Here is a 262,264-nt window from a genome sequence, read left to right as displayed (position 1 = left end):
GTGCTCAAAAAACACCAGAGGCCAGTCTCGAGAGACTGGTTCCCTTAGTAAATTTTCTGGTAGAATGGAAACTTCTTCCGAATATATCAAAATGGGTGCTGCTCACTATAAAAGAGGGTTACAAGATCCAGTTCGGGTCTCGCCCGCCCAGATTCAACGGGGTTCTTCCCACAGTGGTAACCCCCGAGCAGTCTCTGGTTATGGAACAAGAAGTTGCGACACTTTTGCGAAAAGGAGCTATAGAAAGGGTTCCTCCTCCCAGCAATCAGTCAGGGTTCTACAGCCGTTACTTCATTGTTCCAAAGAAGGATGGAGGTCTACGACCTATTATAGATTTACGTGTGCTAAATCGCTCAATACAAAAGCTCAAGTTCAAGATGCTGACACTCAAACAGATTATACCACAGATCAGGTCCGAGGACTGGTTTGTGGCAATAGACCTGAAAGATGCTTACTTTCATGTGTCCATCCATCCTTCTCACAGGAAGTTCCTCAGGTTTGCTTTCGGGGGCGAAGCTTACCAGTACAGGGTTCTTCCGTTCGGCCTATCATTATCACCCCGCACATTCACGAAATGCGTGGACGCAGCTCTGGCTCCGCTGAGGATCCAGGGCATTCGCATACTGAATTATATCGACGATTGGTTGATTCTAGCTCAGTCAGAGCAACTAGCAGTTCAGCATCGAGATGCTGTTCTGTCCCATATGAAGAGGCTTGGGCTGAGGCTCAATGCCAAAAAGAGTGTGCTAGTTCCAGCTCAATCCACCAACTATCTGGGTGTAGTGTGGGACTCCACCACGATGCGGGCACATTTGTCTCCCACTCGGGTGAGTGCCATTCTTATGGCTATGAAAGGGGTGAAGTTAGGCCAGTCACTCACTGTAAAACAGTTCCAGAAACTGCTGGGTCTGATGGCAGCTGCGTCCAACGTGATACCTTTTGGCCTTCTGCACATGAGGCCCCTACAGTGGTGGCTCAGGACCAGGGGGTTCTCCCCGAGGGGAAATCCCTTTCGCATGATCAAAGTCTCAAAACGATGTCTTCGTTCTCTGACCATGTGGAAAGACCCCCGGTTCCTGTCCCAGGGACCCGTGTTGGGGGCCACTACTCGTCGAGTAATGCTTACGACGGACGCCTCCCTCACGGGCTGGGGAGCGATCATGAGTGGTCGCTCAGCTCAGGGTCTTTGGGAAGACCATCAGCTCTCTTGGCACATAAATCGGCTAGAGATGATGGCAGTGTTCCTAGCTCTGAAACACTTCTCCCAGACCTGAGAGGTTACCATGTGTTGGTTCGTACGGACAACACTGCAGTGGTTGCATATATAAATCATCAGGGGGGTCTGCGGTCTCGCCGAATATATTACTTGGCCCGTCAGATCCTCCTGTGGTCCCAAGGGAAGCTGCTCTCGCTGAGGGCAGCTTACATCCCGGGACATCAAAATGTGGGAGCAGATGCCCTGTCGAGGCAGGGGCCAAGGCCCGGGGAGTGGAGACTCCACCCAGAAGTGGTGAGTCTCCTATGGAAAAATTTCGGTCGAGCGGAAGTCGACCTGTTCGCCTCGGGAGAGTCAACCCAGTGTCCGCTCTGGTACTCCCTAACACATCCAGCACCTCTGGGTCTGGATGCTATGGTACAGACGTGGCCGAGGCTGCGCCTGTACGCATTTCCCCCGATCGCCCTGCTCCCGGGAGTTCTGGAAAAAGTACGCCGAGAAGGGGCCAATCTAATACTGGTAGCCCCATTCTGGCCAACCAGGATATGGTTCTCAGACCTAGTGTCGTTACTCAACGGCTCCCCAATGGAGCTTCCTCTCAGACAGGACCTCCTGTCTCAAGCGGGCGGCATGATTATACATCCCCGCCCAGAACGACTGAAACTATGGGCCTGGCCTCTGAGGGGGCCAGACTCATAAATGCTGGTCTCCCAACCGAGGTTGTGGAGACCATTCTTAACTCCAGAGCTCCCGCCACGAGGAAGTTGTATGCCTACAAATGGAATTTGTTTTCTACCTGGTGCAGACACAATAATACGGACCCTGTCCTTTCTTCTGTTAGCTTTGTGCTAAAATTCCTCCAGGAAAAATTCTCGGAGGGCCTATCTCACTCAACCTTAAAGGTTTATGTTGCAGCAATTTCAGCATATCATGCTCCTCTTGAGGGGAATATCTCGGTAGGTCGAGACCCCCTCGTCACACGCTTCCTCCGTGGCACACTGAGGTTGAGGCCTCCAGTGCGCACAAGGGTGCCAACCTGGGACTTGGCTGTGGTCTTTCAAGGGTTAGCTGAGGCTCCCTTTGAACCATTAGAGGAGGTTCCTGAGAGGTTCCTCACTCTGAAAACGATTCTTTTATTAGCTATCACTTCTCTGAAGCGGATAGGAGATTTACAAGCACTTTCTGTTGCTCCCTCTTTCCTTGAATTTGCTCCAGGAATGGTGAAAGCATTCCTGTATCCTAAACCGGGGTATGTCCCAAAGGTCCCTACCAATGTCCCAGGCCCCATTGTGCTTCAGTCTTTCTATCCTCCTCCATTTGAATCTGCGGATCAGGAAAAATTGAATCTGTTATGCCCAGTAAGGGCTTTGGATACTTATGTCCACAGAGCTGCCCTGTGGCGTAAGTCAGATCAGTTGTTTGTCTGTTATGGGTCCCCTAGAAAAGGGGGCCCAGCATCAAAACAGAGAATGAGCAAGTGGGTGGTCGAGGCCATCTCACTTGCATACGAAGCGGCCGGACAGCCCTCTCCCTTGAATGTTCGCGCCCATTCTACCAGGGGTATGGCGGCATCAAAAGCTCTGATGTCAGGAGTCTCCATGAGTGACATATGTGATGCAGCTGGATGGTCATGCCAGCACACATTTATTAAATATTATAACCTTGATGTTGGCTCCACTCCGGGGTCCTCTGTCCTGTCAAGATAACCTTGGCAAGTGCTTGAGCTACGGCTCAGTTGGGATTGCGTTCCCAATGCGTTACCACGCAGCGTCGACAGTTCCCACGAAAGGGAACGTCTCAGGTTACAGATGTAACCCTGGTTCCCTGAGTAGGGAACGAGACGCTGCGTCTCTTGCCGTACCCCTGCACACTTGCAAGTGCTTGCTTCAGACTTACTTAGAAGCTGGCGTGCTCTGCATCCGAGTGTGCTTTATAGTTTCCTGGTCTGTGACGTCACCCGTCTCTGACGTCTCGCTTCGCGATTGGCTAGATACATGAGTGCTTCAGTGACGACATCACGCAGAAGGTTCCCAATGCGTTACCACGCAGCGTCTCGTTCCCTACTCAGGGAACCAGGGTTACATCTGTAACCTGAGACGTTTTCTCTGTTTTTATTCAGTTCATCAGTTAGCATTCTGTGAGGCTCAATGCAACACTTACAGTTTTTGTTCTGTTTTTTTTTTTTCCAACAAAGTTTTTCACAACAACCAAAAATGAAAGTACTGAAAGGTTACAAATGACATCAACTCAATACTGCACATCACAGTACTATACTTTACAGTACAGTATAGTAAATGCAGTAACGCAAAAATAATACAAAAATAAAACAAAATACACTACTGTAAATACAGAAAAACAGGCAAATTGTGCGTGGGTGGGATAATAGATCCTGCCGTCTGTTTGGGTCTGGCCACATGATCCACCACCATTGCTCTAATGTCATATGAAATATTGTTCAGGCATAGCCTCTTTGACCTACTCCTCTCTTTGTCTTTGTCTTTCTCTTCCTCTGCCTCCACCTCTCGCTCTCCATGCTTGCAAAGTTCTCAAAATGGCTTAACTGAGGCCTTTTTGTAGCTGGCTGATTGGTGTTCAGTTTTGTAATTAAGTGTTTTGAGCTGTGTATTTGAGTTGTTGCAATTACCCGATGTGTTTTGTATTTTGGATACATGTGTTTTCCAAATGGCACCCTGAGATTTCATTTTTGAACGAAGTGTCTTATGTATGAAATATAGTATGCAGGACCAAGTGTGTTGCATAAAGGAGTAAGTGTGTTGCAGAATTGCAACTAGAGTGCAAAGCAGCGCTTTTGTTTAAGGTATGGGTACATGTGTTTGAGGTATGGTAACAAAAGCTTCAAGTTGTGTTACTTTAGTCAAAGCATGGGTCTATAGTGTTCAAGCTACGGGCAAAAACTGTAAGCATTTGCAAATAAGATGAGAAAGATCCATGATTTTGGTATAGGGAAAGCTTATATGAAAAGAAAATGTAAGCATTTCATATTTGAACCCTTTCCAGCAGTGAGTGAATGATTTTGAGATCTGTGTTTTCATACTTAGGACAATTGAGGGACTCAAACACAACTATTAAAAAAGGTTCAAAACATTCACTAATGCTCCAGAAGGAAACACGTTGCATTACAGTTTTTGCCTGTTGCTTGAACACATTTTGCAAAACTTTGATCATTGTGCCAAAACAAGAGCATCGGGAGATCTTTGGTGAGTGAGCGAGTTAAATGTAAATCACAAACACCTGTTTCTCATTTCAGTAATTGGCGCGGAGACAGGTTGAAACGCTGCGAGAAGCAGGAGTCGGTGAGAGAGGGGAACTGCTGACTGAGCCGCTGGTGCACGACAAACTGGAGTGAAGCCCATTGTGGATTGTATATGCCGTGACCAGGAGTGAAGCCCTTTGTGGATTGTATATGCCGTGACTGGAGTGAAGCCCTTTGTGGATTATTTTGTTTTGCTGTTGTGCCTTGCACAGTTTTTGTTTGACGTTTCTGAATTTTGAAATAAAGCTCAGTCAGCACTTAAACGCCGACCCTGTCCCCTTCCTTCCTACACTAAAGAACACTGTCCGTACACTCCTCTTCCACTACCCCTTACACATACTCTTCCTTCTCTCCCTCTCAGATTGTTTCCTATTGTTCCTATATCAACATTCAGTGCACCTGTGTCACCTGTGCACTCTTAACTGGCTTATATTTCGTAAAGTTTGTTTAATCACATTATTAGAAACAAGTGTTAACAATTTTGAGTTGTCATGTGTAAATGAAGACAACTGTGTGTTTAACTTTTACCTGCCTGTGTTTAGCATTTTGAAACATAAGTGCATTACAGTGTGAAAAGAGCACATGAGATTTGCAAACAGTGTCTAACTGCCTGAACTTGTTTAAGGTTTTGCAGAAAGAGCGATTTATTTGACCAATTGGTTTAGTCTATTGACAATTTGGCTCAGAGAAGACTCCCAAAGGCTGTTACATGCAACTCCCACAGGCTGTTACATGCATTCCACACTTGCGCTTGACCAATTATATAATTCTGTTTAGATTAAAAAATATCAGCATGCTTTTTATTGGTTATACATGTTGTCATTATCTGAAGGCAGCAATTAGACACAATTTACACTAAGTGAAAATAGCATATTTTCTTAGCAATAGATGCTATCTATACTAAGTGAAAATAGCGATAGATTCTAAGTGACAATAGCAGCATTTTTCTTAGCGATATACTATATACACTAAGTGAAAATAGCGATTCTGTCAGCAGGTAAACACAGGACACAGAGGTAAGTGAAGGTTATATATCAGGTTTATTTATAACAGCAGTAGAACAAGTCAAGTCAAATTTATTTATATAGCGCTTTTTACAATGTAGATTGTGTCAAAGCAGCTTTACATTGATAACTGGTACATTATTTTGGCTGCACAGCAGCTCTTAAAGAATAGTGTCAATGCAGGCAGATCAAAGCAGTGTTGAATATCAAATGTCAAGTGTCCCCAACTAAGCAAGCCAAAAGCGACAGCGGCAAGGAACCCAAACTCCAACAGGTGACATCAGGTGACAAACAAGTGGCAAGTAGGTGTTACAATAGAGAAAAAACCTTGGAAAAAAAACAGGCTTAGTCGGGGGGCCAGTTCTCCTCTGGCAAACAGTGCTTTGTTTTTGTCCTTGGTCTCACCTGGATACGGCCTGGATCCGGTTGACTACGGTAAACCTTGGGATAAACAGAAAGACTAATATTAGCGTAGATGCCATTCTTCTTCCGATGTAACGAGTACATCTGGTGTTATAGGAAGTGTTCCCGGTTCTGGCTGACCTAATTTATGCAGCCTAATAATCCTTTAACGAATTTGAAAATATAAATATATAATGTGTTATGTGTATGCCAGGTTAAAGAGATGCGTTTTTAGTCTAGATTTAAACTGACAGAGTGTGTCTGCTTCCCCAACAATGCTAAGAAGATTATTCCAGATTTTAGGTGCCAAATATGAGAAGGATCTACCGCCTGCGGTTTATTTTGATATTCTAGGTATTATCGGCTGGCCTGAATTCTGAGATCGCAATAGACGTGAAGGACTATAATGCTTTAAGAGCTCGCTCAGGTACTGGGGAGCTAAACCTTGTGCTTTGTAAGTAATTAGCAAGATTTTAAAATCTATACAATGTTTAACAGGAAGCCAGTGCAGTGCTTACAGAACTGGACTAATATGGTCATACTTCCTAGTTCTAGTAAGAACTCTAGCTGCTGCATTTTGTACGAACTGTAGTTTATTTATCAGGCGAGCAGAACAACCACCCAGTAAAGCGTTACAGTAATCTAGCCTTGAGGTCATGAACGCATGAACTAACTGCATTTTTCATTGAGAGCATATGTCGTAGTTTAGATATATTTTTAAGATGGAAGAATGCGGTTCCCTTTCGTGGGAACTATCGACGCTACGTCGTATGACGTGATGGGAACCCTCTGTATTTTGTGTTCGTGAAGCACCTCTGTATCCAACCAATGAAAAGACGTGACGTCAGAGATGGGTGACGTCACGGATCAGGAAGCTATAAAGCACACCTGAACACAAAGCACGCCAGCTTCTGTTGTCTTCAGCAAGCGCTCTCTGTATCTTGTGTGTCTTATTTGGTGTTGTTTGTCTTATTACATATAAACAAGTCAAGATCTCTTCGTCTGAGGACAAGAGTATCTCACACCAATCCATATATTTATATATAAAAAAAGACACGTATTATGGCGAGAAACAGCAGTGAAATGGGAGTGAGCACAGGCAGCTCTCGAGGGAGCCGTCTGTGTGCACTGTAAAAACTCACTCTCAGGACACTGCTCCAGTGTTCCCCGCGGATCGGGTCCCGCTTCAGCTGAGGCAGGGCGGAGGCTCCGTTCGTGGGGTTCACAAATGGATCTGACAGAGGGATTAGAGACGGGCGCGCCTTTTCTCTGCCCTCACCAGCCAGGTTCAGTGCCATCTCCCAGGTGGAAGCACGCTCTGCGGTTTCTTCCCCCGGGTTGAGGCACCGATACTCACATGTCCAGCTCTGAGGAGGTGGATATTGTGATATCGATCTGAGGATCGCCACCTCACAGTCACACACACATATCGTGTTTCAAAATCACACGTTTATAACAAATCAATCGTGAACAGCAGTTTGATTTTCCCCCTGTGCTACACTACAAAGCGAGTTGGGATACACACGATTTATGTTTTGTTTGCTGGGAGAGGAGCGTGCACGTCAGCTCACAACTGACAGTGACAGTGTTCATTCATAAAAATGTCCCGAAGAAAAGTATGCACTAGCGGGAGTTTTGTAGCTCCACTCCTGTTGGCTTTATTCTCGAGGGAATAAAAGTCTATTGCAAAGCTCGAATCTCGCGCTTGCCGAGGCAGCGCGTGGATTGAGTTTTCATTAAAGAATATAGCTCAGATCTCGCGCTTGCCGAGGCAGCGCGTAGACTGAGTTTTCATTAAAGAATATATGGCTCGGATCTCGCGTTGCCGAGGCAGCGCGTAGATTAAGTCTGCAATAATGAAAATACGGCTCGGGTCTTGCGTTTGCCGAGGCTGCGCATATATCACGTGTCCGTAATTATGCATGTGTGTGTATGTGTATGTATATATTAAGGGATCTGAGTAGACGGGAGTTCCCTTTCTCTCTTTCCCTAAAATACCTTGCGAATTATTACGAGCTATAATTCTTTTTTGTATTCTAAATATATTCAGTCTGTTCAAAAAATATATATTTATATAAGAACTGGCTGCATTTAATTTGAGGATTAAATGAAATATTGAATACATTAAATTCTGAGGAATTTAAAAGTCCGGAGGTAGGACGGATCTGAGGACTGTCATTATCTCTCGGAAGGCTTCAAAGAAGAGGTCCTGACATTTAAAGTGCAGGATCTCTTGAGGGCAGCCCCCTCCGGGGGGATTCGGATATCGGGTCCTCCTCGGTGCCCTCAGGGGACCGTTCTGTCAACCCTGCCACCAAGCGTGAGTCAGGGCACAGCAGTTTCCACCGATCCTCCGAGGAGGGTCGGCCAGCACGTGATTCGTCTGTCTGCCGGTGCGCCGCGTCAGATAGACGAGCCAAGTGCTCAAAAAACACCAGAGACCAGTCTCGAGAGACTGGTTCCCTTAGTAGAATATTTGGAAGAGTGGAAAAATCTCCCGAATGTTTCGAAGTGGGTGCTGCTCATGATAGAACAGGGCTACAGAATTCAGTTCGGTTCACGACCGCCCAAGTTCAATGGGGTGCTTCCTACGGTGGTAACCCCAGAGCAGTCTCTGGTGATGGAGCAAGAAGTAACGACGCTTTTGCAAAAAGGGGCTATAGAAAGGGTTTCCCCTCCCAGCAAAATGTCGGGCTTTTACAGCCGCTACTTCATTGTTCCGAAGAAGGATGGAGGGTTGCGTCCGATCATAGATTTACGTGTGCTAAATCGATCCGTAAAGAAGCTGAAATTCAAAATGCTTACACTCAGACAGATCATTCCTCAGATCAGGTCCAAGGACTGGTTTGTAGCGATAGATCTGAAAGACGCATACTTTCATGTATCCATCCATCCTTCACACAGGAAGTTCCTCAGGTTTGCTTTCGGGGGCGAAGCTTACCAATACAGGGTTCTTCCGTTCGGCCTATTCCTCTCACCCCGCACGTTCACGAAGTGCGTGGATGCAGCGCTGGCTCCGCTGAGACTCCAGGGCATCTGCGTGCTGAACTATATCGACGATTGGTTGATATTAGCTCAAACAGAAAAATTGGCAGGTCAAAACCGAGTCAGGTTGCAAACTACTTAGGTGTAATCTGGGATTCCACCACGATGCAGGCGCAGTTGTCCCCTGCTCGTGTGAGTTCCATTCTTGGGGCTGTGAAAGGGGTGAAGTTAGGCCAGTCACTCACTGTAAAACAGTTTCAGAGACTGGTGGGTCTGATGGCAGCTGCGTCCAACGTTATTACTTTTGGCCTTCTGCACATGAGACCCCTACAGTGGTGGCGCAGGACCAAGGGGTTTTCCCCGAGGGGAAATCCTTTTCGCATGATCAAAGTCACGCGCTGATGCCTTCGTGCTCTGGTCATGTGGAAGAAGCCTTGGTTCCTATCCCAGGGACCCGTGCTGGGGAGTTCTGGTCGTCGTGTAATGCTTACGACAGATGCTTCCCTCACGGGCTGGGGGGCGATCATGAGTGGTCGCTCGGCTCAGGGTTTCTGGGAGGACCATCAGCGCTCCTGGCACATAAATCGGCTGGAGATGATGGCGGTGTTTCTTGCATTAAAACACTTCCTCCCAGACCTGAGAGATCACCATGTGTTGGTCCGCACAGACAACACTGCGGTGGTCTCATACATCAACCATCAGGGGGGCTTGCGGTCTCGCCTGTTATTCAAGCTGGCCAGTCGCATCCTCCTCTGGTCTCAGGGGAAGCTGCTTTCGCTGAGAGCAGCTTACATCCCCGGGCGGTTGAATGTGGGAGCGGACGCCCTGTCGAGGCAGGGCGCGAGACCGGGGGAATGGAAACTCCACACCGAGGTGGTGGAGTTGATATGGAAAACTTTCGGTCGAGCTCAAGTCGCTCTATTTTGCCACAGAGGAGTCAGCTCAGTGCCCTCTGTTGTACTCACTTCAGCACCCAGCACCTCTAGGGCTGGATGCCATGCTACAGACGTGGCTGAGGCTACGTCTGTATGCGTTCAACCCAGTCTCAATGCTCCCGGGAGTTCTGGAGAAGGTTCGCCAGGAGAAGGTCGACCTAATATTGGTGGCCCCTTACTGGCCGACCACAATATGGTTTTCGGACATAATGTCTCTACTTCACGGCTCTCCCTTAGAGCTTCCTCTCAGGCAGGATCTCCTGTCTCAAGCGGGCGGCATGATTCTCCATCCCCGCCCAGAAATGTGGAAACTGTGGGCCTGGCCCCTGAGGGGGCAAGGCTCATAGGAACTGGTCTCTCAACCGAGGTTGTGGAGACCATCCTTCACTCCAGAGCTCCCTCCACGAGGAAGTTGTACTTATATAAATGGAAATTGTTCTCTGTGTGGTGTGAACAACATAATTTGGACCCGGTCCATTCTTCTTTGACGTGCTTCAGTTCCTTCAGGAAAAGTTCTCGGAAGGTTTAACCCCTTCCACGCTGAAAGTTTATGTGGCCGCTATTTCGGCTCATTATATCCCTGTAGGGGGTCCTCGCTGGGTCGAGACCCCCTAGTAGTACGCTTCCTCCGTGGTGCACTCAGGTTGAGACCTGTGGTGTGCACAAAGACCCCGACCTGGGACCCCACTATTGTGCTCCAAGGGCTGGCTGAGGCTCCCTTCTAGCCAATAGAGGAGGTGTCAGACAAGTTCTTGACACTTAAAACTATCTGTCTCTTGGCCGTCTCTTCTTTGAAGAGAATTGGTGATTTACAAGCGCTGTCAGTCGCTCCATCTTGTCTTGAGTTTGCACCTGGTATGGTGAAAGCCTTTCTGCATACCAGGCCGGGCTATGTTCCAAAGGTCCGACGAGGGTCCCAGGCCCCATTGTACTTGAGGCTTTCTGCCTGCCTCCTTTCGCAAACTTGGATCAGGAAAGGAAGAATCTGCTTTGCCCTGTAAGAGCATTAGATGCGTATGTTCACAGAGCTGCCCTGTGGAGAAAAACAGAACAATTGTTTGTATGTTATGGGTCCCCTAAGAAGGGGGGCCCAGCATCTAAACAGCGGATGAGCAAGTGGGTGGTCGAGGCCATCTCACTTGCGTATGAGACGGTGGGGCGCCCGTGTCCTTTGATGGTGCGGGCTCACTCCACGAGAGGTATGGCCGCGTTCAGAGCTCTCCTATCTGGTGTCTCTATGGACGACATTTGTGGTGTGGCTGGATGGTCATCCCAGCACACCTTTATCAGATTTTACAATCTTCACCTTAACATCACTCCGGGGGCCAGGATGCTACAAGATAGCAGCCAGGCACTCGGGAGAGACGGCGTAGTTGGGATTGCGTTCCCATCACGTCATACGACGTAGCGTCGATAGTTCCCACGAAAGGGAACGTCTCGGGTTACGAGTGTAACCCTTGTTCCCTGAGTAAGGGAACGAGACGCTACGTCACGTGGCCGTATCTCCTGCATACCTGGTGCGCTTGCTTCAGACATTTTACAGAAGCTGGCGTGCTTTGTGTTCAGGTGTGCTTTATAGCTTCCTGATCCGTGACGTCACCCATCTCTGACGTCACGTCTTTTCATTGGTTGGATACAGAGGTGCTTCACGAACACAAAATACAGAGGGTTCCCATCACGTCATACGACGTAGCGTCTCGTTCCCTTACTCAGGGAACAAGGGTTACACTCGTAACCCGAGACGTTTTACAGATGCTAGAAACATGGCCTTCAAATTAAAGATTGGTATCGAAGAGCACACCCAGGTTCCTAACTGATGACGAAGACTTAACAGAGCAGCCATCAAGTGTTAGACATTATTCTAGTTTATTATGTGAAGAAGTTTTTGGTCCAAAAAATAGAATCTCTGTTTTATCTGAATTTAGTAGTAGGAAATTACTGGTCATCCAATTTTTTATATCAGTTATGCATTCCGTTAATTTTGTGAATTGGTAAGATTCGTCAGGGCGCGAAGAAAAATAGAGCTGAGTATCATCAGCGTAACAGTGAAAACTAACGCCATGCTTCCTAATGATATCTCCTAAGGGTAGCATGTACAGAGTGAAAAGCAACGGTCCTAGTACTGAGCCTTGTGGTACTCCATATTGAACTTTTGATTGATATGACATTTCTTCATTTATTACTACAAACTGATTACGGTCAGATACGTATGATTTGAACCATGACAATGCAATTCCACTAATACAAACATAATTTTCGAGTTTTTTTAAAAGAATATTGTGATCAATAGTGTCAAATGCATTGATCTATGGTATGGTCTAAATCCTGACTGGAAATCCTCACAGATACTATTTCTTTCTAAAAAGGAACATAGTTGTGATGATACTGCCTTTTCAAGTATATTTTTTACAGAAAGTGAGATTGGCCTGTAATTGACTAATTCTCTAGGATCAAGTTGTGGTTTTTTAATAAGAGGTTTAATAATAGCCAGCTTAAAAGTTTTTGGTACGTATCCTAGCAATAAAGATGAACTGACAATATTAAGAAGAGGATCTATGACCTCTGGAAGCATCTCGTTCAATAGCTTAGTCGGTATAGTGTCTAACATACATGTTGTTGATTTTGATGATTTAACAAGTTTAGACAATTCTTCCTCTCCTAGAGCAGTAAATGAATTGAATTTTTCTTCAGGGACACCACAATACACTGTCTGACGCGATACTGTAGTAGACGGTTGCATGGTTATAATTTTTTCTCTAATATTATCAATCTTGCAAGTAAAGAAGTTCATAAAATCATTACTGCTGTGCTCTTTGGAAACATCAAAAGCTGAAGCTTTATTTCTTGTTAATTTTGCCACTGTATCAAATAAATACCGAGGGTTGTATTTATTTTCTTCTAAAAGTTTTGAAAAATAGGCTGATCTAGCAGTTTTTAAAGCCTTTCTGTACTCAATTATTCTCTCTCTCCACGAAATGCGGAATACTTCTAGTTTTGTTTTCTTCCAGCTGCGCTCCGTTTTTCTAGCTGCTACCTTTAGGGCCCGAATGTGCTCATTGAACCATGGCATAGGATTAATTTCCTTAATCTTTTTTAAATGCAAAGGAGCAACTGAGTTTAATGTGCTGGAAAAGACAGAGGCAATAGTTTCTGTTGCAACATCGAGGTCTTCTAAGCTGTCTGGTATGCTAAGTCAATGAAACTGATCAGGAAGATTATTTATAAAGTGATCTTTAGGGGTAGAAGTGATGGTTCTACCATATTTATGGCAGGGAGGCAGTTTAGCTGCCTTGACTAAATGTAGTATACACAAGACTAGATAATGATCTGAGATGTCGTCACTCTGCCGCAGAATTTCAACAGCATCAATATTGATTCCATGTGACATTATTAGATCTAAAGTATGATTACGACAATGAGTGGGACCTGATATGTGTTGTCTAACACCAATAGAGTTTAGAATGTGTGCAAATGCCAATCGCGATGAGTCTTTTTTATTATCTACATAGATATTAAAATCACCAACAACAAGGACTTTATCTGCAGCTAGTACTAACTCTGACAGAAAATCAGCAAATTCTTTGATAAAGTCTGTATGGTGTCCTGGTGGCCTGTATACAGTTGCCAGCACAAATGTCAACTTACATAATGTTACATAAAGTACCATCACTTCGAAGGAATTATATTTGAAAGACTTTTGACTAATACTGTAAATATTACTAAAAAATTACAGCAACACCACCCCCTTTGCCTTTCTGATGGGGATTGTGTCGATAATCATAACCTTTAGGGCTAGACTCATTTAAAGTAATGTAATCGTCCGGTTTTAGCCAAGTTTCCGTCAAACACAGCACATCTAGATTATTGTCTGTGATAATATCATTTACAGGAAGTGATTTTGAAGAAAAGGATCTAATATTTAACAACCCAAGTTTTATCATTTGTTTATCATTATTATCTCTATTTTTTATTTGTTGAACATCAATTAAATTTTTACCATTAAATGGGTTTGGAAGTTTTTTGTTTTTACTAATTCGGGGTACAGACACAGTCTCTATGTGATAATATCTAGGTGTAAGAGTTTCTATGTGTTGGGAATTATCTGACTTCTGTAACGTGAGGCAGCTAGCAGACGGTCGGTTTAGCCAGTCTGTCTGCTTCCTGACTTAGGCCCCAGTTTGTCATGTTTCAGTTCCAAGACTATGTGCCATATTACTAGAGAGAAGAGCAGCACCATCCCGAGAGGGATGAATACCATTTCTTTTCAACAGGTCAGGTCTGCCCAAAAAACTTTTCCAATTGTCTATGAAACCTATATTATTTTGCGGACACCACTTAGACAGCCAGCCATTGAGTGATGATAATCTGCTAACTACCTCATCACTCCGACGAACAGGAAGGGGACCAGAGCAAATTACTTCTCCTGACATTGTACTTGTGAGTTCACACACCTCTTTAATGTTAATTTTAGTGATCTCCGACAGGCAAAGTCGAACATCATTAGTGCCATTAGAAGCCTTTGCATTCTTACTATCCTCATTTAAAGTTTGGATGCGTGTCTCTAATTCTTCTCTGTCAGCCTGACTATTTCCCTACATTTATGAGATGTAAATCCCTCGTCGTTGACAGAGAGAGCTATGCTGAACATATGACAAATGGAACAGGTAACAATGCTAGTAGAGGATGACATGACTCACCGTGAGACTGATCCGAGTTACCACTGTTTGATGAACGCGTTGAAAAAGGAGTGCGCGAGAGACTGATGCCGCTAAGGTCGTGAGATGCAAACGCATTGTAACAGCGATTTAGATACAAAGATTACAAGCTAGCGATGTCAGATTACAGTATTTCACAATTGCTAAAACACTAAACCCATTTGTCGAATCGGTCACTTTGTAGGCAAAACCTTAAACAAGTTCAGGTAGTTAAGACACTGTTTGCAAATCTCATCCACTCTTTTAGCAAAACTCTAAACACATTCTTACTCACTAAAACACATTTTGCACTGTGTTGCAAAATGGTAAATACATGTGGCAAAAGTTAAACACAACTATAACACAGTTGTCATCCTTTAAACACAATGACTCAAAATTATACACACCTATTTCTAATGATGTGATCAAATTAACTGTATAAAATATAGGTCAGTTCAGAGTGCACAGGTGACACAGGTGCTGAATGATGATACCAACAATAGATGGAAAAATCTGAAAAGTAGAGGAGGAAGAGTATGTGTAAGGGGATGATGAGGAGAAAGAGCAAGGGGTGTGGAGACAAGGCTGTCAAGGCTGGATCGGGCGCAGGTTTTTCCCTTTGCCTGGCAAGAGACGACATTGCCTGTGATGTGGAAAATGTCCTCAACAATATTCAATAATATTCAACAATATTATTGATCTGACAGTACTGACATTATAGGATGAGAACTGAACTAAGCTAGGCTAGATGATGACATCACTGTTTTCTGCAGAACTGCTTTATAGAGGAAAATAATTACAGTAATTTACATAATAATCGATGGTCTTTACAATGTAAGTGAATCAACACTGAACTGACTTCAGCTGAACAATGACACTATTTTCTTTTAGAGCTGTGCAGCCAAAATGAACCCTCTTTGCATTACTGATCATCATGTACCTGTTATCACTGTAAAGCTGCTTTAACTATACTATACTATACTATACTAGACTTGTATCTGTGTAGTATAAATTGCAATTGAAATAAAGGTGACTTGACTTAATTTAGGCCAGACCCAACATGAAGACGTGACGCTGAAGCAGAATGAATCTCTCACTGACTCTAAGTTTTTTTTTGTTTTGTTTTTTTTGGGGGGGGGGGTTACTGTATCATGCTTTCCTTTAGAGTTTTCTTTGACCTTTTAGTCATTTGCATTTAGACTGCTGTATGTTTGCAGTATGTAAGTACTGTATATACAGACATTCAATACTATATAGCATTGAATATAATACTGTACTTACGGTACATACAGTATACTGTAAATTCACATTACTTGTGATTTCTATACATTTTATGTAATGGCAAAATTTGGCAAAGTTTGGCAAAGTTTACTGTGTTACAACATACTTTTTTTCTGTAACCTCATGTTCTGGATGTTGTGTTTTCCATTTTTTAATGTAGTGTCTAATGAATGATATGTAGTGTTTATATATTGTTTAATGTGTGTAATGATCTGAAAACTTTCTTTGATTTTGCCATAAGAGTCAGAGGTTTTGTGAAATTAGTTTGAAGATTGTATTTGTGTTTAATGTTTTGAGAAAATGAGTGATGGTTTCAAGAAATGTGTTTTAGCAATCGTGAAATACTGTAATGTGGTAGGCAATATTATATATAAGGTAATAATAATATAAGCAACAATGAATAAAAGTAAGAGATTCAAAACAAAGCTATACAGAGTTACAGACTGTGGCGAGGGGGGCGTGGTTCAGCGAGGTCTGCGGCGGGAGAGAGCATCGGGAGATCTTTGGTGAGTGAGCGAGTTATATGTAAATCACAAACACCTGTTTCTCATTTCAGTAATTGGCGCAGAGACAGGTTAAAACGCTGCGAGAAGCAGGAGTCGGTGAGAGAGAGGGGAACTGCTCACTGAGCCGCTGGTGCACGACAAACTGGAGTGAAGCCCATTGTGGATTGTATATGCCGTGACCAGGTGTGAAGCCCTTTGTGGATTGTATATGCCGTGACTGGAGTGAAGCCCTTTGTGGATTATTTTGTTTTGCTGTTGTGCCTTGCACAGTTTTTGTTGGACGTTTCTGAATCTTGAAATAAAGCTCAGTCAGCAGTTGAATGCCGACCCTGTCCCCTTCCTTCCTACACTTAAGAACATTATCTGTACTACACTGGTGCCGAAACCCGGGAAGGAAGCTGGGTGGCCGCTGCCATGCAATCTTCGTCCTCCCCATCGACATTTGCGGAAGTCATCGCGTCCCTCGCGGTCCTGCATCAGGAGCAACATCAGGCCCTGCTGGACCTGCGCACCGACCAAGAACGCCGCTTCCAAGCCATCGTGCAGGCCCAGCAGGAGGACCGCGAGAGGTTCCGGAGCTGGATGACCGGGAGGTTCACCAGCAGACCATCGGGCAAACAAAATGGGGCCATGTGACGACCCCGAGGCCTTCCTCGACTTGTTCGAGCGGTCAGCCGAGGCAAGTGGTACGAATTGGCCTGCATTTAATAAATTATTGGGGTGTTTATGCTCGGATGCCTCTTGGGGGGAAAATCACGGGATAAGGAGGTGCGAGTGCAGGCGGGAGAGACTGATCAGGGACCAGTGAGTTCAGCTTCAGGGGAACAGAGCGAAATTGGAAGACTTATTCTTTCGGATCGCGATGACTTTCCCCTGGAGCAGTCTCACGATGAGACGCTAAAAAACGCATTTGAAAAGGTCAGCACCATCGATGGTCAGCCTCTCCAGCCTGGGCGTCCAGTTTCTTATCCGTATTTTGCGATCATGAAAGATAGGTTGTATCGAGTGACCCAAGACACTCAGACAAAAGAAGATACGACCCAATTATTAGTTCCAAAGAGCCGCAGGGAAATGCTTTTCCACGCGGCTCATTCTAATACAATGGCTGGGCATCTAGGACAAACGGCAACACTAAATCGTCTCATGACCCGATTCTTTTGGCCGGGCATTCACGAGAATGTGCGCAGGTGGTGCGCGTCTTGTCGGGAATGTCAGTTGGTTAACCCACCGGCCACCCCAAAAGCGGCATTGCGCCCCCTCCCATTAATACAGGTCCACTTCGAAAGAATTGGTATGGACCTCATCGGGCCATTAGAGCGATCATCAAGAGGGCATCGCTTTGCATTAGTCATTGTGGATTATGCAACGCGATATCCTGAAGCAGTGCCACTCCGCAACATTTCCGCTAAGAGTGTTGCGGATGCACTGTTTAGTTTAATCTCCCGAGTGGGGATTCTGAAAGAAATCCTCACTGATCAAGGCACGGCGTTTATGTCACACACGTTACGCAAACTTTACGAATTGTTGGGCATTAAATCCGTGCGTACAAGCGTCTTTCACCCACATAATTTTGGGTACAAATTGGCCTGCATTTAATTAATTATTGGGGTGTTTATGCTCGGATGCCTCTTGGGGGGAAAAATCGCGGGATAAGGAGGTGCGAGTGCAGGCGGGAGAGACTGATCAGGGACCAGTGAGTTCAGCTTCAGGGGAACCCAATTATTAGTTCCAAAGAGCCGCAGGGAAATGCTTTTCCACGCGGCTCATTCTAATCCGATGGCTGGGCATCTAGGACAAACGGCAACACTAAATCGTCTCATGACCCGATTCTTTTGGCCGGGGCATTCACGAGAATGTGCGCAGGTGGTGCGCGTCTTGTCGGGAATGTCAGTTGGTTAACCCACCGGCCACCCCAAAAGCGGCATTGCGCCCCCTCCCATTAATGCAGGTCCCCTTCGAAAGAATTGGTATGGACCTCATCGGGCCATTAGAGCAATCATCAAGAGGGCATCGCTTTGCATTAGTCATTGTGGATTATGCAACGCGATATCCTGAAGCAGTGCCACTCCGCAACATTTCCGCTAAGAGTGTTGCGGATGCACTGTTTAGTTTAATCTCCCGAGTGGGGATTCCGAAAGAAATCCTCACTGATCAAGGCACGGCGTTTATGTCACACACGTTACGCAAACTTTATGAATTGTTGGGCATTAAATCCGTGCGTACAAGCGTCTTTCACCCACAATCGGATGGGCTGGTCGAACAGTTTAATCGCACGCTTAAATCCATGATTCATAAATTCGTTCAAGAGGACGCCAAAAATTGGGATAAGTGGTTGGAGCCTCTGTTATTTGCAGTGCGAAAGGTCCCGCAAGCCTCCACTGGGTTTTCCCCCTTTGAGCTTCTCTTTGGACGCCAGCCCCGTGGGGTATTAGACGTCCTAAGAGAGACTTGGGAGGACGGACCATCTCAGACCAAAAATTAAATTCAGTATGTGCTGGACTTGAGAGCAAAACTCCACATGTTGGGGCGGCTGTCTATGGAGAATTTGTTACAAGCCCAGCACAGACAGAGCCAGCTGTATGACAGAGGAACTAACTTACACAAATTTTCACCGGGAGATAAAGTACTTGTATTGCTTCCCACTTCAAGCTCGAAATTACTTGTAAAGTGGCAAGGACCATTTGTGGTTACACGGCAAGTCGGTGAGCTCGATTATGAGGTTGTGCGTTCCGATAGGAGAGGAGCACGTCAGATTTACCACCTCAATCTCCTTAAAAAATGGAATGAGGCGGAATCAGTGATGCTAGACGGTGATTAGCGGAGAGGATGATCTCGGGGGGAGATCACCTCTCGCCCTCACAGCTCACTGATTTATCCAAGTTACGAGCAGAATTTGTAGACGTGTTTTCTCGCCTACCGGGCCGTACAAACCTCATTCAGCACCACATTGAGACAGAGCCGGGCGTGGTGGTTCGCAGCCAGCCGTATAGATTGCCTGAACACAAGAAAAATGTAGTTCAGGCAGAATTAGAGGCTATGCTTGAAATGGGAGTAATAGAAGAGTCCAGCAGTAACTGGGCGAGCCCGATAGTTTTGGTTCCCAAGACGGACGGCTCAGTTCGGTTCTGTGTGGACTACCGCAAGGTGAACGCAGTGTCGAAATTCGACACGTATCCAATGCCTCGGGTGGATGAGTTGTTTGACAGGTTAGGTACGGCTCGATTTTATTCGACACTGGACTTAACGAAATTGGCAGATCCCTTTGTCGCCATTATCCAAAGAAAAGACAGCTTTCACAACGCCATTTGGATTACACCAATTCGTTACCCTTCCGTTCGGGCTGTTCGGAGCACTGGCTACCTTTCAGCGGCTCATGGATAAAATTTTGCGGCCCCATGGTACATATGCTGCTGCCTATCTGGACGATATTATTATCTTCAGTAATGACTGGCAGCAGCATATGCAACATTTGAGGGCCGTCCTGAGATCGCTGAGGGGAGCCGGGCTCACGGCCAACCCGAAGAAGTGTGCGATTGGGCGCGTGGAAGTAAGGTATCTGGGCTTCCACTTGGGGCATGGACAGGTGCGTCGCCTAATTGATAAGACGGCAGCGATTGCGACCTGTCCGCGCCCCTATGTGGCGGGCCATTGGTTCACTCTCCTGATTTTTCTCTCCCTTTTCTGTTGCAGACTGATGCGTCAGACAGAAGGTTGGGTGCTGTCCTGTCCCAGGAAATAGAGGGAGAGGAACTGCCGGTGCTGTACATTAACCGTAAGCTCTCAAAGAGGGAAGCTAAGTACAGCACCGTTGAGAAAGAATTCACTCTCTGTTCAGACCACGCTCCCCTGCAGTGATCACTCGTTGGTATCTGGCATCACAGCCTTTTAAGTTCAAGGTGGTCCACAGGCCGGGTGTTCAGATGGCTGTGTCCGATTTCCTCTCCAGAAATGGGGGGGGCTGCAGGCCGGACGGCTCCCCGGCCTGAGTCGGGCGGTGGGGGTATGTGCTGGTGGGGGCGTGGTTCAGCGAGGTCTGTGGCGGGAGAGAGCATCGGGAGATCTTTGGTGAGTGAGCGAGTTAAATGTAAATCACGAACACCTGTTTCTCATTTCAGTAATTGGCGCGGAGACAGGTTAAAACGCTGCGAGAAGCAGGAGTCGGTGAGAGAGAGGGGAACTGCTGACTGAGCCGCTGGTGCATGACAAACTGGAGTGAAGCCCATTGTGGATTGTATATGCCGTGACCAGGAGTGAAGCCCTTTGTGGATTGTATATGCCGTGACTGGAGTGAAGCCCTTTGTGGATTATTTTGTTTTGCTGTTGTGCCTTGCACAGTTTTTGTTGGACGTTTCTGAATCTTGAAATAAAGCTCAGTCAGCAGTTGAATGCCGACCCTGTCCCCTTCCTTCCTACACTTAAGAACATTATCTGTACTACACAGACGCAAACCACTCTGAGCAGCGAGGCAGATAGGAGCAATCGAGCAGTGATATTTTTGTGGAGAAACGCTACAGATCCCAGATCCTGTGTTGTAGAACAACACAGATGAAGGAGAATCCAGGTGAATAAACGACGTATTGATGGAAAGACTTAGATAATGTCTTATCTGTATACTGAAGTCTTTCTCTATTCCAGGGCATAGAGCAAAGCTGAAGAGGCAGAAGATGATCGCTAGCAAAGGCAGAGAGTGATCCAAGGAACAGGTGAGTAACGACCAGGTAAGTGGTGGACGGAGATGGTGGTGGCTGTGTGACTCCCTGACAGATATATTGTATTTACACTAGAAAAGTAGCAGTTTTAAGCGCAAATAGCAGAAAAGTGCAAACAGTTATGCTATTAAATAGTGGCAGATGCTATTTGCGCCTCAGTATTGCTGTACATTAACAGGATGCAGTAATAACATGGAGTGTAAATGACTTTATTTATTAAAATTATTAAATTTTATTGGAACAATAAAGCCCTCCCTACACCCCTAATGATAAACACTTTATACAGTCGTTAGGCACTTTATTTCCACTTTTTAAATATTTTCTTAATTTTTTGAAAATAAATGCCTTTCCGATCTGATATGTGATGGGAAAGGGGAGAAGAGTGAGTTTGGCAAAAGGAGGATTCGAACTCGGGTCGAATGCGTCAAAAGCTATCTTCAGGCACCACACTCCCTACGCCACTGCAGAAGTTAAGTAGTGTATGTCTTTTTAATCTTGTGTGGTATTAACACTTAGTGCAAATAAAAAAATGTAAAAAAAAAATCAAAATAATTTTTTTTTCCTCCCCTCGCTTGGGCCCCAAGTGCCCATAATGCCCATTGGATAATCCGTCCAGCCTGCCCCTTTCCTGGATGCGGCAAGACCACGACCAGGATGGACCGTCATGTCAAGACTCACATGGAGTTGATGAAAGCAGAGGAGCTCCTGGAGGAGTACCAGGGGCATCAGATGTCACCTTGAAGCCCAACCCAGCAGGATCCTGATCGCTTAATTTCAGGAGGCCTGAAAAATCATGGGGTTGCCCGAGTCCGCCACCTTCACTGATATCTAGCCATTTCGACTGAAAAATGAAGGCTGTGATATAATGTGTCCAAGAGGGAGTCACAGGATAAGGAATCTTTGAAGCCTAATTTTTTTGTATCAGTTTCCATTCCTTTGTAAAGAAATAAATGCATAGATCTAGTAATTTTGTATAACTAGGGTGTGAGTCATTCTACGAAACGGGTGCCATTTCCACTTTGCATTTTTCAAAATTTTCATTATGAACAAACATTTTTTTAAACAAACCTACAAATTGAAAGATATGTTAATCCTCCAAAAAACATATTTTCCCACCTCAGGCACAAAATCTTTATTAATCTTTATTAATATTATCCTTTTTATCCAGGCAAGGAAGCCATTCTTGTACCACCCCGTCACGGACAATATGTATGCCATTGGAGTTAAAATAGATTTAACAAGAAATTGATTTTTAAAATCTAATGTTTTCCTAATAGTAAAATGTCCCTTTTTTGTAAACCATCAATAGAAAGTCTGTATTTTTTTTTTTTTTTTTTAGATTTTTAATCTTGAAACATGAATTTGACCTCTCATTGTTTGTACTGAAAAAATGAATTCACTTAAAAAATACAAATAAAGTTACATTTATCTGATCGGTCCACACAACAAGAACATAATTCAACATTAATTTATGTAATATTTTATTTTCTTTCCATAAACTTTTAACAAAATGACCCTGTGACAGGGTGGTAACTGATGTAACTGATGGGGTGGTATGGACAAGGTGTTTCTCTATATGATCTGCTGGTTTTAAACTTTAAAAACTGGGGGAGGGAAGGTATACAAATTGAGTAAAAAGTGTGTGAGTGATATAGTGAGTGAGTGAGTGAATGAGTGAATGAGTGAATGAATGAACCAAACAGTGTTGCCAAGTCTGCAGTTTTCCTGTGGAATTGGGCTACTTTTACACTGTTGCCGCGAGTTGTTTTTCATGTCCACGGGTTGAAGCGAGCCCAAATAACATGATATTTAGCCCTTGGAATGCACATTCTACCAAGGGAACCCTGCCAAAAAAAAAGTTTTACCCCCCAGCATGTAAGTTTTTTTCATTTTTGTGACAGGGTGGTAAATTTCATTCCAAAACATCCGCAAATTTCCCATGTGGTCAAGTTTCTCAACTAGCATACATGCATTCAATCTGAAATATAATTATATTTGTATTAATAATGTAAAAAAAAAAAAAAAACAGTTTTCCCTATCTATTTTGCGTGACAGGGTGGTAAGTTTAAGCTTGACAGGCCCTGCCTAACATGAAAAAGCAACAAATAAACAATGTAAAAAAGTAAAAAAAAATTTACATAATAGCCTGCTTTTGTTCTTGGTGGATATAAGGCTCAAAAGATGTTACTTAGGCTTTGTGATGTCATTTAAAGGAACAGAGCATTATGTAATAATGAAAAATTATTAAAAATAGAATGCTAATCTTCAAATAAAACATTTGATCTTATATCATGTTAAAAAGAACACTTGAATTAATAACTTTAGATTTGGAAACATACTTTGGGATATTTTTTGTGCCTTATGCATCTGATCAAATGTTGCGGACCCAAATGGCACCATTCTACATTTCGTAGAATAACTTGTGTACTGACAGTATAGTTGTATATAATTAATGCACATAGAAATATGTGAAATGCTTACAGACTAGGGATGTGCCCGAAGCTGAATAATATGTTCAGAAAGGAAATGACGCATTCTAAATGGACATGGTGATGGAAAAAAAAATATATAAAAATATATTACAATGCTTTTGCGTTCTCGCTTCATCGTTTTTTTTGGGGGTTTTTTTTTGCGTTCTTTATTTTAAAAGTGCATTAATGCATTACTGCTTTTTATGTAAAGTAATATGTTACATTATTTTTTTATTACTTTTTCTAACGTGGCCTAGGCTTGCTTGTTTTTGTTTTTTAATAACAACAAAAAAAGTTATATTTTTGGCAAATGTTAAGGCCCTTTTACACGAAACATGAAATGAATACGCTTTAGGCTGAAGGAAATGCATATTTACATCTGTACAGTAGAGGGCACGGCGCAAACAAACCTTTCATATGTGCTACCATTCTGCATTAAAGAAGAATAGGATACAGGACAAGGAAGTTCAAAACTCTTATTTCTAAATCTAATCTAAAGTAATTTTTGTTTTTAGTATGGCTGAATTGGATCATTGAAGGTCAGCAGGAAAACCACTGGTTAATAAAGTAAAAATATTTTTGTGTAATTTAATATATTTATTTATTACAGGTATGTGTAAAATTCTGAGATTGCTTTTCACATTGCTTTTTATTAATTTTGAAGAATACTGAATATTTTCGTGCAAGTGAGATGAGTAAATGCATGTTCACATTTAGTCTAGAACTACAATAACCATCATGTTTATGTAGCGCACACAATGCCTCTACACCTTAAGCCCGATTTCTGTCAACATGGGGTCAGGAAAGCTGTCAGTTAAATGTGAAAACAAAGTAACATGCATTACTTATTTGAAAAAGTAACCTAGATATTTTGTTGTAAATTGAAAAAGTAATGTGTTACTTTACTAGTTAAAGTTGCCCCAGAACAAGTTTTTACAAGATGTAATATAAGTCTAAGGTGTCCCCTGAATGTGTCTGTGAAGTTTCAGCTCAAAATACCCCATAGATTTTTTTAAATTAATTTGTTTAACTGCCTATTTTGGGGCATCATTAACTATGCACCGATTCAGCGCGCGGCCCCTTTAAATCGCGCGCTCCCTGCCCCCCCTCGACTATAATACAGTGCATTTACAAAGTCCACACAGCTGATATAACCCTCAGATGGATCTTTACAAGATGTTCGTCATGCATACTTCATGCATGCGTCAGATCATGTGAGTATAATATATATTTGGATGTTTACGTTTGATTCTGAATGAGTTTGATGGTGCTCCGTGGCTAACGAGCTAACATTATACACTGTTGAAGAGATTTATAAAGAATGAAGTTGTGTTTGTGCATTATACAGACTGCAAGTGTTTAAAAATTAAAATAGCGACGGCTCTCTTGTCTCCGTGAATACAGTAAGAAACGATGGTAACTTTAACCACATTTAACAGTAGGCCTACATTAGCAACATGCTAACAAAACATTTATAAAGACAATTCACAAATATCACCAAAAATATCATGTAATCATGGATCATGTCAGTTATTATCACTCCATCTGCCATTTTTCGCTATTGTTCTTGCTTGCTTACCTAGTCTGATGATTCAGCTGTGCACAGATCCAGACTGGCTGCCCTTGTGTAATGCCTTGAACATGGGCTGGCATATGCAAATATTGGGGGTGTACATGTACGTCCTGTGATTCATCTCTCCATTATGGAAGCCCGTTTCCGCCACAGTTGAGTAAAAAAAATGTAATTCTGTAAGTCATAATAATGAGAAACTTTCTCATAATTATGACTTAGTATCTCATTATATTGAGAAAGTTTCTCATAATAATGACCTAGAATAATGAGAACTCTCGTAATTATGACTTATTTTATCGTCATAATAACGACAAACGTTTTCGTAATAATGACTTAACATCTCATAATAACGAGAAACTTTCTCGTAATAATGACTTAACCTCTCATAATAATGAAAAACTTTCTCGTAATAATGACTTAACCTCTCATTGTAACAGACACGTCAGGTTCCACCTCACTGCCATACCCACGTACCCAATCACCGGAGTACTAATCACCACCACCTGCCACTCATCAGCACTGCAATCAACACCACTACAAAGACTCTCCACACACACACACTCACTGTCCGGTCTCGTTTGCACTACTACCTACGTATGCTAACCTTAAGGACTCCAAACGCCATACTTACCTGCTCCAGTCGTCTCCTCCATCTCCTTCGTCTCCCGTCCTCCTTGTGTGATTACCTGCCTGTGTGTGTGAGTGTCTCCGCCAGCTTCAACCATCCCATCTCTTCTGCTGCATCTGCAAGACATTATCAGGACAGTATCATATTCCCTTCATCTCTCCAGTACTCATTATCTGCTTACCATAACCCAGTGCTCTGCTTATTATTAATAAACTCACCTGGATTGTTTATACCTCTGCCTCCGTGTCTCTGTACCGTAACAGAAGACCGGACCATAACAACCTTACAGCATGAGCACCAACGACCCATTTCAAGAGCTCGTGGACGCACTGCGCCGAGCACTCACACCATCAATATCCACCACTTCAGCTTCCGCACCTTCTGTCACCTCTCCTTCTCCGGCATTCACCGCCAGTCCCATGGCCAAACCGGCGCCCTACTCAGGATCGGCGGAGGAATGCAGCGGATTCCTTCTCCAATGTGAACTGGTCCTGGAGATGCAGCCGCACCTCTACACTTCCGACACAGCAAAAATTGCGTTCATCATTTCGCAACTGCAAGGTAAGGCCCTGCAATGGGCAGATTCCCTGTGGACTCAGAAAGGCCCTGTTGTACAATCATATTCGGCGTTCGTCTCTCACTTCCGTGAGGTCTTCGGGAAACCTCTGAAGGATTCTTCTACTGGTGAGAAACTCTACAATCTAAAGCAAAGAAATCTCTCTGTGAATGATTATGCCTTGCAGTTCCGAACGCTAGCCGCCACCAGCGGATGGAATGAACAAGCCCTCATCACTTCTTTCCGTCAAGGATTGGAACCCAACGTGCGGCTGCATCTTGCTGCATACGAGGACTCAATGGGACTTGAACGCTTCATCCAACTCGCCATTCGCGTGGGTTCTCGTATGCAGTCGTGTCTCCTCGAACACCAGGGCCAGTCACCTGCCACCAACCTCCTCCGCCGGTCTGAACCCGTCAGCTCCCCAGAACCAGCCACCGAACCTATGTAAATCGACCATTCCCGTCTAACTTCCAATGAAAGACAAAGAAGATTGACTCATAACTTATGTCTATATTGTGGATCTCCGGGGCATGTTCTCTCCACATGCCCAACCCGTCCTCCTCGGCCCGTGGTGAGTGCGATTTTCCCTTCCATTCATAAAATGAAACCACTCACAACTGTTGTAATCCTTACTGCTGCAAATACCTCTGTTCCAGTGGTGGCGCTCCTCGACTCAGGGTCTGCAGGAAATTTCATCTCCGGCGCCCTCTGTCGGCAACTCAAGCTCAAGATCTCCCCGTCTCCGGTTAGCTATCAAATCCACTCCATCACGGGCAAACCCCTGAGCCGTAAGCACATTCGTCATTGTGTGGGACCACTTCAACTCAGCGTGGGTATTCTACACTCTGAAAAGATTCATCTGCTGGTTCTGGAGGAGTCCACCGCTGACGTGGTTCTAGGGCGCCCGTGGCTCGAACAACATAGCCCCAACATCTCTTGGCGCACGGGCGAAGTCCTGAAGTGGGGCGACCACTGCTTTCCAGATTGCTTCCCAACGCTTCCTGTTCCAAAGTCTCCATTCTCCAAGTCTCTCTCCATGAATGCAACCTCTATCGAAAGCCCTGTCGAAAAACGCTCCGTGGATGTTCCCCCGGACTACGCCCCCTTCAGTGACGTTTTCTGCCCACAACGCGCCTCCAAGCTTCCTCCACACCGGCCATGGGACTGTGCCATCGATCTACTACCGGGTGAACCAGTGCCCAGGGGACGCATTTACCCCCTGTCAATACCGGAGGAGAAGGCCATGGAGGAATACATCAAAGAGGCCCTCAACCAAGGTTACATCCGCCCGTCTACTTCCCCTGCTGCTTCAAGCTTCTTTTTTGTGGCGAAGAAGGACGGAGGCTTGAGGCCCTGCATTGATTACCGTGCCCTCAACAAAATCACCATCAAATTCCGCTACCCGCTTCCCCTCGTCCCAGCGGCCCTGGAACATCTCCGTGGTGCCACTGTGTTCACTAAGCTGGACCTCCGCAGCGCGTACAACCTCATCCGAATACGCGAGGGGGACGAGTGGAAGACCGCCTTTGTCACGCCCACCGGACACTACGAATATCTTGTTATGCCGTATGGCCTGGTCAACGCCCCCTCCGTATTCCAGGATTTCATACACGAGGTGCTCCGGGAGTTTCTCCACAAGTTCGTTCTGGTGTATATAGACGACATCCTCATCTACTCCCGGAGCTTGGCCGAACATCGCCACCACGTTGCGGAGGTCCTCCAACGCCAACGGCAATTCCACCTCTTCCTCAAAGCTGAGAAGTGCTCCTTTCACCAGCCCTCTGTCCAGTTCCTGGGGTACGTAATAGATCACAGTGGCATCCGGATGGACGAGGGGAAGGTCTCCGCCATTCAGTCCTGGCCCACTCCATCTTCAATCAAAGAACTCCAACGCTTCCTAGGTTTCTCCAACTTCTACCGCCGGTTCATCAAGAACTACAGCACCATCGTCAGTCCATTAACCAACCTACTCCGTAACCAGCCCAAGTCTCTGTCCTGGTCCCAACAAGCCACCAACGCCTTCGAGACCCTTAAAAGAGCCTTCACCACCGCTCCCCTCCTCGTTCACCCTAATCCAGAGCTCCCATTCATCGTGGAAGTGGACGCCTCCACCACCGGAGTGGGAGCGGTTCTTTCACAGCAGCAGGGGACACCTAGTAGACTCCATCCATGCGCCTTCTTCTCCCGCAAGCTCAACCCGGCGGAGGTCAATTACGACATCGGTGACCGCGAACTCCTGGCCGTCAAGCTTGCCCTCGAGGAGTGGAGGCATTGGTTGGAGGGGGCTACTCATCCATTCCAAGTTCTCACTGATCACAAAAACCTTGAATATCTAAAAGCTGCCAAAAGACTCAACCCTCGCCAAGCTCGCTGGGCCATGTTTTTCTCAAGGTTCAATTTCTCTATCTCCTACCGCCCTGGTTCTAAAAATACCAAAGCTGACGCTCTGTCTCGCCTCCATTCCCCGGAGGAAAAGCCTGAAGACCCTGAAACAATCCTGCCGGAGTCCATCTTCGTGAATCCCATCCAGTGGTCCGAAGAAACCATACCCTCCTCCAATGCCTCCACACGCACTCCGCCGGGTTGCCCCCAAGGCTTGCAATACGTCACCCGGGCACGTCGCACTCCACTTCTGCACAATACCCACTCATCACTTGGCACTGGTCACCCGGGGGTCAATGAGACCCTCTCGTTGCTCAAACAACGCTTCTGGTGGCCCAACATGGCCAACGATGTCAGAAGGTACGTGCAGGGCTGCAGGGAGTGCGCCATCTCTAAGAGCCCACGCCATCTTCCCACCGGCAAGCTCCTACCTCTGCCCGTTCCTGAGAGACCCTGGTCACACCTGGGAGTGGACTTCGTCACAGATCTCCCTGAGTCTGACGGTAACACCTGCATCCTGGTGGTGGTAGACCGCTTCTCAAAGTCCTGCCGCCTGATACCCCTGGAAGGTCTACCTACCGCCATGGCAACTGCTAAGTTGATGTTTAATCATGTTTTTCGTCATTATGGAATACCTGAAGATATAGTCTCCGACAGAGGACCCCAGTTCGTCTCCCACGTCTGGAAAGCCTTCTTCTCCCTCCTGGGTGTGACCGTCAGCCTGTCATCTGGATACCATCCTCAGTCGAACGGGCAGACGGAACGCAAGATCCAGGAGATAGGCCGCTTCCTGCGTACCTTCTGTCACGGCCACCAGAACTCCTGGAACCAGTACCTGGGTTGGGCCGAGTACGCACAGAACTCCCTCCGCCAAGCCACTACTGGACTGACACCCTTCCAGTGCGTACTCGGCTACCAACCCCCACTGTTCCCCTGGGATGGGGAACCTTCCAACGTCCCCGCAGTCGACTACTGGTTCCGGGAGAGCGAGAGGGTTTGGGACTCAGCTCATCACCAACTGCAGAGAGCCCTGCGCAGACGCAAGATGACAGCCGACCTTCGGCGCTCCGAAGCTCCCGTCTACCAACCGGGGCAGAAGGTCTGGCTGTCCACCCGGGACATCAGGATGCGTCTGCCCTGCAAGAAGCTGAGTCCCCGCTTCATTGGCCCGTTCCCCATCATCCGGCAGATCAACCCCGTCACCTACCGTCTTCAACTCCCAGCACAGTACAGTAGAATCCATCCCACATTCCACGTATCACTGCTTAAGCCTCACCACCCTTCTGTTGTTCCCTCCACAGAACCTGACGTGGCAGCCGCCGAGCCCCCCCTTCCACTCATCCTGGAGGACGGCACAGCCTACGTGGTTCACGAAATCCTGGATTCCCGGCGCCGTGGTGGTCAGCTGGAATACCTCGTCGACTGGGAAGGCTATGGTCCCGAGGAACGCTCATGGGTCCCCAAGAATGATATCCTTGATCCTATCCTATTACAGAACTTCCATACCAATCACCCTGACAGACCTGCCCCACGCCCGAGAGGAAGACCACCACGACGTCGGGGTCCGCGGCCCTCAGGAGCGGGCCGTGGGAGGGGGGGTACTGTAACAGACACGTCAGGTTCCACCTCACTGCCATACCCACGTACCCAATCACCGGAGTACTAATCACCACCACCTGCCACTCATCAGCACTGCAATCAACACCACTACAAAGACTCTCCACACACACACACTCACTGTCCGGTCTCGTTTGCACTACTACCTACGTATGCTACCCTTAAGGACTCCAAACGCCATACTTACCTGCTCCAGTCGTCTCCTCCATCTCCTTCGTCTCCCGTCCTCCTTGTGTGATTACCTGCCTGTGTGTGTGAGTGTCTCCGCCAGCTTCAACCATCCCATCTCTTCTGCTGCATCTGCAAGACATTATCAGGACAGTATCATATTCCCTTCATCTCTCCAGTACTCATTATCTGCTTACCATAACCCAGTGCTCTGCTTATTATTAATAAACTCACCTGGATTGTTTATACCTCTGCCTCCGTGTCTCTGTACCGTAACACTCATAATAACGAGAACGTTTCTTGTAATAATGACTTAGTTGCTCATAATAACGAGAAACATCTACGCATGTGCAAAGCAGCGGAGCAGTGACACGCTAGCGATATCCGCTGGTCAAATGCGAGAACTCCGCAACCATGGCACGTTCTGCAAAAGTGTAATCTATTATCATTAAATAAATAACATTATTGATAAATTATCAGTAGTCTATATGAGACAGGATAGTCTTAATTTGTAACATTCATTTGTATGTTTGTGTATGAACAAGCAGAAACACAGCAGATAGAGGAATGATAGGCTAACAACACACACCTACATATCTAACTCTGTTAAAGAACGCTTCACCTGGTAAGTTGTCTTTTGCATACGTTCTAATGAGTCATAAACGTCTTAAAAGGAGTTTTCTGTAGGAATATCACTGGAATTAAGGTTTATGATTGGCCAAGTGCTTTAGGACCCCGTTTATATTAGAAAAGCTCTCCAGTGCCTATGTCTAGAAACATGCACATGAAATAGCTTAGACTCATCCACGAAATACGTGTTAACATTAACACATAAACCCACACATTTTATGAAGACGTTGCACTTAAACTTAAGGAATAAATGTAATATTCCTTTGTTAATCTGATAGTTCCCTTTCGTGGGAACTATCGACGCTGCGTGATAACGCATTGGGAACCTTCTGCGTGATGTCGTCACCGAAGCACTCATGTATCTAGCCAATCGCGTAGCGAGACGTCAGAGAGGGGTGACGTCACGGACCAGGAAATTATAAAGCACACTCGGATACAGAGCACGCCAGCTTCTGTGTCTTCAGCAAGCGCTCTATGTTATCTTGTGTGTCTTATTTGGTGTTGTTTGTCCCGCTTTATTGCACAAACGTTATCTCTTCATCTGAGAACTCTGATGACTAAGAGCTCTGCAGTACACCACACATATATACATATATATATATATATATATATATATATATATATATATATATATATATATTGTGAATAGAAAAACACACAAGTTAAAATGGCGGAAGGCGGACAATTTAAGAAGTGTGTTCATCCATGTACACTCTACATTCCAGATGGGGACACCCATGAAATGTGTGTTGTCTGCCTGGGGGTTGAGCATGCACAGGCAGCTCTCGAGGGGGCTGTCTGTGTCCATTGCGAGAAGCTCACCCTCAGAGTTTTAAGATCACGCCGGGCACTCTTTAGCAATAAAGAGGGTGCTCCGGTTGGCGTTCCCCGCAGATCGGGTCCCGCTGTTCGTGGGGTTCGCAAATGGAGTTGGCAGAGGGGGTTGAGACGGGCCCAGCCTTATCTCGCCCTTTACATGCCAGCCCCAGTGCCTCTTCTCAGGTGGCGGAAGCACGCGCAGCGGTTTCTTCCCCCCAGAGAGAGGCACCAGCGCTTCATCTCTCTTCCTCAGAGGAGGTTGATGTGATGAGCGTGGGGGAAGAGGAACCGCCATCCTCTTCCCCAGCACACGAGGAGCTCCTGGAGGTAGTGACCAGGGCTGTGGCCAAACTAAAAATTGACTGGCCAGCAGAGCAAAGATGAGCGCTTTCTGCCCGCTCGGTCACTACCCCAGCGTCGGGGTTTGCCTTTCTTTCCTGACCTCCACACCGAAGTCTTGAGGTCATGGAAAAAGCCGGTATCATATCGTGTGTTCAGCCCCCAGACCTCAATGTACAGTAACATTGTGGGGCTGAAACAACAAGGCTATGTGGCGATGCCTCGGGTGGAAGAGAAGCTTGCGGGCTATCTCTCCCCTGAGTCTGCATCGTCGCTGAAAACCCAGACGTTGCCCACCAAGCCACTAAAGACCACATCAAGCTTGGTGGGCAAGGCTTACGCGGCAGCAAGGCTTACGCGGCAGCAAGGCTTACGCGGCAGCAGGTCAGGCGGCTGTTTACACACCATGTCGCTCCTGCAAGCATATCAGGCTGACCTGCTGGGGGAAGTGGAAAATAGCGGGGAGGCCACGTATGAGTGCATCCAGGAAATCAGGATGGCAACTGACCTGGCTCTCCGTGCCACCAAAGAGACGGCAAAGAAATCGGCCGCTCTATGGCAGCATTGGTAGCTACAAAGAGGCACTTGTGGCTGAACCTCTCGGACATAAGGGAGCATGACAAAGCCTCCCTTATGGACGCGCCACTGTCTCCTGTGGGCCTCTTTGACGACACTGTTACAACAGTCGTCGAAGGGTTCCAGGAGGCTAAGAAACATTCTGCGACATTCCAGAGGTTCATCCCCCGCAAACCTAGAAACCCTCCCCCCAAGGCTGTTGAGCCGGAGCAGCCTCGGCCGTCGACGAGCTCCTCAGCGCACCACAGAGCGCAACAAAAGATCAGCGTGGCCGCCCGTGCTCCCCCGCAGAGAGCTTGGGGATCAGATCGGCCCGCTCAGCCGAAGCCTTCTAGGGGCAGAACGGACCTGCGTGCCGTTATCCTGGCCCGGAAGGCTTCGAAGCGGTCCTGATATCTGTGGGTCAGGAACCGATGAGGGCGGCCCCCTCCGAAGGGAGCCGGCGAAAAATACATCTAACAGCCGCTCCCCTTCAGCACCCGCAGGGGATCGTTATGCCAACCCTGCCACCCAGTGTGTGTCAGGGCGCAGCTGTCTCCACCGACCCTCCAAAGAGGGCCGGCCACTTGATTTGTTTGTTCTCTGCCGGTGCGCCGTTTCAGAGCGTTGAATCAGGTGCTCAAGAAACACCAGAGGCCAGTCTCGAGAGACTGGTTCCCTTAGTAGATTTTCTGGTAGAATGCAGCTCACTATAAAAGAGGGTTACAAGATTCAGTTTGGGTCTCGCCCGCCCAGATTCAAGGGGGTTCTTCCCACAGTGATAACCCCCGAGCAGTCTGTGGTTATGGAACAAGAAGTTACGACACTTTTGCGAAAAGGAGCTATAGTCAGGATTTTACAGACGTTATTTCATTGTTCCAAAGAAGGATGGAGGTCTACGACCTATCATAGATTTACGTGTGCTAAATCGCTCAATACAAAAGCTCAAGTTCAAGATGCTGACAGTCAAACAGATCATACCACAGATCAGGTCCGAGGACTGGTTTGTGGCAATAGACCTGAAAGATGCGTACTTTCATGTGTCCATCCATCCTTCTCACAGGAAGTTCCTCAGGTTTGCTTTCAGGGGCGAAGCTTACCAGTACAGGGTTCTTCCGTTTGGCCTATCATTATCACCCTGCACATTCAGGAAATGCGTGGACGCAGCTCTGGCTCCGTTGAGGATCCAGGGCATTCGCATACTGAATTATATCGACGATTGGTTGATTCTAGCTCAGTCAGAGCAACTAGCAGTTCAACATTGAGATGCTTTTCTGTCCCATATGAAGAGGCTTGGGCTGAGGCTCAATGCCAAAAAGAGTGTGCTAGTTCCAGCTCAATCCACCAACTATTTGGGTGTAGTGTGGGACTCCACCACGATGCGGGCACATTTGTCTCCCGCTCGGGTGAGTGCCATTCTTATGGCTATGAAAGGGGTGAAGTTAGGCCAGTCATTCACTGTAAAACAGTTCCAGAAACTGCTGGGTCTGATGGCAGCTGCGTCCAACGTAATACCTTTTGGCCTTCTGCACATGAGACCCCTACAGTGGTGGCTCAGGACCAGGGGGTTCTCGCCGAGGGGAAATCCCTTCCACATGATCAAAGTCTCAAAACGATGTCTTCGTTCTCTGACCATGTGGAAAGACCCCCGGTTCCTGTCCCAGGGACCCGTGTTGGGGGCCACTGTTCATCGAGTAATGCTTACGACAGACGCCTCCCTCACGGGCTGGGGAGCGATCATGAGTGGACCAGCTCTCTTGGCACATAAATCGGCTAGAGATGATGGCAGTGTTCCTAGCTCTAAAACACTTTCTCCCAGACCTGAGAGGTTACCATGTGTTGGTTCATATAGACAACACTGCAGTGGTTGCATATATAAATCATCAGGGGGGTCTGCGGTCTCGCCGACTATATTACTTGGCCCGTCAGATCCTCCTGTGGTCTCAAGGGAAGCTGCTCTCGCTGAGGGCAGCTTACATCCCGGGACATCAAAATGTGGGCGCAGATGCCCTGTCGAGGCAGGGGCCAAGGCCCAGGGAGTGGACACTCCACCCAGAAGTGGTGGATCTCCTATGGAAAAATTTCGGTCGAGCGGAAGTCGACCTGTTTGCTTCGGGAGAGTCAACCCAGTGTCTGCTCTGGTACTCCCTAACACATCCAGCACCTCTGGGTCTGGATGCTATGGTACAGACGTGGCTGAGGCTGCGCCTGTACGAATTTCCCCCGATCGCCCTGCTCCCGGGAGTTCTGGAAAAAGTACGCAGAGAAGGGGCCAATCTAATACTGGTAGCCCCATTCTGGCCAACCAGGATATGGTTCTCAGACCTAGTATCATTACTCAACGGCTCCCGAATGGAGTTTCCTCTCAGACAGGACCTCCTGTCTCAAGCGGGCGGCATGATTATACATCCCCGCCCAGAACGACTGAAACTATGGGCTTGGCCTCTGAGGGGGCCAGGCTCGTAGATGCTGGTCTCCCAACCGAGGTTGTGGAGACCATTCTTAACTCCAGAGCTCCCGCCACAAGTAAGTTGTATGCTTACAAATGGAATTTGTTTTCTACCTGGTGTAGACATAAGAATACGGACCCTGTTCTTTCTTCCATTAGCTGTGTGCTAAAATTCCTCCAGGAAAAATTCTCGGAGAGTCCATCTCACTCTTAAAGGTTTATGTTGCAGCAATCTCAGCATATCATGCTCCTCTTGAGGGGAATATCTCGGTAAGTCGAGACCCCCTCGTTACATGCTTCCTCCGTGGCACACTGAGGTTGAGGCCTCCAGTGCGCACAAGGGTTCCGACCTGGGACTTGGCTGTGGTCTTACAGGGGTTAGCTGAGGCTCCCTTTGAACCACTAGAGGAGGTTCCTGAGAGGTTCCTCACTCTTAAAATGATTATTTAATTGGCTATCACTTCTCTGAAGCGGATAGGAGACTTACAAGCACTCTCTGTTGCTCCTTCTTTTCTTGAATTTGCTCCAGGAATGGTGAAAGCATTCCTGTATCCTAGACCGGGTTATGTCCCAAAGGTCCCTACCAATGTCTCAGGCCCCACTGTGCTTCAGTCCTTCTATCCTCCTCCATTTGAATCTGCGGATCAGGAAAAATTGAATCTGTTGTGCCCAGTAAGGGCTTTGGATGCTTATGTCCACAGAGCTGCCCTGTGGTGTAAGTCAGATCAATTGTTTGTCTGTTATGGGTCCCCTAAAAAAGGGGGCCCAGCATCAAAACAAAGAATGAGCAAGTGGGTGGTCGAGGCCATCTCACTTGCCTATGAAGCGGGGTATGGCGGCATCAAAAGCTTTGATGTCAGGAGTCTAAAATGTGCCAGCACACATTTATTAAGTATTATAACCTTGATATCGGCTCCACTCTGGGGTCCTCTGTTTTGTCAAGATAACTTTGACAACTGTTTGAGCTACGGCTCAGTTGGGATTGCGTTCCCAATGCGTTATCACGCAGCGTTGATAGTTCCCACGAAAGGGAACGTCTCAGGTTACAGATGTAAACCTGGTTCCCTGAGTAGGGAACTAGACGCTGCATCTCTTGCCGTACCCCTGCACACTTGCGAGTGCTTGCTTCAGACTTACTTAGAAGCTGGCGTGCTCTGCATCCGAGTGTGCTTTATAATTTCCTGGTCCGTGACGTCACCCGTCTCTGACGTCTCGCTACGCGATTGGCTAGATACATGAGTGCTTCAGTGACGTCATCACGCAGAAGGTTCCCAATGCGTTATCACGCAGCATCTCGTTCCCTACTCAGGGACAGAGGTGGGTAGAGTATCCAAAAACTGTACTCAAGTAAAAGCACAAGTACTTATAGAAATATTTACTCAAAGTAAAAGTGAAAGTAATAATCCTAATAGTTACTTGAGTAAGAGTAAAAAAGTATCCAATAAAAATCTTACTCAAGTAGCTCATTACTAGTTACTTTTATTATATATATATATATATATATATATATATATATATATATATATATATATATATATATACAAACAATAGCATGTTATTATTTAATGTTTATTATTTAAATAGATATTTAATTTATTATCATAATTAGATATCTTTGCAACAAACAAACATAGAAGCATTATTTCTAGCATCTGTAACCTGAATGTATCATTACTATATTAATAACGTATACAGCTAACGTTACATTTTAAAGAAGAGAGAAAACTCTTTACACGTGCTCTCGCACATATCTGAACTTGACACAAACAATGACCAATACATTCATTTAGCGTTCATTTTCAAGACGAACAGGTCGCTGGCGCCGCCATTGCGCAATAGTATATGTATAAATTAATGTATAAATTAAGATATATGCCCATAAAAACGGTAAAGAAATATATTTTTGTTACAGTGACGTAATAATCTGTTTGGTTGTAAAATGTTGGCTATTGGCTGTATCATGAAGTAAAATCAAATGAAATCGATAGGCCTACCTATGGAATTGTTCACAGACAGCATACGCAGCTCAACTAATAAAGGTCTTCATCATTGGCAAACAATTGGATGCATTTGCAGATTTGCTTTTAATTGACTGTAGGTCCACTGCCACTTCCTCCGCTCCGAGTGAGAAACCGCTTCAAACGATTCAGCGCGTGCAGGAACTGAACAAATCATTCAAACTGATTCGCGAATCAATTTAGACAGCTTTACCAACTTGTTTGATCAAGTCTTTGAACAGAATCGACTCAAAAGAGTGATTCATTTGTGAATGGGGCATTGTTCATGAAAAAAGAGACAGCGCGCATGGAATAAACTACGCATTTCTTAACATTTACAGTATTGAATTAAAATAAAGAAACGAGAGGAACGTTGCCCATTGTAGCGAAGTAAAAGTACAGATTTTTCATTACAAATGTAATCAAGTTAAAGTAAAAGTACCCACATTTTAATCTACTCTAAAAAGTACAAATTTTCCAAAAAACTACTCAAGTACATGTAACGAAGTAAATGTACTTCGTTACTACCCACCTCTGCTCAGGGAACCAGGGTTACATCTGTAACCTGAGACGTTTTGTAAGCCTTTGCCACCGTTACCACGGAAACCACTTTGCGTTCGTGAGCATGGAAATGTATTGAAGATATACATTTATATACACATATACTTATGTTATTTAATGATACTATAGACTGCACTTTGTAGATTACACTGACTTTAACGAAAACAGAAGTGCACAAAATGAATGCAAAATGTGCCATGTTTGCTGTTCTTGCATTTACGAGACTTTGACCAGCGTATGTCGCTAGCGTGCCACGCCCTTCTGCTCCGCTGAAGGACTGAGAATAACAGGGTCTTTATTAATATATATATATATATATATATATATATATATATATATATATATATATATATATATACACACACAAAGAAGTAAAACACTGAAATACAGCACTCAACCACCTTAAAGGGTGATTAAAGCGCTGCAGACAGGTAAACAGAGTTTGCCCTTCCCCTACTGACTTTCACTCTCGGACGGGTGCCCGAATATGGAAGTGACTGAGGCTTTGCGATTTTTTATTTTTTATTTTTTTTTTATCTAGGCCTACGTGAAATTCTGCATCAATTGTACAATTTTATTTATTTTTTTCCACCTCGGAAGGGCAACGTGAGTCGAGAAGGGCATATGGGCAGTTGCCCGGGCAACCTGAGCAACCCCCTGTGCACGTCCCTGCGAGAAAGTATCTCATACTAATCAGAAACTAAGTCATAATTACGAGAAAGTTTCTCATTATTACGAGATGTTAAGTCATTATTACGAGAAAGTTTCTCAATATAATGAGATACTAAGTCATTATTACGAGAAAGTTTCTCATTATTATGACTTACAGAATTATATATTTTTACTCAACTGTGGCGGAAACGGGCTTCCATTATGGCGGCATTTTAATGTCATTAATGACCGAGCGCACAACTGATGCTTGCGCGCGCAGTAAATCACTTCCGCGAGAGGAAAACAGATCTGCACGCGAGGAAACGGGAGACCGCGAGCTCATTTTAAACCCGCGCGCGCGCACGACATCTCCTCTGCGCGCAGATCAAGCCCTCGCGTGCTTGGACAAGACTCGCAGCACGCGCGTCATCATTCCCCACACTCGCGCTAAATCTTCTATTTCGCTCGCGCGAACACTTTTGATTTTTGTCAGTCGTGGGGCGGGACTTTACTTATTTCAGTGTGTACCCGGGACATCAAAATGTGGGCGCAGATGCCCTGTCGAGGCAGGGGCCAAGGCCCAGGGAGTGGACACTCCACCCAGAAGTGGTGGATCTCCTATGGAAAAATTTCGGTCGAGCGGAAGTCGACCTGTTTGCTTCGGGAGAGTCAACCCAGTGTCTGCTCTGGTACTCCCTAACACATCCAGCACCTCTGGGTCTGGATGCTATGGTACAGACGTGGCTGAGGCTGCGCCTGTACGAATTTCCCCCGATCGCCCTGCTCCCGGGAGTTCTGGAAAAAGTACGCAGAGAAGGGGCCAATCTAATACTGGTAGCCCCATTCTGGCCAACCAGGATATGGTTCTCAGACCTAGTATCATTACTCAACGGCTCCCGAATGGAGTTTCCTCTCAGACAGGACCTCCTGTCTCAAGCGGGCGGCATGATTATACATCCCCGCCCAGAACGACTGAAACTATGGGCTTGGCCTCTGAGGGGGCCAGGCTCGTAGATGCTGGTCTCCCAACCGAGGTTGTGGAGACCATTCTTAACTCCAGAGCTCCCGCCACAAGTAAGTTGTATGCTTACAAATGGAATTTGTTTTCTACCTGGTGTAGACATAAGAATACGGACCCTGTTCTTTCTTCCATTAGCTGTGTGCTAAAATTCCTCCAGGAAAAATTCTCGGAGAGTCCATCTCACTCTTAAAGGTTTATGTTGCAGCAATCTCAGCATATCATGCTCCTCTTGAGGGGAATATCTCGGTAAGTCGAGACCCCCTCGTTACATGCTTCCTCCGTGGCACACTGAGGTTGAGGCCTCCAGTGCGCACAAGGGTTCCGACCTGGGACTTGGCTGTGGTCTTACAGGGGTTAGCTGAGGCTCCCTTTGAACCACTAGAGGAGGTTCCTGAGAGGTTCCTCACTCTTAAAATGATTATTTAATTGGCTATCACTTCTCTGAAGCGGATAGGAGACTTACAAGCACTCTCTGTTGCTCCTTCTTTTCTTGAATTTGCTCCAGGAATGGTGAAAGCATTCCTGTATCCTAGACCGGGTTATGTCCCAAAGGTCCCTACCAATGTCTCAGGCCCCACTGTGCTTCAGTCCTTCTATCCTCCTCCATTTGAATCTGCGGATCAGGAAAAATTGAATCTGTTGTGCCCAGTAAGGGCTTTGGATGCTTATGTCCACAGAGCTGCCCTGTGGTGTAAGTCAGATCAATTGTTTGTCTGTTATGGGTCCCCTAAAAAAGGGGGCCCAGCATCAAAACAAAGAATGAGCAAGTGGGTGGTCGAGGCCATCTCACTTGCCTATGAAGCGGGGTATGGCGGCATCAAAAGCTTTGATGTCAGGAGTCTAAAATGTGCCAGCACACATTTATTAAGTATTATAACCTTGATATCGGCTCCACTCTGGGGTCCTCTGTTTTGTCAAGATAACTTTGACAACTGTTTGAGCTACGGCTCAGTTGGGATTGCGTTCCCAATGCGTTATCACGCAGCGTTGATAGTTCCCACGAAAGGGAACGTCTCAGGTTACAGATGTAACCCTGGTTCCCTGAGTAGGGAACTAGACGCTGCATCTCTTGCCGTACCCCTGCACACTTGCGAGTGCTTGCTTCAGACTTACTTAGAAGCTGGCGTGCTCTGCATCCGAGTGTGCTTTATAATTTCCTGGTCCGTGACGTCACCCGTCTCTGACGTCTCGCTACGCGATTGGCTAGATACATGAGTGCTTCAGTGACGTCATCACGCAGAAGGTTCCCAATGCGTTATCACGCAGCATCTCGTTCCCTACTCAGGGACAGAGGTGGGTAGAGTATCCAAAAACTGTACTCAAGTAAAAGCACAAGTACTTATAGAAATATTTACTCAAAGTAAAAGTGAAAGTAATAATCCTAATAGTTACTTGAGTAAGAGTAAAAAAGTATCCAATAAAAATCTTACTCAAGTAGCTCATTACTAGTTACTTTTATTATATATATATATATATATATATATATATATATATATATATATATACAAAAAATATCTTGTTATTATTTAATGTTTATTATTTAAATAGATATTTAATTTATTATCATAATTAGATATCTTTGCAACAAACAAACATAGAAGCATTATTTCTAGCATCTGTAACCTGAATGTATCATTACTATATTAATAACGTATACAGCTAACGTTACATTTTAAAGAAGAGAGAAAACTCTTTACACGTGCTCTCGCACATATCTGAACTTGACACAAACAATGACCAATACATTCATTTAGCGTTCATTTTCAAGACGAACAGGTCGCTGGCGCCGCCATTGCGCAATAGTATATGTATAAATTAATGTATAAATTAAGATATATGCCCATAAAAACGGTAAAGAAATATATTTTTGTTATAGTGACGTAATAATCTGTTTGGTTGTAAAATGTTGGCTATTGGCTGTATCATGAAGTAAAATCAAATGAAATCGATAGGCCTACCTATGGAATTGTTCACAGACAGCATACGCAGCTCAACTAATAAAGGTCTTCATCATTGGCAAACAATTGGATGCATTTGCAGATTTGCTTTTAATTGACTGTAGGTCCACTGCCACTTCCTCCGCTCCGAGTGAGAAACCGCTTCAAACGATTCAGCGCGTGCAGGAACTGAACAAATCATTCAAACTGATTCGCGAATCAATTTAGACAGCTTTACCAACTTGTTTGATCAAGTCTTTGAACAGAATCGACTCAAAAGAGTGATTCATTTGTGAATGGGGCATTGTTCATGAAAAAAGAGACAGCGCGCATGGAATAAACTACGCATTTCTTAACATTTACAGTATTGAATTAAAATAAAGAAACGAGAGGAACGTTGCCCATTGTAGCGAAGTAAAAGTACAGATTTTTCATTACAAATGTAATCAAGTTAAAGTAAAAGTACCCACATTTTAATCTACTCTAAAAAGTACAAATTTTCCAAAAAACTACTCAAGTACATGTAACGAAGTAAATGTACTTCGTTACTACCCACCTCTGCTCAGGGAACCAGGGTTACATCTGTAACCTGAGACGTTTTGTAAGCCTTTGCCACCGTTACCACGGAAACCACTTTGCGTTCGTGAGCATGGAAATGTATTGAAGATATACATTTATATACACATATACTTATGTTATTTAATGATACTATAGACTGCACTTTGTAGATTACACTGACTTTAACGAAAACAGAAGTGCACAAAATGAATACAAAATGTGCCATGTTTGCTGTTCTTGCATTTACGAGACTTTGACCAGCGTATGTCGCTAGCGTGCCACGCCCTTCTGCTCCGCTGAAGGACTGAGAATAACAGGGTCTTTATTAATATATATATATATATATATATATATATATATATATATATATATATATACACACACAAAGAAGTAAAACACTGAAATACAGCACTCAACCACCTTAAAGGGTGATTAAAGCGCTGCAGACAGGTAAACAGAGTTTGCCCTTCCCCTACTGACTTTCACTCTCGGACGGGTGCCCGAATATGGAAGTGACTGAGGCTTTGCGATTTTTTATTTTTTATTTTTTTTTTATCTAGGCCTACGTGAAATTCTGCATCAATTGTACAATTTTATTTATTTTTTTCCACCTCGGAAGGGCAACGTGAGTCGAGAAGGGCATATGGGCAGTTGCCCGGGCAACCTGAGCAACCCCCTGTGCACGTCCCTGCGAGAAAGTATCTCATACTAATCAGAAACTAAGTCATAATTACGAGAAAGTTTCTCATTATTACGAGATGTTAAGTCATTATTACGAGAAAGTTTCTCAATATAATGAGATACTAAGTCATTATTACGAGAAAGTTTCTCATTATTATGACTTACAGAATTATATATTTTTACTCAACTGTGGCGGAAACGGGCTTCCATTATGGCGGCATTTTAATGTCATTAATGACCGAGCGCACAACTGATGCTTGCGCGCGCAGTAAATCACTTCCGCGAGAGGAAAACAGATCTGCACGCGAGGAAACGGGAGACCGCGAGCTCATTTTAAACCCGCGCGCGCGCACGACATCTCCTCTGCGCGCAGATCAAGCCCTCGCGTGCTCGGACAAGACTCGCAGCACGCGCGTCATCATTCCCCACACTCGCGCTAAATCTTCTATTTCGCTCGCGCGAACACTTTTGATTTTTGTCAGTCGTGGGGCGGGACTTTACTTATTTCAGTGTAAGCTCAAATGTCATTGGTCAATTCAGTTTCTCGGAAGTCTGTTGTGAATCCAATCACAACAGACTTCCGAGAAACTGAATTGACCAATGACATTGTTGTAAAACGATTAGTAAAACGTTGTAAAACGTTGTAAAACGATTAGACATGGCTTGGACCAGATGAAAAAATACTATAGTAATTTATAGTAAATACTATAGTGTTTTTGAACCATACTAAAGTAAAGTACTTTAATTTGCTGTGGTAATTCTATAGTTGTTGAGGGTAATATAAACAAATTGACTTTACCCAAATACTGTAATTTTCTACAACTATAGGGTATATTACTACAATATACACTAGAGTTTACTGTAGTAAAAACTAAAGTAGCCTATACAGTATTTATTACAGTTTATCAGTTCATCATAGTTAATACACTGTATACTGAAGCATTCATTAACAAAGTGTTGTAAATAGTATAATGTATATAGTATACTACACTTTACTATAGTATGGTCCAAAACACTATAGTATTTACTATTATTATGCAAGTGAGTTAAACTTTATTTATTGACTGATTGATTGCATTATTATTATTATATGTCCTTATTAGATACTATATTAACTTGATTTATTATTTTTTCTATGGAGCTGTAGCTGCTGGGGAAAAATGAGAACATAGTAGTTCACTGCTACATTATCATTATGCTTCCACTAAACAGTCTGTTTACCCATGATAGTATACAAAAACAACAACAAAAAAACTAAATATGTCTTAGATATAAAGATTTCTAAATTGGGTTTCGGGGGGTATGATCATTCATACTGTGTACTGTATCTTAACTTTAGCTGCAACCTTTCAACATAGTGAAATGCTGAAACCATTTTATACTGTATTTAATGGAAAATATATTAACCTGATAATATATTAAACTGACAAAGAATGATAACAAAAAGCTTACACAACAACTCTTGTTGATATGTATCTTTCATCCAAAGCCACATGAAGCAATTCTGGATTTAGAATCATAGTTACAACTATTTAATGGACACTTTTGACATTTCTGTAGTTCTCAGAACTGACATAATTTTGGCTGGGTAAACAGATACTGTTTAGTGGAAGTATAGTGGTAATGTAGCGGTGAACTACAGCAAATATAACTAGGCTATGTGTTCTCTTATTTCCCCAGCAGCTACATCTCTATAAAAATAATAATAAATCAAGTTAATGTATCTAGTAAGGCCATATTATAATAATAATGCAATCAATCAGTTAATAAATAAAGTTTAACTCACTTGCATCTGGTCCATTGAATAAGCCATGTCTAATCGTTTTACAACAGGCGTCCAATCAAAACAGACTTCTGGAAAAACTGAATTGACCAATGACATTTGAGCTTACACTGAAAGTCCCGCCCCACGACTGACAAAAAATCAAAAGTGTTCGCGCGAGCGAAATAGAAGATTGAGCGCGAGTGTGGGGAATGATGACGCGCGTGCTGCGAGTCTTGTCCGAGCACGCGAGGGCTTGATCTGCGCGCAGAGGAGATGTCGTGCGCGCGCGCGGGTTTAAAATGAGCTTGCGGTCTCCCGTTTCCTCGCGTGCAGATCTGTTATCCTCTCGCGGAAGTGATTTACTGCGCGCGCAAGCATCAATTGTGCGCTCTGTCATTAATGGCATTAAAATGCCGCCATATTCCATACTCCTTACTAATCTTCATGTTGTAAGTGAAACCTGATGTACTGATGTACTCCGTTGAATGCGTTATCCATTTTCTGTGCCTTTCTGAATTCAAATTTAGGCTTTGGTCTGTAATAGGGTACGTCCCTATTACAGACCATTAAATTATTAATTTTTTAGACATTACCACATGACATTTTACAATGTGAACTAAACTTGTCTTGTCACAGAAAGTGTTATTTTACTATACTCACAGCAGGCGTCCTTTATATGACAAATGATGTAATTTTCAGTTTTACTTTTTCCCTACAAAATTGGGGGATTTTTTTCTTCTTTTTTAAAATATCAGTAAGCAATGAAGCAGTTTGTTACATTTTTTTCTGGGAAATAATAAAAGATTATTCCAAACTATTTTTCTTCTTCATTATGACAGTTGAATCACCCTGAAATTATGTCCTCAAATAATAATAATAATAATAATAATAATGAAATTAAAGCTCTTCACAGAAGAGGTCATTTTATGTGTGAATAGCATTTTAGTGTATTTCAAATAAATTGACAGATTTATTAAAAATACAGTCATGTGACTGATCCAGACGTCACGACAAGCTCTTGATATTCGTTTCTTACGAGGGCCGGTATGATGATGGATGGGGTAATTAATTATCACATTCGTTGTTCTGCAGATGCCTTGCTTCATAAAGAAGCAGTTTCATCCCGACCGGTGTTGCTTTAGCTCCCTCCGCTGGTTATGAAGAGAAAATTAATGCATTTCTTTAATGTTGTCCAACAGATTTTGCTTTATGTTTCTAAACACCCTGTTCCATTTCCAGCATATTATCAAGCTGATGAATGAACCTTTGTATCCTCATAACCAATGATAATGTGTTACTCAAACATCAGTAGCTATCTGAAACAATTAGGCCACATCCACATGAAGCCAGAACTTTGCCTATCCAATCTTTTACGTTCCTTGTTCTAAAAAAAATCCATAAAGACGGTAGACTGGGTAAACCCAGCCTGATCTGCCGGCGATTTGATTTCGCCCGGCAACTCAGTCTGGAAACCCATACATTCATTTCTATTGCTTCTGTTACACTTTTCAAATGTCTTAATTATTGTTATTTCTTTCTGATCTTCATCTATTAGTACAATACTCAATTTTTTATTATTAACTATTAATTACTTCTGATTGTTATGTTACATTGTGGTTTTATTAAACATAATCATTATCAATTAAATTTTGCTTGTGAGGCTAAATTTAATTGTAATGAATAAATAATTTTTCATCAACGTCATCACAGCCTGGATTTCTCAAGTTTTCGTATCAGTTACATTGTGATGTAATGGCGTTGGAAGGGACTAAAGAACAACATATTTTTATCATGTGAAAGGCATAATACAAATGTTGTTATCAAGTTAGATAGACATTACATAACAGCTTCAGGTTGTTTTAGTGTTGGAAACATGTCCCACATTGTCCCACACAAACTAAGTAATCGTCCCACATTTGGTTTGTTTGATGGTGGCCACCCTAGCACGAATGCAAAATGTGCCATGTTTGCTGTTCTCGCATTGGTCTTGATTTGATTTCGCCCGGAAACTCAGTCTGGAAACCCCTACATTCATTTTTTACTGTTTCTGTTACACTTTTGCGGGAACCAATCACAGACTGGCTTTATCCACCTTGCTCGCTATTGGCGGGTACTATAACACAATAAAGACAGAGAAGCGACGGCAAGCACGTCCGGCAATCCAATTCCTTTTAACCCAGTGGTCTCAAACTGCCGGCCCGCGGGCCATTTACGGGCCCGCCCTTCCCCTCTACCCGGCCCGCAACTGATCTCAAAAGTAAAACATAATCCGGCCCGCTAAATTATTATGATTATTCTCTAGTTGCTACCTGTCTGATATGCAAAGAAAAAGTCGCCGTTCTAAGGGGCATTCACATATCGCGTCACATAAGCTGCCGCGCCGCGTTCTCCTCCTTTCCAATGCGCTTTCGCTCCACTGTGCGCAAGTTACAACGTAGACTAGTTTTCACGTAAATGGGCACTAAGTTACAACTTGCGCACTACTAAATATATTTGTGTTGCACCATTAAACTTAGTTGAAGCGTAACTCTACGTATACACTAAATATTTACGGAAGCCTCCTATCAGTAGTAGGCTAACGATTGGAGTAAAATAGTAGACTAACTGAACTGCATCAATAAGCTCTTGTTTTACCTGACAGACTTCATTCTTTACACATATATGATGCTGCTGATATTTACACGCTCTTACATTTTAAGAAAGAGAACATTATGTGAAAAAATACTTTGTTAGCCACTCGTCAATACGAACCCGTTAAGCGCGCCGCAATGTGTGTCAAGTCACCCTTATTTATATAGCGCTTTTTACAATGCAGATTGTGTCAAAGCAGCTTTACACTGATAATTGGTATATAATTTTTCCTTTTAAAGAATAGTGTCAATGCAGGCAGATCAAAAGCACTGTTGAATAAATGTCAAGGATACTGTTGAATATCAAGTGTTAAGTCACATTAAATTAAATTAGGGCTGCACGATTAATCGTATTTTATCACGATAACGATATCTGCTTCTCTCGATTGATTTTAAATAATCGTCACGATATTGGCCTGCTCTATGAAAATGAACATAATTTGGAAATATTGGAAGTAATATTAGGAATTTCGCTGTTTTATCTTTTGAAGTTCCTAAAGGTTTTACCAGTTTTCATAATGTTGATCAGCTAGAAATGATTTTTCTTTGCTTTACGAATTTGCCGGGCAATTTGAATTTCAATTGTATGCATCGGTCCTATCACTCCGTGTTGTACATGTCAAATAAAATCAGTCAGAATCAATCTTTTTTTTTTCTTTTTTTTTTTTGTATGAGTATTTGTTTATTGATCCTTATTAATTTCGTTTCAAATACATTTTGATACAATGTTATTTACATATAAAAACATTTATGATTAAGTAGTAGGCTATTATATTTAATGGAAACTTATTTTTACTGTTAGCTACGTGAGGCAAAATAAGTCAGAATGAAGGATAAACTAAAATTCACAAAATTTCAACAACTTCTGCTCCTGTATTTGAAGGATCACTGAGGGTAAACGTCATATTATGCGACGCATTACTTTACGGAGACCTTACGAGCTACTGGCTACGTTCTGCCTACGTTCTGCCTTACTAAGCAACTAGTGTGGACTTTACGTTCCAATTTAAGAAAGAATTTACGAACGGCTGGTGCAACCCTACCCAGTGGCGTCTGTCGTTGCTATGCAACCATGAGCTGCGCTCTCAACCGCGTCTCTTCTATTATGAGCGCGCTTGCCTAATAAGTGTGTGCGCGGCTTAAATTACGGTAAAAGCACTCGACTTTAATTCACGAGCGTCCATTTAAACCACCGAAACGCGTCCGATGCAGCCATTAAACGTTACCGATACTCAAACAGCATCTTGGACAAATGTGTCTCAGCTGTGTCAGCAGAAGCGCTGCAGGTGTCTGTCAAGAAACAGAAGTGTACAAATGTATTCAGGGATTGTATTTGTTCAGTACAGTGTTGTTCAGTGCAAGATTTTAAAGTTATTTAAGCTAACATAAAGTAAGGGAAAATACTTCCATTAGATGTTAAAAACTAATAATGCATGTAACAATGAGAGATTTTTATTTTTTGGCAAAATAAAGTTGATATATAGCTCCAGTTTTTTATTTCTGACCCCTCCACGCCACAAGTGTTGCTGGCTTTGTTCCTAAATTACTAATTTTTTTATTCCATGCACCTTGTTGGATGTGAGAAGTTGCATCAGACTATTGCAATTAATAGTATTATATTAGTAGTATTATATTAGTAATAGTATTATATAATTATATTACACTCTGTAACAATGAGAGTGACACTGCTGTTTACATTTAGTATGGTAAATACAATATTTATAGTATAGGTATAAAAATATTTTAGTAGGCCTAATGAAATTTGAAGTAAATGAGAAATAATGCAAAGGAAAGTAAATTTTCTGAAATGTTGCGCTTTCTTACGCTTGAATGTTAATATGGCCCTCCTATGAGGTGTCAATCACAGAAACGCCCCCCACCCCCCCCCCCCCACATGTAAATATTTATTTGTATTATGGTATATTCTTTTGCTAAAAGCAAATGACACTTTACATCTTCGCAAGGGTTCATGTTATGTGAATCAGAATACGAAGCAAGCTCGATTACAGTGCTTCACTTGTGAGATATTTAGTTTTTCTGATAGGCCTACAAGCTTCGAGGTGCGGTGTCAAAGGTCACATCACAGATTTTACACTGTATGAACTGAAGCAGGTGTTACAAGGGGTGAAACAAACATCTCCACGAAATATGCTTTAAAATGATAAAACAGCTTTCAGATGTATCTCTGAACATTATTTTAGAGATTTTTAATAAGATATGGGAGTTGGGAAAACTCCCTACCTCTTGGAAACATGGAGTGATAATTCCAATTGGAAAGCCTGGAAAGGGTCACTCAAGAGCATCAAATTATAGACCAATTTCTTTAACATCTAATTTATGCAAAGTGATGGAGAGAAAGATAATTAGCCTACCTGATTAAATAATGTAAAATATGTAATAATGTTCATATCAGAGTGGCTTTAGAAAAGGGCGTAATACAATGGATTCGATAATATGTCTAGGATCTGAAATTTGAAAGGCAATAGTGAATAAGGAGGTGTTAGGTGTGTTCTTTTATGTGGAAAAGGCTTATGATATGCTTTGGAAAGAGGGACTTTTAATTAAATTAGACAAGATGGAAATAAAAGGAAAAATGTACAATTGGATTATGGACTTTTTGCTTAATACGATGCAAGTAAGGATCGGAACAAGTTATTCTAGGACTTATAATGGGACCCCACAAGGAAATGTGTGTAGTCCATTTTTATTTAATATAATGATAAATTACATATTTTCAATGACTGGACAAGGAATTGGTAAATCTTTATATGTGGATGATGGTGCCTTGTGGAAAAGAGGAAGAAATGTAGTTTATGTGGAAAGTAGTAGGCAGAAAGCAGTTAATGAAGTGGAAAAAATCAGTAAATAAGTGGAGTTTTAGACTGTCAGTAGAAAAAACTAAAGTGATATCTTTCTCAAAAAAGAAGAAATCACCAAATATTAAACTAAAGATTTATGGTCAAATGTCAGAGCACGTAACAGAAATTAGGTTCCTTGGAGTATGGATGGACTCAAAACTAACTTTTGCATCACATATAAAGAAAGTAACAGATAAATGTAAAAAGTGAATAAATATTTTAAGATGTTTGGCAGGGGTATATTGGGGTGCAACCCGACAGGCATTAAAAGAGGATATTGTGCAATGATTAGACCTATGATTGATTATGGCAGCATGGTATATAGTTCGGTATCAGTATCTCTGTAAAAGAAAGTAAGTGGTATTCAATTTTAAGCACTAAGAATAGGAAATGGGGCATTTAGAACATCGCCAGTCTCAGCGATGCAGGTGGAAATGGCAGAGTTTCCTTTAGACCTTCAGAGACTTAAGTTTAAGATGGCATACTGGTGTTCTAAGATGTATGTAAATTAGAAGCTGCATTGAAACTGCAGTTTGGACCTTAATAATAATCCTGAAACCATAATTTCTTTTCAACTGAAGAAAGACATACACATCTTGGATGACATGGGGGTGAGTAAATTATCAGGAAATTTTAATTTGAAAGTGAACTAATCTTTTAATGTTAATTCTAACATTTACTAATTCATTATGTTAGTTAGGTCAAAAGTCATCTAAAAAGTAACCAAAATGTATTCAGAATACATTACCTAAAATGAGTAATCTAGATTACATTATTAACTACATGTAATCTGGAATCAGTAACTGACTATAATTTGTAAGAAATTTACCCAGCACTTATATCGTGTGCACGATTTACTTAAAAAAAAAGTTAATGATTTAGTAAAATGATGTAACAAATCATGTTGTGTGCACAATTTAGTAAAACAACGGAACAAATTATCTCAAGCGCACAATTTACTTAACGGGAAAGAATTATTGTCATGCATGTGATTTAGTAAAACGAAGTAATGAAGAGATGTAAAAAAAAAAACTTAAGTAAAATCATGTCAGATCTTTTTCCACCTTTAAGTAATAGAAACTTTTTAGAAAAATAAAAATAAAAAACAAAAACATAAAATGACCTGTTACTGCATGTTAGTCTGTATAATTATTTTAAAATGTATGTTTGGCAAATTTAAAAAAAAAAAAAATGGTGACCCATGGTGAGGTGGTACAAGCATCATGCTATTGGGCTGCTTCTCTTCAGCTGGGACTGGTGCAGTAGTCAAGATCATTCAAGGAATCATGGATAGTGCCAGATACCAAGACCATTTTGACACAAAACCTACATCTATCTGTATAATCTATAAAATATTTCAATATTTATGTATTTGTTATGTAAATTAACATTCAGTCAATTATTTTCTTGAAACCACACTTAACCCTAACAAAGTTTAGACTGAGGAGACAATACTGCAGTGAAGTACGGTTCAAATGGATTTGCATGACATGTGATGCATAGAAAACATTTTTATTGTTTTGCTTTGCTATGCACACCAAGCTCAAACTTCACCTTTAAAAGGTAACCTTTAAAGCTACATAATTCATTATTTTAAAACAGTCAGAGTAAGTTTGAAACATTTCACAGTAAATTAGAAGCATTTTAGAAAAAAAAAATTACTTGCAAATTTTAATGCATGATATTTTAATTGGAATGAAAGCTAAATTTATGTATAATTTGATTTGTTATTCAATTTAACAGATTAAAATGTCATGGTGATGGACATGCAAATTGATATTGATAAAAATTAATGGTCTATTTGAAAAGTTCACAAAGTTCAGTTTCATGGGAAAACACGTCACAAAAATGGCATCATTTCCTGTAAATGGCCAATGATTGAATTTTGTGCATAAATGCAATTAGCAAAAAGTGACATTGTTAGAGGTTTAAGGAGATCTGTTGTTCTTTCAAAGAATAATTAAATAATACTTTGTTGGTTTTGACAGGGAACTGTTGAGAATCGCTTTTGACATGAACACTTTATAACTTACACATCTGAGACCTTTTTTGAAATATTTCATTTCATTTCACTTCAAGTTTAGGTAAATTTTGTGCTTGATGAATGAAGCCTCTCACACGGTGGTGTAGCGAGAGATGCCTGGACAGGAGCGGAACGGAGAGCGGACGCTGGGAAATATGCTCAGGAACACGGGTGTATGAGGAGATGTGGTGCTTGTGGGGATCTGCCTCCTCTGACGGTGCAGCACGTAACGGAAGTTCATTGGAGGTTTGACCGCGCGAACAGGACCGCCTACTTCCTCGGATGAGTCGGACTCAGCAGACTCACTGGATTCACTGGAGGAGGTGGGGAGGGCAGCATCTGATGCTGGGTGCCTTCTGGGCCCGGCAGGAATGGCCTGATACACCGGGTCGGCTAGCTGAGGTGTTCCTGGTCCAACATCTTGGAATGAGGGCTCATCAGGAATATTGTGGGTTGGAGTTTTGGAAAGTGTGGTGGATTTTTCCTCTAGCTGTGTGGGATTGACAACATGCACCTGTGGGTCAGTGGCAACAACACATTAAATAATTAATAGCCTATATATTCCACTATCATTCTTTAAAGGTGCGTTGCCATTTCTTTCAGAATTTAATGTTGTGAGATAAAATTACTGTACTGTACCACAAAATAATGGCAGGAAAATTATTCATATTTTAAATACCGTAAATCTTATGAGTTCTCCTTGCTGGCTGCATGCGAAAACGTCTCGGTTACAAAGGTAACCCTCGTTCCCTGAAGGAGGGAACGGAGACGTACGTCGGACAGACCGACGAATAGGAATCTCGCTAGAGAGGCCAATCTACTTCGAGTGTAACTAAAACGAGCCAATGCACATTGGCATGCAATCATATGCATCAGCTGCTCGCCTCGCAGCGCGGGTATATAATGAGCAGCAGGTGCGTTGCATCTTCAGCTTTTCGCTGAGGAGCCGAACCGGATAGGCGGCAGCATCAGCGGGGTACAGCGACTGTGGCGACGGGACGTACGTCTCCGTTCCCTCCTTCAGGGAACGAGGGTTACCTTTGTAACCGAGACGTTCCCATTCAGTCGGTCACGTTCGACGTACGTCGGACAGACCGACGAATAGGAATCCCTACCAAAGCGCCACAGGAGCTGCCCCCTTCCAGCGCTCTGTTGTAAGCCACCTGAACCCCCTTGCCTGAGGATGGTGGGACAGGGCTAACACAGAGAGAGTCGATCACTGCTGTTCCCGAAAACCCATTCAGTGAGACTATTGGATAACGCTGGGAAAGCGTACCCTTCGCTGGGAAAGGAACGCTGCGGAAGCCACATCCTTCCCCAAAGGAGTTATGTGGAGAAGTACATATGGACTAACCCTGTAGGGCTGTGCTACATATGGAAGAGCTGGGGTGACTCCAACCCGATGAAGGGTAGGTTCTCCCAGAGGGAAAGACACGGGCTTCGTTTAGGAGCAACCGTGGAACCAACCATATGGGATCCCCGTAGGGTCACACATATGGAACCCAGCCTAAACCCGGTTCTCAAGGATACAACGGAGTATAGGCCTGGCGCCAGACGCTCCGCCACGTCGGCTGCCGAAGGGATATCGGAGGACTCGACAGGGTCTGCCTTGTAGGGACTCTCTGGAGAAAAGAAGCGCATGTAGCGCAGCAAGCCGACACTAAGCCGGGGCCTCTCCGTGCCTCTGACCTGTGGCGAGAACATGGGAGGAGACCGGCTCGACACGAAGGCTATAGTATCTAGCGAACGTGTTAGGTGTCGCCCAGCCCGCAGCTCTACAAATGTCTGTCAGCGAGGCGCCACGAGCCAGCGCCCAGGAGGACGCGACACCTCTCGTGGAGTGAGCATGCAACCTGAGCGGGCAGGGCACGCCCTGAGCTTGGTAAGCCAGGGCGATGGCATCCACTATCCAGTGGGCCATCCTCTGCTTGGAGACAGCCTTTCCCTTCTGCTGGCCTCCATAACAGACAAGAGCTGGTCTGAGGTCCTGAGGCTTTAGGTTCTGTCTATGTACAGTCGCAAAGCGCGGACTGGACAAGAGTAAAGCCAGGGCTGGGTCTGCCTCCTCCGAGGGCAGCGCTTGCAGGCTCACCACCTGGTCCCTGAAGGGAGTGGTAGGAACCTTGGGCACATAGCCAGGCCGGGGTCTTAGTACCACGTGGCTATCACCCGGCCCGAACTCCAGGCACGATTCGTCGACCGAAAATGACTGCAGGTCCCCTACCCTCTTGATGGAGGCCAATGCCACCAGCAGCAAAGTCTTCATAGACAGAATCTTTAAGTCTGCTGACAGCAAAGGCTCAAAGGGAGCAATCTGAAGTGCTCTCAGCACCAGAGTGAGGTCCCAAGGGGGTATGGAGAGGGGACGAGAAGGATTTAACCGTCTCGCCCCCCTAAGGAACCTGATGACCAGGTCGTGCTGACCAACAGATTTGCCATCTAAGTGGTCGTGGTAAGCGGATATAGCAGCAGTATGGACTTTGAGGGTGGAGGGGGGACAGCCTACGCTCCAACCCTACTGCAAGAAGGAAAGCACGACTCTGATCGAGCATCTTCGGGGGTCTTCCCGGCGAGAAGAGCACCACTCGACGAACAGGTTCCACTTTGAGGCGTAAGCACGTCTCGTAGACAGTGCACGTGCCGAAGTGATGGTGTTAAGTACCTCAGGGGGTAAGTCACCTAGAACCTCCGCATCCCGTCCAAGGGACCAGACATGGAGTTTCCAGAGGTCTGGACGCGGGTGCCAAAGAGTGCCCCGTCTCTGAGAAAGAAGGTCTTTCCTCAGAGGGATGGGCCAGGGAGGGGCTGTCGCGAGGAGTGAGAGTTCTGGGAACCAGGTCCGGTTGGGCCAGTAAGGCACAACTAACAAGACCTGCTCCTCGTCCTCCCTGACTTTGCACAGGGTCTGTGCAAGTAGGCTCACTGGGGGAAACGCATATTTGCGCAGGCCCCGGGGCCAGCTGTGAGCCAGTGCATCTGTCCCGAGTGTCCCCTCGGTCAGAGAGTAAAACAACTGGCAGTGGGAGGTTTCTGGTGAGGCAAACAGGTCTACCTGAGCCTCTCCGAATTCTCTCCAGATCAGCTGAACCACCTGGGGGTGGAGTCGCCACTCTCCTGGCAGCGCAGCTCGTGATAGCTCGTCGGCCACACGGTTGAGCACACCGGAGACATGAATGGCGCGAAGCGACCTCAGATGCTTCCGACTCCACAGGAGGAGATGGCGGGCGAGTTGCGACATGCGACGGGAGCGTAGACCACCTTGACGGTTGATGTACGCAACGGTCGCAGTGTTGTCCATACGGACCAGTACATGCTTGCCCTGAAGCAGGCCTTTGAGGCGGCTCAGAGCAAGGCGTACTGCCAGCAACTCGAGGCAATTGATGTGCCAATGCAGATGGGGTCCCGTCCAAACCCCTGAGACTGCATGCCCGTATTACGTGGCACCCCAGCCGGTGGCAGAAGCATCTGTGAACACCACAGCATGCCGGGACACCTGTTCTAGGGGCATTCCTGCCCGAAGAAACAAGGGACCACGGACTGAAGGTTCGGCGGCACTCCTGAGTGATTGGCACCCGGAATGTGCCGTGCTGCCACGCCCATCTCGGGACTCGGCCGTGAAGCCAGTGCTGAAGCGGTCTCATATGAAGCAGACCGAGCGGTGTTACAGCCGCAGCAGCCGCCATATGCCCCAGGAGCCTCTGAAAGAACTTCAGTGGGACCGCTGTCCTGCCATTGAATGTATTCAGGCAGTTCAACACCGACCGAGCACGTTCCTCTGTGAGGCGTGCTATCTGCTCGACCGAATCCAACTCCATACCGAGAAAAGAGATCCTCTGCACCGGGGCGAGTTTGCTCTTTTCCCAGTTGACCTGAAGCCCCAACTGGCTGAGCTGTCTGAGCACCAAATCCCTGTGTTTGCACAACTGATCCCGGGACTGTGCTAGAATGAGCCAGTCGTCGAGATAGTTGAGAATGCGAACACCCTGTTCTCCCATGGGAACAAGGGCTCCCTCCACGACTTTCGTGAAGACGCGGGGAGACAGGGCCAGCCCGAAGGGTAGGACTCTGTATTGATATGCTCGACCTTCGAACGCGAATCTCAGGAATGGCCTGTGTCGCGGAAGAATTGAAACATGGAAGTACGCGTCCTTCAGGTCAATCGCTGCAAACCAATCTCGGGGACGGATGCACTCGAAAATGCGTTTCTGCGTGAGCATTTTGAATGGTAGCTTGTGGAGGCTCTGATTCAAAACTCGCAGGTCCAAGATCGGTCGTAACCCGCCGCTTTTCTTGGGTACAATGAAGTAGGGGCTGTAGAACCCCGACCTCAAATCGGCTGGAGGGACAGGCTCTATCGCGTCCTTCGCCAGTAGGACTGCGATCTCCGCACGCAGGACAGGGGCATCGGCACCTTTCACTGTAGTGAAGAGGACGTCCCTGAACTTGGGGGGGAAGCCGGGCGAACTGAATCGCAAAGCCGACCCTGATGGTCCGAAGGAGCCAGCGAGACGGACTGGGGAGCGCTAACCCGGCTCGCAGAGACCGTACAAGCAGGACCAAAGGTACCACCGGTGTACCCGCAGCAGGGCAGCGAGGTGGAACACAGGGACGCGGCTCGGGGGGCTCTCTTTGTGACGCGGCCCGAAGCGGCGTCACAGTGTGCTAGGCAACACTTACCTGGCTCCACGGATGGACAGAGGGAGCAGTCGAGGCTTTGGCTGCCCGCTGCTCACTGCTGTCCGCTGGCGACAGAAGAGGGGGATGAGAGTGGTGAGGTTTTTCTCCTCCCACTGCTCTCCAAACCCTCTTCAGACCTGGAAATGGAGGAACTGCTCTTTAAAATTTGGGTACCGCTGCCTCTTGGGTCAGTGGCGGAACAGAAACAAACCCAATAAAGGATTTACCACCTGGCCCTCCTCCAGGGGTGGAAGAGAAGCCCCACCCATCTCTGGGTCGCCCGTCTCAGGGGTGATTCTCACCAACCAGTTAAACAGCTGCAGAGACGGGAGGTGTCATCTCCCCGCAATGGATACAGCAGAGCCTGCTGGGCCGGAGTTTCTTGCAGGGGACAACACCCTTGGCGACGAGCAGACTGAGGGGCGGCCCAAGAGGAACTCAATGGTTTGTCATGGGAAGCTCCCCGATCCGCTACTAACTGAGGAGAACCGCTGGGCTCAGTCCTCGACAGTGTCACCGAAAGGCCACCTCGTAAGATGGGAGCATTGAGAAAGCATTTAGCTTGACAACCTCTCAGACCTCACAAGGTAAGCCAGGGGGCACTTCTGGACCACGGAGGTGGACATTGTCTGGCTGAGGGCCTGCGCCGTGACTTTGATCACGGTTAGTCAACAAGCGCAGCTCAACCCCAGCACAGAACTACCCTCATGCAAAAAGAGTGCCTTGGCCTCACATGCAGGGTGGGTGTGGTCTGTGTACAGCCACCCCATCCAAGAGGGTAGTGAGAGAGGAAAAACTTATGCAGATTGGCACCTTTGGCATTCCATATTTATGGCACCAATATACCCCCATACTGCCAAGTTTTCCATGCACATCTGGAAGACCCAGGAAAGCATGGCTGTAAACTCTGAATCTGAGTCAGCATAAGCACACACCATTACAGTGGGCAGCGTCACCCTCATTTCCAGAGAATAACAGCACTCTCTCCGATGCTGCAATCGACGTCTGTCCCTCAGCTGGAGCTCTGAATGAAAAGCTAGGTTCCCCTATGAAAAGGACCAGCAATCCAATCCAGAAACTGCACAGCTTGCAATGCGCTAGAGAGGGAGGGGCCCTAGGGGGTTGGTTCCCCGAAGGAACCCCTCAACCTCATGTCACCCAAGCCATATCAGCAAAGTAGACCTCTTCTGGTGCACCAGAGAGGGCGCTACAATGGAGATTACGCAAGGGAACCGCGCATCTAGAGCGCCGAGCGAGCGCTGGGTTGCCGTGACAACCCGCGCTGCAGCCCGGCAGCTCGACGGCACACGACACGCAGAGGAGCGAGAGGTTTGCTCTCGTTGATCTCCACGGTCTCCCAGAGTGTCGGGCAGACCCGCGACTGTGCTTTTACACACAAGCGGCAGCTGGCCAACAACAGAGGGGACTCAAGCTTCCCGGAGAAAGAAGAGTCACGACCGGCGTGTCGACGTGATCATGTTCTCATATGAAAACATGAACACCCACGAACATCATTTCAGCACGCGCCCAGACATGCGAAACGGTGATCGTGGCCGTCAGTGAGGACAGGAACGATCGCATCCAGAAACACAAGTAGGATGTCGTCTTTAAAAAGACGCGAATCTACTTGTGTAAGCTCTTTCAGGGACTTTACTCTTTTAGAAGTGCTGAAGCACGCAGGGGAACGGCCACCGCAACACAGACAGGGATTGTGTGCAGCCTGTCGTGTGCTTTCTCTCTCTTTGAAGGCGCTCACTCTTACCAGCCGTAAAAACGGCTTTTCAGCGCTCAAAAGCGCACCGTACCGGCCGTGAGAACAGCCTTCTGACGCTGTCAAACAGCTATTTGCTCAAAAACGGCAAACGAAACAAAAACAGAAAAAGAGAGGACTTCGACCCCGCTGCTGTGCTGTTCGCCTGCACTCGGAAAAAAAGAGAAGTTCAACCAAAAAGCTTGACTCGTCTTCTAGCAGACACTCGCTTGCAGAGAACAGGAACAAACACCGTTCGGCTCCGAAGCGAAAAGCTGAAGATGCAACGCACCTGCTGCTCATTATATACCCGCGCTGCGAGGCGAGCAGCTGATGCATATGATTGCATGCCAATGTGCATTGGCTCGTTTTAGTTACACTCGAAGTAGATTGGCCTCTCTAGCGAGATTCCTATTCGTCGGTCTGTCCGACGTACGTCGAACGTGACCGACTGAATGGGAACATACATACAGCACAAGCAGTGTAGTCTGATTACGAAACAGAAATGTTTTTCAACATCTTGACTTATTTTTCCAATGATTTCAACATAAAGTTACCTAAAAAAAAAAGTTGTATCAGGAAAACACTGGAAGCATTATTTCCAATTCTGTTTGGTTGCGGCAGAAATTTCACACTTCCTGCTTTAAAATTATTGCTTTTTAAGTCTATCTTTCTTCCTATCTAAAGAATAAACAACTGGAAAATAAAAAAAAAAAATATTGCCTTCAAGTCCTCCTGCAAATTTCCCACAATGTTCCTGTCAGACAAATGGGTAATTAAATTAAATGATGGGTAATTTAATATTTCTTTCAGTTTTTCAGGACCATTTTTCAGGGTTGGTGCAAGAAAATTGTTAATTAAGAGCAAAGGATGAGCATTTGGTCTGTAATTGATGCTTTATCTGCATTTATTGTTCCTGTGCAACCACTATATACAAAATAATTTTAATAGTCAGCACTTTCCAACACCATGATTTCCATGTTTTTACTTAAGATTACAACATTGTGGTGGTGTTCATGTGTGTTCATTTGTAAACAGTGTTGGGGAAAGTTACTTTTAAAAGTAATGCATTACAATACTGCGTTACTTTTTATGAAAAGTAATGCGTTACATTACTTTTGCATTACTTTTTGTCACCTGGGCTGGGCTTGCTTGTTTGTTTTCACACCTTTCACACCTTTCACACCAAAAGTGAAATGAATAAGCTTTTGGCTGAAGGAAATGCATATTTATGCCTTTCAAACCTTTCAGCTGTGCTGGCATTCTGGATTAATGAAGATTAGGATACAGGAGGAGGAAGTTCAACACTCTTAATTCTAAATCTAATATAAAGTATTTTTTTGTATGGTTGAATTAGATTATTGAAGGTCAGCAGCAGAGACATTGGTTAATAATTAAATAGATTAAATGCATAAAGTATATTTGTGTAATTTAATATAATTATTAAAGTTTGCATAAAATTCTGAGATTGCATTAGTGAAATGAATAAATGCATGTTTGCATTTAGTCTAGAACTACAATAACCATGTTCACACAGGAGAGCTGTCGATCAATAAATGCAAAAAAAAAAAAAAATAACTTGAGTAAAGTAACATATTTTGTTGTAAATTGAAAAAGTAATGTTACTTTGCTAGTTACTTGAAAAAGTAATCTGATTACGTAACTCAAGTTACTTGTAATGCGTTACCCCCAACATTTTAAATATGATCATTCTGACATGATCATTCTAAAGGGTCAGTTCACCCAAAAATGAAAATTCTGTCATTTATTACTTACCCTCATTCCGTTCCACACCCGTAAGACCTTTGTTAATCTTCAGAACACAACACAACACACTCTGTGAGGCCTCCATAGGAAGCAATGACACTTCTTCTCTCAAGATCCATAAAAGGTACTAAAAACATATTTAAATTGGTTCATGTGAATACAGTGGTTCAATATTAATATTATAAAGCGACGAGAATATTTTTGGAGCTCCAAAAAAACAAAATAATTACTTATTTAGTGATGGCTGATTTCAAAACACTGCTTCATGAAGCATCGGAGCATAAATTAATCAGTGTGTCGAATCATGATTCAGATCGCGTGTAAAACTGCCAACGGCTGAAATCACGCGACTTTGGAGCTCCGAACAGCAGATTCGATACACTGATTAATCTGTGCTCCGATGCTTCCTGAAGCATTGTTCTGAAATCGGCCATCACTAAATGAGTCGTTATTTAGTTTTTTTTTGGCGCTCCAAAAACATTCTCGTCGCTTTATAATATTAATATTGAACCACTGTACTCACATGAACCGGTTTAAATATGTATTTTATTTATTTATGGATCTTGAGAGAGGAAGTGTCCATTGCTCCCTATGGAGGCCTCACGGAGCTATCGGATTTCAACTAAAATATCTTAATTTGTGTTCTGAAGATTAACGAAGGTCTTACGGGTGTGGAACGGCATGACAGTAAGTAATAAGTAATAACTTACAGAATTTTCATTTTTGGGTGAACTAACCCTTTAATTGAAGGCAACAAGACAAGGAAAAACGGAGAAAGACTAGACAGAAGGAAGGAATTAAACTTTTTTTTTTTTTTTTGTCGTTCTGCTTTTCTAGACAAAATAAAGCAAAGGCAATAAGTGTACAGGGAGATTCAGATCAACTCTATTGGGTTTGGCTCAATTTCCTTCTGTTACGCTGAGGTGTTGATTTACCTCAGTCATCTGGCTTTTAGAGCTGGAAAGTTCTCCAGTGTGTGACCTGGAGAAAAAAGCCTGACAAACAAATATGGATATTTAGAGTACCTGTGGGCGAAATATTTCACAGGACACCTTCACATCTTGCTGGCCGTGGTTAGTGCCAAGAATCTCCCCCACACAGAACCCAACAGGCTGAAATGAAAACACACTGACACAATAACCACGCTATAAAATCAGAGAGAAAGCAGACTGTTTGAAAAATTAGGTAACACTTCATCAAATAAAACTTTTTATGGTGTGAGAAAAACAACAGAGAAAATTTTAATAGTAGTGGATGTTAGGTCATTCAGATGGGATCCAACTCAAGAACATGGACGTAATGGATGCTGGCAGGAACTCACCTCTTTACCTTCATGTCCCGGCTCACACAGAACCTCTGGAAATGGAGCAAGTGAGCATTCCTGAACAGTGTATTCCACAAAACTGGCAGAAACAGGGGAGCTCTAAGTAACATGGAATAAAAAGATTCAATAAATTTGGCCAGGGCAGGAGTCAGTATAGAGTGTCATCGTATTAAAGGGTTCATCCAGAAAAGAAATTCTGTCATCACATACAGACTGTATTTTTTTATTAAATAACTACTTGGATTTCACGTGGCTTCAGAAGACTGGGAATGGGAAGTGATATAAAAAGTAATTTTATGGAGCGTTTTCTGTCTATTTTTTCAGTATTAATTCACATTCATTGCATTTCCTTGGTGAATTAAGTCTTTAAGGATGGAAATGTGGAATAAAATTAAAGTATACAATGACACTACACTTGCAATGATATCTATGTAAATGATAACTATGTACGTTCACTGATCAATGTTTATATGTGAAGAAAAGCCTAAATTAAATCTGTTCATCATATAAAGCAATTGTGTCTCTTCAGAAGACTTAGATTAAACCGCTCGATTCATAAAGATTTATTTTATGATCACTTTATGAAATTTTTGAATGAAAGTCTTATGGGTTTGGAATGACATGAGAGTAACTGATGACAGAATTTTTATTTTTGGGTGAACTAACCCTTTAAGGCTATTCATTAGGTTACTGGTGTAGGAACTGTTGTTGTAAAGTAAATTTCATTTATAATAATTTCCCCTGTAAACCAGTATAAACTTTCACAGAGTGTAGCCGACGTTGTTGTACAGGGTGAATTCAGGGTGACTGGGACACTTTTTGCCATTGAGATGAATTGGAAAGAGTGTCCCAGTTAACCTGAATTCAACCGTAGCAAACACCACAATTTAATCAGTTGCAAAAACTACATATTGCTGGTCTGTCATCCATTACAACCTGATGGGAAGCTCTAGTGATGGTGTTCACAGTCAGGCTAACAGGAAGTGTGCTTTGTCTGTTGTATTTAAGGAGGGATGTCCTAGCTGTGGCAATAGCTTCATTACTCTCTACCGGCAGCAGCAGAGGACAGTCCGGACACGTCAGACGTAACTTCTCTGGAGGGTCTTGGGGAAGAAAAAGACAGCACATCAAAATGAGTAAGATAAAAGAAAAATCTGGAATTGTAATTGCATTGCAGTAGTTTAGTAGTTTAATTTCACAAAAGCAAGACATACAAACTTTTTGTCAAGAATAGAACTATAAAGTAATTTTCAACTGTGGCCCTTGCTATTAAAAAGAATTTGTACTTGCTTGTAAGCAGTATTGAATGCATTCACTCTCAGGATTTGGGGTGTTATATTGCAAAAAAAAAACTACGAAATGTTACTTTAAAATGTGTATAAATCACTACATTTTTTTTTAGTAACACTCTCCAACAGCGACACCATCAGGTAAAGTTACAGCGGGAGTCTGTGTCTCTCTTGTACGGTGGCCGAGAGAGCTCAACGCGCTGCAAATAAAGAAAACATCTTCATCAGTTTGACAACACACGCGCTGCAAACTCCACAACACTTACAAATAGACAAATGCGCTGCAAATAAAGAAAACATCTTCATCAGTTTGACAACACATGCGCTGCAAACTCCACAACACTTACAAATAGTGAAACGCGCTGCAAATAAAGAAAACATCTTCATCAGTTTGATAACACATGCGCTGCAAACTCCACAACACTTACAAATAGTGAAACGCGCTGCAAATAAAGAAAACATGTGGAGTTTGCAGCGCGTGTGTTGTCAAACTGATGAAGATGTTTTCTTTATTTGCAGCACGTTTCACTATTTGTAAGTGTTGTGGAGTTTGCAGCACGTGTGTTGTCAAACTGATGAAGATGTTTTCTTCAATTGCAGTGCGTTGAGCTCTCTCGGCCACCGTACTCTTGCCTCCCCTGAGCCCATTGAGTTTTAACAGACCCCCTAGAGGCCTGGACCTGGAAACAGAATTTCTTTCGTTACTACATAACAAGCGAATTGCAACTTTTGTTTCATGACTTCAATGTTAGACATTAAATTTAAGCTTACAATACATGTAACTAAAGTAACCTTTATGAGAGCAGTAATCTAAAATAATAAAATAAATCTAATATGGTCAGAAGTGTAAATGTGTGTAACCCCTACCTTGTACCTCCAAACATTTTATTAATTATATATATTTTTTTCTTTTTTTTTATCATTTTCTACTTTTAAATGGTAAGCAATCAGTTTAAATTTTAACCCATTTTTTGCACTTAAAGGTACAATATGTAATAATTTTGTCCGCTAGAGGTCGCTAGAAGCCTATTCAAAAACAAAGGCATAGCTTGATGATGGCAAGTTTTTAGAGTGGAATCTTGGGACATGTGGTCTCCATCGGGAAGAACTCATGTTCATAGATGCGATTATTAACGTTACTGTAGTATGAAGCAGAGCAGGACCGAGTGTTGTGGGAGCTGAACTAGGCCGCTGGAGCGGTTGCGAAACACACGCCTCATGAGCAGCTGGACCACAGAATCCTTCACATCTTATACACCCAAAATCTGCGAATTTCACTGCCAAATCAGAAGCGCAATAGAACAGTTTTTTTAAATTAAGTCACCAGTAAATTGTATGGCTCCTACAGTAAATGTTGTATTGTCTTATATATGTTTTATTTTACCAGTTGTGGAATCCAACCATTCAACCTTCTGAGGTAACGTAGTTAGCCTACTTTATTGAGTATTTCCATTTTATGCAACTTGTCGTAGTGAATTAATAATTAATAAATTTAAGATCATCATGTTTAAAGTGAACAATATATTTCAGACCAAGTGGAGTAATAGTAATAATATCTAGGTCTGAACTGAATTGGCTATATTGTAGGCTACGTTTTAACGGATCACGCTACAAACATAATTATCTTATAATACATGATGCATTGCTATGTCCATTATCGCATAATTCCCACTTTTGCTTTAACAGACATTAGACAACACTGCAAAATCAAGCTGTTATATTCATATATTTATTGTCCAACATTCCTGTTTTTTTGTCCTTAATTTAATGTCATATGTTGGTAATAATTCAGTGTTTATAAGCCTTTTAAAGAATTTTAACCCAAACTGACTGGGTTTCTAGAGAGAAAAACCTTAAGGTTTTGTGAAAAAAGTGAAAGACTTAAACACCAAGTGTTTAAAATAAACTGTTAAAAGGATTTGATGATCAGTGATAGTGATAGTGTTTTATTCTGTGTTGTCATCATTCAGGTTGGATATCAGCTTTAATGTACTTTTTTTTTTTTTTTTTTTTAACAAAGCAGCTGATAGAAACTAGTGGACTGCCGACTCGCTTTCACCCCAAAATGGAGGAAACGCAGGGCCGTTGCTGGGCGCTGGTGTTGCAATGGAACGTTCTTTTGACTCTCGCTTCTTGTTAGTGTATATTCTTTGACGCAGTTCTGTTTATTATTAGATACATTTGAGTGCGTTGAAAACGATGTTATAACATTAATCTGCGTTCAGTTGTTGCACATTGCAGTAAGATCGATTTTAGAATATCATATTAAATATTGGATGTCTTGTGTTGATAAATGGCATGCAATAAATTTTAAAACTTATTGTATGATGGAGAAAATTATGTATTACTGTTAATAAAAATAAAGCTGCATCTGATTATGCTATGTTAGCTACTTGACAAAATAGTGTTTTTCTCTGAGGCATAGTAAAGCATGGTACTCGAAAAAAAAAAATAATCAAGAAAATTTATTTTCTGTCTATAAATATACCAAAACAGTTGTTCCCTTGTCTATTAAAATGTGTGATATTTTAAAGCGTCTTTGGTGTTTCCATGGTTTCTACAAAATAAAACCGGAAACAGAGTAATGCGGGTATGACGCAATTGACAGTTTAAAATTGCAATTTTCTCACGATTTACAAATAGTTGGAAACATTTGGGATATTGTAAGTACTCAAGTGAACAAAATATATAACACTGGCCTAGTGGTTTTTGCATATTTTACTGCAAAACTATTACATATAGCACCTTTAAAGGGGTCATGACATGAGAAATCAATTTTTCCTTGGTCTTTATAAAAGGTCTTACAAAACACCTGCAAGTTTCATAGCTTAAATGCCTTCCTTATTGCAAAAAACAAACTAATATAATCAAGCTGCAAAAACAGCTTGTTCCCTTTCGTGGGAACTATCGACGCTACGTCAGTGACATGATGGGAATCCTCTGCATTTTTGTGTTCGTGAAGCACTATTGTATCCAACCAATGAGAGAACGTGACGTCAGAGGCGGGCGACGTCGCGGACCGGAACCTATAAAGCATGCCCAGAAACAAAGAACGCTAGCTTCTGTTGTCTTCAGTAAGCGCTATTTGTATCTTGTCTGTCTTATTTATTGTTGTCTGTCTACCATCTCGCCAGAAAGTGATCTCTTTGTCTGAGGACAAGAGTTTCCAAACAAGTGAAATAAGCATAGACACATATATATATATATAAAATGACGGAGAAAGGCCAGCGTTTCACTAAGTGTGCACCTCCTTGTCCGCGATTCATCGTGGAGGGAGATACACACGAGATGTGTGTGAAATGCCTGGGAGTTGAGCACGCACAGGCAGCTCTTGAGGGGGCTGTCTGTGTGCACTGTGAGCGGCTCACTCTCAGGGCGCTGCGCTCACGCCGGGCGCTCTTTGAGGAGGGCGCCGCGGCGAGTGTTCCCCGCGGGTCTGGTCCCGCTGCTGCCGAGGCACAGCGAAGGCTGCACTCGTGGGGTTCACAGATGGATCTAGTAGAGGGGGGAGAGACGGGCTCTGCCTTATCGCTTCCCTTACCTGCTAGATCTAGTGTCTCTCCTTTGGTGGTGGAAGCACGCGCTGTGGTTTCTTCCCCGCAAAGGGAGGCACCGACACTGAATATATCTTCCTCCGAGGAGGTTGATGTTGAAGGTGTCGAGGGTGGTGATGAGGGACCGTCATCCTCATCTCCAGCCCATGAGGAGCTTATGGAGGTAGTGACCCGGGCAGTAGAAAAACTGAAAATAAGCTGGCCCGCGGAGGAGAGCGTTCCTAAAATAAAAAGCAAGTTAGATGAACGCTTCCTCCCAGATAGGTCACTACCCCAGCGTCGGGGACTGCCGTTCTTTCCCGACCTCCACACCGAGGTGTCGAGGTCGTGGAATAGACCCGTGCAGTACCGTGTCTTCAGCCCACAAACGACAATGTATAGTAATATTACGGGGCTGAAGCAACACGGTTATGGGGCGATGCCTCGGGTTGAGGAGACGCTTGCGAGCTATCTCTCGCCCGAGTCTGCATCGTCCCTGAAATCCCGACGTTGCCCACCAAACCACTAAAACAAACATCGAGTTTGGTGGGCAAGGCTTATTCGGCAGCGGGTCAGGCTGCGGCATGTCTGCACACAATGTCTATACTGCAGGCATACCAAGCTGATCTGCTGGGGGAGATTGAGGAGTCTGGGGAAGCTACTTTTGATACAATTCAGGAGTTGAGAAAAGCCGCAGATTTAGCTCTCCGTGCCACCAAGGAGACGGCCAAGTCAGTAGGCCGTTCTATGGCAGCCATGGTGGCCACGGAGAGACATCTGTGGCTCAATCTCGCAGATATTAAGGATAAAGACAAACATATCCTTATGGATGCGCCGCTTTCCTCCGAGGGCCTGTTCGGTGACGCAGTTGCTACTGTCGTCGACAGGTTCGAGGAGGCGACAAAACAGAAAGCGGCGTTCCAAAGATTCCTTCCCCGGAAATCTCATCCCCCTGAGGCTGCTGGGCGGGAGCAGCCTCTGCCGATAGCCGGCTCCTCGGGATACAGGTCCCAGCAGAAAGCTAGTGTGGCCGCCCGTGCTCCCCCGCGGAAAGCTTGGGGACCGGTGCGCGCTGTACAGCAGAAGCCTTCTGGGGGTAGGGCGGATCTGAGGACCGTCATTATTTCCCGGAAGGCTTCCCAAAAGAAATCCTGACGGTCATGGGTCAGGGTTTCTGAGGGCAGTCCCCTCCGAAGGGGTTCGACGATTAACATCTATCGTTCCCCATCGGTGCCCTCAGGGGGCTGTTCTGCCAACCCTGCCACCCAGTGTGCGACAGGGCGCAGCAGTCCCCGTCGATCCTTCGAGGAGGGTCGGCCAGCACATGATTCGCTTATCTGCCGGTGCGCCGTGCCAGATAAACGAGCCAAGTGCTCAAAAAACACCAGAGACCAGTCTCGAGAGGCTGGTTCCCTTAGTAGAATTTTTGGGGGAATGGAAACTTCTTCCGAATATTTCGAAATGGGTGCTGCTCATGGTAGAACAGGGTTACAGAATTCAGTTCGGTTCTCTTCCGCCCAGGTTCAGTGGAGTGATTCACACAGTGGTAGCTCCAGAGCAGTCTCTGGTAATGGAACAGGAGGTTACGACGCTTTTGCAAAAAGGGGCTATAGAACGGGTTCCCTCTCCCAGCAAAATGTCGGGCTTTTACAGCCGCTACTTCATTGTTCCAAAGAAGGATGGGGGGTTGCGTCCGATCATAGATCTTCGTATACTAAATCGATCTGTAAAGAAGTTGAAGTTCAAGATGCTTACACTCAAACAGATTATTCCACAGATCAGATCCGAGGACTGGTTTGTGGCGATAGATCTAAAGGACGCATATTTTCACATTTCCATCCATCCTTCTCACAGGAAGTTCCTCAGGTTTGCTTTCGGGGGCGAAGCATACCAATACAAGGTTCTTCCCTTCGGCCTATCACTATCACCCCGCACGTTCACGAAGTGCGAGGATGCAGCCTTGGCTCCGCTGAGACTCCAAGGCATCCGCGTGCTGAACTATATCGACGATTGGTTGATTTTAGCTCAAACAGAACCTCTGGCAGCTCAACATCGAGATGTTGTGTTGTCGCACATGAAGAAGCTTGGGCTGAGGCTCAACGCCAAGAAAAGTGTGCTGGTTCCGAGTCAGGTTGCCAACTATCTTGGGGTAATCTGGGATTCCATCACGATGCGGGCGCAATTGACTCCCGCTCGTGTGACTTCCATTCTCGGGGCCGTGAATGGGGTGAAGTTAGGCCGGTCACTCACTGTAAAACAGTTTCAGAGACTGTTGGGTCTGATGGCAGCTGCGTCCAATGTTGTTACTTTTGGCCTTCTGCACATGAGACCCTTACAGTGGTGGCTCAGGACCAAGGGGTTTTCTCCGAGGGGAAATCCTTTTCGCATGATCAAAGTCACGCGGCGGTGCCTTCGTGCTCTGGTCATGTGGAAAAAGCCTTGGTTCCTGTCCCAGGGACCCGTGTTGGGAACTTCATGTCGTCGCGTAATGCTTACGACAGATGCGTCCCTCACGGGCTGGGGAGCGATCATGAGTGGTCGCTCAGCTCAAGGTCACTGGGAGGTACACCAGCTCTCCTGGCACATAAATCGGCTGGAGATGCTGGCAGTGTTTCAGGCTCTGAAGCACTTCCTCCCCGACCTGAGGGGCCACCATGTGTTGGTTCAGACAGACAACACTACGGTGGTCTCCTACATAAATCACCAAGGGGGACTGCGGTCTCGGCCACTATGCAAACTGGTCAGTCACATCCTCCTGTGGACCCAGGGGAAATTACTCTCGCTAAAGGCGGCGTATATTCCGGGGTATTTGAATATGGGGGCGGACGCTCTGTCGAGGCAGAGCGCAAGTCCGGGGGAATGGAAGCTTCACTCAGAGGTAGTGGAGCTCATATGGAAAACATTCGGTCGAGCGGAAGTCGATCTCTTTGCCACAGAGGAGTCAACTCAATGCCCTCTGTGGTACTCTCTGAGGCACCCAGCTCCTCTGGGGTTGGATGCCATGATACAGACGTGGCCGAGGCGACGTCTGTATGCTTTTCCCCCAGTCTCTCTGCTCCCGGGAGTTCTGGACAAAGTCCGTCAGGAAGGGGTAGACCTGATATTGGTGGCTCCTTTCTGGCCAACAAGAATATGGTTTGCGGACCTAGTATCGCTTCTTCACGGCTCTCCTCTGGAGCTTCCAGTCAGACAGGATCTCCTGTCCCAAGCGGGCGGCATGGTTTTACATCCCCGTCCAGAAATGTGGAAACTGTGGGCCTGGCCCCTGAGGGGGCAAGGCTCATAGAATCTGGTCTCCCAACCGAGGTTGTGGAGACCATCCTTCAGTCCAGAGCTCCATCTACAAGGAAGCTTTATATGTATAAGTGGAAGGTTTTCGCTACATGGTGTAGCCATCATAGGGTGGACCCAGTCCACTCATCTGTCAGCTATGTGCTTCAATTCCTCCAAGAAAAGCTTTCAGAAGGCTTAACTCACTCCACATTAAAAGTGTATGTGGCTTCGATTTCAGCCTATCATGTTCCTATGGGTGGTGTCTCGGTAGGTCGAGACCCCTTAGTTGTTCGCTTCCTTCGTGGCGCACTGAGGCTGAGGCCTTCAGTACGCCCAAAATCTCTGACCTGGGACTTAGCCATCGTGTTACAAGGGTTGGCTGAGGCGCCCTTTGAACCTTTGGAAGATGTGTCAGATAAAATGCTCACATTGAAGACTGTGTTTTTACTGGCCATTTCATCCTTGAAAAGGATAGGTGACCTTCAAGCTCTTTCGGTTTCACCATCATGTTTAGAGTTTGCACCAGGGATGGTTAAGGCCTTTCTACATACAAGGCCTGGTTACATTCCTAAGGTCCCCACTAGGGTCCCAGGTCCTATCGTTTTGGAGGCTTTTTATCCCCCTCCGTTTACTGATCCGGATCAGGAAAAACTTAATCTGCTGTGTCCTGTGAGGGCGTTGGACGCTTATGTTCACAGAGCTGCCCTGTGGAGAAAATCAGACCAACTATTTGTATGTTATGGGTCCCCGAGTCGAGGGGGCCCAGCGTCCAAGCAGAGGATGAGTAAATGGGTGGTTGAGGCCATCTCATTATCGTATAAAGCCCTGGGGCGTCCATGCCCCTTGGATGTTAGGGCACACTCAACTAGAGGTATGGCTGCTTCAAGAGCTCACATGTCAGGAGTTTCCTTGGCGGATATTTGTGATGCTGCTGGATGGTCATCCCAGCACACCTTCATCAGATTTTATAATCTTAATGTGAGTAGTACTCCGGGTGCTTTGGTGTTACAAGATAGCAGCCAGGCACTCGGAGGCACGGCGTAGTGGGGACAGCGTTCCCATCACGTCACTGACGTAGCATCGATAGTTCCCACGAAAGGGAACGTCTTGGGTTACGAGTGTAACCCTTGTTCCCTGAGTAAGGGAACGAGACGCTACGTCATGTTGCCGTACTTCCAGCATGCCTGGAGCGCTTACTTCAGACATATCACAGAAGCTAGCGTTCTTTGTTTCTGGGCATGCTTTATAGGTTCCGGTCCGCGACGTCGCCCGCCTCTGACGTCACGTTCTCTCATTGGTTGGATACAATAGTGCTTCACGAACACAAAAATGCAGAGGATTCCCATCACGTCACTGACGTAGCGTCTCGTTCCCTTACTCAGGGAACAAGGGTTACACCCGTAACCCAAGACGTTTTGATATTGTGGGATTTGTAACTATACAGGCAACAGTGATGGAGTACTCGAGTCCTGGACTCGGACTCGAGTCCGACTCGAGTCACTATTCTTTGGACTCGTGACTCGACTTGGACTCGCGGACTGATGACTCGTACTTGGACTCGGACTCGAGGATATATAAAATCGGACTTGAGCATTACTTAAGTTTATATATAATATTATATAAGGTTTCGTGCCCAAGACCGGCCGGGATCTATTTTTTTCCCCTCAGAGACACTGCTACTGCTCGCTCTCTTGGCAACACACTCACTGACGTCACTCACTTTACGCTCGTGCATGATTCGCGGGCTAAATGTTCAAATTTGGAAAATTGAGGAAAAGACTGGGACAACCTCAAACTTTAACAGACACCTGTCACGGATGCACCCAGAAAAGTAAGTAAAATGCTTTCCATTGGCTAACGTTAGCTTTTTAAAAAACTTTTATTGACTAATGCATATATGATAATAAACAGAAGAAGCTAGGGTTGGGCGATGTTTGACAATTTGGCATCAGACGTCGACGATGTCTAATGTCTGGTTCAGATTACACAATTTTTTTGTCTGTTGATAATTTACTAGTCACTGTGTCAGATCGGATTAACTTACATGATTTTTTTTGTCTGTTGCGATGGTCACTGTCAGATGGATGACGCAATTTTGACTCCTAAAATCATGTGGTGTAGTGGACAAGAAACATGTCAGACTAACGTTACACGTTGCTTTCTGACCAGTCGCGTGCTGTCACACACACACATTCACTTGAACACATACAAACGCACTCACACTAAATCACTCGGTCACTCATTCATAAGCGCTCTCTCTCTCTCTCTCTCACTCACACACTCTCTCTCTCTCTCTCATATCGTATTGATTTTTACATTTTAAGTATTTTTAAATTTAATTTTAAACTCGAAACTCGACTCTAACTCGAACTTTGGTAATGGTGACTCGACTTGGACTCGACTCGGACTGTTCTTTGGGGACTCGGACTTGGACTCGGACTCGAACACTGGGACTCGAGACTCGACTCGGACTCGACAGTGGGTGACTCGACTACAACACTGACAGGCAAATATATTTGCATATGACTCCAGAGCAAGACATCATAAATAATACTCATGTTTGCAGTGCACACTTCATATCAGGTAAAATAATCGATGCATATGTAATGGTGTGTTGGTTTTATCTAGTACAAATCAGCAAGTTTCTGTTTTATAGGTGAAAAGTCGCCAACTTTCAGTGCACTAGCTAGCTGAATGCTTTGTCTGACAAAATGGCAGATTCTGTGTTCTGATTGGTTAGATCAGTTGTCAATCAAAGGTCGTGCGAGAGACGGGTAGACGTTATCGTGTTATACCCGCCAATAGCGAGCAAGGTGGATAAGCCAGTCTATGATTGGTTCCCGCAAAGCAGTAGAAATGAATGTACGGGTTTCCAGACTGAGTTGCCGGGCGAAATCAAATCTAGCCACTTACCAGTGAGCTGCATTGAATTAATTGATAATTATTGTGAGAAATCATTAACATGATCAGTGTCTTCACATAGATGAATATCATTAATTATTAATAATGACATATAATTAAAGGTAAATTGAGCAAATTTGTTATTTCAGAAGCGTGTATCAAACTGGTAGCCCTTCGCATTAATCGGTACCCAAGAAGTAGCCCTCAGTTTCAAAAAGGTTGGTGACCCCTGGCCTACATTGATATATTCACTGCCTTCAAATTGATCATTGTTTTGAGGACAACAATGGGAAAGATGTGGAATAGCAGTTTTGTAAATAATGGATCAAAAAAAGATTGATTTTATTTTTTAAATTAACCATGGACGTTTTCATTCGATTAATTGATAAAAAAATGAATCAAATGATTAATCTATTAATCGAGTATGTAGGGAACTCCTGTAAATGTGTGCAGTCAGAAATGGAAATAAATGGTTGACCTGGAACGAGTGTGCAGTCATAGCTGTAGAGAAAAGAGAAGCCCTCTGTTGTGTGGAGCACTGTGGTGTTACAGTTTCCAGAGATTTGCTACAACACAAGGAACACACATTAATTGTACACAAACCAATCTAAAACAATAATACATTAAAACAAAAAATCAAAAGACCAAAAAAAAAAAAAAAAAAAAAATCAGTGATTCTGCAAAACATCTGCACTGAGTTACTTAGATTACTTCATGGTAGAAGTTGGAGGTCATCATATGATGCTTTTAATGTTGTGTAGTTTATCTGTGCATGTATAAGATCTGCAAAGTTACAAAGCTCATAGTCTTCTACAAAAGGGATTTATTCTATCTAACAGAAAGCAATGCAGTATTTACAGTGTTGACCCTTCTTCATCATAACTGCAATTCACTCTGTCGCTGGATATCAGCTTCTGGGACAAATCTTGCCTGATGGCAATCCATTCTTGCCTCATTAGTGCTTGGAGTTGATCACATTTTGTGGGCTTCTGATTGTCCACACAAGTTTTGATGATTGACCACAGGTCAATCTCTATGGGATTAAGATCTGGGGAGTTGCCTGGCCATGGATCCAAAATTTCAACATAATGATCTCTGAGCCACTTCATTATTACTTCATTATTTGCTTTGTGGCATGGTGCTTCATCATGCTGGAAAATGCATGGTTCATCACCAGATTTCTCCTGGATTATTAGGAAAAGTTGTTCTTGCAGGACGTTTTGATACCAATAATGTTTTTGGGCAGAATTATGAGAGACACTCCCTTTGATGAAAAGCAACCCCGCACATGGTTGAGCTCAGGATGCTTCACTATTGGCATGACACTGAACTCACCTGTTCTTCTCCGGACAATCGATTTTTTAGATGTCCCAAACAGTCGGATGTTACGGTTCTGGTATCTTAAAAAACTCACGACGTAGGTAATAGCCGAAAACACAGTCTTTAATCCAACAGGAGAGCATAACGGGTTACACCAGTAACATATTACATTATACACCATGACTGACAAAGAACACAGAACAGGCAGGAACTTAAATACACAGATAATGACTACTAAACGGGAACAGCTGACAAGACTTAATTAGAAACCATAATGACTAATGAGGACTAATGCAGACAAGACAGAATAGAGGTAAACAGAACATACATGTGACATCGGAAAGGGGCTTCATCAGAGAAAATAACTTTGCACCAGTCTTCTGCTGTCCAGTCTTTGTACTATTGTTGTCACGATGCTAGAATTTCTAACTTTGAAACAATACCTTGAAAAATATCAATATTCAGTAGCATTTTCAATACCACAGGGAAAAACTGCCTCATCATTAAGAGAATAAAGATTTAGATTTTTATTAAAAAGTTAAAAAATAAGGCTTGAACAAGACGATGTGGTATATTTTTACATGAACAAATAGTGTAACATAGTCAACGCAGGGAAGAGGAGAGGCTGGATCCAAATGCAAGCAGAAATTTAATAAAACAAGATAATCCAAACATGAACAAGAAATCCAGAACACAGGACAATACACATGCTACATCCTCACAAAGACAACGACTGACAAAACTGACTGAAAGACACAGCTTATATAGAACGGGTTAACAATATAATGATGCACAGGTGAATTTAATCACAAAACTGAGTCCAGGCAAAGTTTCATGGAAAACATAGTTCATGGACGAGTGTGAGGCGAGTGTGAGGAGATAGGGTGGTGGAGGGATGCTGAAAACTGTTGAGGAACATAGGTGAGTCGACTGCATATATGTGTGTGTATATAATATATATATATATATATATATTATATACACACTGAATACATATATACACACTGAATACATATATACACAAAATACTGAGCTCGGTATTTTGGCCTGAACCCAGAGTGCTCCCCCAAATATTGCAAACCAATGTGGCACAGCAGCCAGGAATATTACTGATGACTCCCCAAAAATTGGGAGAGGAAGTGCGAAATGGTGTCACCATCTAGACTGATAAATTTGTAACTGTGGGATGGATTTTGGGGTTGAAGCTGGATGTGATGGCAAGTTCTGAGCATCTGAGAAAACCAAAAAAGGCCAATATAAACATTGCGTCAAGTGGTAGCCCTACTGGAGAGTGGAGATACATTTGGTGAGGATGTCTAGAGTTATGGGTTTCCTTGCGTCTTGGCGGGTGGGTTGGGTTCTTTGGATGATCAGAAGGGATGTTTATGAATTGGCTATTTTGGAAGAGGATGAGCCTAAAATAAGTTAATGAAAAAATTAACCCGTACTGGAGCTGGCTTGGGAGGTATAAATTAAGTAATAGTGAGAAGAGAAAAATCGGGAAAAGGCAGGCTGTATGTGAGGTGGAATGACTTAAAAAAAAATAAAAATCTCCAAGCAGTCAAGTAAAGCCCTATTCGGACGGGATTAGTTTTACATGGGGAGGTAGGGGTAAAGTAGCTAATTAATACCAGAGCTTCTCTGTGATTTTAATCCCGTCCGAATGTGCCATCTTGGTAATCATTACAGCTTTTTTCAGGGTCTTTTTTTTTCATTACGGCGACTTTTACCTTCTGTAAAAAGGTCCGGAAAAATTAACTGAAGTAATACTAATCCCGTCCGAATAAACCCACTGTAAATATGTACAGTAAAATTCCATCATTTCCTGTTTAAAAGTAGTTTTCTGCCCATTTTTCAAACATGGAAGCACTTGAAGAAACATTAATTTGTGTTGTAGGTGGTGCGAAAAAAAGTCTGTTGCAAACCTCAAGTATTTTCTACATACCATTCAGAGCAAAAAGAAGATCGAAAGCACTTAGGGGCACAAAAATGAAGCTCTAGCGCAAGTTCTGTCGGGAAGACTCAAATATTACGTCACTTATTAAGTCAGATCTAACCAATCACTATCTAACACTTGGAGTATAAAAGATTGGTACTTACACTTGTCTGAGTTCGCAGATGCTGACGCAAACTTTCACGTCGGTGCGGGTTATAATCTCGTCGTTATCCATTAAATCACTGATATTTCAATCTAAAACCCAAGCTTCAGCGAGTGAACCAGGTCGGTCCGTGTACGTTTTGATAGTTTGTTTTCCAATTCGAAATGAAATACGCAGAAACGAGAAAACGGTCGTTTGTTAAAAAATACGGAAAAACAAGATTTTGACTCGATTTTCGTTTTTTCGGGTCACTAGGCGTTTCTCAATGTCAAGGATACTTCCTTGGCAGGACTGGTCCTTCCAAGTCACTTCCTTCAGAGTCTAGGAGAGGCTCCTCTTTAGCATTCAGAGAACACGTAAATGGAACAGACTAGCAAGTGCACGTCATTGCGTCATTACCCCCCGGTAAACAGCTGCTTGTTTTCTACCAGAGACGTATGAACGCCTCCGTTTGTTCCTTGGTCCCTGTTAAAAAATACGAGAAAGCTATGAATAACGCTGTGAATGGTATAAATGGTATAATATTAACGTTAAATTACTTTAGACAACTTAACTAGTTATTTGTAAAGGATGCCGGTGATGGCAAACAAGCTAACAACGGTCCGGTTCAGTTAGCCATCAATAACGTAATTTGTATATGTATAATTTATAATATCAATACTGTAGTAATTTGTACTGGCATTTAAACGTTAAACTTTATTTATCTGACATATTTACTACTGTTATAACAAATGTTTGGTAACGTAAATATACTTACATTTGAAAGCATATTGCCCGCTAACGTCCAACATGTTTTAAAAACATTTTTGAACAAGATTGCAAAGCTGCACGCATAGGATTGTGGGTGATTTGAGAGTGCGAAGAGCGCGAAGGATACACATATGCATCCTTTCCTGTGTATGGGATATTTTTCGAACGAAGGACTCAGTCCTTGTTTGAAATTCCGAGGATCCTCGACATTGGAACAGTCCTTTGACGGATGTCGATGACGTAGCATCCTCGAAATTCTGGCTTCCGAGGATCCTTCCTTGACATTGAAAACTCGTTTTCCACATGTGGGCGGTCATTACACGCCCAGCCGATTGGTCAATCAAATCTGAGCCAGTGACGTCATCTTCAGTTCGTTCAACAAAATAACAGTCCTCTGCCGCTATATCAGTAGATGTCATAAATCGGCTTTCTTCTGTGCAACCTAACGCGTATTTCATAGAAATATTTATTTCAGAAATGTTAATCAGCACACAGACTGTTGTAATGCTGTTTGTAGTTTAATATGCATAGTGAAACTGCACTACCCACACAGAGGAGCGGATGAAAAGCACAGATTAAAAAAAAAAAAAAAACCTACAGTTTTTATTTTATTCTATTTTGAATAAATAGAATAAATCACAATAAATAAGTAGTGTAAGCAATTTTGAAAAACGAACAATAGCTCATCTCTCTTTATTTATTTATTTTATATAGCCTAACATTGCCTGCTGAATATAGGCTAATGTTAATAACCCTTTGGTTAAAAGATTGAGGGAATATGTAAAGATCAAACATTAAAGATCAAAATTACAGCTACATAGCTATTTTATATATTATTTTTGTCATAACTAAATGTTAAGCCAAAACGAATTAATTTAAAGCTGAACTGAAACAGAAACCGGCGTTATAACTACCTCTATAATTTGACACAAATCCAAATGTTTCAATATTCACGATTTGGAGGCTAAACTATATTTATTATTTAAACGCTTTTATTGTAGCCTACACAGACTACTTAAAATGAGCAGTATAATTTTTATATATTTGGCTGAATGTATGTTATTTTGACAGTTACAGCTGTCTATTGGGCGAAGAATCGTCTTCTCTCTTTTCACATTAATCAGTATTATGCAAGCGCACGCATTTGTTAGTCAGAGCGCTCGCCAAACGTTGCTTGTAGTGCTTGTTCGTATTGCATAGCCTTTAGCACGTTGTAATAATCATCCACATATTTCAAGTAGGCTACCATTTACGGTGGCCGAGAGAGCTCAACGCGCTGCAAATGAGAAAACATCTTCATCAGTTTGACAACACATGCGCTGCAAACTCCACAACACTTACAAATAGTGAAACGCGCTGCAAATAAAGAAAACATCTTCATCAGTTTGACAACACATGCGCTGCAAACTCCACAACACTTACAAATAGTGAAACGCGCTGCAAATAAAGAAAACATCTTCATCAGTTTGACAACACATATGCGCTGCAAACTCCACAACACTTACAAATAGTGAAACGCGCTGCAAATAAAGAAAACATCTTCATCAGTTTGACAACACATATGCGCTGCAAACTCCACAACACTTACAAATAGTGAAACGCGCTGCAAATAAAGAAAACATCTTCATCAGTTTGACAACACATATGCGCTGCAAACTCCACAACACTTACAAATGGTGAAACGCGCTGCAAATAAAGAAAACATCTTCATCAGTTTGACAACACATATGCGCTGCAAACTCCACAACACTTACAAATAGTGAAACGCGCTGCAAATAAAGAAAACATCTTCATCAGTTTGACAACACACGCGCTGCAAACTCCACATGTTTTCTTTATTTGCAGCGCGTTTCACTATTTGTAAGTGTTGTGGAGTTTGCAGCGCATGTGTTGTCAAACTGATGAAGATGTTTTCTTTATTTGCAGCGCGTTTTTCTTTTTGTAAGTGTTGTGGAGTTTGCAGCGCATATGTGTTGTCAAACTGATGAAGATGTTTTCTTTATTTGCAGCGCGTTTTTCTTTTTGTAAGTGTTGTGGAGTTTGCAGCGCGTGTGTTGTCAAACTGATGAAGATGTTTTCTTTATTTGCAGCGCGTTTCACTATTTGTAAGTGTTGTGGAGTTTGCAGCGCATGTGTTGTCAAACTGATGAAGATGTTTTCTTTATTTGCAGCGCGTTGAGCTCTCTCGGCCACCGTAACCATTCGTTTAGGACAAAACAAAGAATGGCATACCATATCCGGATATCGTTGCAAGGCTTGGAAAACCCCACTGCGGTTTAAACCTTAAAGCAACACACCCACATCATTACATTGTAATGTAGTCTAGATCTTTCTAACGAGACATTGTATTATATCGATACATGTATTATCGAATATTTCAATTCGTCATAAAATCATCGGTTTACTCAAATAATTCTTTGGAATTTAATAGTAATTCTAGAACGATTGGGCTGCTGTATGGCATGTAAGAATCTTGGGACATGTGGTCTCCACCTTAACGGTCGGTGCAAAGAATATAGGGACAGGACTCCGGAAGAATTATGTTAATGGATGTGAATATTAACGTTATTTTAGTATGAAGCAGAGCAGGACCGAATCGGGTGTGTCTCATACATTCTGAAAAGTGAAGCCACGGGCTCTTTGATCGCCCCCTGGAGGCTGGATGCAGTACAGGTCATAAACACCGCCCTCTCAATGCAGTCGAATGAGACTTCAGTGAAAACTTAAAAATAAATTCTGCTTCAAATAAAACTTTATGAAAAATGGTTTTGGTCATTTAAGGTAGTTGTTATCACACTGATATATATTCAATTGTTAGTTTTTGTGATGATTTAGATTTTAGCTAGCAATTTGATGCTATAAAAACGGGGCGTGTCGTCATGATTCGAACTTGATTGACAGCTCAGCTTGTCTGAGGACTGTCGGAGCTTCGAGGGGAGATTGAAGATGTATTAACTAACTGTTAATTTTCGATTTCTTTGTTATTTAACACCAACAAAATGAGTTGTTCAGCAGTAAACTGTACTAACCGACCTACAGGATCTGACGGATCACTGAACCTTTTTCTGTAACATTAAATATGGGTGTTATAAGCTAATTAATAAATGTTATTAGTTAAGATAACACACCTAATGTTAACAATGTCGGGAAAAAGCAGGTGATCGTTATCTGGCAGTTACTTATTTTTATGGGTATAAAATAATAATTAGCAGGACAAAACTAATGATAGCTTACTCTAATTACAGCAATCGATCTCCTGTAACATTAGTTGAACTTGATTTAAAATGGCAGGACCGTTTCTGACGATTTAGAGTTGTTTCTAGTGGCATATTATATTGATTTTATCTACTGAATTTGCTGTTTTAAAAGTATTATTGCTCTAGAAATAGAATAGCCTATTATTTTATAGGTAGAATTTTAAATTGTATATAATTTTTATAGTCTATTTAAAATACATGAATGATGACGCAGTCGTCTGGGCGGAAGTTTGATATCGCGACTCCGCCTCCGGCTCCACTGACGGTTCCTTCTGCGCATGCCCAGGCTCCAAACTTACGTATTGCGTAACATGTCAGCGCCCATTCGGTCGGCCATTTTGGCTTCAGTTCATTACAATGGAAGGAAGCGACGTCGCGTCGTCCATCTTTTTTTACAGTCTATGGACCGAATGTTGTGGGAACTGAACGAGGCCGCTGGAGCGATTGCGCAACACACGCCTCACGAGCAGCGGCACTTTTATTATGACAGAGTCGCCGGCGCTGCTTCCGCTTTTCCGGTCATGAGTATGAGGTAACATAGCTCTGTTTATTATCTTTTTAGTGTGTTGAAAATGATGTTATAACATTACTGTGTACGTTCGCTCGGCGGCTGCTATGAGACACCTGTTACACACTGCAGTAAGATCGATTTTATTGAATATCATTGCTGGATGTTTCGTGTTGATAAATTATAAATTTATGCATGATAAATTCATTTTTTAACGTATTGTATGATGGAGAAAATGCTGTATTACTGTTAATAAAAATAAAGCTGCATCTGATTATGCTATGTTAGCTACTTGACAAAAATAGTGTTTTTCTCTGAGGCATAGTACTCCCCAAAATCAAGGATATTAGATTTAAACAATGACTAATCATGTTGAGCTATTTATCATCAATTGTTTTTTTTGTCTATAGATATATCAAAACAGTTGTTCCCTTGTCTATTAAAATGTGTAATATTTTAAAGAGTCTTGGTGTTTCCATGGTTACTACAAATTAAAACCAGAAACCGAGGTTAATGCAGGTATGATGCCATTGACAGGCGACTCCTCACACATCCCGGAGCCTTGGTAAAAATTGTAATTTTTTCGCATTTTAGTTGGAAACATTGGGATGTTGTAAGTACTCAAGTAAACAAAAAATATAACACTGGACTAGTGGTTTTCCGATACTTGCAGCAAAAAATATTACTTATTGCACCTTTAAATGTAATAATAGTGTTTATATTTTCAGGTAAGTATTTAAGTTCAGGAAATGAATAAATTAAATGTAAATAACACTGCATTGTCTTCACCGCATAAAACTAAAATCTATTTCAGTGTGAAATTGTGGGTGTGATCGTAATGAGAGACGGATATCAGTGCCAAGTGAATCCCAGGGTATAGCTATAAAGGATGATTCATTCTACCAAATACTTCCAGTGCTGAAATATTACTCATACTTGTCAGTTTATTTGTCAAATTAAAATAGTGAGATAAAACAGATATGTTTTACTTGGTCTAGCGTCATACTATCATACTAATCTGCATTTGAGCGTGTTTTAAGTTTATGCAGTTCTGTGTATTAGTCTGTCGACTGTAAACTAGATCAAATTATAATATCCTGACGATATTCTAACATTTCATCAATTGCGCTGATCCCCTGCAATTAGCACATCAGTTTCTGTGTTTGTTACCTAAGCAATAAGCGCTGTATGCACAAGGACTTTTTGACATAACCCGCACGTGCCTATCCAAACACAAATAGATGGTAAACACATTTTGGTGTTCACAGAAAATAGTGTGCTCATCTTCAGGACCTGAACGCATGCAACTTGGTCTAATCACTACAATTTCTGTGACGTGATTATTGTGGATGTGTTCATCACGATCGTGCTGCCTACCGCATTTCAAACATCTGGATTTATTGCGTTCAGTACTCAGCCCCTGCCTGGTTATAAGCATTTTGCTTGTGCTTATCGCACCCCATCTCCTGTGCAGGGCTCTTCACAGTTTCTCTTCACCGAGGTTCTGACTGCTAGATGGAGTCCTGTTGGCCAAGTTCCGTCAAGCCACTAGCATAGTTTAGAAATTTTCCTAACAGCAGATGAAGAGGACTGCCATGTGCTCAATGCTCAACTCAGCAATTTTCTGCAAATACTGGTGGTGGTGGTGGTATGTTTCTCGTTTTCATCATTGCTTCCGTATTTTTAGCTTCTATAGCTTTAACGTACTTCTAACGCGGCCTTGTCTTCATGTGGCCTATTGTGGCCTTGTCTCTATGTCGCTTTTTATCTCCCTTTCTTGTTCTTTATCCTTCTCTCATCATGTGTTAAGTAATTTCATGCAAATACTGGTGGTGGTATGTTTTCGTATTTTCATCATGCCATTTTCAGCTTCTATAGCCTTATGATTTTCTGAGGCTCATCACAGCCTTGTCTCCATGTTATCTCCTCTCGACTTTCTCTGTGTGGCCGATCGCGGCCTTGTCTCTGTGTGGCCTATCGTGGTCGTGTGGCCGATCGCGGTCTTGTCTCTGTGTGGCCAATCGCGGCCCTGTCTCTGTGTGGGCCATCGTGGTCGTGTGGCCCATCGCGGCCTTGTCTCTGCGTGGCCCATCGCGGCCTTGTCTCTGTGTTGCTTGTTTTCTTGTTCTTTCTCCTTCTCTTATTATGTTTTAATTCATTTTTCTCTGTTTAAGGAACTGCAAGATTCTCCTCTGGTGGGTATACATTCCCTCTCACAGTTTTTGGGGGAGAGCGGGCTCCGTCCTGGCGGTCACGTCTCACCACCATTTTTGGGGGGTGGCTACGCCCCTGCCTTCAGCTTCAGGCAGGAAACGCAAAGTCTGCAACCCTCAGGACATGAGCTACGGACGGGGCCTACGCCAAAGATCATTAACCTTATATATTCTGCTTGCTGTTTGGTAATAAATATCAGTGTTACGTTATCTTGCCTCCCGAGTCTTTCCAGTAGAAATGAAGCTCTAGCGCAAGTTCTGTCGGGAACACTCAAATGTTACGTCACTTATTAAGTCAGATCTAACCAATCACTATCTAACACTTGGAGTATAAAAGATTGGTACTTACACTTGTCTGAGTTTGCAGATGCTGACGCAAACTTTCACCTCCATCCTCCCCACCACCACCAGGATGGTCCCTGTCCATACTCCCCGGGGGTTGGCTACGCCCCTGCCTTCAGCCTCAGGTAGGAAACGCAAAGTCTGCAACCCTCAGGACGTGAGATACGGACGGGGCCTACGCCAAAGATCATTAACCTTATATATTCTGCTTGCTGTTTGGTAATAAATATCAGTGTTACATTATCTTGCCTCCCGAGTCTTTCCGGTAGAACTAATTTTATCTTTAGCTGCTTTTTAGTGCCTATTACTGTAATGAAGAATCTGGAGATAGCGGATCCATTTGCAGCTTTATTTAAAAGACATAAATACAGGCTTGGGCAAGACAGTACCGTAAACAAGGACAGGCAGAAGTTCAGGGCTGGCAGCGATAAGCAGGGTCGGGTCACAGAGCCCACCCTGCGAGCGGCTCTAGACGCAAGGAGGCTGACGCCGGGTTCTACCACGAGGTCGCGGGGCCGGTCTCTCTGGATGCTTCCGGTGGAACTCTTCCACGAGGTTGGGGTCTAGAATATAATTCGCATTGACCCAGGATCGCTCCTCTGGACCGTACCCCTCCCAGGCTACCAGGTATTGAAGACTCTGGCCCCGGCGTCTTGAGTCGAGCAGCTCTCGGACACGATAGGCCTCCTTGCCCACTATCAACAGCGGTGGGGGTTGCGGCTCCTCAGCTTCCTCCGGACCCCCGGAGGGTTTCATCAGCGAGACATGAAAAGTGGGAGAAACACGGTAGTTAGCGGGTAAATCTAAACGGAATGATACTGGGGTGATTTGTTTTATAATTTGAAAAGGCCCGACATACATGGGACTGAGTTTTTTGCATGGAAGTCTCAATCGGAGATCCCGGGTGGAGAGCCATACCCATTGACCCACAGCATACTGAGGTGGAGGTCGTCGTCGATTTGCCTGAGTCTCTTGTCTCCTGACTGCACGTTGGAGGTGTTGATGAGCAGCATCCCACGTCTCCTCACTTCTCTGCATCCATGTGCTGATTGCGGGTAACTCTGAGGGTTCGCCTGACCATGGAAACAAGGGCGGTTGATACCCCAGCACACACTGAAATGGAGTCATGCCAGTGGAGGGTTTTTGTAGAGAATTCTGCGCATATTCTGCCCACATGAGGTAACTGCTCCATTCTGTTTGCTGATGATGACAAAAAGTGCGGAGGAAACGGGTAAGTTCTTAATTCATACGTTCAGTTTGACCATTGGATTCTGGGTGATAGCCTGACGTGAGACTGATGTTGACATTTAATAGTTTGAAGAATGCCGCCCAGACTCGGGAAGTGAATTGGGGTCCCCTGTCTGACGTGATATCATCAGGTATGCTATAGAGTCTGAATACATAATTGCATAATGTTTCTGCCGTTTCGAAAGCTGTGGGTAGCTTTGGGAGTGGTATCAGTTGACATGCTTTGGAGAACCGATCTATTACTGTCAGGATGGTGGTGTTACCTTGAGAGGAGGGCAGATCAGTGATGAAATCTATTGCGATGTGTGACCAGGGCCGGTGAGGAATGGGTAATGGTTGAAGTAATCCAGCGGGCAACTGATGATTAGGTTTGGAGATCTGCAGTGCATTGATGGATGAATCGAGTAATGTCTTGTGACATGGTTTCCCACCAGAAGCGATTCTACAGCAGGTTGAGTGTGGCGGTGATTCCAGGATGACCAGAACTGGGCGTGTTATGTACCTGATGCAACACTTTGTCCCGGAGGTGTGCAGGTACAAAGGCGTGATTGGGTGGACAAGTGGTTGGTGGGGCTATTTGTTCATTGGCTTGAGTCAATTCTGTCATAATGTCCCACTGGACTGGAGCAAGAAGAAGAGATTCTGGGATGATATGTCCTTCGGTTTTGTTCTGATCGATGCATTCCGCTTGATGAGACAAAGCATCTACTTTGGTATTCTTGGACCCGGGTCTGTAGGTCTGTAGGCTAGATTTGCTTCAGTGGACCAGCGAAGACGAGAGGATGAGCGTTTTGTCATGGATTTCTGAGGTGCTGCTACACTGCTTAAGTTTCGGATGAATCGTCTGTAGAAGTTGGCGAAGCCCAGGAATCGCTGCATTTCTTTGAGGGTTTGCGGTTTTGGCCATTCTAATACTGCGCTTACTTTGTCGTCCATAGCTACCCCATCTCTGCTGATGATGTATCCCAGGAAGGCCGTGGAGGTCTGATGAAATTCGCATTTTTCGGCTTTGGCATACAGTCGGTGTTCAAGCAGTCTTTGGAGCACCATTCTTACATGTTGAACATGTTCTTCGAAGTATTTAGAGTATATCAGAATGTCGTTTATGTAGACGATGACCCACCGGTTTAACATGTCTCGGAATACATCATTGATGTAAGATTGGAACACGTCTGGGCTGTTGGACAGCCCGAACGGCATAACAAGGGTCTCGTAGTGGCCAGTGGTTGTAGAGAAAGCAGTTTTCCACTCGTCCCCTTCACGGATGCAAATGAGGTTATATGCACATCGAAGATCCAATTTGGTGAAGTATTTGGCTTGTCTTAGCTGTTCGAGTGCTGCCGGTACCAGAGGAAGTGGGTAGCGGAATTTTACGGTGATGTCATTCAGGCCCCTGTAGTCAATGCAGGGTCGGAGACCCCGTCCTTTTTCTTTACAAAGAAGAAACCAGCGGATGCCGGTAATGTAGAAGGCCGGATAAATCCTTTCGCTAGTTCTTCTTCAATATACTTTTGCATGGCTATAGTTTCAGGTTGGGATAGGGGAAAGATTCGACCTTTGGGAGGTGTTGTGCCTGGTAACAGATCGATAGCACAGTCTCCGGGTCTATGAGGAGGGAGTTCAGTAGATTTTTCTTTGCTGAAGGCCACGGCCAGATCGGAGTATTCAGTGGGGATCTCTGGCTTCTCAGCAATCTCTTTACATACCTCCACAGCTCGAAGAGGCAATGGGTGAATTTGTGACCCGTCACGGAAACCACGGACACAAGTCGGCAGCACAACTATCGAGCAAAATGAGAAAGAAGCGTTTTTTTTTTTCAAAATTGGTGATTTTAGTTTTTTTGCAGAATCTGTTAGTTGAGATCACGAAGAAGCCTCTCCGTGTTTGAGATAGCAGTATTGGTTTATTTAAAAGCATACATTTTGAGGTTTAAATCGGCTTGTTTTTCTGGGATTCTATCTCGCAGTAGGGGCGTGTCATTGTCTGTGTGTATTTCCATACTGGAATCGGATACGCCGGCTTTTGTTTCTTTTGTTTCTTCCCGCCCTCCAAGGGAAGCGTGGCTACTTATTTATGCAGCGCTCTGACCGGCTCTGATATCAAAATTCAGTGAAGAAGGATGCCGCAAAGAATATCGCAGACGAGCTGAACCGTGGCCGTTACACCGAAAATGTTTTGAAGTACTTCTTCGAAAAGCCGGATGATTATGAACAAGCGCTCACTGATTCTGAAGACGATCTGAGCGACGATGAAAGCAGCATAATAAGACTGAATAATATCCCTAATCTGCAACTGAGCGAAGATGAAGACGAGGAAGAATGTATTGGACTGGCGTCAGACGAGTTGGACCGTAAGATATCAGAGGCTATATCAATAGTAACATTTGATGGGGATAAAGACAGAGAAATGGTGAAAATCCATAACTTTGACTGTAAATGCTGCACGAGGAGAAAAGAGAACTCTCTGCATGGGAGACAGTCATGTAGCCAGAAGCTTTCTCCAGATATTATGTACAACATACGGCTGGATTCTTTAGCTGTGGAAAAAGAGTGGCAGGACATGCAAATTATTGGACATTTAGAGGCAAACAGACGCACAGTGCAAACTTCGGAGATGGTTACATCCACAAAGAAGACACCGACAAAGAGAAAGTGTGCCCGAACGACTTATTTCATTGGAGGCAACGAGATCTGCAAGAATACTTTTCTGTTTCTTATGGGGTGAGTTTCCATTAACATCAAAGTTTGTCGTTTTGTGTTCATTCTAAGAACACGTTTTCTCATGTGTCTATTGTTATTAGCTAGCTGAGGACTGTCGTTTTAATTGTAATCGTTAGCATCGTATCACTTGCCAAAAAGCCCCATTACTATAATGGGCTTTTAGATGGAAATGGTAGCATCTGCTATTAATTTGAATAATGCTTCAATTGCTTGAATTGACTGGTGTGAATGACTTAGACCACGTAAACCTGCCAGTTAGCATTCTTGAATTGAATGTGATGCTAATCATTTTAGCTAGTGGTGGAGGAAGTGCTACATTCTTAACAAGGATTTTCTAACGTAATGGTAAATGTATCAGATTAAATTCCTACTTAAGTAAAAGTATCCATAGCCGTAAAATGTGCGTTATAAGTCAAAAGTAAAAGTATTTATGAAGAGTTTAATGTACAGGATTATTTTTAATCCTTTGACTCAATAATTTGACCTATAATTTGTACAATGCATTCTGATATAGGTGACAAGATGCCTGTTAGCATTATGTTAAACGTTTTTTCCTTGTTTTTTCAGCATTGGCAAAGACACCCTGGCTGATATAGTCAAACACTATGAGGAGAATGGCGCAAGACCACGTTTGAGGAAGAAGCACTCACTGCCACGTCTACCAGCCAGGTTTATCAGGCCTGAGGATATCAACAGAGTTGTGGACTTGCAAGAAGATTAGGATGCATTACAATTTTGATTTTGCTCAGCAGGTAATACTTCACACACATTTACTTTACTTTATTAATGTCCCTTAAAGGGCGATTTGGTGCATGAGAATAAGCAGCCTGATTTACATTACATTTACATTTAGTCATTTAGCAGACGCTTTTATCCAAAGCGACTTACAAATGAGAGTAGTAGAATCAATTAAATCAACATGAGAACAACAGTATGTAAGTGCTGAGTGAAGTCACAGTTATGTCAGTAAAGTGCTTGTAGCGTTTTTTTTTTTTTTTTTTTTTTTTTTTTTTTTTTAAATAAATAAATACACAGATAGGGGAAGAATATTATGCAGATAAATGCAGATAAATGATAAATGCGGAATAGCAAATGATAAATGCGGAATAGCATCAATATAGTAATTTTTATCTTTATTAGACAGTTATGAATATACACAAATTTTATTTAATCTAATCCAAGTTCCCTCTCTCCCTCTGTCTCCAACAGTTACACTTTCCCTCAAACCCTCTCCAGCCAGGACCAATGTACTTCCTGACCCCACGGAAATGTGGCCTATTTGGTGTTTCCTGTGAAGGGCTGCAGAAACAGGTGAATTACCTGATTGATGAAGGCATGTCATCTACTAAGGGGAGCAATGAAGTCATCAGCTACATGCATCATTTCTTCGGCAACTTTGGAGTTGGAGAAACAGAGGTGGATCTTCATTGTGACAACTGTAGTGGGCAGAACAAGAACAACTTCATGCTCTGGTACCTTGCCTGGCGGGTTGGACACAAGCTTCACGATAAAATTGAAATCCACTTCCTTATTGCTGGCCACACCAAGTTTTCCCCTGACTGTGGCTTTGGACTCATCAAGCAAGCCTACATGAAGACAAGAGTCAACACTTTGGCAGACATCGCTGAGGTACTTTAACTTTACTTTGCTTTAATGACTTCAGTGCTGTTTTCTGTTCTGCTTCAATGAAACATTTAACTGAAGATTTTTTTTTCCTCTCTTCTCTTTTTTGTCATCAGGTTGTGGAAAACAGCTCTCCTGTGAGTCACCTCAATATCCCACCGCTTGTTGGAACGGCAGAGGGCAAAGTTTTAGTCCAGACCTTCGACTGGCAGCAGCATCTGACTCACCACTTCCGTAGACTCCCACAGATCAAGAGTTATCAGCACTTCAGGTACTTATATTGAAACTTTCACATGTGTACATACAATATAACATAGTAACAACATACACATGACAGTATTTTATGAGAAAATACTTTGCCATGTTTAAATTGTCGTATGTGCTTATTCTGTCACAGCTTTGATGCCAAGAGACCAGGTGTGGTGCTTGCAAAAACTCACTGTGATGCACAACCTGTCGAATATCAGCTACTGCGCGACGGAGCAGATCTGCCCTCTATCGACGGTCTTTCTGTCCTGGCCCCACCTGGACTGAACATTGACAGGCAGACCTATCTGTATGAAAAAAATCAGGCCATTCTGTGCTGACGAGGCAAGATACATCACATGTCCAGCGCCAAGGGTCACAACACAGAAGAGACCCCGAATGTAATATCATTGGACTGTGTCACAAAGACCTTTGTCTTATGCTGCTATTACCAAGTAAAAGTGGTACTTTTGGTACATACTTGGATTCATACTCATGCCCTGGAAAGTTTTTGAAAATAAACATACATAGATACAGATCCTTGAAAGTGCTTGAATTTATTTTGTGCAAGAAGTTTTCTGGAAGAAATTCCATATTATTCTCTCCGGTCCAATAATGTTTTATTTCACCAACACTTCGTGGACTATGCTTGATTTACGTTAGTTACTTGCATTTACGCATTACGTTAAGTGTTTACCACGTGAGTTACTTTGTGTTGTACGTTGCCATGACGTTCACACGCGCACAAAACTACTACGGTACTAAGGTAACACGATGTAACCTTGCTCTCACTTGAAATGTGTCCCCACATTAACAGGGGGGAGCTTTACAGGGGGTATGGCTTATCTAAATGAGATGTAAATGAGCCCTATTGTTACTCCCAGCAGGTGAGAACAGGCGAGAACTGCAACTTTAGAGGCGTTTTTCTCCCTATAGAGCTTTCTTAAGTGCCTACCTTCAAATGGCTACAACTTCTCCAAATATGATCAGATTTCCATGTGTTACACATCGTTGGAAAGCTTGGAGACTACACTTTCAGAATCTGTGAATAACTCAAAATGCCCCAGAACCGACTTGTGTCCCTACTTTCCATGACTGGTCACATTTGTTGAAGACAGTGTTCGTGACAATGTTCATCCCAGTGAAGTATCTCTCCCTCCCTCCATGACACATGTGGGTTATGCGAGCGGATCCAGGGCAAACCAAGAACAATGGAACTCTGTGGCGCATGAATTATGTAGAAACAGATGGGCTCTTGATGAAGGATGCAGACATGTAGTTTGAGTTCGGTGGTGATATGTGTAATTTTCCCTTCTCCAATGGGTTTCCTGTCTAGCGCCTCCACTGTCAGGGGGAAATGACATTGAGTTAACGGAATGTTGTGCTTCCTGGCAAAAGTGTCTGACATGAAATTCCTTGCTGCCCCAGAGTCCAGAAGAGCGTGTGTGGCAATACACTGGTCTTTAATCAAAATCTGAGCAGGTATTTTTAGGCAGTTGGAGGAGTACTTGTGGAGTGAAAGGGGACTCACCGTTGTGGACTTAGTAGTGGGTGGACGGATCGGACAGTTATTCTTGATATGACCGGCTTGGCCACAGTAAAAGCACAAATGGAGTTGGTGTCTCCTCTCTCATCAGGATGGACGGGTGTATAGCCGAGTTGCATGTGTTCTGGAGCTGCGTTGCTGGTCGGGAGAGTTCGACTCGAGCGTCGAGTGCGTAGCAGATTATCAATGTGTATTGCTAGGTCAATTAAAGAGTCCAAAGTACTGCCCTCGTCTCTGCAGGCCAATTCAGCTTTTAAATCCATCGTTAAGCCCCGGCAAAATAACAATTTCAGGGTATCTTCAACCCAGTTAGTCTGTGCAGCCAGTGTGCTGAACTGTAATGCGTATTAAGCTGCGGTGGTTTTACCCTGGATCAGTGAAAGTAGTTGATCACCCGGACTCCGACTGCTCTCTGTATGTTCAAATACATCTCTGAAGCGTTGCAAGAAAGTCGTGAAAGAGGGGAACGCCGAACCGTCGTCACACCAAATGGCGGTAGCCCAATCCAGAGCTCTCCCCGTTAGCAGTGAACAGACAAAGGAGATGAAACTTGTGTCTGTGGGATACATAGATGGCTGCTGGTTCACATACAAAGAACATTGTAATAGAAATCCCTTACATTTGCTGGGGGTTCCGTCAAACTTTTCGGGGAGTGCCAGATGAGGATTTGAGACGGCTGGTGGAGTGGGAGATGGGACAGCGGGTGCGGCGGTTTGTACTCCAGGAGACTCAGAAGGATTGAGGTGGAGACTCTGGAGGGTTTTCACCAACTCTCCGGTGAGTGAAGTGAGGCGTGAGAGTTGGTGATGGTGCATGGCGAGCTGGCTGGCTTGAGCAGTTAATTCCGTTGAGATCTGGGCCAAAGCTGCTGGATCGTTTGGCAGCAAAGTCTTCTGTAATGAAGAGTCTGGAGATAGCGGATCCATTTGCAGCTTTATTTAAAAGACAGATAAATACAGGCTTGGGCAAGACAGTACCGTAAACAGGGACAGGCAGAATTTCAGGGCTGGTAGCGATAAGCAGGGTCGGGTCACAGGCAAGGATCAAGACAGGCAGCAAGAGTTCAGAATCGATAGTCAGGGAAGGTTCGGGGTAGGCAGCAAAGTTCAGCAGAGTAATACAGTCCAGGTCGTAACGAGATATCAGTCCACAGATAAAAGCTCAGAAATGATCACTAATAGCAAATCAAGACTTCACGACTAGGTGCGTGTGTGTGCTTCTTAAATAGTGTGGTGTGATATGGTGCAGGTGTGAGGTGATCAGTCCCAGGAATGCGGGCCTCTGGGAAATGGAGTCCAGATGGGTGCGAATCAGTATTCCGGTGAGGGCTCCCGCCGGTGGTCCGGAGGATGTACCGGAGGAGCTGTATTCGTGACAATTACCATCATAATCCAATCAGAATTTAATAAGTCATTTGACCGGACCTAACTGTTATAGTTTATATATTTAGATGTATTTGCGCCAGGTTTGCGCACATGGTATGAGAAAGCAACATATACCCACGTGATGACAGGGAGGTGACAGCGGTGCGTAAATCGAGTTACATCTCCCACTTCTAATTTTACTTCGATGTCTTGTCCCATGCGAATTGGACAATTAATATTACAGACGTCCTGAGGTAAAATTGCATTACTCCACATCCCCATGTAAAACTAATCCCGTCCTAATAGGGCTTAAGATTGTAGGGTTCTTAGGGAGACGGCTTGAAGAATGTAGTTGAAAGAGGTGTCAAGGAGAGATTTCAAAGTGTGGTTTAGTAGAATATCAGCTCTGAATAATGAGGTACTGGGGTGGGTTAAACCTCAAGTGGCAACAGCCTGAATTTCTGAAAAGCAAAATGAGAGATAGTCAGCTATTTGATTTTTTGCAGTTATAATGAATTGATAACATGCTGAAATCTAAATAAGGCGTCTTAGGACATCAGCGCGGTGGACTGCGAACAGCCTTTATTAATACATTGCACTGTTGCACTGTGAACTACAATGTTGTTTGTTGGCCATTCTGTCCCCAAATGGAAGGCTGCTATGATGAGAGGGTATAGTTCAAACAGCACTGAGGATGTTACAGACTGTGGTGAGTCTAAAAGCTGGGCACTTAGATGGGAACCAGCGGCCTTGGTAAAATCCTCCGAATCCTATGGCGGGAGCTTAATTTGTAAACAGTTGAATGTTGACGGGGAGAGAGACAAGATTATTGTAGAAATTGTATTGTACATGCTCCCTTTGGGATAAATTTTTAGGAAATATGATGTGTTGTTTCATTGTTATGCAGATGACTCTCAGATATATGTCCCTCTTCAAAAATGAAAGGAAAACAAAATTGAGAATACTTGTTGGCCCTCCTGATGGTAGTCTACAGCATCATCCTCAATTGCATACACTTACATCATCAGTGAACACCTGTGTTAAAAATCTGGGTATTCTACTAGACAGTGACTTGAAACTTGACAAGCAAGTAAATTCAGTTGTCAGATCGTGTTTTACCCATCTGCGTCTGCTGACCGAAGTTGAGCCTTTCCTGTGTCCCCAAGCCTTTGAATGGGTGATCTATGCATTTTTATCATCTCGATTAGATTATTGTAATTCTTTATACTATGGTATTAACTCCACAACCGTAGCACGTCTTAGTCCAAAATGCTGCAGTGGGACTATTAAAATGTCTTAGCAAATGTGACCATATTATGCCAATTTTAGCATCACTTCACTGGTTGCTGGTCCACTTTAGAGTTGATTTTAAAATCCTCTTATTTGTTTACAAGTGCTTAAACAACCTGGCTCCCCCCTATCTCTTTGATCTATTAGTGCAACACAATCCTTCCAGAGGGCTTAGATCAGGTATACAGAAACTTTTAGCAATTCCACAGTTCAGACTAAAACAAAGAGACCATCGTGTGTTTGCCATTGTGGGTCCTAAACTATGGGATAGTTTGCCATTTCAGGTTAGATCTGCACCTTCCTTACCAATTTTCAAGTCACTGCTGAAAAATTACTTTTATTCACTTGCTTTTAATAATCAGTAATTTGTGCACAGGAGATGTTACGGCAGCCCAAGAACACTCTGTTGTGAAGTGTCTAGTGCGCCCCAATAAGGGCACTGGTTCCATTGGGAAATGCGGACGACACATTTTGCTGAAAACAGCTTGTGGTAAGTATAGAGGTGAGCTTATGGAGGCAGCCTTACACTTGGGTCGGCACCTGGAGCATGGGGAGGAACTAGGAGGTTAGAAAAAGAGGGAAGCTGGCAAGGAAAATAAGGCATCTGGGCCTTTGCCGCTAACGGAGGCAGCCTCATGCTAGGGTCTGATAGTGGGTTCAATCCCAGGGAACGCATGTGCTCATAGAGTATATGCACTATAAATCACTAAGGGGTTGGGATAGGTGTAGGTGTAGTCGTTAATAAAAAAAATAGTTTTGCTAAACGGAAATAGGACAAATGGTGTAAAAAGTCCACACATTGGGTCTCATTCATGAAACATTCGTAAATATACGAGACGAAGGCTGCTATGATGAGAGGGTATAGTTCAAACAGCATTGAGGATGTTACAGACTGTGGTGAGTCTAAAAGCTTGCGCGTAAACAGACTTTCCCGAAAACTCTCCTCCTGATTCACAAATACTTCATAAACGTCAGAAGTGATAGTGAAATGTGTGTGTGTTAATGAATTCCAATCAGTCGTAAATGGGACACGCGTGCACGTTCATTCTCAATTACCATAAATCCCGCCCATTAAATCCGACTGACAACTATATATGGGCATCATTTTATGACACCAAATGAAGGATTTTGGCCATTTTATAGGAAACAAGTTCCATAGTTTACCCAGCCCTATTGAAATCAATTCATTATTTGATTAAAGTGCTCCGTTTGCAGATGCTATAGGTGCATTCACGCGGCCTCGTAATTCCTGTAGTTACAAGATTCTAGCTTGTAAAAAGCGTTCACGTCCTTGTAGAGTTCGTAATTACAGTTTGTAAGCTGGGAGTTTTCTGAAAGCTCCCACATGTAACATGTGGCCACTATACCACCTGACCACTGTAGATTGATTTATTAGGCATTGATAGTGGTGCCATGGAAACGCATAATTTCCAGTCCAAGGACCAAAAGGGCGTGAACAGCTCCGAATATAACGTCATTTCAAGATAGCGGTAAATACAAGGTGACGTGAACGCAGCTTATTACTGGCTCTCACAACAAAAGTAAAAAGAAAAAACGTATGTGATTACTATATATAATATTATTTTTCAAAATGATGTAAATATGTACCTTATTAAGGTGAATTAAAATGCAGACTTATTAATGAGCAAAACGTTCGGATGTTAAACGCACTATTTACGCGTGGCTGGGAGCAGGTTTAGATTTTTTTCGTACCAACTAACATTTGGAAAATACGAACATTTTAATGAATCCGAAAATTTATGCCAGAACCACTTTACACACGATTTACACAAAAATTCGTTCTGCTCTTGTTTCATGAATGAGACCCATTGCATTTAAATGAACACTCATTTTGATTGGTAACAACAGTCATACGTCATTTCATGACAACAGACGTAATACAACACTGTCATTATTTTAACGCCAGCTAGAGGGCCCATGACTTTAAAACGTAAATACAGGTCATAAAAAGGTGCTTGAAAAACGACCTATAGGGTAGTTTTTTTGTTTTTGTTTTTTGGAGGACAGTCTGGCATATCTCCAGGACATTTTTTTGTCCATTCATTGAAAGTGTAGCCAATCAAAAAATTCTTCTTAAGAGATCACTTTATATAATTAAGCTTTTAAGTTTTTTTCATATACAGTATATCAATTACCATTACAATTATTTCACAAATATTTTCTAACTCAACATATTTGTTTTGACAATGTGGTAATTGTTGCAATAGCTTACACACAGCACAGGAAGCTTGATTTCAAACAGTAAATTGTAATAAAATAAAATTTTTCCAGGTAGGTCTAACAGTTGTATTCAGGTAAGAAACTGAATAAAGAAACAAAGTAATCAAATTTAAAATAACATTGGATAATTTTCATTGTAAAAATTCAATACAGATTAATCAATTAAAGTTACACAAGTTAATCAGACAAGAGCAGTAAGTGATTTTCTCTTTGTCTTTTGTTGTTAGATCAACATTGACAACATATAGAGTGGCAAATTTATTAGGCTGCTGTCCCTTTATGAGGGATCCAAAATACTGTTACTGTTACACATTCTTGCTGAACTGTGTATGACTCCATTTATGTTATTTCTCACATCAAGATGGGCATTGTGCCATTATTTTTTAGTGTATTTGACCATTAATAAACAGTGGGAATGAGTAGAATTATGTGCAATCCCGCGCCGAAATTTAGTTAACTAAAACTTTTGTGGTTATTTTCCATGAATTTAAATTCTGGTTCCTGCTTGTAAATCATCATCACTTTAACTATGCAATCGCAGCTACATGAATAGAATTCGATAAACTGATCCATATATTTATAATTAATTATAACACGCACATCAGAAAGCATGTCCTCGTGCTTCAAATCATAGTCCTAACTGAGGAGGAAGGGGGCTCTGGAGGAGAACAATGAAAAGGCAGAGGAAGACAGCAAGGAGATAATGACCAGGGAGGAGATGAAGGTGGGAAGAGCCAGGGCGGAGACAGGAGGAACCAGAGCAGAGACGGGAGGAGCAGGAGGATGACTCAGAGCAGAGACATGAAGGTCCATGGTCAGTGGCGGTGCTAGGTCGGGGCTTACTGGATCTATAGCCCCACCATAAATTTGCGATGGAGAGGAGCCATGGTGGAGAGGCCTGGCGGAACCAGGTATATGACTGGCTGAGGTGGAGCAGAGACCCAGGTGGAGCTGAAGACCCAGGGTGACGCTGAAGGCCTGGAGGGCCATTGTGGAGCTACAGGCAGGAGTGGAGGATGAACTTGTGAGATTCGGGTCGGGTTCGGGTTAAGTTTTCATGAATAGCTTCGGGTTTGGATCAGGTTTGGGTTTGTAACTTTGTAACTGAGTTGTGGCAGAAAGAGTGTGCGAAATTAAAAGCACATTTATATATATTTTATATGTTAACAGAACTGTTTTGCACATGTGCTCCCACTCTTGTGAGCTCTTCAAATAGACACTTTTCTTTCATGTCTCTCAGAAATCAGCTTTGCCTAGATTAGGCAACTATCATCTAAAACACTACATCATACACATTTTGTATTATTTGATATGTGTATTTAAATGTTTAAAACATCGAACGATTTGATAAATGATTTGAGTGCAAACTATATGAATGAAATGTTGTGTGATAAGTCAAATAGCTGTGTTGCCATCTCAGTGGATCTCTTTTCTACTACTTAATGTCTATGTAAATGTTGTACGATATGATCTTGTCGCTTTAACCAATAAATAGCACAGTGGTTACATGCAGTGTAGGGCATACAAAGCTGTCTTGGCTTATAATGCAGGTACATCTCTCTACAGCAACGGATTTCAGGTTTGGATAGGGTTCGGGCTTAAACTGTAACAGTGCCGGTCACTGCGTTGGGATAAAAACGGCCTCTGGTGATCGTTCTGGCCCTTGCTCAGTTGTGGGCATAGCTGCACCAGCACCCACATACTGCAAAACACCTTTTTTGGTTTTCCAAAAAATAGATTAAAATAACACTGTTCCTGAGCACTACAACCCAAACAGTTAGCTTGTACAGAGCGCATTTTATGGAACCTTGGAGAGCACAACGTCAGCTCTACACAAAGACCACTGTGACATTTTCTGCTCAAGTTGTGCTTGCAAAATTGGTTCTGATCAATCTGGGGTGCGTTTCCCGAGCAACGATGTAACTCGCTGCTGAACGACCATAGTGCAATGCATTGTTGAACAAATCAACTAGCTAGTCATGACCAGTTTCCCGAAACCGTATTGTTGCAAACTTGTCGTTCAACCACATGGGTGAATGACGTCACGTAGGTGGTGGAGTAATAACTTCTTTAAATGAATCCGTTTGAGATCGAATTAATGCTAGAATTTCTACTATAAATTACGGACATGGCATTAGAGGACTAATTCTCATTTTCCTCAGTTATTTTGCTTTATTTCCAGATTAAATCAAATGCTTGTTCTGATGTAGGCCTACTAAAGGACGTACGCACTTGCACACTCTTCAAAAACGGTGACAAACTAAAATATATAAATGACATTTTTATATATTCGAAATAAAATATATACATTGTACTTAATGTCAGCTTGCTTATTTTGCTCAAGATAAGGATTTATTAAGTCCACATGTCATAAAAACAGGAAACTATGCTTCTAACTACAGCTTGAGAGCTGTCGTTCCAATCCAACCACACAAGTTTGCGATGCAGTTCGCAATTCGTTTGAACTATGATTTCGGGAAACACCAAATCGTTGAACTATGTAAGTAACGACGGAACTTGCGATGTTAGTTGGCTAACGATGCTTTTGGGAAACGCACCCCTGCTTGATTATCTGCATTTTCAGAATCTAACTCTGGCTCAAACTCATACGGTAAAACTGAGGATATTATTAACTGTGTGTTTACAATTTCTTCAGAAGCATTGGAAGCTGAAGCTTGTGATTATGTAAGGGGCGTTATATATTTCCTACACATGCCTGAGATGTTTGGCCAGTCACAACGCATTGGATCAGCTGGCCAATCAGAGCATTCTAAGCTTTTCAGTAGGAGGGGCTTTGTAGAAATTAGCTCTTTCAGACAGCCATACAGGTGCTGCAATAAGTGAAAAATGTTTTTGAACATTAAAGGATGTTAACCTATTCCAATTCACCCAAATCATAAATAAATAAATAATAAACTTAAAACAACATCATATGACCCCTTTATGTTATCATTTATTACTATCTCTGAGAGCTTTTCTAATGTTTTTCAGTAAAAAAAAAAAAAAAAAAAAAAAAGTGCCACCATTAGTTGCCTCTATTTCAAGCCAGAGATTTTAGCTTGAGATCCAAATGTACATCCATCAAATAGTCAAATTACAGTTTCTGTTTAAAAGTTAACTCTGCTGGTTAATGCTAAACCCTTGATCAATATTTGAAAATTCACAAGATGGAATTTTGAACAGAGGTAAACAATACTTCAACACCGTCAACCATATATTTCATACAAACTTTAAACATTCATTGAGATTGTACAGTAGCAGCAAATAACCAAGAAGCAGAATCCTTACTGTTTCCATGAAAGGTCTTATAGGACATTTTTTCCACGATTTGGGACTGAAGACATGGCACTTGGTCTCAAGGACATCTAGATCAAGATAATAGACCTTTCCAGCAGGACCCTACAGCAAGGGAAAGTGGACCTATGAAATAAATAGTACCTTGCAAAAATGACAATAAATATAGGCCTATATTATGACTTTGAATCTGCAAAACAATTTATGTTATTAATAATGATTTAAAAATATGAGTAGATCTACTAATGGTGTGGTTGCCTTTCCATTGGTAAAAAAATAACGGCACTGTTTACCAACCTGTTGATGCGCCTGGACGTTTGTGATTCTGTTAAGGGCAAATTTGTAACCTGTTTGTCTGTCCTCATTTATGTATGTGACAGCCAGTCGGGACAACTTCTCCACGATCTTGTCATCACAGGGAACATGAACTAAATTTGTCCCCAAGACAGAGAAAATATTTGGGGTCAAAAAAATCCAAATCAGAGTCAACATCTTTAATTCTTTTTACAGATAATGTCCTGCGCAAGATAACCAGTTTTATTTCAAATGCAGTCTTGTATCCGTTTATACCAGGAGATGAATGTGACTTTGGAATCAGGTTTGATAAACATTAACAAAATGATCAATGTGTGTGACCTCACTGTGATGTAAACAGCAATGTGTGCCATAGTCAGCACTCAACATATAGGCTCAAAATTGACCAAAAACCTATTCAGACTGATTTATAATATACACTTATGAAGTGTTAATAATGTATTATGGAGTGTTAATGAAAATACAAGCAGAATAATCAATTAATAACTAAAATACAAATAAACACTTTACCACGAATGCTTAGTCCTCCACATGGAGACTGCCATCTGCAGCTGAGTTTAATTCTAGCCCTGCAAGCAGCTCAAAAACTAAAATTTTAATGTGAAAATAAAGACCTTGTTTGGTTGGTTCAGGTGTGTTTGTTTAGAGATGGATGTGAGTCATTCCACGAAACTGGTACGATTTGAGTCCCTCTGACCTTTTTCAGTGTATTTTATCTATTGGGTCACCAAAAAAAAAAATTTAAAAAAAAATAAATAAATATATATATATAATCTTTTAAGCTTTTTGTATTAATTGAAATGTCTCCTTTAATAATGTTTAAAAAAACATGACATACATTTTATCTTCATATTAGAAATTATTTAGTTTTTTTCAGTTGACACCACCTAATTTGTCATGTTCCTCAAGGCCTTCTATGAAAGTGTACTTGGGATATGAATAATAAAATGAGAAAAAAGTCCATTCATTTTGCCATTCCCATAAATATCCATCTGTGCTTTTTTGCTGGTAATGTTTTTTTCTGAGTAAATTCATGATTATTCATTAAAATCACATCATTTAGTTCCGTACCTCAGTAACCCCTCAACCCGGTTACACAAACCATTCTCCCCCTAAAAAATTAATGAACTGATACTTATGTGACATCATTAATAGAAGTGACATCATAGAAGTCTTCTGAACAACATTGTGAGCAGGCAATTTTAATAATTATAACTAAATTATGTTGTGAAATTGTGTTTGTCAAGCTTAACTACTCAACTCTGTTACATCAATTAAAGATAGAAAACTATTATTTGTGAAAATTATCTTTGTTATTTCAACATTATTCATGATTTCTTAATATCATGCATGACATGTGCTCTCCATTTATTCATTAGATTTAGAGCTGTGGCTAATTTGGGCAAAAAATCACAACCCCATCACAGTCAACCCTGTCACACCTACATTTTTATTTTATTATTATTATTATTATTATTATTTATTTATTTATTTTTGTTAAGTTTATGAAAAAGTAATTTAAAGTTAGTTGAATTAGTCTGAAATGTTGAGAGCAATCATAAGAATACTAAATATTTTAGCTCAAATTCTGAAGTTAAGCCTTTGATGAGGTTGCTGTCACAAAAAGTGCCCATTTCACGCTTTAGTATAGCAAAAGCGTGAGATTTTATATAACTTTTATATGTGCAATTACTGAATTAGTGTGAGGGACATCTGATTAATAGGAAAATGTTGATTTTATCACAAATACATTTTATTATAATATTCAGAGAACTCCCATAGTGTCCATAACTTAAAATAATGACCAATAATAGGGATTTGATGCCTGAGATGGGAAAATATGTTTTTCTGGAAGTTAAATGTCATTAATCTTGTGAGGTGTTCAGAAAAGTAATACATTTTGGTAAAAAAATCTAAAAATGTGTAAGTCCAAATTGTAACGGTTTCGTGGAATGACTCATGTAAACTATTTATTACTATTTACTATTCATGTAGTAGGCCTAGTCATTCTACCACACGATGGCGCTGGTATTGCAATGACGCCAACAAATTTTTATCAACACATGCTTATGGAAACTGTAGATGCCCAGATGCACATAGGGAAGAAAACAAACTGGATTCAATATTGCCAATCATTATAAACCTAATAAAAGAAAGCAGGCTGTGGTTAACTGGTTATACCATAGTATACTTTGATATTTATTATGATTATCATATCCATGCACCATTTAGCCTATTTGAATGGTTTCTGAGAGACGTTAATCTCAACAACGTTATAATAATGACACAAACGTGTTTAACATAAAGAGTGATGAAGAGCGATGAAACTTCAGAGAATAAATTAAAACAATGTGTTGTCTTTAGCTAATCTCAATTTAATGTGATTCGTGTAGATATGAAGTTACCATAACAACTGTGGGAAACACTTAAAAAAAAATTGGGAAGCAATGCTGTGATAAAAATAAAAGTCATTTAATCTGGCATTGTTTATGTTATTTTCATAACGTTTCAAAATAGCCTACGTGACTTTGGCGTTTCATTACAGAAAAACGCATGTCTGCAACCTGCGACTATCGCTGTCATTATAAGAAACGTCACTCTACTAGAGAACTTCGTTTATTATAATGAAAGCAATTTATTTGCCGCATACGTTTTGTACGAAAGATATTTTTGGAGAGACCGAACGTCTGTCACTAACCATAAAGCTCAGTGAGTTGTATTCCTTAAACAGTTTAAATTCGTTTATATACCTAAATACAAAATGACAGACTACTGATGAGTTGAGTTCGGATGACAGATTTGCGTGAGAGGGAGTGTCTGAGCGCGCGCTCCTCTCTAACACACACAGCACTCAACACGAGCCTCAGGCGCATCCAGTAGCCTACATTCAGCCGCGCAACGATCAACACACATTTACGTGATTGTCCTTTGTGAATATGATGTTCATGAGGAAGGTCTGCTGCTTTCTGCTCTGTTGTGTTTTTGAGGCGAGCGTTGCGCGCAGGACTGAAGAAGCAGAGACTTTGGAAAAGACTGAGAGCGCGCGCTGCGTTTCGCGCTGCCTCACACTTCACATCACGCAGATCACAGCTTCATTCAAACACCTGCAGGTAAGCGCTGTAGGTTTGGTTTGAAAGTAGATCTTTTATAGACAATCTTTAAGAAAAAGCTTTGACCCGTATATTGTCACAATGGGAGCTTGCTGGTTTTTGACCGTGAAGAATAGCTGTTGGAGATATATAAATACTATTAAAGGTTAAAATGTCATATTCCCACACACAACATATATGAAAATACGAACACGGAAAAGGTAACATACAAAAGTATCAAATAATTGTTTTGACCAACTTAAATTGTATTTGTATACCAGTGAGATTTTATTGTGTCCGGTTGATTACAAATGCTATTACATCTATTGCAAAAATATTGGAATGGTGATATTAGGTAATATTAATACAGTTTTGAACTAATTGTTAACTAGTTGTCTGAATAACTAGTTGCTTGAAGCCAACATAGATAACTACTCTATAAGTGCATAAGTATACATTTATAAAATTGGGCTTTTGATTAAAAAAAAACAAAAAAAAAAACTTGAACTTCCCTATGTGAAAACTAGCCCTAGTCTGATCTATCCCTTTACTTTCAGATGCTGAGTTGGAATCTTTTCTGAGCATATGCACTTAGTATAGTGGATGGAAAACACATTGCTTTTTGTGTGTGAATTAAGTGTTTAATGGCTGTTTTCAGTGTTTAATCACCTGTTTTCTCCATGAGTTTATTCCCTAACTGACTGGAGATCAGTTTAAGTGCAGTTGTAGTTAATTATGTGGTATTTGGAGTGAGAATCATGAAAGCATATGGTCTGACAGCCCACCATGCTACATGACTCTCTCCTTTCTGTCTGTTCTGTTTGTTGTATATCTTTTTAACTGAAATCAGCTTATGTATGTGGCAACTCAGTGAACCGATTGTCTCAACCCAACCATAATTAAATCATAATTAGAGGCACATTATGAAAAACTATCCACTTTAGTAGTTCCAGACATTAAACTTTCTCTCTGATCTACTTATAATGTAATTTTCTCCTCCAGTTCCTGTCTGTAAATCTTAATTTGACTTGTAAGTCTATGATTTCATCATAGAATTGCATCTGGATACCAGAGACCCCTTTTGCTTGTTGGGTCTATACAGCTAAATATATTATTTTCAAATTAATTATTAATTTATTTTTAGGATCAGTTGAGCCTTTTTCTATATGTGGATTTAAACATGGTGAGACACATTAAAAAGAGCAGAGAGTGTACACTCTCATTGGTAGCTGGAGCATGAATAAATTAGCCAAAATATTTAAAAAACAGACATGCAAGGGGAGGGAGTTCTGTGGTGCAGATGTCATGTACAGTCTTAAAAATAAGGTTTTTTTTGTAGAAATGTCATAAAAGAACCATTTTTGTTTCCTTAAATAACCTTCCAGCAGACAGTTCTTGAAAAAAAAAAAAAAAAAAAAAAAAAATTCTTAATGTGAAGAAAAAAAAATTAATCTAAAGAATATGTTTTCCACTATAAAGAAGCTTTTGTGGAATGGAAAGGTTCCATGGATGTTTAAGGTTCAAGGTTCTTCATGGAACCATATTGCCAATAAAGGACCTTTATTTTTGAGGTCTGCTCATTACCCAAAAGGTAACGTTTTAGAATGAGACCACTGACATTCATATAGGATTGAGTGTTGGATCATTGTGGGAATTCTTTGAGATAACACGAGGGACTGCTTTGTAAAGGACTCGCTAACACATTCTTGTGTGAACTTTGGTAAGAAGGCTTCTGAAAAAGCACAACAGCCTCATAAATTACTCTTACAATTGCTGTAATTAAATAAGGATGAGATTAATCATAGCAGACTAAAATTCTTCTCAGAGAGTTTCTTTATTCTAAAACAGAATTCCAGCCATAAGTTTGTTAGATGGGACATTGTGCAGGTTTCATGTTACTGCTCAAAGCATAGATGGGGGTTTTTAAGAAGGTGTCCTCCCATTTTTCCTCAGCCCTTTGAAAGTCAAAAAACCAAATCCAGCTCAGCGTCTTTACACGCACCAGAAAAGAATGTTTGATAAGTCATCATTTATGCCATTCTCTCACTCTCATCCTTTGTTGCAGCAGCTGCTCTGACTGCAGGTGTACGATTTACAATGTCTCGAGACAATGGTGTTTGTTGTGTTAATGGCGCACACAGGCCTATCCAGTGTCAGCGCAAATGGTTATACTGTGGTAAAAATGCAAGTTATCATACATGACTAATGTAGAGTGACGGACATCAAACAAATGCAGAGTTTTCATTTAGGTAGAATTACACTTCTCCTTTGTTCTTCTTACCTCAAAGAAGTGTTCACATGGTGGCTTGGCTGATTAGCATGTGTCATATAATTACACCAGTCTGGCTGAACCACATATAAAATTTGAATACATTTGGATTGGTTTTAACACAAACTAATAAACTTAATGTGATGCATATTTCTCAGTCATATAAATAAAATTGTTAAGAAATTAGTATTTTTGCAATAGCACTAATAAAAATAAATGTGTGTAAATAATGAATAACCAAGTTTATATCATCCAAAAATCCAGTTTGTTTCTATCTCATACATTTGAACTAATTTAAAGGTCCCGTTTTTCGTGTTTTTTTTAAGCTTTGATTGTGTTTATATTGTACAATATAACATGTGTTCATGTTTCGCGTGTAAAAAAACACAGTATTTTTCACATAATTTACTTATCTGTATACCGCTGTTTCCACTGTCATAAAAACGGGCTGATGACTTCCTTGTTCTATGAAGTCCCTCCTGCAGAAATACGTAACGAGTTCTTATTGAGCCAGCGGTTCCTGTGCTGTGATTCGACAGCAGTTTAGCGCACCTTGCCCGGAAAGGTCACGCCTCTTACCATAACGTGTGTTGCACATAGTATTACATGTGGATTATTGTGATGTTGTGCCGAATGAACACAAAAGACAATAATTCTCGAGAGACTGAACTCTTTAATCTCCACAAGCAGCGACAGAAAATGTACAACGTTAGCACTCACTCAGAAGAGTACCTCATACGGAAAACGGCCGTATACATAAACATAGTCCCCTCTTGTGGCCATTATGTGCACTGCAGTCCAACATTAATTATTGCAGTAAGGATACCACAATTATAATTTTCGGGAACCGAGTTAAACATAAATTGTAACCATTGATCTCTAAGTACAGCGTCCCTGGGAAGGCCAAACAAAGATTGACTGCGGGATGAAAATAACACAGTTTCGACGACATGGCGACAAACACACTCTACAAACGGAACTCTTGCTCTTCTCCGTGGGAGCGCAACAAGACCACGCCCCCTTTTTTGTGTATTCCTGTGGGCGGAGGATAGTCAAAAAACTGTTTTAGTGACGTCATTAAAGAAGGAAGTAGAGGGATGTAGTCCAAACGGGCCGTTCGATGTAGGCGACGTCTGTTAAATAAAATATCTTGCTTGGCATTGAACTTTGAGCTTTAAAATTGTACAGATTTTATTTATACTCTAACAACAACATTACACACTAACTAAAGTTTGAAACATGGGATCACGAAGAACGGGACTTTTAATATTGCTTGCTCTAAAGCTGTTTATATTTTAACCATGTTCATACTTTTTAACTAAATAAATATCATTGTTTTCAGATAAATGCAGATTCTTTCAGATTTAATAAATGTATTTTAAAATGATAAAAAAAGCACATTCATCTATCATAAAAGTAATCTATACGGCTCCAGGGGATTAATAAAGGCCTTCTGATGTGAAGCGATGCATTTTTTTATAAGAAAAAATATATCCATATTTATAACTCTCTAAACTAGAATCACTAGCTTCTGGTAACGTCTGTACGAACGTTCACGAGAGAGTTGAGTTCCGGCGTATAACATTTTTTTACAGAGAGATGTTCTTATCTCTTTTCCATTGCACTCTGAAGACAGCTGGCCAACCAATAAGATTCATGCTTTTGGTCACATGCTCAGAGTGGCTGCTGTTACATACAGTAAAACTACAACTTGGTGGTGCTCACAATCAGATGTTTTTTGCTAAGCTACAGTGAATAATAAAGGACGAGTCTAGAACCGGCTCTCTTGTCTCTGTACTCTTGTATTTAAACATGCTCGAACACTCATGAAACTTTGCACACTCATCAGAAGTGATGAAAATTTACTTCTGATACGAGTTTCAGAATTAGGTGGGGCAAAATGGCTCTATAGCGCCACCTACAAAATTTCAAATAAGTGCCCTTCATGCTACATTTCACATACAGGTATGAAATTCGGTAGACACATGTAACAGCCCAATAACTACAAAAAAAGCCCTTGGGTGCAAAATCTGAAAACCGAAAAGGAAGTGAGATATTTTGAATTTTCTCTGCAAAATTTTTGCAGTCTTTGCCATTTCCACAAGTTGTATTTTAACAAACTCCTCCTAGAGCTTTAATCAGATCAATGTCATATTTGGTCAGTCTAATCTAAAGGCCTATGCAACGTTAAATTGCGAAGATCTTGAGTTTCCGCTGAAGGGCGTGTCCATGGCGGCCTGACCAAGTTTTATGTTTCGCCACGAAACAGGAAGTTATTGTAACTCGGGTATAGAATGTCCGATCTGCACATGTTTTATTAGAGTCCTGACCTGAAGACATCTACATGGCGATATTCAGTTACAGTCATAGCACCACCTGCATGTTTTACACTTTGATTAACTCCTCGTAGAGATTTAATCAGATCAACATCCATATTCGGTGGGTCTAATCTTAAGGTTTTACCTTTGCGATGTTAAATTGTGAAGGTCTTGAGTTTTTGTTGAAGTGCGTGTCCGTAGCGGACTGACAAAATCTGATATTTCGCCATGAAAGAAGAAGGTGCTGTAACTCAGGCATACAGTGTCCCATCTGCCCCAAACTTCACATGTGTGATAATAGTCCTGTGGCCTAAAGACATCTATATGCCAATATTCAGTTAGTCATTGCGCCACCTGCTAACAATAGGAAATGGCATGTTTTACAATGTAATTCATTCCCAGAAACACATTTAATATGCCATGAAATACCAAACACGCTAGAAACATGTTAAATCATGCAAAATTTGGCTAAGTGTTAAAGTATGCGATTAACGCCACGAAACAGGAAGTTGTTGTAACTCAGGCATACAATGTCCGATTTGCTCCAAACTTGACATGTTTGATAATAGTCCTGACCTGAAGACATCTACATGGCAATATTCAGTTATAGTCAAAGCGCCACCTGTTGGCAGCAGGAAGTGTGGTGCATCAAAATGACTTTGCCATATTTCTCCTCTATTTATCCGCTTAAATGACTATCGGCCACTGTTCACAGTTTTCCTGGGGCCACCAGGTGGTGCAGTGTCAGGGTGTGAGGGCCCTTTCATCGCTGCTTGCAGAATTAATTTTTTTAATATTGCCCATTAATGTACTTCACTGTAGTTTATTTATAGTTTACTATGAAACCATTAACCAGTCATAAATGGTTTCATAACCACTGGCTTAGTCCTAGATATTTAAGACCAAATTAAAAACTAATTTTTATATTTCATGATTCTTGTAAAATGATTCTTTGTAGTACACTGTACATGTCTCAATTTTTGTGTTTTCTCAATGCTCATGCTTGAAAGGAGCAATATAAATATAAATTAGTGATATAATTAGTGATGCTTGCCAAGCATACAGTATCTCATGTTTATTATTATTATTCCTCTTTCATACAAATTTCGGCATCTAACATTTAATTGCACCATTTGTCATACACCCATGAATGAGGTAATCGTCCAGTTTACTGAGGACATTTTTTAAGGTGGGCAAAAAACTGAAATATCCCATAGAGTCAACATTGAGAAGAAATGTTTGGATTAGAATGTCACAGACACTTGCAATGGGCTCATTTGTTTTTTGTCTAGCAAGCAGACATTGACTTAAAACCTTTATCATCCTGTACAACCTTATTTATCAATTATTCAGATAACTCTCTAATCTAAATTTTCAGGTTGCGCTAAACAAATGTCCCCAGCCTGATAGCTTGCATTACATTATGTAATTGTATACATTGTAGAGTTGCTGTTGTACATATGTGTTTCTTATTTGTGTTGTTGTATGGCTTCACTGAAATAACTAATTTCAATTATTATGTGCATAGTAATGTGTTACGGTCAAAACCACAGGAGCTTCTGGTAATTTGTGTTAAAATATAAAGGCTGGTTAGTCACAGACACTATAAAAATCCAGCAGAAAAACTTTATTGAAATGCTGTTTACAGGAAGAGGCCACACCACAGAGAGCAGTGCTAATCTGTTTCTCTTTAGCTCTTTACTTGAAACAATACTGAAAGGGAGGCCTAAAATAACGGGCAAGAATTTGTGAGGCTATAAAGGCAGTTCAGGGAAATGTTGTCAGGTTGGTAGAAATGCTCCCACACAATAGGGCATTTGGTGAGGTCCGAGCGAACTTCACATGATTATGAGACACTGAGGGCAGCTTGAACAATGTTAAGCTTTGTAGAAATAAGAGATGGGTTTATAGCATGGAACATTTATTTTTTCCAAAGGACTAAAATGGAAGCAATGTGGCATAATTCTCTGGTGGCTTTGATGGTGGTCTGTGGTGGGATCATGAAAGAAAGGTATGAAAACTCATATGAGCTGAATGAGCATTTAAACTGTCCAAGAATGACAGGAATGAATGAGAGGAAGTTAAAATGCCAATGACTGTTACTTTTAAAGTTTAAATACTTTAATGATGTAGTTGATTTTTTCTTAGATAGCTTGTTTCAGAACTAGGTACAAATTGGTGTGCCATTACTTAGCCAAAACATTATGACCCCTCATAGATGAAGATGATTATCTCCTAACAAGGTCACATGTCAAATTCTGGGTATATTAGATGCTAACAAACAATCATGTTGGATGTGAGTAAGACAGTGGTCACATGGCTGTAACGATGTAGCGGTTTGTACAGTTATTAATAAATTTATGGATGAAATATGGATATAATAATTCATAAATTGGTTATGAATAAATTATGATTCATATATCGACCCAACGGGGAATTGAACATATATTGTGAATTAATTACAACGAATTATAATCAATTACATATATGATTAGTTCTGGTTTAATAATTATTTAGAGAAACTGTTAGTTTGTCCAGCAAACTAAGCTCCTCATAGAATATTATCAAAGGAAGGGTTTTTTTCCTATGGCCATTAGAAAAAGACTTCCTCTTCTAGCATCCAAACGTAGCAAGGATATAGGATCGAAACGTTAAAGTGACCTGGGTTTTATGAATGAGCAGGAGAACAACAAGCATGAAATGTAGTGCGTTTTTAATATACGAAACAACTACCGAGGTTATACGTCTAAATATATACAGAGGATATACACATATATATACAAGGGTGAAAGTAGGAAAGTAAGGAAAGAGAGAAGGCAAGTAGCAAACTTACAAACAGTCCTTGAGCCAGCGCGGAAAACTGTTTCCTTATCTAAGATTGAGAAACGGCAGTATACTTGCATTGGTTGTGTGTGTCGGATTTCAGTTTAGCGCTGGTGCAGTTCGTTGGCTTCTTCCGTTCAGCGGGAAGGTTTGAACTGAGGACTTGAGAGTGAGTTTTGCTGGAAGATGGCGATCCCGAAGCTGAGCGCGATGGCAGCGCGTGGTCACCGGAGAGGTCCGGGAAAAACATGCACGAGATGCTCGTGAGACAATCGGGAGAGAACACACAAGAAATTGTGCGTCTTTGCTTTTATGACAGATAAGCCGACACACCTCCTTGAGGTGGGGTAGCCAATAACATGGGTGCAAAGTTGGCGGGAAAGCTTTCCCATTGTTTGGCCTCACGACTTAATCCAATGATTTATGACTACCAGATCAGATCTCCAAAAGGAGTGTGTTCTTCACAGTATCATTAAACACATAGAAAAATGCATTTGTCCGTTTGGTGACATGTCTCAATGAATAGCTCGAGTCCGGAGCTTTGAAACGAGATCAAACTCGATAGGTCAGAAAGGCATAGGAGAAAAGTTATGGTTTACAGACAAAATTATATCATTAAAATGCACACTAGCACAAATACACTCATTTAAACACTAGGAAACATGCATAGGCCCTAAAATATATGAAATATATATTTCAGCTGTAGTGAACAGCACATTCTAGGGCCCAGTTTATGGCCGGGCCTCTCTCTGTCCATAACAGCGGACAAACGTTTGCTACATTTTGATTGGATCTTGGTGGCCCAACACAAACAAACTGTCCAACGCCATCAGATAAAGATGGAAGGACAACATCCAGACCTCTCTTAGAGGGTAAGAAGAAGACCTCTTGTACCAAGCCTGGGAAGGACAAGGCTTCTCATTGGTCCACAGGCAGTTACTGCCCTTCAGCCATCTAGACATTATTTCCTAATGTTGGCCAGAGACTGCCATAAAAATTCCTTGGGACCTTAGCAGAATTGGGTGAAACAAAGAGAGATCACAAAGATCCATCCGAATCCATTCAAAACTATGTTTGAAAACCTTAGAACTGATGCAAACTACACATCCATTTGATACTTATTCACCGAAATAAGTATTCTCAGTGACAGCCATTTGTAGTGCAACATCTGATACAAATACAGCTGTTAATGTACAACTGAATGACAGTTCAATCTTTTTCCATCATGTTTAGTCTCTATTTGTTTAGAATATTGCCAAAGGTATTCTGGTGGTGGTTTGGAAAGTGAGAAATGCATTGGTAAACTTTAAAGACACTGTAAAGACTTCCAACTTTGTGCTTTATGCAAATGAGTTCCACAGGGGAGAGAAGGGTGGGCCACACTCTGTGTGTCCCCTCTGATGCCAGCAGCCAATCACAGCACTCGAATGGAGAAGCGGCAAAATGCAATCTCCTCCTCATCGGAAAGGGATAAAGGTACCCTTTCTACCGACACTCCTTGTTCTGAGTCTGCCCTTCAAACAGGGAAAGACGTAACAGATATTGTTCTGAGTCTGCCCTTCAAACAGGGAAAGACGTAACAGATATTGTTCTGAGTCTGCCCTTGAAAGGGGGAAGACGTAACAGATATAGCGTTCGGAGTCTCCCATTGGGTGAGACATAACAGATATTGTTCTGAGTCCCGGCTTGCGAAGCTGAGACACAACAGATACACGGTTCTGGGTCTTAACTCTGTAAGGAGTGAGACATTAACAGATATACCGTTCTGAGCCTCTGGTCCATCCAGAAGAGACAACAACAGAGACAACCACGTTCTAAGCCTCCAGCTTTTGAGGAAAGAGACATTAACCAACACTACGTTCAAAGTTTCAGTCCAGCGAGACAGTGACGACATCTGCAACAAGGTTAAGCTCAGGAGAGCAAACCTTCACTTCAAGGTACCTTCGTCTGCGTGTTCCAGATTGTTAAGGACCTTCTGCACCTACGCCAGGGCCTCGTCTGCGTGTTCCAGATTTTAGGACCCTTTGGTGCTCTAGGAGATCAGCATCCCACAGAGCTTCGTGTTCAAGACTGTTGAAACAGATTCTGGCTCCTCTCCCCACTGCACTGTCACCCGTAAATATCACTTAACCAAACCTCTTTCCAGAGACCTTGGCATTGTTGTATATTATCAGTATATAGTTTCCTAATTCCTATTAGATTCAATATAGCTGATGTTAGTTAATAACAAATAATCCTTCGTTTATTTGTTCGGTGCATAGTAAGGTTCTCCACCTTATTATTTTCAGAGAAACAGTATCTTTCCCTAAGATAACGTAACTCTTCCATAGCCACACTCAACTTAATCACTCGTATTCTATGTATCTTATGCACTTTATTCCTTTATCATTCATGGTATTCATTTAGTAGTTGTGTTAGTTATTCTTGTTTATCTTTTTGTTAATAAAATTTATTTTATTACACTTGTGTCTTCCTTGTGCTGATAATACAGAAAAGGCTCTACAAGTTAGCAATTTCACCAATCTTTCAAATAAATCAGCTGACCACTTTACATTAATTCTAAATGAATGAAAGCCCCTGTAGGGAGTGAAAGACCCTGACTGGTGCCCTGAACTAGGGAAAGGGGGGGAAAGTGGTTATCTGATGTACTCATAACCACACCTTAAGAGACGTGTGATCCAAAATCACAACGTCAGCGGTGACGTGAGTACCAATCCCTATTTTACTTCGCGTCCTTGGATGGACAAAGTAAAAATCACTACACAGCATAGTGGTGGTATATATATATATATATATATATATATATATATATATATATGTATGCAGTTAAAAGTGTATGTTTGTGTGTTTCTGTATGTGTGTCTGTGTGTGCCAGTGTGTGTGGGTGCTGGAATGTGGATCTGGCCCGTAGTCCACATGAGGGGCCCCTTTGATGTCCTAAGAGCAAGGAAATTGGGCCTGCTGTGTTACCTCGGAGGGCCACAAAGGTGTCAAGTGGGCTCATCTTTAGTAGACAGTTCGGAGCCGATTTAGTGATTAAGAAACAAAGTTCATCAGGTTAAAAGCGTTCTGAAAACTCCAAAGTTTATTGATTATCCTGATACGTGTGCATACGCTACATGGCAAAGCTTGTGTGTTGCGCCCGGTCAGCAGTGGTGAAAATTCACCAACAGTGGTCTGAGGAGGAGAGACAAACCACAAATCGGCAATGGTGTTGGGCACCCAGGGCTTATCGATGCACGAGGGCAACGGAGGCCATCCCATCTGGGCCTAGCCAACAGAAGGTCTACTGTGGCACACTTTGGACATGAAGGATCCTCTGCCAATGTCTTGGTGCCAGATACCACAGGACACATTCAGGGCTATTGTAGAGTCCATGACTCGGCACGTCAGTGCTGTTTTCCCAGCACATGGCGGGCCAACAGCATATTAGTTAGGTGGTCATAATGTTCTGACTCATCTGTGTATTCAGACATGAATTTTGGCAACAGCAAATATAATTATAGGGACTGAATATTTAAGTATTCAAAAGTGATACCAAAAAACAATCATGAAAAAAACAATCAACTATACACAAACATAATGCACAGTATTAAAAACACTACCAGACATATTTTGACGTAATACCCAATCAAACCAACTCTAGTGAAAATAATTTAGATAATTACAGTAATATGCTTAAAGGGCCTCCAAATGTCTAGAAATGGCCCTGCAGATGTCATAGTGTGTTTAGATATGTTAGCCCGCATCGTTGTGGTGTGATTTATCTGCATTAAAACAGCTCTGCACTGTACTGTATTTGATGAAGAACATAAAAAAGTACAGTATGGATATTTATGTATTTGGATATTTACAGATGGATATTTATGTATTTTGCTTCAGTGTGCCAGTAAAAAATATACATTTTCAAACAATTTCAAATAATTGTTCCTGCAAACTAGGTGTAACATGTAACCTCTGTTATGTCCTATTCTCCTGTTCTACTCTGTTTGCCTGTGTTCCTGATCATTAGCTAGACTAATTATCCCACACCTGTTTCTGTTCTTCCAATTAGATTGCAGTCATTTAAACCCTTAGTTCTCCTTATTTCTTTGTCCAGTAATGTTTGCATCAGTGTATTACATTGTTGTGTTTTGTCTGTCAATCTCCTGAGTTTCATTGTGGTTTTGAATAAAGAATATTTTGTTGCTATTCCTTTGTTGTGCACTCTCTACAACCACAAACTGTGACAATAGGCAAAGGGTGACTTGCCAAATAGTGATGTGATTTAAGTAATTGACATTCATTGATTAAAAAAAAAAAAAAAAAAAAAAAAATATCATGATTTTATTTTTAAAGCATCCTCACTTTACAGCAAAATTCCTAAATGTATGCTGTTTTCAGTTGATGAATGAACAAAACTTTGTAGCCTGCCTCATCCAATAAATCACTATAAGCTTTGTGCTTTGTTACTTTTGATATGAAACAAGTCTCAGATTTCAAAATCTGTCCATTTTATTATGAATTCAAATAATAAATGTGGTTTTGATGTTCTTGGCATGATCGTATCATGGCAGATCGCTGTAGTGCCTCGGTTCAAGCGGCTTTGTGAACTCATCATCTCTTCCTCTTTACCACTAGTTACAGCACCAAATAAACATGAATGAAGATCAGAAGGAATGTTGAAAGATACAGTACAACTTGCTGAAATGTACCATGTTTCATGTAATTGCATAGTTTCACGCTGTGTATAGTCCCACTGCAACATAATAACCAAGCCTGAAATGGGCCAAGCACGCATGGAGACTGGAAACTCGAGCAGGGGCCAGATGGGCCTGCATCATGAGAAAATCGAATTGGACATCCATGAAAGTGGTCTGCTGAGAAGGAGCTAAGTCACTCTCCTGAGCATTCAACCTGAGACCGGAGGTGGTGGTGGTGAAGGACGTCACTGTAACGACACATCAACTCTCTGGAATGAGCCAGTTATCTAGATAATTTAGTACATGGATGCCCTGGAGCCTCAAGGGGGCCAGAGCTGCATCCATGGACTAGGAGAACGTCCGCGGAGCCAAAGCTAGACAAAATGGAAGGACCTGATACGAATGCCCCCAAAGGCAAACCTGAGGAACTTCCTTTGCCATGGAATGACCTGGATGTGGAAATAGGCGTCCTTCAGGTCCACAGTGACAAACCAGTCCCCTGTTCGAATCTGCACCAGGATAGTTTTTAACGTCAGCATCTTGAACTTCCCCTTGTAGAGGGAAAAATTCAGGCAATGCAGGTCCAATGTAGGGCGCATACCCCCATCCTTCTTTGGAATGAGAAAGTAGCAGCTGAAGAAGCCGCGGTCCAAGTATGAAGGAATCACTTATTGCTGCAAAACAGAAGCTTCTAGGGCACTGTTTGTGACAGCGGGGTGAACCCCATCAAAGCAAGGAGGGTTCGGGTGAAACTGGAGAGTGTATCTGAATTGGATTGAGCTGAGAACCCAATGCGACACGGAAGGCGCGTCCTCGCGGCGTAAAAGGAAAAGCTAGGGAGGGGGGATGGGTGCATTGGGGACCTGCATGCAGACCGGAAAAGGGTCCCCAATGCAGGTCCAGGAACTCGGGCAGCCACGGAGGGTCAGGTGCCACGGGCAGCCACGGAGTGTTAGGTGCCACGGGCAGCCACGGAGGGTCAGGTGCCACGGGCAGCCACGGAGGGTCAGGTGCCACGGGCAGCCACGGAGGGTCAGGTGCCACGGGCAGCCACGGCGGGTCAGGTGCCACGGGCAGCCACGGCGGGTCAGGTGCCACGGGCAGCCACGGCGGGTCAGGTGCCACGGGCAGCCACGGCGGGTCAGGTGCCACGGGCAGCCACGGCGGGTCAGGTGGCCTGGGCAGCCACAGCAGGTCAGAGTCCATAAAAGACCACGGAGGGTCAGGGTTCACAAATGGCCTTGACAGTTCAAAGGCCCTAAAAGGCAGTGGCCGGGCACGGTCCCCACCCACAAGCTCCCCACCCTTAGGTATACTGCCCCCCCCAAAAAAAGTTCTTGGGGAAATCAACGGTGGCCATGGTCGATTCGTGGACAAGGAGCTCGTGGGGCGCCAGCAGGTCAAGTAGCACAGGTTCTGGAGCGGACTCGATGGCTGGAACACCCCCTATGTTCCTTGACACCAAAGGGGCGGCCATCTTGCCCATGGGCACTGGCAAAACAGCCATCTTGTCCATGGCATCCAGACAGATGAGGTGCATTGCGACCACCGAACTTGAGTGCGTTGCGACCGGCGGGCTTGAGAGCGAAGCGGAGAGCGGTGCAAACGGCTGCTCTGAGACGGCAGCAGGCCATTCTGGGACAACAGCGGGCTGCTCTGGGACAACAGTGGGCTCGGGCTGGCAGACTGCTCCCAAGTCCATAGAGCTCGAGTACATCCTCCACGCACGCATGACAGCCAAGACATAAAAAGTGAAAACAGCCCTCTTGGCCATGACAGAACTGACAAGGAGAGAGGGCTGCTCTGGAACAGCAGCAGGGACGTGACGTTGCTCTGGGCGATCAGCGGAGACGTGACGTTGCTCTGGGCGATCAGCGGAGACGTGACGTTGCTCTGGGCGATCAGCGGAGACGTGACGTTGCTCTGGGCGATCAGCGGAGACGTGACGTTGCTCTGGGCGATCAGCGGAGACGTGACGTTGCTCTGGGCGATCAGCGGAGACGTGACGTTGCTCTGGGCGATCAGCGGAGACGTGACGTTGCTCTCGGCGATCAGCGGAGACGTGACGTTGCTCTGGGCGATCAGCGGAGACGTGACGTTGCTCTGGGCGATCAGCGGAGACGTGACGTTGCTCATGAAGATCAACTGTCTTTTGACTTGGTGTTGTTGTGATGGTAGCTGCCATTTTGTGAGTGTCCATTGGTGTGGCAGCCATTACATAATTCACCGTGGTGTCGCATTTCTTCGCGACACCCACAGTGAATGGAGAGCCCACAGTTAACGCATAACCCATAAAACCGCTGAGTGATAAACGTGGTCCTTCTTGTCGTAGTTTATTTTGGAGTGGTTGGTTAACGCCATCACAAAAAAGTCTATCAAGACACAGTCAGGCAAATCTGAATAGTAAGCAATGTCCAGAAACTTCTGAATATGGTCCTACAGGGTACAGTTACCTTAACGAAGGCGAATGAGACGTATTGCGGGGTCCATGCTGAGACTGGAAACGCTCACAGAAGCTGCTGGATCTGGGTATGGCGAAGTCTTCTGTAACGAAGGCAGGACTCAGAGTAAGATCCAACTGCAGCGTTTTATTAGAAGTAGGCGTGGTCGTTCAGGCCGGGTCAAACAGGAACAAACAGGAACAAACAGGAGCAATAAGGAACAGGCAGAGTCGTAGTCAGGGTACAGGCAAGGATCGAGGCAGGCAGCAATGGGTCGTAAAACAGGAATCAGGCAAGATCAATCACAGACAGGCAAACAGGATACAAGGAAACGCTCAGAAATGTAACACAAGTGAAAACAAGACTTTGCGGTGAGGTGGTGTGTGTGAAAGTCCTTTATAGTCCTGGTAATGTTCTGCAGCTGTGTGTGGTGATTAGTGTGGAGTGATTGTGGAGTGAGTGCAGGTGATAAGCCGGGAGGATTATGGGAAGTGTAGTCCAGGAACTGACAGGAACAGGTGGTGATCATAACAAATTTACTGCCATTGTGGAAATAACATGTAATCATGTAATCAATAAAAAGGTAACTGTAGTAGTCTAAAAATGTAATTATCTAATTACAAGTACTTAATTTTTGGAATCTGATTACGTAATCCAGATTACATGTAATCAGTTACTACCCAGCTCTGCCCGTTCTTCAGTATTTATTGTCTGTTTGAATAAATCTGTCATGTTATGACAGCCACCATTTAAATTTTTAAATTTAAAAAACAAATAAGAACATAATTGTCATTAAAAAAATAATTATTATAATGTAAAAATTTAGAACACTTGTCCTTCTATAATGAATAACTCACACAGAACACAGGAACAAATGAGTAATGCAATATTAACATTCTAGTGACTACTATTAGCTAACAAGAAACTCTAATTAACCAATTAGTAAGTAATAGTACTCTGTTGAATGAGGTAGTTTACTATTAGCTAATCAGTAACTACTATTTTTTTCACTGCCTCATAGAGGACTACTAAGAACTACTATATACAGGTTCATAATTAATGTGAATAATGCATAATGTATAATTAATTCTAAAGTGAAGATCATGGTACCCACTAGTAATGACTCAAGTATTACCAAATCCTTCAGAAGAAATTATTAATTATTTGGAACTCTGAAAAGCATGATAACTAGTAATGACTCAAGTCATTGTAAACTATTGAGCTTTTTGTAAGGTAATCTCAGTTTAGCCCAATGGTAAATCCACTGTGTGTACAGTGTACTACACGAGAACCAATGAGGTTTAGGATTAGTGGAAGTTTGAGGTTAATGTTGCCATATTAAAGGGTTAGTTCACCTAAAAGAGGAAACCATATTTAATGAGCTCTCTCTCTCTCTCTCTCTCTCTCTCTCTCTCTCTCTGTGTGTGTGTGTGTGTGTGTGTGTGTGTGTGTGTGTGTGTGTGTGTGTGTGTGTGTGTGTGTGTGTGTGTGTGTGTGTGTGTGTGTTATTATCATATAAAGAGATAAAGAGATCAAATTTTCATTTTTGGTCAACCCTTTCATTTGATTTGAGTGAATGAAGAAAATTTCTTTTAAAGTTTTGGGTGCCATTGTCATTCAGAATATGGACAAAAACAGCTTAAGAGACATGAAGATGAGACGTACGAGACATAAGCAATGACTTAATTTTTTTATTGCTGACCTTTTTAACAATGCTTTTCAGATAGCTGATAGATTAACTTGAGTTTATTTCAAGTATAAATCAGTTATATGGTAAGTGTATATTAGTTTTGGCTGGGCTTCAGAAGACACATGACACAGACAGACCCTTGAGCTGAGTTTTAGCTCTATCATTTATTTATCCTCATCTGTCCAAGCAAACACATCATAGTTCATAACCCACACTAATGATTACTTGTGGTTATTTAATATACATTAACTGTTTTCCCACAGTGATGTATAGCAGCCTACAGAAAGTTTTTGGATAAATGTTTTCATGATTCAATCTAAATCTCTCATAAAGGGACAAAATCTCTGTTCTCTTTTAAGTGGACAGGACTTTGTCTTCAGCCCCAAAGACTAAGGATTTATCTTCAATTTTACCTTTTTGTTTTCTGTGTTTAAAGAAACAAGCCTATATAAAACAAACCTTACAGGATTTATTCTTTTCTCTTCATGAAAGTTTGTGAAACAAACCTGTAAGTGTCACAGATTTAGTTGGTTTAGTTTGAAGGTGTGGAGTGAGAGCTTTAGTCTGGGAAGCTAATCAAGAAGGATTTAGCCTTGATGCGATCTCCTGAGATGATGTTATGCTAAAGCATTCCTTTGGAGATCACTTCTGGGGACTTCATGACACACAATGGGCTCTATCTCTGTCCCTAATTAAGTCCTAATTAAACCCTCACAAAAGCCTTGTGCGACCTCAGAGGAGGCGTGACTCACGTTTGCTGAGGATAAATATTGGTTACCCAGAGGGAGTGTCTGGAGAATTACTGTGGCGTTCGCCTGCATGGTGATCGCTCTTATGTGTGTTTGCGTTTACCATCATTTTAGAGCAGTATTTAGATTGCATTTTAAATGAAGTTACAGAGGAGTCTTTATGTTTGTGGTGCATGCTGACACTAGGACATACAGTTATAGAAGTCTAAACACAGACACTTCTGGACGTCATTTATTAGCTATGGTTAACTCCTCACCAGCACTTTTCCAAAAAAGTGTTTGGTTTGGTGTTGACGTACGCTTGAGGCTGTGGTTATGGTGTGTTTGCTTCTTGTGGTGTGATTCATTCTTGCCCACTTCACCCCACGCTGGAAGGAGTTCTGACCTCAAGCTTAAGGCCCACAGCAAATATTTGTTAGAAATTTACATTTAACAGCAATAACTGATAGGAGACTGGTGATCTTGTGTTAAACAGTTAAAACCACGGAGGCTGAGAGAGCTCAGTGCAATGCAGCTGAAGAAAACACATGTAAATAGACAAAACACCAGCAAATTAAACATTTTCATCAGTTTGACAACACTTGTGCTGCAAATACTCACAATGCAACCAAATACAGAAATGCAAATTGCAAAGACCACAACAGAAATGTTTCTAAGGGACCCCAACAAGTGACAAACTTGGGTGAGACAAACCAGTGGTGTTGTCGATGACCTGAAATGTGAGCCATCTCAAGTCATCTTCATTTATATAGCGCTTTTTACAATACAGATTGTTTCAAAGCAGCTTCACAGTGATAATAAGAAAATTAATGGCCAGAGATTGTTTTGGCTTTACAGCAACTCTAGGAAAAAGTTTTTATCAAGCTAGTTTTTGATTGAATCACTTACCTTGTAAAAATCATTAATTATTAACTTAGAGGCCACTTAAATTACATCTTTTTAACTGAAAACAGAAGACTTTTAACATGTTCTTGCCATACATTTACGTGTTTAGCCTATAAGGATGCGCATTTGAATGTGTATGTGCACAGACGCTTAGTCTTTTTTTATAAAGTGGCATCGCCAAATTACTTGTCTCGCCCGCATAATACAGAATTTTTAGTCGTTTCCAAGGATCCAAACTGTAATCATTTTGATAAAGTTTTATCTATACATAGGGATGTCATGTCATGTCTTGTTTTGCTATTGTTTCATGTTCACAGTTTATGGTTTGTTTTCATTGTTATGCTTTGTTTGTTTTCCTTGTTTGCCATGTGTTTTGTCATGTGATTCCATTGCCCTCATGTGTTCATGTCATGTGCTTCCCCTGTCTCATGTGTCATGTTCTGATTGGTTGTTATTGTCATGTGATTTCAGTTCTGTCTTGCCATTGGTCCTTTGTCTTCATTGTTCACAGGTGTTCCTTGTTTGTCATTAGTCCCTTTGTATAAATAGCCCTAATGTTTCATTGTTCTCTTGTCTAGCTTTGTTTTATGTAACCTGCTTTCGGTGAGTGTAGTTTCTGTTTTCTAGTCACGACATGACATGACATGACATGACACGACATGCTAAGCTAAGCTAAGCTAAGCTAAGCTAAGCTAAGCTAAGCTAAGCTAAGCTAAGCTAAGCTAAGCCATGCCATGCCATGCCAAGTCACATCTTTGTTTCTGTTTATATTTGTCTTTTGGATTAATGTCAATAAACTGCACTTGGGTTCTAAACTATGCTCGCCTCCAGTGGACTCCCCTGTCACAAGGGAAAGGAAAGGGAAGTGTTTCTTCACAGGGGACAGTTTAGTTGACACTTCAGGGCTGCGTTGTCGTCGTGTCTAGGCGCAGGTCTTTCATCTCATCTGTATACGGCCTGGATCTGGCAGACTACAGTAAACCTCGGGATAAACAGAGAGAGTCTAATATTAGTGCAGATGTGATTCTTCTTATGATGTAGCAGTACATAAGGTGTCATGGGAAGTGTTCCCGGTTCCAGCTGACCTAATTTATGCAGCCTAACAATTTACATGATTTGAATTATAGAAGTAGATAATGTGTTGTGTATGCCAGGTTAAAGAGATGTGTTATGTGAATGCCAGGTTAAAGAGATGTGCTTTTAGTCTATATTTAAACTGACAGAGTGTGTCTGCTTCCCGAACAATGCTAGGAAGACTGTTCCAAAGCAGTCAATTTTGATGTTCTTGGTATTATCAACTGTTTTGTTTGTTTTAACATCCCGATCGTATGTGCATTGTGAGTATTTTCAATGTGTGTTTCTGTGTTTGGTTGCATAATGAGTATTTGCAGCACATGTGTTGACTGATGAAGATGTTTTCTTAATTTGCTGGTGTTTTTTCTATTTGCATGTGTTTTCTTCTGTTGCAGCTTGTTGAGCTCTCTTGGCCTCCATACAAATCGGGTTATGAATGTAACCATGGTTCCCTTTCGAATGGGAACAAGACACTGTGTCCAAGGACGCAATTGATTTGATAGTCCACTAGATAGTGCTCACGGACTTTGAAACGTTCGCGCGCTGAACTGTGCATGAGATGGAGCAGGACACGGAAAATGAAGTAAGGCCTATACCAATGGCTTAAGACAACTTTTATCCTTTATTTTCTTTCACACACAGCACAGAGAAACAACTTTCTAATAAAGCGACCAAACTGCCTGTCAAGTGATAGACGAAACTGACAATGATTTTATCTTTTTTAAACAAATGAAAGGGAATTTGGATAAACATTCACAGCCACAATGTAGCCTACCACCACACAAAGATATAGAAGAAAATTAATAAAAACATTTTGGATCAATAAACTTTAATATATATAGGCTATATATATAAATAACTTCAGAAAGGCCACACTGCAGATAGATATGCATTTCATATATCGGCAAATCAAATTAAATCGACTAAATTGCCTGTGCGAGCAAGCTTTAACTTATCTACAGCGCAACATAGATGAAAAAATTTAATCATTTTTTTATAATTTTTTAATCAAATAATTTACAGAATTTAATTAGAACAGAATATCGTCCTAAAAATAGCCAAATTACAACTGCAAAATGTCTGAAGTGCAGGGGAACATATTCAAAACACAAGCCACAACTAGTTAAATTAGATAACCCAGAGTGATAATATCTTTAATTTTTATTTATTTATTAAAATAACGAAAGTATAGCCAGAATTTTAACTATAGAGACAAAAAACGCTAAACTGGAGTGGCAGTCTTTTTAGCTAAACATTCACAGCATCCAAAAATCAAATTAGAACCGGCTGAAATGTTTAGAAATCACTTGTACCCTACCTGATCGAGAGAGAAAAATCCAGTCTTTCACACGATCTGCCTGTGTCCGTTTGAGTCTTTTCAAATAGCTCGCTATAGTCAGCTCATTAACATTGGCTGGCAGAAGCGCGCCGCAGTGTTTATCCTTGATTTGTATAGGACATGAGCTGTTGGTACAACTTGCATCATACGATTTTTGTGCATCCAATTCTACACTTTAGATTTTCCTATCTCAGACATTGTTAAAGATTTTATCCCTGCCGCCAAGACCTCTGTCGGTCACGGATGAAAGAAAAAATGAAAGAAAAAGGAAAACCACTTCAGTAAATGAACATCATGCCTTAATAATTTTTTGGACAGGATTTCCCCCTTCTTAATCAAATATTGGCTATATCTTCATATGTATTGCAGTGCAGTACCTCAAATATGCACTATATAGCCTACACAAATCAACTGCTAGTGAAAGTGAAAGAGACAAACTACTAAGCAGAAATAGACTTAATTACTTCATAAAATTGTATGCTTATTTTTCAATAAATATAACGACTATATTTACATTTTGAAAACAAATTGTGTTAGAACAGAAATGTAAACAGCACAATTTAAAAGATACAGACAGTTGAGGTACTTTTTTTAAAAATATTAAAAAATACTCCAGTGTGTTTGCTCTTTGACTTTGAATACAAACTTTGCTTTTACCTCAGTATCTTGCTAGTCAGATCCCAACCCGATGTCATTCATTGTACACACAAATTCAACTGTCTAACAATCTGGACGTATCGACAGAACTCATGCACTTTTAAATTCATAATAAACCAGCAAATGATCTATTGATCAGAAATGATGATCAGAAATGATGGTGATTGACAGAACATGTTTATATTTTAGAATACATTACAATCAATCCAAAAGAGATGATGACAGCTCACATGCCTACATTACGAACTGCACTTCTTTGAATGCCTGTTTAGCCTTTCGCTTTGCACCCCCCAAAAGATGTGTTCCTTTCGGCGGGATCATAATTCAATGACTTAAAGTATGTCAGCTGTAGAAAAGTTGCATTTTTTTCATATATTCAGAAGTTGGTTTCATTACAGGTGAGTGTCAATTCATCTATATCAAATGGAAAAAGAGCCTTTTATTTTGCTGCCCATCTTAATTAGTGGACTAGCATATTGGGGAATGTTATGGTAATGGAGGTACCTCCTCAAAGCCAGAGGCCTTAGGCAACTGCTCTACCTATAGGTACGCAACATTGCCATAGTGTACAGTGCAGCCCCAGCCTGACCCGCTGCCGTGTACTGCCATGTGAAGACAATGTGATGTCTTGCACAGCGGTTTGGTCGGCAGAGTGGGAGCCTTCAACGTCGATGCCTCTCCCAGCGGGAGATAGCTAGCCAGCATCTCTTCAACTGGTGGCATCAACTCATATCCATGCTCAAGCATCCCCTCCACTCTAGCATAATTAGCATGCTGAAATGGATGATTACAGGCCGAATATGGCTTCCTCCATGATCTTTCCACCTCAGCATGCAGATCGGGAAGAAACGGAAGGCTCATGAGTGCTTTCAGCTACCAAAGAATGAGAAATAGCCATACCTCTCTCAAATTCCTTGGCTAGCTCCATCTGAGAACCCCACGATCTCAGACTCCTCTTCGCCTCAGCTGAAGTAGTTCCTGATCCACAGGGTGACAGATGATTATCCAAATTCCCCCGAGAAAACCCTGCAAACATGCCCCTGCGGGGCCCATACTGGCTTTTGAGGGCATCTAATGCATCATGTTCGTCACGGCACTCATGAGGCTCATCGACCGTAACCACAGTCACAGCAATGGTTAGAGCAGAGGCTGAAGCGGCTAAAGCGGTAATAGCATTTGCTAAGAAAGAAAATGAACTGAAAATACAACAAGCACAGCTTGAAGCATCATTAGAGACTTTAAGGCTGGAAAAGAGAGTCACGGTCATACAAGCAAAGGCCTTAGAAACAGCTGCAGAGCAAAAAAGTAGAACACATTTGAGTGTAATAGAGCTACCTATAGAGGACACAACAGAACACAAACAAGCTTACTTATCGGGACAAGTGGATAGTGTCATGGATACACAAATGCCAGTGCTGGATGGGCCATTTTATGATAACAGAGGCATAAACATTTCAGAATTGCAACAAACACAGACTACTGAATTGCAGCAGGAGAGTCAGCATAGTTTTTATGCCACACCACCCAAGTCTCAGCCTGTCAATGCAGAGAGCATGTAGCACCCTACCATTTCGCAGTCCAGAGATGTACACTTTACACGCTCAGTCCAGCATGAGGCGTCCAGCACTGTCAGGCGTACAGGTCACCTCAAGATGTGTATCACCCACGATCTACAACATTTTAATGCAGCGAGGAAAGGAGCGGAGACAGGTGAGTGATGTTTGACTATTCTCCATCTCAGTCATCTACACCCTTACAAGCTGGACTGTATCAAGGTAATCCGCATGCAAATAACCAAATGTCTGATGTCGTCAAGTTTATTGGAAGATGTGAATTAGTGTCCACCGGCCTTAAGCAGTTTAATGATCGTCCAGAGACTTTCAGAGCATGGAGGGCATCCTTCATAAATGCCACTAAAGACCTTAACCTCTCACCTAGTGAGGAGATGGACTTGCTAGTAAAATGGCTGGGGTGTGAGTCAGCTGAGCATGCAAAACAGATCAGAGCTATGCATTCCCAAAAATATCCAACAGAGACAATCACAGATTGCGCGAGCTGGGAGATTTGCTCATGGAGATCCTAGCAGCTAAGCAGGATGGCGATTTGGCAGGTCTTTCCTATCTAGACACACCACGGGGAGTAAATCCGATAATACAAAAATTGCCGTTCAGTTTACAAGAAAAGTGTCTCACAGTGGGATCTAAGTACAAAGAGGACTACAGAGTTTCCTTTCCACTCTTCAAGTTCGTAGTAGAATTTGTATGTCAGCAAGCTAAAATGCACAATGATCCAAGTTTCTTTCTCTCACCTGTACAGGAAGAATCTCAACCTGGTCTCATAGGAGAGACGTACCCATGGGCACGTTTTCACGAGACACAAAATTACGTACCGATGCGTACGTCTCGCTGCAGTTTGCGACTGAAACGGACGCTAGAGGCCGGTAAAACGTCAATAAGCGCTTTTGCTCGTTTTCACACACGGTTTCGATGACAGCCGGGGTTGAATTATGCATTCATAAAGACTCGTTTTCACGTTTCTTCGCCCAATATTATGTTACGAATTCAAAACGCTTCTTACCAGAGTGCCTGATTTGTAAACGAACGTACTTTGGACTTTCCGGCTCTATGCGTTTTGGCCACAACCAAGCTTGCTTGGTAGCTCAGCCAATACGGAGTTGGACTTACGATGAGGAGTCGATTCCCCCACTGCCTGGGTACGAATCCTGTGAAAGACGACTGACGTCAAAAAAAAAAAAAAAAAATAAGCACAAAGAGAGATCTAAATGAGCTGAAAAACGGTATACGATCACGGACGCTTTTTACATCACATTTGCTTTTGTTAACACTATCGGGTAGGTTTAGGCGTAGCATGGGTGGGAAGTTATTTTAAAACACAACGGAGTGCAAATGTCAACTCAAGAACCACGGCGATTCGTCTAAAAAGCAACACCATAAAAACGTACCGCCTTCACCCTATTATCTGCTCCGGCAAAAAAAAAAAAAAAAGGAACATGCTTTTAGCGCCACTCAGTGGACATTTTGCATCAAAACTGCAGCGATATGTACCCACGGGTACATTTTCGTCATGAGACCAGGTTGTGTTTGTTGCAACAGACGGTCAAACAAACCTGTTTTCCCCAGAGCCATCGCCAGGTCTCTTTTAAAAACTGTGATCAGGTTGTTAAGTGTTCAGAATGTGGCAGCTTTACCCACATGGCAACATTTCTTCCAGGTCCAGCACCATGGATCAGAGAACCACAATCTCCTACATCAGAAGATCACAAAGTGAGTAAGGACATACCTGTGGAATCTGAGGTTTCCTCGGCTTGTACTTGTCTTGTGAAGGTATTTCATGAAAGCCACCCAGAGAAAGCAGTCAAAATGTATGTGATATTAGACAAAGTAACAGATCACTCGCATGATCAGAATTCTTCGATCTATTTGGCATTACAGAGTGTAACATAACCTATACTCTCAAAACATGCGCAGGTACAGTTGAAACAGAAGGCAGACAAGCACGAGGCTCCAGCATCATGGACAGAGAAGTCTATAAAGATGAGGAAAATTCATGGTTTGCCCCACTCCCATTCAAACAGCCAAGGCAATATCTTCGAACAATCGTCCACAAGCTGTGGAACACATCAGTTCACTTCTACGATCTTTCAGGAGAAAGCCTGAAATGAAAAAAGAGTTTGTAGCCTTTATGGAAAAACTATTAAAAAATGATCAGGCAGAAATAGCTCCTTCAGTTGGTCCCAATTAACAGGTTTACCTTCTTTCAGCGTATACCATCCAAAAAAGCCATCCCAGATCCGAGTGGTCTTTGACTTGAGTGCTCAATGCAAAGGTGCATCATTGAACAAGGTTCTCTTGACGGGTCCTGACCTCAACAACAGTTGGAGTCCTCATGCGTGTTCACGAAGAGCCTGTTGCCTTCATGGTAGACATAAAACAAATGTTACACTGCTTTAAAGTTCAACCTGCAGACAGGAACCACCTCAGGTTCCTCTGGTTTCAAGAAAATTTGGGAACAGTCCCATTTACCCAGTGGCCATTTACTGTCTTCATCGTGCAGCTCAAGAAGGAGAACAGAAATTTGGTCAAGACTTTTATATGGATGATGGATTGAAATCCTTACCCTTCTCAGATATGACAATCAACCTTCTAAAAAGGACATAGGACATGCTGGCTGGATCTAATTTGAAGTTGCATAAATTGGCTTCAAACAGCAAGGAAGTTATGAGCAATAGAACAATAGTAAATTTTGAAGTCACCGTTATAGAGGTGAGTGTTTGCTTTAGTTGGGCTCTTGACCCTTGACTTCTTAACTTTAATGTTTCTCTGGCTGCTATAACTGTATTATAGCATATATACATTTGTTTTAACAAAAATTGCAAGAGAAATTCAGGTTAGATGAAATTGATTACTTATTGATGATTCAATCATCAAGTAGTTATCAGAATCAAAGAGATTTACATTTCACAGAGTACGATTTAGGACATATTTGAATGGCAGATGCCCCTGCCAGTCATTGACCATTTATTTTTTAACAATCATTAACCTTTATTTTCATTAATGGTAAATGTTTGGCACCCAGTGCTGCCAGATTTATTGTTGTATATTAATAGTGCGGGCCCTGTGTGGGCCCAGTGAGGGATTCCTGGGGGCTAAGTGAGGGCTGCCCGTGCAGGGCCAGCACTAAGGGGCTAACGTTTTGCCAATGAGCAAATTCTCAGGGGCTCTGCGCTAGCAGCCTGCTGGGGGCCCTTACGCTAGCCCTAAGTAGGCCTGTAACAGGCCAGTGCAGGCTTGTTTGCAGTGAAGGGACAAATGAGAGCAGAGTGTTTTCATAAAAAAACTCTTGCAATGCTCGCATTCAGTCTCCTCGAGGACTCGCCCAAGCAAATCATGCGTAGCTCATATTTGTCATCAGGTGTCAGATAGCCCTGGCATAGGTGAACACGCTTCCTGAAAGATTTAGCTACCATACTGCCTTTGACACATCACAACAAACAAACAGCTCCTGAAGAGAAGAAAGAGGATGATGTGTACTAAAGGCACCCTATTTATACTCTGGTCGCACCAGTAGTGACGAAATGGGATGTCGCTGGCCAATGCCATTGTCGTGTTTTGACGTGCTTCAGTTTAGTTCTCATTTTCCAGTGTATTTCTAGCCCTGGGTCATTTGTCTGATCTTGATTTACCTTAAGCCGTGCACACACTTAACGATTGTAATGCCGATTATGAATGTAAATCGATACTTATGACCGACCGCGCTCAAACTCGTCCAGTCAGAGCCAGTTGCGTTCAGTCTGCAATTATAGTCTGTGTTCAAATTCCATGTGTAAGTACATAAATCTGCTTCAGTCGCAGGAAACAATCACTGTATGTTGAGCACAGTCTTAGAATGTTTTAGCTAGTCGTTAAATGTGTGCCCGGCTTTACTTGTTAACCTGTCATGATTTGCAATTCTTTGGGATTATATGTTTTTTAGTGATGAGAGAAATTAAGCTTTTTACCTAATCTCTGATCAGCTTTCTACATTTGTAGATATTTTGATTGACACATTTGTATAATGAAGAGTTGTAAATAGTCTCTTATTGGCCTGATTAACCAAGCTCTCCATAAAACAAACAAAACAATGGTATTAGATGATTTGTTAATTGTTTTAATTGACAACTCTTTCAATAAAACATTTGCAATTAGTTGCAAAAGGTGTTTCATTAATGTTTGGGCTGAGTTTTTGTTGCATTTTGTCATGATCACCAGTTGGAGTGCCCAAGTTAGCCACTAGAGGGCACTCCAACACCGACTATTGCCTCACTATTTCAGACTTCATTTCCCATCACCCACTTCCCGGACTCATAATCTCTTCATTGCACCCAGCACCCAGAGTTATTAGTGTCTGTCTATTTATACTGAGTTTGTTTTTGCTTTTGTTATCGAGGTTTCATTTATGGTCACTGGCTTCACTGTTTCTTGTTTTGTGTGGACTGTTCTGTGGATTTTGACTCTTGCCTGTATGGATTACGTTTTTGGATTGCCCTATTAAAGCTGCATTTGGATCTTACCTTCTTTTCTATGTGCCCTCCGTGACACATTTACACCATTCTGACCAGGAGGCGTCACCAGAGTTTGAGAGCTTTGATACAGTGATTCATTTTGTGAAGCAATTGGTTCAACTGATTCAAAGATTAAAAAAAAAAGATTTAGACACTAGTTCATGATTTCATACAGATTTCAGTAAACAAGTCTGGGGTTTTTTTTGTGTTTTTTTTTACATCACAACTGTTTGAAAATGTTTCACTAGGGGCGACCATTTAGCAGTTTGATACACAACTTCGAACCACTGGCTTGAAACAAAAATGTTTTGAAAGCACCTGTTGCTACCTTCTTGTTTTAAAGGGGTCATATAATGCCACTTTTACAAGATTTAAAATAAGTCTCTGATGTCCCCAGAGTGTGTATGTGAAGTTTTAGCTCAAAATACCCCAAAGATAATTTTTATAGCATGTTAAGATTGTCTCTTTTTGAGGGTGAGCAAAAACGATCTGTTTTTTGTGTCCCTTTAAATGCAAATGAGCTGCTGCTCCCAAGAGGGTGGAGTTTCAAGAGCTTGTGTTAGCAGCTCCGATTACCTCACACAGACTCACTGAAAATGTCAGAAACTGTTCAACCTTTTTATGTTCAAGCCGGAGTCGGACAATGATGTGGAGACTCAAGAAGAAGTGACGACATGTAGAATGCAACAGGGCGTTTCTGAATGGTTAGCTGATGAATTTATGTAGCTAATGTGGAGTTAACTATCTTAAAGTCATTGATTAGCATATTTTGTTATGATAATCTATAACTCTTGTAAGATGCCTAGAGCCAGAGAATATATGCTGCATTAAGATAGAACAGGTATAGTTTAGTTTAATTACGGTTATAACTTATATTGTCATCTTGCTTTTATGACATGCTATTGCATTTGTGTTATGTTCTGTATTGCAATAACATGGCCTCACCCCTTTGTTGCGTGTTCTTGGGGACAGTGTTTATATCAATTTTAGGGTTAGTGATGTCACTAACCCGGGAAGAAGCTCGTTGTAGCCCCTACCATCCGTTTGTTGTAATCATTAAAAAGCAATTTCTTTAAACGAAAATGTCTCCCTTTGCTTTGAACTTTGAGCATCCTAACTTTGCAGATCTTTTTTCTGCTCAAACAGCAACATTACACACTAACTGAAGTTAAAAAAGTGAAATCATAATCAACCACCCCTTTAATAAATATTTACATTGCAATTCATTCATCAACACTTTGCCTGTGCTACATGACACAATTTTGCTTTTAGTATACCTATTTACTGTATTTATATTGTCAAAGTGACCACTTCCAGTCTTCCAATACCCTCAAAACACATCTTATTCATCCCCATCTGTCAGAACTTTCTCTAGTGTGGGATATGAAAATATAATTCCCACTCTATTTTATACTATTCATACTTGGTGACTTGAGACAGTTGAAAAAGTTGTATTGTCATTGCAATCATTTGCATGTGTTTCTTGGTCTCTTTCAGAATGACCATGTTTTGGGTTGGTGTGAGAATCACAGGAGATGTTCACAGGTAAGATGTTTTCAGATTAATGAGCTTGACATTATTCATTAAGTTTTCAGCTTCTCATACTGCCTCAGTGCTGCTAAATAAAACTCTGTTAAAATATAATTTCCTTTTAGTATGAGGAAATGGCCAAAGGTCAATGCCTTTATACAAACCACATTCCCTGTACGTACACTAAACCTTACTCATGTCTAATGGCAACTGGAAACCCAATGTAAACAGCACTTTTTTTATTATTATAATTATTACAGCTCTTTTCTTCCACCAGATTACTGTCATTTTCTGATGCAGTACATTATTAGATAAATATAAAGATTTAGATTTTAATATTTGATGTTCCTTACACTGCCTTACACTTAAATATCGTTTTGAGGTAGGGTCATGTTTGCATATTGTTCCAAAGGAAAAAAAAAGTTTTAGTAATCTTCCATCAAAATGTAATAGCTTGCTTCGACTCTGTAATCTTATCAACTGATGTCACCTAGTGATCACTTATGACCATCCAGTCAGTTCCAGGATAAAATCAGTCACATTACAGAAGTAAAATGTGTTGTGAACATGTTTAAAGACCAAGTTTGTTTTTTTCTAATTGGTTTGCCCCTTAGGAAATAATTATTTAAGGATATGATGGGGGTAATAAGCATTTACAGAACACCTCTCTTTCCACCTAGAGTACATTTGCAAGGATTTAAAGAGTTCTTTGGATTTGGACATAGACTAGACTCGTTGAAAAAAAAATGCCTCTACCAACATTTTTGCAAAACTCCAAAAACATAAACACTAGTGGCAGTAAAACACCAACTTTTCATCCTTTTGTCATATTGTCAAATACAGATTGCATATCAATTAATAAAGACTTATTTTTTGTGGTTTTCTTGCATATCAATATGATATGAGCTTAAAACACTTTTAACATAATCGATGAATTGTAAACTAATACATTTTGACATTTGCATCACATAAGTAGCTCCATATGTGTGGCTTTTCTGACATAGTAAACTTGCTCGATGGCTCACCTGGTACAGCACTGCACTAGTGTTGTGAAGCGCTCAATACGAGTCCCATTAAACATGAGTCTTTAACATGATTAAAGATATCAAAGACTTGTAGAAGCAAGATAAAATTGCACAGTTGTTTCAGCAAATGTGTTTTTACCTTGTGTTTGCTTTTGTTAACACTATCGGGTGTGTTCGGGGTTTAGTGTAGCTGGTATGTTATTTTGAAACACAATATAGCTTTAACCTTTTAGTGCCACTCACTGGTTATTTCATTTCCGAACTGCTACAACACGTATAACAGCCAATTTAATGAACTGCTGCCAGATTCATGTTCATCTATTTCAAATTAAACTGAATGCACTTTTAGTGGCACTCACTGAAATTTTCACTTAGAAAATGTCATAAAACATGGAAGAATGTGCAATATCGTGTTGCAAAATTGTTGATGAGCTTAGTTTGGGAATATTAGTGATGTTAACATTGACTCAGACATTGTCTAACTTATAGCCTTTTTAACCTTTTAAAATTATTTTACATCGCAAGGTTTTAAATGGCCTTTTAAATGGCACATGCTTCACTCAAACAGAGCCAGTGGTGTTTGCTTTTAACTCTCAAACGCAGGGTTAGATCAGAGGAACTGAGACTCAAGCAGACCATGAAGACTACCAGAGACTGAGTTTTTTTAGAATTGTGATATGCGACCGTAATTGCCCTCTGATAAGCCAGTAAACATGGTTAGCTCATTAATGGTAATTGCCTAAATCCAGACATCTCTGGCTGCCGTCCGCTGATCACCAACAACTACTCACCCTGAGGGCCTGAGCTTCAAAATCCCTGAATGAAAAAGAGCAAAAACATTCCTCCTGAAAGCTGTGTTTCTCACACCAAGCGTTTAAGCCATCCTAATTGCTTTCAGATGGAAGTAATCCACCGTCAGCCTTTCCAATAACAGGTAAAGTAAATGTTGTGTTTCTTATGAAAATAAGCTGTTTCACATCCTCCTGGACTGAGCTGTGTCTCTAAAAGTGCACTTGAAATTAGCTCCTGTTTATTTATTTAAAGCAGGCCAGAAAGACACTGTTTTTTTGTTTTTTTCTTTTTCTTGTAATGTCTTGATTGGTTGTGAAGGACTTTATACATCTTAATTTTTTGTTTGTATATTTTAAGTGCATGATTAGTTGATATGTTAAACTGAATGTCCCACAAATCCCCTCCTATCCCTTACAAAAAAAGTATATTATACTACTACTTTTCTTTAAAATAAATAAATAAATAAATAACATTGCATACATTCAGTCTTCTTTTTACTTATAGTTCTTCTTAGAAATACTTAACAAAATTATACTTAATTAACTGATAATTATACATAAAATTATAAGAATATTAGGGCCTATACTTGTACTTAATAAAAATTTTATAATTTAATATTTTAAGTGTGTGCGTGTGCGTGTGCGCATGCGTGTACACTTAAAATACACTTTTATAAACTAAAAAGTGGACCAATTTAGTCCCAAGAACTATTGAAATAGAACACTTACAAGTATACATACTAGAACATTCATTTTTAGAATACTTACTACATGAAGTATACTTGGCAAGTATACTTAAAGGGATAGTTCAACCAAAAATGAAGTCCCATGATTTACTCACCCTTAAGCCATCCTAGCTGTATATGACTATCTACTTTCAGATTAACACAACTGGAGATATACTTTATAATGTAAAATAACAAACATGCATTCGACGTACCTCCAAAAAATTAACTTCCACAATGATGTACACAATGACATGATGTTCTACACTACACCATGACATACTACGCAATTTCCTACACTATAATGCATAGTATGTCATGTCATAGAACGTTATGGCATTGTGTACTACGTCGTGGAAGTTAACGTTTCCCTTTCGATACTTCACTCGTACTGCGTATGGGGAAAAGTCTCCCTTTTTCCCCGTCACTGAAGCCTTTTTCAATAACGCAGTGTAACTGCATCGTCATTGGTTCACTCATAGACAAGTTGTTGAACCAATGACGTCGCGGCATAGCTGCGCGACCTATGGCGAGAGAGCGCGCAAACTTTCCCGCCGAAATGGGCGGGGCAAAGGGCTATATAAGCAGGCGTTTCGCCATAGGATTTCAGTCCTTTCTCCTTCAGCGACGACAACGCATCTCTTTGCTGATCTCCGCCTGAAGCCTGAGAAAGCTCGCCGCTTTCAAGAAGCTCCCGCCGCCGTCTGAAGAGGCCCCGCAGCGGACCCAGCTGAACTCGCCGGTCGGAGACAGCTCTTCCACATCCTATCCAGAGCAGTGGAAGAGCTAGACCTCGACTGGGCCCCGCCGGAGGAGCCATCACGCAGCCGCCTGGATGAGTGGTTCCTGCCAGGCCGCCGCCAAGCCCCTCGCCAGCGTTCCGCTCCATTTTTTCCCGAGGTGCACGAGGAGCTTACGAAGTCGTGGCGCGCTCCGTACTCCGCCCGCCTCCACACAACGCACCGTTCTGCACTCACTGCTGTCGACGGCGCAGAAGAAAAGGGCTATGAGCACTTGCTGCCCCTAGATGAAGCGGTGGCAGCTCATCTACACTGGCTGGAAGAGCCTACACCTCTGCTGGCCAAGCTGCTTCAGCGCTTCACACCATGGCGATCTTCCAGGTGTTCCAGGCCAAACTCCTCCGCTCCTTGGACGAGTCCGGCACTTATGCACCTGCCTTCAAGGATCTCCGCAGCGCCACCGATCTAGACCTGCGGGCCACGAAGGCCACTGCCCAGGCCATCGGGCGTTCCATGGCCAGCCTGGTTGTGCTTGAGAGCCATCTTTGGCTCAACCTCACGGAAATCAAGGACCTGGATAAGACGGCCTTTCTGGACGCCCCGGTCTCCCCTTCTGGTCTCTTTGGGCCAGCGGTGGATAGTTTCACTGAGCGCTTCACAGCAGCGCAGAAGTCGTCTCAGGCCATGAGACACTTTCTGCCCAAGCGCTCCAGCTCTGCGTCTGCTCCTAGCCGCCCCAGGACTGCGCCGGCTCAGCAGACCAAGCCTGCCCCATCCACCTCTCAAGCAGCACCGCCTAAGGAGCATCGTCAGCGCCCTCGCACTGCTAAGCGCCATTCCTCCTTCTCGAGACGCCAGGGACCCTGGCCCAAGATTGTGCTGGACCCGGTGACTCTGAAGACGTCCTGATCCAAAAGCAGGAAGGAAGAGGGTCGGGGAATGTCTCGTTACGACTGGACCACCCCAAAAGCTCCCTCGTGCAGTCTCCCCTCCACCTCGTTTAAATCCGGGCGTGGGAGAAATGCTCTGTGTTGTAGCTGGGCCCACACTTGTTGCGCCCAAACAAAACGCCGTTTTCACGGCGAACACTATTTTACTTCCTCAAAAAGAGAGCAAATTTCCTCTTCCACCTCCTTCGGTGCACGGCACCCTTCCCAGCGGCCTGTCACCCGACATCATTCAACCCCTTGTCACTCGGGCCGAGGCCTGGCAGGCCATCTCCGACGTGTCAAGTTGGATCCTCTGGATCATAAAGCAGGGCTACTCGCTCCAATTTGCACGACGGCCCCCTCGCTTCGGAGGGGTGCTTCAAACCTTGGTGAACCCGGACGACGCCCCTGTCCTCCGGGCCGAGGTCATGACCTTACTGAAGAAAGGGGCTATAGAAATAGTTCCCCCTTCAGAAAGCGAGTCAGGCTTTTACAGCCGTTACTTTCTGGTCCCCAAAAAGGATGGTGGCCTCAGGCCCATCCTAGATCTCAGACTTTTGAATCGCTCCCTCATGAGACGGAAGTTCAAAATGCTGACGCTGAAACAGATCCTCGCACAGATTTGTCACGAGGACTGGTTCTGCTCGCTGGATCTGAAAGATGCATATTTTCACATCCAGATAGCCCCCCTTCACAGACGATTCTTGAGATTCGCATTCGAGGGAGTGGCATACCAATACACGGTCCTGCCCTTCGGGCTGTCTCTGGCTCCCCGCACTTTCACCAAGTGCATGAACGCGGCGCTTTCCCCTCTGAGGCAGATGGGAATCCGGGTTCTGAATTATCTCGACGATTGGCTCATTTTGGCCCATTCGCGAGTCGAGCTGGAACACCACAGATCCGTGCTCCTCAGCCATCTACAATGCCTGGGTCTCAGGGTCAACCTAGCCAAGAGCTCACTGCTCCCCAGCCAACACATTTCGTTTCTGGGGGCAGTCTTCGACTCAGTCCGCATGACGGCAGTAGTCTCGCCAGAGCGCGCCCTGGCGGTACAGCAGCTCGCGGCTTCCATCAAGAACAAAGCCTATCTTCCTCTGAAGCTCTTCCAGAGGCTCTTAGGGCTGATGGCTTCCGCCTCCCGGGTTCTGCAGCTCGGCCTTCTTCGGATGCGGCCGCTACAGTTCTGGCTGAAATCCCAGGTCCCCCCACATGCCTGGCGGCACGGCCGCTTGTGTCTCAAGGTCAATCGGGCCTGTCTTTTAGCCCTGAAACCTTGGACGAACCCTGCTTGGTTCAGTCTTGGGGTACCCCTACAGGCGGTGTCACGAAGGACGGTGCTCTCGACGGACGCATCCAACTCAGGTTGGGGGGCTCTGTGCGAGGGCAGACCGGCCTTCGGCTCGTGGTCCCACGAGGAGAGCCATCTCCATATCAACTGCCTCGAAATGTTGGCAGTAATGAAAGCCCTGCAAGCTTTCCAGGCTCACTTGACGGGACGCCACGTCTTAGTCCAATCGGACAGCATGACTGTGGTGTCATATATAAATCATCAGGGCGGTCTTTCGTCCAGCCGCCTATGCGCTCTGGCGAAACGTCTTCTGGAGTGGGCAACACCAAAGCTTCGGTCGCTCAGGGCGAAAACCATACCTGGCAAAACCAACCTGGGTGCAGATATGTTATCACCCACACCTGGCCCAGCACACTCCTTTACGCATTTCCCCCGATCGCACTGATCCCGCAGGTCATCAGGCGAGTCAGGGAAGACAGACACAGAGTCCTCCTAGTGGCCCCGCTCTGGAGGAGCCAGACTTGGTCCTAAGAGCTGTTCAGGCTCTCCACGAGAGCCCCATGGCCCATTTCCCTGAGGCGGGACCTCCTCTCTCAGGCGAACAAAACAATCTGGTACCCACAGCCAGAGCTCTGGGCTCTACATCTCTGGTCCCTCGATGGGAGCCGACTAACCTTCCCAGGGACGTACTAGAGACCATATCTCAGGCGAGAGCCCCGTCCACGAGACGCCTCTACGCCCAGAAATGGTCGGTCTTTGTTGATTGGTGTTCCACACGCAACATAGACCCCGTAGAATGTGACGTATCTCCGATACTGTCCTTCTTACAGGAGCGTTTGGATCTGGGGCGCGCCCCCTCAACGCTCAAGGTATACGTAGCAGCCATCTCAGCGCTTCATGCTCCTATCGCTGGCCAGTCAGTGGGTCGACACAACCTTGTGGTTCGTTTCCTAAAGGGTTCTAGGCGGTTAAATCCTCCTTGTCCCCTTACTGTTCCCACTTGGGACCTTTCCTTGGTCCTTAGGGCTCTCAAAGGTACCCCCTTTGAGCCGCTGAGTTCAGCTGACCTCAGGCCGTTAACCCTGACACTAGCATCGGTCAAACGCGTTGGCGACTTGTAGGCCCTCTCTGTGAGCCCTGCGTGCCTCGAATTTCGGCCTAACGACTCTAAAGTCGTGCTGAAACCTAGACATGGCTACGTTCCCAAAGTGCTCTCTACTCCGTTTAGAGCTCAGGTCATTTCGCTCTCTGCTCTTCCTCCCTCCACGGATGAACAGGAGCTGGAGTTACTCTGCCCTGTCAGGGCATTGAGGACCTATGTAGAGCGATCGCAGCCCTTCAGGCAGTCGGATCAGCTCTTTGTCTGTTTTGGTGGCCGCACCAAGGGGTCCTCGGTCTCAAAACAACGTCTCTTGCGTTGGATAGTCGACGCGATTAATCGCTGTTACTCCTCCTTGGACATTCAATGCCCATTAGGAGTTAGGGCCCATTCCACTAGAGGAATGGCTTCCTCCTGGGCTTGGTCTAATGGAGTTTCCATTAAAGACATCTGTGAGGCGGCTGGCTGGTCCTCGCCGTCCACTTTTATCAGATTTTATCATCTGGACGTTCCGGCCTTACAAGCCCGTGTCCTCTCGGTGTAACTAGGTAGCCTCTTCAAGTTCCACCTCTCACCGGTCAGGAGTTATCTCCTCCTTGTAGTGTAACAAGGGTTTACGATGGCTTTGCCTTCCTACTTGCTCTCTTGGTTCCCCTTCGGTGTCCAAAGCAAGTTATGTCGTTCCCTGCCGTGGCACGGCGCGGTTGAATTCGTTCCCCATACGCAGTACGAGTGAAGTATCGAAAGGGAACGTACTCGGTTACTAACGTAACCTCGGTTCCCTGAGATACGGAACGAGTACTGCGTTACTTGCCGTGCCACGAGGCTGCGGCTTCAGTGTCGTCGCTTCAGTCGATTGGCCTGAAATCCTATGGCGAAACGCCTGCTTATATAGCCCTTTGCCCCGCCCATTTCGGCGGGAAAGTTCACGCGCTCTCTCGCCATAGGTCGCGCAGCTATGCCGTGCCGTCATTGGTTCAACAACTTGTCTATGAGTGAACCAATGACGATGCAGTTACACTGCGTTATTGAAAAAGGCTTCAGTGACGGGGAAAAAGGGAGACTTTTCCCCATACGCAGTACTCGTTCCGTATCTCAGGGAACCGAGGTTACGTTAGTAACCGAGTACGTTTTTTTGACATACGTCAAATGCATATGGCTGTCGCACCGGAAGCTCGTTATTTTACTTTAAAAAAAATTTTTCATAGGGATATTTGACTTATACAAACCCATCGATTCACTTCAGATGGCCTTTATTAACCCCCTGGAGTCGTATGGAGTAGTTTATTTTTTATAGATGAATACATTTTTTTTTTTCTTTTTTTTTTTTTTGGTCTTCAAAAATGTGACCACCCATTCACAAACATTATAAACCTTGGAGGAATAAGGATATTTTTAAATATATCTCCTATTGTGATCGTCTGAAAGAAGATAGTCATATACACCTAGGTTGGCTTGAGGGTGAGTAATGAAAAAAAAAGAGGTGTGAAGTCCGCACACTTAAAAGTAACTGCTCCAACAGATTTATTATTCAATGCACATTTCGACCAACAGGTCTTCATCAGGCACAATACCCATGTGGAATACAATCAACTCTATATAGACAATAGGTGATCACCTTAATCAAACTTAATCAAAGAAACAAGTGACAAATAATTCAAATCATGTGACCACAAAAAAAAAAGAATTATAATATGCAAAAAAAAAAAAAAAAAGAATAAAAAAAAAAATATATATATATATATATATATATATATATATATATATATATATATATATATATATATATATATATATATATATATATATATATTTATATCATGGGATAATTTTCATTTTTGGGTGAACTACGCAAGACACTGCAAGCTTTTTGGCTAATTTGCTCCCAATATATTTATTTTTTCAGACTAGTAGAAAGAAAACATCCAAAATATACACAAGTGTAAAGTTACACTTTATCTATTTGCGTCTGTAGATTTCCATTACAGTACATATGTTTAAAGGCCATTTTCTAAAAATTTGTTTTTTTTTTTCCTCCTATCTATATTCTTAAGGAATTTACTGAGGGGTTTGTTCATATCATTCACCAGATTTACATAATATTTTGTTCCTAAAACATGGTGATTTTTTTTTGTTTTTTTCTTGACAGTATTTTCTAATTTGTGGAGCAATAAAAAGAGAATTCAAAATTCAAAATCCCCTCTATAAAAACCTTTAAATCTAATATGTCAGCAAATTGAAACAAGAATTTTGAACTTTGCTTTAGCCAATGTTCAGATTTATGTTCTGAAAATGTATGAAAATGTGTGCATTTTTAATTAGAAAATGCCTCATTTACATATTTAAATATAACATTTCAGAAAAAAATGTAATTAAAAAAAATGTAATAATATACTGTAATTAATTAACTGGGGAAGTATGGTGATATCTATTAGTTTTTTTCTGACTTGCCTTAAATTTACTTAATAAAATGAACTTGAAGTAAACTTTTCTTTTTGAAAGGGATATGCTAAAATGCACAAGCTACAGCTGAATAGCAGCTGAAATGAGCTGAGGCCAGTGTTAGAAGCTTGATCAGGGCATTACTCAGCACTTGTCCAGTCTCATCAATCAGGCCTGATCTTGGGTGAACGGCAAAGATGTCAGATGTTTCACTGTGCCATGCTGTTGTGCGAAGCAACATGAGCAGTTTACTACAGCTCTGGAACAGTTTTAACCCTACTGAAGCCACTCTCTCTCTTGTCTGAAGTAAAGTTAAAAGCAGATGGAAGAAGCAGAATGGCTCACCCTATTGCCCTGCTGGGCTTGACCCTGGATGGGCTCGGGCACAAGCTTTGGAACCTGATCAGCAGGTGAGCCAAACACCTGGAGGGTCATTGGGGCAGCACATGAGGGTCACTCTGTGTGTGGCCAGCCCTCCTCTCTAGCTGAGCATGGTGTTCAGTCCCTGAGGCTTGTGCTGAAGTCATGAGGGCAGTGATGGCCACTGTTGACTCAGCAGGTTCCTGCTTCAAGGGTTGTATTGTTTGGGATTTTGGGAGCTTGTTACATTTAATAGTTCCTGGAATAGTTTCACAGAAGAACTTATTCCAGCATTGTTTGGCAACTGGTGATATTGGAGATTTAAAATGAATCTCATTATGTATGTGAAAGCCAGTAATATTTTATTTTGATTCTCATGCTGATAAATCAGCCTAGTAGCGCCTAGACTTATCACAATGCCCAAGCCTCAAAATACTAGTGCCACAGTATTCTTATGAGGCAGTGGTTCTCAAACCTGTTCCTCACGCCCTGGTAGAGCTTGTTATTGCAGCTTGTAAGATGTAATATTGTAATATTCTGAGAGCTTCTACTTGTACCACGTGACCGCTGTTCTACCTGACCTCTACAGATTAATTTAAGCATTGATAATGCTGCCATAGAAATGCAACATTCTCAGTCCATGGATGTGAACAGCTCCGAATAGAACATCATGTGTTGTCATTTGAGACTACAGTAATTACATCATGAACACAGCAAATGATTTAGCAGCGGGCACCATCTTCTGGCAAAACAAGGGAATTCGTTTGACATGACCCTCACAGTGCATTATGGGTATTCTCTAGCCGTAGAGTGTACATCGGTTGTACACTCGTTATTGCGGTGCATTGTGGGATTGAATAAGTGCACTCGATAATGTCCACTATGGTTTCAGGCACCACTACAAATGGCTGTCCCCTCAAATAGTGCCCTATTTAAGGTATGGGGGGCAATTTCGGACACAGCCATTCAAAATATTCACATTACAACTTACAATTACTGTTGTAAGAGTGGCCAAATCTGCATATCAAAACAGCCTGTTTGCCAATCAAAACTAGCTAAAAAATAGTCCAATTACCAATCGAAATTGCCCAAAACTAACCCAAATACCACAACTCAAAATATGACACTCCCATAACTAAAGTACATATTTTACAGTCACTGTTATGGATAAACACAGTTTCAACTTTGGAAATGACTGTATAGTATCATAAACCCAGTCTGTTATCATAAACAAAAATTATCTTTACCTTAAGAAATGGTGAATAAAATCCTTCAGTGGGGAGGTAATACTTTATTTTTACTTTATTTTAGCTTTTAAACTGTAATTATTAACATTTCAAGATATTCCTAATAAGTTAATTTACTAGCAATGATCCTGGGGCTGGATTTACAAAAATCTTAAGAAAGATTCTTGAAAAATACTTAAAGGTGCCCTAGAATAAAATAATTTGAATTTACCTCGGCATAGTTAGTTCAGTACATTCAGTACATGGAAAAGACATTGAAAAGAATTTCAAACCCCATTGCTTCCTCCTTCTTATGTAAATCTCATTTGTTTAAAAAACTTCCGGAAAACACGCGGATCTCAACATAACACCGACTGTTACGTAACAATCGGGATCATTAATATGTATGACCCCAATATTTGCATATATGCCAGCCCATGTTCAAGGCATTAGACAAGGAAAGGCAGTATTAACGTCTGGATCTGTGCACAGACAAGGTAAGCAAGCAAGAACAACAGCGAAAAATGGCAGATGGAGCAATAATAACTGACATGATCCATGATAGCATGATATTTTTAGTGATATTAGTAAATTGTCTTTCTAAATGTTTCATTAGCATGTTGCTAATGTACTGTTAAATGTGGTTAAAGTTACCATCGTTTCTTACTGTATTCACGGATACAAGAGCCGTCGCTATTTTCGTTTTTAAACACGTGCAGTCTGTATAATGCATAAACACAGTGTAACCAACAGTGTAACATTAGCCATTAGCCACAGAGCACAGCCTCAAACTCATACAGAATCAAATGTAAAAATCAAAATAAATACTTTACTCATATGATCCGAAGCATGCATACAGCATGCATGACGAACATCTTGTAAAGATCCATTTGAGGGTTATATTAGCTGTGTGAACTTTGTAAATGCGCTGTAATATAGTCGAGAGCTTGTGTGGCAGGGAGCAGGCGAATTAAAGGGGTGGCGCACTACCAAAATCAGTGTATAGTTATGATGCCCCAAAATAGGCAGTTAAAAAAATTATTAAAAAAAAAATATATGGGGTATTTTGAGCTGAATCTTCAGACACATTCAGGAGACACCTTAGACTTATATTACATCTTGTGAAAAAGCATTCTTGGGCACCTTTAAGAACTTCTCAAATGTTTTCTTAAGAAAATTTGTTTCTTTAAAAGATGAAAAGAACTTTCTGTCTTTTTTAGCTGCCTGCAGATTACTGTAATTATCATAATATGCAAACACTGGCTTGACGGAAGTTTAACACTCTGCGTCACATTTTTTAATTAAAATAAAATAAAAATACTAAATGATGTTTTTGTGAGAAAATAAAGGTGTGCACAGTTTCCTGTGATGGTTAGGTTTAGGGTTAGGGGTAGGGTAGGGTAGGGGGATAGAAAGTACGGTTTGTACAGTATAAAATGCATTGCGGCCTATGGAAATTCACAAAAACAACCGTGTGTGTGTGTGTGTGTGTGTGTGTGAGAGAGAAAGAGAGAGAGAGAGAGCTCCTAAAGTGAACATGGCTTATGTATTGTTATGTCAAAAATTATTTTGTAAGTATAAAATTTTAAATGAGCTCCGTATTTGACTTCGTATTTTGTAGAGTTACTGAATTTCTAATTCAGCAAAAATTAATGTCACGCATTACCATGACCAATCATTGTTTACATTGTTTACAATCATTGGTGTCACTTCGGACTAGTAATATGTATCAGGCCTATATATGTAACCTTTAAAATAGAGTTTCCCTGACAAACTGGAAGATGGATTTTACTCCAGATATGTAGCTGGTATTGCACTGCAAGATGTGATTAAGGTATTATGACAGCTGTACTGTCTGTTACTTTTTTGTTTTGTTTTGTTTTTTTGTTTCAGAAGCTTAAATACATCAATTGTGTAACATTTAACCCCAGTTCAAGCTGCTCCACGGTTAAAGTGCTCTACACATTCTCATATGAAAGCACCAAAAATCACAAAATCATGAAATCAACTGTGGTTTTCACCTAAAGCAATACATTTAGTTTCAAAACCACAAATAGTCTCAAAGCCAACATTACCATTCCTAAAGTAAACCATGGTTGGTTAGCATTTACATATCTGAAATATGCTCTGTTACCTTTAACGGCACGTAAAATAGTTTATGATGACGGATTCATTTGAACCATATGAGAGAAAGCTGCTGCGTGTAGACAACTCCTCCTCGCTGCTGAGAGTTTCTGCAGGCTGATGAACTCCATGGCCTTGTGTCGTAGTTTCTCCACCCTTAGCAACATGTTTGCTGTGAGCATGTTGCGTGTGGCCCGCAGACACCTGAACTGCAATGGCAAGTCAATGGATTGCAGACATTCGGAACACCCAGGTTGTTCTTATAATGCACCAGTGCAGATTGTGTGCTGATTTTAACTGCAGCAAGCAACGGCTGTTTTCCAGTTCATTCGCTGCCCCGTGTGACACCTTAATGACCGACCAATCCTATATTCGTCAAGGAGGCAGACGTTTCACTGTGAAGGCGTTCACACTTTTACTAGAGCACTTTCAGGATTCAGAAACACTCTTAGTCTGAATAAAAGATGTTTCTGCACATATGGTTTTTGTCATAGTGAGGTTGGAGCCCATGAGAATGTACATGTCAGGACACTAAATCAGAACATGCAGCCTTCCTCTTGAATCATGCTCAGGCAAAATGAGAATGTTGAAAGGTCAAGAAGGGACCTCTGGACAGCGTCTTTCAAAATCAAGTCCAAGATGATTTGTGTTTCGTAAGGGGGTGGTATGGACATTTGTCATCAACTTCCATATGGATAAGCCATTTGAGTTATTCATGACACTAAGAAATGAATGGACTTCCACTCTTTCTTGTGCTACACTACCTCTCCTAATGTTTCAGTTTTTCACGTCTGGCATTTGAAGGTTCATCGGAGGTGATACCAGGAACACAGTCTACTGTTCCATTTTCCTTTGGCCCCTTGCAGCGAGCACAACTAAAATGAACTAACAATGAGCAATACATTTCCTACAGTATATATTAATCTTTGTTAATGTTAGTTAATAAAAATCCAGTTGCTTATGCATTGATTAACAAATGAAACTTTTGCTTTTAATAATGTATTAGTAAATGATGAAATTAACATCATCTAAGATTAATAAATGCTGTAGAAGTATTCTTAGTTCATGTTAATTACAGTAGTTAACTATTGTTAACTATGAAACCTTACTGAAAAGTGTTACCACATAATCTTTGCCATTTATGTTTCAACATTCACCAATACATTATTCAAGTGAAATGTTGAAGCTGTTAATATTAATATTATATAATTAGTCTAACTAACAATGAGCATTTGTATTTTTAGCAGTAACAAAGATTTATAGATGACATAACAAATGTATTGCTCATTGTTATGAAAGTTAATGTATTAACTAATGGGACCTTACTGTAAAGTGTGATTTGGTTGGTAGTTTATGCACAATCGCTTAAGAAGTCACATGGTTGGCAACAGTCAAGTAAGATGGCTGTAATGCTCAAGAGTAAGCACTTGGCAAAAATGGTTCCTTGACTTTGGTTTTGGCACTGTTTATCATCAGTTATTTGACTGAATTATCGTTTGAGCAGAACATTTTAACTCAATCTTAATTTTACAATGACCTCAGAAGTGCCTCGGGGTGGCTGTGTTCTGTTTTCTAATGCAGTTATTATTGAACGTTCAGCATCATGTTTCTTATTGACTTATTTCAGTTTCTTGGCCCCATGTGGTCTCATTCATTTCCATCACACCTCATGCTTGTTTATATAAAGATAAAGTCAATAAACTATCCAAAACACCTTTATTAGCTGTCACTTACATCTCATTCATTTCTTGTTTACTTTTACAAGAACATTTATAACAGTTTTATAACCATTTATAACCATTTATAATCAGGCTGTAGTGCAGGTCTAATCAAATCAGTCCTCACTTCGTGTCCAGTAACTTTGGTTAGACTTTGTTTTCAGAATTTCTGTTTGTCCAAAAATAAACGCAGATTGTTTCATGCAACTCAGAAAACTGAGAATATCTGCTCTGCTATTTTACCTGCAAATGAGCATCTCATACAAAACTCTGGAAATATCTTTGAAATATTTAATGTCACTAAAACTGAATCCAAAGACTAATTTTTCCTCACTAGTTCCTCAACTTAATTTCCAATCAGATTACAACTACGTTGTCATTTACCTCATGCCATTTTTGTTTTATTCATTATTTATTTATTCATTTTAGCCTTCCTTTTCTGTTAAAAATATCCAAACATAAATAAAAAAGATTAAAGGCACGTTAAATATAACGATCAATATATAGTTCTAAAAATCTTTCTAAATGTAAAAGAAGAGTCCACACCACAACTACAATAATGGCACAGAGAAACGATATAGTTGGAATTACCTTCAGAATTTTTTTTTCCAGCAGATGAACAATAAAAACATTGAAGGTCAGAATCCATCATGCTTTAAAGAGCTTGATCATTTAAAGCGTCAGTTGACAAAACTGCAGCACTTAGAATAAAGGCTGTAACCAAGTCTTGAGCATTGGGGGACCAAAGTTTGTTTTGCTTTTTTCTGTTTGTTTTTTGATTGTGGGGTGGGGTGGGGGGGGGGGAGGTTGTTATTGTGTTACTGGTCTTTTAATTCCTTTTAAATAAAATGATTTAAGGGATTTAAGGAAATAAAGAAAAATAAATAAGTATGGTAAAAGTTTCATGTCTATTGTAGTTATGAAATAAACTATTTGCAAATATTTTTTTTTAAAATGTGCATCACTCTTATGTCAAGTTGAATGGGTGGTGGAAGGAGCGAGGACTCAATTGCAGGAAGAAAGAGGGCTTTTATTAATAATGAAATAAAACAAAAACAACCCCGAGGGGGAAAACAGACTAACTTAAACTTGACTTGGACTTGACTTGTCCAAGTTCCGGGATCCGAACGCCACGCTCCCAACATGAAACAAGGCACGCAGACAAGAGAGCGCACAGCCCCGAGAACACTAGAGACCATACGCTCACACAAAAACACGACAAGAACGGGAGTGTCAGAGCTCTGTCACAAAACCAAGAAATAAACAAGACCGAAGTGACAGAACCCTGACACTACCCCCCCTCTAAAGGGACGCCACCTGGCGTCCCTACGAGGGACACAAGACAAACATGACAACATACACGACACAAGACAAAAAACACACCAACAAGACAACATGACAGAACATCAGAACACAAAGACAAAGAGGGGAGGGAGGGAGGGGAGCCAAGTCAGTCAACAAAACAAAAACAGAATGTCTTAAGGAAACCAGGGAGGGACGGGAGGGTTGAGCCAGGGAGGCTCAGGCAGGTCTGGGGTCCGAGCTGGAGGGACAGACCAGGGCGGGACCGGCGGGACAGACCAGGGCGGGACCGGCGGGACAGACCAGGGCGGGACCGGCGGGACAGACCAGGGCGGCTTCAGCTGGTCTGGGGTCCTGGCTGAGGACCAGGGCGGTACTGGAGGGACCATCCAGGCAGGCTCCAGCAGGGCAGGCTGGAGCTGCTCTGGGACAGCAGCGGGCTCAGGCTGGAGTTGCTCTGGGGCTGCAGTGGGTTCAGGCTGGGGCTGCTCTGGGACGGCAGCGGCCTTGAACTGGCCGACAGATCCAGAGTCAATCACACCAGTGTGCATCCTCCAGGCACGCAAGACCACCAGGACATAAAAGGCTAAGACCACCTTCTGGGCCATAACCATAACCATGAAGAGCGGACTGCTCCGGGACGGCAGTGGGCTCGAACTGCTCCAGGACGGCAGCGGCCTCGGGCTGCTTCGGGACGACAGCGGGCTCGGGCTGGCAGACTGGACTATGGTCGACAGACCCTGAATACATCCTCCAGGCACGTAGGACAATCAAGGCGTAGAAGGTGAAGACAGCCTTATGGGCCATGGCAGGACTGACTGAAGGAGCGGACTCACGGGCTGGAGCGGGCTCTGGAGCGGACTCACGGGCTGGAGCGGGCTCTGGAGCGGACTCACGGGCTGGAGCGGGCTCTGGAGCGGACTTACGGGCTGGAGCGGGCTCTGGAGCGGACTCACGGGCTGGAGCGGGCTCTGGAGCGGACTCACGGGCTGGAGCGGGCTCTGGAGCGGACTCACGGGCTGGAGCGGGCTCTGGAGCGGACTCACGGGCTGGAGCGGGCTCTGGAGCGGACTCACGGGCTGGTTCGTTCTGTCAGGTTGGGTGGGTGGTGGAAGGAGCGAGGACTCAATTGCAGGAAGAAAGAGGGCTTTTATTAATAATGAAATAAAACAAAAACACAACAAAAACAACCCCGAGGGGGAAAACAGACTTAAACTTGACTTGGACTTGACTTGACTTGACTAGGCTAGGCTTGATGACACACAAGGAGAAATACGACATAATAAACGACAACAAACCAGCACAGGACTGCAAACACAAGGAGAATAAATAGGAGAGCAAACAAGGCAGGTAATGAGGGAGGAAAGGTGGGGCAAATCAACCAATAATGAGGTAACAAGGTGGGCGGGGTCAAGACAATAGACATGAGAGCACATGGCACAAAGAAACACATGACAAGCCATGTGCTCACACCAAACAAAACAAAGACACAAGCGCATGGCCAATGAAGACAAATCACAAGCCATGTGCTTACACAAGACGAGACATGAACACGTGACTATGAAAACTCATAAGCCACGTGTTCACACAAAACAAGACAACATGAGAGCACGCAGCCCGTGAAACAGACTGCGTGCTACACAACACAAGACAAAAACATGAAAGCACGCGGCAGGTGGAAATAACCGCGTGCTACACAAAACATGAGACAAGAGCGCACGGCAAGTGAAAGTACACACAAACCGTGCGCTCACAATAAAGACAGGACTGGGAGCGCGAGTGTCCGAATCCCGACACGAAACCGAAACCAAACTAGACACGAGTGCCGGGATCCGAACGCCACGCTCCCAACATGAAACAAGGCACGCAGACAAGAGAGCGCACAGCCCCGAGAACACTAGAGACCGTACGCTCACACAAAAACACGACAAGAACGGGAGTGTCAGAGCTCTGTCACAAAACCAAGAAATAAACAAGACCGAAGTGACAGAACCCTGACATCTTATTTGTATTTCAAATATGTAAAAAATTGCAAAACGTTTCTTATCTCATCACATTCAGTTATGATTTACATGAATCGTGTAAATAATAGCATATTTTCAATTCAAAATGGTGAAATTTCATAAAAATGTGGAGTATCTCTGGATATTACCCACACTCCACACATGAGTGTCACTTTTCATCAGGCAAATGCACTGATGAACTGATGAAAATTAAACTGTGAGGATGTTTTTCTTCTGTTCCCTGTGTAAACATAACTACAGGCCAGATAAATAAACTCACTGTACTGATGAGGTTCATGGCCAGTTCGCATTCTTAACCCTGATTGATTGGATCGTACATTACAAAGGATCCATTTGAAAGCGATTAACGCACTAGCTACTGAGAGGAAACTATTTCATAAGCAAGCATGATATTGATATCACCTCCACAACAGATGTTAGAAACTCATTCACTTACTCACAGATGTTTGCAACCATGGGAAATTCAAGGGTTTTTTAGAGCTTTTGAACTTGTCAACTTCAATCTGATGTTTCTGTAAAATCAGTCTGTTTTTATTTGTCTTACTGTGATTATGCTGAGCATTTTTTTCTCGTTTCAAACGGCAATGTCTAACAACTTATGTCATATGGACTCATAATGTTTTTATGGTGTTTTTTTTTTTTTTTGTCCTTTTTGATCTTGAAAAAAAAATTAAACTTTAGAATCACTTAAAGTGCCCCTATTATGCTCTTTTGAGTATTCCCTTTCATGTTGTGTATAATATATGTAAAAGATCTGTGAAGTTTTAAAGAATCAAAGTACATAACAAATAAATGTATTGTCTCCTAAAAGAGAGAATAGATTCTGAACTGATGAAATGAGTCATCATTAAATTCAGTCTCACGTCCTGTTACATATAACAATGTAACAAATTTGCATAATGCTTACTTTTTTCTACTTTGACCCTCAAACACTGTAGCTGTAGCTGAGACTGGAAGAGTTTGGTTTGTTTTGTTCATGTCGAGAAGACTTTGTTTTCTGTGCTGCAAATCCACTTTGATATACTTGCAAAGGATGAGACTCACACTGAAATTCATATAGTAAAACCCGGCGCTTTAAAAAAAAAATCTAATTTGTTACAGACATTTGTATATACACAAAATACACTTTATTATAAAGATAATACTTTAATATCTGTAGACATAATTAACATGTTACTTAATGTAGGATTTTCTGGCATTTTACAATTTAATTTCACCATATACAAAAGCTAAATTAGCTTATTTTACATTGTTCTTTGGGTAATGTTATTTGTCTTAGACAAATTTAATGAAACAGGTTTAAACCAGAAACCACGATTTTCAGTTTTCAGTTAGACAAATCGTAGTCCTAACTTTCAGAAAAGGGCAGCATGAACATTCCACTAATCATCTCCTTTTTTTTTGTTTGTTTGTTTGTTCGTTTTTTTGCATAACTGATTGAAATCCAATCAGATTTAGTTAGTGTGAACGGCCAAAAATCACATGAATTTACAAATCCGTTTCATGCTACATTTATATGTGATTTGAAATCCTTTTCAAATCACATTTCTGGAAATCTGTTTATGTGACTTTCTTACGCCACGTTAAACATAAACGTTAGATATTGTTATAGGAAACATGCTGAATGTCGCTGCAGAAACAATGTTGTGTTGTTGCAGAAACAGAAAGTGCCAGACAAGTAGAAAACGACAATATAAAGGAGACATGTTTTAAAACTGGCGGAGACGTCAGTGAACTATACCTTCCTCCTACGTTTCTGCCGTTGCCTTGTAAGATGCAATAGTCCAGCATGGCAGCTACACATTGTCAAGTTGTAGCAGGAATGGATTTGATTGGACAGGAGCCTTCTTGACTGCTTCATTTATCTGGTAACTATGTCATCTTTTTTACGATGAGGCATGGGATTTTATCATCATGAAGAAGTTTTTCATACTGCCTTTCAGCCACGACGTCTCACCCTTTTTTTCTGCCAGCGCTGGATGTCATCAGTCTTTTCCTCTAAGGGGAGAGCCAGTAAAGTAGTAGGATAGCTGGACAGTGAAACTTTTCACAGGTTCTGAGGCTGCCACCATTTAGACACCTCTGTATGGACACCTGTCCAAGCATTTCTCATATTTTCAGCCCAATATTCCTTTTAAACCATGCAATTGCTTTTAAGCAGAGCAATGTGTGGAAAATGCTCAAGATTTCTTGAACCAGAGCTTAGCTGATTGTGTAACTTGAGTCCATTTGTATGTCCTGTGATTTTTCAGTATGAAACTAAGGGGCCATTTACACGACACCATTTTCAACTAAAAACAGAAAAATCGTTATGCATTTTGGCCGTTCATTTACATGACAACAGCCTTTGCAAAGGAAGAACTTTTCCTTTTTGTGTACATTGTTCTTGTATAAACATTTCTATAGTTCACACAAAAAATCTAATTCTGTCAACTTTTACTCACCCTCATGTTTTCCAAACCAGTAATACCTTCTAACATTTGATTTGACAAACACAAAAGGAACGTTAGGCAGAATATTCATGCTGCTTTTCTTCATATTGCACTTTTTTAGATTTGATATGAATTTCACAGTCTAAAAATGGCAAATAAATTTTGTTAAATGTCCTGTTTCCTTAATGTCCCATCATAAATCTTTGATTTGGCAATAATTAACCTGTAGAGAGGGCCTTTCTACTTCTAAATAATTTACAAACTTTGATCTTCAGTTTCAGTCAGTTTCTATCAGCTCATATTCAAATCAGTATGAAAAACATGTTTAAGATTTTTTTTTTTTTTTTCTTATGAATGTTTTTGATTTTATTGTGAATGATTCATCTACTGTATGCATATGTTTAATGTTTTAGTGACCTTAATTTTTTGTATAATTCAGATCTGCCTCCATCCAATCAAATACCCATAATTGGAACCAAGTCCCACCCTCCGTTTTCCATTTTACTGGGATGTACGTCACAGTACGGAAAAAAGGATCTATTGCTACTTTTGTTGGATCACAACTTTAAACATATTAAGTGCATGCATTAACGCTGACCAGTATATAAAGTATATATTTCCTAAAATAACTTCTCTGCATTAGATGCTTTTTACTTTTTATTGAATGTCCTGGCAAAGAATGTGGCAGTGAACACTGCATGCACATGAGATTTTTCTGTGAATGGAGGGAACATTAGTTCATGAATATTCATTTCTGCTATGATCGAATTATTGTACGATTTCTCAACTGCCACATTGTAGAGGTCCAGAATGATCCATTACTGAAGGCCTTTTCTGTGTGTCTGGTTTCAGGCATACTGGTGTGAAAAAGGCATCCAGTTCACCTTAGAGTGTTGAAGTGCACTTGATGCTTTGTGTTCCTTCTATCATAATTTATAGGCTGGCAAATGACTTAGATTCCAGTGCCTGTGAAGAGCGTCACCCGCTGTGGGCAGAAGTCCACGTGCGATCAAAGCTGAGCTGTGGCTAAATCACAGGCAGACAAGCGCAGCAATGATTTGACCCTTGGGATTCTCCGTTCTGTGCTTCCTGCTGCATTTTCAGCCCATCCACAGCAGCTCCTATTACATTAGTGACAAAATTATATTCTGGAATGTTTTGTTCCTGCGGCTTCCTTGCACTTTCCCATTAATCTTTTTGTATTATTTATACACTGATAGGAAAAATCTGTAGGAAAATGGAATGTGTAAACACAATGCAATGCGTAATTCAAAATACTTGTAAAACACGTGAAAAATGAATACGGAAAATTCCTTCATATTAACAGTAAATTGGGCCCTATTTTTACAGACTTTTCTTAGAGTGTAAGAGACCAAAAAAAAAAAGGATGGTGGAATTGAGAGAGAACTAAAAAAAAAAAATATATATGATTACAGTAAAGTCATTTTGTAGTAATGATCTTATTAACTGAATGTTCAGATCTTGATTTTATTTGGACAGGGCAGTTTTTATTATTATTATTATTATTATTCATTATTATTATTATTTATCACAGTTGCAAATGGTTTTGCTGTTGTGGAAACCCTGATACAGGTTTCTGTTGATAAACAGAAAGTTTTTTTTTTTTTTTTTTTTTTAAGTATTTATTAGAAATAGAAATCTTTTGTAACATTATAAATGCCTTTACTATCATTTTCGATCAGTTTAATGTGCCCTTGCTGAATAAAAAATACATTTTTATAAAAAAAAAAAACTTTTGAAAGGATTATTATTATTTTTGATATCTTAAATACTGTTGCCATGGCAATGCATAAAACTTTAATAATCTTTTTGGGTGTTTTTGAGGCTCTTAGCAAGCTTCAAATTACATGAAACAAGACACACACATCAGCAGTGTTGGGCACGTTACTTTAAAAAAGTAATTAGTTATAGTTACTAGTTACTTCTCACAAATAGTAACGGAGTTAGTAACTGAGTTACATCATTATAAAAGTAACTAATTACCAGGGAAAGTAACTGTTGTGTTACTTTAAAAAAAAAAAATAAAAAAAAAAATATATATATATATATATATATATATATATATATATATATATATATATATATATATATATAAAAAATAAAAATATGCCAAATAAATTGAATGCCCCCAATATTACATATAAGTCTAAGAATAAATTATTCTTGATGCAACTCCTGACTCATGATCCGCTCTTGCTCACGACATGAAATTTCTATGTACTGTGTTGGTAGCCATTAAAGAAAAAGTAGTTTCATATTTATGTTTAAATAGTCCTATGTTATGTTTTAAATCCATTTATTCGATTATGCAAAGTTAACAGCGTGAGTAAGATGCATCATAAGATGCGCAAATATATCGGGAGACATGGAGTGGGTCAGACATGATTTTAAACACTTCATTAATTTTTGTTTTACAGAAAGCCTCTCTTTAAAGTGAATTTCATTTTGTAAAAATTGTATCTTAATTTTAATCAATGTTTCATCAACCAACTGCTGGGATTTAATATACAACAAGCAAATATAACAGACAATAAAATCATGACATGGAGGCGCGGGCGCGATCACTGGCGCGTGAACTGGAGCGCGTCTGCTAAATGAACTGAAACTCAGAGGCTGCTTGCCTCGCAGACATGAGAAATATATCTATAGAATGCTTGAAATATCTACTTTAACGAAAATTAAGTAATTAAACACGAAAAGAAAGAGGCTACTCTGATTATATAGCCTAATCCGAATGAAATGTGCGTTATCTCTCTAGGCGCGTCCATATGAGCAGATGATCAGCAATGAGAATCAGCAATGTCAACTTCATCTTTGCAGCCGACACTGATTCAGAAAACATTACTTTATTAATAAACAATTAAAATGTGTCCTTGCTGTTTTTGTCACACTCATAATCATTACTTTTGCTGGTTCTTTATGGCAATTATGCGTGCCCTTGAGTGCTATATAGCATATATTATGTAAACGCTCCTTTATTATGGTTTATTCTCTCCAGTATTTAAGAAATTAAATTAATATAAATGTGATTAGTCAACTAATAGCTTAAATGAACAACTACTAGTCGACTAGAAAAACTCATTTCACATATTTTCGATCAAGCATCAAAAAGGGTATTCTGGTTTGAGCTCGTGCTTCGCGCGCATGCTCTGACAGACACACACACAGCGCATTATACATTATTATCAGTTTAAAATTATATTTGTGTATGACTAACCGCAGCACACACCAGAGAAAAAAACTTTGCAGGTCCTATGGCTGAGAGAGAGCTTACTCGGATGAAAACCGCTTCAGTGAGCTCAATTATAGTAACGCTGCATTTTTTTTTGTCAGTAACGCTAACGGCGTTGTAACGGGAGAAAAAGTAATTAGTTTGATTACTCGTTACTGAAAAAAAGTATATTCTCATCACTGCACATCAGAGTTGTCGGCCAGTAGACACTGGCAAAGCTTAGAAATGCACGTGGAGATGGAGCTTTGTAGCGCAACCTTTTGACAAAAGTGAGGGGTTAGTTTCACCTACAGTCACCAAACTCAGTACATAAATTGTTCTCATCATGCCAGACAATTTCTGTTTTTTATTAATGCAAGATGTGTAAGCAGCAGATTAGTGCTATCTGGTTGAAAGAAATAAAAAAACATCAAATGTAATGCATAGTATAACCACTAGATGGTAGCATTGGGTAAATCAAACTCTTGTTGCTGAGAACAGTGTTTCAGAAATGACTTCATTTCATCAGGTATTGCATTTGGATATATATTTAGACATGATCAAAGAATACTTTCTGTCACAGTAATGACAGAAATTTTTTTTTGCAATTTATTTTTGTTGTTTAAAAAGAGGTATTGAATATTCTAGCTTACTGGTAAACTTACTAGTAAACAGCCTACAGTCAGAGAGAGAGAGGGAGAGACTCTATTAATGGTTAAGAGTTTAACCCTCAGTTGCTGTGTGGTTTTGCCAGCATTACAGGAAAATAAACCTCTTAGGGCTTGGATCTGTTTCTGTCAGTTTTATTGACAAAATAAAGATCCAGTTCATTTGTAGTGCACTGAAAACAAAGATTAAAATATATATAAAAAAACACTATAAGATATAGGGCCCTATAATACACCCGGTGCAATGCGACCCAAGGCGCAGCGCAAGTGTGTTTGCTAGTTTGCGTCCGGCGCCGTTCGCGTTTTCCCGTTCAGCGCCACGTCCTTAAATTAGTAAATGCATTTGCGCCAGTTAGTGAGCCCATGGCCGTGCTGGTCTAAAAAAGAGGTGTGTTCAGGCGCTTTGCCGGCACATTGCTATTTTAAGGAGCTGAAAATAGACTGCGCCATAGACCAACTCAAACCTGGTCTAAAGTCAATGGCGCAATATTTTTTTGTTAGAGTGCATTGGTAAAAAACTGCGCCTCTGGGCGAGTCCACAGTGCGCGTTGACTTTGCTTATTACACACAGGGATGCGCATCACACAAACGTGCCAAATATTAAAAACAAAAGGATTACAGTGTAAAAGAATATTATTGTGTAGGCTACATAAATATAAAAATGTAATGATGAATAGTCATTGCATGTATCAGAATTAGGCTACCTACTTTCAATTCAGCCTATTACTACTTATAATGATGAGCAAAATTGGCTAATTAATTGAACAATCGTGCCAGTACACACACAAATATATTAACTGACTCATCGCGCGTAGCTATTTGAAAGTCTGCATTTGCAAGCCCGCTTTAACTTCACGTACGAGCAGATCGGTTTCTTTGCTTGAAAAGCGTTCAGCTTTTCCGCCAACAAATTCCGCCATGTAAATAGCAATCCGCCATGGCGCGAGCGCATCTCGCTCTTAAAGGGAATGGGAGATGACACTCTGATTGGCTTATTGAACGTTACTCATTAAGAGAATAGGGACAACCCATTTCAAAAATGCGCCCCGGTGCACGGACCATTTTTCCGTCGTTAAAATAGCAAAAGTGGATTTGGACATGCCCTGAGTGCACCTGCGCCGTGCACTTTACACTTTGCGTTTAGATCGTTAAAATAGGGCCCAAATACTCTTACAGTGTATTATAAATACTTTACAAATCATCTTCACACTCATTAAATATTGACCTATGACATCCTATGACATGAAATTCATATAATATATATAATTCGTAATATATATATTTATTCAAAAATTATATATTTTGTATTTAGAAGTGGCAATGATAATTGCAAGGTTTTAGTTATAGGAAAAATTAAATAAAACTAAAATATTATTAAAAACTAAAATATTATTTGGATATTTGATCTGTTGGTCCTTCTAATACTTTTAATTATCACCTGATAAAATTTTTATCACACCCTCATCTCATGTTGAAATATCAGCTTTTCTTCGCTGTCAAAGATGATGAAGTGTAAAGTCTCCCACAAGGTTTCTGCCAGGGAGCAGTCAATGCAGCCTGACAAGGGCAAAGAGTCAGCTCTCTTCTTGAAGCAAATATGTCCCGGTTTTTCTGATCTGGAGGAGGAGGATGAGGAGCCCTCTTCTCTGTGGGGTGGCATTCAGAAAACATTAATCTTCAACACTAAATTGAAGAAAGCTTTTAGTCCACGAAATGAAAGTTTGGAGCAGTTTGGAATTCTCTAAGAACAATTTATTAATCATTAATCCATTAATCCTCAGAACAATAAACAATAACAATCAAGTCAAGTCACCTTTATTTATATTGCCCTTTTTACTATGCAGATTGTGTCAAAGCAGCTTTACAATGATAACAGGAAAATAATTTTGGCTGCACAGCAGCTCTAGAAGAAAATTGTGTCATTGTCCAGCTTAAGTAAGTTCGGTAGTAATTCATGCCATTGTAAAGTCATTAGTCATTTTTAGTTCATTTTTCTATACAGCAGCTCTGGAGAAAACAGTGATGTCATTGTCTAGCTCAGTTCAGTGCTCATACAATGGTGTCAATGCAGGCAGATCAACACCATTGTTGAATATCAAGTGTCCCCAACTAACCCAAACCCAAACTCCATCAGGTGACAAAAATGGAGAAAAAAAACCTTGGGAGAAACCAGGCTCAGTCGGGGCCAACAACAAACAGTGCATTATTATGATTCAGGCAGCGTTACGGGTCATAAGTCTGATTGGGATTGGAATAGTCAAAATATTTAATCCAGTTCTCTCTAGTTGAAGATCAGATTCATCATGCCGGTATGGAAATGGTTTTGTTGAGGATCTGTGCCATTGGCTATCATGTAGATGAGGCCTTCACAGGGGATAGTTTCAGGGATTGTTGTCGTGTCTCTTGTACAGATATGATTATTAATAGTCTCTTTCTTTTCAGATCATTAGTCATCATGTGTGTCCCATAAAAAACAGCTCACTTGTTATTTCAAGTAATTTTGAGTTATATTGATGGAAAAATGACAAGTGAAAATTGTAATATGTGATTTGATTACCTCTTGTTAACTCCTAATACCAGGTGTAAACAGGGCCTCTGATATATCCACCAGTTTGACCCATTCAGGCTTATTTACAGACCAGTTGCTAACTGTCAGCATGGGGTCAAATAAAAGTTGAAAATAAAAGTGCTGGATCTATCTACGTGAGGTGTAGCCAAGTATGTGTTACATGTACTGTGTCCTGTGACCTAGTTTTTCCCCAGTCTGTCTGATTAGTTCATTTGATCCACCTGTGTCTCGTTCATTATCCCATCACCTTGTTTAGTTCCTTTGTTTAGTCTCTTGTATTTATATCCTGTGTTTGCCCTTACTCTTCGTCCGTTCTCGTTTGTATCAACACGTGTGTATGCTGTCTCTCTCTGTTTGGAATTAAAGTATTGTTATATTCGTCATCTTCATCGTCGTTGTGCTTGTCCCTACAACCACACGTAACAGAAGAACGGACCAAAACAGTTTTTTCTTTGTCGGTGTTTTACTTCAGTTTTTATTTTTTGTTTTTCCTTCATGGCTCTACCCGCAGTCCAGCTCCTCTGCCTGGAGCAGGGAGACCGCTCGCTGGAACAGCACACCAGTGACTTTCTCCAGCTTGCGTGCCTGACTCACATCCCGGACCGCTCGCTCTGTATTTACTATCATACCGGCCTGAGCGAGCGGTCCAAGGCACGCATTCCAGCGGGCGGTCCAACTGAGGATTTCGCCGCATACGTGGAGTGGGTGCTGGTAAACAACAACTCTCCGTTCACCATCGGCCCTGCTGAGGACGACACCAGCACCACTCCACATCCAGAGACCAACCATCCGCCATCGACGTGCACGACGGAGAAACGAGAGCCCACCACAGACCGCGGAGATCAACCTGCCGGGACGATTGAGACCGAACCTGAAGAGAGGACGGAAGGAGTCGTCACCCCGGGATGTGAACCGCTAGGTGTGTCTGACCAGGTGCGTGAGTCCGCTACATCGTGTGCTGTCGAGGGAGTGTTAGTGGAGTTCGAGGGCTGGGAAGAGAGCCCCGACCACATCAACACGGCGGATGGCATCGTCATGTCTACAGGAACGTTTCTGGATTTATTGGATGTGTTTGAGGTAAATTCCCCTTGTCTTGTTTCCCCGCTGGTCCCGTCCAGCTCAGAACTGTCTGTCTCCCCGCTGGTCCCGTCCAGCTCAGAACTGTCTGTCTCCCCGCTGGTCCCGTCCAGCTCAGAACTGTCTGTCTCCCCGCTGGTCCCGTCCAGCTCAGAACTGTCTGTCTCCCCGCTGGTCCCGTCCAGCTCAGAACTGTCTGTCTCCCCGCTGGTCCCGTCCAGCTCAGAACTGTCTGTCTCCCCGCTGGTCCCGTCCAGCTCAGAACTGTCTGTCTCCCCGCTGGTCCCGTCCAGCTCAGAACTGTCTGTCTCCCCGCTGGTCCCGTCCAGCTCAGAACTGTCCGTCTCCCCGCTGGTCCCGTCCAGCTCAGAACTGTCCGTGCCCCTGCTGGTTCTGTCCAGCCCTGTGTTCCCTCCCAACCTCCCCCTCCCGCCTCCTCAAACCATCTCATCTCTGCTTCCCCTGGTACCCTTCAGCCTCTCATCAACTCCATCACGTAAACGCATGGATCCGACTCGACGCTTCAGGCCACCAGTGTCACCGTGGACTGAGGTTCTCCTGGCTCCGCCTCCAGCCTTCAAGTCCAACACTCCACCGCGGCCTGTCGACGCTTCGCCTTCGCCGTGGCTCCTCCCTCCCTCGGCTCCACCGGATACCCTCAGCCTCAAGACTCCACCGGGCTCCCTCATCCCACAGGCTCCGACTTGGTCAGACATCGTCCAGCCTACACCTACGGTTTCGCCTGGCTCCTCCTTCCCCCCGTCTCCTCCTTCGTCCTCGGTCGCACCGCCTCCATCTCAGTCTTCAGGTTCCCGGATTCCACCTCGGATGCTCGTCGTCCCGGCTCCAGCTCGGTCTCCAGATCCAGCAGTGTCGGTTGGGCTCTCCGGCATTCCAACTCCACCTGGATCACCATCATCGGTGGCTTCTCCATCGGCCGTCCCCAGGGTGGCGCCTCTCATCTCCCCACGATGGTTCTTCCTGTCCTCGACTCCACCCTGGGGCCTCATCATGGTTGGTCTCTGGACCAACATCTGGCTCCTCCTGCTCCAGGCTTCCCCTTGGCTCCTCCCACCCTCCACTCCCCCCTGGACTATTTTTGTTTTCTATGGACTCTTGTTTGTTTTTTCCTTTGCCCTTCGCCCTCCTCCAGAGCCCCCGCCCCCCCCCCCCCCCCCCTGTATATGTTACATGTACTGTGTCCTGTGACCTAGTTTTTCCCCAGTCTGTCTGATTAGTTCATTTGATCCACCTGTGTCTCGTTCATTATCCCATCACCTTGTTTAGTTCCTTTGTTTAGTCTATTGTATTTATATCCTGTGTTTGCCCTTACTCTTCGTCCGTTCTCGTTTGTATCAACACGTGTGTATGCTGTCACTCTCTGTTTGGAATTAAAGTATTGTTATATTCGTCATCTTCATCGTCGTTGTGCTTGTCCCTACAACCACACGTAACAGTATGGTGTCCCATACTCAGAATTCGTACTCTGCATTTCACCCATTGACCCTTGAGCCGCGACCTTCGGGTTACAAGTCTGACTCAGTTTAGGCTGAACAATATCACAATAGTGGTGTATACTTAATCTTTTTATTGTTTTGTCAACATTTTGACCCCTTAGAAATTTTAAGTTCCCAGAACATTCTCAGAACGTCCCCACTGGTGTTAAGGATGTTGATGTTAAGAGGAGAACTGGGCCCCCGACTAAGCCTGGTTTCTCCCAATGTTTTTTTTTTTTTTTTCTCCATTTTAACACCTATTTGCCACTTGTTTGCCACCTGATGTCACCTGATGGAGTTTGGGTTCCTTGCCGCTGTCGCCTTTGGCTTGCTTAGTTGGGGACACTTGACATTTGATATTCAATAGTATTATTGACATTTATTCAACAGTGCTTCTGATCTGCCTGCATTGACACTATTATTTAACAGTTGCTGTGCAGCCAAATTATGTACCAGTTATCAATGTAAAGCTGCTTTGACACAATCTGCATTGTAAAAAGCGCTATATAAATGAAGGTGACATGACTTGACTTGACTTGTCTAGTAACATTCCCAGTACTTTCAGAGATGGTCACGATGTGAAGTTCTTTTAAGGGATGGGGGACGTTATTTGGCGGACCTTCACAGAACATTCAGGACGTTCTCTGAACGTTTAGGTAACCATAATTTATTTGAGGAGGGTACATTATTTGGCAGACCTTCACAGAACATTCAGGACGTTCTCTGAACATTTAGGGAACCATAATTTATTTGAAAATATTCTCAGAACATTCCTGCTGCCCTTGTCAAAAAATGTAATTGAAAATTAGAGCTTAATTGATTAACAACAGTGGCTGTTCAAACAAACAAAAAAAAATTCTTTATCTTACAAAAAATCCACTCTACAGGTATTTCCTGGATTATTATTACCTTTTCTGTAAAAAAGAAAAATATCTTGCAGTATTTAGCATTAGCTGACAACAGCACATGCATGAGCTTATGTAACTACTGTATCACTGCATCAGCAGCTACACAGTTACTGTCTTTAAATAAAGCAACATGCAACTCAACATCTGTGTCTTTCAGCTCATCACTGACTGAAGCACAGGCTTTACTCTCCAGCACAATGGTGACCTCACAAAACTCAGATAACAGAACATTAAACACTAACAGATCTCTCTAGATCTCAGCATCTTCAGTTATTACAAACTAGTATGACTTTATTTCTTTCATACAAAACTTCTTAATGAGGTGTTGATGTTTTATTAAAAATGATAAAGTTTGAAGTCACCGTTATGGAGGGAAATGCTTGCTTTAGTTGGGCTCCTGACCCATGACATTTTAACTTTAGTTTTTTTTTCTAATTGTTGTAACTGTGTGTTTCTAAAGCACATTTGTTACAATAAAAGTTGTGAGGAAAAACAAAATCTGATCAAATTTTTTTGGTTGCTTATTGATGATGATGTCATCATCATATAGTGGCCTTATTTACTGATCTCTGAATATTGTATTTTTCTTGTTGTTGTAGCCCTATATTATTGCATAAAATCTTGTCTTGCTTTGATATTTTGAAAGTTTTTAAGTCATTAATGCAGAAATTATTCAGACAGGATCATGTAGACTCACACAGACATCAAGATTCAGCAAATGAACATCAACAATGGTGACTAAATTTTCAGATAAGCAGATTAACTCTGAGCATCACAAAACAAGCTACTAAAGTCACAAAAAATGATTTTTGTTTATTGTCACCATTGTTGAGGTTCATACGCTTATTCATGATGTCTGTGTGAGTCTAAAAGACACTACTCAAAATTCTGTCTATATTATACATTTGAAAAAAGAAAACCCATAAAAAAAGACAAAACGTCTTGGGTTACGAGTGTAACCCTTGTTCCCTGAGTAAGGGAACGAGACGCTACGTCAGTGACGTGATGGGAATCCTCTGCATTTTTGTGTTCGTGAAGCACTATTGTATCCAACCAATGAGAGAACGTGACGTCAGAGGCGGGCGACGTCGCGGACCGGAACCTATAAAGCATGCCCAGAAACAAAGAACGCTAGCTTCTGTGATATGTCTGAAGTAAGCGCTCCAGGCATGCTGGAGGTACGGCAACGTGACGTAGCGTCTCGTTCCCTTACTCAGGGAACAAGGGTTACACTCGTAACCCAAGACGTTCCCTTTCGTGGGAACTATCGACGCTACGTCAGTGACGTGATGGGAACGCTGTCCCCACTACGCCGTGCCTCCGAGTGCCTGGCTGCTATCTTGTAACACCAAAGCACCCGGAGTACTACTCACATTAAGATTATAAAATCTGATGAAGGTGTGCTGGGATGACCATCCAGCAGCGCCACAAATATCCGCCAAGGAAACTCCTGACATGTGAGCTCTTGAAGCAGCCATACCTCTAGTTGAGTGTGCCCTAACATCCAAGGGGCATGGACGCCCCAGGGCTTTATACGACAATGAGATGGCCTCAACCACCCATTTACTCATCCTCTGCTTAGACGCTGGGCCCCCTCGACTCGGGGACCCATAACATACAAATAGTTGGTCTGATTTTCTCCACAGGGCAGCTCTGTGAACATAAGCGTCCAATGCCCTCACAGGACACAGCAGATTAAGTTTTTCCTGATCCGGATTAGTAAATGGAGGGGGATAAAAAGCCTCCAAAACGATAGGACCTGGGACCCTAGTGGGGACCTTAGGAATGTAACCAGGCCTTGTATGTAGAAAGGCCTTAACCATGCCTGGTGCAAACTCTAAACATGATGGTGAAACCGAAAGAGCTTGAAGGTCACCTATCCTTTTCAAGGATGAGATGGCCAGTAAAAACACAGTCTTCAATGTGAGCATTTTATCTGACACATCTTCCAAAGGTTCAAAGGGCGCCTCAGCCAACCCTTGTAACACAATGGCTAAGTCCCAGGTCAGAGATTTTGGGCGTACTGAAGGCCTCAGCCTCAGTGCGCCACGAAGGAAGCGAACAACTAAGGGGTCTCGACCTACCGAGACACCACCCATAGGAACATGATAGGCTGAAATAGCAGCCACATACACTTTTAATGTGGAGTGAGTTAAGCCTTCTGAAAGCTTTTCTTGGAGGAATTGAAGCACATAGCTGACAGATGAGTGGACCGGGTCCACCCTATGATGGCTACACCATGTAGCGAAAACCTTCCACTTATACATATAAAGCTTCCTTGTAGATGGAGCTCTGGACTGAAGGATGGTCAGATTCTATGAGCCTTGCCCCCTCAGGGGCCAGGCCCACAGTTTCCACATTTCTGGACGGGGATGTGAAATCATGCCGCCCGCTTGGGACAGGAGATCCTGTCTGACTGGAAGCTCCAGAGGAGAGCCGTGAAGAAGTGATACTAGGTCCGCAAACCATATTCTTGTTGGCCAGAAAGGAGCCACCAATATCAGGTATACCCCTTCCTGACGGACTTTGTCCAGAACTCCCTGGGGGCAGAGAGACTGGGGGAAAAGCATACAGACGTCGCCTCGGCCACATCTGTATCATGGCGTCCAACCCCAGAGGAGCTGGGTGCCTCAGAGAGTACCACAGAGGGCATTGAGTTGACTCCTCTGTGGCAAAGAGATCGACTTCCGCTCGACCGAATGTTTTCCATATGAGCTCCACTACCTCTGAGTGAAGCTTCCATTCCCCCGGACTCGCGCTCTGCCTCGACAGAGCGTCCGCCCCCATATTCAAATACCCCGGAATATACGCCGCCTTTAGCGAGAGTAATTTCCCCTGGGTCCACAGGAGGATGTGACTGACCAGTTTGCATAGTGGCCGAGACCGCAGTCCCCCTTGGTGATTTATGTAGGAGACCACCGTAGTGTTGTCTGTCTGAACCAACACATGGTGGCCCCTCAGGTCGGGGAGGAAGTGCTTCAGAGCCTGAAACACTGCCAGCATCTCCAGCCGATTTATGTGCCAGGAGAACTGGTGTACCTCCCAGTGACCTTGAGCTGAGCGACCACTCATGATCGCTCCCCAGCCCGGGAGGGACGCATCTGTCGTAAGCATTACGCGACGACATGAAGTTCCCAACACGGGTCCCTGGGACAGGAACCAAGGCTTTTTCCACATGACCAGAGCACGAAGGCACCGCCGCGTGACTTTGATCATGCGAAAAGGATTTCCCCTCGGAGAAAACCCCTTGGTCCTGAGCCACCACTGTAAGGGTCTCATGTGCAGAAGGCCAAAAGTAACAACGTTGGACGCAGCTGCCATCAGACCCAACAGTCTCTGAAACTGTTTTACAGTGAGTGACCGGCCTAACTTCACCCCATTCACGGCCCCGAGAATGGAAGTCACACGAGCGGGAGTCAATTGCGCCCGCATCGTGATGGAATCCCAGATTACCCCAAGATAGTTGGCAACCTGACTCGGAACCAGCACACTTTTCTTGGCGTTGAGCCTCAGCCCAAGCTTCTTCATGTGCGACAACACAACATCTCGATGTTGAGCTGCCAGACGTTCTGTTTGAGCTAAAATCAACCAATCGTCGATATAGTTCAGCACGCGGATGCCCTGGAGTCTCAGCGGAGCCAAGGCTGCATCCACGCACTTCGTGAACGTGCGGGGTGATAGTGATAGGCCGAAGGGAAGAACCTTGTATTGGTATGCTTCGCCCCCGAAAGCAAACCTGAGGAACTTCCTGTGAGAAAGATGGATGGAAATGTGAAAATATGCGTCCTTTAGATCTATCGCCACAAACCAGTCCTCGGATCTGATCTGTGGAATAATCTGTTTGAGTGTAAGCATCTTGAACTTCAAATTCTTTACAGATCGATTTAGTATACGAAGATCTATGATCGGACGCAACCCCCCATCCTTCTTTGGAACAATGAAGTAGCGGCTGTAAAAGCCCGACATTTTGCTGGGAGAGGGAACCCGTTCTATAGCCCCTTTTTGCAAAAGCGTCGTAACCTCCTGTTCCATTACCAGAGACTGCTCTGGAGCTACCCCTGTGTGAATCACTCCACTGAACCTGGGCGGACGAGAACCGAACTGAATTCTGTAACCCTGTTCTACCATGAGCAGCACCCATTTCGTAATATTCGGAAGAAGTTTCCATTCCCCCAAAAATTCTACTAAGGGAACCAGCCTCTCGAGACTGGTCTCTGGTGTTTTTTGAGCACTTGACTCGTTTATCTGGCACGGTGCACCGGCAGATAAGCGAATCATGTGCTGGCCGACCCTCCTCGAAGGATCGACGGGGACTGCTGCGCCCTGTCGCACACTGGGTGGCAGGGTTGGCAGAACAGCCCCCTGAGGGCACCGATGGGGAACGATAGATGTTAATCGTCGAACCCCTTCGGAGGGGACTGCCCTCAGAAACCCTGACCCATGACCGTCAGGATTTCTTTTGGGAAGCCTTCCGGGAAATAATGACGGTCCTCAGATCCGCCCTACCCCCAGAAGGCTTCTGCTGTACAGCGCGCACCGGTCCCCAAGCTTTCCGCGGGGGAGCACGGGCGGCCACACAAGCTTTCTGCTGGGACCTGTATCCCGCGGAGCCGGCTATCGGCTGAGGCTGCTCCCGCCCAGCAGCCTCAGGGGGATGAGATTTCCGGGGAAGGAATCTTTGGAACGCCGCTTTCTGTTTTTTCACCTCCTCGAACCTGTCGACGACAGTAGCAACTGCGTCACCGAACAGGCCCTCGGAGGAAAGCGGCGCATAAGGATATGTTTGTCCTTATCCTTAATATCTGCGAGATTGAGCCACAGATGTCTCAGCGTGGCCACCAGGGCTGCCATAGAGGTCTACTGACTTGGCCGTCTCCTTGGTGGCACGGAGAGCTAAATCTGCGGCTTTTCTCAACTCTTGAATCGTTTCAAAAGTAGCTTCCCCAGTCTCCTCAATCTCCCCCAGCAGATCAGCTTGGTATGCCTGCAGTATAGACATTGTGTGCAGACATGCCGCAGCCTGACCCGCTGCTGAATAAGCCTTGCCCACCAGACTCGATGTTTGTTTTAGTGGTTTGGTGGGCAACGTCGGGGATTTCAGGGACGATGCAGACTCGGGCGAGAGATAGCTCGCAAGCGTCTCCTCAACCCGAGGCATCGCCCCATAACCGTGTTGCTTCAGCCCCGTGATATTACTGTACATTGTCGTTTGTGGGCTGAAGACACGGTACTGCACGGGTCTATTCCACGACCTCGACACCTCGGTGTGGAGGTCGGGAAAGAACGGCAGTCCCCGACGCTGGGGTAGTGACCTAGCTGGGAGGAAGCGTTCATCTAACTTGCTTTTTATTTTTGGAACGCTCTCCTCCGCGGGCCAGCTTATTTTCATTTGTTCTACTGCCCGGGTCATAAGCTCCTCATGGGCTGGAGATGAGGATGATGGTCCCTCATCACCACCCTAGACACCTTCAACATCAACCTCCTCGGAGGAAGATATATTCAGTGTCGGTGCCTCCCTTTGCGGGGAAGAAACCGCAGCGCGTGCTTCCACCACCAAAGGAGAGACACTAGATCTAGCAGGTAAGGGAAGCGATAAGGCAGAGCCCGTCTCTCCCCCCTCTGCTAGATCCATTTGTGAACCCCACGAGTGCAGCCTTCGCTGTGCCTCGGCAGCTAGCGTTCTTTGTTTCTGGGCATGCTTTATAGGTTCCGGTCCGCGACGTCGCCCGCCTCTGACGTCACGTTCTCTCATTGGTTGGATACAATAGTGCTTCACGAACACAAAAATGCAGAGGATTCCCATCACGTCACTGACGTAGCGTCGATAGTTCCCACGAAAGGGAACTAAAAGTTAATTAATGCAAAACTAACAGTTAACACACTCAGAGTTTAGCCTCTGGAAAAGATCAGTGAATCAGGACTCTCCATGATAATTGAATCATTATCATTAACAACCAAATTCATCTGATCAGAAGTTCTCTCGCAAACAAGCATGTTTTGGAAACTCAGTTAAAGCAGCCAGAGAAAATCTAATTTTAAAATGTCAAGAATCAAGAGCCCATCTAAAACAAACACTCACCTCCATAACAGTGACTTCAAACTATTTTCTATAAAACATCAACATCTATCCTGTCACCTGGTAACGATGTGTTCTTTTAAGGATTGGGGGACATTATTTGGTGGACCTTCAAGGAACATTCAGGACGTCCTGGGAATGTTTAGGGGACTATTACTATAGGACATTCTGATAACTTCCCAAATGTCCTCTTTGTAACGTTCTCGACCATAAAATAACCAAAATAGAACATCCCCCTAAACTCATATCGGGAACGTTATTAAATGACCAACAGAGGACCGTGTGGGAATGTTCTGTTAATGTCCCAAATATCCTATTTGTAACGTTCTTATGTGACCATAAAATAACCAAAATGGAACGCCTAAAGTCATAAGCAACCTTGAACTGCAGCACTTTCATTACCAAAAGAGGACGTTTTAGGAGCATCCCGAATGTTCTGTAAAGATTCGGAAAAAAAGTTCTTTAGAGAACTTTTAGGGAACGTTGCACAAGGTCCTGAGAATGAATTCATAGCTGTAGCAGCAATGCAGTAAAGAAGATGAACTTAGAGATATAACTTCTCAGAGAGTTTTTGAAAGATTGCGTATACTGGCAATGGAGACAGCATTGTAAATTTTGTAAAATAAAGCTGAAAGTGCATCATAAATAAAGATATTGTCTCTCAAAAGAAAGAGTAGACTCTGAACTGCTTAAATGAGCCATTTAAATGAGCTTTCCTGTAGCTCAGTGGTTAGAGCATGGCACTAGCAATGCCAAGGTCATGGGTTCGATCCCAGGGATTGCACATACTCGGATACAAATGTATAGTATAATGCAATGTAAGTCGCTTTGGATAAAAGCGTCTGCCAAATGCATAAATGTAAATGTAAATTTGTAATTTGAATCTCATTTCCGTGAAGTTCACACAACCTTACAGTTTTTTACAGACGCTAGGACACATTTTTCAATACTTAGGTCACTTTTGCAAAACTCTTCACACAGTGAGCACAACAGAAGTCTATGTGGGCTAAACTGAGGATCATTTATCATTGCTTTGGCACAAAATGCATTCATTGACTACATCTCTCAAATTTCATGAATTCTTTTCTCACTCAGACACAACAACTGCCAAAACTCTGTGTACGTACAGGCCAATTTGCACACGCTTACATACTGTTTTCAAAACTGTTAAACTTGTGTTCAAAACAGTAACATAATACAAAACTGAATAAGACAGCAATTTGCTGCATTCCTACAGTAATATTTTAATGAAATATATTTTAAATCTTAAAATTAAATGCTATAAAAACAATTGAATTGTATCTGTATCAGTGGATGGTGTGTATACAAATTCTTGTATTTTGGAATTATAAAAAATTATAAAAATAAATAAACGACATAAAATATTGACGAATTCTGCATCACGTCTGATTCATTCCAGTAACATATATTGCAGTGAATTATAAACAGAGATGTGTCCTTGTTTTACACAAGAAAACATTGTATAATGCTACATGTTGTTAGTGTTTTTTAGGTCATTGTTTTGTGGGTGACAGAGTGTGTTTGTCGGCTGTCAACCTTTGCTAGTGTTCTGAAAGAATGAGTTGATTTGAGACCTGAATACAGTGTTTTGGTAGATTTAGTGCATTTTGAATGTGAAATGAACTGCTTTGCCAAGCTGAAAGTTGGTTAGGAGAACTGTGTGAAGAGTTTTGCAAAAGTGACCTAAGTATTGAGAAATGTGTCCTAGCGTCTGTAAAAAACTGTAATGTATGATTACGTATTGATGTATATATTTTATACCGAGTTCAACTTAAAAAGGAATGAAAAAACGCTCTGTTTCAGTGGACACATGCAGTCAAACTGCAACAAAAGTCATTGCCTATTTGCCGCTTCTAGTTGTAAGCTTCTCTGACAATGTACATGACAAGCTGCTTCTTCTTTGGCTTTTGCCTTGATACTCAACATGACCGTGGACACTGCCTCCTAGTAGTCTGAATGCACATTGACGCGGACAACAACGCAGAAGTATAAATGAAAACAGACGCATAGCCTACGGCGCAGCAGCTCTGGCGTAGGTCTGACACAGAAGTACAAATCAGCCTTTAAAGTTGCAACATCTCATGATGAATGTCAAACTGAGTAGCGTATCACTGAGAAACATCCTGCTCAAGTTGTGCTTGCTATGGAGGCTCCGGTTGAGTAGCTAGTTCTTCCAATATTTCATCATTGGACTTGCATTCAGATGGATATGGTAAAATCAACACCAATGTTACTGTCTTTGCGGTGTGTGTAATCGCTGAGCTTTAGGAAACCTCCAGAGCTAAAGTTCAGTTATGGAAATAGGTGTTTGTTTTCGCACGCGCTGTAAGCAGTAGACCAATCATAATAGACAGGGCTGTCTGGCCAATCAGAGCAGAGTAGGCTCATGGAAAGGAAGGATTTAGAGAGACTGATTCATCCAACTAGTCGTTTGAGAATCATTGAAAAATATGAAAATTATAGTTTTTCACTATGAAGTATATGATGATTTCACTGTTAGAAAAACACACTGTCAGTACACTAAAATCCAGCAATCCTTCATTCATCCCCTTTAAAGCACCACTAAGACCTCACTAATTGGCCTAAACTTCAAATTACCTAAATGTGAGGTGAACCTGCATTCAGATGATTTTACTGTTATGCTGAGATCTTTTGTAAACAGGATCAGCAGATGTTTGACTTATTCATCCATCATCTTATCCCACAATCCCATGTGTATCATGCCAGAGCCCTTTGTCTCAGGGAAATTAGTCACTGATAACCTGTGTCACAGCTACTGATCTCCATGCACTCACCCCCTGCTGCAGTGTTTGTGGTAGTTCACAAAACACAGGGGAGACTGCCAGCTCGTGATTCAGTCCAGATCTCTGGCTCTCACTCCATCACTCCCTTCCCCTCAGGAGTGTGTTGTCATATTGATGACTCACAGGCCGTGTGTGTGTGTGTGTGTGTGTGTGTGTGTGTGTGTGTGTGTGTGTGTGTGTGTGTGTGTGTGTGTGTGTGTGTGTGTTAGTTTGTGTGTGTTAGTTTGTGTGTGTGTGTGTGTGTGTGTGTGTGTGTGTGTGTGTGTGTGTGTGTGTGTGTGTGTGTGTGTGTGTGTGTGTGTGTGTATGTGTGTGTATATGTGTGTGTCCTCAACTGAATGGACAGAAATGTGAAAAACACTCCATCAGGACATCATAGCTGACAATACATGAATTTACATATTTGTTTTATAAAGGTAAACAAACATGGCTTATTGTTCACATATGGAGGGGCTTGAGGAGTTTTTTGCCATTGGTTGACAATCAAAGTCCCATCCAAAACTCGCACTACTTCATTTTGAAAAAGAAGTGCACATAATTGTATTGAATGTGCGTTTGAAGTGTACTTTAAATATTAAAAATATAATTTAAAAAACTGTACTTGCAGACAATCTAATATTAATGAAATAAAAGGCCACTTAAGTGAAAGGGTACACTTTCATTACTGTTTCTTAACACACAAGTGCGTTTTGTAATCCTGTCAATTGAAAGGGTTTACCTTAAAATACAATCATTTTTTAATTCTTTTGTCATGCTTTTGTCATGATGTACACTTTTTTGGTGTTGACTAGCATACAAAAGCACCTAATGTACTTGATTTTAATTTGAACTATAGTTTTATTATTTATATAAATTACATTAAAGTTAATATATTTTAAATATGCTAAATTCTTCATCATTACAAATAATCATCTAAATATATTAAAATATAACATAAATTTAAATTATAATACGTTTTAATTTAATTGCAATTAACATGCAATTAATCATCCTAAAACATTACAGTTCACACTTAAATATATTATTTTATTACACTACTCTCTGAAATGCTTGATTCTGATTGGTCACTTGCGACATTCCAAGGTCAGTTATTCACCGTTTCGCGATAACAACCAGCTGGATGTACATTATCCCTTACTTAAAGTACACTATTACCATAATAAGTACTGCAAAGTGTATGCTGAAGTGTACTTTTTTTTTTTACAAATGGAAAGTTTGCAACAATGCTGCTATTTTGGGCTGCTCAAACAAAGTAATATTTTCAGGGGAATCAACTAACAAAATGCTGTACTTATAGTTGTCTCTACATGTATTAAATATTTTATTTTTGAATATTTTATCCATTTGAGTGTTAGTATTGGATGACTTTGGTTGTTTTCCTTTCTGCTGACTGTCAGTCTTTAGTGATATGGGTATTGGCTAGACATTAGTATCACCAGAAGGAAAACAAATCTTATTTATCTTAAGAGAAGAACATATTTTGACCAGAATCTCTGTTTCCATTTTAATCGAAGTCTGTATAAATGACTGATTTAGACTGATAATAAGATTATCTTTGCAGTAAGGTGAAACCAGCCTCACTCCATGTCTCTCTTCTCTCCTATTTTCCATCCATTTTCTTCTTTTTTGAATGTGGTCTTGACTTTGAGTGCAGCCAAATGAAAGCTGTCTGTTCAGGTGGGGGATAGATGGGGGCAGATGTCAGTATAATCCATCACATAACACACAACAGATGTGTTCAAATGTTCCAGCACATGAACGACTGGAGGCCCGACCAGCGGGGGTTCGACCAGGAGCACGTCGCAGGGAACGGATAACTTAGATTAGAGAGGAAAAAGCACACTTGATTCTGAAACGGAACAAATCTGGTCATCCTTTGTACTGAATATTTGAATCCTTGTATAGCTAAGGCTTTGTTCACACAAATCCGATCTTTGGGATTGACCACATTAATAAAACTGGATCTGTTTGTGCACACAGTGCAGTCAATATCCAATATATCTCCATCGTTTTCCATTGTAATCACTAAAACACTAGAATGAAGCCAAGAGAATTACTCCTACAACAACTTAAAGCAATGAAAAGAAAGGACAGGAAACTGTACATTTTACTTTCGTCATGGATGAACTTCTGAGCAGCATGAGAGAACATACAGTAAGAGACTGTATTTTACACTTTTTTTCATGTGGAAACTGGAACTGCTCACTAATGTCCCTGATATACTTCAAGCGAAATTGAAGAAGGAACTGGTGAGATGTCATTTTGAACAAAATCAGGCCAAAACAAAGTTTGTTTGGAGTTCGTTTCGGGAGTTTAAAACAGTTTGCGAACAGACTGCTACACACTTTTGCCCTACTATTGGTCTGTGGCGATGATGTAATAGTTGGGTGTGGTTCTGGGGCTCCGCCCTCTTTGACGTGGAAATCTTCTCCGGTTAATTTCTTCTGTCCAGTCCATTGAGGTCAGGCATCTGCGAGAGAAAACAAAAACACTGGAGAGCTGCTTTATAATAGAAATTGACATATAATTTTAATTGAAAGAGACTCTTTTTACCCCTAAACGAAGAATGTAAAAGAACTTTGCTATGAGTGTACTGGGGCATTCATTCATTCATTCATTCATTCATTTATTCACTCACTATTCACTATATGATGATAGATTTGAGTATACTCATGACAAAGTTCTTTGTTCATTATTTAGAGAAAAATGGTTTAGCAACTGTTTGTCAGGGTTCTGTCACTTCAGTCTTGTTTATTTCTTGGGTTTGTGACAGAGCTCTTACACTCCCGTTCTTGTCGTGTTTTTGTGTGAGCGTACGGTCTCGAGTGTTCTCGGGGCTGTGCGCTCTCTTGTCTGCGTGCCTTGTTTCATGTTGGGAGCGTGGCGTTCGGATCCCGGCACTCGTGTCTAGTTTGGTTTCGGTTTCGTGTCGGGATTAGGACACTTGCGCTCCCAGTCCTGTCTTTATTGTGAGCGCACGGTTTATGTGTACTTTCACTTGCCGTGCGCTCTTGTCTCCATGTTTTGTGTAGCACGCGGTTATTTCCACCTGCCGCGTGCTTTCATGTGGTGTTGTCTTGTGCAGCACGCAGTCTGTTTCACGGGCTGCGTGCTCTCATGTTGTCTTGTTTTGTGTGAACACGTGGCTTATGAGTTTTCATAGTCACGTGTTCATGTCTCGTCTTGTGTAAGCACATGGCTTGTGATTTTGTCTTCATTGGCCATGTGCTTGTGTCTTTGTTTTGTTTGGTGTGAGCACATGGCTTGTCATGTGTTTCTTTGTGCCATGTGCTCTCATGTCTATTGTCTTGAACCCGCCCACCTTGTTACCTCATTATTGGTTGATTTGCCCCACCTGTCCTCCCTCATTACCTGCCTCATTTGCTCTCCTATTTATTCTCCTTGTGTTTGCAGTCCTGTGCTGGTTCGTTGTCATAATTTGTCGTATTTTTCCTTGTGTGTCAAGTCAAGTCAAGTCCGAGTCTAGTCAAGTTTTATTCTTGTCTGTTTTCCCCCACGGGGTTGTTTCTGTTGTGTTTTTGTTTTTATTTTTTATTATTAATAAAAGCCCTTATCTTCCTGCATACTGAGTCCTCGCTTCTTCCACCCACCCAACCTGACAGAACGAACCAGCCAAAATGAGGACTCAGCGGAAGAAGGACTTGTGTCATCCACCAGCTTCCACCCTCTCCAGCCCTCTTTATGACAACATTCTCCAGTTCAAAGCTTTGAGCTCCCTCCGTCAACGGGGGAATGACTTGAGGAGGTTTGCACAGGAATTCCACAGTGTTGCAGAGGGACTGGGATTTAATGACGCGGCTCTCAAGGACCTATTTAATTATGCCCTTGACGAGCCCCTCAACTGGTGGAGGATGAGAGGGCTGGACCAACTGACCTTTGAGGCTTTTGTGGAGTTTCTTGTTTGCCCGGGAAAGAATGCTGCAGTCTCCCCAGAGGCGGTCGTTAATGCTGCTATTTCCTCAGAGGCAGCTATCTCCACACCAGTGCCTCACCGACATAAGCGGAGGAGGAGAAGGAAGGCTTCCTCCGACTCGGAAAGTCTGGTGATCCCAGAGCCCGCTGTAGGCCAGGAGGCCTCTTCAGAGCCCGCTGTAGGCCCGGAGGCCACCCCAGAGCTGACCGAAGAAACTGCAGCACCCACAGAGGAGGTAGGCACAGTGCCACCTCCTCGCTCTCATAAACGGAGGAAGAGGAGGAAGAAGTCTTCCTCCATCCCTGTAGTCCCGGAGGCCTTCCCAGAGCCCGCTTCAGGACCAGAGGCCTTCCCAGAGCCTGCTGTAGGCCCGGAGGCTTTCCCAGAGCCCGCTCCAGCCTGTGAGTCCGCTCCAGAGCCCGCTCCAGCCCGTGAGTCCGCTCCAGCCCGTGAGCCCGCTCCAGCCCGTGAGCCCGCTCCAACCCCAGAGGCCTGCTCAAGCGCCTTGCCCTGCCGGCGCCTCCCCAGCGCCTTGCCCTTCCGGCGCCACCCGAGCGCCTTGCCCTGCCGGCGCCTCCCCAGCGGTCTGCCCTGCCGCCGCCTGCCAAGCTGTCTGCCCTGCCGGAGCCTGCCTGGATGGTCCCTCCAGTACCACCCTGGTCCTTAGCCAGGACCCCGGACCAGCTGAAGCCCCCTGGTCTGTCCCGCCCTGGTCTGTCCCGCCCTGGTCTGTCCCGCCCTGGTCTGTCCCGCCCTGGTCTGTCCCGCCCTGGCCTGTCCCGCCCTGGCCTGTCCCGCCCTGGCCGGTCCCGCCCTGGCCTGTCCCGCCCTGGCCGGTCCCGCCAGGTATATATACGCCAGGTGGCGTCCCTTTAGAGGGGGGGTAGTGTCAGGGTTCTGTCACTTCAGTCTTGTTTATTTCTTGGGTTTGTGACAGAGCTCTGACACTCCCGTTCTTGTCGTGTTTTTGTGTGAGCGTACGGTCTCGAGTGTTCTCGGGGCTGTGCGCTCTCTTGTCTGCGTGCCTTGTTTCATGTTGGGAGCGTGGCGTTCGGATCCCGGCACTCGTGTGTAGTTTGGTTTCGGTTTCGTGTCGGGATTCGGACACTTGCGCTCCCAGTCCTGTCTTTATTGTGAGCGCACAGTTTATGTGTACTTTCACTTGCCGTGCGCTCTTGTCTCCATGTTTTGTGTAGCATGCGGTTATTTCCACCTGCCGCGTGCTTTCATGTGGTGTTGTCTTGTGCAGCACGCAGTCTGTTTCACGGGCTGCGTGCTCTCATGTTGTCTTGTTTTGTGTGAACACGTGGCTTATGAGTTTTCATAGTCACGTGTTCATGTCTCGTCTTGTGTAAGCACATGGCTTGTGATTTTGTCTTCATTGGCCATGTGCTTGTGTCTTTGTTTTGTTTGGTGTGAGCACATGGCTTGTCATGTGTTTCTTTGTGCCATGTGCTCTCATGTCTATTGTCTTGACCCCGCCCACCTTGTTACCTCATTATTGGTTGATTTGCCCCACCTGTCCTCCCTCATTACCTGCCTCATTTGCTCTCCTATTTATTCTCCTTGTGTTTGCAGTCCTGTGCTGGTTCGTTGTCGTAATTTGTCGTATTTTTCCTTGTGTGTCAAGTCAAGTCAAGTCCCAGTCTAGTCCAGTTTTATTCTTGTCTGTTTTCCCCCACGGGGTTGTTTCTGTTGTGTTTTTGTTTTTATTTTTTATTATTAATAAAAGCCCTTATCTTCCTGCATACTGAGTCCTCGCTCCTTCCACCCACCCAACCTGACACTGTTTGCTGTTTTCAAGATTTGGATAGTGCCCATGCTGCTGGATTCACAAATACTGTGTGAGTGGGCGTCATGTAGGCCAGATAGTTAGAGCAGTACAGGTACACCTCACTCTCCCAACCTCAAGAGGCGCACTAGCAACTGATGCTAGAGGCTGCGGTCTGTAGTGTCTTTGTTAGCATGCTAGTTGACGCTAGATTGAATCCCGATTAGAGTGGTGCGAGTTGGACCAGTTACAGTTCATTGGTGCCGTGACCCGGACAAGAGTTGGGGGGTGAGTGTTACAGAAGCAAGATGTATCACGCTTGGGGCGGGAGTTGTGAGTAGCACCGGTTACACAGGCCGTGAGCAGCATGTTTTCATTTTGGTGCCCATATTAATAGAAATGACAACTTACCACTCGTGCAGTATCTGCAAATCCAGCATGAAGGACTTGAAAAAAGGACTGGAAAAAGATCTTAAGTCCAGTCAGAAGGTGTTTAACAGCCAGTGAGATGTTTTTCTAAAAGTTTGCACTGGCAAACTTTTTCGAACCACCAAAACCAACTGGTCACCTTCCCTAAAAATCACCTTCATTTTGTCCACATTTCAAAATGACATGACAGCTATTCATTCTGTGATTTGATTTGAAGTATACCAGGGCCCTTATGCAGTATAGTTCACTTTATGGGGAAAGAGTGAGTGAGTGAAAATTATTTTGGACACAAATTTAAAGAGATTCAATTTCTCCACAAATTTTGGGTTAGGGTAGGACCTCTAAATAAATACAGTGTATAAATGTATTTGACTCTAGCAACATTTAGACAGGGTCAAATTTAAGACCCAAGACTGCAACCCATGAAATATTCATCAATCTGTCAATATTTCAAACAGCTTGTCACATTAGTTTGAAGTTCTGCCATGTACACAATGCAACACAGTTTGAATGTATCCCCCTTGGCAGTTGTACTGTAACAGTGCATTCCTTGTGCTCCCATGCAAATTTTTGCGTGTTCTGTTTCACCACAGATTTAAAAATGTATAGGCCATACTCAGGTCTGTTTATTTGTTTGTCTGCAGTGCCTACAACCATGCAAGGAATTATGGGATACAAGACAAGCCCTGTTTCCCAAGACCTGCGAGGTATGTCTCTCCACAGAAGGTCTGTTTTACAATTCCTCCCTGTGTTTTTGATGTCTGTAGATTGTTATATCTGTGAAGGAAAGGTTAATTGCATAGGATGTTTCTCTGATTAAAAATCATGCAAATCAACACAATGCACACATAAATATACCTCTGAGATGAGCTTATGTGTGAGATAAAAGCACATAGAGCCATGGAGTCACGCTCCGCAATCAAAGCATGCATGTGGTTTTGTGTGTGTTAGGCGAATTCAAATTGAAGCAGAAACTGAATGACTCTCAGAATTTATGGCCCTTTTATCCCCTGTCCCCAGAGTGGTCTAGAGTTGAACACAGAGATTATGTTTCCCTCAGCTGAGATCAGCACGTTATTGAAGTGAAGCAGATAAGCGCTGTGTTTACATCCAGACCTTTGTTCTTCACAGCAAGCACAACAACTGTTAACATCTTGTTGAAATTCAGCGATCATTATCTCAACATATCTTTAATTTAAACAGTCAGCGTAAAGTGTTTCAATGCTTGAGGTCCATCAGATGGACGTGCTGTGTGGTTCAGCTGTGCCTAAGACTTGTTGGGTAATAAGTACCCAGAATGCTTCACAGCCACTTAGAAACATGCAGTGATTCTCTTTGTTGTTTTCCCAATTCTGTGATTCACCCAATGGAAGAAACATGCGCCTCGTTGAAACTGACAGAAGTGTTGAGTTGAGTAATCTTGGAGATGTTGTGCAGATGAAGTTTCCAGGGTGCCCTGCAGCCACATGTGTGTTCAGAATCAGAGAGGTTGTGTGTGTTTGACATAAAGGACAGCGTGCCAACAGCGGCGAAAGTGTGTGAGTCAGTACAAGCACACGACGGAACAGAGACGCAGGGACCGTTGGACGCCTCTGTGGCTCATCTGGCATGTTTGGGTGGGTGGCATTGTCTAACCACTGCGTCCCAGTCTGTCTTTCCTTCACTTTTTGTCAGTCCCTGATTTTCCAGCTGCCTCTCATTAGTGGTGTGTTAAATCAAGCATCACTGTTACTATTGCTATTAAGGTTAGTGATTTGAACAAAACCCTATACAGTCCCTCCAAGATTTTGCAATGACAGAACTGAACTCAAATACAAGCAAATTCTTTAAAATTTTTGTCAGTTTTTACAGTTTTTCAGCATAAACTGTTAACCTGAGTGGGAAGAATTGATATTAGCAATTCAAAATCCATAATTCTGAGCCCAAACAAATTAATCAATACTTGTTCAGCTGCTCTGCTGCTGTATTTCAGTGGGGATTCAGTGATTGACTGACATAGTATGAAGCACCAGGACTTTGACACCATCAGGTTTATATACAATTGTTTAAAAGGGAAATAAAAGTTCTGAGTTCAGGGGGTAATATTTCAATGGGTCATGAACTGCATTATTTCATTATTTTATGTTTCCTGGGGTGCACTTATAATGTTAGTATGATTTTTACATCAAAATTGTCATAATTTAGAAATAAAAGATATTTTTTCTACCCTGATTTAATGCTGCATTCACGCCACCACGTAATTACCATAATCTTGAGATGACAACACATGACATTAAATTCAGAGGTGTTCATGTCCTCGGACTGGGAATTATGCGTTTGTATGGCACCACTATCAACGCCTAAATGAATCTACTGCGGTCAGGTGGTACAGTGGTCATGTGGTACACTCCTACCTTACAAACTGTAATTACGAGCTCTACGAGGACGTGAACACTTTTTACGAGCCAAAATCTCATAGTTACAGTAATTATGATATGGCGTGAGCATACCTTTAGCCCTCTGATTTGAACACTCTGTGGCTGCTGTGAGACTTCAGTGTAAACGCCCTCTGCTGTGATTGGCTGACATATATGGAAATAGCTAAGTATTACATGTGGAACTTTCGAAAACGTTTAGTACGTTTTTACTATTACACTTCTCAAGTAATCATGTAAAGTGTTGATTTTATTTAGATCTATGGAATTATATTTAGATCGTGGCTTGAAAGGTTGCAGTGATGAGCATGTAGCTGATCACAGACATAGTGAGTGCATGAATGCAGTGATCTCGTCTTTATAACTCAATTTCTGCACACAAACAAATGCTTTCATAATTATTAACAGTGCAAACACAATAATGTAAATAACAAATTTGTTGATTCTAACTGGAGTTTTGGCGAGAGTCCAGAACTCAGTCACTGATAAACTCATGCTGTTTGATTGACAGCTCCAGCAATTGCAAAGGGAGCATTCTTTGATCGCTTTCCATATATAATTTAATCACACTATAAATAACAGATTATTTTCATCCTACTAAGAGAAACAATGTAAAGTGGACCGTATAGTCACTGGTTTGACTTACTGACAATAAACGATTTTGAGACAAAGAACATCTGACTGTACATAAATCAAAAACCAAAATCACTGGTCACTGGTGATTTTGGTTAGACATTTACACATAATCCGTACATATCCGTACGATCTGTAACAAAGCAATAGTGACACAATAAAACTTTTTTTTTTTTTTTTTTTTTGGATTTTCAAATAATACACACATATAATAACAGCAATGAACAGACAGACAAACCCAAAGCGCTGAGAAATAAACAATTACATATAAAAAAGTATACATCTCTTCCTGCATAGATTATTCAGAAACATGACAGAAAAAGAAAAATAATAAAACAGAACCATCTTAAAACAGATGGTCAGACTTTGTGTAGAAAAGAATGCACGGGTTTTCCAAAATTTGTCCTACTTGTGATTGAGATCGCAGGTTAATTTCTCCAATGGAAAAAAGGCTGATAACTGAGATATCCACATGGTAACCATTGGAACGTGAGGTGCAGACCACCATTTTTTTTAGCCAGAAATAAAAGGATTGTAAATAAATATTTGGCATTTGGTTCAAAAAAGTCTTTAGGAGTATGGTTTAGCAGATAAAGTGGAAGAAATAAACCAGGATTCAAAGCCAAGGGAGATTGAACTGAAATAACTTGAGGAATATTCATAGATTTTTTTCATAGATCTTTCCAAACCAGTATTGTATTATAAATAATTACATTATCAGTGAGGGAATTTATGTGGTCTATATTGTTAATAAACAAGAGAGACTGTAGTCTTCTGGGGTAACAAAACAGAGATTCAAAGTCAATACATAGTGTCCTGCCTGTTCACAGACCAGTTTGTTATCATTTTGAGTTGAGCAGACCAATAGTAAAGTTGCAAATTGGGCAAAGACAGACCTCCCAAATCTTTTGGTTTACAAAGTTTAGAAAGACTAATTCTCTACTGCTTATTATTCCAGATATAATGAGATATGTGGGAGTTCAATGATTTGAAAAAGGATGGAGTTAAATAACAAGAATTTAGTCAAGGGAGAATATTCATTTTTATAACATTAACCCTCCCAAGAAGGGAAGATGGCAAGGAGGTCCACTTTTCAAGATCATTTTTAATTTTTTGAATTAAAGGAAAATATATTAGGTCCTGTCGGAACCAATATAGAAGGAACAGCATCGTTTTTTAATTTCAGGATATCCACAAATCCAATGGAGCTACTGTGTTTTTCCACAACATTTTGCACTCTTCAAAAGCAAGTTTATTGCTTAGTTGCTTGATCCAGTGTTAGCATCATGTCTGTTATTTACCAACTACTTGTCATGCGTGAATCAGTAGGTGGGGCTACAGTAATAACGTTGTAGAAGTAGGCGTTAATCTTCTTCTGCAGAGGCAGTCTTTCACCTATCTATGATGTAATAAATAGGCACATTCCACAACCAGTCGTAATCTGGGCTTGGTTTAAATAAAAGCTGTTTTTGGACTAACAAGGAAGCTTTCAGTTCAACTTACAGTATATTCTTGTAGTATGATGACCTGTTATATGTCAAAAGCTCAGGGAAATTGATTTCTCAATTCATGACCCATTTAATATTTCCAAGTGATCTCTCCAAGTCATTCACAACCAAGACTTAATACTTACTTAATGTAATGTATATTAGGGCAAATATTTGCTAGTAAAATCTAGACATTTATCTTTGTCTCTCTTCCTTCGGCAAAAAGCATCACGAGTGTGTGACCAGTGCTGAGTTTCTACGATCACTGCGGACACAGAAGCAGGGTGACTGTCCTCCGCCTCAGAGGGCATCAGGCTTCGCTGCAGCCTGCGTGGAGGGCTGTGCGATTGACCACGAGTGCTCTGGCTTCAAAAAGTGTTGCTCAAACGGATGTGGCCACACCTGCCAGTCCCCGGCCAACCTTTACAAAGGTATAACACACTGCAGGGTGTGATGGGAATGCACCTCAGGTTATGTGTTGAATGGTAGCTGCATTTAATTAACATTACATGATTCATTCATTTCAAAATTGTGGATTGAAAATTTTTGCCAATGAATTTGATCTACAATAAAGAAAAGTGCTTCATTAATGGGGTAGTCCACCCAAAAATGTACCTCTGTCATCATTTTCTCACCCTCATCTTGTTCCAAACCTGTATGACTTTGTATCTTGTGTGGAACATGAATATATTTAGAAGAATGTCGGGGTGCAATGCAATTGGGGTGCAATGCAATTTTGGGGGTACAATCTACAAATCAGCCATGATGCAGAAAAAAAAACACAGCAATGAAGGGGTGACACACTAAAATATCAAGAGTGCAAAATAGACTTGAGCCAGAAATTGAGCCAGAATTCTTTTTCAATTTGTCACATTTTTATTGAATTTTGATGTTATATGTAACAAAATGGTTTTCTCCATGTTCAGGTTTGACTGTAGTAAAATTAATGACACTTCAAATCAACTTTTCAAACAAAAAATATCTAAACCATGACAAAAAGTAGTCTTTGAGAATGTCAACATATATATATATATATATATATATTAGGGGTGCAAAGGTTCAGATTACTCATGGTTCGGTTTGTATCACGGTTTTAGGCTCACGATTTTGGAACGGTTCAGTATGTGCTATGTTCAGGTAAAAAAATACTATTGTCAAACAAAAATAAAGAAAATATGAACAAATAATCAAACGGCACAAAGATACAAATAAATAAAGCTTTTCAGGTTTTTCATGTATCCAGTTTTCAGGTACAGAAATGTAATAAAGTAGCTAATAAAATGTACAACAACATTGCATGTAATCTTCACAAATTAAATAAAGATCAGTCATTATTAATTATTAAGTTACTATTCAGTCATGAGCAATGAGTGATTTTTTTTTGTTTGATTAACATTAAAAAACACATTCAGACAGCAGGAATGCAAGGGCTGCTGTCTTTTTAAGAAATAATACACGGATCAGTACAATCATGATCAGTGCGTTCTTTCTCGAGTGTATAAGTTCACTTAAGACATAACCGACTGTGCTTGCTAGGATACTCGCCAAGACGGGCATGTTGACATAATTACGTGTGAATTTGTCCGTTTAAGCACAAGACTAAAAGGAGACCTAAATATTTGCAGGCTGTACACAAGCTTTCGCGTGCACGCTTCGGATGAGTGCACAATTCTTCTCACAGGGTGCGCGTAAGTTCTCTTTCGCGCCTTGCACTATGTTTAAATCGGCATTGCTAATTTAAACACAGATAGCAACGTGTGCTGTTCAGATCTCACCTTCGCTCGCACGAAGCGGGTGATGACGGCGAATTAACTGGTCATATAGAGTATATGATATGGCACTCGCATTGAACAAAGTTTAGGGGAAGCCAGAATCCGTATCCATCGACAGAAACATACTGTCTGTATTATTTATTTTCTGCAAACCATGTTATAGATGCATATGCGTATGCCAGCATATATGAGATGAACCGCGGTTCAAGTGCGTGCCGAACCGAGAGTGCAGAACAGTACGGTTTGATTTTTTACAGAGAACCGTTTCACCAGTGGCATACGGGACACCCCCGCAGCCCCCGCGATGCGTGGGGGCCCCCGCCCTATGATGGGCCCCGTCGCAGATTCACCTATTTAGGCTAGACTACTTTATAGCCTTTGCTTCTTTTTTTTTAGAACTGAACTCAATTGACTAAAGATGAAAATAAAGCATCCAACTGAAGCCCAAAAATGCAAGCAGAAGATCATTGAAAATAGTGCTAAATTACCACAAAAGGGGGAAAAATTAATCACTGTTGTTTCCATCGCCATTTGTAAGGTAGCCACAACAACAGCAACGCTGTGTTACTGTTAGCGGATGTGTGCCGAGACAAATAAATATGTTCGTCTTTGCTGAGAATTTATTATTGTTATTTATATTATAATATATTGCCCAAACATATTTACCCCATCGCCAGCTCTGCTAATGGTCATCTACCGGAATGTCTGAATTTCTTTTCCAAATGTAGCCTAGCCAGTAAGTCTAGTTATTTCTTTATTCTTTTACTGTAACTACATGAATTTAGTTTAGTTGCACCGAAATTACTGAAAATTTGCGGCCAAAACAGCATTTTACGCGCTTGTCTAGAAGGGAACCTTATATAGGCTAGTCTATATGCAAAATTGTGTCTAACTTAGAATTTAGACCAGCTAAAATTGTTAGACCAAAAATATCGTATCAATTAATTAAGTAATAAAGACATGTAATGAAGTAATAAAGAAATTTAATAAAAACAGAAAGACGTCTATTGCTTCAGCCTTATTTAAAGGCCGCGGAAACATGGGTTCATTTGTTACGCACTTCAATTCATTCCACACCCGACGTTTTTGGTTTTCTTCCTATTTATTAAATATAGGCAATTGGTTGATGAAACATTGATTGAAATTAAGATACAATTTCTTCAAAACGAAATTCACTTTAAAGAAAGACTTATTATAAAACAAAACTTATAATGAAATGGTCACACTCATGTCTGACCCACTGCATGTCTCCCGACATTGCGCATTCGTCATGCTATTCACTTTTCATAATCAACATAGGTGACATTTAAAAAAATAATAATAATATTAGGCTATAGCCCAATATTTAAATATAAATATGAAACTAAATTAGCTACATTTTTATCCCTCTGGCCGACGAACGCGCCGGCACGTTCTGATGGATTTTTTCCTCATGGCAACTTTAAACAGGCCTTCTGTCATTTTTGGCGATAGCCTACAGATTAGTGCAAGACTACAAATGGTCTATTTTTTCTGAAACGTCTCAAAAATTAATTTAAACTCGGCGAATAACTGTACCTAAAAGAAAGAATCATCTCCATTTGATAAGAAATTTGTAGGTCTGTGTTAAATAAGAGGCGATCTATCCGCTGGAATGTGTTGTTTCTGAAATCATGGCCAGTGCTCGTTGCGGCTGTTATCCGTTCTCTTGGCGCTCCTTTGGTTTTAATGAGGAAATTAATAAAAATAATAATTTAATAAAAATTATTGTTCGGTCACTTTTGACCACAAACAACACAAGTGTGACTTCAAAATGAACAATACCAGGGGCTAAACCTGTAGTAAAGCATTTTTGTTTTAATATATTTTAATACAGAAATACAGTTTAAAATGTATGAAAGATGAGGCTTTTTATATACCATTGTAATTTTGAATTTATTAGCTGATTTATTGTCATACTCATTGTCCAAACAGTCTTCACTTGATTAAGAAAAACTGTTTTTTGTTTGTTTTTGTTCATTTGTTTTGTTTTTTGCTTAGGAGTCCCTTTGAAGCCAAGGAGAGACATTTCCTTTTCAGAAGACCAGCACGGCCATCTGAAGGTGACATGGATGTCCAAGTTTAATGTCTCTGTTGAGCCAGTTATTTATATTCTTCAGAGGAGGTGGAATCATGGGATTCACCCCAGTGAGGACGAAGCATCGGCCTGGCAGACTGTTCTCATGGTAAATGACATGAGGCTGGATTAAAAATAAGTATAGAGTTTATTCAGATTCACAGTAAGGACATGTGGGTTTGGGGTTTGAAGAGGACATCTTAAACCCAGTGTTACATATAATTCTTCAAAACTATTAATGTGTTTCAGGGATTCTTCTTAGAGAAAATGTCTCGGTTACATATGTAACGTTCGTTCCCTGAAGGAGGGAAAGAAGATGTCAGGTTGAGTGAACCAACGAACTGGGAATCTCACCAGAGAGACCAGTCTACTTTGAGTGTAACTAAACGAGCCAATACACATTGGATCCCCTTGGGGTCACTACATATGGCCACCCAGCCTAGAACTGGTTTTCAAGAATACGAGTGAAGGGCTGGCGCCGGACACTCCACCATGCCGGCTGCTGAGGGTGATGGAGGAACTCAACAGGGTTTGCCCAACAGGGAATACTCTGGAGCAATATAAGTGCATACTATGGTGCAGCAAGTGGACACTAAGCAGGGGCCTCTCTGCGCTTCTACCCGTTTGAGGTGAGAACACAGGAGGACACTGGCTCAACATGAAGGCTACAGAATCTAGCGAACGTGTTGGGTGTCGCCCAGCCAGCAGCTCTACAAATATCTGTCAGCAAAATGCCACGTGCTTGGATGGCATCCACCATCCAGTGGGCCATCCTCTGCTTGGAGTCAGCCTTTCCATTCTGCTGGCCTCCGTAACAAACAAAGAGCTGCTCTGAGCACCTAAAGCTTTGTGCAGAGCGTGGCCGGGTTGCTAGGGCTAGGGCTGGGTCTGCCTTCTCTGGGGGCAGCGCTTGAAGGTTCAACACCTAGTAGAGGTCTTCACGGGTCCAAAAATTCATACTCAAACCTGAAGAGACCCATAAATGTGCTACACAGAACCGACCTGGGCCCGACTATTATTTGAAAGTTGGACCCGGACCCATGCAGAACCGAGAAATGCCATAAATGTTCTACCCGGAACCAACGCGGACCCGTCTATTATTTGAAAGCTGGACCCGAACCCAGGAAGACAGACCTGACTGGACCCGATCGGCACATAGGTCTATTCCACAGCAAATTGCTATTAATTAGTCAATTAACAAGTTGTGAAAATAAAATATTTTGTCTTACCCAATGTAAGTAGCCTTCTCCCTTGTACCTGACTGTGATGCACAACCTTCCTTGCCAAGAAAGTTTCATCCATGTTATTCCTCTCTTGCTGATTTAATTGCTTAATCCACTCATTATTCCAGCTTTTAAATCCACTTGCTGTCATGATGACAAATGCAACTTTGCAGTTTTGCATTTTGTTGAATCTAGAGTCAACTCATACAATAAAATAACTTTGACTGCCCTTTTAAACTATAATAACGTTTGCTTGTTCAATGACACTGCCGCTGACGTTAGCATTACTTATTTGCAATAATTTTTGTGCTTTCTGAGCCAAGTCTGACAAAAACTTTATAACAAGACGGTTCATTCATAATATTATTATAAAAATAGGACCCGGCTGACCATTTAAAATATAGACCTGAACCCGTCCCGGGTCCTTGGGTCTCGGGTCCTTGGGTCTCGGTACTCTTTGTAGACCTCTACCACCTGGTCCCTGAAGGGAGCAGTGGGAACCTTGGGCACATAGCTGGGCCGAGGTCTCAAGATCACTTGGGTACTGGCCCTAACTCTGGGCATGATTCATAGACCAAAAATGCCTGCAGGTCCCCTACCCTCTTGATGGAGGCCAGTAGAACCAGGAGCAAAGTTTTCATAGATAGAATGTTTAGCTCTGCCGACTGCAAAAGCTCGAATGGGACATTCTGAAGTGCTCTAAGCACCAGAGCCAAATCCCAAGAGGTTATGGAGAGAGGGCAGGGAGGATTTGACCTTCTCGCCACCCTGAGGAACCTGATGACCGGGTCATGCTTCCATACCGACTTACCTCCTATGGGGTCATGACATGCAGATATTGCAGCAGGTCAAACAAAATTAAACAAATGATTCTCCACCCGGCCCTCCTCCGGGGGAAGAGCAGCCCCACCCATTTCCGGATCGCCCATCTCAGGGGTGATGTGCCCACAGACACGAGCCACGAAAGCTCAGAACGAGACTGAGCATGCAGCAACCTGGGAAAGCATGGCTGTCAACTCTGAGTCTGATTCAGCATGAGCACAGCAATTGACATCTGATCCTCAGCTGGAAACCCCGAATGAAATGCTAGGTCCCCCACTAGAAGGAGAGTGCACACACTCTCATTGAAGACGCACTCTCTCTCTCTGAAGGCTCAGCACCATCACACCAACACTGAACAAAGAGGCTTCCTCCCTGAAGAACTGTCTCTTTTTAATTTTAAATCGCTCAGCTCTGAACTGTAAAGCTGAATTATACATTGCACCTGCTGCCTATTTATGCCCATGCTGCAGGGCATGGCAGTGAAATGCAAAAATCGCACGCTAATGTGCATTGGCTCATTTAGTTACACTCAAAGTACATTGGTCTCTCTGCCGAGATTCCCAATTCGTCAGTTCACTCAATATGACGTTGAACATGACCAACTGAACAGAAACCTCCATGCTGTGCCATTCTCCATTCACAGATATGAAATAAAGTTAATGAACATTCATACATTCGCTGATTTGTGTATACTTAGGTAGAACTATTTTATATGATATTGTTCATTAGCAATTGGTCTGTGATGTTTAGAGCATTTAGAGAGTGTTTATAATTTACTGTGCTGTAGAGCTAGACACATGACACATGACAGCAAGAGATTCAATTAGTCTGCACATCTCTCACACTACTATTACAATGTATTAGCAAAGACCTTAAGTGTACTTAGGCCACTTAAGTGTACTTAAAGAGAGACGCTTTCGTGACTATGATTCTTAAGTACAAGTACTTAAGTACAAAATACTTAAGTACACTTAAAATACTTAAGTATACTTACAACAAATGCACTTTGTAATAATGTAAAATTAAACATTGTACTTTAAAATTGATTTTAAATTATTGTTTTAATAATTGTTTGTCGTGCTTTGAAGAAGTACAATTATTTTGATGTGTTGATTAAAGCTGCTGTCCGCGATTTTTGGCCCTCTAGCGGTTAATAAACAGAACTGCACGCGTCTTGCGGGCGAACATTGTAGGCGGAGCTACTTTTCTGCCTTTATGTCTATGGCGAGTCACACAGTTACTGTGATACTCTGCGGCGAGTCCTACCAGTCCGGTCTGAAATAGTCCAAATATAAACACGTATTATAAGTGTACCATAATGATTCAGGACAAGTCAAAAACACGGTTTGGAAAATGGATTCATGTTGTATATTCTCATTATATAATTTTTGTAAGTGTTTAACACAAAAAAGTTGTGGACTGCAGCTTTAACATACTAAAGCACATGTAAACTGTAAACACTTCACCTGAACAGAAATTCACGAAATTCACGACATGATCCAGGATGGCATTACAATAAACCATCCACTTGTTTCCGATACTGGAATCCTTCTGATGTCTTTACAGAGACACAAACAAGTTGTTTAAACTGGATGCATCAAAGTGAATGTTCTTTCACCTTTCCATGTGTCTTGTTGATCAAACTAAATGCACATCTGCATACTGTACCCAGTGTAGACAAAGTCAGTGATTATAACGGGGCCTGTAGTGTGGTGATGTATAACTATTCATTGATGTCTTGCTCTGGAGGGAGCCATATGCAAATTTATTTGCCCATATGACATCACAGATCCCCCGAGATGTTTTTTGAGCTTGATTAAATAAATGCTTTGTTTATAATGAGGAGGACATTTTAAACTATGAAACTAGCAGGATGTTTTAATGGTTCAAAGTATGCTAAAATGTATTTCTTTTTCACAGAGGTAAACATTTTTCACTTTTTAAACTGAGGAAAAGTCAAAATAATTTTCTACACAACATACCAGAGATGCTGTACATTGACATTGAATTGAAAATAATTCAGAATGTGTGTGTAAAAATCACACAATGGGTTTTTTAGTGCCCACACTTAAATGAGAGCTCTAAAGTAGTTCTGAACATCACTGGTCTTCTCAGGAGATTAAGACACATTGAAAGAAACAGGCAGCTCATTGTGCATTTCCTGAGCTCCCGGTGGGATCTGTGATGTAATGGATAGGGAATGTTTGAGCTGTGCTTTTCAACAGGCCTCTATAGAGAGATCTCCCTGCACTGGATCAAGCTGTCATTACTGTGACTCTTATCAGCATACAGCAGTGATGGATCTCATCCATCCTGCATCGGGAGTGAATTTGTCTTAATTAAAGACTCTCTGACCCTTCTCGCAGACCATGGAGGACCGCTCCGTGTTGAAGGACATCCGGCCCCACAGGTGGTACCAGTTTCGAGTAAGTGCGGTCAACAGTCAGGGCACAAGAGGCTTCACCACTCCCAGCAAGCATTTCTTTTCTGTACGAGGTAAAAAAACTCTATCAGCAAAACATTGTTTTCTGATGGAAAACTCTTTATTTGTTTTGGATAATGAAAGTAATAAGGATGAAGTCAAATAGACATAGCTGATGACATGCACTATTTCAAAGGATTATATTCTAAAACAGTAATTTTCAAGAAAAATGAAGAAAACATTTGAAAAGTGGAAATAAAGTGGCTAACAAGCGTTTAATAATAAAGTATGGGTACTGAGGTGCAAATAGTATCCCATAAGTATAAATAGCATCTAATAACTATTTGCACTTATTGCAAATTACTGCTACTAGTGTAAATAGAATATATCGCTATTTTCACTTAAATGGCATCTACAGCTATTTGCACTTAGTGTAAAAACCATCTATTGCTAAGAAAATTTGCTATTTTCACTTAGTGCAAATAGCCACTGTACATACATTATTGAAAGGGACATTAAGAACTATTACAGACTTGATCATCATGAAATGGCGAATTAATTTACTCAGCTACACTTTACAGTAAGGTTCCATTTATTAACTACATTCATTAACATGAACTAACAATGAAAAATACTTTTAAAGCATTTAAATAAATTAGAAATTTATGAAGTTTGAGTACTGAGAAAGCTTATTTTTGATTTAAGGAATCAAAGAGGACTATGTGGAGGTATATTATGCAAAGGAGCTTGTTTGGTTTTGATATGATTTATCTGATTTGTATGGCACTATTATCATCCTTCCCATATGTTTGGCTGCTTGGATCCATTACTCGACAAAGTAAATCGTTTCTGAAGTAATTTTCAGATATATTTATTTTGCACAGAATAAAACAGAGATATAATAGTTCGGTCAAATATGGCTTAGGGGCTGGTGGATAGTTTCCAGGGTTGGGTTTGGACCTTGAGATTGGATCTGGTTGGAAAATCCATCTCGGATCAAAATTGAAGATATGATCAGCTTTATCTCAGAGGAGCAATCTGATGTGGCAAGCATTTTTATGCATGTACAAACTCATCAGCACATGGCCTGGTGAAGGATCCGTCCAGCATCTAAGAAATAAATTCCGTATGAATTTATTTCTTAATTTCTTCTAGAGATGCACCAATACCACATTTTCCAGAACCAGCCTGATACCTATACTTTCATTTTTGGTGCTTGCCAATACTTGTATTTACATTGCATTTGTAATTTTTAAATATATTAGGTAGAGAAACCTAATATGAAAAATATGAAACATATTAGTTGGATTCATTTTTTTAGCAAATATATATTTCCTTCAGTTATTTTCAAGCTTAATTATGCCTGTTAAACTGTATTGTTCAAGCTTCTTTTACTTTCACTGTTCATTCTATTGCTCTATCACATTTTATCTTTCATTAAAAGGATAAGTTAACTTTCAAATGAAAATTACCCCAAGCTTTACTCACCCTCAAGTCATCCTAGGTGTATATGACTTTCTTGTTTCTGATGAATACAATCGTGGAAATATAAATAAATATCCTGACCCATCCAGCTTTATAATGGCAGTATGCATTACCAAACGAGTAGACCGCCTTCTGTATTCTTCAAAAAGCTTACGCTGTACGTCCTACGCCTTCCCTATTCAACTTAGGGGACTGATGCGATGCCAGTTCCGTTTTTTGATATTTACTCCATAATTACTTATAACTTGTTAAATATGTCATTTTTTTTTTTTTTTTTTTTTTTCACAAACATATCACTCGCTTCAGAAGGCCTTTATTAACCCTCCAGAGCTGTATGGCATATGTTTATGACTTTCTTTAGCTCATACTCGTTTAGTAATGCATAGTGCCATTATAAAGCTCAGATGCATCAGGATGCTTATTAATATTTCTTCGAATGTCTTCGTCGGAAAGAAGAAAGTTATATACACCTAGGATGGCTTGAGGGTGAGTAAAGCTTGGAGTAATTTTCATTTGAAAGTGAACTAATCCTTTAATAGAACAGCGCATATTTTGAGCTTCTCCAGGTATAACAATTCTCTATTTCAGTTTTGCTGCTACAGCAAAAACTACTAGCCTAACTAATTTAAATTTAAAACATTATTAAAGGCAAGTAAACAGTCAGTAATAAAATATGAACAAATAATCAAATTATAAATAGCACAAATAAATACAACAGAACAAACATACAAATGAAATAGTGCTTTTCAGGTACAATTTGAATAAAGTAAGGCCGAAATGCATCTGTGTGCAGTGTCTTAGTCTTTTTTAAAAGTTTATATTGAGATAGCCATGATGAAAATGTGTGCCTTGTTTTACATTCTTTGCTATTGACATATCCAACCAAGTTTCCAACAAACTTCCAGCGATATCTGTGAAAAAGGGAAGCGCTCAACAAGCTTGTTAGTCTGCAGCAGCTATATAGATGTAAATACAACCCCGATTCCAAAAAAGTTGGGACACTGTACAAATTGTGAATAAAAACAGAATGCAATGATTTGAAAGTTTCAAATTTCAATATTTTATTCAGAATACAACATAGATGACATATCAAATGTTTAAACTGAGAAAATGTATCATTTTAAGGTAAAAATAAGTTGATTTTAAACTTCATGGCATCAACACATCTCAAAAAAGTTGGGACAAGACCATGTTTACCACTGTGTGGCATCCCCTCTTCTTTTTACAACAGTCTGCAAACGTCTGGGGACTAAGGAGACAAGTTGCTCAAGTTTAGGAATAGGAATGTTGTCTCATTCTTGTCTAATACAGGCTTCTAGCTGCTCAACAGTCTTAGGTCTTCTTTGACGCATCTTCCTCTTTATGATGCCCCAAATGTTTTCTATGGGTGAAAGATCTGGACTGCAGGCTGGCCATTTCAGTACCCGGATCCTTCTTCTACGCAGCCATGATATGTTGCATATGTTGTTCTAGAACTTGGATATACCTTTCAGCATTGATGGTGCCTTTCCAGATGTGTAAGCTGCCCATGCAACCGCATACCATCAGAGATGCAGGCTTCTGAACTGAGCACTGATAACAACGTGGGTTGTCCTTGTCCTCTTTAGTCCGGATGAAATAGCGTCCCAGTTTTCCAAAAAGAACTTCAAATTTTGATTCGTCTGACCACAGAACAGTTTTTCACTTTGCCACAGTCCATTTTAAATGAGCCTTGGCCCAGAGAAAACACCTGCGCTTCTGGATCATGTTTAGATATGGCTTATTTTTTAACCTATAGAGTTTTAGCCGGCAACAGCGAATGGCACGGTGGATTGTGTTCACGGACAATGTTTTCTGGAAGTAATGCAGTAAAGTAATGTGATGCAGTGTTGTCTAAGGGCCCGAAGATCACGGGCATCCAGTATCGTTTTCTGGCCTTGACCCTTACGCGCAGAGATTGTTCCAGATTCTCTGAATCTTTGGATGATATTATGCACTGTAGATGATGATAACTTCAATCTCTTTGCAATTTTTCTCTGAGAAACTCCTTTCTGATATTGCTCCACTATTTTTCGCCACAGCATTGGGGGAATTGGTGATCCTCTGCCCATCTTGACTTCTGAGAGACACTGCCACTCTGAGAGACTCTTTTTATACCCAATCATGTAGCCAATTGACCTAATAAGTTGAAAATTGGTCCTCCAGCTGTACATTTAACTTTTCCGGCCTCTTATTGCTACCTGTCCCAACTTTTTTGGAATGTGTAGCTCTCATGAAATCCAAAATGAGCCAATATTTGGCATGACATTTCAAAATGTCTCACTTTCAACATTTGATATGTTATCTATATTCTATTGTGATAAAATAGAAGTTCATGAGATTTGTAAATTATTGCATTCCTTTTTTATTCACAATTTGTACAGTGTCCCAACTTTTTTGGAATCGGGTTTGTATTTAATTTGTTTAACATTCCATTAATTAGATACATTTACTTCATAGACATCCATCTTTTTATCTCTATTATGCCCTCTGTTTGCTCTGTTGTCTCTGTTGTCAGTGTTTCTCTGGACACACTGTACAGACATGAAGTTGTACAGGTTTTTAATGTCAGAGCATTTTAATGATTACAAGTATGTGCACAGTATTGGGCCTGATACTGGTATTGGTGCATCCCTAGTTTCTTCAGTATAATGCAGAATTACTTTGAAAATTACATTACAATGAATGACTCTCCATAAAGGTCATTCAATATACTATATATATTTTTGAAATAAGCAATTTAAAATTGCCCAGAAAAATTTGTTCTCACATTACACCATACATAGTGGTGTCAAAATTTTCCATGCATGTTCATGATCCTAAATGAAAAAAGTCACACAATATCAAGAAAAAATCATAGGTTTACCAGTATTTTCGATAAAAATGGTTTGGGTCAAATTGATCAACAACATAATACGGTCACCATGATTTTGCCAAATAAGACATGTTCCTGGATCAACATATTTTGTTGATCCTGGAACAACATTCCTTTCTGAAAATTTAGACCTAACCCTATCCATACCCCTTAACCTAACCCTACCCATAACTTATCCCTAAAATCAGAGGGGAATACTGATTCACCACACCAGCACCTTCTCATCATTCACCTTCACCACCTGCACTCCGTTGTCTGGTCTCGTCGTACACACACGAACAGACTCCTTACCTGATATTCACCTGTGGACTTACCTGACTCTGTGTATCCAGTTTCTTGTCATCAATCTTTTGTCATCTGTTCCATGCCCTCTGTGTTCCTGTCCAGCCTGTCCTTGTATCAACTGCAATAGAGATCCAAGTGAAATCTTCATCTGATTCACTCGAACTGCTTGACTCACCTTTGCTACATCCAGATCTTGTTGTTCAAGACCATCTGTGAAATAAACTCTTTTTATATTTCTACTTACCTGTCTGCTGCCTTCTGTTCTGTGAGAGATGCAGAATTCAACGAACACTAGAGGAGATCATTCTGCCGATCCATTCGCAGACATAGTCCAAGCAGTTTGTCAATCACTCACATCGTCAACAGCCGCTGCTTCGCCTGCGGCCTCTGCCAGTCCCATGGCCCGACCAGTGACATTCACCGGTGAGGTGGAGGATTGAGATGCAGTCTCACCAATTCTTTAACGACAGAGCTTGAGTGGCATTTGTTATCTCCCTGCTCTCAGGAAGAGCGCTTCAATTGGCACAATCCCTGTGGAATTCCAACACCCAGGTAACCACATCATTAACAGAATTTATCTGCCATTTTAAGGAAGTTTTTGGTCAGGCTGCATCCAAGCTCTCTGTGCACGATCAACTGTTTAACTTATGTCAAGTAAACCTATCTGTCAGCACTTATGCTCTCCAGTTCCGCACCCTGGCTGCTTCAAGTGGTTGGAATGAGACTGCACTAATCACAGCATTTCGACGAGGGCTCAACAATGACGTTCACCAAATCATGGTAATCTATGACGACTCAATGGGGTTAGAGAACTTCCCTCAAAAGACTATTCGTGTTTCTCAGTGCCTGTCCGCTTGCTCACTGCCCTTAATTGTTGCACATCCTCCATCCTCTGTTCCATCTGTCGCCCTTCCAGTACCAGAACTGATGCAAGTGGACTCTTATCATCTCTCTCATGCGGAGGATACTCAGTCAGCTGTGCTTATATTGTGGGGAGAAGGTCATATCCTTACCAACTCTCCCGTTCGACCACCACACCCAGCGTTGAGTACTATTCAACTTCCTCCCAAAATCGCTCCATTAACTAGAACTACCGTACATGTTCTAACTACAGATCTGTGTTTCTGTATCGACTCCAGCTCAGTGGGGAACTTAATCTCTCACCAACTACTCCAGAAACTCAATGTCAGGAGGAAACGTTGCTCCCAAGAATTAACCATTCACACCATCCAAGGAAAGCCGCCGGGTCATGGTCGCATCAGTCACTTCTCCCCCACCTTGACGCTCCACTCGGCTGCCTACATCTGGAAATGATCTCGTTCATGGTGCTGGAAGGTTCCACCACTGACATCATCCCGCCCTTGGATGTCACAACACCAACCCCAAATAAACTGGAACACGGGGGAGATCCTGAAGTGGAGTCTTCTGAACTGTTTAACTCCTGTTATCAAGTCTTCAGTCCTTCACTCTCAAAATCCATCCAGTCCGGTCCAACCTGATGTTCCTCTGCTCAACCTCCGTCGAAAGTCCTGAGACTGAGAGTAAGGTGCAGATCCCATCTGAGTACAGTTTTGTGTTATTGCATGGGAGCAGAGCATGCACATTCTGCCTTTGAGAAGGCTGACTGCCTACCCCTCAGACTTCAGGGAATTCGAGTACTATATAGACGACTGGCTGGTATTAGCTCAATCTCAAGAATTGGTGGCACAACATCGAGATGTTGTGCTCGACCATATGAAATGCCTGGGGCTGGGGCTGAATGCGAAGAAGAGCATGCTAACTCCCGTCCAGAAGACAGCTTATCTAGGAGTGATATGGGACTCGGTTACGATGCGTGCACAGTTGTCGCCTGCACGTATCGAGTCGGTTCTGGCAATGGTTTCCAGAATCAAGCTAGGCCAACTCATCACTGTAAAACAGTTTCAGAGACTGTTAAGGCTCATGGCAGCAGCGTCCAATGTGATACCTTTTGGCCTGCTGTACATGAAACCCCTACAGTGGTGGCTCAGGACCAGAGGGTTTCCCCGAATGGCAACCCATTCCGTACAATCAAAGTAATTTGCAGATGCCTTCGTTCTTTGGTCATATGGAAGAAACACTGGTTCCTGTCCCAGGGCCCTGTGTTGGGGGCGTCCTGTCGACACATGGAAGGCCGCTCTACCCAAGGTCTGTGGAGCGAAAAGCATCTTTCATGGCACATACATTGCCAGGAGATGTTAGCCATTTGGCTAGCCTTGTGGCATTTTCTCCCAGACCTCAGAGGCAGCCATGTCCTAGTCAGAACAGACAATATGGCAGTGGTTGCCTATATAAATCATCAGGGGGGTCTGAGGTCACGCCCCTTGTGCAAACTGGTGCATCAGATCCTCCTTTGGAAAATGACTCTCTCTGAGGGCAATGTATATCCCGGGACATCTGAATGTGGGGGCAGATGTCCTATCGAGGCAGGGGCTGAGGCCCGGGGACTGGAGACTGCACCCCGAGACGGTGCAGCTCATTTGGAGAAAGTTTGGACAGGCGCAAGTGGATCTCTTTGCAAACCAAGAGAACTCGCACTGTCCTCTGTGGTTCTCCCTTGCTCATCCAGCCCTTCTAGATGCTATGGTACAGCCATGGCCAAGGCTGCGACTGTATGCATTTCCCCCGATCGCTCTGCTCCCGGGAGTTCTAGAGAGAGTTCGGCAGGATGGGGTCAGATTGCTGTTGGTAGCCCCATGTTGGCCGGCCCGGTGTGGTTCTTGGACATAATAGCTCTCCTCAACGGTCTCCCATGGGAGATTCCGCCAGGAGAGATTTCCTGACTGGAGATGTGGAAACTCTGGATCTGGCCCCTGAGGGGGACCAGCTCATAAATGAAGGTCTCTCTGCTGAGGTGGTAGAGACCATACTTAACTCTAGAGCTCCCTCCATGAGGAAACTATACACTCTCAAGTGGAGAGTGATTTCTATATGGTGTAGGAGAAGTCAAATTGACTCAGTTGACTGCCCGGTGGCTTCAGTGCTGTAATTTCTCCAGGACCGCTTTTCGGCTGGTCTTACACCATCTACCCTGAAGGTGTATGTGGCGGCTATATCTGCCTTCCATGCACCTTTAGATGGTACATCCTTAGGGAGACACCATCTAATAACCCGTTTCCTCTGTGAAGTTTTGAGGATGAGGCCTACGGCTCAAGTCAGAATTCCCTCCTGGGACCTGACTATTGTTTTAGAAGGGTTATCTTTGGCACCCTTTGAGCCTTTGGACACAGCATCTGACAAATTCATCACATTGAAGCTGACGTTTTTGTTGGTTATTACGTCCCTCAAAAGAGTTGGGGACTTACAAGCTCTTTCTGTGGCTCCATCATGCTTGGAGTTTGCCCCTGGTGGCGTCAAAGCTATTCTGCACCCTAGACCAGGGTATGTACCTAAGGTACCCACCAACATGGCCAGGACCACAGTCCTCCAGGCCTTTCATCCTCCTCCTTCGTTGGCTGAACGCGAGAGGCTACAATTACTCTGTCCAGTCAAAGCCCTCCAGTGTTATGTCAGGAAGACTACTATTAGCAGGTGGATTGTAGAGGCCATATCAAAGGCATATGAGGTGCGCGGTTTGCCTTCACCTCTACCTTTTAAGGCCCATTCTACTCGAAGTATGGCATCATCCTGTGCATTATGGTCGGGGGCTCCCTCCGAGATATTTGTGATGCAGCGGGTTGGTCTTCCCCATACACCTTCATTAGAATTTATAGTTTGGATCTACCGGTTATGTCCTAAGTTTGTGCCATTTTGCTTCATATCAGGACAGGCATTTTGTCAGTATGGCGACGCGGGTATTCTTTCCCCAAAGTGTTGCCACATGTAACCATGGTTTCCTGAGAGGGGAACAAGACGCTGCATCCCCTTGCCATACTTCCTGCATGCCTGTCAAACCGCTTGCTTCAGATCAGTAGCTGAAGCAGCTGTGTTTGTCAGCTCTTTTCACATGAATGAAGTGTTCTGGGAGTTTCTCCAAAGATTCATCATAGTGTATATCAATGACATCCTCATCTATTCTCAGAATCTGGCCGAGCATCATCATCAAGTAAAGCAGGCACCACCAAAGCAAGCATCACCAAGCTGAGAGAACACCACCTTTACCTAAAGCAAGAGAAATGCAAGTTCCACACCACCTTGTGCACTTTCTGGGGTATATCATCGACCATCACGGCATCGAGATGGACCAGAGGAAGGTGGAAACTATTCAGAACTGGCCCCAACCCAGCAGTGTCAAGGAACTGGGATTTGCAAACTTCTATAGAAGATTCATCCACACATACAGCTTGCTCAGCTCACCCCTCAATTCACTTCTCAAGGTCTAGCCCAAGTCTCTGTCCTGGACCCTTTTAGCCATCAAAGCTTTCCACCATCTGAAGGAAGCCTTTCAGTCTGCTCTGATCCTGGTTCATCCCGATTCAGATCTCCCATTCAACATCGAGGTAGATGCATCCACCACCAGGATCGGAGCGGTGCTCTCACAGCGGCAGGGGGATCCTCCACGCCTCCATCCGTGTGCCTTCTTCTCCAAGAAGCTATCCTTGGTGGAGCAGAATTACGACCTCAGCAATTGTGAGCTCCTAGCCATCAAGGTAGTGCTAGAAGAATGGAGACATTGGCTGAAGGGAACAAAGTTTCGTTGCGAAGTCATCACGGATCATCGAAACCTGGAATATCTGCAAGAAGCCAAACACCTTAACCCACGTCAAGCCAGATGGGCCCTCTTCTTCACTAGGTTAGACTTTACAGTCACCTATCATCCTGGCAAAAGGAATGGGAGAGCAGATGCTTTGTCTCGACTTCATCAGCCCGACCCAGAACCAGACTCTCTAGAGCCAATTCTCCCCCCAGCCATGATAATCAGTCCCATTCAGTGTCCATTGATGACCAGATCACTCAAGCTACCCACTCTGAACTTGCTCCGCCAGGAAGTCCTGAGGGGCTTTTCTATGTTCCATCAGCCCTTTGTCAGCCCCTCATGGACTTAGCTCATTCCTCTCTGGGCTCTAGACACCCAGGTAGTAATCATACTCTCTCGCTCCTATGTCATCGTTACTGGTGGCCCTCCATGATCCAGGATATCTCCCAATTTGTCAAGAGCTGCTCAGTCTGCGCCTTCACCAACACCCCTCCCTGAAGGAAAGCTGGTTCCACTTCCTGTCCCACATCGACCTCATCTGGGCATAGACTTTATGACCGACCTACCTCCTTTAGATCAAAATACCTTTGTGTTCGTCATAGTGGATCGCTTTTCCAAAGCCGTAAGCTCATTCCTCTGAGGGGCCTACCCACTGCCTTCGAGACCGCTGAAGCTCTCTTCCAGCATGCGTTTTGCCACTTCGGTCTACCAGAGGACATCGTATCCGACCAGGTCCCCAGTTCATCTCCCAGGTGTTCTGCTAACTACTCGGAGTGACTGTCAGCCTTTCTTCAGGCTATCATCCTCAAACCAATGGCCAGACTGAGTGAAAGATCCAAGAAATCAGGAGGTACCTGCGGTCCTACTGCCACCAGAACCAAGACAGCTGGAGCCGATTCCTCACCTGGGCACCCAGAATTCCCTCAGGCAATCCACCACCGGGCTCACACCTTTCCAGTGTATGCTCGGCTACCAACCTCCTCTGTTCCCCTGGTCCGGTGAACCATCGGAGCTTTGTTAAAACCTCACATTGAACCCTTGTCTTCTCCCCTCACAGGATCTGATGGTGATGAGGTACCTCCTCCTCCCGAACTGACTGACGAGGAGGTCATCTACCGGGTCCACTCCATCCTCGACTCACGGTGACTGGGCAGTCAACTACAATAACTCATTGACATGGAAGGTTATGGCCCTGAGGAACGATCCTGGGTTGTTCAAGATGATGTTCTGGATCCATCACTCCACACCCAATTCCACTCTGATCATCCCAATCGCCAAGCACCTAGAGGTCAAGGTAGGCCCTGTCGTCGCATATTCCGGACATCAGGAGCCGCCCATGGAGGAGGGGGTACTGCCATCACAGACACCAATCAGCCCATCATCACTAGATCTGCCCACTCATTCACTCTCCCCGGAATACTGATTCACCACACCTGCATCTCCTCATCATTCACCACATATAAGCCTTCACCACCTGCAGTCAGTTGTCTGGTCTCGTCTTACACACAGGAACAGACTCCTTACCTGATACTCACCTGTGGACTTACCTAACTCTGTGTATCCAGTCTCTCTTCATCCATCCTCTATCATCTGTTCCATGCCCTCTGTGTTCCTTTCCAGCCTGTCCATGTATCACCTGCAATAGAGATCCAAGTTACTCATCAACTCATCAACAAGTCTTAATCCGATTCACTCAAACTACTTGACTCACTTTTGCTACATCCAGATCCTGTTGTTCAATACCATCTGTGAAATAAACTCTGTTTATATTTCTACTTACCTGTCTGCTGCCTTTTGTTCTGTGACATTAAGACTGTGTCTTAAGAATTAGTTTGACCAACTAGCAGATAGATAAGAGGTCATCAGTCTTACTTTTCTAATTCAAATTAGTTGATCTACCTTTTTATGTAACTGACTTTAGAAAGTTAGGGCCAGTCTTGAAGGAAAAAAATCTAACTTTTAAGAGTAGTCTAAGTAGTTTATGCAACTGGCAACTGGTTGTAAGCCTAAACTTGATATAAACTGTATACTTGTCTCTTAAATCTATTGGTTGATTGGTTAACTGGATGATTAGATTGTTGATCAATGAGTTGGTTTATGTTTATGCCATTCAGAATTTAGTTTACGCTCTGCTAAAGGCTTTGTGTCTGTGAGACAGTGCAGTGCAGAGAATGTGCAAATCCCCAAAGGACAAACCAAAGACCACAGCAATACTGCATCACTGCCATCAGCCACCTCTGGAAAACCACTATTCTATAAACCCCAGAAATCCTCTGACTGAGGTCTTGCAGACACATGGTCACCAATACACATACACACAAATACAACACCTCCTGCGTTCGGGATCTGGCCAGTGCTCAGTATGTCAGATGTGAAACATGTTTCTAATAGTATGAAATAAGCTTTTCCATGGATGCGAAAAAACATCCTTCTGGGCAAGCTGAAATCAAACTCGGCAACAGATTCAAACCTGGGCTTTCAGTTTTGGACATGTTTGAACGTTTGAAGTTTTTTTGGTACCAGTTTGTTTAATTTCATATCTGTGATATTCTCTGATCCCAATGATACGGCCCATATCATTAGAGACCTCAGAGGTGCTTGCGTTGGCATGTTTCGAGTGCAAGCCCGGCTCAACACCAAGGCCAAGATATAATTACACACAGACTGAGGCAACACTCGACCCTCTGCCAACAATGACTGGAATCAAACGTTCTGCTATTTTGAAAGATTACAAACTCTTGGAGAGCGTGTGCTAAACTGAGCAAGAATAAATCGAGTGTGAGAAATATCTGACATCTTCCACTGATGCCCTGGGAGTGTCATCCAAGATGTTTCTCAATGCCTGATCTGCGTCATGTCAAGACAGTCAACAAGCATTAGCTCAAAGTGGAATGAAAATTAGTGTGCTCCAACACTGAAGCAATATCTCATATATTATCCACTGGCGCAGGCATCTCCAGAACCCATTGACACATAAACACAAAATTTGCACAAAACATTCTGTAGAGAACTTGGAAAGAACTCTCTACCACATGGATTGTGTTCATCCTATTTTAAGCCTCAAACATGAAACTGCTCGAGAATGTGAAGTCCGAGGGTTGGGAGGGGTTGAATTAAGAATGCTTGAGGTCAGAGGTCGGGTGTGTGGCTTCTGTTGCTGGAGGGAAACTTGCAGATGAAGGACCCTGTGTGACTTAATGACTCTGTGAGAACAAAATCAAAGTGACAGTTATTTGTTAGTGAACTAGCCATTATGTGCTTTGTTTTGTTGCTGCCCCCCAGTCTGAAATGAAACCGACATCAGTGGGACCCACAGACCAAAGACACTATCTTCAGAAGCCCACAGGCATGACATTAGCATGTGAGGTAAACTGACATATCAAAGTATCTTTCCTCTGTCATGGTTAATGCAAATGAAAGCACACTGATTGGCCTCCAAGGTAAAGCAGCAGGCCATTTGCTTTAATCAGAAACAGAGTGTCTGCTGTGCGTCTTTGAAACAAAATGGAATGCGTTATTGGTTTGTGTGCTAAGTCAAGTATCACTATTAATATTGCTCATGCCTAAGGTTAGTGACTAATTCTACATGCTTCAATCATGAATAATATCTCAAATGGTGTGAGTTGTTGAGGGAAGGTGTGCTTTTACTTTTCTAAATGATTGGACATATGGTTTTTGCCTGGCCAATGATAAAATGTAAGTAAGAACCAGATTCCCAGAACAACTTAGCAACCACTAACACCTCCGTTAGCATCCTTTATGAAAAAGAAGAATGTGTGCTTGTAGTGTACTTTAAATCTTAAAATTATATTTTAGAAAATTGTACTTGCAGATAAAATAATATTAAAGGGTTAGTTAACCCAAAAATGAAAATTCTGACATAATTTTTCTCTCCCTCATGTCGTTCCAAAACTGAATGACTTTCTTTCGTCTTCGGAACAGAAATAAAGATATTTTTAATAAAATCTGTGAGCTTTTCGTCCCTCCATTGACCATCTACACAACTACCACTTTCAAGGCCCAAAAAGGTAGTAAAGACATCATCAAAGTACATTAAAGACTCCAGTGGTTTAACCACAATCTTGATGCGAGTGCTTTGTTTGTGCAAAAAAACATAATTTACCACTTTATTTACAAAATATTCATCTCCAATGTGCTTTCACGCAACAACGTCTGCTCTTGCAGTTGGAGGGGATGCATTTTTGTAAGAAAAATATCCATATTTATAACTTTACAAACTGCATCCAAGGCCATCCACGCATTCATGAGAGAGTCAAGTTCCGGTGGAAGACTTCTAATTCATGACCAGTGTTTTGTTTTCCTTTACCCTTTGTGCTTCCACGTTCAGTTTTCACCTGAGCTTATGCTACGCCTTTGTCATATGTCCTACATCATACTTCAGGTAAGAGGTCATTCTTCCACCGGAACTCAACTCTCTCATGAACACTTGGCTATAGCTGGAAGCTAGTGATTACAGTTTATAAAGTTAGAAATATTTATATTTTTCCTAAAAAAACGCATTGCATAATTTCAGAAGGCCTTTATTTACCCCCTGGAGCTGTATGGATTACTTTTATGATGGACGGATGCACTTTTTTGGGCTTCAAAGTCTAGGGTACCATTCACTCCCATTATAAAGCTTGGAAGAGCCAGGACATTTTTTAATATATCTCTGATTGTGTTTGGCTGAAAGAAGAAAGTCATATACACATATAGGATGGCTTGAGGATGAGTAAATTATGGGATCATTTTCATTTTTGGGTGAACTAACCCTTTAACAAGCTTACACGATCATGAGTCAATATTTCTGCATCTATAGTCATAACTGTTTTTAAGGTTCTGATGTGTGTACTTACAGTCAAATGAGGCACAGACTGAATGTTATGTCTACACTTTTGTTCTGTCTGGATTATTCACACATCACTGGCAGCGGTCATGTGTGGGGGGTGTGGCTCTCCCAGCAGCGGCAGTGGACACACTCCACATCTGTCATTAGCACACTTATACAAGCACACTTTTCAACTCATGTCTGGAATCCCTCTTTGCCACATCAACAGTAAGATACCATCTCACACACTAACTTGTTTTTATATAATTATGTAAACTCTCTAAAGTTTTTTGTTGTTGCTGTTGTTGTTGTTTTTATTTGCTAATGATATATTCTATCCCCTAATGTTACTCCTTGACACAACCCTTACAGAAAACTTTCTGCATTAAAAAAAAAAAAAAAACCCTGCTGAACACTATGGTGGCTTGTGAAAACACTCCACATGGAGCCAAGAAACACTAAAGACAACAATTGTTTGATATTTTCTTATTTCAAGAACACCAGCTCTCTTAATAACCAAGCGATCGCTGAAAATGTCACATGTGCAATATAGTTGCGCATCAATTGTTTGTTTCTGCTGCAGTTCTTCTCCTGACTTTTGCGTATGTTATGATGTTTCTTCTCTGGTTCACCTCAAGTTATGTTGGGTGAACACAAATAAGCTGACAAGAGTGTGATGAAAAGCAGTGGTCTGACAGAAGCACCTTCACATCTCTGTTTCAGATCCGTTTCCCCCAGAGACCCCACAGAATGCCAGAACAAGGAACCAGACGGTTCACCCTGACGGCACGGTGAGTGTTCTGGTCCTGTGGGAGGCCCCCAGTGAGAGCGACTTGGTGGTCCACCATTACAAGGTGACCTGGAACACTCGAAGAACACCCCCAACTAGCCAGAGCCGGGCTGGACGGGTCACAGATGGGGTAAGCCCTCCTGAGCTCAGCCCTTTGTCTCACCCTTCTGCTGGCATGTTCTCTCAAATACTGTGCATACTTTTATATCTCTGCTAAACTGTGAACCTGTAGGGGGTTGCGTTCAGTGTTTATGTATGTGGAAAGTTCATTTCAGAAGAATGAATAAGAAAATTAAGCCAGACCGAGGCTGCGGATAGTGGCCAAAATCTTGTTGAGGCTGTCGAAGTTAGTGCACAATTTTTACCTTTCTCTCATAAAGTTGAACCTGAAGCCTCAGAGAGGGGAGAAATTTCCCCAAGTTGTTTTTCTTGGTTTCAGTCTTGAAATGTCAGACCCAGGAAGTGCTAAATCTGCAACTGAGTTTAAGGATTTAAACGTATGTTTTCACTGGTCAGCCTCATTCCCCTTTGGCCACCGCTGCCTCGCAGGTGTTGAACTCATGTGCCTCACCTGTGATGTAGTAAAGTGCTAGAGCCAGTTAAGTCGGTTCCCCACAACAACCACAAAACAAAGACGCAGCTGGCCTAGTGATCAACATATTTTATTGTAGTCCAAGTGCTCTCCTGAAAGCCACAGCTCTCAAATGGTTTTGATTAGGTAATTTGTTTTTACAATGCAATAACCTCTATGTCTGAGAAAGCAATCTATTTTATTGAACAGTAGCCTATAAAGACTTATTTCAGCTGACAGTTTTTTTGTTCTCAGAATGGATCACTGCAAGCGTTTAAGAGTTATTGAGAGTAATAGAAAATGTCAGATAATTTTAAACTGCCTGGAATTAAGAATCTTTTAAATCCAAAAAACACAACTTAGTTGAAACTAAAAGCACAGTGGCCCTATATGTCTATTTTAGAATTTAAGAATGACAAATGTATGGATCATTTAACAGCACTATCTGTCTCTTATATGCACAGAAACAACTTCATCTGCACTCTTTATTTGAAAGATTACAGTAATAGATGAAGATAACATGACTTAGTGTGACATCTGGACAAAATCATTGTAAGTTTTTAATGGCTTAGCAAGGTTGCTCTTAATAGCTAAAAAAAAAAAAAAAATCTCACATTATTGTAAATGTTCTCTGTGATAAAGATGCCATTCAGATACCATATAAGCATACAAGCTTGATGACTGAAATGCTGAAAATAAGATAACTATTAAAAAAGTTATATATTGTTTAAATTGTTTAGTTATTATTTTGAAATAAATGTAAAAATGCACTAACATACTAAAACGCTAACTTTATGAAATGTATACTTGGTTTTAATAAATAGAACATTACATATTGTAAAGATACAAAATAGAATTGTTTATGTTTATTCAACCAGGAAAATGAAGTGCAACAGGGACATAAATTTACATTTGATGTATATAAAAAAAAATAAAAAAAATTGAGGACTTTTCCTCTTTTGTGCTTATTTTTGAGTGAATTAACCCCTTAAAACACCACTGCTCATAGTGATGGTACCACCAGGCACTACTCACTGATGGCAGAGGTTGGAGGAACATCAATGTCCGAGACTTGAATTTGATGCAGGCAGCAGGTAGCCAGAGGACTAAAATAATGGAGTGAAAGAGGTGTAATGTTGCACATCGCAGTGTTCTAGATTATCTTCAGATGCTTATTTACAATTTTTGAAAGGAACATTCCAGTTGTCAAGTTTAATGGTTCATCAAACACTAACCTTATAGGTTCTTGGCTGCCTGGCTGATTATTCTTGTTAAAGTCCATCTATACAGTGAAACTGTAGTTGGGCTGGCAAGGAATCTCTTCTCAAGATTAATTTATGACAACATAGATTCATATAGGCCAAGATGTCTGAAAGAGCACCAAAAGATACAAGAGATAGGCTGTATATATGGAGAAGAAGAGGGGGCCAAGTACTGAACCTTGAGGTCCAGTGGTTTAGTTGATGTGGTTACCTGATGACTCATTGAAACCTTGAAGGACATAAGCCAGCAAAGTGCAGTTTTTGTAGTGACCAGTTCAAACAGGAGGATCTAGTGATTTACAGTGTCAAAGACAGCAGGGTGGATGATCTGGAGGCAACTCTCAGCCACAGTTTCACTGACTGACAGCAGGACAATCTCTGTGGAATGTCAGCTTTTGAAGCCAGATTGGTTGTCATTCAGCAGGATGTTATGTGAAAGAAAAGTAGAAAGCTGAAAACAATGAACGAAAAGCTACATAAATGTTTATAATGTCTGTCCCATATTGCCTGCTAAGGTGCATGTAGATGGAGTTTCCTGTGTTGTTGGTAAAGTCCCTCCTAGGATGTTGATTGCATAGACGCTTTTGCATGTTGTCAAACTTTGAGTTAACAGGAGTTAACCTTAAATTAATGATTTATACTCATATTAGCATAGATACCTTTCACATGATAATTATGACTTATATGAGGAATGTTTTTTATTCTGGTTGACCTAACTAATGCAGCAAATCCATGTGTTTAGGTGATGGATTAGGTGTATGCTTGGCTAAAGAGATGGGCCTGTAGTCTAGACTTAAACTGACAAAATGTGTCTGAATCCTGAACAATGCTGGGAAGGCTATTCCAGAGATTCAGTGCCAAATATGAAAAGGATCTGCCTCCTGCAGAGATGACCAGAATGAACATGATGGACTATAGTGTGTTTTGAGCTCACTTAGGTACTAAGGAGTCAAGTCAGACAATTCAAAACTAGCAGAATTTTGAAATGTGTATGAATGTAGTGACAATAAAATTGACTGATATGAACACATTTCTTTGTTCTAGTAAGCACTCTAGCTTCAGCAAGCATAATACATTAATATGTACGCCCCCAATATTTGCATATGCCAGCTCATGTTCAAGGCATTACACAAGGGCAGAACGTCTGGATCTCTGCACAGCTGAATCATCAGACTAGGTAAGCAAGCAAGAACAATAGCGAAAAATGGCAGATGGAGCGATGATAACTGACATGATCCATGATATCATGATATTTTTAGTGATATTTGTAAATTGCCTTTCTAAAAGTTTCGTTAGCATGTTGCTAATGTACTATTAAATGTGGTTAAAGTTACCATTGTTTATTACTATATTCACGGAGACAAGACTGTCGTTATTTTCATTTTTTAAACACTTGCAGTCTGTCATGATCACTAGTGAGAGTGCCCTAGTCAGCTACTAGAGGGCACTCCATTCCGGACTCTTGTTTTCACCCCTTGGACTACATTACCCATACTCACTCCTGGACTCATTATCCCACTCATTGCACTCAGCTGTTTTGTGTTTCATCATTAGTGTTTGTCTATTTATACCTGGTTTGTTTCTGCTCTGGTCATGGTGTCTTCATTCATGTTTCCGAGTCTCTATTTTGGTTTGCTTTGTGTTTTGTTCCTGTCATTGTTTTGTTTGGACTGTCTCCCTGGATTTTTGACTATTGACTGGCTTACGGATTACGTTTCTGGATTTCCCCAATAAATACCTGCAATTGGACCTACCCTGTTTGTCTTCGTGTGTGCCGTGACACAGTCTGTATAATTCATAAACACAACTTCATTCTTTATAAATCTCTCCAACAGTGTGTAATGTTAGCTTTAGCCACGGAGCATACTATCAAACTCATTCAGAATCAAATGTAAACATCCAAATATACCATACTTGCGCGATTAGACATGCTGCATGACGAACACTTTGTAAAGATCCTTTTTGAGGGTTGTATTAGCGAACTTTGTTTATGCTGGTTAAGGCAAGCGCAAGCTCCGGGGGAGGGGAGCACGAGAATTAAAGGGGCCGTGCAGCCTGAATCGGTGCATAGTTAATGATGCCCCAAAATAGGCAATTAAAAAAATTAATTTAAAAAAAACTATGGCGTATTTTGAGCTGAAAGTTCACAGACACATTCAGGGGACACCTTAGACTTATATTACATCTTTTAAAAAGACGTTCTATGGCACCTTTAACCTTTTGCAAAATCTGCATTGGGAAATCTTTCACACTTGCATGGATTCCTATTGAAATGCCTGGATTTCGCCCTGTGAAAATTCACCCAAACAACTCTAATTGTGACTGCACATTTAGTGCTAAACCATTAATGCTAATGTCTTGTTTTTATGCCTTTAGGATGTAACGGAGATGGAGCTTCATGGTCTACAGCCCAACACACACTACACAGCACAGATTCAGGCCATCTCTTACTGGGGTCAGAATCGACTCAAAAGCAGCCGAGCTCACCTCTCCTTCATCACTGCTGCTGCCACCAGTAAGAACTCTGCAAGAGAGATCTGGTTTGACTTTCTGCATACTTTGAAAGATTTATATGAATGTTTGGAAAGTTCCAGTTATGAAACTTCATAATTAATTGTTTTCAGAGTGTGAGCCAATTTTGATATTATTATTATTATTCAGTTTTTATTATTCAATCAGTTTTACTAAGTATAAATTGAAAAGGGTGCAAATGAAGGGGTGTCAGAAATAAAATATTTGCTCTCTCTTGATTCTGGCCACCTCCTTTTACCATGAATCAGTGGTGCCGTTGATAATTGCAGCACAGCAGAGCCATTAAAAACACAGAAAACCTTCTTTGGAGAGGAGAGTGTTTTGTCAGAAATGTTGTCCTCTTACGGTGACTTAGATTTTGGCACAGAAGTACAGAGGTTAACCTTTCCCAGAGGCAGCACATTTCAGCCCTGTATCAGCATCCAGAGCTTATCTGATCCAACAGTACTGTGGCTCAGCAGGAGAGTGTTTGAAGGGCACGACCCCATTTACTCACCTCAAGAGGACTGCAGTTAACCCCACACAAGTTCCTCATCTCCACTATTGTTGTTATTCCTGTTTGTTTTTTAATCATTTAGATCAGACAAAAAGTGAAGAGATATAATAATTTTAGTATGGCTCTGTTCAGTTCTTTTTGAGTAGTATGAAATATTCAAAGACAATCTATTTTTTCTAAAAATTAAATTCTTCTTCTTTGCTTTCCAGTCATTTTTCCACTTTCTTTCTTTAATATTTTCCCCTCTGGGTTTATCAGCCCTCTGTTATTTCTCTTGAGGTCTCTGAAACACCACATCAGTTATAAAATATCTCCATATTCCCTTACAGTAATGTATTGCAGACTGCCTAATACTGAACCCAAGATTTCATTAGTCACAGCTTATGAACAAGGAAGAATTGTCATTGAAACAGAAACAAATATAATTTAAAAAGTCAGTGCTTTCTTTTTGTCATTTTATTATAGGAAATATTATCTCCTTATTGAGCGAAATCAAATGTTGCGTTTTGTTAGAAAGTTCCAAAGATTTGGGATATTCCTACTTGATTACGCAAGATGACGTCGGAACTCATACAATTGTGACAAAAAAAATTGAATGTCTCAGATGTTTCTTCTAGACATCAATGAGATTTAATGGAGATCTTTGCTTAACTTCTTCTCAGATGTTTCTCCTAAAAAAAAAAAATCCTAGTAATATATATTTCAATGTCTCAAACTGTTTATATTTGCCAAGAAGATTTCAAAATGAACTCAAATACTTCTCATTATAACCATCCAAAATTACTGTAAATCTAAGCATTGCCATCCACATTGATTTTACAGCTGTATTTTATACAACAATTGTCTGTTTATTTTATGAGAAACATCTGTGACAAAGTTGATACTTGACTGAAACTTAATTATAAGACCTCCATTACATCTCCTGAGCTATGAAAGAAACCTCTGAAGTGAAGATCAAATGTCAAATGTTGGCTAAATGTAGAAATTTTGATTCATTGATACATTTTATTATCTTAAAAGTGAATGTTTATGCCCATGTTCACATGACATCATGCACCTCAACGAATTGTGGTTGAAAATCTTTGCCTTTGAGTTTTCAAGTTGGAAGTCACACTTCAAGTTCCAATCTATTGCACTTTTTCAAGTGGGATGGAATGCAACAATACTGTTTCATTTAGCATTTGCTTTAAGATGTATTTGAAAGATTATTCTGTGTTATTTTCAGCGTAGTTTTGATGTTGTGCTATTGATTACCAAAGACAATAACTGAATTTACACATTTATAGTGAGAAGTCTATAGGGTAAGTTAAAAGGATATTTTTGTTTAAGGACAAAAATAACTTTATTGTATTACCATCTATGATGGTATATATTATAAAAACATGCCCTGACACATTTCAATCCAAAATCATGAGAAACCCATAAGAAATTATATTTTGCATTATGAAAACTAACCCTATTTTTGGATTGCTATTTTGCTTTTTTCATCTTCACTTTTCTTTAGTGTATAATGTTGCTGTTTGAGCATAAAAAAGCTCTGCAAAGTTCCAAAGCACAAAGTCCCTCTAAAGGGAGTTATTCTCTATATCAGTGCACTGTTTCTGAACTCCCTGAAACACCTCCATTGTTGTCCTGAGTTTTCATCCAGGAACAAACATCACAATATTCCTCATTTAAATAATTCCCGCCCAAGGCATACGCAAAATAAAGGAACACGGCCTGATTGAGCTAGTTAGTATTGTCTTGAAACTCGCAGTTATGGTAAAGGGCAGGACATTTCCCAAACACACTCGAAGCGCTTGACCAATCATAGCACACTGGTTTAGCTGGCCAATCAGAGCACATTACGCTTTTCAGAAGGAGGGGCTTCAAAGAGAAAGGAACTAAACAGACTGGGAAGAGACGAGCTGCAAAACTGTCAAATATGGGGAAAATAAGGTGTTTTTTAACATTCAAGCATGAAAACCTTTTCTAGTAGAGCCAAAAAACAAAACCAAGACTTTGTAAAAAAGGGCATAATAGGTCCTCTTTAAGCTTTTAATTGTCTATAAAATGTAAAGATTTTAACAATTACAGTAATACGATTATTTTATGTAAATCAGCATAAATTAAAGGCAGTGCAACAAATTTTGTTGTAAAAGTTTGGTCGTAAAAATAGACTGCATAAATTATCAAAAAATTAGGCAGGTGAGACCATTTCTACTTAGTTGTTTTTGGTCACTTCCATGCCACAGATGTTGTACATGGAGATTAAATTTGAAAATTTGTTCATTCAAATAATAAAGACTATTGGCAAATGTAAATGAATCTCCTGTCTCATTCTAGCGTCCTCCTATGGGAATGACCATCTTTCTGGGGAGTTCTCTAATGAGCTTCCAATATCCCACTCCTCTCCCAGTATCCTGAGGCTAGAGGCGGCCGCCCCTCATTATCACGACAACCAGCTGCAGGTCAAGGTCTTCTGGAAGAGCCGAATCCAAGGCAAGTGAGCTTCTTTCTATAAACCAAGGTAGTGTGACTGAGGTCATTCAAAGTTTACTTCTCAGCAGAAATTGTCTCCCAACAAAAAACACTCTCACATGACTTCACACCAATCACACAAAGCATATCAGTTTGTTGACAATCCATCGAATCCATGTGTCCCCTTAAACAAGTCACTGCCAAAGCAACAGTGTGACTAATGATTTATGGAAGAACGTTACCAGAGATAAATATTATCTATCCGCAAAAAAAGACAATCACACAGGGATGTCCTCTCTAGACTCTTTCCAACAGATTATTCACAATCTGCTTAGTAACTGTGTTCCAAAAATACACATTTGGCGACATGACAGCCTTCAAAGGGAAGATTCCAGTCAAACCACAAGTGCCCATAAATACAGGGTGTTGATTTACTGTTATCTCCTGGAAAGAAAGGCATGAAGAGTGATTTAATAATGCCGGTACGAGTGAGAAATCAAAAACAGATGAAGGGGGATGGCGACCTGACGCGGGTTTGTAGAAAGATGTCATGTTGCTTGCGTATGGAAACAGAAAGCTGGGAGCAAAATGTATTTGATCCCTGAAAATATGTTCATGCTGCCTCTGTGGAAGAGGCAGAACCTCAGAAATGGAAAAACATAATCTACAACATTCTGTCTTGTTTACTTTTGTAGAAAGCCAAAAGGATTCCAGTTCATATATTCTGAGATGGTATCCTGAAGTTTGTGCCAATAACGTAACGAAAGGCGAGAAAACAGCCACAGTTCAGGTGTGTCTAATCAATTTACAATGTCACATACTTTCTTTGCTAAGATTGTCTAAAGAGGCCATTTTGTTCTTTTTCTGAGATCAAGTGAAATGTGGAAATTTCCCTGTGGTGAAACAGTGTAACTGTTTTAATGACCTCTGCTCTGATTGACTAACCTCTTTATATGTGATCATCAAGTGGTGGACAAAGTACACAAATGAAGTACTGGAGTAAAGGCCTGTCCATACCAAGAACAACAACTATAAAAATAACAATAACAATAAATATATTAGCATCCTTATCAGCGCACAGAATCGTTGCGGTTTTGCCGTCTGTCACTTGCTCGAGCTCTTTAAAGTAGGTTGGATTCTGATTGGCTGTCAATGTTTTTATCATTCATCAGCTGGAAAAAAAAACCGCTCTGAATGTACTATATTGTTTCTCTGTGTCATTATCGTTAAAGTTGTGCTGTGGACTCTGCTATTCTTTTATATTTAGAACAATTTTTAGAACTATATCTTTATTGTTATCATTACAGTTATTGTGCTTGGTGTGAACGGCCTTAATACAGAGAACTTAATAAAATTTAACTCCAGTAAAAGTACTCTTTTTCAGTTTTATTTCAATCCAACAATAAGGAAGATTATTTAATGAAGACACACTGTAAAAAATCAAAAGTTGAAAAAACTTAAAAGTTTAAGGCAACAAACTTTTCTCGACTTGTTGTATTCAGTTTATATAACAAAAAGTTGAGAAAACTCAAAAATCTCCTACAAAAACTAGTTGAAAAACTAGTTGCCTTAAACTTTTAAGTTTTCTCAACTTTTGATTTTTTACTGTGCAGGGACAGATTATGACACTGTCATGCCCTGGGCACGGACCTGTGTAATGGCTACCCCTTTTTAAATCAAACAGAAACAGCCTATTCATTCAGCACAAATCCAAATGTTTCTATATTCCCAGTATATTTGGATGCTAGACTATTATTTATTTTGTAAACTGAGCTGTGCACTTCACTCGCCTTCAAATATCTACGTAAAACGTCATCCTTCACATGCGCAAAAAAGGTTTTGGGTTTAGTTGACCATTTTATTTTTGTATAATTAACAGGCTGCGATGCCAAGTTCACGCGTGAATTTTTTGCTATAGCAGCATAAACAACAGAGCATGAGGATTCATGTCACATCGCGCACCAGAGCTTCTGTGAACGGAGAAAAACTAAATAAAGTTATATAGGCTATATACAGTATAAGGAATAAATAGGCCTATGTGGAATATTAAATACTTAACAGATTAACAAAACAAAAGAAATATGGCTATATTTGCACATGTAAAACTAACCCCTGGAAAACAAATGTTGGTATTTTTAATGGGTGAGAGACACTTATCCATTCTAAATGAATTTAATTTAATTTTAATTCTAATTTAACATAGCCTAATCTTGCCGGTCAATTATCGCATCAGTTCGGTCAAGAAAATATTTACTGACAAGGCAACATTATTGCTTTATTAATTGCCAAGGCAACATTTCTAATTTTACTTTATTTTAAGTTTTTTTTAACTAGCCTATTATTTTATTTCAGCTTTATTTCAGTTAACAGAAATGTTTTTAATGGTTTTATTTTGCCTGCCTGAAAGGCAAAACATCCAAAGAATTTTCCAGCTTTTTCAAGCGACGAATAATTTACAAATATTTGCGAATAATTTAATGCTGTTCTGGGACCTATTCCAGGCCATAAACCTAGCCTACAGCTATTGTTGCAAACAAAATTTACATTAGTCTACTTTTAAGAATAATGACACAAATGTTGGGAAATTGATAACAAGGCTACCTAATTCCAGTGTTCAAGGAAGAAAAGAAAAAAAAAAGGATAACAAGGGACTAGACATGGCACAGGTGTTAGAAATGAATTGATAAGTTAAAAAACTAACAAGGGTAACTATGGGTCTAAACACAGGAAGTAAACACTGGGAACAATGGAAACAGAAAACACTTCAAAATAACAGTCCAAATATCAAAACCAAGAAACACTAGTGAACATGTAACAATTCTAGCACTTTTTACCATTCAAAACATGCCAAAATTTAATGAAAACAAAAATCTTTTTTTTTTCAGTTGCTGAAATTTTGGTGCATCACTAATAGGGCAAAACAGCAATATAAAGCAATATAAAAAACAGCAATATAAAAGATGCATGGGCATAAATTTGCATATTTTTTATGTTTATAGATTTTATCTTAAGTAAATCTATGCCATACAGATGATGATGCACAAATGTTCCATTTCATACTATCTGCTTAAGTAGCTTGCCTTTTTAAAACTAAATAAAAATTTTTAAAAAAGTGAAAAAATGATGACAAAATGTTTACTTTGTGGAGAATGGTCCCTCTAATGCCTTCATACCATTATAACTTCTTACATTTCAGATACTTATACTATAAGATGATGTCACTATCAAACCTTGGCATGACCCTTGAATTTATTATTACTGCGTCTTGTTCGTACATCTGATTTCTTTGTTACCTGAAGTTTATGCAGCTGAATAGTGTAACAGATAATGGTACTACTGCCCAAGAGCACTGTATTTCCACACATGATCTGTCATCTCTGGCGCTGGACACAATAGACACAATGTGACCGTATCTTAGTGTGATATCATTATGATACGGATGGGTGAATCGGTTATCTGATTCGTTTTCAGCAGACCAGGAAGCAGTTACTTAAATGTGTTTTTCATTTACTCTTTCATTTCATTCTGAAGTCATTTCCACAGACAATATACTGTTATACTGAGTAATAACTTTGCTATTTTCTGCTCTTCAGGGAACACATTTTGTGATTACTGGCCTGTTTTTTGCCTGTAAGTACCGTGTGACAGTGAAGCCCATTATAGAACAAGAGCAGAGGTCTGAGGTCATGACCTCTGTTACCACTCCACTTTGCATATCACTGATGGGCAGACGGAAAAAACTGGCTGCCTGTGCCAAAGATGGTAAGATGATATCTAGCACAAGAGCCTTCAAAAAGATTTATTGTTATCGATATCAGAGAAAACATCAAATTAGTTGGGTGAATCTCACATAAATATGTCACCCTCACATTTCACCCTAAAATCAAAAGAAAAAATTCTGTATAGTTAAGCTTAGTTCACTTTCGAAAGGGAACTCGTGCTGCGTCGAAAAGCTAGGGGAACACCTCCACATGAACCGGTGTCTGAAACATTTATCAAATCATGGCAATATCATAATGACTGGTGACAGCCCATGACATCATAATGGTGAGACCCGACAGTATATAAGGGGGGCCAAGATAACATGTCATCCTCATTTCGTCTTCAGGGACTGTTATGTTTGAAGCACTATATCTGGCAAAATTAAACACACAGAGAAATCTAGAAGGTTTACTAAGCGTGTGGATCCATGTCCTCGTTATCTGACACCAGATGACATACACGAGCTGTGTGTTCTCTGTCTGGGGGAAGAGCACACACGGGAAGTTCTCAAGGGAGCTGCCTGTGCAAATTGTGAGTGTTCTCCATTGAGAACGCTCCGTTCTCGTCTGGCTCTCTCCTCGAGGAAAGAGAGTTCAGCATCTGAGCCTGGTGATTCTGGTCCTGCTCGTGCTTAAGCAGAGTGGAAACTCAGATCATGGGGTTCCCAGAAGGAGCTCGCCAAACAGTTTGAGAGGGGCGTGGACCATGCACCATAAAAAAGAATGACGATCAGTTTCTCTCTGGCCATAATCCTACAGCTCCAGTGAGCCTTCCCTTCCTTCCTGACCTGCATACTGAGGTTGAGGGGGCATGGAAGAACACATATTATACCAAAAAAAAAGGGCTAGCATTTTCCATGGTGTTAGGTCGCCACCCTGTGGCCGCAGGTTGAACTGTTTTAGGTCTTGGTTACTATTTAAATACTAAAATATTTTCTTTGTAGACCACTGTTCCCTGTGTAGGGTTTGTGGAAGAAATACGGGTATGTGTCGATGCCACCAACTGATAAGAGGGTTTGCTAACTATCTTGTGTTCTGGATAGACACTGACACTGAAATCTCAGACTCTGCCATCTAAGCCCCTTAAAGTGACATCTCACTTAAATGGCAGGGCATACGAGGCAGCGAGACAGGCTGGTGCTGCTCTGCACACGATGGCTGCATTGCAGGCGTACCAGGCTGACCTGCTGAGGGACTTAGACCAAGCTACATTCTGCTGAGGTCTGAGTCCTCATCCAGACAGACTGGACCTGGCCCTCCCTGGCCCGAGGACCACTGACAGGGCCAGAACACTATTGTCACCTCTTGTGCGCCCCCTCTGTGGAGGAGTAGGACACAGAGAAGGCAAGACTCTAGAAAGAAGGATTTGAGGTGGGTGATCCATCGAAAATGCGGTCAGCGTTGTCGATGGATCTCCTCACTCTGAGGGTGATCAGAACTACCCTCTCCATTCTTCTTTAACCTCAGGCGCTTCTACATCATTTGGAACTGTTCCAGGTCTTTGTTAAACTATTGAAATACTCATGTATTTCTTCTTTCTCGGTCAGCAAGGTCTTGCTGTCAGGTGGTTGGCCTTTCTGGAACCCCTAAGACCGCAAGTTACTACATGTAGCTGGCTTGGCTAATCTAATTCATTTTCGTATTCTAGCCTATAGCCTGGTCGACCTTATAGGTCGAGCTTGTACTCTTCTCATTCTGAGGGTGGGTTTGAGTACTTGGCTCTCTAAATCTGGTCATTAAGTTGAAGGCTTCTCTTTAGGCCTCCCAATTAGATCAGCCCTTAGGCTGGGAGCACTCTCCTCATGAGGGTCCCTGCTAGAGTGCACAGCCTCCTTAGCACCTTGAAACATAGGTGCTTTATAAATCATAGGATCGAGCAGATAACTCCCCTCACTTGCAAGGGTTGATAGCACTTCGCTGAGTCCTGCTTTTGACATCATTTTGACAGACCTTCAGCATGGTGTCATGCACTCCCTTCAGCATGGTGCCATTAAGGGACAATATTTGCCCCCTAAATTGACTTTCCAGTGCATTTATTATCTTTATAAATAACTTTACAACATATGTTTAACAATCATGACAATCATAACAATAATATTTTAAATAAAAAAATTCAATGATGATAAACATGCAATGATGATAAAAATGTAAAAAAGTGATTATTTTACATACTAAAACTGCCAGTAGGTGGCGGTAAGTCACTGAGTCACAGAGTCATTCGTTCATTCAGTAAAGCAAGTGGCTGAATTTATGAATGAATCATTGAATCAATGACTTTCACAAATGGTTCATTCAAACAGATTCATTCACAAAACGCCGCTGTGTCTGTTGTAGTTATGAACTCACAAAAGGTATGTTTTGTATCAAGAGTTTGAATCTTAAATTGATCTCTATGCACCTTCTGTGCCAGGCTATTTGTTTTTCATGAGAGTAAGTGCTAAATCTATAGGTACATTGTCGAGAACAGCAGTAATGTAGCGCGATCTGCTAAGGCAGCAGACTCTGACATAACCTATAAGCACCCATATGCACGCTGCTTATATAGAAATGGATTTAGTTAGTTTGACCGCAAAAGATGTGGTATTTTGATTGGATGTCATGTATTTGCGGCATTGTCATGAAATACATGGTCGGTTTTAATGTTATTTAAAGCTGGGGAAGAATTAAATGAATGACAAAATTCAGCATTTTGTTCGCGTACCCCGTCTGTCACGTCACGTACCCCCAGGGGTACGCGTACCCCAGTTTTGGAACCACTACCCTAGCACTTCAACGCAGCGTCTCATTCCTTGTTCTCAGGGAACGTCTCAGGTTACGCATGTAACCATGGTTCCCTGAGAACAGGGAATGAGACGCTGCGTCTTTCAGCCATGCCCCGGGGCCCGCCTGCATACAGTCCCTTCAGATGATAAGTGGAAGACATGTTATCTGGGTACTCCCTATCCGCTTGTTAAGTCATGATATAAGGAACGCCGAAACCTCGACTCAGTTCACTTGAGAATGCCATCGATTATGAGCGCTATTTATTCATATTATACATCAATCATTTAAAAAAGTTAAACATTTTAAATACTTACAGTCTACACAACAGTCTCCGTGCTCACAGCGTCACAGACATTAATATTTTAATGATTTATAAAAGATGAATCACTGTCTGGCCATCTAGAATTTTGGTGTGGAGATAAAGGTTATGATTATAATTTTTTTGTAGTATTACACCACATCGTGTGTGTATATTAGCACCATTTGTTGTTTTCTTGTGGTATGAGATTAGTGTTAGGACCCGGAAGCGCTACCATGTGACGTCAGACTTAACAACCGAATATACTTTCAGGTCGCACCATTATGATGTCATAGGCCAGTGGTTCCCAGTGGTTTTTTTTTTTTAGCTTTATGAATAACTTTATAAAATAAATAATGTTTTAAATAAAAAATGTCCAATAGAGAAATATGCAATGATGGTAAAACTAATTAAAACTTTTAAATATTAAACTAAAACCGCCAGTAGGCGGTCACTGTTTTTATGAGTGAGTCATCGAGTCATTCATTCAGTGACGAAGCAAGTGGCTGTGAATGAATCATTGAATCATTGACTCTCACGATTTGTTCAAAGCCGCAGAATTGTTTGTGGTTTTCGTTAGAACTATTATTTCATTGCAAAATAGAGTAAATACTGACAGTACTGTGTTTAAAATTTACGTTTTAAACATTTTAAATTTAATGCCACGTTTGCAGTCATGTGGATATTTGGGAACATTTGCATTCTTGCTCGTTATCATCATTAAATACAACTCACACAAGGTATGTTTTTGTATCGGAGAAAGTTTGAGTCTTAAATTGAAATTAATCCATTATCCGTGTCTATATTTGTTCTTCATGTGAGTAAGTGCTAAATCTCTACTTTTACAAAGGTGCATTGTCGAGAACGACAGTAATTTAGCGCGATTTAAGGAAGCAGATTCTGCACGCAATCTATCATTTGCATGCTCCTTGTTTTACAGTCTATGGCGGATATAGTCATTTTTGACTGCAAATGATGAGGTAATTTGATTAAATGTACTGGATTTACAACATTTTGGAAGTTAGAAATACATGCTCGATTTTAATATTATTTTAAGGTAGAATTAAATGACATACTCAGCATTTTGTTCACGTACCCCCTTTTGTCACCTCAGGTACCCCCAGGGGTACGCGTACCCCAGTTTGGGAACCACTGTCATAGGCTTTCATGGGTCAATATGATATTGCCGGTTCCCGTGGGGGCATTTCCCTAGCGTTTCGACGCAGCATCTCGTTCCCTGTTCTCAGGGAACCATGGTTACATGTGTAACCTGAGATGATTTCATTAATGCAATGCAAAATAAATAAATGAATAAATAATTAAATAAATCAAATCAAATTGGGTGAAAATCTGACCAACGGTCTAGGAGGAGTTAGAAAAAGGTTTTCAAGGAAATTCAATATGGTGGTCAGTGAGTTTGACTATGGCATAATTGGTATCATTGCTCTCGGTATGACTCACGGAATTTATCAGATCAGTTTTAGTAAAATGGGCAAAATAAATCAAAAGCTATTAGCATTATTTTGCAGAGATATAGCCTCATGGCTGTAACGAAATGTAGCGGTTATTAATCAATTTATGGATGAAATATGAATATAATAATTCATAAGGTTATGAATAAATTATGATTCATATATCGACCCAACGGGGAATTAAACTTATATTGTGAATCAATTACAACGAATTGTAATCAATTACATATAGTTCTGGTTTAATAATTATTTAGAGAAACTGTTCGTTTGTCCAGCAAACTAAGTCCCTCACAGAATATTATAAACAGAGTTATTCTCTGGCCGTGAAAATAACTTTATAGTTTTATAACATAAAGCGATCGAAAAGCGTTAAAGTGACTTGGTTTTCAGCTGAAAGAACAAACAGAACAATCGAGCATGAATAACGTTTTAATATATGCAAACTACGAATACAGAGGTTATACATCTAAATATATATACAAGAAAATACACACCTATGTACAAGAATAGAAGTAGAGAAGGAAAGAGAGAAGGCAAGTAGCAAACTCACAACCAGTCCTAAGCCAGCACGGAAATCAATTTCATCATCTAAGATTGAGAAACGGCAGTATACTTGCATTGGTTGCGTGTGTCGAATTTCAGGTTAGCGCTGGTGCAGTTCGTCGGCTTCCTCCGTTCAGCGGGAAGGTTTGAACTGAGGACGAGAGTGAGTTTCGCTGGAAGATGGCGATCCCGAAGCTGAGCGCGGTGGCAGCGCGTGGTCACCGGAGAGGTCCAGGAAAAACGTGCACGAGATGCTCGTGAGACAATCGGGAGAGAACACACAAGAAATTGCGCGTCTTTGCTTTTATGACAGATAAGCCGACACACCTCCTTGAGGTGGGGTAGCCAATAACATGGGTGCAAAGTTGGCGGGAAAGCTTTCCCATTGTTTGGCCTCACGACTTAATCCATTGATTTATGACTACCAGATCAGATCTCCAAAAGGAGTGTGTTCTTCACAGTATCATTAAACACAGAAAAATGCATTTGTCCGTTTGGTGACATGTCTCAATGAATAGCTCGAGTCCGGAGCTTTGAAACGAGATCAAACTCGATAGGTCAGAAAGGCATAGGAGAGAAGTTATGGTTTACAGACAAAATTATATCATTAAAATGCACACTAGCACAAATACACTCATTTAAACACTAGGAAACATGCATAGGCCCTAAAATATATGAAATATATATTTCAGCATAGCGGTAGTATATATATATATACAGTTAAAAGTGTATGTTTGTGTATTTCTGTATGTGTGTCTGTGTGTGTGTTTTTTGTGTGTGCCAGTGTGTGTGGGTGCTGGAATGTGGATCTGGCCTGTAGTCCACATGAGGGGCCCCTTTGATGTCCTAAGAGCAAGGAAATTGGGCCTGCTGTGTTACCTCGGAGGGCCACAAAGGTGTCAAGTGGGCTCATCTTTAGTAGACAGTTCGGAGCCGATTTAGTGATTAAGAAACAAAGTTCATCAGGTTAAAAGCGTTCTGAAGACTCCAAAGTTTATTGATTATCCTGATACGTGTGCATACGCTACAGATTCCCCCTTTCGGCCAACGAAGTTCCTGTGCGGACTTCGTTGGACGGTAACCAAGTTCGATGGCACATGGATCCGGATGGTCACGCAGCAGGTGGTTCCTACTGGTCCTTGAGGGAGAGCAGATAAGCACCTGTCCATGGATTCTTGCATCCCTTTGATCCCTTGGGATAGGATGAAGGCCAGGCCCAGGGCGAGTGAGTACTTGATTGCCATGGAGAGGCAACGGGTTGTGTTGGCAGGAGTCCAAGCTTGGGCTTTAGGTGAGCTGGTCAGGACAGGCAGTCGTGAGAGTGCTTGGAGGGCTGCATCAATAGGAGTACTGTCACTTAGCTGGGACCCCCCTTTGTCAATCCTCAGTTCCATTCCTGGATCTAAGGTGTGATGGTGATCCCTGGGGGAAGATGGGATTTCCAGTTCTGACTGGTCCTCTTTGCTTGAGAGACAGTGCACCGCCAGATGGCTGCGGTGAAGGATGGAACCCAGGAGTACCTGGATCCACTTACTTGGATTGGGCAGGCTGACACGAGTGGCGGTGTTGTGCTGATTGTAGGTTAGGGTGGCAGCATGAGTGGGGGTGTGGACGAGCAGTCGATCACCCACAATCTCGGCTTGTGTTCCGATGACTGGGGTGTGAGGCTTGGCCTCGGCAGGGCAGCGTGTGTCGCTGGTCATAAGCTGCAACCGGCCCATTCCTTCAGTGTGGTTTCTGAGGAAGAGCTGGTTTGGGCAGAAGGACTGAAAGTCTTTGGTGAAACTACACCTGCGAAAGTGGGGAGCCGGGCACAGCCGTGGGTTGCTGTTGTGGTAGGCTACCGCAACTGAGGTGTGTTTCTTGGCATGGGTGTTACGTTGCCGCCACATGACATTGACCGTGTCTTTGGGTCTGCCAGTAGCAAAGTCCAGCACAGTTTGTGTAGGATACTGAGGAATCCTATTCATAGCCACTCTGTCCATAGAGAAGCTAATTTCTCGCAGCAGTTCTGTCAACAGAGCTATAACCAACTGATTTTGGGCAAAGTCATTCTGGAGGACTGTAAACAGTTGCTTCCTTGAGTTCGCAGTTTGGATCAGCAGGAAACTGTGAGTGCGGAGAACCACCGCAATACCTTTCCAGGATTTGCAGGTGGTTTGCAGGGTTTGGCTCTGTGTTGCGAGTTGCTTTCTCAGTTGTAGGCGGAGCTTGTTGTGATGCTGATGAGGGGAGCAGGCTGTGATGAGACTCAAGTCTCCTGGTTGGTACAGATGCAACGGCAGTGGCACCTGCCGTGCCATCAGTAGTTCTGTGGGGAACACCTGAGTTGACTCCTGTACGGTGTCTGTGATGGCCATGAGCATCAGAGGAGGTTTTACCGTCCAGTCTTTCTGGTCGACTGACCGTGGAAATGTGATTCCTCGGTTTTGCAGTGAAGCTCGGTGCTTTGCGTTTGCAGTCTGGACATGACAGTAAACTTGACATCCTCTGGCGTGCTCTGCCACATCTTGCTGCATGCTGGGCCAGTGCGCCACTTGTTTTAATGTCTCGTCCGTAGTTCTGGTGCCATGGTGTTTGGCACATGGTGTGTCGTGGGTGTATATCAGTTCACCCCCCTTTTGGCCCTGTGGCAGTACAAGCTTTGGCGCTGTGAAGACATCAGGGACATATTTTAGAAAGTTCACTCCCACACGCAGCATGTGGTCGGTCATGGGACCAGGTGCCGTGAACGGGAGGTTGGAGGGGTATGAGTGGTGGTACAAAACATTTTGCATGGAAGTGTTGGCAAGTTTGGTTGTCAGTGGCAGTGGCAGTAAGGCGGGAAATGTTGCAGGAACAGTCCGCTGGCTGCGGGTTGTTGTTGTCACACTAAGGGTGGGTGAATGGGGTGGGTGTGACCATAGCTTGTTATGCAGGGTGCCAGTCTTGGCAAGGGCATTAGTTTGGTCGTTCACGCCTTTGTCACGCCCTGGTTGCTTTAAGCGTCTTTTCACCTTTTCCCCGTAAACGATCATGTCATGTGCTTGGGTGAGATGATCATGTGTCTGGAACATGTGTTGATGTTTCACCTGCTTGTTGCATTCAGTCTTGAAACCAGTTTGTTTCCAGCCCAGAAGATGGCATGTGAAACAAGGTCTGGCAAAGTGTGAGTCTGTGCACATGAGTTCTCTGATGTTATGGACAGAGGAGACTTGAAGGGTTTTGAGGGTCGCTGCTGCTTCACCATACTGACATGACTGGGGACCCCACCTGCTGTACTGTGGTTGGCAGGGTTGGTTGTTTAACCATTGTGCCCCTGCACTTGCCTGTAAGATGCCCTCATGGTTGTAGGAACGTCCATCGACGTAGGCCGTGGGCATTCCTTGGCACGCATTCTCTTTGAGGTATCTGTGACAGGCTGGTCGCTGTTGTTGGGGTACCAGTATCTGAAGTGTCAACGCTGGTGTGCTGTTATAGCAGTTTTGACAGGCAGCTGAATCTCCGCTCCGTGCAGACTTGTGCTTTTTGGCACGTTGTGGCAGTGGCACCTGCTGGTTCAGCCTCCTGAAGTCGCTGGTGGGTCGCCACTTGCTGTCTGGTTTGACAATGGACCAGGTAGGGACTGAATAGGTGCTGTTGCATGGGCAGATAACACCTTTTCCTTCTGTTGAATGAACAACCTCCTGTACTGGTTCATGTGGGGCGATGTGACCTTCGTACTGCCTGATTAAGGTGGGAGGAGCATTTGGGTGTGTTGCACTACGCACTGTGTGAAGTTTAGTGAGACATAAAAGGTCTTTGTCAAATGTCACTTTGAATTTGTGCAAGACGTTTCTGAGTCTTTGACAGTCTGCATCATTCTTTAGCGCACTTGCATCTTTCTGGATCTGTTGGCCTTTAGGCTCAAACCTTGGGAAGGGCTCCTCTGTTGTGGTGTAAGCTGTCAGGTTGGCTGTCCGAGGTGCAGCACTTTCCTGAGTTTCACAGGCAGGCTGTTTAGCGACTGTGGGTACAGCGAGGTGTTGGTCCTCCATCAGCTCCATTCTGCGCACCTGTTTGGTGGGTACCAGTTTGATGGGAGTGATGGAGATGCTCTTGAAGGATGCCGTGAAGCTTGTGTTGCTTAAGCTTCTTTCTGGGACCATGGCAGCTGGTATTAAGTTAATGACTGTTAACCTGAGTTTAAAGTCAGAGGGGCCGTGGTCCACTATCCACTCTAGATGGCAGGCTTTGGGAATGCTGATGTCTGTGACCATGCATTCGTTGAGCCAGCTGTGAACTACGTAGGGTGACACTTCAGTTAGCGGTGTGGCTTTTAGAGCAAGTCCAAGTTCCACGCCTTCAGGTGACAGTGTGAAGGAGCCCAGCATGTGGCTTAGGGTTTGACCACATTGCCTGTTGAGCCAACCAGCACCCCCTTTGGTGTAAGGTGGTACTACAATTTCCTGTATGTTGATCAGGATGCAGACCTGTTGGATAGTCTGGCCTGACAGGAAGTTGGCAGTGTTGACAGGAACAACAGGAAGCTGTGCAGTCATAGGGGCCCACAACAACTCACTTGCACTGTCCGTATGAGCATTAGAGTGCATCAGGAGGTCTGGAAGGACCAGGAAGTGATGGATTAAATGCCGGTTATTCCATTTGAAGTTCAAAACGCAGATGTCCTTGACCGTCATCATGGTTGGCAGACGAAAGTCTAGTGGAAAGTGTGTTTGCTTGTTGACAAATGGGAGGTCCGGTGTTCCTTCACTGAGAGCACTTAACAGCGTGTGGCTGAAGGCTGAGTTGTCTGCCCACAGTGTGAGAATAATGTCTGTTGTAGTTACATCATTCAGCTGTGAGTCTGTCGTGACCTTGGAGCAGAGAGAGTTACAGTCTATGGTGAGTTGAAGTACGCCGGGTGGCGAACTTGAACTGTGCTCTGAGCCGGGGTTCCCACGGTTAGCTGGGAGATTTCCCGCGACCTCTGTGACCTGACCGTCTGGCTCAGGTGGTCTGGGTGACTGGGAAGGCAGAAGTTCACACGCTTGAGCCCAGACTTTCAGCGGTCTGGCTTTCAATAAGGGCTCAAAACAGTCTAGCAGGTCTTTGTGGATGAAACAGGGAAACATGTCCATTTGCGCTACACACACCGGAGGTGCCAGGCTCACTCGACCAATGGTGTGGTGCATGGGAGCTGTGTGTTCAAGGTGGACCTCATTTGGACTGTGCGACTGCACATTCAGCTCACATCTTTGTGACTTGAGAGTCTGATTTTGTCTTTCAGCTTCATTTCTCAATCTTTCAAAAAGGTGAGGACAGGTTTCTGGGCAGTGGTCGGAGACTGTGTAACTGGTTTGATTTTCTACAGTCTTTTCAGGAGCAGTGTTCTGCTTGGAGGGAGCTTCGTCAACCAAGTTTTTCAGCTGCTGAGTAGACATACTGCGTGAGCCGGCCAAGGCTTCCAGGTGATCACTCACCGCAGGGTGCAGCTCTCGGAGAAGCAGAGTGTTGAAGATGAAATCTTCCTCCATCGCTGGCTGACCACATGCTCTGAAGCAGGCCATTTGCAGTCGGCTGTAGCAAGTGTATGGGTTTATCAGTCTGCCCCGTTTTAGGTCCATGGCAGCAGGGAGCCCTTGATCTGATGCAGGGTCAGAAAGCTTTTGGATCAGAACCTGTCGCAGGTGCTGGCAGTTGGATGTGATAGCTGCTGGCGATGGTTCTTGGCCGCTGGACATTTTGGGCAGTGGACTTTCAACCCCATTTGGAATTAGGGCTTCTTGACTGGTTAGGGGAAACTCGGTGATGTGTGTTTCCCCTCTCATGCCACTTTTCAGTACTCTGTAACCAGTGTCAAGTTCATTCACATAGTCTCTTTGTTGTTTCGGAGCCATAACTCCTTTCTGGGCCTGTTTGAGGTGATTTTCACAGGTCAGGGCTTTAGTGTGTCTGTCTTTCAGCTTAGTTTCTGCTTTGGCTAGGGGAACTTCGCTGTGTTGGAGTTTTCCAGTCAGTTTTCTACGCTCCACCTCCAGGTGGAGCTCTGCAAGGGCTTTTTGAAGTCTTTGCAGCTCCTCCTGCAGCTCGGGTTTGGATTCGTCCGCTGTCCAACGCTGGTCCTGGGTCTCGACGAGTCGCTGATCGTGGTGACGATGAATCTGGGCCAGATTCCTCCGGGCGTCCTCCGCCTGGAGCTTGAGGTTGTGGGCGATGGCTCGGATGACTCTCGCCCACTCTTTGTAGCTCGGCATTGGATCGTGGGCCATTAGTCGATTCAGGTTGTCGTCCAGCTGCTCGTTGCTTAGGTGCTGGGGATCCACAGCGTCGTTGGGCAGGATCGTGCTGGTCAGGGAGCCCAACCCGGTCTTGAGTCCGTCCCCATGGGTGCTGGGGCTGGCTGCTCTGAACACGTTAGCTTGCTGTTGGCGAGAGAAAGACAGCACAAACAGAACCAATGCAAGCACGCGCAGGGCTAACGACTTATAATAATGCATGATTATATAATTCTTTGGTTTGGTTCCAGTTAACTGGTGCAGACAGTTAGTGGAATGTAGGCTAGACACTTAATTGTCGATAGCCAAAAGGACCACGCGGGTCAATTTGTGTGGGTGAGTGCCGGATTTGAATAAAGATTTTGACAGGCGGTAGCCCTAAGAGTCCTTTGATGACTCTCGCTGCTCGGTCGTCTATCTATTACTCAGTTTTCCGTGACGGCTCTCACAGGCTCTGCTTTTACATGAACTGAAAGAAACAAACACAGTAGAGAAGCAAAACAGAACAGGGTGGCTGCAATTAAATGAGAAATAGAGCAGTAAACAAATAGAAAGGAATAAAAATAGAATAGCAATAAACTAAAACAGAAGGGCTAGAGGGGAGAAGTGAAACTTAAACTTCCTATTCCAGCTGGGTTTATGACGGTGTCAGGCGAGTGCACTGTTGCGTCATAAAACCTAGAGGGATGGTATGGATCAAGAGCATTAGGGTTGGCCCGCACCCGAATAATTGAAGAATATGTAATATTCTGTGGTTTTCAATTAGGTGAAGTGACTGTATGTCACTAATTTAGGCCTGGGTGAATCATTGGTGCCCAGATAAGAACTCAATGGCAGGCCACCTTTCCTTGACGTTCAAACACTCTTCTGTGGTGTCCGTGGCCACCTGTCCCCTTTGTACCACGGTGCAACCTCTCAAACAGGGAACACCAGCACAATTGCGCACTTTGGCAAGGTATTTGCGCCAACGGCCCGAGTGACCGGTCAAAATTGAGTTTTCCCTAAACTCAGAGTCTGTCCCCTTTACGGGCAGTTACTCCAAACGGGCGGTTCTGTCGCGCAGAAGCCTGAGCAGGGAAATTAAACAAAATTGTCGTTTGTTGTCAATCTGGCTCGTTGCCTCCCTGTACCTGATACACAACTCGCTGATGTCCTTGCGTGTTGCCCGTGATACGAGGTCAGAGTGTCTCCGATTCACACACAGTCAGTGAAAGAACCGCCAGGCCAGGTAGCTCCACTCACTGGAACTCACTGGAGCAACCGTCAGCTCACCCCAGGGCGCTAAAGGGCCTTATCTGCAAGTGCACAAACAGTCAGGTAAACACGACTTAATTGTAAATTTAAATCTCAATTTAAATCTTGTTTAAATAGAATTTAAATAATTAAGTGTGTAGGATAAAAGAGTAGGGGTCTAAAATGAACTAGCTAGAAGCAGAACAAAAGTAAAAATAAAATAAAACAAAAACAAATCAGATGCACTTGATTCAAATTTGAATTAAACTCTGTTCAATTAAATTTAAATGAGTGCATAGAATAACAGGATGGGAAAAAGAGAAAAGAGGATAATTCAGAGGCACTTGATTCAAATTTGAATTAAACTTGTTCAATTACATTTAAATGAGTGCATAGAATAACAGAATGGGAGAAAGGAGAAAAGAGACAGCCTTCCCTATTTGCAGATTTTTCCTAAAGAGAATTGCTTGTTGATAGCAAAATGCCAACTGATTGACACTACTTAATTTTAAAATTGAATTAAATGTTATTTAATTAAATTCAAAATAAGTGTATGAAATAAGGGAGGCTTGGGTGTGCGTGAATATTATTGCCAGCCAATAACACACAGGACCCAGAACTAAGAGTGAATAAAATAAAACATTAAGTAATAAAAGGGAATGAATTTCCAAAGTAAAACTAAAGAAATAACTTGAGAGAGAGAAAAGACAAAAAGGGAATGGATGAAATAACACAAAGTAGAATAAAAATAAAATAAATAAACTGAAATAAAATAAAATAGAGTAGATCTGTGAATACAGGAAAAAAAATACAAGGGAAAAGAGAATTGACTTATCTGGCAGTGTCCACCAGGAGGCGCACTCTCAGAAAGTGAATTCCCTTGTTGGAAGGGAAACAATTTAAATTAAAAATTTAAACGTGTTTAAATTAAATTTAAATCAGTAAACCACATTCCAACAATGATTGGAAAGCATAACCACCAAAAGCAAATTACTTTTACAACTCCCCGCAGTATAGAGAAGCAAAAGATAACTTGGAGATAATTTCGGTTCAAAGTATGGAGCGGCTTTAACTCAGAACGTCCACGCGGTGGCGTCACTGAGTCCACACAACCAATAAGTAGGGAGGGGTGGCACACCTGAGCAGACTGCCCTCTGGCATCTGGTCAGAGTTACTGCATCCCCTTTCTTTAATTCGTGATATAAAACGAGCGCTTTGTGGGGTTCTGACCCTTACGCTGTTTTAACTGCACGGTCACGATTACAACTATAGAACCTCAGCGGATTCTTTCATAAATATATGTGTACCGTTTTACTCACGGGTACACAACTCTGGGAATCAGTCCCTTTGGTGCAAACTTTAATGCACGCGAATATGTAACGCTTGCGGGATTCCTTCGCCGCGGGTTACAAATCAACATTGGATCAGAATGTTGATATGAGCTCCAAATTATTACACACCAATCGATAAATCAGACGGACTGCTTTTCCGATTAGATCTGTAATGGGTTCACGTGGTTTGGGTAGCTAGGCCAGACGACATAACCCAGGAGCAAACCAGCTATGGTGAAATTTTTTTTTTTTTGGACGACACAAATAATTCACATAGCGGTAAAATTTAGGCCTTTCAAGAGATTTAGTGGGAATATTCGCCACTATACTCGTTTCAAAACGCGTTGAATGCGATTCAATTCGTTAATTCAAGCGGAAATTAATATTCAAAACTGTAACTTACTGCAAAGATTGTCGTCCTTCACAGATACGAGCTTGAAATATCAATAGACTGCAGTGTATTTCACGGTCAACCAAGGCTAGGCCTGCAGTGTTTTTAGACACAAACAGCAGCTTGTTAACGGTGCGTGGAGAGGACTCGTGCGTCTTCTCACTGAATAAAGCGCGCATGTACATTAAGTCATACACAAATTATTCTACATTGCTCTTTTACCAAAAACCAAGTTTAAAACGTGGATGAAATATGAATATAATAATTCATAAGGTTATGAATAAATTATGATTCATATATCGACCCAACGGGGAATTAAACTTATATTGTGAATCAATTACAACGAATTGTAATCAATTACATATAGTTCTGGTTTAATAATTATTTAGAGAAACTGTTCGTTTGTCCAGCAAACTAAGTCCCTCACAGAATATTATAAACAGAGTTATTCTCTGGCCGTGAAAATAACTTTATAGTTTTATAACATAAAACGATCGAAAAGCGTTAAAGTGACTTGGTTTTCAGCTGAAAGAACAAACAGAACAATCGAGCATGAATAACGTTTTAATATATGCAAACTACGAATACAGAGGTTATACATCTAAATATATATACAAGAAAATACACACCTATGTACAAGAATAGAAGTAGAGAAGGAAAGAGAGAAGGCAAGTAGCAAACTCACAACCAGTCCTAAGCCAGCACGGAAATCAGTTTCATCATCTAAGATTGAGAAACGGCAGTATACTTGCATTGGTTGCGTGTGTCGAATTTCAGGTTAGCGCTGGTGCAGTTCGTCGGCTTCCTCCGTTCAGCGGGAAGGTTTGAACTGAGGACAAGAGTGAGTTTCGCTGGAAGATGGCGATCCCGAAGCTGAGCGCGGTGGCAGCGCATGGTCACCGGAGAGGTCCGGGAAAAACGTGCACGAGATGCTCGTGAGACAATCGGGAGAGAACACACAAGAAATTGTGCGTCTTTGCTTTTATGACAGATAAGCCGACACACCTCCTTGAGGTGAGGTAGCCAATAACATGGGTGCAAAGTTGGCGGGAAAGCTTTTCCATTGTTTGGCCTCACGACTTAATCCAATGATTTATGACTACCAGATCAGATCTCCAAAAGGAGTGTGTTCTTCACAGTATCATTAAACACATAGAAAAATGCATTTGTCCGTTTGGTGACATGTCTCAATGAATAGCTCGAGTCCGGAGCTTTGAAACGAGATCAAACTCGATAGGTCAGAAAGGCATAGGAGAGAAGTTATGGTTTACAGACAAAATTATATCATTAAAATGCACACTAGCACAAATACACTCATTTAAACACTAGGAAACATGCATAGGCCCTAAAATATATGAAACATATATTTCAGCATAGCGGTAGTATATATATATATATATATATTAGGGCTGCACGATTAATCGCATGCTATTCTCATGCGCATTTCGTCAGTAAAGCCGGTTCCCTGATTACCGCTAAATCGCCATCACCTGCTTTCAAATGAAGCGGCATTTAATAGACAGAGCCGTAGATCACTGAAAAGCCACGCAATATCGCGTTCATATCGCAGATGAATCGCCTGCGATAATGAACGCGATATTGCGTGGCTTGTCTGTGAACTACGGCTCTGTCTATTAAAAGGCGCTCCGTTTAAAAGCAGGTGATGGCGATTTAGCGGTAATCAGGGAACCGGCTTTACTGACGAAATGCGCGTGAGAATAGCATGCGATTAATCGTGCAGCCCTAATATATATATATATATATATATATATATACAGTTAAAAGTGTATGTTTGTGTGTTTCTGTATGTGTGTCTGTGTGTGTGTTTTTTGTGTGTGCCAGTGTGTGTGGGTGCTGGAATGTGGATCTGGCCCGTAGTCCACATGAGGGGCCCCTTTGATGTCCTAAGAGCAAGGAAATTGGGCCTGCTGTGTTACCTCGGAGGGCCACAAAGGTGTCAAGTGGGCTCATCTTTAGTAGACAATTCGGAGCCGATTTAGTGATTAAGAAACAAAGTTCATCAGGTTAAAAGCGTTCTGAAGACTCCAAAGTTTATTGATTATCCTGATACGTGTGCATACGCTACATGGCCATGAGTTTGAAAAAGTAGGTTTTCTGGAAAAATCTAAATCAAAAATATCTAAAAAATATTTTGGAAAATTACGTCATAGGGTGCAATCAAATCGTCTGGAGACAAGAAATTAGAGGAAATTTTTGTTTATAGCCTTTACAGTTCAAAAGTTATTAGCATGAATATGAACAAATTTGGACAGTTGGTGGCACTAGAGGGTTTGAGTTAGAGACTCTAAATTTGCTCTAGATTATATTGAGACTGTCCTCTATCTGTATGCCAAATTTTATAATTTTCCTGCAAGTGGTTCTATGGGCTGCCATAGATTCAAGAGCAAAAGAAGAAGAATACTTAATACAACTGTTTCGTATTTTATTTAAAATGAATTTTTGTCTTTGATTTTTTGTGTGAAATATGAGTCAGGCAGTCATTCTGAGGTTCACCCAGGATTTTGCAAATGTTATGACAGAATTTTTTTATACTTTATCATTCATACCAGTGCAATCTCTTTTCCTAGAGCACCATCCTCAGCTTAAAAAAGCCCTGCAGCGGCCTGAGAAACTGGCAGCATCATTCCAGCCAGTGAACAGCTCCATACAGGCAGTTTTCAGCTGGCAGGTGTCACCAGAGAGCACAGGTCAGATGCCCATCACTGGATTCCAGTTCTCCTGGGTCAAAGTGTCCAGCAGCAGCACTAATGGCACACTGATCTCCCAAACACACAACCTGCCTCCAGTGAGTCTCGTAGCTTATTGATAAGAATGAATACAAACAAAATACTAAAAGATGAATGATTCTAAGCAGAGCACAAAATACATTTTGACTGATTTATCGACCATTTGGTGGACACTTTTTAAATGTGATGTTTTTTTATGTTAAAATACTTTCTTATCAGTGTATCTGCAATTTTTTAAATGCTGATATTCAAGTTGAAATGGAAAATGCTGTCAGTAGATCTTGAGTCTTATTGCACCCGTAACATTGATCTGTGAATGTTTTGTCCTTCAGGATCAGCTGTCGTTCACTGTAGAAAAGCTCCAGCCAGAGAGTGTGTACCGAGTTGAGGTGCAGGTTCTGTCTGAAGCAGGAAGTGGACCATCAGTGGCCAAAACGCTCCACACTCCTCATGTGAATGGTACACTCCTCTGAGGTACAGATCACACCTGCCAGCACCAAAGAGACCGCTGTGAATGAATGTACTCAAAATGCATGCTTTTCATGCAGACAGTGACATGAATATACTGTACCTTTTCTATAATGAACATGTTTTCAGTTTATAGATTATTAATTGTGTGTTTAAAGAGTGTTTTGCAGATGGTAAAGTATGAATGACAAAAGTGTTCATGGATTTTGAAAAATGTGGTCATTGAATGCATTTTGCGTGAAAACAATGAAAAATTATTTACAGTTTGGTCCGCATAGACTTCTGTTTCACTGAATGTGTGAAGAGTTTTTAAAATGTGCCTTCAATATTGAACAATGCTTGTTAGCAATTGAAAAAAAACTGTAATATAAACTTTTTTTTTTTTTTTTTTTTTACAGATGGAGAAAAAAACGTGAGAAATCAAGCTACTCATACACAAAGTGCTTGTGATGTTCCTCATTTGGAAACATGCATCTGCTAAATGTAAAAGCACACTTCATCACCACAGAGAAAATGTTATCAAACTCCAGAATATCCCAGCTGTTCTCTGTTGTCATGGAGATTGTGTATGGAGGCCTCTCCCACCAGACCAGCATGTTCACTGAAGCAACATGGAAGTGAAGTGTTTAGCTCAGTGTACTGTAACATATGAATGTTGAGTAGCCAAAGAGTGCATTAGTTTTGTAAAAATGTGTAGCACTGATGTATTTAGTTGCATATATTATGTGTCCTATTATTTTATTGACATTTATGTTTTCCATACAGAAGTTTAATGTGCCAGTGGACCTCATGAAACTCAATCAGTATGATTTTCTGTCTAAATAGCTTGCAAAACAACTGCCATTGTTTATGTTACCTTTTTTATTATTAATTTAGAGGACATTTTATATATAAATCATGTTTCTTTCATGAGAATCAAACCCAATGACTATCAAAGTTCATGTTTACGAATTTTACACAGAAATTCATTCTGTTCGTGTTTCATGAATAATACCTAACATCCATATTTTTAATGTAATATATTAAATTAAAAATACAGCATCTCTAACCTGGTTACCAGCCCTTGGAATTAATCTCAGATGGCAACATTTGAACAGGGTCATTTCTGAACAAAAGCATGTCTGATTTTATTTATTGTGAATGTAATTCATTAATCTCAAGCAGAACAGTGTAATATACTAAACTTTCTATGACAAATTGTGATATATGTCAGTGCCTTATACTGTATCAGTTATCAGGCTAGATCCGATTGATTTACAGAATACGTTTCAGCTTTAGCTGTCTATCTGCCTTTACAAATGACTCACAGCAAATAGAAACAGCAGAAAAAGTGCTGTGGATACTGCTGCTTAAATTAGGCAAATGTTCTTTAAACATAAAATGCTTTTTTAAAGATGTATCTTTGTAGAATATAGCATACTGTTTTTGTAAATATTGAATTTCGTGCATAATCTATGGTTTGCTGTCATTTCTAATAAACTAGGTTAAATAAAGCTCCGCACTTTTCATTTATAAATAGTTGTGTTCATCATGAGAATGTGAGCTGAACATCAACAGGAATATTCTTAGAGTTAGAATGTACAGTAATTGAAACATCTTCTCTATATTCACAGCAGCAGCATCTTTGATTTTAAATGGGAATGAAAGAGAGGCTGTGAGGGATATACAGTAAACGTACATCTCTTCTGTGGGTTTTTTTTATTATTTAATGTGTTTTTGGATTATTGATGAAATGCTGCAAAAATATCTTTCCAAGAAATTTCTGTAGGAAAAAAATTTATAAGTGATCAAGGAGCTTTATACAGGTTATTTATTTATTTACAGCGGATGCCAATGAAAACATGGTAAGTCTATTCCTCACAGCCTTGTCATGAGAAATTGAATCAGGTCTCCTTTAAGACCCCTAGTGATCTCAGTGGTTCAAAGGACATTTAATCTGTAGTATTTTTAGCACCTAAATACAATTCCTGCAAAATCACATTATGATATTGTTTAAATTGCATTATAATGACCATTAATTTTAAATTACATGGCTTATATACTAGTACATAACTGAAGCTATAGACCCCTTAATCGCCTACGTCATTGTGACGTCACCGCTCTAGCTGGAGGCAAAACATAAATAAGAACTAATAGTAGGCGGCTAGGCACGCTAAAGTTTGAGGTTTTGACTTTAAAATGTCGTCTTGTTTTGTTTTTGGCTGCCAGAATAGAAGGAACAGCACTTTTGGTTCAAAACTAAAGTTTTACCAGATCCCGGCAAACATTCCTTCACAGAAATCAAAAAGATAATTGTGGTTGAATGCAATACGGCGTACAGACTGGATGGAGACGATCATAAATAATACTCGTGTTTGCAGTGCACACTTCATATCAGGTAAATAATCGACGCATATGTAATGGTGTGTTGGTTTTATCTAGTACAAATCAGCAAGTTTCTGTTTTATAGGTTAAAAGTACCGCAGTAAAGATAGTTTGCGGTTTGATATTCAGATTTCTTTTGGCTATAAATACGCAGTGCGCTGTCATAGACATGCAAATAATTCCAAATATCGTTCTCCATGATTTGTGAATTAAGGTGACGCTGTCCTTTGGGCCGAAATCAGTTTTTTTTTTTTTTTTTTTTTTTTGTAGCGACTCTTAATTTTATAATGGCTATAGCTCCAAATGTTGGACACTTAGAGGAATGAAACTGGTGTCATCTTCACCAGCTTGATCTGTGAATTTTTTCACAGCAAAGCTCATGTCCGTAAACCCCTTGGTAAGTCCGCCAGTAAGGAATGTGAAATTATTGATTAGCTAATAAGGAACTATCTTTGTCCTAAATTTGATATTACTTACTGATTAGTTAAGCTTGTTTCTATATTAGTTAATAGTAGTAGCTCAAGTGTTAATGTAGATCTACTCATTAGTCCTGCATTACTTCCTGCATAGTTACTTATTAATGACTAATGACGGACCATTATTCTAAAGTTTTACCGAGGATAGCACTGCTACATCACTCGCCACCATATTAATAAATAAATAATAAAGAAATATGGCATCCCTTTCAACTTAAACTGATATCTATAATCAATACGTGAAATACACCTAGATAAATGTATATTAATAATGCGATTTAACGTTAGCTCTGGTTGATGGCTTATATAAGATCATGAGTCATGACTAGCTGCTACCTCAAGTGACATGAGCATTCTGTAAATAATTATGCAAACATACCTTTATCTTGCTCTTTTTTCTCCTCCTCTGTCTTTTTCTCCTTTCGGCACCAGAGGGATACATCCTTTTTTGTGACATGGCTTATCATTTATAACATTTATTACAGTGACGTGCACTTGCGCGCCGGCGCGAATTGTCAATGCACGCGAGGTGTCTATGCGCAATTGCGCATGACTCAAACGCTAGAAGACACAGCAGCAGTTGTCGGCAAATCAGAATTTTCTTGTCTCGAATTATTTATTTATTCATTCGTATTCATTCATTCATTATATCTCTTGTTTAAGTTATTTAATTGTAAAAAAAAAAAAAAAAAAACACGATTGGGGGGCCCCCTATTGGCCAGTTCGCTTATGCCTCGGGCCGGCCCTGGTACAGGTCAGCTGACCCATCCCTGGGTCACTAACATCGCTATTTTGATCTGTGAAAACTTTCACAGTTCAGTACGGGTCAGCTGACCCATCCCTGGGTCACTAGCATTACTTTTCTGTTCAGTGAAAACTTTCACAGTTCAGTATGGGTCAGCTGACCCTTCCCTGGCTCATGTACATCACTATTCTGACCTTTGAAAACTTTCACAGTACAGTACGGGTCAGCTGACCCTTCCCTGGGTCACTAACATCGCTATTCTGATTTGTGAAAACTTTCACAGTTCAGTACAGGTCAGCTGACCCTTCCCTGTGAAAGTTTTCACAGATCAGAATAGATATGTTAGTGACCCAGGGAAGGGTCAGCTGACCCTTACTGAACTGTGAAAGTTTTCACAGATCAGAAAAGTGATTCTAGTGACCTTGGGAGGGGTCAGCTGACCCTTACTGAACTGTGAAAGTTTTCACATATCAGAATAGCGATGTTAGTGACCCAGGGAAGGGTCAGCTGACCCGTACTGAACTGTGAAAGTTTTCACAGGTCAGAATAGTGATGTACATGACCCAGGGAAGGGTCAGCTGACCCGTACTGAACTGTGAAAGTTTTCACAGGTCAGAATAGTGATGTACATGACCCAGGGAAGGGTCAGCTGCCCCTTACTGAACTGTGAAAGTTTTTACAGATCAGAAAAGTGATTCTAGTGACCCTGGGATGGATCAGCTGACCAGTACTGAACTGTGAAAGTTTTCACAGATCAGAAAAGTGATTCTAGTGACCCTGGGATGGATCAGCTGACCAGTACTGAACTGTGAAAGTTTTCACAGATCAGAAAAGTGATTCTAGTGACCCTGGGAAGGGTCAGCTGACCTGTACTGAACTGTGAAAGTTTTCACAGATCAGAATAGTGATGTACATTATCTGTACAAGGTCATTTATATAATATATATATATATATATTATATATATATATATATATATATATATATATATATATATATATATATATATTATATAAATGACCTTGTACAGAGGCCCTCGACCTAAAACAATGTTATTTTATTCCAGCAGTCTGCGTGTTCATTGGTAATAGACGTTAAACATGAAGAACGCCTTTATTTCACATTCCTTACTGGCGGACTTTCCAAGGGGTTTACGGACAAGAGCTTTGCTGTGAAAAAATTCACAGATCAAGCTGGTGAAGATGACACCAGTTTCATTCCTCTAAGTGTCCAACATTTGGAGATATAGCCATTATAAAATTAAGAGTCGCTACGAAAAAAAAAAACTGATTTCGGCCCAAAGGACAGCGTCACCTTAATTCACAAATCATGGAGAACGATATTTGGAATTATTTGCATGTCTATGACAGCGCACTGCGTATTTATAGCCAAAAGAAATCTGAATATCAAACCGCAAACTATCTTTACTGCGGTGTGAAACGTTGCCAACTTTTAGTGCACTAGCTAGCTTAAATGTTAAACAAACATACAGCGAAAGATGTGTGTGCCATCCTTTTAATGGTCTCTTAAAATAATCCACATTGCTAGTGTTGTGAATTCTTTATATTATGTTTTTTCTGTATTATCTGCTGCTGTGTTCTGAATCTGTTAAGAGTTTGTAGTAATTATTCTACATATGAAAATAACGTATTACGCAAGTCGTAGTGAATACAGTTTTGGCGTAAGTGACGCATACTCCGTTGCGCAGACGGAGCCGTCAGTATATGACGCATTTTCCACCCGTGCATCATCTTTGATTGCAGGACAAAGTTATTGACGAAGTAAGTTTATTTCTTGAATTTACGTTTGTCATACTGGATGTTTATAATACTGAGACGATCTCTAACATTAAGCCGCGGGTGTTTTGCGATCATTGATTATTCGTTGGTCATGTGAAACGCACGTGAAAGTGCCGTTAGCTCGCGGCTTGTATTGATATGACCATACTTCGTTTAAGTATGTTTATGATTCCATATATTCTATATTTGTTATACTTTAAAACAATGAGGACGCTGTTGATGTCTCTCAAGTTATTTATATGCTCTTAAATATTCTGTTTACTTGATTGTTATTCTGCTAGTCATACTTTAAGAGCTTTTATATTTGTTAGTTAGCGAGTTTACTCGTTTATACAACATTATGTGAATATTTCTGTTTGATATTTAGTTATTTACTACTGTTTATTTATTTATTAATTACAGAAACTACCTCCAATGCATATGTGTATATGGTGAAACCCTGCACAAAATAAGAGGTGGAAAAGATATGATGACTCCTACTCCCTGATCAGAGTGCTGAAGTGGTTAAGACCATTAAAGAACCGGCATTCAGTGGGGCAATCCCCAACAAATGGTCCTTCGAGCCGGAACCTTGACTGCATCAGAATGTCATCAGATGGCAAACCATCATCCGCTTCCCATACTGATACTCAAGCAAGACCATCACGGCGATGTCAGACCCCCAAGCGCTTTGAAGATTACATCCTTGACTTCCATCACCGACCTGCCCTTTCCTCCAGTCCTGTTCAGAGTGAGTCAGAGGAGCAGAGAGGAGCAGCAGCCGCCGTGTATACTAGTCAAGCAGATGTAGTCACCAGTCAAGGTGGACATCGAACCACGCCCAGTCCGAGTCAAGCAGATGTATTGAGTATGGACTCATTGACAAAACTCATGGAGTCTATGAACGAGAGTGAGAAAGAGGAGAATGTTGAAATGGACAGTCTTCTCAGAAAATTAGATCATCTTAAGAAACGTAAGCACCGTCGAAGTGAGATGATGGAACACATTAAAACGTTCTTGAGGGAGGAACAGGAAGATAAGGACAATGAACCAGTACAAACTGTTGCTGTATCGCCACAATCATCTCCAGCACCTTCTAGTTCATCAAGCCCTCTTCCCTCACATTCATATGACCCTGCATCACATGCTGGGAAACAAGCTGAATGCACATCGGTGAGACATGAGGAAAAGTCAGTTAAAACAGGTGCTATTCCTAAAGCGGGGCTGGAGAGTCGCAGCCTTGGATTCACTCCCATTCATCCACATCAGCCAAGAACAACAGGTTCAATATATTCCCCTATCTCCTCTGGCGTGGCATCTCCTGTCTCACATCTGTCCCTGCAACCCCTATTTCAGCCTGTTCCCAACCATTCTCTCATGCTTCCGCTCAGTCAAGAACGAGCTGTAACTCATGATGCCGAACATTCATTCCAGCCGCAGCAGCTGATTGCGTCAGCACCTGCATATCAACATCCTACAGCATCTCATGGCTATCTTGCAAACCCACATTCGCAGATGCAGCAGGTGAATGAACCTACCTCATTCAGTTGTGTCCCTCCTTATCAAACGATGATGTCATCAGCATTATCATCTCAAAACGTGATACCTGGGTTTGTCCCTTCAGTGAACACTGCAGCAGTTCTCGCTACTCCACAGCTGATAGCAGATCAGACTGTAGCTCCACCGAGTGGCAGTATACCGCAACGGACATTGTATAGCCCCCCTAAACCTAAAATTCCGGACTTCACAAGTGACAGTGAGAAGGAATTTGCTAATATGAAGCTGGCATTGGACAACTTGCTTGAGCCTTACCCAGAGTTATCAGAGAAATATAAATACCATGTACTGTTGGAACATCTGAAACTGCCTGAAGCTCAGATGATAGGGCAGTCATGCCGGCATCATCCCTATCCGTATTCAGCAGCTATGCAAGCACTTCAACTGCAGTATGGTCAGCCACATCAACTGGCTCAAAGTGAGATAGCTGCCATCCTCACATCACCAGATGTCAAGCCCAATGATAGCCACAGCTTTCAGAGCTTTGCTTTGCGTGTCCATCTCCTAGTCAGTATGCTGCTGTCCCTAGAGGGACCCAGAGGGATGGAGCTTAATTGCTGCTCACATGTAGACCGCCTACTTAGCAAGCTGCCAAAGTATCTGCGGGATGGCTTCATTGAGTTCCTTCAACAGCAGGGAAAGCTCAACTCCATAAATCTTAACCCCTATAATCTGCAGGACTTCGCTGGGTGGCTGCAAGTCAAAGCACAACAGCAGAGACTGTCTATTCGATTAGTACAGCACTACCAGCACGAGAAACTTCCAGGTGTTAGTAAAGAGAAATCCTCAGCTAAACCAAAGGGACCAAGTCTGGTTGTTTATCATGGTGCATCCCCTGCGGAAACTGTGCTTGCTACTCGTCCCAAAGAACCCAAGCAAAAGAAACCATTCAAGGTACACTGCCTCTTTTGCAACAGTAAAGAGCACTATATTACCCGCTGTGATAACCTCAAAGAGCAGTCAGTTGCTGACCTGCAGAAGTGGATATCTGATGGAAAAAGATGCTGGCGATGTGCACGATTGCATGTACCAGAGATGTGCAACCTCAAAAAGCCATGCAGTGACTGTGGTGGAATACATCTTCAAGTGCTTCACCGTATAGCACGCGATGATCCAGCGAACAGCTCAAGTACATCAGAGAGTCGCATTTACCTCACACCAGGTAGTGCGACATGCAGAGTGCTTCTCAAAGTGGTACCCGTGCTGTTACACAGTAAGTTCAATTCTGTGGAGACTTATGCTGTACTAGACGATGGAGCACAGCGCACCACGATCTTACCGATAGCTGTTCAAAGGCTACAGTTAGAGGGTGAACCAGAAACACTAGCTCTACGCACAGTACGCTCTGACATCACTCACCTTTCTGGGTCCAAGATTAACCTGGAAATCTCTCCAAAGAGTGAACCAAAGAGGCGCTTCCAGATACTTGGGGCCTTCACAGCTTCGGGTCTGGACTTAGTAGAGCAATCATATCCCGGGCAGAGACTTCAGAAACGGTATGCTCACCTCAGAGGGCTTCCTTTACAGTCCTTCCACAATGTGCGTCCACTGGTACTGATAGGATCAGACCATGTCCATCTTATCACAGCAGATAAACCAGTCTGTCAAGGAACTAAAGGTGGTCCAGCTGCAGTGCACACAGCCCTTGGGTGGGCCCTACAGGGGGCTGAGGAGAGCACACCAAGCCACAACTCAGTACAGCAATGTCTTTTCATGTCAACTGCTTGTCCCAATGACTTGCTCTATCGTAATGTTGAGAAGTTATGGCAACTTGACGTCCTGCCTTATCGGAATGAAAAACTGGTGGTTCGATCCAGGGAAGATCAAGAAGCAATTAAACTTCTCGAAAACAGAACCCAAAGGGTTATGGTGGAAGGGATTCAACGTTATGCCACACCCCTCTTGCGTAAACCTGGTGCTGCAAAACTCATCAGCCCGATTCAATCAGTCATGCCCAGTCTGAGGGGTACAGAGAGGAAACTTAAGGGAGACCCAGAGAAAGCTTCCATCTACTCTGGTGAGATCAATAAACTCATCAAGGCAGGTTATGTTACTAAGCTTCAACCTGAAGAAGTCACAGAGTCAGAGGAGGCCTGGTACATTCCCCACCACCTGGTGTGCCACAATGATAAACCAAGACTGGTCTTCAATTGCTCATACAGGTATCAAGGTCTGTCTCTGAATGATCAGCTTCTGCCAGGGCCTGCCCTTGGCCCATCATTGTTGGGTGTCCTCTTAAGATTCAGACAACATCAAGTGGCTGTAAGTGCGGATATTCGTGGAATGTTCCATCAGGTCCGCTTGTTGCCTGAGGACAGACCTCTGCTCCGATTCATCTGGCGAGATTTGCACTATGAGAACTGTCCAGATGTTTACGAATGGCAAGTTTTGCCTTTTGGCACAACCAGCAGCCCATGTTGTGCCATTTTTGCTGTGCAACAGCATGCTTGCAATAACCAAGACAGTAACCCAGGTGCTCTGAAAACAGTGCAGCAGAGTTTTTATGTGGACAATTATCTGGAAAGCTTTCCAACCATATCAGAGGCCAAACTGACAGTTGATCACCTGCGCAATCTGCTGGCATCCGGTGGATTTGACCTCAGACAATGGGCTTGCAACCAGCCATCAGTAATATCACATCTACCTACGGAAGCAAGGTCCTTGGCTGCAGAACAGTGGCTTGGGCAGAACAGGACTGATCCAATGGAGCCAACTCTGGGCCTTAGGTGGAATTGTGCTGCTGATACACTAGGATACCACTATCGTCCCATTGAACATGCCGCACTAACAATGAGAACGGCCTATCAGGTGCTAGCAACACAGTATGATCCCTTGGGCTTCATCGTGCCGTTTACCACGCGAGCAAAGGTGCTCATTCAACAACTATGGTCTAAAAAGAGAGATTGGGATGACCCAAACTTGCCGCCCGACCTTCGTGCTGCTTGGAATACATGGGAAAGTGAGCTGCAGTGTCTCAGCACCATAACAATTCCTCGCTGTTACTCATCAGTTCCTAATGATGCACAACGGAAGTACGACCTCCATGTGTTTTGTGACGCATCTGAACGAGCATATGGGGCTGTGGCTTATTTAGTAGAGTACACAGGAGATGTCGTTCATACATCCTTTGTGATGGCCAGATCACGAGTGGCACCCAGGAGGCAACAGTCCATGCCTCGCTTGGAACTCTGCGCAGCATTAGCGGGAGCACAGCTAGCAAAGCTTTTGAGAGGTGAGATAACTCTCACTATCCAACAGACCATTCTGTGGACAGATTCTACAACTGTGCTGGAGTGGCTTCAGTCCGACTCCTGTAGATTCAAGGTCTTTGTTGGAACACGAGTCTCCGAAATACAGGAATTGACAGAGCACAGTACCTGGCGTTATGTAGACACACAGCAAAACCCGGCAGACGATATCACAAGAGGTAAACCACTCTCAAGTTTCACTGTGCCTGGCCGCTGGAGTGAGGGACCATCATTTCTAAAACTGAGTTCTGCCCACTGGCCGAAGAGACCTAATCAGCCACAGTCAGAGTTACCTGAACTGAAAAGTCTTACTATCTGCTGCCTAACCACTGTGGAATCAGATCATAACTGTCCTGATGCCACTCAGTTCAGTACATGGAAAGAGTTAGTGGAGGCAACTCGACGACTATGTCAAAAGGTAATGGATGATTCAGCAGACACCCATCGTGAAGCAGAATTGGTACTGCTGAGAGAGTGTCAAGCTCAGAGCTTTCCTGAGGAGATAGCAGCCCTCAAAACACAAAAACCTATACCACATCACAGTCGGCTTGCGTGTCTTGCTCCAGAGTGGGATCCAGTGACTAATGTACTCAGAGTTGGAGGACGATTACGGAGACTGGAGAGCCCAAACGTTGAACAGATTCACCCCTTAGTGCTAGATCCACGGCATCCAGCAACAAAGCTTCTCATTAAAGACTTTGATGAACGCTTGTTGCACCCAGGTACAGAACGGCTGTATGCAGAAATACGGAGGCAATACTGGGTCTTGCGAGGACGCCAAGCTGTTAAACACCATCAGATTAACTGCTCATCCTGTCAACGATGGAGAGCTCAGCCTAAGGTACCACAGATGGCAGACTTGCCACCAGAGCGGCTCAGGCTTCTCTCTCCACCATTTTATTCAACAGGAGTAGACTGTTTCGGCCCTTATCATGTCAAGATAGGCAGAAGGATCGAGAAACGTTGGGGTGTAATTTTCAAATGCCTCACCACAAGAGCTGTCCACATAGAGCTTCTCAACTCCATGGATGTGGATGCTTTCTTGCTTGCTCTTCGACGATTCATAGCCAGGCGTGGCAGGCCAAAGGAGATCAGGTCAGATTGTGGCACAAACTTTCGTGGTGCTGAACGAGAACTGCGAGAAGCCTTTGCAGCCATGGAATCCCAATTAAAAGAACAGTTAGCTGATTACCAGATCCTCTTCAAGTTCAATCCGCCTAATGCTCCCCATTTTGGTGGGGTTTGGGAGCGAGAGGTCCGCTCTATTAAAGCCGCTCTCCAGGTGGCAATTGGAAGTCAGTCTGTTTCTGAAGATGTCCTATCTACAGTCTTGGTAGAGGTAGAGGGCATTTTGAATTCAAAACCCCTTGGATACGTCTCCGCAGACGTTGCAGATCTTGACGCCATTACACCAAATCTTCTCCTCATGGGGCGGCGGGATGCATCGCTTCCACAGGTGGCATATGCCTCAGAAGAAATGGGACGGCGTAGATGGCGTCATTGTCAAAATCTGGTGGACCAATTTTGGACTCAATTTACAAGGAACTACTCACCCACACTTCAGACACGCCAGAAATGGCACAAACCATCGGATACTCTGACAGTAGGCTCAGTGGTCTTGATAATTGATCCACAACTTCCTAGGGCTCAGTGGCCTATTGGTAAAGTTACTAAGACTGTGGTCAGTAATGATGGATGTGTAAGAACAGCAGATGTCATCGTTAAAGGCAAAGTGTACACCCGGCCAGTTGTTCGCCTTATTCCATTGCCTGCTCTTAAGGATATCAATGAAGACTCTTAAAGAATTCTCTTAACTTGCACATTTGCTGCTCAAATGTGGGGGCGGCTGTTGTGAATTCTTTATATTATGTTTTTTTCTGTATTATCTGCTTCTGTGTTCTGAATCTGTTAAGAGTTTGTAGTAATTATTCTACATATGAAAATAACGTATTACGCAAGTCGTAGTGAATACAGTTTTGGCGTAAGTGACGCATACTCCGTTGCGCAGACGGAGCCGTCAGTATATGACGCATTTTCCACCCGTGCATCATCTTTGATTGCAGGACAAAGTTATTGACGAAGTAAGTTTATTTCTTGAATTTACGTTTGTCATACTGGATGTTTATAATACTGAGACGAAATCTAACATTAAGCCGCGGGTGTTTTGTGATCATTGATTATTCGTTGGTCATGTGAAACGCACGTGAAAGTGCCGTTAGCTCGCGGCTTGTATTGCTATGACCATACTTCGTTTAAGTATGTTTATGATTCCATATATTCTATATTTGTTATACTTTAAAACAATGAGGACGCTGTTGATGTCTCTCAAGTTATTTATATGCTCTTAAATATTCTGTTTACTTGATTGTTATTCTGCTAGTCATACTTTAAGAGCTTTTATATTTGTTAGTTAGCGAGTTTACTCGTTTATACAACATTATGTGAATATTTTTGTTTGATATTTAGTTATTTACTACTGTTTATTTATTTATTAATTACAGAAACTACCTCCAATGCATATGTGTATATGGTGAAACCCTGCACAAAATAAAAGGTGGAAAAGATATGATGACTCCTACTCCCTGATCAGAGTGCTGAAGTGGTTAAGACCATTAAAGAACCGGCATTCAGTGGGGCAATCCCCAACAGCTAGCCATAATCATAGTTAGCCCAGCGTTAGGTTACATTAGACAATAAGCTTTGACAAAATTCCCCGAACCACCTGAAAGTAATTCATATGTTGTCTAGGAAAAATCCAAAACTTAAGTTAATTTAAAAAAATAGCTGTCACGCTCCCGCAGAGTCAGTGACTGTACATATTCGGACAGTTCTGAACCTTCTTCTGCATCTATGTTTAATAAATCCCTCCTAAAACATGCTAGCTTACGCTTGTCAACATTGAGTCCAGCGTCTCTTTTTGCCTCCAGGGTCTATAGGTTGTGAAATTAACCATTTCACATTCTTACTGTTTTTTAGTTAGCTCATACTAGCATTGCAAACTACCTGATCTACCTGATTAGCCTGCTAGCTTAGCTTATATTATATGATTTTTGCTTCCAATATAGTTACCAATTATGTTTCAAATTGATATTTGTGTGTACTTATAATACATTATTAAAAATGTATTATAGTGTCATTATATACTATACTATATTGCTATTATTGTTTAAAATTAATGTTAAACTACTTTTATAGAATATAGTTGCAACAATTCTTATAAAAAAATACATTTTTAGGCATGGTTGTGTTTCCAGTTTGTTGTATTATGCAATACATATTTCAAGCATGTTATTTGTGCACTTAATGTAATAAACATCATACAATAGTTAAATAGGTTATTACGGAGACCCGCACATGACATGCAAGAAAAAAAGTAAATCGTGCACACAATTTCTCATGGCATTGTATATAAGTGAAACAAGAACAAATGTAGACCACGGGTTGATTCTCGGGAATTGATTGGATGGTTGCATGGTTGTGGTTTGCTATTGGTGGATCTCATTGAGTGACAGGTTGCCCTGCCCTCATCATCAGAGAAGTAGAAGATGTGTTGCTGCAAGAGGGAGTGGAAGTTATTTTTATTCAAGATTATGAGGACACATGAACTTAAAAAATGATGTGCACGGATTAATCATTCGTATTAAATACTCAAAACTCACAACAAATAAAAGCAAATTAAACAAATTACAAATTAACAAATTAAAGCTGCCAGCAGCTTTTACCGGGGTTCAAACATTTATGGCCTTAAAGCACATACTGTATGCGTAAAGAGATATTAAGTTTTGTTTAGCAAGCATGTAACCACTTAAATCATACAGGAACAGTTATGATATATGCTAAAACAAAGAGAGAAAGAACAGGCTTAAACAAAAATACTTGATACACACTAAGCATGCTTACACACACACACACACACACACACACATACATAAACACAGACACATTTTCTTGTAGATTCAATATTTGAAATACATGATGGGTAACAATGTTTTCTGCAAATCACATAACATCATTTTCAGGTTTCGTTTTACTCATTACATTTACATTTACATTTAGTCATTTAGCAGACGCTTTTATCCAAAGCGACTTACAAATGAGAGTAGTAGAATCAATTAAATCAACATGAGAACAACAGTATGTAAGTGCTGAGTGAAGTCACAGTTATGTCAGTAAAGTGCTCATAGCGAAATGTTTTTTTGTTTTTTTGTTTTTTTTTAATAAATAAATACACAGATAGGAGAAGAATATTAGTCAAGGTAAGTGCTACTACTACTGGGTCAAGTGCTGACGAAAAAGATACGTCTTTAGCATTTTTTTGAAAATGGCTAGAGACTCGGCTGCTCGGATAGAGCGTGGTAGGTCATTCCACCAGCCAGGAACAGTCCCGGAGAAGGTCCGTGAGAGTGATTTTGTGCCCCTATGTGATGGCACCACAAGGCGCCGTTCACTTGCAGAACGCAGGTTTCTGGAGGGCGCGTAAGTCTGAAGTAGTGAGTTAAGGTATAGCGGTGCAGAGCCAGCTGTCGTTCTGTAAGCAAACATCAGAGCCTTGAATTGGATACGAGCAGCTACTGGCAGCCAGTGCAGACTGATGAAGAGAGGAGTGACGTGCGCTCTCTTCGGTTCGTTGAAGACCAGTCTTGCTGCAGCATTTTGGATCAGTTGTAGAGGCTTGATAGTGCATGCTGGAAGGCCAGCCAAGAGAGCATTACAGTAGTCCAGTCTGGATAGAACAAGAGCTTGGACAAGAATTTGTGTGGAATGTTCAGATAGAAAGGGTCTAATCTTCCTGATGTTGTACAAGGCAAATCTGCAGGACCGGGTCGTTGCTGCAACATGATCTGTGAAGGTTAGACCATCATCCATCACCACTCCAAGGTTTCTGGCTGTCCTGGAAGGAGTGATGGTTGAAGACCCAAGTTGAACTGAAAGGTTGTGATGAAGTGTTGGGTTTGCACCGATCACAAGCAGTTCCGGTTGAGTTGGAGGAGGTGGTCCTTCATCCAGGCAGAAATGGCTGTCAGGCAGGCTGTGATGCGACCAGCAACCGTCGGATCATCTGGTTGGAATGAGAGGTAGAGTTGTGTGTCATCAGCATAACAGTGATGGGAGAAACCATGATCCTGAATGACCGATCCTAGTGATGACGTGTAGATGGAGAAGAGAAGTGGACCAAGCACAGAGCCCTGAGGTACCCCAGTAGCAAGATGATGTGACTTGGACACCTCACCTCATAATGTACTCAATACTCATAATGTGGCACAACTGTTAAAACTAATACTCTAATGGAAATGAAGTGATGAATTTTGTGAGAGTAAATTTTAAAATGATTTAATTAAGTCTAAATATGAATTATAGAACAATATTAGTGAGTATTATGACAAAATTACTATTTTGACCAGCAGAGGACAAGTCACTGGCTCACTTTCATTTTCAAAGTCTCAGTTTTGTATTTCAAGTTCATTTTCCATGTTAACTCCATTAAATGTGCTTACACACACATTTAGTTGCAGAAATGGATATTTGAAATCAATAATAAGGTAAGAAAATGCGTATTCCAGGTTTCCCCTTTAAAAATCATCATTTTCAGGTCTCAATGTAATTGTAATGTTATATTTATTGCAAAAAGATACAACAAATTAACAAATGAAGTGGTAAACCTTGACAAAATGTGATTTGTAATATTATAAGGATTTATATAGTTTAGAAGGGATTTTAAATGACAAAACCTTGAAACTGTGAACTATATTAGTGGCCATCTGCTGCTCTCTGGTGGCCCTAAATGACAGTTTCAGGCAATTTACTAAGGAAAAATATGTTTTTTAAAGTTTTTTTTGACAGTTATAGCACCACCTATTGCCTGATCTCCACCACTTTTTTTTTTGAGATGTCCTCAGAGTGTGCCCATACATATGTGTTAATTTTTGGGAAAATATCTCATTTCATTTTGAAGTTATAGATACTTATAGCCTACATATGAGAGCATAAAAAATGACCCATGAGCAACTTTGAATGGATTTTTTTGCCACTTCCTATAAAAATTTTGACATTTGGGCATTGATATTTAATTAACTAACTTAGGTGCCGTGTTTCCTACGCTGGTTTCGTCTCAAACCGTCTAATGGTTTTGAAGATATTCACAAAAGTGTTTTAAGCACTAAATCTCAACATTGCACAAACCATATGCCGAAACTTGGCAAGTCTGGTATCGTTGGACTTGGCAAGGTTTCAGGAGTGTAAGGACGTGACTCCCATTAAAATAAGTCAACTACACCCAAAATTATATACATTTTCAGCCAAAACCATTAAAAATATATGTTTTTAAAGCTTTTTAACAGTTATAGCGACACCTATGGTCCGATGTCCATAAAAGTTGGCATGCTTCTTTAGAGTCATATGCTGCATGTGCTCACTTAATTTCATGAAGTTCTGAGTTTTCGTTTAGGATTTATAGGCTTTTGAGTATATTTTGACCCTGTTATAGCGACCCAAAGGGTAAAGTTCAACTTTTATTTTGATAATTATTGATCTAGAGAGACCAGAGAATTGTCCTGCACTGGTTTTGTTCCGATCGGGCGAAAAACCTAGGACTAGTTCGCAAAAGTAGGTTTTTCAGATATTCGTGAATAATTTGAACGATGAATAATGAACGATTTGATTGACAACATTAGTTCTTGAGGCAAAGTTGTTCAGCATGAGGAGATCTATATTTTGTGGATCTGTGAAACTGCATGTGATTACAGAGGCGTAAAAAACTTATTAGCATCAACTAGTGGCCGATTTCTTTCAAAATTCTTACAGACCTCTATGACCATGAGTCAAACATGCCCACGAGTTTTGTTCCGATTGGCCTCCGTTAACCTTGTCCAATAGGTGCACAAACTTCATTACCGATGCCGGCCATATTTTTTGAAATACACCAATGTCCTCATAGACTATCATGACCCCTTGGACCAAGACACGATATGCCACATTTCAAGTTGATCGGACTATGGTTGCATAGTTACAGCTGTTTTCAAGTTTTTTTCAAGATTCACGACCGTGAATCAAAATTGCAACTTTTTTTATATATATAATTGATATTCAGACTCCAGAGAACATTTCTGCACTGGTTTGGTTCCGATCGGGTCAAAAACCTAGGACTAGTTTGCAAAAGTAGGTTTTTTAAAAAACCCAAAATACCCGAAAATGTGCTTGACAAACACTTGAGCCTAGGCCTAACAGTTCAGGAGTTATGAGCCATTTTGTACTTTTGACTGCTGTAGCGCCCCCCATCAGGCCGATCGGGGCGAGCCTTGGTGACGTTGTAGGCGGTATGAGTACTACCAGCCTTCAAAGTTTCAAGTCTCTATGACTTACGGTTTGGTCTGCCCGATCAATTTTAGGGGAGAATCCTCGGAAAATGTAACCATTACAATAGGGTTTCAGCTCTACGCACTTTAACCCCTAATAATTAACGGCACCACAAATAGAATTTGGTCTCACTGCTGTTTTTATTAGACTGTGATACTGTATGAGGAAAACAGAAAAAGTGGACTTATTGCTAGAAAAAAAAATAGGCTACATTTATGAAAATTGATGACATTTACTTTTGAAGAATTAGATTGAAAATATACAAGAATAACTCTTTAATGTAGGCCTAATACAAAGTCCATATTAGGCCTATTATTAGAAATGTTGTTGTTTCATAGTTGTGATTTTTGACAACTAAAAAAACCCTTTCCATGTATGTTGGCAAAAAAAAAAAAAAAAAAAACCCACAGCATTGTCTCCTTACCGGTAGATGTCGCCAAAAAGCTGCGCGTGACGTCATTGACATGCGCCGCGATCGGTCTGCGACCAAAACAACGCCTGATAACATCACTTTTAACGATATCATTGATAATGGAATATTGATCGGAATTTATTCGTACTGCCTTAAAGGTCCTGCACACTTCATCCTTGAGACCGACACACGGTGAGACTCTAAATCACAGTTGTCTGCGCCCTTTGTGTGCGAGGTTTCAAAAGATAGACTTGGTGGTTTTGTTGGATTGCTAAATAAATTATCTGATCTGAATAATTGATTATCATTATCATTATCTCACTTAAGATTATTTATGCGTTTAACCGCGATGAGGGTGTTATGCCTTATATGCATTCGAATTCCAATGCAGTTTCGATCAGAAAATAGAATTTTTTTCTCCTCATATTCGTAAGTAAATCATTCTGACCATTGCTGGATGACTGCGATCCGTTGATTTTACTGACTAAACAACACGAGATCTACACTAGGACCATGGTAATACAATCCAACATGTACATCGGTGTTCTTCGAATTATTCAGTTAAATACCATGGTTCACGATTATAATAATCATTCATTGCATATATCATGGTGTATCAAACTCACAAAGCATTACCATATGAAAGCATCACTAAACCGTGTTTTTGAACATGTACCATGGTAATATAGCATATAGATATAACGTTTTATGAATATGGTGAATATTCTGTTTGACAGTATAGTCTCCATGTGATAACACAAATATATTCGCTATTTCTTCATCAGAAAACATGCAGACAATTGCACTGAGCAGCAAAATTGACACTGCCAAATGCGATTAAAAATATGTTTATGCGAAAGAATAAAACAAACAAACTCAGGGTTTTCTCGCTCCAGAACTCCACGAAGAAACATGTAAACAACAAAAGAAAAAAAAAAAGAGAAATAAGCCATCAAAATTATTTTTCAATGACAAATAGAAAGACATAAGCTAGGGATACACAATAAGACATATTTAAATTGCATGATAATTGAATGTTCAGCAGAGTTAGACACATTTGTTTTGCAAAATTTACTTACAAAGTTACTTGTGTGCATGAAATTGTTTGCATAGCCTAATAGTTAGCCACACAATACTTTTTATGCTTCTGCAAAATACTGACTTTACACACTGTTTATAAGATTGATCAAATCACTATGATTGTTTTACTCTTGTTCCTTCAATAGACCTTTTAAACGTACAAATTAGAAGAGTACGTCCAAACTGACAAGAATTCCAGTTCCAAGATCCAAACTTTCGATGGTGGAATCTTGCTAAAAACACAAAAGGGGGGAGAGGATCCCGGGAGGAATGGGGTAGAGTTTGCGATGAGGGTCCCGGCACCAAACAGCTCCGATCGGGCAGAATCAGGCTCAGGGGAGATGCCTGAAAATGGACGCTCCAGGAGGAAACGGGTGCCGAAGATGTGCGACTGCTGCGGGCCCAACGGCAAGCCCCACGTTCCAGGACATGAGCAGGTTTCCAAGAAACGTGGCCGCAAGAAAAAAGAGATGGTGAGCCAAGAAGAAGTGGCCGCGGAGGAGGTGGTGAGCACATCAGGGGTTGTAACTTTGGAAGCAGACGCAGTGGATGCAGGGTCTGTGTCTGAGATGGAGGAGGCACCGTCTCCCAGAGGGAAGCCAGACTTTTCCCAAACTGAGAGTGCGAGTGAAAGCACGGTCATGGTGAATGGCTTGGAGAACAGTGTTCATACTGACTGTACGCATCCCAGTTACACCAAAGAGCTGAGCAGTTCTGAAACACTGAATGACTTGATGAAGAAACCCTCAGATTCTTCCTTGATCAGTGCAGAGCCGGACCTTTCCGCTCACAATGATGCCATGGAAACTGAGCCGCCCAGCTTGTGCGCTAATGTAAACAAGGCTTCCTGGGACCACCACTACTGCAAACCCCTCGCTGGGGAGAACAGAAGCGACTCCACGGAGGGGACAGGCCACGCGTCTGCACTTCCTCCTGTTGAATTTACAACTGAGGGCATCATCGAGTGTATTCATGGTAGTGTTTGGTTGATTTCGACAACTTCTACTGACATGGTGTCGTTTTTTGTTGCTAAACATGATTCTTTTTTTTCTCTCAGAATTCCTTGAGCAGTTCTATGGGAAATATGGAAGCTTCACCCCATTAAGTGACACTGATGTCCTTGATCACCTAAATAAGATCTTTCAGTCTGATCTAAAAGACAGGCAAGTTCAATCCCTAATTAATCTTTTTTTTCCCCCACATTGACAATGTTAATACCCTTTTCTGGCACTTTCCACAAATAGGGTACAAAATCAAGTCCAAAATAAGTCCAAATGTTTCAGTGAATATATCAGTGAAAGGATGAACTTAACCTTCAGAAAGACCTCAGGAGGTCAAACTAAATGTTATAATTCACATGTATTTGGTTTGAGGTTTGCAGTTTCCTGCAAAAACCTGTTACCAAAATTTGGAAACCTTTTTTTAATAATACCTACACTACTTCATTAAATTAATATATATATATATATATATATATATATATATATATATATATATATATATATATATATATATATATATATATATATATATATATATATATATATATATATTGTTAGAAGGGATGCATTTAATTGATCGAAAGTGACAGTAAAGTCTTTTACATTCTAACAAAATATTTTATTTGAACTTTCTATTCATCAAAGTGTCCTGAAATAAAAATGTATCATGTTTTCCACTGAGAAGCTGCTGTTTTCATCATTGATAATAATCAGAAATGTTTCTTGAGCAGAAAATCAGCATGTTACAATGATTTCTGAAGGATCATGTGAGACTGGAGTAATGATGCTGAAATTTCAGCTTTGATCACAGAAATACATTACAGTTTACAACATATTCATACAGAACAAAAACATTTAAAACTATATTAATATTTCACAATATTACTGCTTTTACTGTATTTTAGATCAAATAAATGCAGCCTTGAAGAGCATAAGAGACGTCTGTCAGAAAAATTAAAAAAAATCTTACTGACCGGTAAAAAAACTTCTGACCGGTAGTGTACATTTCCAACGAATGTAACAAAAGTTTATTTTTTTTCATGTAGCTTTGGTAGCAAGATTATATGGTTGAGCTTGACAAAAGCTGTCAACAAATTGGGAAAAGGGTGATTTGATGCGTTTAAATCAAGACACCTCTGATGAAATGTTACTTTCATGTTAGATTATATTAGATATGTTAGATAAACTATACTTTTCACATTTCAAAGAACGTGGGATTTGTGGCTCCATTGATTTTTAAAAAGTAATGTAAAACCAAATTGTTCCCTATCTGTGCCCTTGGGATCAGTGCCCTAATGTCACTTTATTTTCTGTATATTCCTTCAGGATGAAGCTGATAACAACTGAAGTGGCCAAGTACAGGGCAGGTCTGGCCTGTGCTCCTATGCATTTCTTCCAAGTGACCTACAACAAGCACACTTTGACCTTAGATGACCTTTCAACACTTGATGACCAAAACTGGGTGAATGATCAGGTAGGCTTTTAAATTATATATTTATAAGAAGTATATACATGCCATTCATTTCTAAAATGCTAATCTGCTGGATTAGAATTTGTTATATGGGTTTTTGCAGGTGATTAACATGTATGGAGAATTGATCATGGAAGCTACAAACCATAAGGTAAAAGCATTAATAAGTTTCATAATGCAGAGTACTAATGCAGTTTATTTCTTGATTATTTTGCTCATCGCATTACTTTTCGTTTTATACAGTAACTAAAACTTATCAGTCTTTGTAAGAAAGTGAAAAATTTGAAATTATTAGCAACATCAATAGGAAAAATAATATTTTCTGTTAGTTTAAGCAGAAACTAATAAAAGTAAAACAAAGCTTTAACATTTTAATAATTAAGTAAAACTAACAGAGTTGTAGGCTATAATTACAAAAATTGCAGACAAAGGCGATTATCAATAAAATATTTATTAAAATTGCCCAGCCCTGGTGTTTTTTTTTACACATTACAGTCAGATTGTGGAGAGAATTTTTCAGTGACCTTTTTATGAGATTACAGTGGTATGCCATTGACATTTTGTGTATAATGATTGGGTCATTGAATCATTCACTCATCTGATTCATTCAAAAACAGATTTATTCAGGAATAAAAAAACATTAGTGTGTTACTCTAAGACATGCAATGTTTGTTACATTGATGAAGCAAAAATCGCTAAAGTAGCTGACAATATTGTGTCTAAAATGTAAATTACTCAGTATTAACTTCTTGTTTATAAAAGAAATATCACAGCTCACAGTCGTGCTGCTGTTCTGAATATGTTTTGCTTTGATTACCTGCAGCTTTGAGTCTACAATCGCATCACTGTACTAATATTCAGAACAGCGCACAATTGAGAATGTGATATTGCTTAAATATCTTGTATGATATTGCGTAAATGCCAAAATAAAGTTTAGTCTAAAAGTGTGAAGGGTTGGATTCTGGAATCAACTGCCGCTTCAATATATATCTTTTGAGTGATTTATAATCAAGTTATTATTTTACCTTATAAAATTCAATTATTTGAATGACTTCTTCAACGTATGTTAAAGCATTTATTTTCCTTCAAACACTAGAGAATAATGATGAATATTGTCTGTACCCCTCACTGAGAGAAAAGTACAACTTATCAGTATGTTTTGGGAATTTTTCCTGTTTTTAATTTAAGCCTGGGCCAACTTCAACCTTAAGAAGCTGTGAATCGTGTGTATCTTTGTATGTGCGCTAAGTGTTCTGTACAGGTCCTTTATGGGTGCGGGTGGACAACTGGCATTCTGATCTGCAGACCCCTTGTCATGATCTAGTAGGACATCCTGTACCTAAATCCAGGGTCCGAGCGTCAGAAGCGTGATGGATGGAGATATGCTTCTGACTATCAGTCCATGTGTGGAAAATTACTAATTTTGTATATTTTTCTTAGCCAATCAGGATCGCTTAACCAAAAGAATGATGTAGTTAATGGACTCTGTTAGAGTATAACTGCTGTGGAAATGTGAATGTATGCAGAGTGGCCTACAAACTCCTTGTGAGACTTGAAGCTGGCTTCTGCTGATGAAACTGCAAACTATTCTTCAGTAAAATATTCTTCAATTTATTTTTTTAAATTCTGACTCCGGGTCTTCATTCATCATATCTGGTCTTTAACTCTAAAACTCCCCTACAGGTGTGCTTCGTCTAATTAGCGATATCTTGGCAAAATTTCGCTTGCAAAAAACGTATGTAGTGTAGGGATGACACTTTCGAACCAAGCAGCTTTCTTGGTCAGTGAGGCGAATCCGTGCGACCAACTTGAACCCGTTGTGAAGTCCGCATGGGGAAATCTTTTGCCCTCACACAAAATTCCTGATTGCGTGGATTCCTATTAAAATGACTAGTTTAGGTAAGATTTCTAGAGGCTATACATGACTGGCAAAAAGGAAGAATAATAATATAATAATAATGATGTTTGGCCATTGGGGTTTCTGTATGTTTGGAATTTTTTTTTTTTTCCAGTTCTTGTAGTTAACTGTTTTTTTTTTTTTTTTTTTTTTTTTTCAGAAATTGTAGTGATGTGGCTCTAATGTTGCAAATTACTTATTATTTTATCTGTCCTTTTCTAGGTTCATTTCTTCAACAGTTTTTTTTACCGACAGTTTGTAGCAAAAGGTTATGAAGGAGTGAGACGGTGGACCAAAAAGGTGAGAATAATGATGAATATTGTACTATATTACTAATATTCAGAATATTAGTTCTGAATATTAGTACAAAACTTCACATATAGATTAAATCTCGAATCTCATTTGTTTTGTTTTGTGCATGACAAATACAAAGGATAGATATTACAAAAGATATTATGAAGGACATTGGAAACCAAACAAAATTGGAGGCTACTGACTTCCTTTACATGGACAAAATCACTTGAGACATTTCTCAAAGTTATTATATGTCTAATAGTTTTCCTTCTAAAGAGTATGGAATTTGTGCCACTATTCCTGGCACACAAAATTGTGGAAAATGGCTAATGTCTGTCTTAATGTCCTCAGGTTGATCTGTTTTCTAAGACATTGATTCTGATTCCTCTTCACCTGGAGATCCACTGGTCGCTCATAACCGTGGACGTCTCCAAGCAGAACATCAACTTCTATGACTCGCAGGGCATCCTGTTCAAGTTTGCTGTGGATGTGAGTTCTTTTGAACTGTGATTTAGACTGAAATCCTGACATAAAGCTGATGTGTGACTCTTATCCACAGAACATCCTTAAATACATCCTGGCTGAAGCAAAAGAGAAGAAGCAACTTGTCTTTCAGAAGGGCTGGAAGATGGTCGTCAACAAGGTCTGTAACGTGAGCTTTAATTAAATGTTTCCTGATGCTCCGAATAAACACAGTGAGAGCTTTATTTTTGATTTTGCTCTCTCTACAGACCATTCCACAGCAGAAGAATGACAATGACTGTGGAGTTTTTGTCTTGGAGGTAGGGCTGGGTTATATGATATTTTCAATTCAATTCAAGTTTATTTGTATAGTGCTTTTCACAATACACATTGTTTCAAAGCAGCTTTACAGAAAATGCTTGTTTCAGTAATACAGTCAGGAAGTATTCTATTATCAGTCAGAGATGAGTGTATCAAAATAATGTTTATATGGCAGTAATATACAGCTATTAATATAATTCTAGTTATGTGGTTACTAAATATCATGTATTCAGTTAAGCAGACACAAGGAATGTGTTTGGCAGCAATTACAACTTGTGCTTGTAATGATTACAATATATGATATGATAATGTTATTATATAAACATCATGCCAGCTGTGCTATACATTTTGCTATAAGTAAGTAAATATATTTGCATGGCTATCAGTGGACAGGACTGCTTTATGTTATGCAAGTGTGAAAAAGACAGAAATAATGCAAAAATACAAAAAAGATGTCTCCCAAACAAGCTAAAGGCAAAATAAATGTTGATTAAAAATGTCAGTTTGAATGACACAAACATCAAAATATTGTCGATTTGACATACATTTTTGTTGCAATCTCTGGACAACCAAGTAAGATTCTCGCTTTTGATCACATGTCCAGGACCAATGCTGTTAAATAAAACTATGACTTGTTGGCTGCTTGTTTGCATTTTCATTAAAGTGCTCCATTATGCTATTTTAAAGGTTCCTGACCTTTAAAAAAGACTGGTATAGTCAAAATATGCAATGCATGTAAACCTATTGTAGGAGACTCCAAATCTGAAAAAAACAAGAAAATCCTGCACACTATCAACTTGCAAAACAATAAAAAAGGTACTTTATTAGCAACGTTTCGATCGTAAGATCTTCATCAGGCATCAACATTGTATTCAAACTCCATTGTATTTAAAACAACATGACAAATTACAAAGAATCATCAGTATCCAATTAAGATTAGTGATTGAATAATCATTAACACCACATCACATTGTTAACTCGACAATTGCATACATAGTAAATAGAATATATATATATATACAGCTATGGAAAAAATTAAGAGACCACTTAACATTGATTTCTGAACTAGGAGTGGTCTCTTATTTTTTTCCATAGCTGTATATATATATATATATATATATATATATATATATATATATATATATATATATATATAAATATATAAATATAAAGGGATATAAAGGGATATTATTAATGATATCATATATGTAATAATCATATTTCATAACATCACATTAAATAATGCTTCATCATTCATACCCATAGGTGATAAAGTCTGAAGGGTAAAAATCCAGAACAATTCACGTCTCTGTAAGAGCAATTCAATATCGCCCCTTCTAGGTGGCACACTTACTTTCTCAATCTCACAGAAGCGTAAGGAGGAAACATCATGATTAAAAGACAAAAAATGGGCAGCGACTGGATAGTTAAAGGTGATAGAGAGGATTTTTTCGTCGACTGAGAATCCAAAGACTGTTACTGAGTTTTTTAAATGAGCGTATGCGTAAGAAAACCCCCCTCCTTCACAGCTCATTTCAAAGGAACGCCTCCCAAAACTCGTGCACAAGTATTGGAACACAAGTGTTTACCACCGGCATTCGCTGTGTTGTGTTTTTTGGATTCATTATGTCAGACTCACCACAGGTAATCTGCAGTTGTTACTCCTGTCTCCTGACAAAAACATTGCATGCAGCGCCTGTGGAGTGTGGAAAGTTACTGGAGCGCGCAGTCTCTCACAAGGAACGTCACGGCAGTGATTGACAAGCCAGAGGGCCAATTGGCTGATGTTTTTAAGGCCCTACCTCGTGCACAGATGATGTATATTAGTATTATTACTTTCAGTGCACCTAATAAGTAGTCTTTTATCAGTTAGTAAAGACAGTTTCAAGTAATATTGCAAAAATGTATAAAACAAAACATCCTCTTTAGCACCTTTAACATCTTTTCTTCTAATAGAACTTTTATGTTCACTAATTCTTTGTTTTAGTTGACATTAAGTTTTTCCCACATAGCCCAAGCCACAAGGACACCGAATCAGATAAATAACGTGTGTAACGTGTGCTTTTTTTACTTTTTACTCCTCTTTTTTTTTTTTTTTTAACAATAATAAAGAAAAGTAGTCTTTTTGAAAAGAAGTCTTTTGAAAAGTACTCTGAACTCTGTTCACATAAGAAACTGATCGCAACACGTTGCTGCTTGCGACCAGCTTCCATCCTACTTCTTTGAAGAAGGGCCTACCCAAGAGTCAGTTTTTTAGTTTGATGAGAATTTGTCATTCAGATACAGACTTTATTGAAAATTATATCGGAAATTATGAAAAATAAATTCTTAGATAGAGGGTATCCTTCTGAATGGATTGACGAAGCATTCAGCACTACTTTTCAAAAGACATGTTCTGAATTGTTAAAAAAGAGGAGAAAAAAAGTAAAAAAGCATTCCTTTACTTTTATTACGACCTATTCCTCTAAGTCATATTTGATACAATCCATTTTTAAAAAATAAAACAAAGAATTTGTGAACATAAAAGTTCTATTAGAAGAAAAGATGTTAACTATCCAGTCGCTGCCCATTTTTTGTCTTTTAATTATGATGTTTCCTCCTTGCGCTTCTGTGGGATTGAGAAAGTGAGTGTGCCACCTAGAGGGGGCGATATTGAATTGCTCTTACAGAGACGTGAATTGTTCTGGATTTTTACCCCCTTCAGACTTTATCACCTATGGGTATTATTTAATGTGATGTTATGAAATATGATTATTACATATATGATATCATTAATAATATCCCTTTATATTTATATTATTTATTATATATATATTTCTATGTATGCAATTGTTGAGTTAACAATGTGATGTGGTGTTAATGATTATTCAAACACTAATCTTGATTGGATATTGATGATTCTTTGTGATTTGTCATGTTGTTTTAAATACAGTGGAGTTTGAATACAATGTTGATGCCTGATGAAGATCTTACGATCGAAACGTTGCTAATAAAGTACATTTTTTATTGTTTTGCAAGTTGATAGTGTGCAGGATTTTCTTGTTTTTTCAGATTTGGAGTCTCCTACAATAGGTTTACATGCATTGCAAAGTCTAAAAAAACTTTAATTTTCTCATTTTATACATTGCAGCATCACCTCAATTCTCAGTCTGAAAAAGGTTTGTTCGAAGATTCAGTCTCTCTAAACCCCTCATTTCCACAAGCCTTTTCTGCTCTGATTGGTCAGATGACTCAGTCTGTTGTAATTGGTTGACTGCTTGCAGCACGTGTCAGAAACCAAATGACTATTACCATATCTGAATTTCAGCTCTGGATCTTCCTCAGCACTTGATACACAGTGAAACGAACAGAAACAATAGTAACAGTTTTAATGCATCAATCTCATCCTTTACTTCATGTAGAGTGGATTCGCATTTCGCAGTGCAGAAAACAGCGTCTTCTTGACATGAACAACACGAACCAAATTCTTCCAGTCTCAGCCACAACCAAAGTGTTTGCGGGTGGGGCAAAGTAGACGTTTTCATTCAGCCATTGAAGACCATAGACAGGCATTATGCAAATTCGTTACATAGTTGCGTATGTTCAGCAGGGAGTGAAACTGGATTTACTGACGACACATTTCAGCACTTCAGAATCGATTCTTTATTTTAGAAGACAGTAACTTTATTTGTCGTGCACTTTGCTTTTTACAGGTACGCCAGTGTCCACAAACCGCGCATGTGTCATGAATTTTGTTATCAGCACAGTGTGTGCATACTGTGTGCATCCAGACCAAATTTTCTGACAGCACAGGTTGCACATATGTTTTTTTTGGTTTGTTTTTTTGTTTTTGCACCGATTAGTTTGTCTACAAGGTATCAAAAGTCCCCCTTGTGAAACAATGGTCCTGGTAGTTGAAGAAAGAACTGAATAAATGGAAAAGACAGAAATGCATGCAAGCTACAAAAACAATAGGCCAGCAGCCATATCACCCTGTAGCCCAAGACTGGTTGCCCACTGAAGCTAAACAGGGCTGAGCCTGGTTAGTACCTGGATGGGAGACCTCCTGGGAAAACTAGGTTGCTGCTGGAAGAGGTGTTAGTGAGGCCAGCAGGGGGTGCTCACCCTGTGGTCTGTGTGGGTCCTAACACCCCAGTATAGTGATGGGGACACTATACTGACAAAAAGCACCGTCCTTCGGATGAGACGTTAAACCGAGGTCCTGACTCTCTGTGGTCATTAAAAATCCCAGGATGTCCTTCGAAAAGTGTAGGGGTGTAACCCCGACATCCTGGCCAAACTTGCCCATTGGCCTCTGTCCATCATGGCCTCCTAATCATCCCTATACACTGATTGGCTTCCTCACTCTGTCTCCTCTCTACCAATAAGCTGGTGTGTGGTGGGCGTACTGGCGCAATATGGCTGCCGTCGCATCATCCAGGTGGATGCTGCACATTGGTGGTGGTTGAGGAGATTCCCCCTTCAATATGTAAAAGTGCTTTGAGTGCCCAGAAAAGTGCTATATAAATGTAAGGATTATTATTATTATATTATTATTATATTATTACAATAGGTTGCTATGTGGATGAGAGATTGTGCGAGGAGGTAAGAAAGTATCCGCATTTGTACTGTAGCCTAAAAGATTATAAAGATATGTATATGGGTAATAACTGAGAGATTGGCCAGGTGCTATTGCTCTGTTCTGTCTCCTGTAGACCAGGAGGGGTAGTGAAAGTTGTCAACCGCCTTTGTACGCATATACATCAACTGGAGTATGCTTTGGGCTTAATTAAGAGGGGGGGTTCATTAAAATATTTATATTCATCTATTAAAAAATTACTTTACACAATTTGAGATTGGTTATGGTGCCTACCCCCAATTTTTTAGCATCAAACTGAACCTCTTTTTTTCTTTTACAGTACTGCAAGTGCCTGGCGTTCATGAAGCCGCTGCTGTTCACTCAAGAGGACATGCCACGAGTCCGCAAGAGGATCTACAGAGAGCTCTGCGACTGCAGACTGTCTGACTGTTCAAATCAAGACAAAGCCACATAGATTTGTGCACTCGTAGACTCATGTCTGGATGATGAACACAACAGGTGGGAATGGACTTCACAGCAAGACAAAGAAATCCAAAGTTTTGGTCAGGCAAAGCTGGAAATTCCCAATATATGAGCCTGTCCAAACATTCCTGTTGGTTCAGCCACTGGAAAGGCTTGCTGGAGGTTTTTTTGCAGGTTTACCTCTTCGCTTGACACGGCGGTTCAGATATGCCTTTTTCCCAGCGCCCTCAACCTTGAATTTAACGATGGCTGTGACAGCTTCTCAGAGAACAAGGTGGCTGTTCAGAAACAAATGAGAAAATCTTCAGCAATGGAGAAATTGTTTTCTGGCAACCACAATTTCAAGCGTGTGGATATTTTTTAAACTTATTTTAAATTTCATTTATTGCCATTCATCTTAGAACACAGCCATAACACAGACTCGTGTTTCTAATCAGGTTTCTTTTTGCAAAGAAAATAGTCTTTGCTTTGCAACATGAAACTTGAAGGACTTTCATAGATTATAAATATCATGCTGTTGCCGAGTTACAAGAAGCTTTTATAAAGGCTTTTAATGAATGTACTGTTAAACATGAGAATTCTACTTGTACAGTCAAGCTTGTAACTTGAAAGCAAATTTTGTGGCGAAAGCTGAAGTCCTGGACCAGATTTGCTTTGTTAAAATTTGATCAACTTCAAAATATATTCCAAGTTCCCAGATGTTCTGTGGTTTTTAATGAAAAAGCCACAGGATCGATGCGTAATATCAGGCTGCTTGCTGTAAACCACCGGCATTATTTGACCGTTTTGTTGTTGCAAACTGCTGTTCTCTCA

The 262,264-nt window shown here is 41.8% G+C and overlaps 3 protein-coding genes across 7 annotated transcripts in view; 2 read left to right on the top strand and 1 right to left on the bottom strand.

The window, feature by feature from the left end:
- Positions 1-51,383: 51,383 nt before the first annotated feature.
- On the bottom strand, positions 51,384-99,014 carry si:ch211-262h13.5 (uncharacterized protein LOC571127 homolog). Of its 2 annotated transcripts, none has more exons than XM_067398477.1 (7): positions 98,751-99,014; positions 98,448-98,558; positions 72,871-72,958; positions 62,333-62,499; positions 61,394-61,495; positions 61,098-61,184; positions 51,384-52,392 (listed from the first exon to the last, which is right to left on the bottom strand). In XM_067398477.1, exons 1-7 carry the CDS (start codon positions 98,943-98,945, stop codon positions 51,970-51,972), a joined length of 1,173 nt encoding a protein of 390 aa, XP_067254578.1. In that variant the 5' UTR covers positions 98,946-99,014; the 3' UTR covers positions 51,384-51,969. The 2 variants fall into 2 exon arrangements, with proteins under 2 accessions (XP_067254578.1, XP_067254579.1); XM_067398478.1 differs by having other exon boundaries at positions 51,384-52,368.
- A 2,626-nt stretch (positions 99,015-101,640) lies between these two features.
- Positions 101,641-233,426, top strand: anos1b (anosmin 1b). 3 transcript variants are annotated; one of them, XR_010896243.1, is made up of 14 exons: positions 101,641-101,878; positions 130,343-130,390; positions 176,230-176,292; positions 180,346-180,550; positions 183,911-184,095; positions 188,398-188,527; positions 203,322-203,518; positions 207,598-207,736; positions 210,575-210,730; positions 211,405-211,499; positions 214,303-214,471; positions 231,326-231,445; positions 231,817-231,958; positions 232,351-233,426. XR_010896243.1 is itself a non-coding variant. In XM_067398475.1 (14 exons), exons 1-13 carry the CDS (start codon positions 101,705-101,707, stop codon positions 231,955-231,957), a joined length of 1,920 nt encoding a protein of 639 aa, XP_067254576.1. In that variant the 5' UTR covers positions 101,641-101,704; the 3' UTR covers position 231,958; positions 232,351-233,426. The 3 variants fall into 3 exon arrangements, 2 of the variants coding, with proteins under 2 accessions (XP_067254576.1, XP_067254577.1); XM_067398475.1 differs by having other exon boundaries at positions 231,326-231,543; XM_067398476.1 differs by lacking the exon at positions 176,230-176,292 and having other exon boundaries at positions 231,326-231,543.
- Positions 233,427-249,936: 16,510 nt separating this feature from the next.
- Positions 249,937-262,264, top strand: part of senp5 (SUMO specific peptidase 5) — a 13,470-nt gene continuing 1,142 nt past the window's right edge. The window contains exons 1-11 of one of the 2 annotated variants that reach the window (XM_067398474.1): positions 249,937-250,076; positions 251,111-251,939; positions 252,022-252,127; positions 253,292-253,439; positions 253,540-253,587; positions 255,556-255,633; positions 255,979-256,116; positions 256,187-256,270; positions 256,359-256,409; positions 259,541-259,568; positions 261,309-262,264. The exon at positions 261,309-262,264 is cut by the window's right edge and continues 1,142 nt beyond it. In XM_067398474.1, coding sequence (XP_067254575.1) covers positions 251,252-251,939; positions 252,022-252,127; positions 253,292-253,439; positions 253,540-253,587; positions 255,556-255,633; positions 255,979-256,116; positions 256,187-256,270; positions 256,359-256,409; positions 259,541-259,568; positions 261,309-261,415 — 1,476 coding nt within the window. In that variant the 5' untranslated portion in view covers positions 249,937-250,076; positions 251,111-251,251 and the 3' untranslated portion in view covers positions 261,416-262,264. The remainder of the gene's footprint in view (positions 250,077-251,110; positions 251,940-252,021; positions 252,128-253,291; positions 253,440-253,539; positions 253,588-255,555; positions 255,634-255,978; positions 256,117-256,186; positions 256,271-256,358; positions 256,410-259,540; positions 259,569-261,308) is intronic. The other variant, XM_067398473.1, reaches the window with a different exon arrangement.

This window comes from Chanodichthys erythropterus, chromosome 10 (genome assembly GCF_024489055.1).
Source record: "Chanodichthys erythropterus isolate Z2021 chromosome 10, ASM2448905v1, whole genome shotgun sequence".
Lineage (NCBI taxonomy): Eukaryota > Metazoa > Chordata > Actinopteri > Cypriniformes > Xenocyprididae > Chanodichthys > Chanodichthys erythropterus.
The sequence above is the reverse complement of the archived record's forward strand: the minus strand, read 5'-3'. Positions and strand labels throughout refer to the sequence as shown.

Excerpts from the sequence above, each read along its gene's own strand:
- anos1b (XM_067398475.1), top strand. The coding sequence starts at position 101,705 with ATGATGTTCATGAGGAAGGTCTGCTGCTTTCTGCTCTGTTGTGTTTTT. Across the intron at positions 176,293-180,345 it reads TGTTTCCCAAGACCTGCGAG|CATCACGAGTGTGTGACCAG; the intron begins GTATGTCTCTCC and ends TTCGGCAAAAAG. Across the intron at positions 184,096-188,397 it reads CCTGGCAGACTGTTCTCATG|ACCATGGAGGACCGCTCCGT; the intron begins GTAAATGACATG and ends CCCTTCTCGCAG.
- si:ch211-262h13.5 (XM_067398477.1), bottom strand. The coding sequence starts at position 98,945 with ATGTTGACTCTGATTTGGATTTTTTTGACCCCAAATATTTTCTCTGTC. Across the intron at positions 72,959-98,447 it reads TAAGACCTTTCATGGAAACA|CAAATCTCTGGAAACTGTAA; the intron begins GTAAGGATTCTG and ends CTTGTGTTGTAG. Across the intron at positions 62,500-72,870 it reads TGACTGCACACTCGTTCCAG|ACCCTCCAGAGAAGTTACGT; the intron begins GTCAACCATTTA and ends TTCTTCCCCAAG.